Below are 237,767 nucleotides of genomic sequence, written 5' to 3' on the forward strand. Positions count from 1 at the left end.
GAACTCAGCAGAAAGCTCACGCGGCTCAGCCTCAGATTCCAGAAGACCTCCGGTTAAGGTAGGAGGTCCTCTCTCCTATGGCTGGAGGGACATGCCTAACAAAATCTTAGTCCTTTACAGTCTCTCGTTTCTTGTTTCCTCGAACCCCCTGCGAACAGGCGGGCGGCAGTGGGCGCAACTGAGGGACTCTGGAGGGGCTACTCCTCAGCATGTCCCAAAGGCGCTATCTGCTGAGCCCCAGTAGCTGTTACACAAGCCGGTGGGGGTTCTTCTGTCCTTTCTCTTCTCTGCCAAGGATCAAGCCAATGAAAACTGTGAGCACCGGTCAGATATTTAGCAAATTTTCCCGCAGGCTATGAAGGGGATTCCTTGGCACGTTTTTCCGACTGCTTTTTCCTCCTGTCCTTCAGCTCTCCTTCCCGGGACTTGAGCCCGACCAAAACCCAGGATGCCCGACTTCAGGACCTAATGAAGCTCAGGCTGTGATGTCTCATTGCAAAAATTCAGTGAGAGACAAAGCGATAGGTAAGAGGTAGACTTGTTAAGATTCAGAGAGAAGCGCTTCACTGTACAGGGTACAGGCCAAGGAATGCGGCCTGGCTAGGTTTTGCCAGCGGGGTGAATTCATATGCTAATGAGTGAGAGGGTCACCCCAGCCACTGGGGAACCACCCACTCCTCTGTCTTTTGACAGTGCCTTAGAGCTTGGCACCCCACTCCAATACTCTTGCTTGGAAAATCCCATGGACAGAGGAGCCTGTTAGGCTGCAATCCATGGGGTCGCTAAGAGTCGGACACGACTGAGCGACTTCCCTTTCACTTTTCACTTTCATGCATTGGAGAAGGAAATGGCAGCCCACTCCAGTGTTCTTGCCTGGAGAATCCCAGGGATGGGGGAGCCTGGTGGGCTGCCGTCTACGGGGTCGCACAGAGTCAGACACGACTGAAGTGACTTAGCATAGCATAGCATAGAGCTGATCTGCCACCTCTGGGTGTGTCTTTTGGTTTACAGATTGGGGATTAACGTTTACTTGATTTTGACTTGTCCTCTTGGACCCAATTGATTTTAATCGGTTTATGTTACACCCTTGTGCTATGTCATTCTTTCCAAGGTTGTGCTCTGCCCCCTTCCCTCCTGTCTCATTCTCTTTTCCTCAGCCCCAACAGGGACCACAATGTCACCTCTACAATCTTATGGAGGGACAACCAGAATTCCATTTGAGCTATTCCAAATCCTGAAAGATGATGCTGTGAAAGTGCTGCACTCAATATGCCAGCAAATTTGGAAAACTCAGCAGTGGCCACAGGACTGGAAAAGGTCTGTTTTCATTCCAATCCCAAAGAAAGGCAATGCCAAAGAATGCTCAAACTACCACACAATTGCACTCATCTCACACACTAGTAAAGTAATGCTCAAAATTCTCCAAGCCAGGCTTCAGCAATATGTGAACTGTGAACTTCCTGATGTTCAAGCTGGTTTTAGAAAAGGCAGAGGAACCAGAGATCAAATTGCCAACATCTGCTGGATCATGGAAAAAGCAAGAGAGTTCCAGAAAAGCATCTATTTCTGCTTTATTGACTATGCCAAAGCCTTTGACTGTGTGGATCACAATAAACTGTGGAAAATTCTGAAAGAGATGGGAATACCAGACCACCTGATCTGCCTCTTGAGAAATTTGTATGTAGGTCAGGAAGCAACAGTTAGAACTGGACATGGAACAACAGACTGGTTCCAAATAGGAAAAGGAGTTTGTCAAGGCTGTATATTGTCACCCTGTTTATTTAACTTATATGCAGAGTACATCATGAGAAACTCTGGACTGGAAGAAACACAAGCTGGAATCAAGATTGCCGGGAGAAATATCAGTAACCTCAGATATGCAGATGACACCACCCTTATGGCAGAAAGTGAAGAGGAACTCAAAAGCCTCTTGATGAAAGTGAAAGTAGAGAGTGAAAAAGTTGGCTTAAAGCTCAACATTCAGAAAACGAAGATCATGGCATCTGGTCCCACCACTTCATGGGAAATAGATGGGGAAACAGTGGAAACAGTGTCAGACTTTATTTTGGGGGGCTCCAAAATCACTGCAGATGCTGACTGCAGCCATGAAATTAAAAGACGCTTCCTCCTTGGAAGGAAAGTTATGACCAACCTAGATAGCATATTCAAAAGCAGAGACATTACTTTGCCAACAAAGGTTTGTCTAGTCAAGGCTATGGTTTTTCCTGTGGTCATGTATGGATGTGAGAGTTGGACTGTGAAGAAAGCTGAGCGCCGAAGAATTGATGCTTTTGAACTGTGGTGTTGGAGAAGACTCTTGAGAGTCCCCTGGACTGCAAGGAGATCCAACCAGTCCATTGTGAAGGAGATCATGGGATTTTTTGGAAGGAATGATGCTAAAGCTGAAACTCCAATACTTTGGCCACCTGATGCGAAGAGTTGACTCATTGGAAAAGACTCTGATGCAGGGAGGGATTGGGGGCAGGGGAGGAGAAGGGGACGACAGAGGATGAGATGGCTGGATGGCATCACTGACTCGATGGATGTGAGTCTGAGTGAACTCCGGGAGTTGGTGATGGACAGGGTGGCCTGGCATGCTGCGATTCATGGGGTTGCAAAGAGTCGGACATGACTGAGCGACTGATCTGATCTGATCTGGGAGGGAAATACTATATAATATCCAATCCCTCTAGATATTCAGCCCTTCATCTTCCATGTTTCCTACAACATGTGCAACATTAGCATCTCCCAGTGGACCCACTAGGGTGGGTGATGGGCTTCCAGGGATAATGTTTGCCACTTTGGGAGTTAACCCCACAGGCCGTTTGGGCCCAAACCCTTACCACCCTTCTAAAGTTACAAACATACCCTTGGATCGGATCAAATCTCTACTCCACTTTTATGGAACATCTGGTCTGTTGCCTCTTAACAAATTTGTTCTTAAGCCAATTACTAACTCCAGGACCCTTCCCCTTGTAGGCAACATTGCTCCACCCAACCTACTATTAAAATACCTTAATGTCCCTAAAAGGGCCAGATAACCCACTCCTTTGTTACTACTTCTGTTATTACCTTGGAGAAGGCAATGGCACCCCACTCCAGTACTCTTGCCTGGAAAATCCCATGGATGGAGGAGCCTGGTAGGCTATAGTCCATGGGGTTGCTAAGAGTCGGATACGACTGAGTGACCTCACTTTCACTTTCATGCATTGGAGAAGGAAATGGCAACCCACTCCAGTGTTCTTGTCTGGAGAATCCCAGGGACGGGGGAGCCTGGTGGGCTGTCATCTCTGGGGTCGCACAGAGTCGGACATGACTGCAGCGACTTAGCAGCAGCAGCAGCAGCAGCTGTTATTACCTAAAGTGGGTCTATGACAATGAAATGTTTACCACTGGAGACACCCTAACCTGCTCTTATGGAGGACTAGGGGAAGAAATCAGTGACTTACAATCCCTCAGAGCAATAAGAGGACAAGGCTTATGACTGTTGCACTGTTTCCCAGTCTCTGGGCATAGGTTTGGATTGCTTTACATCAGATCTATGCCCATCCACGGTGGACAAACCAGCAATGAGTTAAGATTACAACCCCTTAATCCTACCCAGCACTGGTCACGCTGGAGATCTTGGGGATGCTCAACTCCAGTCCGGGGTTCTAGGAGGTCAACCTGCCTTGACCTGCCTAGGGATCTGGTCCTCAAAAGGTTGTCACGCCTCAACCTGCTCAGGGATCCACCAGTCCCAGGGGTCCCAGGAGGTCGTCATGCCTCGACCTGCCCAGGGACCCAATTCTCAGGAGGCTGTCATGCCTCGACCTGCCTGGGGATTCGATCTCTAGGAGGCTGTCACGCCTCAGCCTGCCTGGGGATCTGCATCCTGACCCGGGGATGCCTGGCTGTCAGGTTGCAACAGTACTGGGTAGGATAAGCTTCAGAAAGACTCACCCCTAAGGAAGTCCACCCATAGAAATCGAAGGAGGCCTATTAGTTTTTTTCTTTTTCTTTTCTCCCTGTCATGACTGTCTTTCAGATGGGAAATAACCAATCCACTTCCCGGCAGACGTCCTTGAAATGCATCCTTGATAACTGGAAGCTGTTCGATCCTCTAACTCTAAGGAGAAGTCACTTAAAATTCTTTTGTGCCACTGCGTGGCCACAGTATCCACTGGGGGACGAGGAACACTGGCCTGAGGATGGGACTTTAAATTACAATACATCCTGCAGCTAGAATTATTCTGCAAAAGACAAGGGAAATGGACAGAGATCCCCTATGTCCAAATTTTCTTCCAACTAAGAGATATGAAGGAACTCTGTCTTAGGTATGGGATTGTTGTATTCCCTAAAAGTGAGCCTACTAGGCAAATGGTGTTAGGCACAGGCAACCAAGAAAAGGAATCCCCCATGAAGGCTTACCTCCTACAGCTCCCAAGTTGCCTGGTGCTCCTTCCTTATATCCAAACGTGCCCCCATACCCGGGAGCACCTCCTCCACAAAAGCCAGCTCGAGTATGTCCCTTAGTTGAAACTGGAGGAGAATTCGGACCAACCGGGTCCATAAGCCCTTCTCCTTCTTAGAACTAAGACAAATCAAACAAGACCTGGGAAGCTATACAGATGACCCAGGCAAATATATAGATACATTCCAACCTTGGCCTTTGACTTGATGTGGAAAGACATCATGGTCATATTTAGTCAAATTTTATCTGATCCTGAACATCCTAGGGTCTTAAAGGAAGCCTGGAGGTATGCAACAGGGCTTCACATGTCCAGTGATAAATACCCAGTAGGGAAAACTGCAGTCCCCTCCTCCGATCCTAATTGGAATTATAATGACCCTGAGCACATCTGGGAAAGGGATCATTTTCTAATCTGTGTGAAGGCAGGACTGAGAGCAGCCCAACAAAAAGTAATTAGCTATGTCCGGGTCTCAGCAATAACTCAGCAGCCCAGTGAGAACCCCATTGCATTTCTGGAAAGGCTAAAAGAGGCCCTCTAAAAGTTTACCAATCTGGACTTAGACTCTTATGAGGGACAGGTGATTTTAAAGGACAAATTCCTGTCCCAGTGTGCATCAGATATCAGAATTAAGTTACAACAGCTACAGCAGCAGGACCCTGCTTCCTCTTTAGATGAGATGGTCCAGACGGCCACCAATACCTTTTATAACAGAGAACAGGAGAAGGAGGCCAAGGCCCAGGAGAGGGAGAGAAGGAAAGAGACAAGGCATGCCCAGATGCTGGCCACCCTCCAGAGAAGCCCTATGGCAAACCCCGAGTCCTTGAAGGACAAGGCACTTGGCAAATGCCTGATCTGTAGACAGGCGGGGCATTGGGCCAAAGAGTGTCCAAACCGTGACAAGTCTCCTAAAACGGCTTGCCACAAATGCCATCAACTGGAACATTGGGCGGCACTCTGCCCTGGGGACCCAGGAGCCTCAAGGTCAAGTGCCAAGCCTGCCCTCACGATGGTTCAAGAGGACTGAAGCGGCCCACTCCAGCCAGCCCGCCTGTCAAGAGGACTGAAGCGGCCCGCTCCAGCCAGCCCGCCTGTCACAGATAACCATCATGGGGCTGGAGCCAAGGGTGCAACTGGATGTGGCAGGTAGGTCCGAGAATTTCTTGGTTGACACAGGGGCTACCTACTGCATCTTGATCTCCTACTCCGGAGCCTTCTCCTCCCAAACCTGTACCATTTGGGGTGCTACAGGAAAAGCAGCTACTAAAAGATTCACCCGAGCACTTCTTTGTTGCTGGGATGGAAAAATACTTTCCCACCAGTTTCTGGTGGTCCCTGACTGTCCTACTCCCTTATTGGGAAGAGATATACTCACTAAACTGGGGACCACCCTTGTCATGGGAAGCTTTTCAGCCCCTAGAGCCTTATAGCTCCTGGTTACTACTGAAGAACGCATTACACTTTCTCCAATAGAGAGGGACCGAAAACTATGGGAGGACAAAATTAACCCCCAGGGGACCAGGGGATTCCTGGACGAGCCCACCAAGCTGAACCGGTCATCACTGTCCTCCAAGATCCCACTCAGTTTCCTAACCGGAAACAATATCCTCTCAAAAGAGGCTCAGGAGAGACTACAGCCTTTAATAAATAAATTCCTTGCTTGTGGGCTATTGGTCCCCACCAGTTCGCCATGTAACACCCCAGTCCTCTCAGTAAAGAAAAAAGACGGAACCTGGAGAATGGTTCAAGATCTCTGGATCATAAATGAAGCTGTAGTCCCCCTCCATCCCACAGTACCCAATCCCTATGTAATCTTGGGAGAAATCCCACCCAGGGCCAAGTGGTTTACAGTCTTGGATCTCAAAGATGCATTTTTTTGCATACCACTGGCTAAAGAATCCCAATATCTTTTTGCCTTTGAGTGGGAGGCCCCAGGAGAAAAATACCAACAGATGACTTGGACAGTATTACCTCAGGGGTTCAGAGATAGCCCCCACCTGTTTGGACAGGCCCATAGCCAGGATCTCCTAGATCTGGACCTGGGACCTAATGGGAAAATATTACAATACGTAGATGATGTACTAATCTGCTCTCCAGATGAGAAAAATGTCCAACAACATGCAATTCAGGTTCTAAACTTTTTGGCAGAAAGGGGATATAAAGTCTCCTGTGCTAAGACACAGATGGTCGAGACAAAGGTCACTTACTTGGGAGTTCAGATTACACACGGGTCCAGGAGGCTGTCCTCTGATCAGGTACAAGGAATCCTCCAGTTGCCCTCCCCCATGACTCGAAAACAATTGCGAGCTTTCCTGGGGCTAACTGGGTATTGTTAGAATCTGGATACCTAACTATGGTCTAATTGCCCAGCCCTTATATGAAAGCTTAAAGGGATGGGGGTGATTCAATCCCGCTGATGTGGGGAACTCCTCAAAAGAAGGCAGAGGCTACACTAAAACAGGCCTTAACTCAGGCACCTGCCTTGAGGTTGCCAGATCCAGGAAAAGCATTCCAACTTTAAGTCCATGAAAGAGAGGGAATAGCCTTGGGAGTGTTAACTCAAAGGCTGGGATCTGAGCCCCAACCTGTAGCTTACTTATCCAAGAGGCTCGATCCAACCACCTGAGGCTGGCCCCCCTGCCTTTGAAATCTTGCAGCTATTGCAATAATGATAGAAGATGCTTTAAAACTCTCCTTTGGGGGCAAACTATTTTTACTAGCCACCAAGTAAAACAACTCCTAAATGGGAGAGGCCACTTATGGATGTCTGATCAAAGAATCCTCAGATATCAAGTAATGCTGATGGAAAATCCAGGCCTCACTATATCCCCTTGTGAGGTTCTTAACCCAGCCACCCTCCTCCCTACCCCCAAGGGCTCTCTCCCCTTTCACTCTTGTCTAGAAACCTTGGACCACTGGACAAAACCCCGAGAGGGATTGTCAGAAGATCCTCTGACCAATCCTGAGGAAATCTGGTACACTGATGGAAGCAGCTTTATCTTGGATGGAAAAAGAAGAGCCGGGTATGCAGTAGTCTCCTCCAATTTTGAGATCATAGAGGCTGAGCCTCTGCCACCAGGTCAACAAGCTACAACACGCACTGCCAGTTCAACAAAGATATAAAACTACAGTCAACCACAGAAAATATCACTCACCCTTAGATGGACACCGCTATAAGGACTCTGAGGCTTGAGACTAGCAAGAGGGGGAGGCCCAACACCCCTCGCCGTCCCAGTTCAGCAGGAAGTAGAAAGACCTTGACGCCCCTATTCCCAAAGAATTGGGCCTCCCATCTCTTGAGGGGGGAATGTTAGGTAGTTAGAATAGGGAAAAGGAGACCAGAATGGCGGTGGCTAAAAGATAAGAAAGAGAAAAGCCCGCGAAAATAGAACAAAGGAACGTAAGGTCTGAGGACCAGAGTGAGGACCTCAGGTAAAACAAACAACACTCCTGGCTGGCCCAATTTACACAGGACAGGCCCAGGGAGAGAAAAACAGATAAAAAGAGGAGCCGAAGCTCGCTCACTCTCTCTCTTTCCCCCAGGCGCTGGGGCGCTCTTCTCTTCACGTCTTTGGGTCGACATGCCCTCACGCCTCGACGATGGATTTTCCTGCTATTATCTAAATAAAATAGAGCTGTAACACTGAGCTGTAACACTGATTTGTCTAAGAGCTATAAGACGGTCCGCTTGAGACCTGAGAGCTATATCACGGTCTAAGACCCAAGAGCTGTGACACCCCGAGGGGAGCTTTAATGTCCGTCACTCCAAATCTTTGTTGTGACGAGACAGAACCGAGGAGCATACACTCGTGTGACAGGTGGATAGTCAACTACATCTGGCAAACTTGAGATTCAAACCCGGGATGTACTTTGTAAGTAAGGGACTCTTAAAATGTGGTCCTTACACCGGAGCATCTGCCAGGAACTTAGAAGAAATGCACATTCTTGGGTCCTGCCCCAGAACTACTGAATCAGAAAACTGGTGTGAGGCTTGGCAGTCTGTGGTTTAACATGCCCTCCAGGTAATTCTGATGCATTCTCAAATTTGAGAATTGCTGTCCTAATACATTCTTTTAGCTCGGTGGATTTTAATCCTGACTGCACAGTGGAATCACTTGAGAGCTTTAATGCTTAATGCTGGGCCAGACCAGAATCTCTGACCAGCACTGAGGTGGGGCTCAGACATCAGTATTTTTAGAAACTTCCCATGTGTATTTCACTGCCTTTGACATGCACCAGGCAAGGAAGCCCTGGAAGGCTCCACAGTTTACCAGAAGGTTCTAAAATAAAACAGGGCAGCCTATTCTAGAGAATCCAAGAGGCATGAAGGAAGACTTGGAGTCCAGGAATGGCAGCCCCTGGGGACTCAACCCCTCTTTCTTGAGATGTATCCATGCAGACCCAAGAAGCCTGCAGCCCTGGTGGGGCCCGGAGCCCCCTGACTGTTGGTCTTGGCATTATCCCAGGCAGCCAGTTCTGTGTGGAGCTGCAGCTGTTTTGTTTGTGTGGTTTAACTGTTGGCCCAGTTTTTCCAGAGCCGATTAGATATCCCTGTGAGCAGTATATCCCTCTCTCGTCCATAGGATTCCCGAAAAGGGGTTGAAGCAGCTGTTTCCCATTAGAATTCAGGCAAAGCAGGGCTGTGAGATGCTGGCTCCTGCTGTATTACTCTGGGCCTCAGGTTTGAGGATCTGATAAGTATCAGTCAGGAGCCAGAAACCACACCAGTCATTTCAACAGAGAATCTAATATAAAATATGTACGTACAGAATTGAAAAGGGCAAAGAGAGAATGTCAGAGTATCAGTGAGTTACAACCACAGGAAGCAGTTGGGGCTTCCCTAGGGCTGGAGAAACAAAGGGAAAAGGTTGCAGTTGTTAAAACAGAAGCTGGGAGGATGGCTGGCCTTGCAACGGAAGCCCAGACTTCTGGGGAGGGGGTGTCAGCTGGTGGTCCTGGTGTCCCTGGGGGCAAACCTGGAGGCTGGTTCTGTGAGGACTGGTGGAAAAAAGCAAACTGGAATCAGCTGTTACGCTTGGAATGCGCTGTTAATGTTGGAGTGAGTTGGAATGTTAGTTCTAACTAACAGGGAAAAAGCACTGCTAGGTAGGGAAATACTGAGGCAGCTAGGTTTCTGATTGTCTACCTTCTCTCTACCCTTGAAGGCCCTCCAATTCTTACCTCAGGTCACTCTCTCCCATCTCTTCAGTTTTCTTTTTTTAGGACGTTGCTGGTTCAATCAATAAACCTATTATGCCCCAGGCCCTCGGGTTTGGGTGACATATAGTAACAGCACCCGCATTCACCAGAGCATTTACCTGTCTGACCCTGCTCTAAGCATCTCACGTGTATTAACTCACTTACCATTACCCTCATTTTACAGATGGTGAAACTGAGGTACAGAGACATTTAGTAACTTGCCTAAGGTTATTATTCAGCTAGTAAGTGGCAGAGCCCGAGTATGAACCCAATCAATGTGGCTCCGCTACCCATGCTCTTCACCAGATCACCTCAGTACCTCAAGTCCTAGAGAGAAGGACATATAAACAGTTGATTTCAGCACAGGGTAGGGAATGCTATGTGGTGAGGGCCTTACAGGTGTGGTAACTCATTTCATCCCCTCATTCAGTAAATCTTCAGATGGAGGTGCAATGATGAGCAAGAACAGACGTTCTACCTACTCTTGGGAGACTTCAAATGGAGACAGAGATTAACAACATTTTAACACTCAAAGAAGTTAGGTCCGATACACAGGATCCCTTGGCTATGAAAACTGTAATCACAGGTTTGTCATAAACGTGGAAAATGAGAAGAAAGCTGTTTCCTGGAGGAGGTGATGGTTGGGCTGGGGCAGATGAATGAGTTAATCAAATGAAGAAGAGATTTCCAGGTAGAGGGAACGGTGTGTGTAAAGCCTCTGAGTTGGTAGGACGTGCTGAGCGTGAGCACTGGAAGCCCTGCCCTAATCTCTGGCCAGCTGACCTTGGCCAGCCCTTCCAGGCATGTGGCCCACCTGTTTGGAGCACTGTGGCCAAGTCTTCCGTGACCAGGCTGGAGGCTGGCCACCCTCTGCTGGTGCAGATTCCAGCTTCCCTCAGCTCCAAGTGACAGGCTGGCCTCAGGGGCCTCCTAGGGGAGGTCTGACAAAGGCCCCAAAGTAGAAGCTGATGTGGTGACTGATAGGGACGGTGTTGTCAGATAGGCATCAGGGCAACCCCCCAGTGATTCTTTGGAGAAACAGTGAAGGGCAGGTGGCGCCAGTGGTAAAGAACCCACGTGCCAATGCAGGAGAGGTAAGAGACGTGTTTGATCCCTGGGTCTAGAAGATCCCCTGGAGGAGGACATGGACAGAGGAGGCTGGACAGTCTATAGGGTTGCAAAGATGGACACAACTGAAGCGACTTGGCACACATTCACTGTATAAATGAACTTTGTAAAAAGAAGCCTCGGAGCAGCTAGGGGCACAAAAGGGCAGTGGTCACCAGAGCCTCAACTGATGGTCCCAGAGCACTCAACTCATACCAATTAACTCCTACCCCTTGACTGGGTCAGAAGGCAATGATTAAACCTATTTTACAGGACAGGAAAAGGGAAAGGCAAGGGTGGGGAGGAAAGTTGCTCTTTGGGGTGACTGCTAGGCCTGATCCTTTCCGGAGGCAGCTGAGCCTCTGGAAAATGAGATTCTGAGGAGCTATGTAGAGATTTTGTGAGGATTCAGAGAACCTCTGGGATGAGCAGCAAGCCCCTAGCTTCCTAACAAGTCAGGAAAGGGGGAGAGACAGAGGGCAGAAAGGGAACTGCCTCCTCCTAGGTTTCCCGGTGCCTCCTCTTCACCCTGCTTACAGAAAGCAGAGTGCCTTTGGCTGACTCTGGACAGGCTCCCTTGAAGCAATTAGAGCAACCACCATCAGTGCTTCAACGAGGGCACTCTCCTCCCTAGTCCTGGCACTGACACAGCAAGGCTGAAGGCCCAGCTGGGGGCCCCATGCTGGAATCTGTTGGGATCTGCATGCCTGAGGTCCCCAACCCCCCACCCCTACCCCCAGAGCTTTAGGAAGCTCTGAAAAGTTGCCCAAAGCCTTCTAGGTTTTCATGGGCCCAACCTAATCAAGCATTGAAGCCTGTGACATCCTCATCATTGGAAACTTTTGATGAGGAGGAACATCACTGAATGGGCCCCTCTGATTCCCAACAGGAAAACAAGCCCCTCCCTTCCTGAACACCCGCACTCGCCTCCCCCCCGCCCCCGCCCCCCCGCCTCCCCCCCCACTGCCTCCCACTCCACCCTATGCCTGCCTGAGACCTTTCAGCAGAACCACCCAACCAGAGGCACTGAACAGACAGTTTGAATTCTCTGCCGCTCTGGGCGAGGATGAGGGTGTGTGCACAAATCCCTGCTGTGCCCTGTTGGGTAGGGGGCCCTGTGGGATGCCACCGCCCACCTGCCATGCTGCCTAGGCCCTGGGGCTCCTGGAGGACAGGGGAACCATCTGATGGGATGACATGGGCCAGGACCCAAGGTTGTGGGCAGAGACTCAGTGGCTGATAGAGGGGCAGCCACCATGATTCATGGGGGAGAATCCCAGGGATGGTGGAGCCTGGTGGGCTGCTGTCTATGGGGTCGTAGAGTCGGACACGACTGAAGCGACTTAGCAGCAGCAGCAGAGACTCTTTGCTTTAACACCCCTTGATGCCATCTTTCCTACCAGCCTGCTGTACTATTTGGGTGGCAGAGGGGGTTCTTTCTCTCTCCTCTACTTTGTTCCCACCTGCCTTACACCAGGTCTGGGGTGTGCTGGAACCAGCTCAGACAAGCTTGCAAGAGCCAGTTCTGTGACCTGGTTGTTAAAAATCAAACGATATGATTCACTGTTTCTCAACAGTTTGTTCATAGCCTCCTAAGGACCTTTTTAGACATTTTGCCCTTAATCTCCTACCACTATCCCTGTAAAATTTTAATATTGCAGATACATTGCATATCTGTTTATGCACTGGATGTATTTTTGTGCTTTACATATAAAAAGAGTAAGACTGTTTTTCACCCCCTGCCAAAAACCAACTTTCACCCCTGTTGACAATGCATGATATAAATTCATAATTATATTAAAAACAAAAGTAAAATTTACTCAAAATTCGTCACTTCCTAGTTAGTTTACTACCATTTTTTTTTTTATTGACTCTTTTGAAATAGTTGATATATCTGCTTTTCCCCTGGAGAGTTGGTTGTTCAATATTTACCAGCCCAACACCGGGCAAATATTTTATTTTTATTGGAATATAGTTGCTTCACAATGTTGTGTTTCTGTTGTACAGCAAAGTGAATCAGCTATATGGATACACATATCTCTCTTGATTTTTCCTTCCCATTTAGGTCACCAGAGAGCAGAGTTCCCGTGTTACACAGTATGTTCCCAGTAGGTAATCTATTGTATATACAGTAGTGTGTACATGTCAATCCCAATATCCCAATTCATCCCACCCTCTTGCCCCCCACTTGGTATCTGTATGTTTGTCCATTACATTTCTGTCTCTATTTCTGCTTTGCAAATAAGTTCATCTGTATCATTTTTCTAAATTCCACATATAAGCAATATTATACAATATTTTTTTTTCTGACTTAGTTCACTCTGTTTAAGTCTCTAGGTCCATTCAAGTCTCTGCAAATGGCACAGTTTTGTTCTTTTTATGGCTCAGTAATATTCTATTTTATATTTCCTTTTTATGGCTCAGTTCAGTTTAGTTCAGTTGCTCAGTCGTGTCTGACTCTTTGCCACCCCATGAATTGCAGCACGCTAGGCCTCCCTGTCCATCACCAACTCCCGGAGTTCACTCAAACTCACGTCCATCGAGTCAGTGATGCCATCCAGCCATCTCATCCTCTGTTGTCCCCTTTTCCTCCTGCCCCCAATCCCTCCCAGCATCAGGGTCTTTTCCAATGAGTCAACTCTTCGCATGAGGTGGCCAAAGTATTGGAGTTTCAGCTTTAGCATCATTCCTTCCAAAGAAATCCCAGGGCTGATCTCCTTCACAATGGACTGGTTGGATCTCCTTGCAGTCCAGGGGACTCTCAAGAGTCTTCTCCAACACCACAGTTCAAAAGCATCAATTCTTCAGCGCTCAGCTTTCTTCACAGTCCAGCTTTCACATCCATACATGACCACAGGAAAAACCATAGCCTTGACTAGACGGACCTTTATTGGCAAAGTAATGTCTCTGCTTTTGAATATGCTATCTAGGTTGGTCATAACTTTCCTTCCAAGGAGTAAGCGTCTTTTAATTTCATGGCTGCAGTCACCATCTGCAGTGATTTTGGAGCCCCCCAAAATAAAGTCTGACACTGTTTCCACTGTTTCCCCATCTATTTCCCATGAAGTGATGGGACCGGATGCCATGATCTTCGTTTTCTGAATGTTGAGCTTTAAGCCAACTTTTTCACTCTCCTCTTTCACTTTCATCAAGAGGCTCTTTAGTTCCTCTTTACTTTCTGCCATAAGGGTGGTGTCATCTGCATATCTGAGGTTATTGATATTTCTCCCGGCAATCTTGATTCCAGCTTGTGCTTCTTCCAGCCCAGCATTTCTCATGAAGTACTCTGCATATAAGTTAAATAAGCAGGGTGACAATACAGCCTTGACATACTCCTTTTACTATTTGGAACCAGTCTGTTGTAATATTCTATTTTATGTACACACCAAATCTTTATCCATTCCTCTGCTGATGGACATTTAGGTTGCTTCCATGTCCTGGCTATTGTAAATAGTGCTGCAGTGAACACTGGGTGGGTGTATCTTTTGGAATTATGTTTTTTTTTAGGTATATGCCCAGGAGTGGAATTGCTGGATCATCTGTTTGTTGACCATCTGCATGTCTTCTTTGGAGAAATGTCTATTTAGGTTTTCCACACCTTTTTTTTTTTTTTGATTGGGTTGTTTGGGCAAATATTTTAGAAAAATAACACTTGAGAAGTGGTCAAAGAAAGAGGTTTGTCTAGCAAAATCCTCATTTAAAGATGCATGGAAGAACATGGAGAATTCCAGTGGAGGCAGGAAGAAGAGGAAAGAGGAGCCTGGAGAGGGAAAAGACCCTCTGATGCTGAGTCATTGTTGGCTGAAGGATGTCTCTCTAGTGAAAAGTCTAAAAAGGGGAAAAATTGTGTGTGTTGTTAGGGGCAGGTATGTGTGTATATATAATACACATCCTCATGCTCTAGGAGTGTGTGTGATTAGCAATTTGCTTGCTTTTTCCTTTGATGTAGTGTATACCTTTACACCGGAGAAGGCAATGGCACCCCACTCCAGCACTCTTGCCTGGAAAATCCCATGGACCGAGGAGCCTGGTAGGCTGCAGTCCACAGGGTCGCTAGGAGTTGGACACGACTGAGCGACTTCCCTTTCACTTTTCACTTTCATGCACTGGAGAAGGAAATGGCAACCCACTCCAGTATTCTTGCCTGGAGGATCCCAGGGATTGGTGGAGCCTGGTGGGCTGCCGTCTGTGGGGTCACACAGAGTTGGACATGACTGAAGCGACTTAGCATACCTTTACACACCACCACTGGGGGTCAGGGGCATAAAGCTGAGACCCCCTTACCACTGTTTCTTTTCCTCCGTGTTTCGTAGCTAACACCCGAACCTCTATTCTGAAGGGCATATTGGGCCCTGTGCGGAGAACAGAGAAACTGACAATGTTTGGCCTTGAGTAGAGGGAGAAGACTTTCACGTGAAGATACACAAGGAGGAAAGCATTGCGTCACTCCCTCCTTTCCCAGTCTGTTTCCTCACCGATGAAATGGGAAGTGCAGACTGAGTTCTCAGGAGCACCTTCCAGTTCTCACTGTCCTTGTCTGGAACTCTCTCCTCTTCCTCCCATCTGGACAAAGCTATGAGGTCCTGCCGAGGCACTGACTCCTTCTCCTCTGCTCTCACTCGTCTCCCATCTGCCTGCAGGACAGCTTTTTAAAACTCCGCCCAGTGCCATCTTCTCCCACTGAAGTCCGAAAGTCTAGGATATGTGAGAGGGTAGAGCATGAACACAAATGCTGTGCCATTGTCAGCTGGAGGATCGTAAGCCATTGCCAACCACTCCCAGGACTAGCCTCCATGTCTTCAAAACAGGAATAAGGCCTCTAGTGCCCAGCCCGGGGTGAAGATCCATCAGCTAATGTGCTGTGCACGTAGGTCCTTATGGACTGAACAGCCCCTGCTCCAAATTCATATGCTGAAGCCCTATCCCCCAGTACCTTAGCGTCCAATCGAATTGGTATCTTCATAGGAAGAGACTGGGACACACAGACACCGGGGGTGTATCTGCAGAGGCAGGACCATGTGAAGAGGTGGCAAGAAGACAGCCCTCTGCAAGCCAAGGAGAGAGGCCTCAGGAGAAATCAAGTCTTCTGGCATCCTGATCTTAGACTTCCTGCCCTCAGGAGTGTGATGAAGTAAATTTGTTCGAGCCACCCTGTCTGTGATAATTTGTTACAGCACCTCTGAGCAGATTAATATAGTCCTTAAGAGGCCCTGATTCTTTCTGCCTTTAATTTGTTTCAGCTCTGCTTTACACGTGGCAAGTCTTGTTTCCTCTGTTTATAAATGACTGAAGGGAGGGATCCCGTGGGTGTATCTCTTCCTGTCCCCAGAGGACACAGTTCAATGCCAGGCACAAAGTGTACAAAGTCTGATCTCTTGCCTCACTGTCCACTTCCCGCTTGTAGACAAGGGTGGGGGGACCCAGCTGCCATCCATGAGTGCTTCTCTAACTTCAAGTCATGGAATTAATTTAGTGAATCACATGAGCACTTTTCAAAAAAGGCTGACATGGAATAGCAAAAGGATTAGAAAATGCCAGACTGCATCACAGGCAGGAGGAGGAAGCATTATTTTATGAAACTTGCATTTGTTTTTACATATTTGTAAGTAGAAAATAATTACCAACTATTCAAAGTGTTGTGAATTATATTTGTGTCTGGTTACTGCATCGTGGTGTAAAAATGCATTTCTTAATATGAATCACAATCCCCTAAATCTGCAAAAACATGGCCCTCAACCAGTATTGTTCAGTTTCTCTTTGAGTGAGTTTATGACTGGAAAGCCAATCAGCTGTTCAGGGGAGGCCTGGGGTGGTGTAGCGGCAAGGACCTGAGTGGGAGGAGTCACTGTCTGGGCCAGCAGTCACGGAGTCCTGGCCTTGGGTACTTTCCTGTGTCCTAGAGTAAGTGACATGACTTCACTGGGCCCGTTTCCCCATCTGTAAGAGGACTTAAAAAACCCCTCACGGGGTTCTCTCAGGACTACCAGGAGCCAAGAAACCTGAAGGTACCCACTCAATGATGTAATAGACAGTTCTTTGATTTCATCATTTTGTTATTTCATCATTTCATTCAGGTCTGTCTGCTCTAAGTAGGTGCATTGTTTCCTTCCTCTTCCACTGCAGGAGAAAGGAATGTGCTTGCCCCCCACTCCTCAAGAATCCCTGGCTTGAGTGGGCCAGAGTTGAAAGTGTACCCAGAAAAGCATTTCAGAGGCTAAATCCCAAAGTATACTCCCTTGTGGATTTTATGAAGAGAAAATCAAGTTCTGGTGTATTCTCAAAGCAGCTTCCCGAGAGCAGCCAAGGTCCCAAGAAGTCAGGAGGAGGAGCCTCCCATCCTTTGTCTAGGAATTAGAGGCCAGCCGCCACTCTGCTCTGGCTAGGCTCCCAGGGACACTGCCTGCAGGCTCTGAGTCACTATTAGAAGCCGTCCTGGGCCCCTGGGAGAGCAGGGGTGGAACAGCTCTACCCGAGATGGTTTCCTGAACCTGGCGTTCCAGCATCCACCTCCCTTAGCCAGGCCACTTCTCTCAGTGACACACCTATCTTTCCTGGGCCAAGGACTGTCTGAAACCCATGCTGCAAACCTGCTTCCAAGCAGGGAGCTTAGACATGAGTGTATTATCTGGAATTCCCAGAGGGTTTGTAACGCAGCAACTGGAACAGGTGTAGGTAGCTGACCCACTACCCTGCTTCCTGCTCCTGCCCTGGGCTCCCCTCTCCAGCCTCAGAGCTCTGTGTGTCACCATCCTGACCACCATACCCTGGTTCAGAACAGAGCACTGGATAGAGTCAGGACCTAGCGCTGTTTCTGAGTGACCTCACTTGTAAAATAGGTGGGCTGGTGGGGGATGGGCTGGCATTTGATTTTCTGTAGGAGTCAGATCCTTAAAATGTTCTAAAGTTCTAGAAAATGAACTAGAGAAGCTAAAATCATACTGCTTTGCTCCCCACAAAGAATCAGGGATCTGTGTTCCTGGGGACACAGGCAGAGCTCCCAAGCCATCAGACCAGTTTCTGGGATTTGCAATCTGGTTGATGGGGAAGGGGTGGGCATCTTTTGTGCAGCCTGCACCAGCAGGGTGCAGAATCTGGACTGTCCGGGGCGTACCAGGGTCTGGGACAAGGTAAGGAGAATGGTCATTGCCCCCCACAGGAGCTGCACTCTGCACCGGAGTGGGGAAATGGGGGGCTTTTCCTCGGCAGTCTTCTCTAGCCTCTCCCCCTTTGTCTTAACTCAAAGACTCTCTGCCTTATTTTGAAGATATCGTCCAGCACTTAGCAGAGGGACCCCCAAACCCCATCCACTCAGATCTGTCTCCAGATCCTTCCTGACACTCTACTCTTCCTGCCCAACTGGTCTTTGAGTCAGGAAGCCAACAAATATTTAGCTTCTCTGGCCTAGAATTTGACTTGCTGAAATTCTCAAAGAGGCCCTCAAATGCTGTTCTCCGTGAAGCCTGCCTGACCAACACCCTTGCTCCAGCACCCTTCCCCTTTCCCCCACACCAGACACTGTTATTTAATCGTTTATTCCCTCAATGTATATTGAATACTGGCTGCCTACCATCTGCTCTGCTAGGTGCCAGGATAAGGAGAGCAAAACCACACCCAGCTCCTCCCCTTCAGAGGCTGAGGGCCTGGTGGGCTCTTCTTACACATCCCTTCCTCCGTGCTCCCTTCCCAGCCCCCACTAGCTCTGAGATCAGCTCCCAAGGACAGCACCTGTGTCTTATACATATTTGTCTCTCAACACACAGCAAGTGTCTGTCATCCAGTAGCCTTCAATATATTACAGATAATGTATGAGTGGCCAGAAAGGAAAACAGCTTTATCCCTGAAGCTGGTCCTAACTCTGTTATAGGGACAACAGAAGATGGAGAAAGTAACTAAGGCTAGACACTGGGTTAAATCACATGCTGGTGCTGCTAACCTACAGAGTACAATTTGGCCTTATCACAATTAAAAATGCATTTACTTTTTGACCCAGCAATTCCACTTCTAGGAGCTTACTCCACAGACAGAGGCTCACACATGTGAAATGACACACACACAGTGTTAGTCACAGTAGTATTGTTGGCAGCAGACTGGAAACAACTTTATTTTTTATGTGCTATTATCTTTAACTAAGTACAAAGACTTTTCCAATCATGTTACATAAAGATCATTTTATCCACTGCTCTGTTTGGCTGCCAGCCTCTTGTCCCTCTCCTCAGCAATGGTAAGGCGAATACCCTTTCCACGGGGAAGAGAGATCCATGGCTTGTTGCCTTTGCCAATAACGAAAATGTTGGAAAGCCGGGTGGCAAAGCTGTTGCCATTGGCATCTTTCACATGAACTACATCAAAAGAACCTGGATGTCTCTCCCGGTTGGTAATCACGCCAATTCTTCCCAGGTTAGCACCACCAGTCACCATGCACAGGTTACCAGTGTCGAACTTGATGAAATCAGTAATCTTGCCGGTCTCCAGATCAATCTGAATGGTGTCATTCACCTTGATGAGGGGATCAGGGTAACGGATGGTGCGAGCATCATGGGTTACCAGATGAGGGATTCCTTTTGTTCCCACGAAGATCTTTCTCACTTTGCACAACTTATACTTGGCCTCCTCAGGTGTAATACGATGAACAGCAAAGCGACCCTTGGTGTCATAGATCAAACGAAAATTCTCTCCAATCTTATCAATGCTGATGACATCCATAAAACCAGCAGGGTAGGTTACATCGGTGCGGACTTTGCCATCGATCTTAATGAAACGCTGCATGCAAATCTTCTTCACTTCATCTCCTGTTAGGGCATACTTAAGTCGGTTTCTTAGGAAAATGATTAGAGGGAGACATTCCCTCAGCTTGTGGGGACCAGTAGATGGACGAGGGGCAAACACGCCGGTCAGCTTATCCAGCATCCAGTGCTTTGGAGCTGCTACACGCTTCAGGTGCTTCTTGGGACCCCGAGCCATAGCTGCACTGCGCACAAAAAGAGGAAAATAACCTGAATATTCACTGATGGGGGCTAATTTCTAAAAAACATTTTTTTAAAAACTGAGGTATAGATGATATACAATATTATGTAAGTTTCAGGTGTACAACACGGTAGCTCACAATTTTTAAAGGTTATATTCCATCTATAGTTATAAAATATTGGTTATATTCTGTTTTACTATACATACCTGTAGCGTATTTACATTATAAATAGTAGTTTGCACTTATACCCCTATCTTGCCTCTCCCCTCATGGGACCTAGTTTGATACATTATGCTACCCTACATAAAGTGGAATCCTATGTGGTATATAAAAAAAATGAGGAAGCTCTGTTTGAATATAAACAGGAAAAACTCTAAGATATACTGTTGAGTTTTAGAAAGTGAGTGTGCATAGTTCATTATTTTTTATGTAAAAAATGGAAAGATGGGGAAAGAATATATTTAAGTATAATGTATTTTACATATGCACATAAGGGTGCTTCAGGAGGAGGGGCCACAACGAACAGGTAACAGTGGTGCTGTGGGAGGAAAAATAGGCAAATGAAAAATAAGTGGGGAAAAAAACCTTTCCACAGTATCCTAATTTTCTTAATACTGTACTATATAAATGTGTTACATATTAAAAAGACAAAAATGAAGTTTATGGAGCAACATGTGGAAATGAGATTAAGATAGGTGGGGAAAAAAGAAAAAACTGTATTCAGTAGGATCACAACTATGTAAAAAAAAATGCATGTTAGGGTTTCCGGGGTGATCTACTGGTTACAGATTCACCTGCCAATGCAAGGGACATGGGTTCGATCCCTGGTCCAGAAGATCCCACAAGCCGTGGAGCAGCTAGGCCCATGTGCCACAACTACTGAGCCCCTAAGCTGCAACGACTGCAAGCCCACGCACCTAGAGCCTGTGCTCTGCAATAAGAGAAGCCACCACCACGAGAGGCCCGAGTACTGCGGTGAAGAACAGCCCCTGTTCGCTGCAACTAGAGAAAGTCCACATACAGCAATGAAGACCAAGAACAGCCAAAAACAAACAAGCAAAAACAAATAAATCTTTTTTAAAAATGCATGTTAAAATTTCCATATGTAGAATGGACATTCTGGGTAATTTTTATTTCCTTTTTATTTGCTAATTTTTTCCATAAATTTCTGTAAATAAACATATTTATTAGAAAAAAATTAGTAACAAAAACAACATATATACTAACAGAATGGAATATTCAGTATAGCTGCAATTATGAAAAAAAGGCATTGAAAGAAACTGGAGGAAGGGATTTCCCTGGTGATCCAGGGGTTAAGACTGCTTTGCCAATGCAAGCTGTGGGGACTGGATCCCTGGTTGGGGAACTAAGATCCCACATGCCATGTAGTGCAGTTGAAATGTATTTTTTTTTTACAGTGTCTCTGGGACTTCCCTGATGGCCCAGTGACTAAGATTCCACACTCTCAATGCAGGGGGCCTGGGTTCAATCCCTGGTTAGGGAACTAGATCCAAACACAGCAACTAAGAGTCCAAATAATGCAACCAAAGATACTGCAGGCTGCAATTAAGACCAAGTGCAGCCAAATAAATACATGAATAAATCTTAAAAAAAAGAAAGTGGGCAAAATGTTAACAGTGGTTTTCTCTGGGTGTGAGATATTAGGTAATGTTTAAAATATTACAGTATTTTGTATTACTTTCATGATGGATGGATGGAAGGAAGGTAGAAAGGAAGGAAAGCTAGGCAAAGAGAATTATTCAGAATAACGGTTGTGTTGGGGTAGTAAGGTTATAGATCATTTTTGTTGCTTTGTTCAGCTTTCCAAACATTCCATTATTGGTTTTATTTTATTAGCGGGAATAAAACTCTCACTGCAGCAGAGTGGGATTCTACTCCCCGAAGTCCTGCTCATTTGCACTGAAGACTGCTACTGGTGACACATTGCTGAGGAAAAAGGGCGAAACATCAGAGACCTTAAGTCCTTGAACTGACTTAGCTGGCAAACATTTATGAAGCCCTGACTGCTAGGTTTGCTGCTGGAGAGTAAAGTATTCTAGGAAAGTATGTATGCTTCATGCAGAGATGGAAGGAGAATTCTTAAGGAGGTCTGAGCAGAAAAGCCTTGTAAGATCAGGCCTTGTAGGCAGTGATCAACTTTGTCAATGGACAAAATTAGGCCTGTGCAAGCAGGGAGTGTAAGATTCATCCATCTAAACACCTCCACTCCAGGACTCAGAGCCCCACTCTCTCCTTGCTGGCTGAAGCATGCATGGTCTCTCCTGTAGCTCTCCCACCTTTATACCAAACCCTGGGGCTGATTATCAAAGCTGTGGTTATTAGCTATGATTATTAGTCAAAACTATGGTTTTTCCAGTAGTCATGTATGGATGTCAGTTGTACTATAAAGAAAGCTGAGCACCAAAGAATTGATGGTTTTGAACTGTGGTGCTGGAGAAGACTCTTGAGAGTCCCTTGGACTGCCAGGAGGTCCAACCAGTCCATTCTAAAGGAAATGTGTCCTGAATATTCACTGGAAGGACTGATGCTGAAGCTGAAGCTCCAATCCTTTGGCCACTTGATGCAAAGAACTGACTCATTTGAAAAGACCCTGATGCTGGGAAAGATTGAAGGTGGGAGAAGGGGCCGACAGAGGATGAGATGGTTGGATGGCATCACCGACTCAAGGGACATGAGTTTGAATAAACCCCCGGAGTTGGTGATGGACAGGGAGGCCTGGTGTGCTGCAGTCCATGGGGTTGCAAAGAGTTGGACACGCCTGAGCGACTGAACTGAAGGGTTCAATTCTCACTGGTCCTCACTTGTCTTGCCATGATGAGCACATGTTCACTCATGATCTCGGAGGAAGGACACTGTTTAGTACTACAAAGCAAACAGCTCAAGAAAGGTTTTGGTCATCCTAACTCAGAGACCTGGGTTCTGATTCTGCTATTAAGTACCTATGAGACCTTGGACAAGTAACTCCACCTTTATGAGCCTCAGTCTTATCTGTAAAATGGGGAAATCTCAGTAATAATGAACAATATTTGCCCTGAGCACCTCCCAGTTTTGGTGAGGATCAGGTGATACGGTGTACATAAAAGGCACTTCAGGACTTCCCTGCTGGGCCAGTGCTCAAGAACCCACCTGCCAGTGCGGGTGACACAGGTTTGATCCCTGGTCTGGGAAGGTCCCACATGTTGCAGGGCAACTAAGCCCATGCGCCACAACGACTGAGCCCACGTGCCCTAGAGCCCATGATCAGCAACGAGAAGCCATCACAATGAGAAGTCCCTGAACTGTAATGAAGACCTAGTGCAGCCAAAAATAAATAATTAAAAAAAAATCACTTTAAATGTATATATGATATCCAGCTGATTGATACACAACATGTACTATATCAAATACAATGGAATACTATTTAATCTTTATGCTAAGTGAAAGAAGCCAGAGGCCACATATCATATGCTTCCACTTACATGAAATATCCAGAACAGGCAAATCCACAAAGACAGAAGGCAGATTAGTGGCTGCTGGTAGCTGGGGGTCAGGAACAAACGGACAGTGACTACTTAATAGGTACAAGGTTTCTTTTGAGGTGAGGAAACTCAGGAACTAGAGAGTGGTGTTGGTTGCACAATATTGTTGAGTGTACTACATGCCATTGAGTTGCATACTTTAAATGGTTAAATGATTTTATATGTTCTTTACTACAATTTTAAAAACAGTGTAAATAATGGTTCAAATCTGAGTTTATTTTTATTATTTCTACAATAACCAAAGGCATTAGATGTTCAAAATTTCAGAGTTCTTCATCTGTACTAGGGAAGAGCAAGAAGTGACCAGAAAAAAGATGGAAATCCCTCTCAGAAAGAGGACAGAGCCCCAGGGACATGAACCCCTGGCCCAGAAGTGTGACCACTGGAGAAAACCAGAATGCCAAGGCCAGGGAAGCACACTGACCTGTTCTAACCATCTGTGTGGACCCACCCTTTAATTGGTTGGCTACGTGATTCCTCCAGGAAGATTTAATTCCCAGCCTCTTGCTCCCGAACTGTTTCCCAGCAAGACCAGAAGAGCATGTTCTGGTTCTTGCCCTGAAGGCAAAGGGCAACTTCTCAGACCTAAAGTGGCCCTAACCTGGTTTACACAAGCTGGAATCAAGATTGCCAGGAGAAATATCAATAACCTCAGATATGCAGATGACACCACCCTTATGGCAGAAAGTGAAGAGGAACTCAAAAGCCTCTTGATGAAAGTGAAAGTAGAGAGTGAAAAAGTTGGCTTAAAGCTAAACATTCAGAAAACGAAGATCATGACATCTGATCCCATCACTTCATGGGAAATAGATGGGGAAACAGTGGAAACAGTGTCAGACTTTATTTTTCTGGGCTCCAAAATCACTGCAGATGGTGACTGCAGCCATGAAATTAAAAGACACTTACTCCTTGGAAGGAAAGTTATGACCAACCTAGATAGCATATTCAAAAGCAGAGACATTACTTTGCCAACAAAGGTCCGTCTAGTCAAGGCTATGGTTTTTCCTGTGGTCATGTATGGATGTGAGAGTTGGACTGTGAAGAAGGCTAAGTGCCGAAGAATTGATGCTTTTGAACTGTGGTGTTGGAGAACTCTTGAGAGTCCCCTGGACTGCAAGGAGATCCAACCAGTCCATTGTGAAGGAGATCAGCCCTGGGATTTCTTTGGAAGGAATGATGCTAAAGCTGAAACTCCAGTACTTTGGCCACCTGATGCGAAGAGTTGACTCATTGGAAAAGACTCTGATGCTGGGAGGGATTGGGGGCAGGGGAGGAGAAGGGGACGACAGAGGATGAGATGGCTGGATGGCATCACCGATTCAATGGACGTGAGTTTGAGTGAACTCCGGGAGTTGGTGATGGACAGGGAGGCCTGGCATGCTGCGATTCATGGGGTCGCAAAGAGTCAGACACGACTGAGCGACTGATCTGATCTGAACCTGGTTTAGCCCCAGGGTGACCTCAGACCCATAAAAGCTGGGTTTCAAAGCTGAAGAGACTCTAAGATGAAGACTTTTTGATAACGATGGTGTGATGTTTTGATGACAATGTTGTGACATCACTGAGAGCAGCAATTCATTCACAGGACACTCAGAACACTCAGATGTACAAAGACATTGTTTTTCTTCCCCTCATTTGTCTCATGAGTCCACATCTCATGGAGCGGGAACTAAGAAGGAAGGGGACAACTTGTCCATTAGGCATCTTGGTCTCCCTCCATATCAACTGCACTTAACAGATAAATATTCAGTTACCTCATTAAAATGACCACTTCTCCCTTCTCCTCCCCCCATGTACTTTGGGGAAGGGTCAGTTCTCAGTCTTGTAATCTATCCTCTCTGCCAAGGTTTCCTAAACCTCTTGGACAAGTGTAACTGGGCACTGGCTTAAATAAACATCCCTTCAGAGGCTCCTACCTTTGGAGATTCCTAGCCATCAATTTGGTAAGTGACCCAGGAATCTGAGTCTTGTTCTCTCTCTCGAGAAATTACAGAAATACTGCTCTGTGCCATATACTAAGTTCTCTGTAGCCTGGATTAAGTAACCTCCTTAATGATCAAGTCCTCCAGGCTGACATAAAGGAGTGGGAGCTTAAAACATTTATAAAATCATTTCTTTCTCCCCATAACCTGGCTTTCAAGATCACTGTCTTACAAGGAGGTCCCCACCATCATAAAAAAAGGGAAACTTGTTAATTGAAGGAGTGCAATGACTTTTTTGTACAAATTTGTATCTGTTCCTCTTTTGACACTCCAGAAATCTATTGAGTCTGGCCTGAGGAGTCCCAGGGGTCAACATGATTAAGAGAGCTATGCTTTCAAAAATATATTTTAAAATTCCCATCACTAACAACAATATCTAACATTCATCAAGAACTTACTATGTACAAGGTGGTGTGCTGCACGCTCTCATGGTTTATCTTCATGGTTTATCTTCTTTGATCTTCAGAACAATCTTATACTGTAACTATCCCCAGTTTACAGATAAGCAAACTGGTGTATAGAGGTTAAACAACTTACTCAGGGTCACACTGCTAATAGTGGAAGACAGGATTTGAACTAATGTTTCAGAGAAGGCAATGGCACCCCACTCCAGTATTCTTGCCTGGCAAATCCTATGGATGGAGGAGCCTAGTGGGCTGCAGTCCATGGGGTCGCGAAGAGTTGGACACGACTAAGTGAGTTCACTTTCACTTTGGGTAATTCTGAGGGTTCTTTTTAATCACTAAGATACTCCTTTCCTACTTGAGTTTGAGGCCTCTTCGAAACTGGTCCAATCATCCTATTTTACATGTGTGGAGATCCAGGATAAGAGAGGGAAAGTGACTTGCCCAAGGACACAGTGCTAGGCAGCAGCAAGGCTGGGAATGGACCTCAGACCTGGAACTCCTGACCCAGAGCTGCTCCCCTCAGGCTCCATGCCTCTGTTCTGGTATTCGATGAGTAATTGCCATTGTAGTGTTGAACCACCTGAGGAGAGCGAGAGTCTTCAGGGAACTGAGATCTGCCTGATAGTTTAATAATTTCTCTATACTCTTAAAATGAGAGGGGCCTATCCAAGAGCTTCAATGCTATTTCGCTGTGCATTTTCTATTCACTGATTTCTAAAGTGCACATCTATTGGTTATGTCTCCAAACCATCTATAGTCTTTCTGTTCTTTAGATTTCCAGAAATCTGGTGATTTTTAGAAAAGGTGTACTCGGTGGCCCTATCAGGGTAGCTCTGGACCCATAAAGGCTTGTTTTACCTTTGCAAGGTGTGAAGCCCTGAGGCAGGGAGCTCCTTTGAGGCTGTGAGTAACTGGAGTGAGAAAACCTTTGACCTCTAGCCACAGGATCTTTGTCCCAGCACACTTCACAACCTGGAAGGGGGAGCTCTGACTTCCAAGTGGAGGAAGAAAGGGAGTTCACACTTACTGAGTGGCTGTGGCACGAGTTAGGTAATTCCCACCCTTGCCCAGCAAGGTGATGCTATTCTTCCCATTTTACAGATGAAAGAAATCAAGGCTCAAAGATGGTAATTTGCCTGAGTTCTCACAGCTTTTATATTAGTTGACCTAGAACTTGAACTGTGTCTATTATACTCTGGGGTCTCTATGTAGGACACCATGGACCCATCTAGGGTGAAATGACACCTGCAGATGTTATCAGGGCCTGCAGGTCTCACCATTTGCTGCCAGACATAATTATTCTTCATCCTCTCTCTTCTTGATCCTCCTCTGAGCTGCCAGTTCCTGATTATGTGCTATTCTCATCTGGTCATGTTTATCCCATCTCAGACTTCATTTTCTGGCCAGGTTAACAGCCTTAATGAGGAGCTGCTCTAGAGAGGTCAGTCACTACATGCCCACCCACTCTTTCTGGGGGACTCCTTACCTCAAAACTGCAGCTGTCTTCCCTGAGATGGACACCTGACCAAAGTTAGTTCAGGTGTAATTAGCCCAGACGCTTGTCCTTTGTGGGACCTTACTTAGCAAAGAGGAACTGTTTTAATCAGATGTTTTTTCAAGAAATGGAAACTGGGCACTGAATCAGTAACAGCACTTGAATTATAAAGATTGAGATTAGAAAGGGGACTACAAAGTGGGGAAAGGTTATGATGAACCACTTCTGAAATGAGAATATATAATGAGAAAAGAATATAATATAGTACATGTGCAGAGTGGTAGAAGTTACAAACATACATATGTCTGTATATATAAAATCTATATTTGTTTATATATTATGTATACGTATCTGTTACATATGTAAAAACAGCTGCAGTTTCCATGCTGTATAGCAGTTTCTGTTCTTGGGTTCCTATAAGCCCCTGTGTCCCTTCATTAAATTCCCCTTTCCTCAAGTAAATTGAATGGGTTCTTTTTTTCCTTCCTTGAAACCAAAGAAGTTTTATTTAGAGCAGGAACAAACTTAAAATAATTTACAAGGTTTAACTTCCTTAAAATTGGCAAAGGACACCTCTGGGTTAAGAGTTCCCAGGTGGCTCCAACCAAGCCACATGGAACAACTTTTAAGCTGTGAGTAAAAAGTAGTCACACTGTTTTCCAGTTATATATTGCTGTGAATGATACCATCCCAAACTTAGAGCTTAAAACCATCACTCTTTGGCTTATTAAATTCATAATTTGGATTATTTGCAGGATCGGTGGGGACAGCTTGTTTCTGCTCCACCTGGTCTCAACTAGGGTGGCTTGAAGGCTAGGGCTGGACTCACCGGAAAGGTCATTCGCTCACTCACTCATTTATCGATAAGGCTGGAGATTAGTGCTGGCTGCTGAATGGAGTCTCAGCTGGGGTTCTATCAGACACCTACATGGGGCCTTTCCCTGAGGTTTCTCCCCGTCCTCGTGGCATAGTGATTAGGTTCCAAGAGCAGCATTCCGAGAGGTGGTAGCTATATCATCTTTTTATAACCTTGGAAGTTACATAGCACCATGGACACACTCAGATTCAAGAGGGGAAAGCCTACATTACACAGTAAGAAGAACGTGCTAGATGTACTGTACCATGGTGCTCATTTTCAGAAAATAAAATGTCAGATATAGCTAATGAGCTATATATATTAGGAGGATGGAGAAAGCCTGTGACCCATATTCAGACAAATGCACATTAAATCAACAACAGATTAAGAGTTTGAATAAAACTGCTGCTGCAGTGAGACAGGATTATAAGCAGAAAGAAGTATAAAATACAGCATGTGGAAACATTTAATATTGGTGCAAACAGCTTAGAAGACCTCAGCAACCCCTAGAGTCTCACTACCTAAAAAGCACACGAATGCTGAACTCACCAGTTAAGAAGGGAGGGGGATGGGGAGATATACTTTAGAATGATTTATATCAGAAATCATTAAAATGTTTTGGTTTTTAAGTGGATAACTTCAGTAACAGATTAACTTTCTTCTGGGATGTCAGATAAATATCACTACAGTATCCTATAATTATTTTATGCTTTATCTTTCAATAAGAGCAATCTACCTTATAATTCTCTTGGAATACTCCATTATCTCCTAGCCTTTATTGCTGTGCAAGATAAGTCTGCTGTTACTCTACAGTTCCTTTTTAGGTCATCTGCTTCACTTTCCTGGTTGCATTTAGGATAGGATTTTTTGTCTTTGGCGTACTGTATTTGCTTTTACATTTATGTTTACCTGTGGAATTACAAAAATTCTGCTCAGTTAAATATTGTTCTCCAATCTGATGATACATGCTGCATAATAAAGAATTTATCTGGTCTTTGTCCTAGGTTCTGGGAAGGGAGCTTCTGAACCCTTCCTGATTTTCCTGAGAGATAGGATGTCTCTGTTAACCATGGTGGGGCTCTCAGATCACACCTGAATTTATGTTAATGAGTGACTCAGGATGGGGGTTGGTTACATCAGAAAGACCAATAATGTGATTAAAGGATTGGGGATTTGAGTCATGTGATATTAGCCCAACTTCTCCAGGAAGAGGAGGGTGGCTGGAGACTGAATTCAGTCAATCATGCACATATAATGAAATCCCAATAAAACTCTGGACACTCAAAGTTTGGTTGAGTCTTCTGGATGAATAGATCAGTGTCCTGTGAAGGTGACACATCCAGATTCCTCAAGGAGGGGGCTTGGAAGGCTCATGTTTAGGACTCTCCCAGACCTCCTCCTATATATCTCTTTATTTGGCTGATTTTGACTTGAATCCTTTGTAACAAAACTAATGTATCCTTTGTGACAAACCATAAAGCCTAGTACTTTCCCAAGTTACCTGAAAAGGTCATGGGAACTCCTGAATTAGTAGGTCAGAAGCAAGCAGGGCCTGGGAACCCTTGAACCTGCAGCTGGTGTAGGTGGAACAGGGCAGTCTTATTAGGGACTGTACCCTTAACCTATGGAGGCTGCACTAACTCTGGGTTACTGACAGAATTGCACCACAGTATTATACACAGATTTCTTCACTCTGGAGAAATTTCAGTGTGAGACACACATGCTCAGTAAGTACTACACAGGATTATTGAAAAACCTGTAATGATTCCCTATTACCTTTTGTTTCAAGTGGAGAAAACTGTGGTCCTTCTTTCTGACATCAAAGACATGCCACTAACTACAGGAGAATAAAATGTCATACCTTTGATACCAAAATAAAACAGTCTAAAATAGAGGCAGTGTGGTAGATGGCATTACTATTCCTTTAGTGTCAATTATTGGTGCTCTGTCCACATTTCCTCAAATCTCTTTTCAGGTTCTGTTCCCTCTCCTGACTTCTGTGTGACTTTGTTTCTAAGAGCCATGCACCTGTGATTCTTTTTGAAGGACTGGTCCAGGGCTACTGGAACTGCTTCATCCATATTCAGAAAGCAAAAGTGCCCTTAGAGCAGTCCTTAACCGATGACTCACAGCTGTGGAAATATGAAAGTCCAGCTCTCCTGCCTTGAGTTGGGATAAACTCTGAGGTATAATTTATACCCAGAACCCCCTTTGGATAAGGCTCAGCCCAGGACTTGGCCTGAAATTATACCCTTACTTAGCTTTGCCTCCTTCCCTGTCCTGCTCCTCCACTCCTTTTCTGGATTCTCCTAGGAACACTTCCTTAATAGAGCACTCTAATCCTTGACTCAGGGTCTGCTTTGGGAACCTAACCTAAAACAGTTCCCAGTTATTCACTACCCAGAAGGTTGCCATGTGACTTGCAGTGCCTAGGGAGAGGGGGATTCTATTTCCCAGCCCTTCTGAGTCAAGCTTGGCCACGTGATATGCTCTGACCAATGGAATGTGACAAGAAGTATGCCACATATTACTCGAATCTTAAGAATCACTGCATGGTGCTAGAATTGTTTTTTTTCTCTGGGGCCAAGATAGGAGCTGCTCCTTCAGCCTTGGTTCCAGAATAAGATGTGTGAAGCAGAATCACATCTGATAGGCAACATGTAAAAATGTGAGCAAGAATAAACCATCTTTATTGTAAAACACTGAAATTTGGAGGTTATTACTGCAGCATAACAACGTATATAATACAAACAGTGTAGTTAAAAGCATGTTTTCTTGAGTTAAGATAACTTGACGTCAAAGCCAAACTCTGCCACTTACTATCTGTATAACCTCAGCCAAGTTACTCAGCCTCTCTAAGCCTCAGTTTCTCCATCTGTAAAATAGGGATAGCAATGATATCTATGGCATAAGGTTGCTGTGGGGATCAAATGAGTTAACACATATAAAGTACTTCAATAGTGCTGATAAATGCTTAACACTAACTAAAGTGAATTATTAATTATGAACTGTGACAGCACATCCCCAAGTTTTCAGTGTTTTCTCCCACAACCACTGAAATTGTTGGTTGCCTCCCCAAGCATCCATTCTACTCTTTCCTCAGTCTCAGTTTCTGTTTGGGGATCTATGTGGTTCTGAACTGATTTCACTTGGCCTGAGATAAATCTAACAACCAACAGAGTTCTGCTAAACACATGGACATCACCAGATGGTCAACACCGAAATCAGATTGATTATATTCTTTGCAGCCAAAGATGGAGAAGCTCTATACAGTCAACAAAAACAAGACCGGGAGCTGACCGTGGCTCAGCTTATTGCCAAATTCAGACTTAAATTGAAGAAAGTAGGGAAAACCACTAGACCACTAGACCATTCAGGTATGACCTAAATCAAATCCCTTATGATTATACAGTGGAAGTGAGAAATAGATTTAAGGGCCTAGATCTGATAGAAGACTGCCTGATGAACTATGGACTGAGGTTCGTGACATTGTACAGGAGACAGGGATCAAGACCATCCCCATGGAAAAGAAATGCAAAAAAGCAAAATGGCTCTCTGGGGAGCCCTTACAAATAGCTGCGAAAAGGAGAGAAGAGAAAAGCAAAGGAGAAAAGAAAAGATAGAAGCATCTGAATGCAGAGTTCCAAAGAATAGCAAGGAGAGATAAGAAAGCCTTCCTCAGCGATCAATGCAAAGAAATAGAGGAAAACAACAGAATGGGAAAGACTAGAGATTTCTTCAAGAAAATTAGAGATACCAAGGAAACATTTCATGCAAAGATGGGCTCAAAAAAGGACAGAAATGGTATGGACCTAACAGAAGCAGAAGATATTAAGAAGAGGTGGCAAGAATACACAGGATAACTGTACAAAAAAGAGCTTCACGACTCAGATAATCACGATGGTGTGATCACTCACCTAGAGCCAGATATCCTGGAATGTGAAGTCAAGTGGGCCTTAGAAAGCATCACTATGAACAAAGCTAGTGGAGGTGATGGAATTCCAGTTGAGCTATTTCAAATCCTGAAAGATGATGCTGTGAAAGCACTGCACTCAATATGCCAGCAAATTTGGAAAACTCATCAGTGGCCACAGGACTGGAAAAGGTCAGTTTTCATTCTCATCCCAAAGAAAGGCAATGCCAAAGAATGCTCACACTACCACACAATTGCACTCATCTCACACGCCAGTAAAGTAATGCTCAAAATTCTCCAAGCCAGGCTTCAGCAATACGTGAACCGTGAACTTCCTGATGTTCAAGCTGGTTTTAGAAAAGGAAGAGGAACCAGAGACCAAATTGCCCACATCTGCTGGATCATGGAAAAAGCAAGAGAGTTCCAGAAAAGCATCTATTTCTGCTTTACTGACTATGCCAAAACCTTTAACTGTGTGGATCACAATAAACTGTGGAAAATTCTGAAAGAGATGGGAATACTAGACCACCTGACCTGCCTCTTGAGAAATTTGTATGCAGGTCAGAAAGCAACAGTTAGAGCTGGACATGGAACAACAGACTGGTTCCAAATAGGAAAAGGAGTTTGTCAAGGCTGTATATTGTCACCCTGCTTATTTAACTTCTATGCAGAGTACATCATGAGAAACGCTGGGCTGGAAGAAGCACAAGCTGGAATCAAGATTGCCAGGAGAAATATCAATAACCTCTGATATGCAGATGACACCACCCTTATGGCAGAAAGTGAAGAGGAAAAAGCCTCTTGATGAAAGTGCAAGTGGAGAGTGAAAAAGTTGGCTTAAAACTCAACATTCAGAAAACGAAGATCATGGCATCTAGTCCTGTCATTTCATGAGAAATAGATGGGGAAACTGGAAAGTGTCAGACTTTATTTTTTTGGGCTCCAAAATCACTGCAGATGGTGACTGCAGCCATGAAATTAAAAGACACTTACTCCTTGGAAGGAAAGTTATGACCAACCTAGATAGCATATTCAAAAGCAGAGACATTACTTTGCCAACAAAGGTCCGTCTAGTCAAGGCTATGGTTTTTCCTGTGGTCATGTATGGATGTGAGAGTTGGGACTGTGAAGAAAGCTGAGCGCCGAAGAATTGATGCTTTTGAACTGTGGTGCTGAAGAAGACTCTTGAGAGTCCCTTGGACTGCAAGGAGATCCAACCAGTCCATTCTGAAGGAGATCAGCCCTGGGATTTCTTTGGAAGGAATGATGCTAAAGCTGAAACTCCAGTACTTCGGCCACCTGATGCGAAGAGTTGACTCACTGGAAAATACTCTGATGCTGGGAGGGATTGGGGGCAGGAGGAGAAGGGGACGACAGAGGATGAGATGGCTGGATGGCATCACTGACTCAATGGACGTGAGTCTGAGTGAACTCCAGGAGTTGGCGATAGACAGGGAGGCCTGGCGTGCTGCGATTCATGGGGTCGCAAAGAGTTGGGCACGACTGAGCAACTGAACTGAACTGAAACTGGATCCCAGGAGGGCAAGGAGGGAAGCCAATTTCCATGGTGTAAATATTCCCTCCATGGCCAATTTCAAGCTACCGATGGTTTAACAACTCTCTCGCAAAATCCTTGAATATTTAACAATCACCTGGAGAGCCAGCTCCAGCACACCATATGCCACCCCTCTATCCATAATACGTTAAGTATAAGCTCCTACAATCAGTGAAAATCTCAGGGTTTCTGAAACACAAAATATAAAAGCTTTCCAAGAATTTCTTGGTGGTCCAGTGGTTAGGATACCCTGCTTCCACTGCAGGCAGTGTGGGTTCGATCCCTGGTCTGGGAACTAAGATCCTGCACGACACACCCCTCCCCCCAGCCGCCCCAAAAGCTTTCTAAAATACATTAGGTTGAACATATGAAACTGCCAACATTTAACTAGTTTTGATCTACATAAAAGGTAATTTCATATGTTCAGCCTAACAGATCAAATACACAGGAAAATATAGCAGAAGAAAGAGAAGGAATAAAGGATGAGGAGGAAGACGCCACCGGAAGCACATCTGAAGAATGACCACGTGGAACTTAAAAACTGATGTTAATCCTTCACTCCACAACGGGTATTAAATATAACTTTGGACAATTACCTTCTTCATTATTTAATTGGACACCCTCTGGGAAGTATCATATTATACCATACGAACTTATCGAATACCTCAATTCTTCAAACTTCGTTTTCATTGCACTAACCGATGATTCCCTCCCTTTCCAGCAAGAGCGAGAAATTCAGAAAGGTCTGAGGAGGGATTTCTGCTATCTTTCGACAGGTTTCGGGGGAAAGGCACGCTATTCCGGGAGTTTCATTATCCCGTGGCCCTTTTTCTCGTCATAAATTCTCTCGCGGCAAGTTTGGGAGTTAGGGGCCTGAGCCGGGATGGCTCCTTCCCTTCTTGGAGCTTGAGGTAACTCACCTGTGCGGTGGGGATTAGAAGATCCCTCAGAGGCTGGCCGTGACGATTAAAGGAGAAAACAGACGTGCGGGGTATGGCGCTCGGTAGGAGCCGGCGAGTTGGACGATATAAACTCCACTCGGCTTTCAAAGCGAAGCCCCCAGCAGGCGAGGGACGAGACTGCTCCGGTAACGGCGCGCGCAACCGCCTCCGCCGCTTCCCCGTGGCCTGCGCGGTGGGCGTGGCCCCGCTTCCCAGAATGCCCCGCAGGCGGGTCCGGAAGTGCGGGCCCGGAAGTGCGAGTCCGGCCCGGGCTAGGTCTTGCAATGGGACCCCCATCCTCCTTCTCACTGCGGAAGTGGCCGCCGTGCCCTTGGCTTCCTGCCACCGCCTAACGCCCACCCCACACAAGCAACATCTACAGTGGACACTGCACAGCCGCCACTGATACACCTCCGCACACAACACCCTCTGGCTTCTGTCCACACAGGAATCACACCGCCATACGTGGAAGAGAGCGCGGCTTCTCGGAGCATGCGCAGAGCACATGCAATTCATCTACACAGGAACTGCATGTCTGAACCCCTACACCGGGTGCAGACCTGCCAGGGTTCACCCAGCCTTCATTCTGCTTGCGAAAGACTTGTATGCATCCCGTGGAACACTAAGCACAGCACGCACGACACACACACAGTGCACCACCTCCACATGTGAAGACTGCAAACACTGTTTTGAGTCGTTCTCAACCCCACGTGGAGTTCAATTTCACACACACACACACACACACACACACACACACACACACATACCCCACAATCCAAATAACACGCATACCTTGCACACTACACCAGACACAAAATATACACTTAAACCCTGGCTGAAAAAAAAAACCAAACGCATTTGTCACACACGTGCTAATATTACCCACACCATGTTAAATACGACATACTATAGAAGCCCTGCGCATAATTCATGCATCTTACAGACACGCACACATCCCATGATTACACACTCAGCATCATTTACTCAACACACAAAACGCCAAGGTACCAACAGATCCACGCTACATGTTTGTGCATAATCACACGTGAATCAAACGTGAATAATCACACGTATCCACACCTCAGCAGGCTGGACAGGTATACACCCCACCCCAGACGTGCCCAACCCCCGGTCCACCTGTGGTGCCCAGCCGTCTCCCTGTGCTTGGGATTGGTCTGATTTTAACACGGAAAGTCCTAAGTCCCAGGAAATGCCTCGAATGGGGGTGGGGTGTGGGGGGAGGGAGGAGCGGGGAATCCGTGATAGTAGTCACCCCACACACTGTTCAAATGAATCAGGCTTGGACCTTCAATTAGTACCAGTGATAAAATCAGGCTGCTTCGGGGTCAAAGAGATAAGGGGCCAAAGTGGCCCAGATCTAAAGAGGCTCGGGAGTGGTTCCTGTTTGCAGCCACTACTGTCCCTCGTCTACAAAAGGAATGCAGCTAAGGAGGAAATATCCTAAAAACAAAGTTGCTATCAGAACCTTCCAAAAAAAGGAAAGAGGCAGAGAGTCCTAAGCACACCTAACTTGGGGGTTTTACCCTTGGCAAAACACTTTACTGAGCTTACCTCTTTTGATCCTTACACAAAACTGTGAGGTAGGTAAGGTAGGTGCTATTGTGCCAAGATGCCAAAAAGCACAGGCACCTGTTGCGGTCACATGGCACAGGTCAGGCAGAGCAAGTTTGAAAGAAGTCCTGTCCTCCTGGGCATCCCACTCAGGCTTCCCGCTCCTGCCAGCTGTCTGCACAGTCCCCCCGCTCCCCGCACCCCCCCCCCCCAATCCTGAGACACAGCGGCTAGAATCAAGAAGCCACCTGTCTTGAGCCACCACTTTCAAAAGTCTTTCATTCCATCCTATTAGGGCAAAGTGCCCAGGCCGCCCCACCCTCAGGGTGGATTAGGCCTCCACCTCCCTGTTGGGGTTTAAAGTACATCAAAAGAGATCCTTGCCTCAAACTATCTTTCACAGTCCCGGTCTGGTGGCTGGAAATCACACACCAGGAGAGACCCTCCCCCCCACCCCTTTTTAGGTAAAGGCATTGTATCTTGATGACTCCTGCTCACAATGCCTGCGAGGGACTCCCACGCTGCAGCCTCTAGCATCTTCGCTGGCATCGTCTCCTGTGTCACTCAGTACATTGCAACAGACATTGCCTAATGCCTGCTTGTTGATGGAACTGGATGTCTCTAGCAAGTTCTGTGGGAATGGGGCACAGGGTAGCAAAAGTTTGATCGTGGCTGAGGGAGGGTATGAGAAGGGTGACGGTGACTTGGAGAGGAGAAAACAGGAAAACAGAGGTAAGGGGTGTTGAATGGGGACACACCCTTGGCAGGAACTGAGTAAGAGACCCTGAGTCTAAGAAGAAAGGCAAAGGGATTTCTAGAGATGCCAGGAAGTAGGAGAGGGTCGAGTGTATAAGGTGGGCATATGTAGGGGATAGAGAGGTTGGTGGAGAGGACTGTTTACGAGGAGCCCCCTGGGGAAGGGGCTGTTTGTGGGTGACATTCTGGTTCATTGCTGGCAGTGCCCTGAACAAGTCACTTGAGCATTCACAAATGATTGCTCTGTGGAAGCTGCAGAAGAAAATGTAAAGACGTGGGAAAATGATTGTGATGTATTGATAAGTGAGAAAAAAAGGAGGTTACAAAACAGGGCATAGAGTGGGATCCCTATTTTGTAACACTGGCTGGAAAGACACCAAAATGTGAACTGTGGTTGTCTCTGTTGCATGAGGATGACTTGCATTTCTTCTTGGAGCCTTTCTGTATTTTTCAGATTTTCTACAATAGACTTGAAATACGACTTTTGTATATTCAGGAAAGGTTATTTTACAGAAAAACTCATTGACTATTTGTTGAGTGCTTATTAGATTCCACAGTGTTGCACCACACTTGATGCAGAGAAATGTAAGCCATGGCCACTGCTCTCAGATTACCCTTAAATCCAGTCATGGCACAAGGGTACAGTTCAGGGCACAAGAATGTGGTCCCTGGAGCCTGACTGCCTGGGTTCACGTCCCTCTTATGCAGCTTCCCCGCTGTGTGACCTGGGCAAACAGCTTGACCTTTCTGTGTTTTGGTTGCCTCATCTGTAAAATGGGGCTAGTAGTAGTACCTGTAAGGATTAATTGAGCTGATACATGTGATCACTTAGAAGAGCAGCTGACACAGGATAATCAGGACCTAAGTGTTAACTGTTATTGTTATTAGTGGTTAAGAGCTTTCCCTCTGGAGCCAGCCTGTCTGGATTCAAATCCTTGTTCTGTCCCTGTCTGTCTTGAGCAAATGAGTTAATCCCTGTCTCTACTTCAGTTTCCCAATCTTTAAAATGGGAATCAAAAGAGTGGTGTCTCATTAATAGAGTTGTTACGAAAACTTACCAAGTGACTATGGACAAAGTCCTGAGAATAACATGTGGCACATAGAAAGTGCTCAGTAAGTGTGAGCCTCTGTAATACTAATTATTACTATTACTATTATTATCATATTATTACTATTGGGGGAGGCAGGGATTGGGGCACCATCCGTTAGAGTACCCTGTGTAGAGCCAGCATGGGGAGGGGTCCAGGGTGCATGAGACAAGCTGCTCTGGGTGCAGCAGGATGGCCCTATCCATTCTCTCTTGCCTCTCCCACATTATCCTCCAGCCCAGGTCATTCTGGTCCTTTACGATTTAAACTGTGGCCCCAGGTGCCACTCCTTGCCCATACGCCACCTCCTCCCTGATCCTTGTTTAGCCACACGGAGCGTGGGTTTATGGTAAGCTAATGCAGGCAGATTTCCACGACTTTTATTTGCATGGGAAGGGCCCTGGCAGTACTATATTTATAGCTGTGACTGTTTTTTTTTATTATTATAAAAGACTTCTATCATTGCATAAACTTAAGCCCCACCTGAACCCTCCCTTGGTTTTAGGAAGGGGGTTCCTCATTCAGACTTTCAAGTTCCCATCTGCTGAAAGCTGGCCCCTTTCTTTAACTGGGTCTGGTCACAGAGACTCACTTGGGTAGCATTTTCACCCATGTAAGCCTGTTTTCCTTTATTATTGGTGCACAGTATTTTATGTCCCCTCTTGCAGCCATAACCTCTACACATCATCATTTGGGCTGGTAATATCATGAATGAATGAATGAATGTAGTCTTGTACTGTTTTAGTCTCAAGAAAAATGGCTCCGTCCTGGGGTGAAGCAAAGCCCTTGGCAGACAGGAGAAGTTGGAAGACCTTTTGAATCTTTGTGGAACAAGAAGCCTCTGAGATCCCACGGTGGTTGGCAGTTTAGAAACAGGATGACAGGTCTAGTTGGGAAATGTTTTAAATTTGGAGACTTAACCAGGGTGAAATTGATGAATGGTCACAGGTCAGGGAGAAAGGAGCCCTAATGTACCTGAATTCTTTATTGAGAGCTTGTGTTCTTACATTTAGGCTTTATTAATACTGCTGTGCTGACCAATTTTATTAAAAAAATTTGGGTTTTTATTTAAAAACAAGTGAAATTGACCAGAGAGGAAGCCTGCTTGTCTCGATGTTTGGCAGGAACTCCCAGTGTCTCTCTGGCCTTCTGGATTATAAATATATATATTATAACATATTATATACATATGTATATATTTGATTGATTGATGGCCTCACAGGGTCTTTGCTGCTATGTGTGGCCCATCTCCAGTTGCAGAGTGTGGGGGCTACTCTCTGCTGTCATGCGTGGTCTTCTCACTGCTGTGGTTTCTCTTGTTGCGGAGCATGGGCTCTAGGCGTGTGGCCTTTAGTAGTCGCAGCTCGTGGGCTCTAGAATACAGACTCAGCAGTTGTGGTGAACGGGCTGTTTTCCTGAGGCATGTGGGATCTTCCAGGACCAGGGATGGAACCCATGTTCACAGCATTGGCAGGCTATTCTTTACTGCTAAGCCACCAGGGAAGCCCCTTCTGGACTATATTTGAGGGGACTTTTTCAGGTGGTGCTCAGAACTCCCAATTTATCCCACACAAGACACTTCATACTCTCTGGGGTTGTTTTATGTACCCCAGCTTTATCTCTTCTGTGACTGTGAGCATATAGAAAGAGAGAGAGAATGAGCAATTGGTTCTGTTTCTTTGGAGAACCCTAAGACAGTAGGTCTGAATATAAGTTGTTTTCTTGCTTGGAAAACCATTCTTAATGTGAATGACTTTCCATGACGCATGTGGTTGGACAGGTACAAGAGATCTGGGAGACCTCAGCAGGTTTTGGTGTCTCTCTCTCAACTTCTGAGCAGGCTTGGGCTTAACCCCGCAGTCACAAATCAGCAGTAGGAATGAAGATCTGACTCCTCCTCTGCCCCCAACCCCCTCCATGTAGTTAGCTACACCTAAAACTATGTGTGTTTATGACAGCCAAAGACTGGGCAGAAACAGCTTAAATGTTCCTCCATGCGATGGAGTATTATACAGCAGTACAAAGGAACAGGAGGTATTTTCTGCACTGGTGTGGGACAGCACTAAGATAAACACCAAAAAAAAAAAAAGCAGTGAGTCCAACACTGTGTTTCCATTCTGGTGGATGAAAAGAATATATGCATATTTGCTGACAGGTTCACAACCCCTCATCCACAATTTCAAAATTCAAAAAACTCAGAAAACCAAGGGTTTTTTCCTTCAGTTCAGTTCAGTTCAGTTCAGTCTGTTCAGTTGTGTCCGACTCTTTGCGACCCCATGAATCACAGCACACCAGGCCTCCCTGTCCATCACCAACTCCCGGAGTTCACTCAAACTCACGTCCATTGAGTTGGTGATGCCATCCAGCCATCTCATCCTCTGTCGTCCCCTTCTCCTCCCCTGCCCCCAATCCCTCCCAGCATCAGAGTCTTTTCCAATGAGTCAACTCTTTGCATCAGGTGGCCAAAGTACTGGAGTTTCCGCTTTAGCATTATTCCTTCCAAAGAACACCCAGGGCTGATCTCCTTCAGAATGGACTGGTTGGATCTACTTGCAGTCCAAGGGACTCTTAAGAGTCTTCTCCAACACCACAGTTCAAAAGCATCAATTCTTCGGCGCTTAGCTTTCTTCACAGTCCAATTGTCACATCCATACATGACCACAGGAAAAACCATAGCCTTGACTAGACGGACCTTTGTTGGCAAAGTAATGTCTCTGCTTTTGAATATGCCATCTAGGTTGGTCATAACTTTCCTTCCAAGGAGTAAGCGTCTTTTAATTTCATGGCTGCAATTTTTCCTTCAGTTTGTGGCAAATGTATTGGTAGCAAAACCAGAGCTGAAAGAATGTGAGCCATTTGTAGCTGTTATTTATCCAGGTTAGTGTGAATATGTTATACCTCAGACCTAAGGTAACCAACCCATCATCATGCTTGCCTGTGACTGAGGGATTCCTTGGACGTGGAACTTACAGTGTTAAAACTGGGACAAAGGATCATCCTATACAGAGCCTAGACAGACCCTCAAATGGAGGGAAAGTGTCACAAAATACATGGTACGCGTACCTCATTACTTGCCTAAAATCCTATAAGTTCTGCATCTTGAAACCCATTTGTTCCCAAATGTTTTGGATGAAAGACTGTGGACCTGGATGTTCATGAAAGTGAAAGTGTGTCACTCAGTGGTATCGGACTCTTTGCCACCCCCTGGACTGCAGCCCTGGAGAAGGCGATGGCACCCCACTCCAGCACTCTTGCCTGGAAAATCCCATGGGCGGAGGAGCCTGGTGGGCTGCAGTCCATGGGGTTGCGAAGAGTCGGACACGACTGAGAGACTTCACTTTCACTTTTCACTTTCATGCATTGGAGAAGGAAATGGCAACCCACTCCAGTGTTCTTGCCTGGAGAATCCCAGGGACGGGGGAGCCTGGTGGGCTGCCGTCTACGGGGTCGCACAGAGTTGGACACGACTGAAGCGACTTAGCAGCAGCAGCAGCAGGACTGCAGCCCACCAGGCTCCTCTGTTCATGGACTCCAGACAAGAATACTGGAGTGGGTAGCCATGCCCTTCTCCAGGGGATCTTCCTGACCCAGGGATCGAACCTGGGTCTTCTGCATTGCGAGCAGATTCTTTACTACCTGAGCCACCAGGGAAGTCCAGGATGTTCATAGACTGTCCCTGGAAGGAGATACAAACGACCAGCCGCAACCTCTGGAAGGAAATGGATGGCTGGAGGGCAGGGTTAGGAGGGAATTTTCACTGAGTATCATTTTGTATCTTTGGACTGTACTAACTCCTCAGAAAATAAATAAAGGAATGCATGGGAAAACAAAACCCTCTACTTTTGACTAAACTACAGATAGAATTTTTTTAAAATTTGAGAAGATAAATTACTATGCTGCTGTTATTCTTTACCATCTGAGCCACCAGGGAAGTTCAGGATGTTATTGATGCTGTCAGAGAAATATTTGTCTTCCTGATTCTGCTGATTCCAGTGTATCCTGTTCTCAGAGCTGTTTGTCTGTTGAGCCCTGATTTGAGAATCAAGAGACTTGATTGTCCTTTTCTGAGCCGAGGGCTGAGAAGGTGTCTCCTGGAGCAGCAGGTGGACCCTTGCTCTAGCTTCAGGAGCACGCTCCACAGCCCCAGGCGATTTTTTTTTTTTTTTTCCTGGTTGGTAGTTGTTATTATTATTTTGAAAGAAGAAGAACAATCATGCAAAGCAAGTAGAAACAGGCTGGGTCAGCTGAAAATACCCACGTGCTCCCTCCTTGGGTCTCCCGGTGATATAATTAGCTGGTTTTATCCAGCGGTGAGTGGGCGGCTTGCTCCCCTGGCAGCCGGCAAGGCCAGAGGATGATGCAACAAAAGGCAAGCCCGGGCAAGGCCGAGCCGGGGCTGTGCCGGCCAAAGATGCTGATGCCATACACTGGGGTGGGGGTGGGGCGGGAATAGCCGGAGTGGTTCGGAGCTGCAGGCGTCTGGGGCACCCGACTGCCTGGGGGGCAAAGCTGGCCTGCTCACTAGGCCTTGTGCGCTCACCCCGCCTGCCCCTTCAGCCTTTCCCCCCACCCCTACTTAGTGACAGACACTATTCCCAGTTCTCTGATTCTCAACTGAGATGGAAGTTCTGCTGAGAACTTCTAGAGGTAAGAAAGGGGCCCTTGTGCTCGGGTAGACTAAATCAGGGTTCCCAAAGCTGTGAGGCTGGAGGGCTGGGAGGTTTCAGTTACTGGGGAGGTTTTTCAAACCCCTGTATCCTTGTGTAGCTGGTTGACCCTCACACAATTTTAATTCAGTAGGTTCAGAAAGGGGGCCAGAAATCGGAAATAAGTTTTTAAAAGAATATTTACTTATTTATTTTTGGCTGCAAGGAGGTCTTGGTTTCCGCATGTGGGATCTTTGTTGCGGTACAGGCTTAGGTAAGTGGGATCTTAGTTCCTTACCAGAGATCGGAACCTTCAGCCCCAGCTTTTGAAGGTTGATTCTTAACCACTGGACCACCAGGGAAGTCCTGGAAATAGGTTCTTAATTGTGTTTAATTATTATTTTAAATAGAGTTAGCTATTAAGAATATATTATGAGGAATAAGCCTATTTTGCATTCAGGGTTGTACACAGCACAACTCCAGGGGGCGCTGTCCACACAGACTCAGATGGTGCTAATGGTGCCCATGGAGGTAGGTGACACAGCAAACCTGCCTCTGTCCCCAGAGGCAGCCACTCTCATCGTTTCTTGTGTCTTCTTCCAGAGAGATTCAGTGTACTTGTAGGATGTGAACATTTTTCAAAAGGGGGTTCCCCTCTCCCATTCCCTATGTTGAGAATCCCTGAGCTGGAGGGCGGATGGTCTGAAAGATGGAGTTCGGCTACTGCAAAGTGATAAAGGAGGAGTGGACCTTCCCTTAAGTCTTACCACAGCAGGCCCCCTCTCCCCTACCAGGTCCAGGCTGGGTCCCTATCAAGGACTATCTGCAGGGACTTCCCTGGTGGTCCAGCAGTTAAGAATTTGCCTCCCAATGCAGGGGATGCTGGTTCGATCCCTGCTTGGGGAGCCGAGATCCCACATGCCACAGAGCAACTAAGCCTGTGCACCTCAGTCAGGGAAGGCTTTGTGCTGCAGGATAGTTCCCATGAGCCGCAACCAAGACCTGATGCAGCCAAATAAATAAATATTTTTTTAAAACTACCTACATTTCAGGCAGTAAAAGGCTTTTTCTCAGTAATCCTCCTAGGTCCCCTGGAGATTTTCAGATGGATTTGCTGAGTAGGGAATTTTCCTGCATTTCGATCCAGTGATTTCTCAGCAGACTTTGATGTTGTCTAGTCAAAACAAAACAAACCAAACTTGTGTACCAGAAGGGGGAAATTGGGTCCTGCTGTGTGACTTTATACAAGTCACACTGTCTCTTTGTGTCTTGATTTCTTCCTCTGGGAAATGAGGAGCCTCATGTCTACTGCCCCCCCACCCCGCTTTCTTTCAACCTCTCACAAAGGTTGTACCATCATGGATATGAAAGTACCCATTTTTGAACTTCCCTGAAGGTCCAGTGGTTGAGATGCTGTGCTTCCAATGCAGAAGCATTGAAATGCCAGGCATTTGATTCCTGGTTGGGGAACTGAGATCCCATGTGCCTCGTGGCAAGGCCAAATTAAAAAATAAAAAAATTTAAACAGTACACGTTTTATAGATGAAGATTTGAGGTCCAAGGTCATGCAGCTCAGAGGTGTTCCTGTTCTCCTTGTGGTCAGGTCCAGAAACTCAGCAGGAAAAAACTCTCTTGCGAGAAGGGAGTGGGAAGAGGAAGAAGGGGTTCTGATCTGCCTTGCTCCTTCGCTGTGGCAGAGACGGCTAGCAGATCATCATAGATCTGTGCCCCTAGCCAGGGACTATACAGACCCTTGCATCTAAGTGGGACCACGTGACAAGTTCTTACCAGTGCACTGGGGGTAGGAAATGATGCGTGTTACTTTTGAACCAGGTGTGAAGAAAGGCGTATACCTTCTTCGTGTTCTTTCTTCCTCCAGCTGGAAGCAGAGGTCCTGATGCCCTTGGGCATAGTGGAGCTGCAGGATGGAAAGGGCCTGAGTCCCTGAATCATCGTCACACCTGGAGGTCAGCTACTTGCCAACCAGAACAACTGTATTCATTATGTGAGTGAGACATAAACTATCGGGTTGTCACTGGAATTTGAGAGTTCGTTTATTACAATGGCTAGTGTCACCCTGGGCTTCCCTGGTAGCTCAGCTGGTAAAGAATCCGCCTGCAAAACAGGAGACCCCAGTTCGATTCCTGGGTCAGGAAGATCCCCTGGAGAAGGGCATGGCAACCTACTCCAGTATTTTGCCTGGAGAGTCCCATGGACAGAGGAGCCTGGCGGGCTACAGTCCATGGGGTCGCAGAGTCAGACACGATTGAGCAACTAAGCACAGCAGAGTACAGTGTCATCCTAACACACACTCCCACTTTTCCTTCTCAGCCCTGCACTGAGCCACTTGCTTGTACCCAAAAGGAGACTTTGGTAATCATCCCTCAGAGCAGGTGCAGGGTTGTTAAAAACCACTGAGGGTGGGGAGAGGGAGGCATCATCTCCCCTTAGCTCTGAACTTGGGGCCACCAGCATATGGGGATTGGGTTTGCAGCTGTTACATTCCACAGTGGCCCTAGTAGCATTTTGACTATGTGCGACACTCAGCGCCATCCTAGGGGAGCAAAGATAAGGACAGACAGCTGATAGGAGGGGGGAGCAGAGAGGGAGGGCCCACAACCAGAGCCCTGGGTCTGCCTGGAATCTCCGCCTGTGTCATCTCAGCCAAGCCAGCACTCTTGGGCCCTCCATTTCCCCATCTGTAACATGAGTCTAAAGCACATATCCTGGATGGAAAGTGGGGGAAGGTGGGGATGGTGAGGGGTCAGATAATGGATCTGACTATGCAGTTGGAGGACCCAAACCCAAGATCCTCAGAACTTTGACGTGTGCTGGGGCTTTTTCTTGGAGGGGCTTAAAAATAATTTGTTAGGAAAGAAAATACGAAAGAATGCCCGATTCCTACGTTTGGGGGATCATTCAGAAAGTTATTCTGGGCTAAAGGATCTGGAAGAGGGACGTCCTAATGGCTTTGAACGCTACCTCCAAGGATTGAACTCAGTGTCTATGGGTAGTTCCTCTTGCCACCAAATGTTTATTGACAGGTGTCCGATATCTGACATTCCACCATTAGTGCTTCATTCCTTTGGATTCCTTTTTTATTCTTCTACAAAAATGCAAGCAGTGATAATCCCAAACATGTGTTCAGTGCTTTAGACTTTTTCCAGGAATCTTAAAAGATACAGACAGGTCCAAACGCCAAACACAGGTGCTTCATTAATCATTTTATCTCCTGACAGGAAGATTGTGGGGGCAATTCTACTCCTGGGTGTATATCCAAGAATAACTTGCACATGTGGCCCAAAGACATGGATAGGAATAATTATAGCAGCCCTATGCATAATAACACAAAATTGGAAATAACCAAAGTGCCCACTGACAGGACATGGGGATCACTGGATGTGAAATAACAGTGAAAATGATTGAGCCCTGTTTAATAACATATTGCTGCATAACAGGCCATGTTAAAACATGGGGCAACCATAATCATTGATTTGCTCACTAGTCTACCATTTAGGCAGGGGCTTATTGAGGATGGCTTGTCTCTACTCCATGTGACTTCAACTGGGGAGGATTAACTGAGGGGGAACAATCAGTGTTTTAATTAATACTCATTTTGGCTGTACTGGGTCTTTGTTACTGTGTGGGTTTTTCTGTAGGTGCAATGATCAGAGGCTCTTCATTGCGGTGCATGGGCTTCTCACTGCAGTGGCTCCTCTTGTTGCAGAACACAGGCTCTAGGGCTTGCTGGGTTAAGTGGTTGTGACACATTGGCTCAGTAGCTGCAGCTCCCAGGCTCTGGAGCACAGATGTACAAGCTTAGTTGCTCTGTGTTATGTGGGATCTTCCTGGATCAGGGATTGAACCCATGTCCCTGAAATTGGCAGGCGGATTCTTTACCACTGAGCTACCAGGGAAGTCCCAAGATCAGCTTTTAAGATGGTCCACTCATGTGGTTGGACTGGATGCTGGCTGTCAGCTAGGAGATCAGCTGGAGCTATTGTGTGTGTGGAAGTAGCCTTCTTATATTGCATGTGGCCTCCACGTGACTTCTCTTAGCCTGGTGGTCTCAAAGTAATCAGACTTCTCAGGTGGAGTCTCAATATCCCCAAGAATGCAAAAGCAGAAGTTGCTGGATCTTTTTGAGGCTTAGGCCTAGAATAGGCACAGAATAACCCATTCTATGGGTTGAAAGAGTCATAAAGTCAGATTCAATTGCAAAAGAGTGTGAATAACCAGAGCTGTACTTTGTGTGCCACAAACTTGCACAAGCACAACCACCCATAGCCATATGGATAAATCGTAGGTAAGTTATGCTGCAGGAGCAAATAAGCTTCGCATTTCAGTGATTTCATGTAACAGTGGATTATTTCTTCCTCACATACGTATCTTAAAAATATATATTATTTGGCTGCGCTGGGTCTTAGTTGCTGCACCCAGAATCTTCACTGTGTCACATGGGCTCTCTTGTTACGGTGCACACACTCCCTAGTGGTGGTGCACGGGCTTAGTTGTTCCATGGCGTGTGGGATCTTAGTTCCCTGACCAGGGATCAACCCACATCCCTTGCATGGCAAGGTGGATTCTTAATCACCAGACCACCAGGGAAGTCCAGTCACAAACATATCTTATACAAGCTGGTGGAGTGCTTGGCCCCACACAGCCAGCCAGTTAGGAACTTAGGCTGATAGAGGATCTACCACACTGAGATGGCACCATCTGGGACATGAGGCCTCACTTTTGCCACAGCCATGGAGGACAGAAAGGCTGGAGAATTTCACTTGACCTCAGCTCTAAAGATACACATGTCACTTAGGTTCACATCTCATTGGCTAGAACTAATCACATTACCTGCCTAAATTACAAGTTTCCCATAGATAAATGGAAGAGCATTACTATTCCAGTCACGTGTAATAAAACTATTGAAAACAAAGGACAGTTCAACATAAAATTCAAGATAGCGTTTACTTTGGGGTGGGCGGAGGAGTCAGCATAGAGGAAGTCACAGGAAGGTATTAATAGCAATTATTTGTAATACTCTAATCCATGGGTTGAGCAGTGAGTATTGATTATACTATTTTTAATGAATAAATGAGTAAATAGATGAATGAAATAAAAGAGAGGGCTCAGAAGCAGCGGCACTGAAGCATAACCTCAGAGTGCAGGCCAAAAATAGCTCTTCCATAAATATTCACTGAGCTGTGGTTGAGGCTGCTAGGCCTTGAGGGTACAAAGATGAATAAAATATAGGCTCATCCCCTCTGGATTCCCAGCTCAGAGGATGCAGTAGGCACATGAACCAGAAAAACCAGCAAAGCACAGTGGAGTAGACTGCTTACCAGGAACTTTGGGAGCCAGAGAAAGAAAGTCTTACCCCAGGCAGTCATGTAGGTTGGGTCATGTAGGTTGGGTCATGAAGGATCAATAGGAGTTCAATAGGTGGAGAAGGAAGTGGAGGTGGGGTATATTGGTCAGGGACACTCATTCTGGGAAGAGTGAACAATATATACAAAGGCACAGATAGCCCTTCATTCCTTAGGTGGCCTGTGTTCACAGCATTTCCTCACCACCTTCTAGTCCCTAAATGATCTGATCAACTCATTCATACTGTGCTATGCTACCCAGAACCCTACGCAGGACCTGCACATTCAATATCCCCACTGATTTCTATGTGCCAGGCACTATGCTAAGCATTTTGCTTATATGATTTTATTTAATGAAGAGCAGAACTTAATGCCAAAGAAATGAATTTCTAATGGTGAAATTTCAGACTTAGATAAGATGAAATCTTTAGCTTAGGGAAGCTGGAAGTATTTGTGTGGCATGAATTCTGTCACAAATTCCTCTGCCTCACCGTATGTTCAGTCCTGATCTTTGTACTGGCTGGGTAAAGCCCCTGGAAGGTCAGGAGGTGGGGTGGGAGGAGTTCCCAATCTTATTCTTCAAAAAAAAAAGCAAGTGGGACTTCTGCTCAATAATATAATAATGTCTCTGTTCTGCCTCTTCTCTGGGGTCTCACTTCTTGGGAGCCTGTGTGGAGGTGAATTCCTCTGAAAGCTCTCTGCCCCTGTTAGGGACTCCCCAGGCCTTTTCTGAGAAATAGTGACATTGTTCCTAGCACTTCCCCTCCCTTCCTGGGTAGCTCCTGTGGCCACCATTGAGTTTTCCTCACATCCTCCTTCTTCGGGCTAGGGCTTTTCTAACTTTCCTTTCCATCATCACTTCCCTCCTGGATGAGACTAATCTGGGTCCTCTCGTTCCTCAGGCTCAACCTCTTTACATCCCTAAGCCTCCTGCTTCCTTAGGAGCAGACCTGGCATCAGGCTGCAGGCCCGACTAGCATTCATGCCTTTGGGAACATGTCCTAACATGTTGAGCCCTGGCATAGAAGAAGATGGTGGCTGTTTTGTCCTTGGGACTGCCTGCTTTTAGACAAGAGTGGGGTTTTAGACAAGAGGAGACCCCCAAAGACCCCGGAGAGACCTTGGTCTGCATTTCTCTGAACAGAATATGTGATTTGCCTCAGACCCCTTGGGACTGGTCTGGGATCTGTTGTGTACCTGCATGCCTCTCTGTGTGTGTATGTGTGTGTGTGTATTTTGGGACTTGGATCTTGAGTGTGGCTTTTATCAACCTGCTTCTTTGCCTCTTTAGGGCAGAAGCCCTCTCTTAAGAGCAAACCTGGCTACACATTCAAGTGAATGCTTGGAAACTTTTTTTTTAAGTGCTGAACAGTACTAGACACCAGTAGGTGCTTAATAAATATTTGTTGAGTTCTGTTGTGGTGGTGGTGAGTTAAAAATTATTAAAAAAAAAAAATCACTTCCCCAAAAAACAACAAAAAGAATTATTTCATTGTGAAGCTCAGGGCCATAAAACTAATTCAATACAAGCCGTCATTAAATTTTTTTTCCCCAAAGTAAACAGATAGACAATGTCAAGTCTATTTACGATGTCTGAAAGCCAAGGGGATTCGAGACAGTAGGAGGATGTGCCCGTCCTGTGCTGGACATTTGACACCCAGCCTTTGGGTGGTGTGGGCACGGGTGTGTTGGAGGTAGGGAGGGTGGAACTGGGAGAGGAGAGCGTTGGTCCTGGGGTCTTGGCCTGTGTGAGGTTCTTCCAAAGTCCACCTACAATTCTGGCCTGACTCCAATATCAGGCAGGCAAGGGGATCTGGTAAAGGGTCCTCCCACCCCTCCCCGGGCTCCTGTCCCAGCAGTAGAGGAGAAGCAGGCCTGTCCTCCCTGAGGTCAGCTGCTTTGGGGGAAGAAGACTGGGCATGTCTGGGCAGAGATTTCCAGACGCCGAACAGCCCTAGAGGTCAGTAATTGTAGCTGCTTCCAGCCTGCATTCTATATTTTAGTTGATTTCTGTTCAGATTAACACTCTGTTCTCTGCAATTTTTTTACAAGCAGAAATCGAAAATGTTTCAGATGAAGGAAGGAAGCCAAGGTGGGGTACAAGTGGGGATGGGGAGCAGCAGGGCACCTCACTTGCTTTTGCATCTGTTGGAAGCACTGGTTGGCCTTTCGAGAATTGCTTTCATCCATGTCACCTCAGTGTATTGCCTGGAAATGATGGGTGCTGGGCATATCTTGCATTCTAAAGCTGCTGAAACAGAGAGGGCAATAAGCAGAGAGCTCTGGATGAGAAGCAAAAGGTCTGTGTTCTAACCATCACCATTGATTTGCTGTATCCCCTGAGTCAGGCCTCTGAGCCTCCCTTTCCAGCAGTGTATGTGGTGGGTGGGGATTACCCAGGAGATGACTCACCCACCCAATCCTCCCCTTCCCAGCCCGCAAATCCACGGCAATTTCTTCTGCTAAGGTGAGATACAGGCGGTGAGGAGGAGGGGGTGGGAAGCTTAGCTCAGTGTCCCATTTCCCCTGGAGACCAGGTTAGCCCTTGCTTATCAGTGTCCCCAATTCCGTCCTTCCCTGGAGCATTTGACAAATAACTTCTCACCCCTTTAGTTCTGTGGGCTTCGGTCGGTTTCCTCTTCTGAGAAATACGGGGAATTGAACCCTCTTCTGTGAAACAAAGGGAATTGAATCCGTTATGGCCTCCAAAAATGCTTTGTTGGGGTCTCTGGGTGCCTCAGGTGATGGGGAGAGGTGGTGTAGTGAGGGACCCATGGTGGTAGAGTGGGGCTTTTCTGGGAATTGCAAAGTGAAGTGTTCTTTTTTAAAAAAGGATTTTTTTTCTTTATTAATGTCACTCCTCGTGGTTTATTCAGGTGCTCGGGGTAAATCCTTGCCCAGAGTCAGTCGGTGGTGGGTCAGAGAGGGGGCTAGTCCGTCCGGTCCCAATAGCGCCGCCGTCGCGTTGCTGGGAGGTCCAACTCGCCCTCCCCACCCCCACCCTCCGCACTGGGGGAAAAAAACAAACAGAACTGGGACTCAGTTAGTGCGGAAATATGTCAAGTGCACAAACCCAGGCGCGGAGAGTGGGAAGGAGGGAAGCGCGCCCTTGCAGCCTGTGAGGTTGGCAGCGGAGTCACCAGGGAGCCGCCGGAGCAGAAGCGCCGCTGTGGGTGGAGCGGCCGGTCCCGCCTCCCGCCTCTTTATAAGCCCGGCGCCCGGCGCCCGGCGGCGCCAGCTGAGGTGTGAGCAGCGGCTGGAGACCGTGGTTGGGAGACCCGGCGCCGCGCGCAGATTCACGGAGACGTCCCGAGACCCCCAGAAGAGGTGAGGGAACCGGGGCGGGCCAGCGAGGATCCCGAGCTGAGGCTCCCGAGCCGAGCCGAGCGAGTCCGCGTGTTTGTCCGTGCCCCTCGGGGGTGTGTGTCCGTGGGGGCGCGTGTGTCCTGTGTTCACAGGTGAATGGCGCGCGGGGCCCTGCGCGCGGGTCTCAGTTTGGGGCACACCAGGGGCTGCGAGTGCGCGTGCGGGGACAGGGCCCGGGATGCGTCGGAGGCTCCGGGAGCGGAGAAGGCGCCCAAGTACCAGGGATCTCCCCTCTGCGATCCCTCCCCTGGAAACTCCGCCGGGGCGAGGGAAGGCGTGGACCCGCCGAGGGTGCACCCGGGGCTCCAGGCTCGGCGCGCTCGCTCCGTGGAGAGGAAGCCCGGTACGCGCAGGGCTCCGGGAGGGGCGGGGAAAGCCAAGCCGAACAGGTTCATCTGGGATCCATTCCTGGGCGGTTCTCAGATCCGATCGGTGTCGTCCCGGCCCAGAACCGAGGTCGGAGTCCCCGGTGCTGCTGAGGTCAGCTCCGGCTGTGTCCTGGGCCCCTGGGAACGTGTCGGGATACGTTCCTTAAGAGTAATCTGGGAGGTGACTCACGGTGACAAGAAGACCCCGGGGAACGAGTCGGGTGACATCAGAACTCCGCCAGGGCTGGGAGACTGTGGCTCCGCCAGAAGTCCCTTCCCTACTTCTCCACGGTCTCTGTCCCCCCGCGCCGCCACCATCAGCACAGTGACCTATTTGGCTGGCACAGAGTGTTCCCAGGGAAACCGGACACCGGGAGGTCCAAGACCGGGTGTCCGGTCCCTGCCCCGAGGCGCGCCCTCTGGGACCCGAAGCCGCGGCCGGGCGCAGGGTGGGCTTGCGCCAGCCTGTCAGTTAGGGAAGCCCCGAAGCCGGACCTACCTCTCTCTCACTGCTGCCGGGAGAACCCCGGCCCAGCCTGCCCTTGAGTCGGCCGGACGGAGTCGGGGTCCGGAGCCGAGCTCTGCTCTGCGGCGCGGTGGGGGCACCCAGCCCCCAACGGGGGCGGTCGGGGGAGGGAAGGAGAGGTCCTGTGTTGTGAGGGATGGGGCTTCGGGGTGCGTCTGTGCTCTGGGCCTCCGTCACCTGCTTTCGGGCGCTCCAGGCGGCCCCAACCCAGTCCGGAATTCCCTCTCCAAGGACGACAGGGCTGAGCAGAGCAGGGCGATTCGCTCTTCGGACGCCACCGCCCAGCGCGGACTGTAGTGCGTCCGCCTTGTCTGGGGCCCTCGGGGGACACTTGCGCTCTCCCCGTAGGGACAAGAATCCTAGAAATGGGTTTGGTGCTTTAGGGCGCCCGGGCAGCTCCCTCCCTCCTTCCCCTTCCTCCACGTTGCGTTTCGGGGAGGACTTAAGAGCGGTTTTGTTTTCGTTGCTCCCGTCTATTTTTATTTTTCAGGGATCTGACTCATCCCTTGCTTTGGGCGTGGAGATAAGGTGGAGGGACCAGATCTCGGCGCGCCTGTGCGTGCGTGCTGTGTGTGTGTGTGTGTGTGTACGGGCGTGCGCGCGTGTGTTTCACAAGAGGCGGCGCGAGAGCGCGCTGTTTCCCAATAGTGGCGGGCGTTTCGGAAGCCTGACTAGCTCAGCGTGACGTGTTCGCGGCCCCCAAGCCCCCTCCCACTCCCCCTCCCCACCCCAGGGTGACGTGCAGCGGGAGTGGAAGCGAAGTTTTGGCGGGCGGGGAGCGCTTTGCAGGAAACTGACTCATCACAGCTTGCTGCCGGCCTCCCAGGCTCTGCCCACGCAGCTCCCCCTCCGCGCGTGATTTCCTGGAGACCGGCGCCCTCTTCTGGCCACATCGCTAATAGCTAATCCGCCTTCCCGCGGAATGAGGCTTCACTGGCCTTTGCTTCCCAATGTAATCTACTCTAGTACTGATGCTGAGTCTTTGCCCACTCCTCTCTTAAAAGTAGTGCCCCCATTGGATCTGCAGTGTTTACTGAGTGCTTACTGATTATTTGGGAATGAAAATATGGTTGAAGTCCAAGGCATGATAAAACCCTAGCAGGGTTCCTCCTCTTGCCAATGGAGACCTGAGATCCGTAGTGTCTGTTCGAGCCATTCTGTGTGTTCCGTCTTGGCTGGCATCCCAAGCATGCCCATCTGGAGAACTGTCAAGCCCTTGAATTTAATTGTCTGGGGAAAAAGGGGCCTGTCAAATCTACATTTTGAAAAAGCTCCTCAAGTGGTTTTGATGGGTCTCTCTGGTGAGGAAACCTCAAAATTAGAGAGGGAGTAGGGTTCAACACCAGAACGCAGAACACAGGGTGTTCAGGGCTGGGTTCAAATCCTGGCTGTGCCACTGGTGAGCTGTGAGACCTTGGGAAACTTACTTAATTTCTCTGAGCCTTGGTTACCTCTTCTGTAAAAAGAGCTGATATACCCATTTCTTCCAAAAATTAATATCCATAAACTTTTTTACAACAGCCCTTGGCACATAAAATACCTAAATAAATCTCAATGCTTACCCCTGAAGAGAGTGAGCAAAGGTTATTTGTGGGCTTTGTCCACTGTGCTATTTAACCCCTCTCTATGTGGCAGCTTGAGTAGACACTATTGATCTTTTTCACTGTGTGGGTTCAGAGCAAGTCTTAAAACTCTTGCCCTTTAAACTTGGTCAGAGGTTGTCTAGTGCCTTCCCCTCCCCTGTGTGTTGAGACTTGGAGTTGTGGGCTTCACTCACTGTGAGAGGTGGAGTGGGGACAGGTAGATGTGGTGTGGGTCCGGGGCTTCCTGCCCCAGGAGGACACTCAGCAGGGCTTTCACCCTCAGAGCCTGCAAATCAGGACTTGTCCCCAGGAAAACCCAGTCCCTGTTAAAGTCATGCAGGCGCTCAGCCCTGGAGTCAAGCCAGAGCCGGGCAGGGAGGTGCCAGCACCCCCTCCTGGGCAAGCTCACCTTCAGTTTTCCCTCTCCTAAAGTGGGAGGAGAGGAACCAGGTAGACCGGTGCCTTTAATTTTCTTTGCCTGCAAAACGGGTTCCTTGGATGCAGGCAGAATGGGGCAGGGGCTTCCAGGTTGTCTAGACTTCGGGTCACCTGATGTGCCTGGCAGGATGTGGCTCAGCCTGGGAGAAATCATTGCTCTGCCCTGCCCTGCCTAGCTCCTCCTTACCCGCAGGCTGCCTGCCTGATGACATCCTTGGGAAAGGCCCTCAGCCCACAACACCTGTCAGCTGCTGTCTGAAAAAGGTGGTGGCCCAGGTGGAGTGATGGGGAGGAGTCAGCCAGAACTAAAGGCAGAGAGAAATAACATTCTCCAAACACTTTCTCTGTACTTGGTACTGCTCAGAGGGCGTTATCTACAACCGCTTAGCGAATCCTCACATCTGGCCTCTGAGACATTCGCTATTGTTATCTCCTTCTAGAACTGACACCAAAAATAGATGTCCCTTTCATCATAGGCGATTGGAATGTAAAAGTAGGAAGTCAGGAGGTACCTGGAGTTACAGGCAAGTTTGGCCTTGGAGTACAAAGTGAAGCAGGGTAAAGGCTAATGGAGTTTTGTCAAGGGAACGCACTAGTCATAGCAAACACCGTTGTCCAGCATACATAAGAGACAACTCTACACATGGACATCTCCATCTTATAGAGGAGGAAAACAGAACCCAGAGAAGTTAAGCCACTTGTCGAAGGTCGCCCAGCAGAACCTGGATTCCAACCCAAGTGGCCTGGTTCCAGAGCCCTCACCTTTAACCACCAAGATACAGCCGTTCAACTGCCTCGCCTGGTGGGGCCTGCCAATCGTTTCCTTGAGCCTGCATCTATAGCCCTGCTCTTTAGACATGTATGCAGTCCCATTTTACAGATGAGGAAACTGAGGCCAGGGGACTTGAAGTGACTCTTTGAAAGTTGAGGTAGGAAGTGGCAGAGCGAGGACTAGAACCCAGGTGCTTTTTAACCCTAAAATCCAGAGTAGTTTTAAGTAACTGAGCAGGATTAGTCCACATGAGCATCTAGACGGAGGGATTTGAGAGGAGGCATCCATTTACTTGGGAATTGACCTCCCTGGCCAGCCGGGCCTGGAGTTAGGAAACTGCTGGACTGACAATTCACACATCCCTGGGGGCATTCACACCCATGAGGGACACCTCAGGGGGAAAAACAAATTGATTTTAGCTGATAACACCCAGTGGTAAACAGGACCCTGATCCCTGCTATTGCAATAAACTTGCCTTTGTTGACATAAACTTGCCCTTCAGCTGCCCACTCCCGCAGTGACCTGGGGGTGTCAGCCTGACTGACTCTGCCCCTCACACCCTCTCTGTGGGTGGAGGTTGGGAGAGCCTGTGGGAGGAACCGGAGAGCCCCTCTCACCTCCCTTTCTAGTAAGGAGACTGCGCCTGAGGTTATGCAGTGGCGTGGCCGGGAGAGGAGCATCCGACTTCCCGAGCGTCTCACTTATGTGCCCCGGGTCTTTCTTGTGTTCCAGCCACAGGTGCCATGTCTGAGCTGTCCAGGGACGCGCATCAAATCCCCCGCAGCAGCAAGGCCTGCCGCTGCCTCTTTGGTCCAGTGGACAGCGAGCAGCTGCGCCAGGACTGCGACGCCCTCATGGCCAGCTGCGTGCAGGAGGCCCGAGAGCGGTGGAACTTCGACTTTGTCACCGAGACGCCGCTGGAGGGGGACTTCGCCTGGGAGCGTGTGAGGGGCCTCGGCCTGCCCAAGCTCTACCTGCCCGTGGGGCCCCGAGACGACCTGGGAGGGGGCAAGCAGCCGAGCCCCTCATCCGCCCTGCTGCAGGGCACGTCTCAGGAGGACCACTTGGACCTGTCGCTGTCCTGCACCCTCGTGACTCGCTCCCCCGAGTGGCCCGAGGGGACCCCCGGTGGGCCTGGCCCCTCCCAGGGCCGGAAACGGCGGCAGACCAGCATGACAGGTGAGGACGGGAGCAGAGGAGGAGGCGGCAAGGGATTAGGACTCCCAGAACTCACTGCAAGGGGTGACCTATCTGGCCCAGCTTACTCATCGATCTGAGAGGGGAGAAACAGGCCCAGAGAGGGGAAGTGGCTTGCCTGAGGTCACACAGCAAGTCTACTACCAAGACCAATTAGGTGACATTTATTTGGAACATTGACTATGTGCCAGGCTCTTTGATAAGTGTCTAGATTTATTTTAGTCCTTATAGTGATCTAATATCATAGGACATTCTTGGCATCCTTTTACAGGCAAAGGAACAGGACTCTGAGAGGTAGAATGATTTGCCTAAGGTCCCACGCTGAATTTGCCGTGGAGAGTAAAAGAATGATAATTTCCTGGCTGCCTTATGCAAACTTAACTCGCCTTCCCCTTCATACGTACACACCTTCACCTGCACTTCTCAGCCTATTTTTCTCTTTTTGGCACTTTTTAAACTATCAACAGCTACTTACGTATTTGGATATAGTCCATCTCCCCAAATAGGATCCTATCTTTACAAGAAAGAAATCTGTATCTCTCTTGTTCATAACTGAATCCTCAGCACCTTGGATGGTGTGTGACACACAGAAGGTGCTTGAGGAAAATGGAATAAGTGAGGCTGGCAGTTGAACACTAACGATGCCAGGCCTCCGGCCAACGTCTTTTTATTTTTAACTTTACAAATGTATTACTGTTATTATTTTGGCTGTACGGCTTGTGGGATCTTAATTCCCTGAGCAGGGATAGAACCCAGGCCACCTCCGTTGAGAGCAAGGAGTCTTAGCCACTGGACCACCAGGGAAGACCCAACCAAGGTCTTTCCGGAAACATCTCATTCAATCCTCCGAGCACCGTACCAGTGTTATCCTCATTTTATAGGTGAGGAAATGGAAGCTTGGAGCAGTGCAGCCAAGAATCCTGCAGCACATTTGCAGCTGGGTCAAAACTAACAATAATAATAATAATAATAACTAACCTTTGTATGGCTCAGACATCATGCGGAACACTTTTCCTGAATCAAATAATGGGATCTCCAAAGCAGTGCTCTCTGATAGATCAGGCTCTGCAAAGCAGCAGATGCCTAGTACCGCTGGTCACATAGCACTGCTGAGTGCTTGCCATGAGGAACTTTTAGTTAAATTTTTCTTTTAGTTTAATGTTAGTTAATTTAAACAGCCACCTAGGGTTAGCAGCCACTGCATTTGGGCAGCTTGGCTTAAAGCAGGCCCATGGATGTAAAGTTTGTTATTGATCACCTCTGTGAAGCGTGGGGAGATGTTCTGTCTGTATGTAGCCCTCAGGGAGATGGGCTAGAAGTTTCCAGAGTTCTGGGCAGTGTGTCTCTCTGGCCCTGGGGAGGGGTCCCTGGTCCCTCTGCAGTTTGCACTGGGCGGGTGGCTCTGCTGGGCCCTCTTCCTCCTGGCCTGGCTGACGTCTGTTCTCTCTCCCCAGATTTCTACCACTCCAAACGCAGGCTGATCTGCTCCAAGAGGAAGCCCTAACCCCACTGCTGGAAGCACGTCCTCGTGGGAACAAGGGGGCCACTGCGGGCCTCTTCTGTACCTTTTGCCTTGGGCCTTCAGTTTGTGCGTCTTAATTATTATTTGTGTTTTAATTTAAACGCCTCCTCTTGTACATACCCTGCTTGCTGCCACCCTTCCCACACCCCCAGCCTCTGGCATTAGAATTATTTAAAAAAGACAAAAATTAGCAGAAAAAATAGGCTTATTAGATTGCTAGGTATTTTTATTATATGAACCGTTATTTAAACCCTCTTCATCCTTTGCTCAGAGAAGGCAATGGCAACCTGTACTCCAGTACTCTTGCCTGGAAAATCCCATGGGCAGAGGAGCCTGGTGGGCTGCAGTCCATGGGATCGCTAAGAGCCGGACACGACTGAGCAACTTCACTTTCACTTTTCACTTTCCTGCATTGGAGAAGGAAATGGCAACCCACTCCAGTGTTCTTGCCTGGAGAATCCCAGGGATGGGGGAGCCTGGTGGGCTGCATGGGGTCGCATGGAGTCGGACACGACTGAAGCGACTTAGCAGCAACAGCAGCAGCATCCTTTGCTTTCCTCATCCTCGCTTCTCTGAGGCTGGCGTGACCCCCATTCTCTGAGTGGCACTCTCTGGAGGGGCCTGGCTCCCTCCCCCGCTGCCATCTGCTGGGTGTTACGAAGTCCTGCCCCCTCTTTCCTGCATTCTCAGACCTGAATTCCTTACAATCTGAGAAGTAAATAGATAGCACTTTGAAGGGGGCCCAACAGAGTTGGAGGCGTCATCAAAACTTTGGGTTCCCCTTGCCCCCTCTAAGGTTGGGCAGGGTGACCCTGAAGTGGGCACAGCCTGGAAATGGGGCTGGGGGATTGGACACCCTCCTGGCCCTTGATTCCCACCTCTGTCCTGTGAAGGCATGGGGAAGGTAGGGGCCCGTAGCAAACCACCCCTGCCTCCCCACTCCCCTCTGACCCCCATCCTCAGGGGAGCCAGTCTCAGTGTTTGGCTTCCCTGTGCCCTGCATTTTTCCAGGAGCCCCAGAGGCCCCTGTTTCCCAGCCAGGCTCTCAGTCCCTCTCTGCTCCTCCCCCTTCCTCCATGCCCTTTCCCCTTAGTATCTTCTCAGCCCTGGGTGGCAGCTCTGGGGGGTGCCCTAACCCCCAACTCAGTGGACTGGAAGGGGGAGGGACATGCTAGGCGTAGGGTTCCCCAGTTCTACCTCAAGCAGCGACTGCCCCCTCCTCTTAGCTCTTGGGGTGGGGGTCCTGGGTGGTCGGGCAGGCCTCCTTGAATGGGATCTCTGTGTTAGGGGTAGGTGGGTGAGGAGCAGATTTTTCCAGGAGGGACAGTGTGACACCAGCCCCTGGAACTCGTCCAAGGACTTTTTCCATTTGCCCCACCCCTTCCCCCATTTCATTGCACTTTGAATAACAGCTGAAGGAGTCAGATGGCGGGAGCAGAGGCTGTGGGTAGGATATGCTAAGTGGGCAAATATGGGTCTGGGAGATGTGAGTCGTTGTCTTTCCTGGCGCTGAACCACTTGGTGGGTCTGACCCCAGACACCTTCCAGCTCCTGTAGCATCCTGGCCTGGACTATTTTCTCCTGGCTCCCATATGTCCAGTTTTTTCTGTCTCCACCTAGACTGGAAGCCTCTCAAGGGCAGGGAATAAGTCCTGTACTGCTCTGTACGCTTCAAAGCCCCACCCACAGTGCTGAGTATACAGCAGGTGCTCAATAAATATTCCTGATGACTTTACTTGTAATATTAGTGTTGTGGTTGATATACTTTACTATTTATAAGAGCAAGTAGGTGGAGGTTTTTTTAATTACATAAGCACTTCAAAAAAAACAAAAACAAAAAAACAGTTTAGCAAAAGAAAGACCAAGACCATAGAACAAAAAGCAGACAATAACAAAACGATAAGTCATCACACATCTACAGATCACCACTGTCAGCATTTTGGGTTCTTGTCTGTGGTTTTTTAAAAGTAAAGAATATATTGTGACTCATCAGAAAAAGTGCAAATTACAAAAAGATATAAAATGCAAATTATAAGATATAAAAGATATAAAAATGCAAATTACAAAAAAAAAATGCAAAATCACAATAAGATACCAGTACACATCTACCAGTGGAGAAGGCAATGGCACCCCACCCCAGTACTCTTGCCTGGAAAAGCCCATGGACGGAGGAGCCTGGTGGGCTGCAATCCATGGGGTCGCTAAGAGTCGGACATGACTAAGAGACTTCACTTTCACTTTCCACTTTCGTGCATTGGAGAAGGAAATGGCAACCCGATCCAGTGTTCTTGCCTGGAGAATCCCAGGGGTGGTGGAGCCTGGTGGGCTGCCGTCTATGGGGTCACACAGAGTCAGACACTACTGAAGCGACTTAGCAGCAGCAGCAGCAGCACACATTACCAGAATGACTAACATGAAAAAACTGATAGTGCAAAGTGTTGGTGAGGATACAGAGCAACTGGAACTCACACCTCCTGGTGGAAGTGTGAACTATTTCATCTCCTTTGGAATAACTCTTTGGCAATATCTTCTAAAGATGCCTCCCCTCGAGCCTAGAGGAGGAACAATGACTAGGTATTCCATTCTTGGGCTTGTTCTCAAGAGAAATAAACACACATTTGTGCCAAAAGATATTTTCATAGCAGCATTATTCATAACAGAGCCTATGAAACAACCTAAATGTCCAGAACATAAGAACAGATACATAGACTGTGGTATCTGTATATAGTGGAATCCTATATGACATTAAAAAGAACAAGGTACTCTTACATGAATCTTCTGATTATCTGTTTATATTTATCAACCCTAAGACTGACTGACTGAAGCCTTAGTAGCTTAAAACAGTAATCATTTCTTTGCTCTGGATCCTGCAGTTTGGCCAAGAACTACTTTTCAAATACTGAATAATCCTCTGTTCTATGGACCATGGCTTTGCTCCAGAACCCCAAGGGTCTGAGATGAGGCTCTGCCCTTGGGGCTTTTGGAGACTTTACACTGTTTGCTTATCTCCCGTGGATATTTCTAGTATTATGGGATATGCTGGGTCACATGTCCCGAGCGTTTTCCCCATAGTGAGGACCTATTGCAGAGCCTCTTTAGCTCTGGACTCCACTTAAACAATACATAAGTCGTCCAATACATGAGCTGGAGCAGTATTCAGTACACTGCCTCCAAAGTCCCTATTGGCCACCAGCACCATGCCTCTTTAGTGGTAGGATGTCCACAGTATAATAATTTGTCCTTTAACCATGTGGGGCGCCTAGACAGTGTATTAAAAAACAGAGACATCACTTGGCTGACAAAGGTCCGTCTAGTCAAAGCTATGGTTTTTCCAGTAGTCATGCACAGATGTGAGAGTTGAACCATAAAGAAGGCTGAGTTCCAAAGAATTGATGCTTTTGAATTGTGTTGGAGAAGACTCTTGAGAGCTCCTTGGACAGCAAGGAGATCAAACCAGTCAATCCTAAAGGAAATCAACCCTATATATTCATTTTAAGGACTGATGCTGAAGCTGAAGCTCCAATCCTTTGGCCACCTGATGCGAAGAACTGACTCACTGGAAAAGACCCTGATGCTGGGAAAGATTGAAGGCAGGAGGAGAAGGGGACGACAGAGGATGAGATGGTTGGATGGCATCACCGACTCAGTGGACATGAGTTTGAGCAAGCTCTAGGAGATAGTGAAGGACAGGGAAGCTGGTGTGCTGCAGTTTATGGGGTCGCAAAGACTCGGAGATGACTGAGTGACTGAACAACAACCATAGAGGAAATGTCCCGGCATGCCTCAACCCAGTTGGCCATTTAAATCTTAACTAATACGATAGGTTCCTGAATTTTTGCAGGGAATGTGGTCATGATTTTTGATCCGCTTTCCTGATATGGATTGGAAAGAATGCATTGGCCATGTTATTAGCTTCTTACAATCAGAGCTACGGAGACCATTCTAGTGGACATGCCATACTTTAATGATGTAATGGCGGCAACTAGGGCTGTCATCAGAGACAGGGCTGATAACAGTGACCATTATCAGTCACCATGCTTCCTTTGGTTTTTTGTAGGAGCAGGTGGGGGCGGATTGGGAAACACTGTGTCCTTTAAGTTTCTGAGGGTAGGATTAACCTTTGCAATTCCACCAGGGATGTGCTACTGCTTCTCATTTACCATCTTGACCAGTGGGATAACTGAAGACACTTCTTCTCAGTCCTTTCCCTAAGGGCTTTTATTTCACTGGTTAGGGAACCAACCTGAGCGTTCTGCTACTTGCTGAGTACATCCATCCCGATTTGCATTCAGGGGCTGGAAAGTAGCCACAGACTCATTTGGACCCACTGGACTCCAGGAGGGAACAGGGCCGCATGACTTACGGGAGCTCAGTTCCCCAACCAGAAATCGAACCTGGGCCCTGGGCTGTGAGAGTACAGAGCCCTTAACCACCGGACCACCAGGGAATCCCCCGGGCTGTTTAATCTTGAGTCAAGAGAGAGGGCTCAATAAACACTGTCTTTTGCTGCCTTGTATTCCTCCTTTCCCCGAGTCCCAGTCCCACAGCCCTGAGATCTCCTCCCATGCGTTCGCCCTGTTCCTACCAAAACACGTCAGTCAGACCTGTAGCATTATGGCAAGTTATCTCCTCCAGTAGCAGTAACTCTACTTTTTCTACTCAGGCAATGCTGAGACCTGACCCAATTATTGGTCTAGGAGACGAGGCTGGCAAACTCTAGCTCCAGGGACCAGCTGCCCATTTTTGTATAGTTTTACTTCAATATAGACACACCCGTTTGCTTGTTGTCTATGGCTGTTGTTGTACTTTAAGTAGCACAAAAGCAGACATGAGTAGTTGGGACAGACACCATGTGGCCCACAGACCTAAAATATTTACTCTCTTGCTCTTAAAGCATTTGCTGACTCTTGTCTACAGGTAGAGAGGGGAGGTGGGGTGAATCTTAAAGTGATGGGTGAGTGTTCTCCTCTAGCAGGGGAGGGGCATTCTGCAGGCCTGGAGGGCTCAGGGAAGCAGGGAGTATAAGATTCATCCATCTAAACACCTCCACTCCAGGACTCAGAGCCCCACTCTCTCCTTGCTGGCTGAAGCATGCATGGTCTCTCCTGTAGCTCTCCCACCTTTATACCAAACCCTGGGGCTGATTATCAAAGCTGTGGTTATTAGCTATGATTATTAGTCAAAGCTATGGTTTTTCCAGTAGTCATGTATGGATGTGAGAGTTGGACTATAAAGAAAGCTGAGCACCGAAGATTTGATGCTTTTGAACTGCGGTGTTGGAGGAGACTCTTGAGAGTCCCTTGGACAGCAAGGAGATCCAACCAATCCATCCTAAAGGGGATCAATCCTGAGTATTCATTGGAAGGACTGATGCTGAAGCTGAAACTCCAATCCTTTGGCCACCTGATGGGAAGAACTGACTCACTGGAAAAGACACTGATGTTGGGAAAGATTGAAGGCAGGAGGAGAAGGGGATGACAGAGGATGAGGTGGTTGGATGGCATCACCAACTCAACGGACATGAGTTTGAGTATGCTCCGGGAGTCGGTGATGGACAGGGAGGCCTGGCAGGCTGCAGTCCATGGGGTCACAAAGAGTTGGACACAAATGAGAGACTGAACTGAACTGAACTGAGGCTGATTATCATCACAGTCTGCTCTTGGGCCACAAGAGATGAGGACCATTTCAAATGCTTTGATGGGGAGGTCTCTTGTCTCCCATGGTCTGCCCTGAGTTGAGCCTGTGATTCTCTTTCTTCAAGACTTCTAGGGAAGTTAACAGAGGTCAGCCAGTGCCAAATCCTCATAATTATCATGTGTGTGTGTGCTTAGTTGCTCAGTCGTGTCCAACTCTTTGCAACCCCATGGACTGCAGCCTGCCAGGCTCCTCTGTCCATGGAATTCTCCAGGCAAGAATACTGGAGAGGTTGCCATGCCTTCCTCCAGGGGATCTTGCCAACCCAGGGATCGAACCCAGTTCTCCCGCATTGCAGGTGGATTCTTTACTGACTGAGCCACCAGGGATAGCCCTGTATTTTCTGTATCTCTCCCAGGTCTACCTCCCACAGCTGGGTCTTGGTCAGCAGGAGGCTGCAGCCTACAGGGAACTTATCATCTCCCTACTCACTGCCAGCGTCAGGCCCCATAGTCATCTCACTGGTGAGGGAGCCATTTTCAGAAGCCCTTCTGCCATTTCTGAAACCAACTTTCGTAGATTTCCGCCCCCTCCAAAAGCAACCTGAGACATGGGTGTGTATGTAGGTGGTTTACTTGGGAAGTGGCTCTGGAAGCATAGAGAGTGGGGAATGTGGGAAAGGAAAAGAAAGGCCAAAGCCGGTGGAGGGGGAACTTTCCTGGTGGTCCAGTGGCCAAGACTTGGTGCTTCCAGTGCTGAGAGCTTGGGTTTGATTCCTGGTCAGGGAACTAGATCTTGCATGCCACAACTAAGACCTGGACAGCCAAATACATACATAAATAATAATAATAATAAAGGGGGGCTTCCCTGGTGACTCAGGCGGTAAAGAATCCACCTGTAATATGGGAGACCTGGGTTCAATCCTTGGGTTGGGAAGATCCCCTGGAGAAGGGAACGGCTACCCACTCCAGTATTCTGGCCTGGAGAATTCCATAGACTATACAGTCCATGGGGTTGCAAAGAGTCGGACACGACTGAGCGACTTTCACTTTCAAAAAAAAAGGCCAGTGGAGGTATTGGTGAGCAAGGTCTGCTGTGTGCAACCGTGAGGTCTGCAGAGACTGTGTGGAACATGTCCTAGGTTTATCTCTCAGGGTACTTGCCTAGGTACCTCTGGGGTACTTAACTACAGACGCCAGCCATTGTCGATTGAGGGCAGCCTCCAGGAGCAAGTTCAGGTTGCTCCTTGGGTGGGTGTAGTTTTCGCGATGCCAGAGTAAACCAGAAAGATGCAAGCATTTGAGATGAGATGCTGTATCCCTGCCAGGAATTATTTACCAAAACTTCTGGTAAACACAGACTTGAGGCTAGGGATGCGGGTGGGGGTGTTAGCAGTGGCTGCTACAACCCTTCAGCCAGCCTAGTGTCCAGGTGAACAAGTTAGCAAAGATCACTGCAGCTTTGCCCTTCCCACTCAGCCCACAGAAACACGAACACCATGAAGGTGAGTCTTTGCCTCTTGCATTCACTGCTGTCTTCCAGCACTTTGAAAGTTCCCAGCACATCATGGGTGCTGGACAAGTATTTGTTGAAATTCACTGGGGCTTGAATTTCCTTCAGCTTCACCCCCACCCCATCCCAGCTTCCACGTCACTGCCCCTCATCCCTCAACAATCAGTCTGGCGTGTGAACCAGGCCACCAGCCAAGTGCTGGGATGGAGAAGTTGGCAGTTCTGTAACTCAGTCTCCCTCTGACAACCACAAAAGTAGCAACAGCTGACATTGATTATCATCTGCCAAACACGGTTCCAAATGCCTTATAAGGTTTATAGCATCAAATCCTTATGATACACCTCCTAGGTGGGCACCATTATTGCCTCTATTTCACAGATAAGAAACTGAGGCGACCAACCTTTACGTCACATGCTTGAGGTCACACCCCTAGGAAGTGGTGGGGCTCCAGGATATTCACGCTGATGACCCAGGTCATATTGCTTGCTCGATAACCCAGAAAGGGGAAGTGCCTCGCCCAGGGCTACAGCCACGTGACAGCTCTTCAGAGGAGCCTAGGGCACCTGTCTTCTGTGTCCCTCCTGGGTTTTTGTTGTTGCTTAGATTTTCTCAGTCTTAGGTAAAACGTGCTATATAAATGTAACTTTAATCAGTTCCTTGGCTTTCCTTTCCCCTGAGATCACCAGCTCATCTAAGCTCATTCTAGAAATAATTTGGACCTGGGAGCTGGACACAGGGAACCCAGGTCTCCCGGTTTGAGCCCCAGTTCTCACCACTGAACCCCAGAACAGAGAGTATCTTGCTTCACAGTTTACTAAACTGTGACGTGAATTCAAGCATCTTTGAAAGTGTTTGTCACACAGTCGTGTCTGACTGCAACCCCATGGACTGTAGTCCGCCAGGCTCCTCTGTCCATGGATTTCTCCAGGTAAGAATACTGAAATGGGTTGCCAATCCCTTCTCCAGGGGATCTTCCTGACCCAGGGATCAGACCCAGCTCTCCCACATTGAAAGCAGATTACCGTCTGAGCCACCAAGTAAGCCCTTTAGGGAATTGAAAATTAGGGACTCCCTCCCTTCCCTGTTCACTTGAAACTATCATAACATTGTTAATCAGCTATACCCCAAAACAAAATAAAAAGTTGAAAAAAAAAAAAGAAAATTAGGGATTCCCTGGAGGTCCTGTGGTTAAGACTCTGGCTGGAGGACTAAGATCCTGCATGCTGCACAGCTAAAAAAATATACATGAAAATCAATCAATCAATCAATCAATAAACAGTTCCCTCCTGGTTCAGATGGTAGAGCGTCTGCCTACAATGCGGTAGACCCAGGTTCAATTCCTGGGTCGGGAAGATCTCCTGGAGAAGGAAATGGTAACCCACTCCAGTATTCTTGCCTGGAAAATCCCATGGACGGAGAAGCCTGGTAGGCTACAGTCCATGGGGCCGCAAAGAGCTGGACACGACTGAGCGACTTCACTTTCACTTTCACCATATACAAATATTTTTAAAAGAAAATTAGTAAGCGTGGAATTTTGCATTCACAAAACCATCTCACTGTCTTTGATGCTCGTTCCTTCATTCCGTTTTTGTAAAATTTTGTAAAATTTCCGATCTTAGTCTAGTGACGTTGCATTTTCAAGTTAGCTCTACTGTGTCCCAAGAGGCCTGCATCTAATTTTTCCCCTAGCATCAAGCTATGTCTTCCTGCCAGCTGTCTCACGGGCAGGTTCCTCCCCTGGGGCCAGTGTGAGGGGGAGGCCAGGCTGAGCTCTCACCACCTACAGATTGACTCCGTGACACAGGCTCCGTCAGAGATGGCTGGACCTCCCCCTGCTGTGTCTGTGCCCTTTTGTTTCCACTGTTGGGCGGTGGGGTGGTGGGGGTGGGGGGAAATGGACTCGGGATGCCTTGAGATCCTGGGGACTTGATCTTAAAAATCCAAACTCACTCTACTCTCAGAGAAGTGGGGAGAGTCCCTTGCTGGCGAGAAAAAGGTCCCAGATCTCCTGCAATTGCCCAAATGCAGAAGCAAGCACGGTGGCCCTCCTTCCAGAATATATCCAGAGTCCAGTCACCTCTCCTCGTTACTTGTGGCTGCCCCCCTGGTTCCAGCCATCACTTGTCTGGATTATTGTAGCAGCCTCCTCGTTGGTCTCCTGCTTCGTTCTGCCTCTGCGTAACACAGTTTATTCTCCACAATGAAAGCAGCCACAAGGATCCCTTTAAAACCCACACAGGCCCTGTACCGGCTGCAGGAGCATGTGCGCCGCTCTCTGCCTGAGTTGGCCCAGCATAAGGCTGACATGCAGCGGTGGGAGGAGCAGAGCCAGGGAGCCATTTACACCGTGGAGTACGCCTGCAGTGCCGTGAAGAACCTTGTCGACAGCAGTGTCTACTTCCACAGCGTGGAGGGTCTCCTCAAACAGGCCATCAGCATCCGGCCATGAACGCCACGGCCCAGGGCCACAGCCCCGAGGAACCACTCCCACCCTGCTCAGCCTGATCCCGGAAGAGACTTGGAGGTGCTTTGGCCCCTCTGACCAGCCTGACCAAAGCTGGACTCTTTGACACAACCTTATGGGACTTGGCAGGGACCGAAGACCAAGCAAGTGTGGCCAGCGCATGCCTCCTGCCTCTGGGCCAGCCATGAACGTGCTGAGACGAGACTTTGCTGCCCTTGGGTTCTTACCCGCCCCTCACTGGCCCTGGACATGGCCATGGCCCCTCGGACCAATAACTGCTGCCACGACCACGCACCTGCTGTGTGTCCAGCTCTGTGCCGGGTACTTCACAGTGGTCATCTTTCATCCTCAGACAGCCCTGTAAGGGAGATGTCACCCCAAATACAGATGTCACCCCAAATACAGGAGAAGAGAGGCTCTGAGAGGTGGCATCATTTGTGCAGCATCACACAGCTAGGGGAGAGCAGACCCTGGTCTAATGTGGCCCCAGCCCTGCCTCTGACTTGCTGTGTGACGTGGGGCCTGGCTCTCACCCTCTCTGGTCCTACCTTTCTCCATCTAGACAAGAAAGCGTGGCCTGGAGCCTTCTCTACAGGCTGAGGCAGACATTTGTGTAATTTCCTGCCTGGACTGTGTTCTACCTCAAGCAGAAATGCCCACCCCACTCAGGCCATATAGAGAAGACACCCTGACCCCAGGGGTAGATGTGGGACACTGGCCTGACTAATCAGAGCACCCCATCTCCCAGGTCACAGTGCTTGGTTTGAGATGGGTACGTGATCCAACGAGAGGTCTTCCCTGAAGATTTTTCTGGAAAAGTACAAAAAGTACCATCTTCTTTCTCAAGTTGGTAAGCTCAGCAGATGGAACGTGGAACCTAAGAACATCCAGCGTGGGACCTTGGATCTAGCTGTACCTAACACAGAAAAATCTTAATTCTTCAGTTTCATGAGTCCCTAAAATCACTGCATTTGCCAAAATTGAATAAATAAATAAATAAATAAATAAAACCCACACAGGATCTTGTCATCCTCCAAGTGGCTTCTGTCTCACTTAAAATAAAAAGCCGTGTCCTTACAGGGTGTACAGGTCGCATCTCTGGCCTCATCTCACTCTGCCCTCCACTACCTCTTCAACCACAGCGGTTTCCTCACTGCTTCTCATGTACACAAAGCAAGTTCTTGCCTCAGGGCCTTTGCACTCCCTGTTTCCTCTCCCTGAACATGCTTCTTCCAAAACTTCTTCTTCACGTACTCTATCCCAGTATCAGCTCCTTGGACAGACTTCTCCTGACCGCCACCCCTCCACGCCATCTAAAATATACCTCCCACCATTCAATCCCTTTGCTCTGCTTTACTTCTCTTCATACCACTTATGGCTATCAGATATTATATTGTATATGGATTTTCCCTATTTTTTTCACTTTTGTATTCTCAGTGCTGGCTCATATTAGACATTCAATAAATATTTGTTGACACAGGCCATAATAGCCATCATCAAAAAAAGTCTACAAACAGTAAATGCTGGAGAGAGTGTGGAGGAAAGGGAACCCTCCTCACTATTGGTAGGAATGTTAATTGGTCCAGTTGCTACAGAGAACAGTATGAAGGGCCCTTAAAAAACTAAAAATAGAACCCCCATGTGACTCACCAGTCCCACTCCTCAGCACTGCCCGGAGAAAACCATAAATCAAAAAGATACACGCACCCCAGTGTTCACTGCAGCACTATTTAAAACAGCCAGAGCATGGGAGCAACCTAGACGTCTGGCAGCAGATAAAGATACGGTACATGTATACAATGGACTATTACTCAGCCACAAAAAGACAAAATCATGCCATCTGCGGCAACGTGGGTGAACCTAGAGATTGTCATACTGAGTGAAGTAAGTCAGACACGGAAAAACAAATATATTGCATAATATGTGGACTCTAAAAAAATGAGTACAAAAAGCCTTATTTACAAAATAGAAGTAGGGTCATAGATATAGAAAGAAAACATGGTTACCAGGGGTGGGATAAATTGGGAGATTGGGATTGACATATACATACTACCATATATGAAATTACCAGTAGTAAGAACCTGTTGTATAGTGTAGGGAACTCTACTCATCCTCTGCAATAGCCTATATGGGAAAAAAGTCTAAAAAAAAAAGAGAGGATATGCATATCTGTATAACGGAATCGCTTCGCTATACACCTGAAACTAACACAGCATTGTAAATCAACTATGTGCCAATAACAATTACAAGAATAAAATTGTGAACAGATTTTTGTTGTATTAAAAATGAATTTTTATTTAGCTCAGTAATGCCATGGAAACTCTGAGTACCAATTTTTCAGCAGTAAGAAGGGAGTGAAAATGATGGTTGGTTGTGAGAGTATGTATTTTTTTAGAACTTAAGTTTATTCATCTTGGAAACTTTTTGTTTTGAAATCATTTCAGACGTACAGAAAAGCTGCAAAAATAGTAGAATCATTCCCATAGAGCCTTCACCAACAATCCCTAAATGTTAACATTTTACCACATTTCCTTCATCACTTTCTCTTTGAATATGTACGAATGATTCTTAAATTTATTTTTGAATGGATATTGTCTAACAAAATAAATGAAACATAAATCTCCCTGTTTGTCCATCACAATACTTCTTTCCAGCCTACCTGTTACCAGCTTCTTGTCTTTTCTGTTAGAAATATCCTATACATTTACAAACATGTATAACTGCGTGTGCATTTATATAGCATAAATTCATCCACACACATGCACTTCTTCATGCAAAACACACTATACTCAGTGTTCTGCACTTCACTTTTTTCATTCAACAGTATCTTCTGAAGGTCATTCCACATCTTCTCAAAGTCTGCCTGGATCTTTCTCGTTGTCCATCATATGCTTACATCAGAACTTATTAAGTATTAATAGTTTCCTGTTGGTGGAAATTTAGGTTGTTCCCAATCTTCTGCTACGACAGACAGTGCTGTAATGAATATCCTTTTATATCGTTATTTTGTACATCGTGCGTAGGACAAATGAGTAGAAGTGAAATTGTTGAGTAAAAGGCTTTTTGCATTTTAAATATTGATAGATATTATCACATTACTTTTCATGAAAGATGTACCAATATATATTCTTACAACTTGTGAAAATGTTTTCCTACATCCTTTATAACAGCATATTATCCCCGTTTTGTTTTGTTTTACCAACTGGTTAACTTAAAATGATATCTCATTATAGCTTTATTTTTTATTTCTTTTATCCTAAGTGAAGATAAACATTCTTCATGTATCTGAAAGCCATTTTATTTCTCACAAATTGTATATTCATAAATGATACCAATTTCTCACATGTATTACTGGTTTTTCATTGATCTATAGGAACTCATGATATATTAATAAAAAGGAAATTAGTTTATTTTCTATGCTACGTGAATACTTTTTCATAGTATGTTTACCTTTTGATTCATCAATGGTGAGGTTTTTTTTTGCCATTCAGTTGTTTTATTTTTTTCTTAAAAAAAATTTATATCTAGTGGATTAGCTCAATCTTTTCTTTTATGGCTTCTAACGCTTTGTAATATGACTGGAAAGGCCTTGAATGCGCCAAGATTAATTTTTAAATTACCCAGTAATTTCTTTTGGCATTTGTTCAAACATACACAAAAGTAGAGAGAAGAAAGGAACCAGCAGTACCCTCAACACTTCAACGGCAATCAGAACAGGGCAGAGTGGGTTCTCTTGTGGCTCAGAAGGTAAAGAATCCGCATGCAATGCAGGAGAACTGGGTTCGATCCCTGGTTTAGGAAGATCCCCTTAAGGAGGGCATGGCAACCACTCCAGTATTCTTGCCTGAAAAATCCCATGGACAGAGGAGCCTGGTGGGCTACAGTTTATGGGGTCTCTAAGAGTGGGATATGACTGAGTGACAAACACTCTCACCTTCAGTCTCATTTCAGCTATGCCCCACCCATTCCTCCATCCCTTGACTATTTTGAAGCAAATTGCGAACAACATATAGTTGTATGAATTTTTTTATGTTTATAATTTAAGAAATATAAATGGTATATTTGTAAAGAGGTGCAAAAAATAACAATGGTGAAATTCCAGATAGTTTTGATTTCCCAGTCACTTTGAGTATATTAAACAGTTATCTGCATCAGCAGAGAGTTCTTTTTTTCTATTTAATTTTTTTATTGGAGTATGGTTGATTTACAATGCTGTGTAAGTTTCAGGTGTACAGCAAAATGATTTATACATATACATATATCCACTCTTTGTTTAGATTCTTTTCCCATATAAGCCATTACAGAGTACTGAGTAGAGTTTCCTGTGCTCTACAGCCATTTCTTATTAGTTATCTATTTTACCTTTAAAAAAATAATTTTGTGTATTTACTTGGCTGTGCTGGGTCTTCATTGCTTCGACGGCTTTCTCTAGTTGTGGCGAGTGGGGGCTACTCTCTAGTTGCGATGCGTGGGCTTCTCATTGCAGTGGCTTCTTTTTTGGAGCACAGACTCTAGAGCATTTGGGCTTCAGTAGTTGCGGTCCGTGGGCTCAGCAGTTTAGGTTCCTGGACTCGAGCACAGGACCAGTAGTTGTGGCTCACAGACTTGGTTGCTCTGAGGAATGTGGGATCTTCCCAGACCAGGGATTGAACCTGTTTCTCCTGCATTGACAGGCAAATTCTTTACCATTGAGCCACTAGGAAAGGCCCTAGTATATAGCAGTATGTATATGTCAATCCCAATCTCCCGATTTATCCCTTCCCACCTTATCCATTGATAACCATGTTTGTTTCTACATCCCTGTGACTCTACTTCTGTTTTGTAAAAAATGTTCATTTGTACCCTTTAAAAAAAAAGATTTCCATATATAAGAAATATCATATGATATTTGCCTTTCTGTATTAAAAAACATGGAACAGTCCATGAATTTGCGTGTCATCCTTGTGCAAGGGCCATGCTAATCTTCTCTGTATCATTCCAACTTTAGTATGTATTGCTGAAGTGAGCACTTAAATGCTTAATTTTTTTTTTTTTTTTTTAGCCAGAATGCTTTATTTATTTACTTTGGCTGCGCTGGGTCTTCGTTGCTTTGTTCGAGCTTTCTCTAGTTGTGGTGAGCTGGGGCTACTCTTCGCTGTGGTTCGAGGGTTTCTCGTTGCAGCGGCTTCTCTTGTTGCAGGGCACAGGCTTCAGCAGTTGTAGCATACGGGCTTAGCTGCTCTGCAGCATGTGGAGTCTTCCAGACCAGTGATCAAACCTGTGTCCTCTGCATTAACAGGCAGATTTGTATGCACTTGGCCACCAGGGAAGTCCATGCCTGAACTTTTGATCTGGAATTCTTTTAGAGTTAGAGTTCCCACTTTGTTTTTGGCAGATATTTAGGCCATTCTTCCCACAGTTTATTGACTAAACCATCTTTTCTCTACTAATTTGAAATGCCATCTTTTTTGTGCAATAAATTCCTGTTCCTTTCTATTCTTTATTTTGTCCCCATAAGTTCATCCATTTATATTCATGCTTCAGTACTGCAGAATTGCACTCATCTCACACGCTAGTAAAGTAATGCTCAAAATTCTCCAAGCCAGGCTTCAGCAGCATGTGAACTGTGAAGCTCCAGATGTTCAGGCTGGTTTTAGAAAAGGCAGAAGAACCAGAGATCAAAAATTGGCAACATCTGCTGGATCATCGAAAAAGCAAGAGAGTTTCAGGAAAACATCTATTTCTGCTTTATTGACTATGCCAAAGCCTTTGACTGTGTGGATCACAATAAACTGTGGAAAACTCTGAAAGAGATGGGAATACCAGACCACCTGACCTGCCTCCTGAGAAACCTGTATGTAGGTCAGGAAGCAACAGTTAGAACTGGACATGGAACAACAGACTGGTTCCAAATAGGAAAAGGAGTTTGTCAAGGCTGTATATTGTCACCCTGCTTATTAACTTGTATGCAGAGTGCATCATGAGAAATGCTGGGCTAGAGGAAGCACAATCTGGAATCAAGATTGCCAGGAGAAACATCGATAACCTCAGATATGCAGATGACACCACCGTTATGGAAGAAAGTGAAGAACTAAAGAGCCTCTTGATGAAAGTGAAAGAGGAGAGTGAAAAAGTTGGCTTAAAGCTCAACATTCAGAAAATGAAGATCATGGCATCTGGTCCCATCACTTCATGGCAAATAGATAGGGAAACAGTGGCTGACTTTATTTTTGGGGCTCCAAAATCACTGCAGATGGTGATTGCAGCCATGAAATTAAGAGACGCTTACTCCTTGGAAGAAAAGTTATGACCAACCTAGATAGCATATTGAAAAGCTGAGACATTACTTTGCCAACAAAGGTCCGTCTAGTCAAGGTTATGGTTTTTTCAGTGGTGATGTATGGATGTGAGAGTTGGACTATAAAGAAAGCTGAGCGCCAAAGAATTGATGCTTTTGAACTGTGGTGCTGGAGAAGACTCTTGAGAGTCCCTTGGACTGCAAGGAGATCCAACCAGTCCATCCTAACACCCAGTCCTGGGTGTTCATTGGAAGCACTGATGTTGAAGCTGAAACTCCAATACTTTGGCTGCCTGATGGGAAGAGCTGACTCATCTGAAAAGACCCTGATGCTGGGAAAGATTGAGGGCAGGAGGAGAAGGGGATAACAGAGGATGAGATGGCTGGATGGCATCACTGACTCAATGGACATAAGTTTGGGTGAACTCTGGAAGTTGGTGATGGACAGGGAGGCCTGGTGTGCTGCAATTCATGGGGTTGCAAAGAGTTGGACACGACGGAGTAACTGAACTGAACTGAACCATGCAGTTCAACAGTAAATTCTGGTATTAGGTTAGACTATTCTCTAAAGGTACTTTGGGTGTGGGCCTCCCCTGGATTTCCAAGACATGTTCTGAGGGTGAGGATCTGAGGTAAGGCATGGTGTATACACTTGGCTTTAGCCATAACTATGCTCTTGAATACTCTGGTTGGGATAAGTTGAGGAATCCCTCTGGCAACCAGAGACTCAGGTCCAAGTTCTGACTTCACCGTTGAGAACTGGGTGATCTTACTTTTCTGAGCCTCTGATTACAGGGGTCTCTCCACCAGCTCCAGCTTTCTTCAGTTCCAAGATTTGAGGACTAGGGAGCCTCGGGAGTACCAAGCAAGATTGTGAAAGGATAACCAGTTGGTCACTTCGACAGGAAGTCCCATAGATTAGCACAAGAGATTGGCTTGCCACGGAACGGAAAGAGTGGTTAAGCAAGAAGCAAGACTGTTAACAGTTCCAGAGCTCGTGGTCTCCTGGGGGCAGTTTTTGCCTCATTACCAGGCCCAAGAGGTACGGGGCTACATGCACGACTGGGAGCCTCTGAGAGGTGGGAGCGACCCGGAGTTGCAATGCTTCTTTTCTTTGGTGGCGTGAGGATGGGGGAGGGAGCTGTGGTCCCCACCCAGCTGCTGGGATGAGGTGCAAAGGGCTGAGGCTTTTTCTCATGAATCTGGAGCTCTCTGCAGCTAGTGGAAGGCATTTGGGCAGGAGACTTGGATAAATTATCTACCCTCAAATGGTCGTGTGACCCTGGGCAAGTCACCTGGCTTCTCAGAGCCTTGGTTTCTCTTTGAGGTTAGTAGGGGCAAGAGAGAGGGTAAATATACTAGGGGGTCTCTTGGATCTGCCGACTTGGACAACTTGAGTTCTGTGACTATCGCTGTTACTTGTAGTTACTGAAGGAGGTGGAGTGAAGCACAGACTCAGGTCCTCACTCCTTTGAAGAGAGGACGATGGAACTGGCAAGGTGCAGGTGCCCTGTTGCAATTCTGCCCTGGTCCCCACAGCACCCTCTTACGAGGCTCTCCACTTCCTGAGGGAAAGCCTGTGGTCCCTGCTCCCTGAGCCGAATCCTACAATGGGGAGCTGATTTCTGGTAGGACTGGGAGCAGGATTCATTAGCCCTCAGGTCTAGCCTCAAACTTTATTTGATTTCTTGGGTGAGGTGGGGAGAGGGCACAGTGCCGGGGGTGTGTGTGCGCGCATGTGTGCGTTGTTCCTGGGCAGGATGGCATTTCCCACGGTTACAGGTGTGAGGCTGTGATGACCAGTGAGGGGAATGTGGGGTCTTCCCTGGTGGTCCAGTGGTTAGGACTCTGCGCTTCCTCTGCTGGGGGGCCTGGGATCCATTCTCGGTCAAGGAACTAAGATCCCACAGGCCCTGCAGTGCAGCTGGAAAAAAAAAAGAAAAGAAGGGGGGATGTGGCGGAGGAGGGGGCGCTGACAGAGGGATGCCCCTGCTGGCAGACTCAAAGGACTTTGCTCTGAGTGACTCTGAGTGGGCAGGAACCTTGGTACACACCAGAGGTTGTGACAGGTGTCATGTCTGACTGTGAGGGAGTAGTGAGTGTGAGAGCTAACTGTGAGTGAGTGTGTGTGTGTGTGTGTGTGTGCATGCATATGCCTGTGTGTATGCACAGGTACACCTTTGTGAGAACTGACTGAAGGATGTTCCCGTTGTTTCTGAGTGCCCATCCCTGGCCTAGATGGGACACAGACTGTTTTTAGGGCACTGTTCTCAGCTGTGAGGGGGAACTCCCTGTCCCTGACTGATGGTGACAGGTATGTTGAGGCGGTGCTGGCCCTAGGGCACCTGCTGCCTTTTAGCCCCGGGACTCCTGACAGGCAAGGAGGGGGCCGCTGAGTGCCATCTGGGCAGAGAAGACTCGACGGGCTCAGAGGGCTGACACTGAGGCCTGAGGCATAGTGGGGACTGGCGAGGTGTCCAGTAGGTGCTGCTTCCTTACACAGTGTCAGGGGACTGGTGGAAATGGGGTGCAGCTCAACTAGGAACTCCCCCACAGGGTGCCAAGAGCATCCCATGTCCTGCGATGTGGCCACAGGGATTCTATTTCAGGATTGTGACTCCCTTCACTTGTGGGAGCCTGGCATCCTCAGTGACATGGCACCCACATCACAGCAGACTCTCCTCCCCAGGGCTTCAGTTCTCGAAGCTTCCACAACAAGAATCTTATCTTTCTGCCTCATGTGTGTTATCTCCATCAACGGAAGTGCACGCGGAACTTGAGTTTCTAAGTCTGACAGCCAGAGCAAAGCCTCCCACTCTGCCCTGTTTCAAAGCCCTGGCCCATCACGACTGCTCCGTCTGGCGTCTGTGATCCACAGAGGTGTCTCATGCCCACCAAGGAGGTGCTTCTCCGAGAAGCGGTCTTAGGGCAAGTCTGTCCTGTGACAAACCCAGAGAGTGGGTCTGGCATCAGGTTTGCTTCCAATGTCATGGCTTGGGCTGGTGGCCTCTGCCTTTCGGAACCCCCTCTCTCAGTTTTCTCACCTGTTGAGTGGGTATAAAATCATATCTGTACAACATCTGACTTTTATGAGACTCCAGTGGAATTTCACCCGCATCCATGCTATCACACCGATGTCATGGGCTATTGTATCCAGTGGTTATCCTATGCCATATTCGGGGCATAGTTCTGAGTGCTTTACATTGATTACATATTCAACGAATATTTGCTGAGCACTGAGTGTATGCAGGGCACTGTTTTAGGCATTTGAAATAGAGCAGTAAACGGAAGAGGCTTCTATTCAGTAAGAGAAGATGCAAATTTTACAAAATAAATGAATAAAAGACTCTATTCTGGGAAGGTGACAAGTGTTGAGAGAAAGTAAAGCTGGGGACATTCCCTGGTGGTCCAGAGGTTAAGAATTCAAGGTTCCACTTCAGGGAGCATGGGTTCGGTCCCTGGCAAGGGAACTCAGATCCTGCAAACCACGTGGTGAGACCAAAAAAAAAATTAATGATAAAAAAAAGTAAAGCTAAAATGCGAGTTGGGCTCTGCTGGGAATAGGAAGTGGTGTTTCCAGTTCAACTGTCTTATTTCATCTTCACGGCAACCCTGTGTGGGAGACACTAGTCTCATGTCCCAGTGAGGAGAATAAGGCACGGAGATGTTATGTGACTTCCCCATGGTCACATAGCCTGTGAGCGGCAGGGCTCGGAGAGGCAGAGTCTGCCTGACTAGAGCAGTGGGACTGGAAATCACTGCCTCTCTTGGCCTCTTTTTCCACACTTATGGGTCAAGAGGGTGTGATGGACCCTCTTCTGGTACCAATGCTCAGTGAGTGTTTCTTTGATTATAACATACAAGGCCCAAGGCCCAGCCCATTGGAAAGTCGTCGGGTCATGGAGGAAGGAGACCGCCCCCCCCCCCTTAGGGGGACGGTGAGTGAGGATGGATGGTGACTTCCAGGTGTGGACAGATGCAGCCCAAGGAGGGGTGTGTATCTCGTCATTGTCTCCAGGGAGAGCTTAGAGGGTGATGTGGTTGTGGAGATACTGATACTAGTGGAAGGACAGTTGGATTTGTGGATGAAATTCTCTATTCTAACTCCTGAAATCTCATTCTTGGCTTGGTTTTTCCTCCTCTGGTTTTTATTTTTATTTTTTGGCCCTGCCCTTCAGCTTGAGAGATTTCAGTTCTTCGACCAGGGACTGAACCTGGGCCCTCGACGGGGAAGGTGCAAAGTCCTAACCCCTGGTTGCTGTCCAGTTGCTCATTTGTGGCGCTCTGCAGCCCCACAGACCGCAGCACACCAGGCTTTCCTGTCCTCCACTATCTCCTGGAGTTTGCTCAAATTCTTCCATTGAGTCGATGATGCCAGCCAACTATCTCATCCTCTGTCATTCACTTCTCCTCATGCGCTCAATCTTTCCCAGCATCAGGGTTTTTCCAATGAGTTGGCTCTTCACATCAGGTGGCCAAAGTATTGGAGCTTCAGCTTCAGCAGCAGTCCTTCCAATGAATTCAGGGTTGATTTCCTTTAGGATTGACTGGTTTGATTTCCTTGAAGTCTAAGGGATCTCAAGTGTCTTCTCCAGTATCACAATTCAAAAGTTAACCACTGGACAACCAGGCAATTCCCATCTCTCCTGCTTTTTATTAAGAAAACTTTCAAATCTACAAAAGTTGAGCAAATAGTACAATGAAAGCTATTGGACAGATGGCTCACAATTTGCCCCATTTATTCTCTCTCTACACACACACACACTTATTTCCTCTTAATTTGCTTATGTATTTACACAGAGCCATTTGAAAGTGAAATGCAGACATTATATATACTTCAGCATGAATCCCTTAAAGACAGAGATTCTTCTACATGATCACAACATGTGTCACACCGAAAAACTTTCACATTGCTCAGTGAATATCTGATATAAAGTCCGTATTCAAATTTCCCCAGCTGTCCACAAAATATCCCTTATTCTTACTGTTTTTTTTTTGAAGGAGAATCCAATTAACAATCACATAATATATTTAGGTGTCATTTATTTTTATTCTCTTTCTCTCTGTTTTCTTTTTGGCTGCTCCACTTGGCTTGTGGGATCTTAGTTCCCTGACCAAGGATTGAACCTAGGCCCTTGGAAATGAGAGTGCAGAGTTCTAACCACCAGATGGCCAGAGAATTCCCTATTTTTATTCTCTTGGATATAGAACAGTCCCTCTGCCTTGTTTTTTCTTTTACAACATCAGTATTATTTGAGTCTACTAGTTGTCTACTAGAACATCCCACATTCTGAGGGACAGTGTGAATCAGAAGAGGAAACAGTGAGTAACATGAGGGCATGAGGGTCCAACACATGCCCAGAACAAGGCTGGGCAGCATGAGGGGATCCAGGGTTAAGTCTGGTCTCTTCTGCCCTGGAAGTCACTGCTAAGTTATGTCACCTCCCCCAGAAAGTCTTCCCTGATAGACACTGCTGAGTGAGTTGCTCCTTTTGCAGTGCTCTCACAGCACTTGGCACACAGGTTTGCTGCCCCTTCCACACTGTGCTGTAATTAATCTTGTGTCTTCTTCTGCATGAAGCTGTGTGAGTACCTCCAAGGGAGACCAGGAGTTAGTCCACGCCTATATACGTAAAGGGCCAGGGGCTCCACTTGGGTATGTAGGTTGTGTCCTGCACAAAGGTGCCTGGGCAAACGGGGAGAGAGGGGACTGGACTCCAGCCAACAGTCCGCTTGCCAACCCTTGGGCCCTGGCACTGGGCTGCATCTGCTGGGAGGAAGGAACACTTTTCCTAATTTGCCTGATGGAGCCACACACACCATGGCAGGCTCGGTTCCCACTCTGCCTGCATTCAGTTGGTGTTCAGTAAACAGTGGTCACTTAAATGCATGCTAGGTCTGGGAATGGATGTGCTTGTGATTGTTCTTTGGGGGAAGAAACTCTGATTTGTAACATTGGCTGATTCCCATAGTATAGATTGGTAGAAAAGTTATGACCAACCTAGATAGCATACTGAAAAGCAGAGACATTACTTTGCCAACAAAGTTCTGTCTAGTCAAGGCTATGGTTTTTCCAGTAGTCATGTATGGATTTGAGAGTTGGACTGAGAAGGAGGCTGAGCGCCGAAGAATTGATGCTTTTGAACTGTGGTGTTGGAGAAGACTCTTGAGAGTCCCTTGGACTGCGAGGAGATCCAACCAGCCCATTCTAGAGGAGATCAGCCCTGGGATTTCTTTGGAAGGAATGATGCTGAAGCTGAACTCCAGTACTTTGGCCACCTCATGCAAAGAGTTGACTCATTAGAAAAGACTCTGATGCTGGGAGGGATTGGGGGCAGGAGGAAAAGGGGACAACAGAGGATGAGATGGCTGGATGGCATCACCAACTCGATGGATGTGAGTCTGAGTGAACTCCGGGAGTTAGTGATGGACAGGGAGGCCTGGCGTGCTGCGATTCATGGGGTCGTAAAGAGTTGGACACGACTGAGAGACTGAACTGAACTGAACTGATGGTATAATTGAGCCCTCCTTTTTGGTGGGTGGGGGCAAGAATACTGGAGTGGGTTGCCATTCCCTTCTCCAGGAGATCTTCCCAACCCAGGAATTGAACCCGGGTCTCCTGTGTTGTAGGCAGACGCTTTACCGTCTGAGCCACCAGGGAAGTCAATGGAATGGGTGAATTTAACTCAGATGACCATTATATCTACTACTATGGGCAGGAATCCCTTAGAAGAAATGGAATAGCCATCATGGTCAACAAAAGAGTCCAAAATGCAGTACTTGGATGCAATCTCAAAAATGACAGAATGATTGATCTCTGTTCATTTCCAAGGCAAACCATTCAATATTATGGTAATCCAAGCCTATGCTCCAACCAGTAACGCTGAAGAAGCTGAAGTTGAACGGTTCTATGAAGACCTACATGACCTTTTAGAACTAACACCCAAAAAAGACATCCTTTTCATTGTAGGGGACTGGAATGCAAAAGTAGAAAGTCAAGAAACACCTGGAGTAACAGGCAAATTTGGCCTTGGAGTACAGAATGAAGCAGGGCGAAGACTAATAGAGTTTTGCCAAGAAAATGCACTGGTCATAGCAAACACCCTCTTCCAACAACACAAGAGAAGACTCTACACATGGACATCACCAGATGGTCAACACCGAAATCAAACTGTTATATTCTTTGCAGCCAAAGATGGAGAAGTTCTATACAGTCAGCAAAAACAAGACCAGGAGCTGACTGTGGCTCAGATCATGAACTCCTTAATGCCGAATTCAGACTTAAATTGAAGAAAGTGGAGAAAACCACTAGACCATTCAGGTATGACTTAAATCAAACCCCTTATGATTATACAGTGGAAGTGAGAAATAGATTTAAGGGCCTAGATCTGATAGACAGAGTGCCTGATGAACTATGGATGGAGGTTCGTGACATTGTACAGGAGACAGGGATCAAGACCATCCCCATGGAAAAGAAATGCAAAATGGCTGTCTGGGGAGGCCTTACAAAGAGCTGTGAAAAGAAGAGAAGCGAAAAGCAAAGGAGCAAAGGAAAGATATAAGCATCTGAATGCAGAGTCCAAAGAATAGCAAGAAGAGATAAGAAAGCCTTCCTCAGCGATCAATGCAAAGAAATAGAGGAAAACAACAGAATGGGAAAGACTAGAAATCTCTTCAGGAAAATTAGAGATACCAAGGGAACATTTCATGCAAAGATGGGCTTGATAAAGGACAGAAATGGTATGGACCTAACAGAAGCAGAAGATATTAAGAAGAGATGGCAAGAATACACAGGAGAACTGTACAAAGAAGAGCTTCATGACCCAGATAATCACAATGGTGTGATCACTCACCTAGAGCCAGATATCCTGGAATGTGAAGTCAAGTGGGCCTTAGAAAGCATCACTACAAACAAAGCTAGTGGAGGTGATGGAATTCCAGTTGAGCTATTTCAAATCCTGAAAGATGATGCTGTGAAAGCGCTGCACTCAATATGCCAGCAAATTTGGAAAACTCAGCAGTGGCCACAGGACTGGAAAAGGTCAGTTTTCATTCTGATCTCAAAGAAAGGCAATGCCAAAGAATGCTCAAACTACCAGACAGTTGCACTCATCTCACACGCTAGTAAAGTAATACTCAAAATTCTCCAAGCCAGGCTTCAGCAATACGTGAACCGTGAACTTCCAGATGTTCAAGCTGGTTTTAGAAAAGGCAGAGGAACCAGAGATCAAATTGCCAACATCCACTGGATCATGGAAAAAGAAGAGAGTTCCAGAAAAACATCTATTTCTGCTTTATTGACTATGCCAAAGTCTTTGACTGTGTGGATCACAGTAAACTGTGGAAAATTCTGAAAGATGGGAATACCAGACCACCTGACCTGCCTCTTGAGAAACCTGTATGCAGGTCAGGAAGCAACAGTTAGAACTGGACATGGAACAACAGACTGGTTCCAAATAGGAAAAGGAGTATGTCAAGGCTGTATATTGTCACCCTGCTTATTAACTTCTATGCAGAGTACATCATGAGAAACGCTGGGCTGGAAGAAGCACAAGCTGGAATCAAGATTGCCGGGAGAAATATCAATAACCTCAGATATGCAGATGACACCACCCTTATGGCAGAAAGTGAAGAGGAACTCAAAAGCCTCTTGATGAAAGTGAAAGAGGAGAGTGAAAAAGTTGGCTTAAAGCTCAACATTCAGAAAACAAAGATCATGACATCTGATCCCATCACTTCATGGGAAATAGATGGGGAAACAGTGGAAACAGTGTCAGACTTTATATTTTTGGGCTCCAAAATCACTACCGATGGTGATTGCAGCCATGAAATTAAAAGACGCTTTCTCCTTGGAAGGAAAGTTATGACCAACCTAGATAGCATATGGAAAAGCAGAGATATTACTTTGCCAACAAAGGTCCGTCTAAGTCAAGGCTATGGTTTTTCCAGTGGTCATGTATGGATGTGAGAGTTGGACTATAAAGAAAGCTGAGCGCCAAAGAATTGATGCTTTTGAACTGTGGTGTTGGAGAAGACTCTTGAGAGTCCCTTGGACTGCAGGAGGTCCACCCAGTCCATCCTAAAGGAGATCAGTCCTGGGTGTTCATTGGAAGGACTGATGCTGAAGCTGAAACTCCAATACTTTGGCCACCTCATGCGAAGAGTTCACTCATTGGAAAAGACCCTGATGCTGGGAGGGATTGGGGGCAGGAGGATAAGGGGACGACAGAGGACGAGATGGTTGGATGGTATCACCGACTTGATGGATATGAGTTTGAGTGAACTTCGGGAGTTAGTGATGGACAGGGAGGCCTGGCGTGCTGCGATTCATGGGGTCTCAAAGAGTCGAACACGACTGAGCGACTGAACTGAACTGATGGTATAAATACTCCCACAGCAGCTGATCTCAAGCTGCTGAGTTGGGAAAAGAGACTTACAACTGGTTTTCTGCAAGCCCCTAAGATGTGACTCCCGGAGAAGGCAATGGCACCTCACTCCAGTACTCTTGCCTGGCAAATCCCATGGACGGAGGAGCCTGGTAGGCTGCAGCCCATGGGGTCGCTAGGAGTCGGACACGACTGAGAGACTTCACTTTCAGTTTTCACTTTCCTGCATTGGAGAAGGAAATGGCAACCCACTCCAGGCAAGAGCCTGGAGAATCCCAGGGACGGGGGAGCCTGGTGGGCTGCAGTCTCTGGGGTTGCACAGAGTCGGTCACGACTGAAGCGACTTAGCAGCAGCAAGATGTGACTCCAGTATACCACTGCAGTTTGACATCTGTAATCGTTCTATAAAAAACAATTTGTTATTTATTTATTTTATGTGTGGTTGTGCTGAGTGTTTCCTTGCTGCCTGCAGACTTTCTCTAGTTGCGGTGAGCGGGGGCTCCTCTCTGGTTTCGGTGCTCAGCCTTCTCATTGCGGCGGCTTCTCTTGCTGTGGAGCATGGGCTCTAGAGCATGTGGGCTTCAGTAGTTGTGGTGCGTGGGCTCTGTTGTTCCGCGGCACGTAGGATCCTGCTGGACCAGGGATCGAACGTTCCTCTGCATTGGCAGGTGAATTCCTATTCACTGTGCCACCAGGGAAGTCCCTTACATCTGTAATCTCAAAACTGCATCTGCAGCAGACTTTGAAGTCCCTGAGAGAGAGAGAGACAGATAGACAGAGACAGAGAGAAATGGAGAGAAACCAGGTGGACAGAAAAAAGCAGAAAGGGAACAGAAAAAGGCAATAACTGATGGGGAGCCAGTGAGAGACAGAGGCTCGACTTCACTTAAAAGTTTGGGGCCTCCTCAAGAGTGAGGAATTGCTTCATTCAGCTCCTGTGCAACCTATGTAAAGGAACTTGCTTAAGGGGAACCTAGACCGGTGGCCCCAGACTCCTGCCATGAGCCAGTTACCCCTCAGGCAGAGCCTCCCGACCCTTCTACTCTAATTGTCTGTGACCTTTGACTCCAACAAAGCAAGCCCAGAGTGGGTGTGGGGTTCCGCGGCCCCGGTCCCTTCACACACGCTGTTCAAGGCTTCTAAATCCTACCTGCCCTCTTTAGAGCTTTACTCAAGTTTCACCGCCTGCACGAAGCTGCCTATGTGCACGTCAATCCCTTTCCCTCAATACAGCTTTACATGCCCATGACTTACTCCCCCTCAGGCCCCCTCCCTCCCACCAGCATAGGACCTGACTCTTCTCCTTCCAGACTCCAGCCTCCTTCTTTCCTACCTTGAGGCCTCAGCTGGACAAATCCTTATCCATCAAAATCCTTATCAACTGACTTACCTGACCTTCAGTGACAGACAAAAGCACTCCAATGAATGAATTGGACAACCGTTACTTGAGCATCTACTACGTCCTAGGGAGGGATTCCCAGGTGGCGCTAGTAGTAAAGAGCCTGCCTGCCAACGCAGGAGACCTAAGAGACCTGGGTTCGATCCCTGGGTTGGGAAGATCCCCTGGAGGAGGGCACGGCCACCCACTCGGACTTGACTGAAGCGACTTAGCACTGATGAATATGCTGGGGAGCTGGAGCAGTGTGGACTGAGGCACAGGGTGACTTAACATTCACATGCGTGGGTCCAGCACATCATCAGGCCACATAAAGTATGTGCTTGAGGTATGGAGGGGGCTTTAGGGAGGATCTCAGAGGAGGTGGCCTCTAAGGTGAGGGAGGAAGAGGTATCAGCTAGGCAAGGGGGTGGGGGAATGGGGGAGGTTTGGGGCAAAGGGAGGAAGCATGGGCAAGAATCTGGAATTCCAGGAACCGTGGGTAGTTCAGAAAGGTTGACATGGACCATGATGGGATGTGGAAGTGAGGGGGCGAAGGGTGGACACATCTTGAAAAGCCATAAGAGCCACGTGGGGAGCTACTGATTCCCTGGTGCATATGTCAAAGGGGTGGAGAAATGTTGAGGAGGAAAAAGAGGCTGGGGGCCAGCTGAGGCTGGGAGGCGGGGGAGAGGAGGGTGGAGGAGCAGTAGGAGGGATAGCTCAGCTGCTCCTGCTCCTTCAGAGCGAGATCCTGGACCGCCCTGAGTAACCGCCCCAAGTCAAAAAGTAGAACCTAGAAAGGCTGCAGAAGACTTTCCACAGTTGAGCGGAGAATTGAAGGAGATGAGAGTGTGAGGACAGCTCCAGGAAGGGCATTCATTCCAGCCCGAGGGAGCAGAAAGGGCAAAGGCCCCGAGTGAGACGTGTTGGAGGCCACAGGTCGGGGGTGGGGATGATGAGGTCTGAGAGGCCAGCACAGATCAGATCAGCCAGGGCTCCTCCACTGGCCAAGGCAGATTTTCTCCAGGGGTGATGGGGAGTCGTGGGAGAGTTCTGAGCAGGGAGTGAGCGTGTTCAGCAGCCCAGTGCCCCCTCCCCTCTCTGTCCCCAAGGCCAGAGCACCATGGAGAGTGGACTCAGAGTGACCCGGAAAGGACGGAAGCTAGGCTCCAGCCGGCGGCGGCAGATGCGAGAGCCAGCTGATGGCCAGGATGTGCCGGTGGCTCCCGAGCCAGAGTCCTGGACCTCCCAGTCAGCTGAAGAACTGCAGAGCTTTTTCCAGGACTGCGGTGCCGAGGAGAGGGGCTTTGTCACTCGAGAGGATCTGGCGGTGAGTCCAAGGCCCCATCCCATCCCCTGGATCCCTTTGCTTCTCCTTCTGAGACTCCCCTTCCCAGGAAGGCAGACCATCCCTGCTCTTTTCCCTTTCTCTCACCTCAAATTTGCTTTTAGGAAAGGCTAGGGATTTATTTATACTAAGGTAGGAATGATCAGGTTTTGTATTACCCTCTTCCAGAAACACTTGCATTTTAATAAAGGAAAGGTTTTAAGTCAAAGAAAGAACTTGCAGATGGTATAATTTTAAGCCCATTGAGCAGGGAAGTTTATCTTGGGGAGCAGTCAGGGCCCTGGAAATAAAACCCTGTTAATGTCAGCAAACTTCAGTGAAACAGATCAGCCAATGTTGTACATGCCAATAAGGAATCTTCGGCTGTGACCTAGACTGAGATTGGCTGATTTTTTTTGTTTGTTTTTTTCTTCATTTTCTACAAAGGGTCCTGTGTGAGTTGTTGGCATCTCACTGGACCTGCTGTCTCCTCCTGATTTTGTTCCATGCTCTAGACTTTGACCTTTTTCCATCAAAACTGACCCTTCCTATCTGTATTCTACCCTCAGAGCCACAAAAAAGTAGAAATGGCTGATGTTAAGTTATAATTTTCAAAATGGTAAAGAAAAAAGACTTTTGAGTAAATATAAAATCAATACTTATCAAAGATCTAGCTAATTCATCATCATTATTATTATCAGTCAGTGAGGGACTCAGTATGATGTTATGACAGGCTCAAGGAGCATTTGAGAAGCTGCAAGTATTTATGGGAAATTTGGGCTTCCATTGTAGCTCAGTTGGTAAAGAATCTGCCTGCAATGCAGGAAATCCAGGTTTGATTTTGGGTCAGGAAGATCCCCTGGAGAAGGAAATGGCAACCCACTTCAGTATTCTTGCTTGGAGAATCCCCATGGACAGAGGAGCCTGGCAGGCTACAGCCCAGGGGGTCACAAGAGTTGGACACAACTTAGGGACTGAACCACCACCACCATAGGCAATTTGACAGAAGAGTGTTAGGATAAGTTTGCTGAGTTCATTTTTGAAAATGACTAATGTCCTATAGGCCACAAATCTCTGGGGTTGTCTGTACTACTAGACAAACTTATTTTCAATTCTCCTGGACAAAATCTACAAGTTAACAAGTAACTTCAATATGTCGGACTTTTCAAGGTAAATAATGAGATGAACTCAGTGCATTCCTCTTGTCTAGACAAGGCTTGGGTAGTCTTTACTCGCATATAATATTGAAAGGGTGTGCTGTGTACCTTTTCACTTTATTTCCTAGTGTCCAGTAATTTCCTGTGATCATAAATAATCTCCAAAATTTACTCTTGACATAAAAAAGGCTGATCTCATTCGGTTTGGCTTGATCACTTCTGTAGGCTCTGCAAATCTGAAATTTTGAAGTATTGAGCTATTTCAGCTTCTCTCCAGAAGTTTTCATATGGAAGCTTAAGTTGAAATTGTAAAACCTCTGAAATTGGCTTTTCTATCTAGAGTGACCTTCTGTCCCTGTTTGCCTGCACTGGAGGGTTACCTGGGATGTGGGACTTTCAGTATTAAAACTGAGAAAGTCTTGGGCAAACTTAAACCAGCTGGCTTCCCTACTTCTATGGAAACCAAGCACAAGACTCTCTCCACTAGTTTTCACCTACACATGTGAAGGACTTCTCTTCTTGAGGTTCTCAATTTTTCTAAGGTCCCTCTCCTGCCCAAAAGTAACCTTTCACATTACCCGTTTTCAGGCCAGCTTTGCAGGCATTGTGTCCAAGTGGACTTGTCACACCTGATTAAATGAGAATCACCCTTTAAATCAAAATCTGGTTAAACAGTTGATCTATCCAACTGTATCCCAGTAAAAAGGAGGACAGATTCTTACTGAACCTGTTGTAAATAACTATAGTGCCAGAGAAAGGAAGGAGATTCAGGAAAAGTATTGGTTTCTGAGTCAGGAAGGGATCAGTGAGATTCAAATACCACTTAAAATATTAAATTTCAGTTTGAAAGTGAAGTAAAAGTGTTAGTTGCTCACTCATGTCTGACTCTTTGTGACCCCATGGACTGTAGCCCGCCAGGCTCCTCCGTCCATGGGGTTCTCCAGGCAAGAATACTCTAGTGGGTAGTCATTCCCTTCTCTAGGGGATCTTCCTGACCGAGGAATCGAACCCAGGTCTCCTGCATTGCAGGCAGATTCTTTACCATCTAAGTCACCAAGGAAGCCCAAATTTCAGTTTACAAAAGCATACTCTCCTAAACTGGGCTTCCCTGGTGGCTCAGAGGTTAAAGCGTCTGCCTGCAATGTGGGAGACCTGGGTTCAATCCCTGGGTCGGGAAGATCCCCTGGAGAAGGAAATGGCAACCCACTCCAGTATTCTTGTCTGGAGAATCCCATGGACGGAGGAGTCTGGTGGGCTACAGTCCATGGGGTTGCAAAGAGTTGGACACGACTGAGCGACTTCACTTCACTTCACTTCAAGAAGCCAGAGAGAGGACTTCCTCATAATATCCATAAAAGTAAAACAATAAAAAATAGTACTGGCGCTTCTTTGGTGGTCCAGTGGTTAAGAATCCACCTTGCAATGCAGGGGGTGCAGGTTCCATCCCTGGTTGGGGCATTAGATCCCACATGTCGAACGGAAACTAAGCCAGAGTGCCGCAACTAATGAGCTTGTGCACCATAACTTGAGAGTCCAAGTGCCGTAACTAAGACCCAATCCAGCCAAATAAACAAAACAATAGTGATAACCATACCAACTATATTCCCTGCAAATAACCGTAACTCAATTTTCTTCAACCATCGATTTAGTTCCATGGATTAATTCTTGATCTACTGGATCTTGGGTAAGCTTCTGGACTGAAAAGAGTTCTAGCAACTGTAATCCACTGGCTCAGTCTGAAGGTTGGCTACTGTCAGCTTAGAACCCTGTACCCAAGCGAAGCAGCAATAGTTAGCAGAACCTGGTACAGTCCTTTTCCACATGGCTTTGACGCTGCACTTTGTGGAAGACACAAACTGAGCTGGTTTGTAACCAAGCCTTCAGGGTAGGTTGGAAAGGGTAGGAAAGCAGAAATGTGCTTAGTAATGAGACTCAAAGCCTGTGGCTTTTTTTTTTTTTTTTTGCATTTTTTGTTGGCGTAGAGTTGCTTTACCACGTTATATTAGTTACTGCTGTACAACTTCGTAAATCAGTCAATGTATACTTACATCCCCTCCCTCTTGAGCTTCCCTCCCACCCACCCATTCCACCCCTCTAGGTCATCACAGAGCAGCAAGTGGAGCTCCCTGTGCTATATAGCAGCTTCCCGCTACCTTTTTACAGTAGCCTAATACTGTCAGAATGGAAGAGAGTAAAATGGTCTGTTGGGATACAGTATATAACTATTTCATGAAGTTTGATCAGTATTTCCCCTAAAGAACATAGTTTGCATAGCAAAGACATTGAGAAATCTCTAGGGCCTTTCCCTAAAGCATGCAGTTTATGAAGTATTTATACAAAGGCTTTTTACCTATGTAAACTTAGCCTAGGAAAGGCTGGATATCTCTTCTGATCTGACAGTTCTTCCCATGATGCTCTTATAATAGTGATGAGGTATTTAACAAATAAAGAGAATGATATCTTGACATTTTTATTTTTTCTTCTAAATTTAGAATCTGATGTTGGGAAGGCAAACCCAAAGAGGTATCAGAGAAGGTAGGGCACTAGATTAAGATACAGTCATGGGATCCTGAGAAATAGTATTTGGTTTCCTACATAATCAGTGACAATAAAATAAAGCATTTTGAAATAAACATAGAAGAAGGCAACACTTTTGCTGTTTAGTCTCTAAGTTGTGTCTGACTCTTTGTGACTCCCTGGACTGTAGCCCGCCAGATGCCTTTGTCCATGGGATTTCCCAGCCAAGAATACTGGAGTGGGTTGCCGTATCTTGCTGCAGGGCATCTCCTACATTGGCAGGAGGATTCTTTACTGCTGGGCCACCAGGGAAGTTCAACTCTATAAGAAGGCAATACTATTGCAAGGTTATTTAGCTCTTTTATATGGACAGTGGCTTTACTTTCTGTTTTTATGAAAATGAAAACACAACTGAGCCAAAACAAAGCAGAGAAAATTGTTCTGCTGAGACACGGAAACAGTTATCTGGGCAACTTACACGGAAGACTAATAGTAACCCTCCTTTAACCCTTGCATGGAGCTCTGAGACCAGTTTATCATTTTCATAGAGATGGAGCCAAATTCTAGTTTTGCATGAATATAACATGTGGCAGTCAAAGTTTCACAAGTTTTATATCTTTAATTATAAACGCATCAAAACTGAGCCAAATTTGTCAAGATGTTAACATAAACTTTATAGCTTATTTTCAGACTCAGGTATTATAAAATCAAGACAAATAAGATTCCCTTTCAACAAACCCTCTACAATCCCCTATATCCATTCAGATTTTGCCAGATACTTTAAAACAGAACCACCTCCTTTATCTCCTGGAGCAAAAGCACATCCCATTTTCCTTGCAGACACAGTTGTTCTTCTGCTACTCCTGTTTCTAGTATCAAGTAAAACATTGTAGTGATTATAACTTTTAACAAAGTAATCAGCTTTTATTTCCCAGAAAAAAATTGATGGGTAAAAAACTGAGAACTGTCTTGGACAGCATTTTAGTGAACAGCAAAGCTCACAAATACACATAACACAACTTTCTACAGTCGTGCATATGCCTTGCACAGCTTTAAAAAATTGTGACAGAATATACATAACATAAAATTTGCCATAGAATGTATCCTTGTATTATATTAACATAAGTTATGGGAAACACAGACTGCTATTATTTATCTTTTGCAAACAAAAATTATTAAACCAATCTAATTGATCAAAGATTCACCTTAATTATCTGAACCCGGCTCCTTAAAAGTTTTCCGAGTTAGCTAGTTGTCATAAGAGGAACTTTTTTTTTTTTTTAAGTTCAGCACATTTAAAGCCTTAGAAGTTTGGTTTCATTATTTTCTGTGACTTTGAGGGCCATTAGATTTATATAGACACTTTTTTGTCTCTACAAACCAATCCACCCAGAGCCCCTGTAAGGGATGTAGTACTCTAAATCATTAATACCCAGGTATAGAAAAATGCTCACACTCACAATGAGAGTTAAGGGCCTTTCTGAATTACAGTCTGGTTTCTTTTCTACAACTCGAACCACAGTTCAAAAGTAAACACAGAAACACAAAAACTTCAGTTCAGATTTCAAAGAGCTATTCTCCTCCCCAGTGGGCACAAAATTCTTAACCGATTTGAGGTCATTCACAGAAAAACAAACACACCACCACCAACAACAAAAGATTAGCAAACCAGATTTTCCACTGTGTCTCAACGGACAGACACGAGGTCTCCATCATGTATCCCATGGAGATCTCCACATGGTCAGTCCGTAAAACAGAATTCCCCATCATGGCTACAGCTAAAACCAAAAGCAGAAAATCTGTAAAATCAAATACATAAAAACCGGAGAAACAGAATCAGCAAGCAAAGTTCTATCACACTTGGGATTCCCTTCAAGAGCCAAGGAAAGAAGTGCCCAGGACTTCCCTGATGGTCCAGGGGTTGAGATTCCGTGCTCCCAGTGCAGGGGGCCTGGGTTCCATTCCTGGTCAGGGACTAGATCCCATACGCTACAACTAAGACCCAGCACAGCCAAACAAATAAGTTAAAAAAAAAATATATATATATATATATATAAAGTGCCTGTGTTCCCAGAGCCCATTTAGGGCTTTTCTAGCAACACAGTTTACTGGGTTATGACAGCCGAGTCCACTGGGGCATCTCCATGGAACCTCCAAAACTGCTAAAGCAGAATTTCCAAGAAGATAAAATCATGACCCTTAGACAAAAATAAAGTGAATCTATACCAGAGATTTTATTTAACTCATTTATTAATGGGAGATGTTCTGAATGGTTGAAAGAGCATTTGAAAAGCGGGATAACTTAACAGAGAAATGTTACAATCAGGTTGTTGAGGTAGGTTGCTTAAAGCTGGTTAATGAACAACAGGTCATAAATCTTTGGGATTATCTTGTTCCATCAGGCAAAAGTTTTTTACACCTCTCTTGAACAGAATCTACAAGTTAACATGTGACTTCATTTAGTCTGGGATCTCTAATCAGTACCATGAGACAAAGTGCGTTCATAGAATCTAGAAGATGCTTGGGTGGCCTTGGCCTCTGTAGAATACCAAAAGGGTGTGCTGTCCACTTTGGGGACTTATTTTCCAGTGTTAGGTAATTTTCAAATAGTGATAAACACGTGGGAAAGATTGGCTACTGTCCTTTATTACAGTCCTAACAGGATGAGACTCAGAAGAGGTAGGTTTTGATGCTGGATGAAGGAATAGAAAAACTGAGGATGAAGTTCAAGGCTCTGCTAGAGTCCAAGAGACTCAAGGACCGGTCTTGAGGTCAGGTTGAGGGTTGGACTCCGAAAATGGGGACAGGGGAGGTGGGGGTGGCTGAAAATAAACACCTCTCCTTTTCTGAGAGTGGCCCAGAGCCTCCCCTGGTAGGAACATCACCCAACTTACCTCTGTCCTTGCAGGCAGCCAAGTTCAGCTTCCTGAGCAGCGAGGATGAGCTGGAGATGATCTTTGACTGGGTGGATGTGGAGCGGAAGGGACGCCTCTCCCTTGAAGAGTTCAGCTCCGGGCTCAGTATGTCTGTCCTGGGAGGGCCTCCCGAGGGGTGTGCCAAGCACGAGGCGAGGCTGAGCAGACAGGAAAGGTTGCAGTGACCCATCACAGAACCTTCACGACACCCCTGAGGGCAGTTCTGGGTGTGGATGACATATGAATGACCGCAGAGATGAGAATGCTAAGCCTCTCATGGGAGGCTCTCAACTGAGTGGGAAGCCAGTTGGTTCAAGGCAGAGCTGAGACTTAAGACTCTAGCCCAGGAGACCTCACTTCCTTTCGAACAAGAAAAAATCATTGCTAGGGGTGGGCGGGGTGTCCCCTGAGCATTCCCCTCCTCCATGGAGGCCTCCAGGATTGCTTTCAGATGCCTGCCTTGTCTTCTCCCCAGTAAAAGCTTTCCCTTGAGCGGGAGGTTAGACACCCCCTGTTCTTGAGACCACAGGCATTGTTTCTGCCTGGAGAAGGTCACATTCTGGCTTTGGTTAAAGGAATATGAGGCTCCAGGGAGCAGCAGAGGGTGATATTTAGTGGGTGGAGGCTTCCCAAACCCTTAGCCCCCACTGGGCAGGGCAACTCCAACACTGGCTTCTTAAGACAGGCCTAGAAGGACCTAGAGACATCAAAGCTGGAAATACACAATATTCCAGCTAAGCTCGATGGGGAAGACCTTTGTTCCAGGGAATGGAAGGAGTGGTGTCCTTGTAGAGACCCTAAAAAGGATTGTCAGCCTTTAATGCAGCCAAAGCCACCCCTAGTTCTTGGGTCTGCTGAGTCTCCAAGAGTTTAGGAGACAACAGAAAGGGGAGGCCAAGAATCTGCATTTATACTTTGGGCCCTCCCAAGAGATGGTTGCTCTGGCTCTGGTGATTGAGAGGCTGGGAGCAGGGAGGGGAAATTAGGGCCTGGAATCAGGGGTGCGGCAGACAGAACACTATTGTCCCTGTGGCCCAGGGAGCCATCTTCACATCTGTGTCCAGTTGTGTCCACTATCGGGAAGACTTCCCAATGCCTACAAAACAAAATTCAACTCCCTTCCCAGGGCCTACAGGCCAGCACTGCTGAGACCCTTCCAACCTCTTACGCTCACGCAATACCACTCACCTCCTCCAGCCTGCCAATCTAGCTCCTACCTCAGGGCCTTTGCATGCACTGTTCTTGCAACCTGGAATATGCTTCCTGAGAAAACTACATCACTTGCTCCTTCCTTTTTAGTCACATCTCAGTTCCAATGTCACTTCCTCAGAACCCTCCTGACCACCCTCTCTAAAGTAGACCCTGTCTAGTCTCTCAAAGGAAATTACCCTGTTCCTTCCTTTAGCTCACTTGGAAATTTTATTTATTTATTAAATGTGTCCTTTTCAGTATTCATAGAATGTCGGCTCCACCAGGGCAGAGGTTTTGGCCAATTTTGACCCCAGCACATAATAGATGCTCAATGATTATCCTTTGACCCAGTGAAAAGAATGTGTGGGCCACAGTGGAGCCGCTGTGTGACTTCTAGCAAGTCTCTTGGCCTCTCTGAGCCTCAGACGCTCATGTGTAAAATGGGCGCAGGGTCTACCTTGAGTAGTCCCTGGTTGACGTGAGGAGTGTATGACCCTGGCCCTGTATAAATGTGACTGACACAGATAAAACCATTTCCCCAAGGGCTGGAGCAGGGCAAGGTAGGAAGTCAAGCGATGGAGCCCAACCCCACTCTGCTCCTTTCTGTCCCTCTTTGTTCTGCAGAGAACATCTTTGGCTCCAGCTCGAGCACCCACAGGCTCCACAGAAAGAGGCCACTGCTCTCCAAGCGAGGATCTGTAGCCACCAGCTTCCCGGTGGTGGAGGAGGCCAACAGTGAGGAGAAGGAGGCGTTCTTTGCCTTCATGGAGCAACTAGGAGCCAGCAACTCACTGCCTGAGTAAGGCCAGCAGGGTTGGGGGTGCGGGGGGAGGCACCGCCTGTCAGAGGGGATGAGCACTGGCCCAGACGCAGGATCAAAAGGGAGCTGCCAGGTAGTGTTGGGCGGATATCCTGCTTTGGCCACTTATTGGCTGTGCGACTGCAGGCAAGTAGCCTAACCCCTTACCTGCGTTTCCCTGGCTGCAGGGTGAGCAGAAGAATTGCTGTGGGATTAAATGAAGCCCCGCATGGAGAAAGCCTACCCACTGGGAGTCCATCCCACTCAAGCCCTCCCTCCTTGTCCTGCCCTATAAGGTCACTCTCCAGAAAGATTGGCAAGTTGAAGGATCAGCTCCCTAAAGGGACCCACAATCTTTTTTCTTTCCTTCTTTTGGCCCCTTCGTGTGGCATATGGGATCTTATCTCCCCAGTGATTGAACCTGCACCCCCTGCATTGGAAGTGCAGGGTCTTAACCATTGGACTTCCTGGGAAGTCCCAGGACCCACATTCGCAAAAATACAAACCTCCCAAGGGTGCCTTTTCCCCAAAAAGAGAGTCCCCCAGTGGAGTGATTTCAGGTATGGTGATGCTCTGAGTTGGGCAGGCTTAGAGACAGGAGGGCTTGGAGACAGTCTTGGGCTCTGGGATTTTTGGGGTTCACTCATGCTTAGAGAGTCGGAGAAGGCAATGGCAACCCACTCTAGTACTCTTGCCTGGAAAATCCCATGGACGGAGGGGCCTGGTGGGCTGCAGTCCATGGGGTCACTAGGAGTCGGACATGACTGAGCGACTTCACTTTCACTTTTCACTTTCATGCATTGGAGAAGAAAATGGCAACCCACTCCAGTGTTCTTGCCTGGAGAATCCCAGGGACGGGGGAGCCTGGTGGGCTGCTGTTTATGGGGTCTCACAGAGTCGGATACGACTGAAGCGACTTAGCAGCAGCATGCTTAGAGAAAGGGACCCTGCCTAAAAATACCCACCGCACACCCCTCCAGGTCCCACTGGCTCTGTTAGAACTAGCAAGGGAATCACCCTTGCCCATCTGCCCAGGTTTTCCCAGGTTCCCCTGCCCCACAGGGCTCTGTGAGGACAAGCTCTCAGAGGGTGGGGCAGGTGCTGTGGGCAGGCAGGGTGGGACTGGGGTACAGGTTGGCAGGGGAGCTGTGGTGGCAAGTGATTTACCTACTTGGCAGCTTGGCCTGGGCTCAGCCCTCAGGCATCTGTCTTCACGACTTAATTAAATCCATGTGAAAGCAGCATTTATGGAATGCCAACTCAGTGCCAGACCCCAGGCTGGTGCTCTCCACTGGGTGCGCCTCATTCTCCAGTGGCCATGTTACAAATAAGCTCAGAGAAGTCGTGGGACTTGCTAAAGGTCACGCAGCCACAGAATGGGAGAAGAGAGAAGGCAGATGGAAGCTTTGGGCCATCAGACTCCCAGATCCCCCCGCCCCACAATGAATCATCAAATCGTAGAGAGACAACGGGATGTGGGGATTCGTGAAGGGATAAGGGCACAACTGGGAGAGGTTCCTGGAGGAGGTGGCACTTGAGCTGCACCTTGCAGAGTGTAAGGAGGTTTTTGTGACCCAGCTGCCACAGTCTCTTGGCATGTGGCCATTAGAACCTAGGAGTGGGCTTCCCTCTGCCTCCTGGTCCCACTCAAGGTTGATCTCTGGCTGTCCTCCCCTCCCAGGCAGGCGGAAATCTGGCAGCTATGGAGAAAGCTGCGGCAGGAGGAGCCCCAGCTGGCAGGCAACCTGGAGGGCTTTCTGGCCAAGATGAACAGTCGCCTACAGGAGGCACGGGCCGACAAGGAGGTTCTGGAGCTGACTCTGAGGAAGTGAGTTGGGGCCGGGTTGGCACACAGTGGATGCTCTTTACATTAGTTGAATCTTTTTTATTTTTGGCTGTGCTAATGGCAGCGTGTGGGATCTTAGTTCCCCAACCAGGGATTGAATCCGCACCCTCTGCAGTGGAAACGCAGGGTCTGAACCATTGGACCACCAGGAAAATCCCTTAGTTGAATCTTAAGTGAATTTTCTCAGCTCCAGAAGATTGGAGGCCAGGGGTTCGCAGAAGAGCCTGGGAGCTGGATGGGCAGAGCTGAGCTAGAAGAAGGCGAAACTAAGGGAATCTACTGGGAAGGACAGAGTGAAGCCTTCAGCCAAAGAGGGGATGGGCCAGTGTGTCCTGGTGCAGGGTCACTGGGGCACCTAACTCCAGGGCACCACTCACGTAGATTGCCATGCATGTGGTGATCCTGGGGTTGGCATGGGCTCAGCCCTGCCAGGGAGTCTGTGCTTGGGGGTGGGGGTGGATAGGAGGATGGTGACAGCAGGAAGTGGGGACAGAGTGATTGGGGACTGTGAGACAGGAACCAACATCCCGATGATGGTTATGGAGTCAGCAGGGTGGGCTCAGATGATCCATATCAAGGGCCTTTGTCAAGGTCAGGAGCTGTTACTGGGATGACAGTTCCCAGGGTGACAGGGGTCAGTGACCGCTGGCAGAGTGAGCCGAGCAGTAGGGTAGGCTCTGAACATGGGCCCAGACCACCCCTGCAAGCAGCAGGGTGGCAGGGTGCTGCCTGACCCCCTCCACCCCTTCCAGGAGGGACACTGACCACCATCGCGAGGTCCGGCAGCTCTACGAGGAGATGGAGCAGCAGATACATCGGGAGAAGCAGCAGCTGCAGGCTGAGGTGAGCCCCCCAGCTCCAGCCAGCCTCTCCCCCAGCCCTGGATCCCTCTGCTGCCCGCACAGTGAGCCCAGGTCTGGCCAGCGTGGGGCAGCGGGAGGCCGCTGCGAGCAGATCGTCTCATCCCCCCCAGCGTCGGAGAGACAGTTTGCTCAGACAGACTGGGTGGGGAGTGCTCACTGCTGCCAGCTCTCAGGGGTCCCCCGGGGCCACTCCTCCCACTCTCTGGGCCTCTGTCTCCTTGTTGCCTGGGCCAGGGAAGTTGTCCTGAAACCCCCCTCCTTGTGGACACATCCTGGACCAGGCGCCCCAGGCCTGGGTGGAGGTGGCACGCGGGGAGGGCCAACCCAGGCCAGCTGAGTATTGGACTCGGCCACACAGGGGGAGCTAAGACCTCTCTGCTCCCCAGAGCGACTCCCGGGGCCTGGCCCTCAGCTCCCAGATGCAGGAGGTGCTGGAGGCCAAGGAGCGCGAGGTGCAGCGGCTAACCGAGGGGCAGAAGGAGGTGAGTGAGAAGGGCTCCCCTGGAAGCCCAGTTTCTGAGGATTCACAGACCCTGATACCCACCTCCGGAGGGTTCACTGGGCTGCTGGGCTCCTGCATCAGAGGTGGCTCCCCTAGGAAAACGATGTCTCTGGCCCTTTTTCTGAGACAAGGCCAGGTAAGGGCAGTGGCAGCCCTGGGACATGAATCAGAAGGTCCAGGCTCAATTTCCTGCTGTTTCAATTAAAAGCCCCACAAATCTCAGGAAAGGACTTTGCTTGTCTCGGCCTTAGTTTCTCCATCTGTAAAATGGGCATAGCCACATCTATTGCAGCTCCCCGGCTAGTTGTATCAAAAGAGGTAATAAATGGGAAAGCCCTTTGAAGCCAGAAAGCACCAGGCAAACACAAAGTCTCAACATTGGAGAGGCTTGGTGATAAGGTGGGGCTCAGCTCTCATCTCTGCTGTCAGCTGAGTGAACTTGGGCAGGATTTTAACCTCTCTGAGCCTTGGTTTCCTCATCAGAGAAATGGAGATCAGAACTTTTGCCTTAGAAGGCTGCTGTGATGATTAGATATACTGTATTCGAGGGCCTAAGATGGTGCCTGGTGTGTAATAGGTGCTTTATATTGACTTGGCCAAAAAATGTGTTTGGGTTTTTTTCTTAACATGTTATGGTAACACCCGAACAAACTTTTTAGCCAGCCCAATACATCATAGTCGCTACTATCTCTGAACCTTACCTAGCTTCCTGGTTATAATACCTGCTACCCCAACACCCCAGGTCTCATAACCTGTAATCACTTGCAGATGGCATTATGGCTAAGCCTTTGGGTCTGAGACCCAGCCCCATTGTCTCTTCCTTCCTCAACTTGCAGGCCACTGGCCTTAGTAAAATCGCCATGTGTTGTAACCAGGACAACCAGCATCCTTTCATCACTGGACTAGGTTCCCACAGCCTTCCCTCCTGGTTCTGCTACCTGGTTTCACCCTCTTGACACAGGTTGATCTCCCAGGAGACTCTGTAATAGCTGCCCATTGGAGACTGAAAGTGAAGTGAAAGTCGTTCATTCGTGTCCGACTCTTTGTGACCCCGTGGACTATACAGTCCATGGAATTCTCCAGGCCAGAATACTGGAGTGGGTAGCCTTTCCCTTCTCCAGGGGATCTTCCCAACCCAGGGATCGAACCCCAGGTCTCCTGCATTGCAGGGTTCTTTACCAGCCGAACCACAGGGGAAGCCCTTGTAGACTTGGAGCCCTGGAGGCTGAGGCAGGCCCCTTTTGGTGAGAGAGGAGGTTGGACTTCCCACACAGGACCGTTCTGTCCTGTCCCCTGTGGACGTGAAGCCTCTCCCCCCAAGGCCGTTCATTCCTCCATCCAACCACTGTTTATGGTGCGCCCACTATGTGCCAGGCACTGCGCTAGCTCCCAGGGAACATAACAGACACATATCTCCTGCCTGTGGGGTTATTGTCTAGTCAGGGAGATAGGTGATAAACTAAATAAGCAAGTAAAGTCTATAACATATTAGACAGTGAAAGTGCTAAGGAGAATAAAGTAAAACAGGGCAGAAGGGTAGGAGGGTTTTGAGAGGAGGGGTCAAGGAAGCCTCACTTAAGATGATGACTTTGGAGTAAAGGCCTGAAGGAGGTGAGGAGTGGGCCCTGTGGTATCTGAGGGAAGAGCAGTCCAGGCAGAAGGCACAGCGAGTGCAAAGGCCCTGAGGTGGGCGTGACACGCTGTGCGTGTTCAAGGACCAGTAAAGGGGCCTGGGGGCTGGAACAGACTGAGCGGGCAGGGAGCAGGGTCATGAGAGAGGCAGCCAGAGATGTAATGGGGGTGGGGTGGGGGCAGACTGCAGGTCCGGGAGGCTGTCGTGGGGACCTTGCTTTCCATTCAGCATGGTCAAGCAGCTCTCCATCTCCCCGTCTTGTGACCGGCCGTTGGACCAGGAGCTCCTTAGCGACCACATGGGCTCAGAGATGAGCAGCCAGTGCAGAGCACTGAGCAAAGGAGGATGTGGCCCCTGGTGCTGCTGGCCACCTGTGCTTCTTACGCAGTTCCCCCCTCCCTTCCCCACCCCGCCAATTCCAGTGTCTCTTCCGGGTGGGAGGTAATGGAGCTAATTAGGCCAATGAGGGGGTAACACCCGATCCTATGTTTTAAGCTGGGTCTCCAGGAGCCTGGAGTCTGTGCCCCACCATGGTCTTGGGAGGCTGTTTAGTCCCCCCGAAGGGCAACTGGGCTTCTCTCCCCGTCACCCGCCACCTCCTGCAGCTGGAGGCCCAGCTCCACCGTCTCAGCAGCACACACCAGGAGGCCAGCTCGGAGAACCGGCAGCTTCGGGAGGCCGAGCGGGACCTGGCTGGGCGGCTGGAAGAGGTGCGGGGGCAGCTGCAGGTGACCCGGGGGCACCTGGATGCCGCCAGGGGCCGCGTGTCCTGGCAGATGGAGGAGGAACCCAGGCAAGTAGCTGCCATCCCCAGGCTGGGCTGCAGACGGAGGGCTTCCTGCAAGAGGGGAGAAAGGGTTTGAGTTCTCAGAGACTCTGCTCAGCCTTCAGAGCTCACGGTGCAAGTGAAAAGTGAATGTTAGTTGCTCAGTCGCGTCCGACTTTCTCTGTGACCCCATGGACTATAGCCCACCAGGCGCCTCTGTCCATGGGATTCTCCGGGCAAGAATACTTGGAGTGCGTAGCCATTTCCTTCTCAAGGGGATCTTCCCAACTCAGGGATTGAACCAGGGTCTCCCGCATTGCAGACTATCTGAGCCACCAGGGAAGCCACATACAGACTCCCTCCTTAAACCTCACAACAACCCCACTGGGCTGGGATTGTCATGCCTGTTTCTCAGACAAGGGGGCAGAAGGGGGAAAATCACATGCCTGGACACACACGACTCACACAACTAGGATTCAAGCACACACACACACACACACACACACACACACACAGAGGCTAGCGCAGTCCTGGATCCTTGGCAGAGTGGGATGGGCTGGAATAGTAGGAAGGCTTCCTGGAGGAGGTGAGGCTCCACATGGGCCTTGAAGGATGAGCAGGATTGGATGAGGAGAGGGGTGGGGAGTGAGTGCCGGGTGAGAAGTCCTGTGGAAGGGAAGACCTAAGGGAGGGCCAGCTGTGAGGTGTGCATCTGCTGCTGAAGGATGCAGACAGGATGGGTGTGACAGCTACCTGCCCCTTCCTGACCCTAGCTTCCTGCCCCCTTCCTAGTGTCCCCAGAACAGGTGAGGAGAAGGCTCCAGATGCTCAGGCAGCCTCCTCCGAGGAGGCTCCCCTGCCTGGACTGTTTGGGGACAACGATGACTGGGACCAGCTCCTCAGCGGCATCGGCAGCACCCCCCTCCGTGCCCTGCAGCTCTCCTGGAGCCCACCCCCAACCCCGAAAGCCTCCTCAGGCCCCCCAACGCCCCGAGTGGTCAGGCAGATCTCCATCTCAGAGCCACATGCTCTTCTGTTTGCTCAGGAGCCCTCTTCAGATCCAGGGGGCTCTCCAAGGAGCCCCCCTGGGGTACCTTCTGGGACCGAGGAAGAGAAAGGAGCGAATCCAGATGGGCCGGACATGAGTCCCCCAGAGCAGACTGGAGAGCCCCCCAGCCAGGAAGCTAAGGAAGAGTCAGGGCTTGGCCCCGGGGTCCACTTCCCCTGGGGTCTCCCAGGGGTCTCAGCTGGGGAGCCAGGGAGCCTGGTGGCAGCTGCACTCAAGGTGCTTGTTCCTTTGGAGGGTGGGCCCCCTCCTCAAGTGACCTCGTCCCCTCCCCAGGCCTCAGCTGGGCCCAGCACACAGCTCCAGACCTCATACCCAGATGACGAGGGCCCTGGCCCTGGGCCGGTCCCACCCAAGCCTCCCCGGCAGAGAGAGGCCCTCCATCAGGACCCCCATTCTGCTGGCTCTGAGCCAAGGCTGGGGTCCTTGGGAGCTGGAGCCCTCCTGGTGGGGCTGGATGAGCCCTCCCAGGGCTTGGTGCCTGAGGGTCCGGCTCCCATGGATGGATCAGAGTGGGGCAAGTGGAGCCCAGATGCACAAGAGGGCCGTTCAGGGGAGCTGCAGGAGGCTCATGGCCAGGTCCCCGGGCTGTCCACTCTCCTCCCCCAGAGCCTGGAAGAGGAGCCCAGGGCTGAGGAAAGGAAAGCAGTGGACCAGGGAGAGTGGAAGTTCAGGTCAGAGCTGACCGTCGAGGCTCGTGGCCTGAAACTCGAGCACTCAGAACTCCCCCAGCTCAATCCCCAGCCCGCGCCTCGCCCACCTGACAGAGCGCAGGCTGAGGTTGAAGCAGAATCCCCGGCTCCCAGGAAACCATCAGAGGGCTTTCTCCCCTTTCTCCCCATGGGGGCTCAGCCTGGGGATGGAGCAGGGCCCCCAGAGCCCACACAAACCCTTCCCACCAGGGCTGAGCTGGAAGCCCAACCCAGGCCCCAGCCTACAACTGCCCACGCAGAAGGAGAACAAGCCCCCTCTAAGTCCAGGAAGCAAAGGGCAGAGAACAGGCCTGAAGATTCAAGAATGGACTCTGGAGGTCCGGGGCTGACCCCATTCCCTGGGGACCGCACGGCCAACGAACCTTTGACCGACCCTGATTACGCCTTCCATGTCATCTTCCTGGGAGACTCGAACGTGGGCAAAACCTCCTTCCTGTATCTGCTGCACCAGAACAACTTCGCCACTGGGCTGACAGCGACTGTGGGTAAGAGCCGCTTGCAGAGGATGGCAGGGGAGGGAGGGGAGAGCCGGAGGACCGGGCTGGCGAGCTGGAGCAGGCCCAGAGCAAACCATCCCCCAGCAAGCTGTAGGTTCTGCCCTCGCCACAGGCCCTGTGTTAGATGTTATTTTATACCGGCGTAACCTGGCTATTTTACTAATCATCTCTAATTATAGGTATTTTGCTTTCTCTGCATCGATCTGATGAGCTAATAACGTGCCACGTTAACAAAGCACCTACAATTTAGGTGGCAGCACTGGCCGATGGTGAAAACAAGCCAGTCTCCACCCACATGGCCCCTGGGCAGGCCACCTCAGGGACCCCGCTGCTTGAATTTGCCCAAGACCAGCCCTAGGCCAGCCAGCCAGGCTCTGGCAGGAAGCTACGTTGGGCAAGTTGAATATTTTACACAGAATGTATTTGTAGAGTAGGGTAAGTTAGGAACACCGGTGCTTGAGTTCAGAATCCAGTTCTGCCACTTACTAATGGTATGAACTTGGAGCAAATTATTCAAGCCCTCTGAGCATAATGGGGGCAACCGTAGCGCTGACCTCTGAAAGGGGCTGTAAGAATTAGATCAGTTAATACATATCAAGGTCTTAGAATACTATCTGGCACGTATTAAGTGCTCAGTTAGTATTAGTTATTTTTATGGTTGTTATTATTATAAGTACTTTTGATAATGTCCAATCCAGTGGCTTTTGCAAGTGAAATGTCCTAAAGCCCAAAGCCTCCTCTCCCTAAGAACATTGGGATATGTGGCCACTCGCGTAAAGCCATAGAAAAAAGCTCATGGGAACGTTCGGCTTGGGGTAAAAATGGAGGGATCTGCGTCTTTGTGTCTGTCTAGGTACGCGCTAACTGGGCACCAGTGGTAGACCAGTGGGTAAAGTTCTCAAACTTTACCTAGGAGACTCCCTCACCCCCTCACCCAGGACAGCTTCTTGAACTTTTCTCTGCCTGAGAAGCCTCACCTGGGGAGCCAGTTAAAAATGCAGTGTTGTCAGGAACAGGGGACCCATAGGAGGTCTGTTCTGATGTTGAACAGGGTCACAAGGTCTGCAAGGCCACCATCATTAATCACGCAAGCCGGGGTCCCCAACCTCCAGGATCGAATGTCTGATGATCTAAGGTGGAGTTGATGTAATAACAGTGGACATAAAGGGCACAATAGATGCAATGCGCTTGAATCACCCCCAAACCACCACCCGCCCCCACCACCCTAGTCCATGGAAACATCGTCTTCTATGAAACTGATCATTGGTCTCAAAAAGTGTGAGGACTGCTGACCTCAGCTGCTGGTTACCGACCACCTGCAATGCACCAGGCACTTGCCTTATTCTGTGCCAGGGCCCCCTCACGCCTATGAGCCTCTCCCATTGTCATGTGGTAAGAAGTTTCCACGAAATTCAATAGAGAAAATACAGGTTGCGTAATTGTAAAAAGACAAGGCAAGCCTGCATGCACTGCTAGTCAGCCGGGAGGAGTGTGTGTGTGTGAAAGTGGCTCATTTGTGTACAACTCTTTGCGACCCCATGAACTATACAGTCCATGGAATTCTCCAAGCCAGAATACTGGAGTGGGTAGCCGTTCCCTTCTCCAAGTGATTTTCCCAACCCTGAGATCGAACCGAGGTCTCCCACATTGCAGGCCGACTCTTTACCAGCTGAGCCACCAGGGAAGCCCTGATATCCAATCTGTCCCACACTTAGCTGTGGTGATCGCCATCCATCAGGCTTACCTGTCACTGGGGATGATTCCAGCTTCCTCCGTTGTACTCTCCCCACTCAGCATCACCCTCTGTTCCCACCCCGCTTTCTCGCCTGTCTGCCTTAGAGAACAGGGCTGGTGGAGGACCAGAGCCAGAGCCAATCGAATTATAGCTGACTGCGCATTTTTGTGAGGTTTCTCTGCAGCTATCCCCATTTTACACATGAGGAAAACAGAACTGAAGTCCTGGTGAACTTTTGGGCCCTATCTGGGCAGCAAAGTTCATACCTGGGGCCACCTGCCTTCAAAGCACAGGCCCTCATCCCAGAGGCTCTACGCTTTTATACGCTGAGCGCTGCCCACTCCCTGGGGTTGTTCACGTAAAACAGCAGATTTCTTGGGAAGCAGAAGACATTATAGTTCTGACAGTTTATGTGGTTTAAATTGTAACATGTGGGGATACGTGGGTAGACTGAGGGTGGGCGATGGGCAGGGAGGAGGAAGGTGGGAGTAATGCAAGTTACTAAATGCAAAGAATAATCATGAGCGTTGCTCTATAGACCATGCTGCGGATGTTTATGCAGAGACTGGATGTCATCACAGCGGGCGGGACTGGGTAACCGCAGAAGTTTCTGCAAACCCTGGGCTTCCTTAGACCTTCAGGAAAGGGGGCAGTAAAGAGAAATGGATGCTGCAGATACACTTCTGCTGAGGTCAGGACTTCCTGGCTGCCACTTCCCCCAGTCTCCTCTGGGGAGCACAGATGGGGGCGTCTGTGGCTTGTCACCACCGGAGGCAGAAGTAAGAGCTTGTGGGGGTCACCATGTGTCACCTTGAGGAAGGTCTCTACTGGCTCAAGGATCATGTGAGGAGTCGCCTCTTTCCTGAGCTGGTCAGCGCACCATGGTGGGCTCAGCAGGGGCAAAACAGCCCCTCTCCGTCACCCCCATCCCACTCACCCCCATCCCTGGGAACTGGGGGTTGGCAGGAAGTTGCTCCCCAAAGATTCCAAGCCTCCCGGGGATTTCACTAGTACATCCACATTTCCAGGGATAGGAGGGGTCTGGAACCATGACCCAGGGAAGGATTGGTCTGTGAAATTTTGAGGAGGTGGAGGTTCAGAAAGATGAGAATTCATAGTAGATAATAAAAAAGACCACTTCCCAAGCAGCTCCTAGACATTGGACCAGACCTTGAACGTAAGTTATTCAATCCTCCCAATCACCCAGTGACATGGGTCTTTTTAAATTGCCACCTTGCAGATGAGAAAGGAAGGCTCAGAGGGGTGAAGTGACTCACACAGGCAGTAGAGCAGCAGAAGGTGGACAACTCAGAGCCCAACCGGTCCTCCTTGAAGCCGGCACTCCCTTTACCCACCCAGGTTGCCTGTCTGCCCTGCTGTCTGGGTAGAGAATAAAGATGCATGCAATAATTAGGAATGAGACAAGAAGTATTATTAAAAAATAAATGAGCGAAACTGATTTTCCTGAGTAGCCTGAGGACTAAACATTGCCATGTAGTTGAGAAGACAGGTATTTTCGTAGTGGTAGAAACAAGGCAGGGTGCCTCATGTCAGCCAGCTGTCAGGGTGGGAGTGCAGTGGGAGCTGGGTAGGCAAAGCAGGATGCTCTTCTCGGAGGATGTGGACCCTCAAGTGCGGATGGGGTTTGAAGAGCAGAAGGGAAGCCCGGCTGCCAAAAGTTCCCACCCCTCATGGCTGGTACTGGGAGCAGGTGTATATTCAGGCAGGCGTCAGCTCCAAGTCCTGGATGGTAACTAGAAAGTAGGCTTGACTCTCATCTCTGTGTCCTAGGAGTGGATTTTCGAGTCAAAAACCTGCTGGTGGACAACAAGCGCTTTGCACTGCAGCTCTGGGACACAGCTGGCCAGGAGAGGTAATGGACACTGTCGACATTAGTGGCTGAGCCTGGACTGCAGAGCAGTGGAGCCCAGCCCCGACCAGAGCCCTACCAAGTGCAAATGCAGCTTGTACCCGCTGAGGATTCAGGAGGTGGGGGATGGAGAGACGAGCCCAGGCCCAGGGCAGGAGACAGGAGAGCGCACCCAGAGGCCCCCTCAGCCTGGCGGGGTAACTGTGAGGGCTGTCCCAACGTGGCCCTCAGGGCACAGCTACTCAATCACTTTTTTTTTTTTGGCCACACCTTGTGGCATGTGGGATCTTAGTTCCCCAACCAGGGATTGAACCTACACCCCCCGTGAAGTGGAGCCTTGGACTCCCAGCCACTGGTCCTCCAGGGAAGCCCTCTCACCTATCCTTCTGAAAATATTAGCTTTCGACTTTCTAGTTAAGCAGTAGCGATCAAAACTGAAAAGGGACATTATCTATGACCCGGAAGTTCTACTTCTAGAAATTCATTCTACTAATAAATTCATACTATATTATCAAAAGGACCAAGACTGTTCACAGCAATAGTGTTCATATTATGAAACGTTGGATGCCTCCTCAGCACCATCAGTAGTGAGCCAGTTAAATAAATTAGAGGCTCTTCACACAATAGAATATAATGAAGCCGGAGAAAAGATGGAGGATCCTCTTTCTGTATCTTTGTGACCCCAAGGACTGTAGCCCTCGGGGCTCCTCTGTCCATGGAATTCTCCAGGCAAGAACAATGGAGTGGGTAGCCATTCCCTCCTCCAGAGGATCTTCCCAACCCAGGGATTGAACCTGGATCTTTGGCCTTGCAGGCAGGTTCTTTACCATCTGAGCCACCAGGAAAGTCACCCCTTATGTACCAATAGGGAAATATCTCTAAGACATTTTATTATCTGGAGAAAACAAAGAACCGAGTATTGAATATTAGTGAGTACAGTGTTTTACATTGTATTTGCCTAAACAGTGCGTGTATGGGTGTGTGTGTGTGTGTGTGTGTGTATTAGTATATATATGCATTTATGTATATGCATGAAATATCCCTGGGAGACTATTTGAATAATGGGTAACTCTGGTTGCCTCTGGGGAGGAGGGCTGGGTAGCTGCAGGATGAAGGTAGAGTCGCCTGAGAGAGACTTTTCATTAGATGCCCTTTGGTACCTTTTGAAACCTGAGCCGTGAGGACTGTTAACCTGTTCAACAATAAGCACACCGGAAGAAGGAAAATACATGCACACCCCCTCTGGGAAGCAGTTAGAAGCCGATGTAGCAGCTGAGGCCTAGAGAGGCCGGAGCCTGGGGTCAGGGTGCCTGGCATCACTGGCGCGGACTCTCTGGGCAGGTACCACAGCGTGACCCGGCAGCTGCTCCGCAAGGCTGACGGCGTGGTGCTCATGTATGACGTCACCTCCCAGGAGAGCTTTGTCCACGTGCGCTACTGGCTGGACTGTCTCCGGGTGAGCTGCCGGCTGCTGGGGCTGGCCCCAGTGTGCAGTCAAGAGGGAACTTGTGTCTTTCCCACTCCTTTTTTGTCCCAGGATTACCAAGGACACAACGGACATGTGGGTGACAATCTGCTGAGGGCACGTGGCTGGATGGGCTGGGAGCGTAGTAGTACAAAGAAGCCACAACCACATAGTACGGTCTCCAAAACAAACTGCTTCCTGTTTCCTTCCTGTGACCATTTCTCTCCTATGCACCAAAGCTCTGTGATATATTCTTAACACCTGGGGATAATGCAAGTCTAGTGTCACTCTAGATGATCACTCCTTTGTCCATATATCTCTAGTCCTTTCCCCCACATATGTATTTGATATACGTAAGAATGAAATTCATATGCTGAAATTCTACAGCACGTACTAGCACAGAAGAGGGATATGAAGAAAGACATGTTGTCTTCTCTCTAGAAGTTTCTGGTCTAGTTGAAGAGATGCAAAGGAAGCAGAATAAAGTAATATTTGAAGGAAACTAGGTTCTGACGAGACCTGGGTTTGAATCCCAACTACCCCATCCTAACTCTGTAACCTCGGACAAGTGACTTAAACTCTCTGAATTCAATTGCCCAACTTTTCTCACAGAGGAGTTGTGAGGATTAACTTTTATAACTGCTTTCAGCACAGTACCTGGTATATAGTGAACTCTCCATTAACAGAAGCTATTATTATTATCATCCATTAAACAGTTAGGAGATGAGTCAAGGCAGCCCGTGTAATCTAACGCTAGGCTGTTCAGCACAGGCAGGAAACGACAGGCCTGGGCAGGAGCAATCCAGGAAGGCTTCCTAGGGGAGGTGACTTTGAGGTTGGCCTTGGAGAGTGGGTGACATGTTTGCTGGCTGAGAGGAGGGGTAAGTTCACTGCAGATGGAAGGGAACGCGTCAGAGGTGGGCAGAGCATGGAGTGGGTGTGATATAGAAAGTGGGCTGTGTGTGTAGGGTGGGTAGTGGCACAAGGTCAGCTTTTCCTGGAGGGCAGGGTCAGATCCACCCAGGGTCTGGCTCACAGCAGGTGCCCAACAGGTGTGGCTGAGGGGACATGTTCTGTGTGCAGGATGCAGAGTCTGATGACGTGGTCATCCTTCTCTTGGGAAACAAGACGGACCGTGAGGAGGATCGGCAAGTGTCCACTGAGGCCGGGCAGCAACTGGCCCAGGTAAGCGGCTGGGCATCAGCCCCTCCCCCAGCCTGGACTGGGCAGACCTGTCCCTGGTGGGTAGTGAATAGGTCACCCTGGCCCGGGCCACAGAGAACAATGGGCTCCTGCCCCTGCTCAATCAGAGACTAACAGCCTTCCACCCACCCGGGCCCAAGACCCGGACACGAGACTGTAACAGACAGCAGGACATTGAACCTTACTGTTGCATTAGCAAATCCTCACAGTGTCCTGACCTACGTAAAAATTACCTTCAGAGTAAAAAGCTTTTCAAGCTTCACTTAAAATTCCCAATCAAATCTTCATTTTATCTCTGGTCTCTAATTAACATAACATTCCTTCTAATTTATTCTATCTTAAGACCCAAATTCTTCCCTGGAAAGATTGCATCAAAAGCCCCACCACCAGACAGGGGAGCATGGATACAATTTATTTTTGAGTAGAATTGAACTACGTTCCAGAAAATCTGGAGAATAATTAAGATGGAAAAAAGTCTCGCTCCCCACCCTACCTCTGACACCACCCCTCTTGACATTTCCATATCGTATTTCCTTCCCATTTCTTCTCTCATTTCTCCTAACCATGAGATCATCACTGTGGCTCCTGGTTGGTGGGAATTTTTTCCTCTTAAAAGTCGTAGCTCACTGCCTTTGACAGGAATTCCTTCTCTAGCAATTTATCCTAAGGAAAGAGTCAGAAATAATAGTTCCTAAGAGAAGAACGTAATAGATCCTGTGTATAATTGAACATGTTTGTATGAGAATGTTCTTTATGAGAACACTTGGCAACATTTGGTGGTTAATTTGTGGAGCTTCATGCAAAAAGGTAGCATTTGCCATTAAGAATCCTGTTCTGCAAAATATTTAAGGTTGTGGAGGAAATGCTTATAATATAATGTGAAGTCAGAAAAATAGCCATGTCTCTGGGGACAGGTTAGGTTGAATCATATGAGATTGCTGATATTTGACTGTTTGGCATCTATCAGAGCAGCAATTTCATACAGTTTAACCTAACAGTATAATGATATTTAGCCCACACTCCACACTCCCAATAATAAAGGGTCATATAAAAGAGAATGGAAATATTGGATTGGCCAAAAAGTTCATTCCGTTCTTTTCTAAAGAAGCTTTGGTCAACTCAACATATATTCAAACACTAACAAAAGTGGTTTATAAGTTGCACTTACATTTTCACTAAAAAAATTTATTTACTTATTTATTTATTTTTGGCTGTGCTGGGTCCTCACTGCTGAGTGGGCTTTCTCTAGCTGCGGCAAGTGGGGGCTACTGTCCAGTTGCGGTGGGCTGGCTTCCCAATGCAGTGGTTTGTCGTGTTGCAGACCATGTGCTCTAGGGAGCCTGAGCTCAGTAACTGTGGCTCCCGGACTCTAGAGCACAACCTGTATAGTTGCGGTGCGCAGGCTTAGTTGTATGGCGTGTGGGATCTTCCCAGATCTGGGATGGAACCTGTGTCTCCTGCCTTAGTAGGCAGATTTGTTATCACTGAGCCGCCGGGGAAGCCCTGTACTTATACGTTTTTATGCTATATTTCCCAATGTTTCCCCCAATTCAATACTTCTGAAATTGAAAACATAATATATATATATATATATATATATACAAACAACGAATGACTTTAAAGAGCTTCTCAGGTGGCACAGTGGTAAAGAATCCATGTGCAATGCAGGAGGCGCAAGAGACACAGTTTCCATCTCTGGGTCAGGAAGATCCCCTGGAGTAGGAAATGGCATCCTGTTCCAGTATTCTTGCCTGGAAAATTCCATGGACAGAGGAGCCTGATGGGCTGCATTCCATGGGGTCACAAAGAGTCAGACGTGACTGAGCGGACACAGACAACAACTTAAAAATGTCCCCAAGGACATTTCTCCTAATTGGAATACGGGCTTCCCACCATTACTCTGAAGGCTGTGGGGTGTTTCTGGGTGGCGTCTTTGACACCTTGGCCAGCCAAAATGGAGAGACAGTGGGCAGAGGGGCAAGGCTGGGGACCATGGAGACGGGGAAAGAGACACAGGCTGCCTCGCCCCTTGGGGTTGGCTTGGGGATGTACTGGATGGGACTCTGTCTGATGGTCGGGCCTTCGGTGGTGGGGGCTGCCACCTGGACTCTCGGGGGTTTCCTCCACGGCACCTGTACCCCCATCTCTCTGGCTGCAGGAGCTGGGGGTCTCCTTTGGAGAGTGCAGCGCTGCGCTGGGTCACAACATCCTGGAGCCCGTGGTGCACCTGGCCCGGTGAGTGCCGCCCTACCCCTCCCCGCCCAGAACCTCCTGGACAGCCTTTAGCTGACTCATGCAGGAGGGGAGGCCCATCTGAGGAAGCACCTGAGAAAGCACAGGGCTCAGAAGCCTGGGGAGGGAGTGAGAGCCCTTCGAGGAGTCTCCCGACTCCAGTTCCACCAGTCCTGTCAGCGGCCCCACCTCTGGGAAGTCTCCATCCCCTCTCTGAGCCTCTGTGCCCTCCCAAGCTTCCAGTGACTTCCACTGCATTTAGAATAAAATTCAGATGCCTCCCAAAGGCCCGGATAGGCTCCAGTGCCATCTCCCTGCCCCCCACCCGACCTCCTCAGTCATGAGCTTAAGCCACTCAGAGGAACCCTCCCTGACCACACCTGCTCCCACCACTATTCTGAACCTTGTTCTCTGTGTCCCTCAAAGCCCTTCTTCTTCTTCTTTTTTTTTTTCCGGCTGCAAAGAGCAACTTGAGTGATCTTTGTTCCCCGACCAGGGATCAAACCCGGACCTTCAGAGTGAGAGCTCGGAGTCCTAACCACTGGACTGCCAGGGAAGTCCCACAAAGCCTTTCTTGGCAAACTGTCGTTTCAGAGTTTGTCCATTTTCCTGATGCTGACTGCCTTCCCCACCAGGCTGGAGCTCTAGCAGGGCCAGGTCTTTTTGGTTCATCTCCTCCCCGTTCAGTCCCTGGGTCAGAAAGATCCCCTGGAGAAGGAAATGGCAACCCACTCCAGTATTCTTGCCTGGAGAATTTCATGGGCAGAAGAATGTGGTGGACTGTAGCCCACGGGGTTGCAAAGAGTCGGACATGGCTGAGTGACTAACACTTCCTCCCTCTGGAGCCTGGCGCATGTTGGTGTTCAATTAATGAATGAAATGAGTGAGGTGGGAGGGGTCTTAGATGACACGATCTCTAGGCCCCTTCTCTGACAAAGCAACTTTCAGAGTGAGCTTGCTGAACTGCAAACCTGATCCCGTCTGATCCCTGGGACAGGAAACTGCTTGATGACTTCCTTTTGCTTTAGAATAAAAGCCCTACTTGTGGCTTCCTGGCTGGCAGAGCCCTGAATCCTCACTGCCTCCAAGGCTTCTTTCTGGCCGTTCAGTCCTTAGGCTCTGTGATTTAGGACAGTGCCAGGCACACAGGAAATACGCTGTGAATAAATGAATGAACAAAGAGGCTTTACTTCACCGATGCCCCAGCTCTCTCTTGACACTAAGCCTTTGCCCTCTGCCTAGAACTCACCCTTCCCTCTTTTCTGCAAGCGGACCCTTGTCCAGTGCTCCGTCTCGGCTCCAGCACTGCTTCCTTGCACCCTAAATCCCTCCAGGATCTGGTGTGAAGTCCCTCTGTGTGCCGCCCCATTCCTGGGTCCTGGTGGCCCCTTCCCGTCTCGGTCTCCCACACTACGCAAGGCAAGACCTGCTGGCTTCACGGTCATAATCAGAGTCCCTTGCCCCTGGCACGCAGTAGGCTGCAGAGAATGCTAGGAAAGAGACAGAAAGGTGTTTCATGCCATGTGGAACACAGGGCAGGGGCAGAGCGGAAGTTCAGGGGGTCCAGCCCCCAGCTGCACCCTTGGGTCCCTCCCTGCTGTCTCTGGCAGGTGAGAAAGAGGACTGATGCCCGGGCATCTTCACGCAGGTCCCTCAAGATGCAAGAAGAGCGCCTGAAGGGCTCGCTGGTGGAGGTGGCCCCCGAGAAGCCTCCAAAGAGAGCTGGCTGCTGCTTCTGAGGTGCTGGCCTGTCTGGGGTGGGCTGGCCACCTCCCTGGGTTTCCTGTGCCTTGGCTCCTGCCCCACCTGCCTGGGCACAGCAGTGACAGAGACGACTGGCTCAGAAGTTCTGGAAAACCCTCCTTGGGTCAGGACTCAGACCCCAGGGCAGAGGCTGCACTAACGCTGGCCTTTACACTCCCAGAGAGGGACTTTTCTGAGTAATAAGGTTGGTGGGGTGGGGATGGGGGGGCCAGTTAAAACTCTTTAAAGAAAGGAAAAGTCCAGAAAAAGGGCTTAAGGAAAATACACCACAGTATTGGCAAAACATCTCTAAGTGATAAAATTATAGGATAAAGGTGTGGCAGTGTTTTCCTTTTTACATCTATTTGTATTTACAGATCTTCTACGATGACTGGGTATTCCTTCTGTAGTCAGGAATAAGAATAAATCTTGAAGGGCGGGAGGGAAACTTTTAAAGAGCTTGCTTCGGTGCTGATTCCTAATTGAAATGGCCTGTTAATTGCAAAGTACTCTGTTTATTAAAGCAGTCCCACTCTTCCATGCCTGGCAAAGCTGGTGAACCTTGTCATTCTCAATGTGTCGGTTTGCAAACAGAGGGTTTCTTTCAAGCAGAATCTGATTCCTGGGCAAGAGCTGATGGCCCCTGGTATGTTCCATTCCCCTTATCTCCCTGAGCCCCAACCCCACTCTCTTTTCCCAAGATCTGCCTCTAAGGGCTCACATTTGGGGACCTCACCCCCTGCTCCACGCCATGGTGCCTCTGATGCCAACCTCGGCCTTAAGGATACACTTGTCAATTTCTGGATACACTCAAAGTGCAGCTGGGGTGTGGCTGGGGGAGCCTGGGAGCAGCAGGAAACTGGATTCAGATTATTCACAGGCTCCTCTTTGGAGTTTTTGTGAGAGTTCCCAGAATTACACAACATTCGCCTCCTGAAAGGTGGCTGTACGTTATAACCCGGGGCCGGGGATTTCAGTGCCCTTGGGGAGCTTGCTTTGAAAGCCTTAGATGGCCTCGGGTGTTGTGCTATCTCCTGTCATCAGTGTTTGCTGTAAATGTTGACTGTCACATCTTACCGTTAACCACAGAAATGCTTACCAGGTACTGTGGTCCAGAGTGGGCAGGTTGCTGAATCTGGTTCTTTGTAATCATTCGGATATTGGTGACTTCCTCCTCTGAATCAGAGGAAACCTCAGTTTCGGAGACAGACAAGCAAATTCAGTTCCAGAGACAGAGGTACAGAGAGAGAGACTGAAGGAGAAACAGGAGGGCAAGAGACAGCGGAAAGAGACAGCAGAAATAGAGACAGCGATGTAGTGAACAAATGTATGGATGCCAAGGGGGAAGGGTGGTGGTGGGAGGAACTGAGAGATTGGTACTGACACCCATATACACTATTGATTAGGAACTCTACCTAATGCACGGCAGTGACCTGAATAGGAAGGAAGTCCAGAAGGGAGGGGACGTAGGATTACGTGTGGCTGATTCATTGTGCTGTGAAGTAGAAACTAACACAACACTGTCAAGCAACTGTACTCCAGTAAAAATTAATTATATATATTAAAAAAAGCCTCTGTTCTTGGTCCTTATCCCTCTGCTCAGTTCTAAAGGACTGAGCTGTCTGTCACTAGAGGCAAACAAGCAGAAGCCAGGGAACACTTGGCAAAGAGGTGAAGTGGAGAAGATTCCCGTATCAGAAGGCAGCAGAGGTTACATTAGATTCCTTTAGTGGGTCCCATCTCTAGTCAGTGCAGAACAATCCCTGTGATCAGCTGTTTCTCTTAGCAGTCTGGCTCACTGATTCTTTCTCAGCCCCTGTGTTTTCCCCCTCCCTGGGTCCTGGGAGCCCACAGCCCTCCTCCTGTTCTGAGCAGGTTTTAGGCCCTAGTGTGCTCAGAGAAAGACAGCCAGAGATAGCCAGAGACAGGAAGAGGCAGGCCGCTGTAAGTGATGCCGGGCCCTGGCTGAGAGTGGGGGGCAAGTCCTGCTGTGGCTCATGGCCCTCTCTCTGGGGTCTGGGGATCTGGCAGGCACCAGCATCTCTGTTCTACGGGCCAGCGAGTTAATGAGGCAGGTCGGCAGGGTGTGATTCCTGGGGGAGTGGTAGAGCGGATAGCGCCCCTGTCCTTTGGGGAATCTGGTACAGCAGTGGCCCCTCTGCCTGCCCCTCCCATCTCAGCTCTGTTCCCGCCCCGGGCAGCTAGCTCCTTGGAGATGGGGTGCTAGAAGGAACGGCACCCCTGCCCAGAACCTTCTCTTAGCTTTCGCAGGCTGGATCCAGCTTCAGGGCAGAGCACAGCTGTGGAGGCGTCACCAGTCTGCCCTGGTGTCAAAGGGCTCCACGTCACCAAGCAGAGCCAAGGAACTTCCGAGCAGCACAGGCAGGTGAGGAGGCAGCAGGAGGAACTCAGGATAGACCTCAGAGTGAACTTCCAGGCAAGGGGTGAGTTCTCAGGGCATGTCCGTCAAGGGGACTCTGGTCACAACTTAGCTTGAAGCTGATGAAGAAACAGAGGGTGGGACTACGTTGATGGGTCTCAGGGTTTGGAGTGAGAAGGGGAGGGCAGGGGGATAAAATGGAGTCTGGGCAGGGGTGGCAGAAAAGAGATTTTTTGGAACTGATAGTGGGCAGGATCAGAACACTAGCCATCATTTACCAAGCACTTGCTACGCTAGGCACTGTTCTGAGCATGTAACTCGTATTACCTCATTTAATCCTCACATCAGCCTCACGAGATGGGGCCTGTTATTAATCCCCATTTTACAGATAAGGAAAGTTACGCAGAGAAGATCGAGTAGATTGTAGATGGATTCCCCAGTGGCTCAGTGATAAAAAAAGAATCCGTCTGCAATGCAGGAGACGAAGGTCCGATCTCTGGGTCGGGAAGATGCCCTGGAGGAGGGCATGGCAACCCACTCTAGTACCCTTTCCTGGAGAATCCCCATGGACAGAGGAGCCTGGCAGGCTACAGTCCATAGGGTCGCAGAGAGTTGGACACAAATGAAGCGACAAGCTCGCTCACACACGTATCTAAGCAAGTGGTTGAGGGAGGCTTTAAACTCAGGCTCTAGTGACTATAAGCTTAACCCTGAAGTTATAGACCTTTCTATAGACTACAGATCGGAGAAGGCAATGGCACCCCACTCCAGTACTCTTGCCTGGAAAATCCCATGGACGGAGGAGCCTGGTAGGCTGCAGTCCATGGGGTCACGAAGAGTCGGACACGACTGAGCGGCTTCACTTTCACGTTCATGCATTGGAGAAGGAAATGGCAACCCACTCCAGTATTCTTGCCTGGAGAATCCCAGGGATGGGGGAGCCTGGTGGGCTGCCGTCTACCGGCAGAGTTAGAGTCGGACACGACTGAAGCGACTTAGCATAGACTACAGATAGGGCAGCAGCAAGGTCCTTTGAGCCTTTTCTTTTCCCCATCCCTTCGCCCTTTCCCTCCCCTCCTCTCCAATCATATTTCACATCATTAGCAGGCAAGTCTGGGCCGGACGGAAGACACAAAAAAGCGATGACAAAGAACTGGAGAGTGGCATTCATCCGGGCTGTTAGGGTGTTAGGGGGTCCCTCAGTGGCATTCATCCGGGCTGTTATGGTGTTAGGGGGTCCCTCAGTGGCATTCATCCGGGCTGTTAGGGTGTTAGGGGGTCCCTCAGTGGCATTCATCCGGGCTGTTAGGGTGTTAGGGGGTCGCTCAGTTTCTCCTTCCCCTGCAGTCCCTGGAACCAGAGTCTGAGACCTGGGGTGTCGGCAGCAGAATCTACAGCGACCTCCCCACCTACTGTCTCTTCTCAGGCAAGTGGCTGCCATGGCACCCTGAGAACAAGCAAAGCCTCTGCAGGAGGGACTCAGGGGACCCCTGGCTCTGAGCCAGCTGTAGAGGGGCTTTCCAACCCCCACTCCCTGTGAGACAAGGGGATGGAAACCAGAATCAGGATCCCACTGAACTGTCTTTTTTGCTGCTTGTTTGCCTAGTACCTGGTTCTGGGTAAATGCTCAGGAAATATTTATTTAGTTTCTGAATTAAGGGGTAAGCTGCCTTTCACTAAAGCTCTGGGGTCCTGGCCTGTCTGAGACATGCAAGACGAAGGCATCAGCCCCTGAGCCAGCTCTGGGATGACTTGACCCCGTCTCTCAGCCTGTGAGCTCTCACGCTGGGATTCCCCACATCCTCAGCAGAGGTGATGGGCTGGGTGCAGTGCAGCAGTTCCCCTACCCTGCCAGTAGGCAGCTCAGCATGGCCACTGAAGGCAGTGGTTCCCAAGCTGGTCTTTCAAAACTGCCAAAGCCCAAACCAGTCAGATCGGGTCTTTGGAGTGTGACCCATGAATTAATATTTTTTTGGCTGCACCAAGTGACATGAGGTATCTTAAATTCCCTGACCAGAGATTTGAACCCGTGCCCTCTGAAGTGGAAGCGCAGAGTCTTAACCACTGACCGCCCAGGAAGTCCCAGGATTAGTGTTATTTTGTTTTTAAACTCCTCAGCTGATCCCAATGTGCAAACATGCTTGGGAACCACTTGTTGGGGCTTTATTACTTTCTCAAAGCCCTTGCATATTCATTTTTCCACTTGAACTTCAAATTAAAACTTGCTCATTTCACAGGCAGCGTGAGGTTTTGTTTAAAAACATGTATAGTGCATATATATATTTATATACTAAATAAATATATATACTATGCTAAATATATAATAATATATATGCTATACTAAATATGTATACTACACTACATATATATACTACATAAGTATACTAAGTACAGTATACTTGTATGTATATGACACTAGTATATATATATAGTATACACACTACATATATGTAGTATACTTCTACATGTATGTAGTACACTAAGTATATCTATATATACTAAGTCTGCTACTGCTAAGTCGCTTCAGTCGTGTCTGACTCTGTGCAACCCCATAGACAGCAGCCCACCAGGCTCCCCCGCCCCTGGGATTCTCCAGGCACTGGAGTGGGTTGCCATTTCCTTCTCCAATGCATGAAAGTGAGAAGTGAAAGTGAAGTTGCTCAGTCGTGTCCAACTCTTTGCGACCCCATGGACTGCAGCCTACCAAGCTCCTCCGTCCAGGGGATTTTCCAGGCGAGAGTATTGGAGTGGGGTGCCATTGCCTTCTCCAATACTTAGTATATATACTTAGTATATATAATACTTTCTATATATATATACTTAGTATACTACATATAGGTAGTGTGTATACTATATATATATATATACTAGTGTCATATACATACTAGTAATATATATAGTATTACTATATATTATAATATATAATATATAGTAATATACAATATTACAATATTATATATAATAATATATTATATATTATATAATATATATTATAGTAATATCGTATATATAATATATAAATATATATATATACTATATATATACTATAATAAACATATATACTAATATATAAATATTTATCAGATTCAATTTGTACTCCCTGCAAAATTTTAGAAATACAGCAGTTATGAAGAAAATGAAAATCACCTCCATCTCGTCCTTGAGGGACATTTACTGTTGACACCTGTTTTACTTCCTTTATTTCCTCGATTCCTTATAGATGAGGCTGAGCAGCAAAAGCCACAGGAGCTGCACACCAGACCGTGGCACTCCCAAGTAGCAGAGTCAGGATTTGAACCCAGGGCACTGACGGGGCACTGACAGAGCCCATCCCACCAGGTTGCTGAGGCAGGCCCGGGGCACCCACCGTGTGCAGGGGTCTGCGAAAGGAGGGAGCTCGGCAGGGAAAGAGGAAGGCGGCCTGCGGGCTGGCTTCTGCGCTGTCCTTGTGGGCCTGGAGCAGCAGAATGCAGGCCAATGCCACGTCTAGCGCCGGGCTCACGGCCACAGCCGAGCAACCGCTCCGACTCGTCTTTGCGGGGGTCTGTGGCCTCATCCTGCTGGTGGGGTTGCTGGCCAATGGGCTGATGCTGCTGGTGGTGGGCCGGGGCCCGGGCGCCCCCTGCCCGCTCCTCTCCTTGACCAACAGCCTCATGGTGAACATCACGTTGTCCGACCTGCTCTTCCTGGCCTGCGTGGTGCCGGTGCTCCTGCTGAGCTTCCTGCAGCAGGACTGGTGGCTGGGCCCCACCGTCTGCACCACCAGCCAGGCCGCCAACAGCGCCACCATGTTCTGCACCTTCTACAGCATGGTGGCCACGGCGCTCCTGCGCCACGTGGCTGTGGCCCGGCCCGACCTGGCCCTCCCGTCCGGCCCGGGTGCTCGCCGGCTGCTCTGCGGGGCCATGTGGGCCCTGGGCCTCACAGCCTCGCTGCCCACATGGCTGTTCCAGCGAGCAGTCGTGGAGGAGGGGGCCTGGGCCTGCCTCTTGCTTCTGAACCCTGCTCAGACCTCCTGCTACTTCACGCTCCTGGGAGCCCTGGCCTTCCTGCCTTGCGTGCTGGGGCTGGGCTGCTCTTTCGGCCACATGGGCTGGCTCCTGTGGACGCAGCCCCGGGGCCCCATGGGGGAGAGCGCCCGGGAGCATCGGGAGAACACCGGGCTCATCCTCGTAGTGCTGGTGGTCTTCATGCTTATGTGGGGGCCCTGCTCCGTGCTGGGCTACGTGGCAGCTGTGGGTGACCTGCCTGCCACGCCCGTGGCTTACGTGGCCTCCAGCCTCTGCACTCTCCTGGCCTACTCCAATTGCGCTGTCAGCCCCCTCCTCTGCTTCTACCTCTCTCGCCCCTTCCGGGCCAGGCTCGGGGACCTCTTTCGCAGGCCACTGGCAGCCAGGCATCCCAGGGCTGCGGGCGGAGCTGGTGTGGTGATGGAGAGTGTCCAGCCTGGACGTGATGGGGCCTCGGGAAGCCCCTGGGGCCTGGTGGGGGTCTGAGAGGTTAGGCTGATCGGAAGGCTGAAATTCAATAGAAATGGGAAGACCCCTAGTGACATTAGATCCCATCCCCTCCATTTTACCAGTGGGGAGACGAAGATCCAGAGACGGGAGGCAGCCCAGCAAAGGTGATGCAGCAGTTAAATAGCAACTAGATCAAGGCACGCGTTTTACCTTGAGGCTCAGATGGATACCTATGGGCTCCAGGGCTTTCTAGTTGTATAACCTGAAAAGTCCCTTAACCTCTCTATGCCTCAGTTTTCTCGTCTGGAAAGTAGAATCCTGATAGTACCCTTTTCACAGGTTGTTACGAAGATAAACTTCCCGAATATACAGTGCTTAAAAGAATGCCTGGTGCTTAGTAAATGAGTATTGGTCATTACTATTATTAGTATAATCTCATTTTTGTTAATTGAGGGGCATTTGAAATGAGAGTGGGAAAGGGACTTCTAAAGGCTGAGAAGTGAGTAGCAGAATGATCTGAGGGCTGATAAACTGGGGTCCTCAATCCTGAAGGCCTGGAGATTCAATGGGCAGACTGAATAGGGGCTCGTAGTCTGGGGAGGGGGGGCCCTTCAATCTCCTCGCCCTTCTCTGCTTGCCCTCCCCCAGCTCTGCCACACACACACTTCTCAGCACAATATAGGAACCCCATGAAGTAAAGTCAAAGTGGAGCCATGAGTCTGTGAATTCCTGAACACCTTCTCTGTGATCTCTTCCTGATGTGGCCGGGGCAGGGACGCCTTTTGAGGCCTCTTCCTTCTCTCCAGAACCAAATGGCTTCACCTCTGCTACTCTATCCCCTCTGAGAAGTTCCCCAACTCCATGCCCTCCTTCAGGCCTCCTGGGGGAAAGCCTCAGGCTTTCGTGTTGGCCTGGGAACCAGGGAGATGTGTCTCTACTGAAATTCCCAAGACAGCATGTTCTGCTTGGTGACGGTGTTACAGCTAAATACACACACACGCACACACACACACATGCACACACATGCACGCACACCATGGTCAAAAAGCTTAAGAAATATAGTCTCTTTGCCATAAGACTAATCAGAGCCTCAAATACCCTGACAGCCCCTGGGACTCTCTGAGAGGGGCTTGGAGCCAGCAGCTTCCCAAAACCCCTGCCAGGGAACCAGTGTTCTGTGGAACACATTGTTGGGAAAGAACTCAGGAGAGAAGCTACTGTCTATAGCACAGTGAAGACGCTCTCGGCGCCCTGGGGCAGCGGCTCTGAGCCTCAATTCCCCTGCCAGGCGGCGGTCTTCTCCTCCCAACCCTTTCCCATGGGTGCCCAAGGTGAGGGAAATCAGGCCACTGGTTATGGGAACTTCCTTCTTCTCGAGCTGTGACCCAACCCGGTTCCCACTCAAAGCGGATTGGAATGCAAGTCAGAGGGGCATCTAATTATAAGGATAGTGGTGAATCAGCTCTAATTTACTATAGAATCGTCAGAAGCAAGCACGTCCCAAACTTTGGTGTAATTAGTACCAGTGTCTTGTGATGTGCAGGTTGGGAATGGCTGCCTGGAGGGCTAATCCAAGAGCAAACTCTCCCAGAGAAGGGAGAGATCCCTTTTCCTTGTGATCCTGGGCCCTCATGGCCACAGGAGGCCATGTGTGGCCACAGGAGGCTTTATATGTGAACAGCGATGAGGAGGAAGGTGGTGTTTATTGCACACTGAGCGCAGCAGGTCCTGTGCATGTCACACGCTTCATATGTGCACATCTGCATGTTATTCTGGCCCTATGACAGTCCTGCAAGGGAGGAGAGACGGCCCTGTCACACAGGTGCGGCAACTCATCCTGGACACATGATCTGTGTGTTGTCTAGGCCGGGGGTCCCTAACCCCCAGGCCACTGACTGGTACTGATCCATGGCCTTAGGAACAGGCCTACAGAGCTGGAGGTTAGCAGTGGGTGAGCAAACAAAGCTTCATCTGTATTTACAGCCACTCCCTATCGCTCACATTACCCCTTGAGCTCGGCTTCCTGTCAGATCAGCGGTGGCATAATGAATGTAATGTGCTTGAATTATCCTGAAACCATCCCCGCAACCCCGTGGAAAAACTGTCCTCCAAGAAACTGGTCCCTGGTGCCCAAAAGGTTGGGGACCAGTGGTCTAGGCTGCCCCAAGAGTCTCCCTTTGGTACCCACAGATCCTGGCCCTTCTCCCTGGTTCCGTCTTGATACCCTAGGGTGGTAGTATTTATTGCTTATTTCTCCAGAGCAGGGGTTAGAGGCCTGTGAAGGGTGCGACTGTGTGTGAGCAGGGTCTCCAAACCTGAGCAGCGCCTGGCACTAATGCTCACTCAACACTTGCTGAGAGATGAGTGAGCAAATGCAATGAAGTCACTCACAGAATAATCTGATCCTGTTGCTCACCTCTCTCACCTCCTTAGTGGCTCCCTGATTGCCTCAGAGTAACACTGAAGACCTTACTGTGACCCACAAGGCCCTGCACATTCCAGATTCTCCACCCCCAAGCCCATCTCCTGCACTGTCCCCTCCTTGCTGCTTTTGGCTGCCCCCTGTGGCATGCAGGATCTTAGTTCCCTGACCAGAGATTGAACCTGTGCCCCCTGCAATGGAAGTGTGGAGTCTTAACCACTGGAGCACCAAGGAAACGCCCCCTCTTCCCTCCTTAATGCAGGTTCAACCCACTGGCTTCCTGCTGTCCTTCAAACACACCCCAGGGCCTTCTATGTGCTGCTCCTGCTCCTTGAAGCCCTCTTGCCTCAGAGACCAGTATGCCCCTCTCTCTCCTTTGCTCAGGGTTCATCTAACTGTCATCTCCTCGGACAGGCCCCCTCCCCGACCACCTCATTTAAAATGTCACCTTGTCCCTCTCTATCCTCTTATTCTCCTTTGTGACACTTACCACCACTGGAAATCGTTATTTACCTATTCATTTATGTGCTTACTGTGTTTCCCCTGTCCTGTCGCGTGTCTGCCGTAAGCTCGACACGGAGACGGGGCCCCCATGTTTCGTTCACTGCTGCATCCGCAGTGCCTAGCACGGACCCCGGCACATAGCTGTTCAGCATGTTTTTGTTGAATAAAAGAGGGGAAAAAAGAGAGCGAGGAGCACCTGGACGCTCACACAGCAACATCTGTGCTATTTTTCAAAGGACAAAGGAAAACAAAGAACTTTAGTAAAAGAATCCAATTTACTTCAGTTTAAGGCAAATTCCACACAGAGACTGTCTCAGAGACGGGCACAGGACCAGACAGCATAGAAACGCCACCGTCATGCATGATGGGGAGGGAAGCAGTGTCTGCAACAGACGCGGTGTGGCCTGGTCTCCACCAGGCATGGGAGATTCAGTGGGCAGAGGAGCCCCATGCAGCAGGAGGGACTGGCATGCATGACCTGTTCCCCAGGTGGGTAAAGGCTGGGCAGCTGGGGTGGGGGCCCAGGCATGAGATCATCTTTCTCACCTTTCCCACAACAGGGGCAAGGGCTCTGGCTCAGAGGCCAGGAGCCCAAGGCTGAGGGACTAGGGTGGATATGGGGTGATGGGATGGAACAGGGTGACCCTAGAGCCAAGACGGCCTTAAAGGGCAGCACTAGTGAGGAGTGGGATGGGGGAAGCTGGACACAGGATGACTGTGGACTCTCAGACTATCAGAGCTGAAGGTAAACCCAGGGCCATCTGGTCAACCCTCTTGCCTTACAGATGTGGAAACTGAGATCCAGAAGGTAGAAAGGCCTTGCCTGGGTTCCTGCAGCCAGCAGGGGCTGGAGGCAGGGTTGAACCCAGGGATCCCCCATCCCCATGGGATAGAGGGGCAGTGTCAGAATGCTGAAGCAGGGCTGCTTTTTGCCCAAGCCTCCAGGTGGGTGGTAAAGGATTGCACCCCAAGGACCCTGGGCAGCCTCTGGGGAAAGAAGGGGCTGTCTGAGGCCAGGAGCCAACTGCGAAGGTCTCTATGGGCCCAGACCAGGAGAGGCCTGTGGATTTCTGTCTAGAACCAGCATCATACTGGGCTGGAGAGGCACCAGAAAGGACTCCGTGCCTGATAAGCTTCCGTTCCTCGCCCACCACACGGCCTCCATCCATTACCACTGCATCCCCTTCATGGGTCTGTAGTACTCCCACTGCATGCAAGGGTCCCAGCGAGGGGGTCACGTGTTTGGGCATTCCTCAAAGCCCAGCAGCCTCATGGGGTTCATTGGCAACAGGGACAGGATAGATACTGAGGTGGGGGTCAGGGGGCTGGTATAGGAGTAGATACTACAGGAGCAGGGGACCTGGTGGTGGGAGGCTCAGCCCAGGCTCAGGGTGATAAAGGAGCAGACGAAGATTGCCCGGGTGGGCTGAGGGGGACCCCGATGGTCCTGATTAACATCTTCCTGGCTGGTCCAGAACCAGGCGTCAGTGAAAGAAGAGAAGGAGGGGCCCAGATCCCCAACTCCATCACCTGTACCTCCAGACTTCAGGGTGTGGGGCAGTGTGGGAGGAGTCTCCAGAAGCCCCGCCCCGCCAGCCTCCCAGGCACACGTGTTCCATAGGCTGGACAGGGTGGACCGCAGCAGGGTCTGGGCGCCCCGCCTACCTTTCTACTGGCCTAAGCCCCAGCCATCTGAGCAGACCACATGCTCAGATGTGCGTGTGCAGCGGGGAAGCTGGGGGTGTGCGGGCCGGAGACTGTGGGGGAGAGCGAGCAGTGGCCATGGGCGGGGAGCGTGGGCGGATGCCCTGTGCCTTCATGTAGGACACCAGCTGGTCGGGGATCTCGGCCAGCACGTCACGGGCCAGGCGCGCCATGCTCAGCACGTGGTTGCCCGTGCGGTCCACGTAGTCCCTGAAGGGCACGAACTGTCCAGCAGGGGGAGGCAGGGTGAGGCCCGGTCTCCCTCTGGACACCAGGCCCCACCCCCAAATCTCCAGGCCTGGGCTCCTGTCCCACTCCTGCCCAGCCTCTGCCTGGCTTGACCCAAGCCTTCCTCAGCATAGTGATTCTCTAAAGGGTGGCATCATAGTCATTGTTCTTTCATTCACTCAAAAAATAACTTATTGAACACTGTTCATGCCAGGACAAACAACTGAACAAGATTCCTTAATCTCTGATTAAGTATCTGCACCAAGCAGAGGCACTTAGCAGAACTTAGCAGACACTCAGGAAATGCTGAAGGGAATCCCTGGTTTCTGGGAAATGGACCCTGCAGGTCTCCTCCCACCTCTGCAGCAGAGTCCCTTCTGTCTCTTTGGGTTCCCTTTCTGGCCCAATACCTACAGTTCCACTCCTATGGCTTCCTCCCAGGAGATGTCTGCCTCCCCCATGCCCCACTACCCCCGACTCCCGTGCCTCAGGCTCACTTCTGCCTCCAGGCCTTTGCACGCACCTCCCAGACTGCCCTTCTTCAGTTGCTAGCCCCCCAGCTTTGGTCTCCACATCTGGAATGATCCCTCCCCCATTTTAATTTTTTTAATGGGGGTGGAGGCAGTATGGAGACCGTCGGGGGTTTTTATTTTATTCTGAATCTCCTAAGCACCAGGCACTCAGTCTGCAGCAGAGTCACAGAGGGGTGTGTGCTTACTGAGGTGCATTCTGAGGCTTGACTAGACAGGGATTCCCTGAGGACAAAGACCTGTCTGCTGTTACATTTGCCATTCTCTGCGGAGAGGCTGGCACTGATTCAGTGAACCAGGCAACACTCATTCTTGAAAAGGGCTGCAGCAGCCCTTTAGACACCGCCTCCACCTTCACAGGGTTTGCCATCTCACTCCGGAAGGCAGCCCGGCAGAAAGCAACAGAAGGTGTGAGAAACTAGGCCTCTGTGTTCTACAGGAGACGCTGCAGGCTCAGGGAGGGCAGGGTGTGAGCGTTCCAGTTGGGGTAACACCAGGCTAGGGGTGAGTCTCAGACATGGTGGGGGGGGTGTCCAGCCCCACAACTGACTCCTATCTCCTTCTATGATGGTCAAGCCATTTTAGGACTACCAATGCCTCCCTCCAGGGCCCCTTTCCAGAGAAGCCCCCAGAAGGGGGAGTGAGGTCAGCCTGGCTAGGGGGGCTCTTCCGTTTTCTGTGGGGAAAGCCAAGGTCTGGGCTTCACCTGGACAATGTCCCGCTCGGCCAGCTTTCCCCGGGAGGAGATCCGCACATCATCGCCATCTAGTTCCACCATGGCTGTTGGGGGGAGGGGGTAAAGACAAGGGGTGGGGGAACTAACCGGAGGGCACCTGAGCCCGGCAGGACAGAGGCCGCCGGCCCAGGCCCCCGCGTCAGAGATGAGAAAGCTGAAGCCAGGAGACAGGAGGAGCCCAGTCCCGGGCAGCCCTCCCCGCCCCCACCCCGCGCAGGATCCCAGGGTGGAGGCTGGAGGAGTGACTTGGGGCCTCCTCCCCACAGCCTTGGGGTGTGGGCGTGGGGTACGCACCTTGACACACCCCTCCCTGTGCAAACAAACGCACTCTCACACCCTGCCTGCTCACCCAGACAGTCTCACACAGACCGGGGTGTGAGTCCTTGCTCTTTTGGGAGGGGTCACTCCCAAGGGCCTGAAGCCTCTGGGGAAACACGTCGGGGGGCGGTGGGGACTCACCGTCGAACTCTGCCTGGCCCACGCCGATGATGATGATGGACATGGGGAGTTTGGCAGCCTGGGAGGCAACGTGGGAGATGACACGGGAGGTGGAGGTGGGTGGGAGGGGTGGGGGCCCAGCCAAGGGGCCAGTTAAAAGGAAGGGGAGATTGTGGGTAGGGAAGGGAAGGGGTGGGCCACAGAAGAAAGGAAGGCGGTCAGGGAAGAATTGGAGAAGTGGAGGATGGAGACACACAGAGAAACACAGAAAAAGAAGGAGGCGGGAAAGAGGGCATAGACCAAAGGGAACGGAGGTGGGGACACCAGAGAGGAAGTGGGAATCGAGAAGGAAGGAGGCAGAGGGGAGGCGGGTCACAGGTCTGCTTCTGCAAGACACCCCGTCCTCTCCTCTGTCTCTGGACCTCCGTCATGTGGGACAGCTTTTACGTGGGCCTGGAGGGAGGGCCAGCTATGGCCAGAGCCCCTGTGCAGGGAGACCACCCCGTCTCCACCTCTTGGGACCTCCCATCTCTTCTACCTGGCCAAGCCGGGCTGGGGTCTGGGGCAGCAGCCCCAGAGGTGGGTTAACGAGAGAGCCATAGGAGTCTGGAGGGAGTGGACCACCCAGTGTGATGAAGAGGTAGGTACAGAGTTTGCCAGTCGGATCCTTCATCAGCCGGACCCCCTCTGCCCCCCAAACCCTGCTGTTGGCCCTCCAGGCTCTACAGCGAGAAACCAGGAGTGGTCCCGAAGAGGGCAGGGAGAAGAGAGGCCATGCCCCACAGGTCTCCCCAAAGGAGGCACCCTGTCCCCACGCCCCGCTCACGTTGACGATCGCCTCCTTGGTCTGCGCCATGTCCGAGATGACCCCATCTGTGATGATGAGCAGCACCGAGTACTGGGAGCCGTCCTGCACTGCGGCCGCGTTCCTGGGGCAGGGCAGGGGGTGGCGGTCTGTCTGCTGGGACGCTGGGCACGCCGTCCCCCCACACAAGGACCCTGAACACTGGTGTGACAGCTCTTTGGTGGAAAGGGGATCTTTTTAGGGTCAGGGCACCCCCAAAAGTAAATCAGTGGGAAGAGACACGCCCTCCCGCCTTCCTGAAAGGATGGGGAGGGAAGGAAGCCCCTTGCGAGCTGCGGGGAGGGCTGTCCAGTGACCCCGTGCTCACCTGGCCACATGGGTGACCACGGGGGCGAAGTTGGTGGGGCCGTAGAGCTGCACCGTGCGCAGACTGTGGTGGTAGGCCTCTAGGATGCCATCGATGCCGCAGCACGAGGGGTTCTCCTGGTTGCCATTCTGGGAGCACAGCGGGTGGGGAGCTGAGCCCAGGAAGGAAGGAGGGGTGGGAAGGAGGGCAGAGGGGTGGTCTGGCGGGGAGGCTGGGCCAGGATGGAGGAGGCCTGCAGGCCTGGGCCCTCCTAGACTCTTCTCTGGTGGGGGCTCGGGGGTGGGGGCTGGGAAGAGAGCCCCAGGGCCCACCATGACGGGCCCCACAAGCTCCAGGTGAGCAGTGTCCAGACGGGCTCCTTGTCCTACTCCCTGTGTCTGCTGAGACACATCCTCCCATCCTAGAATTACCTGCAGTTGTTCAGACCCCAACGCACACCCTTTTTATCCTCATTTCTGAGGTCTTAGGGAATAGTTCAGCCATGACTCCACTCCACCTCCACCAGGGTCTTGTTGGGAAAAGGAGAGCAGAGCCCACTGTGGGTGGCTTCACAGGGGAGATGATTGTGACCGAAGTGGGGAGTGGGGTTCTGATCTGAGCTCTGATACAAGTCCCGCTCCAAGCCCCAGCAGGCAGCCTGCCCCCACAAAGCCCGCAGCTCAAGTCCCCAGGTGGGCAGGACGGGCAAGGCCTCCCTACCCCAGGCCACAGCCCTTTCTCCCGGGGGTCTCCTACCAGTGGGAACTCGTGGGACACCCTGCCGTCCGGGGGCAGCTTGGCCCCGAAGCCGAGGGCGGGGAACATCTTGTCGCTGTCGTAGTGCTGGATGATTTCCCCGACGGCGGTCAGCGCCAGCGCGTAGGCGTTCAGCTGGTAGGGGCTCATGTAGTGCAGCGACGTGGACTGCGAGGGGTTCCCTGCGAAGTGGGTACAAGGGGGGACACTGGATGGCCCGGACATGCCACGTCACCGGGCTCGGAATGCAGAAGGGGTGTCCAACGGCACCCCTTTCCTTCCCTTACTGAGCATTCAATCCTTGAGCAAACCATGGCTGCGAAACCCTCCGAATGGAGCCTGAGTCCCTCCTCTGTGAATCTAGCCTCTTGCTCGTAGGACTGCAGCAGCCTGATCTCCAGGTCTCTGCCCTGTGTCCACACTCAGCACACCCACCAGGCTGAGTCTACATCAAAACTCACCTAATCACACCTCTTCTCTGCTCAAAATGCCCCGATGTTTCCATTTCACCCAGAGCTGAATCTAAAGTCCTTACGAGGGCCCACACAGCCCCACTGGAACCGGCCTCCAGTGACACCTCTCTGCATCTCCTACCATCCCGTTACTCCCTTGGTTCCAGCGTCTAGCCATCCCCGCCTCAGGGCCTTGGCAAAGACTGTTCCCTCCGCTCTGGGACATCCTTCCACAGATGTGCGCATGCCTTCCTCCCTCCCTTTTCAGGTCTGCTGTGGTCTTCCCTGGAGCCTGTTGAAAGCTACAGTCCCCACCCCTCTTCCTGGCTTGTTCTCCATAGCCCTTGTTACCACTGATATGGTCCATATATTAGTTACTTGTTTATTAACGAGAGTAGTACAGCACAGGCTGCCAAGTATTAATCCTTTTTCTACTTCCTGCTGTGTGATCTTGGATACGAATGCGTAACCACTCAGCCTCAGTCTCCCCAGCAGTAGAATGGGGGTAATAATAGTCCCCAGGCTTCCCTGGTGGCTCAGATGGTAAAGAACCTGCCTGGAATGCAGGAGACCTGGGTTCAATCCCTAGGTTGAGAAGATCCCCTGGAGAAGGGAATGGCAACCTACTTGCAGTATTCTTGCCTGGAGAATCCCATGGACAGAGGAGCCTGGTGGGCTACGGTCCATGGGATGGCAAAGAGTCAGAGACAGCTGATCAACTAACACTATACTATACTATACTAATAATAGTCCCCGCCTCACTGGACTACTGTGAGGATTAAACAGATGTTACTGTAACTCTCCTCATTGTTATGAATACTAAGCACCGTACCCCCTGGCCGCCCCCCCAGTTCTGACGTCTCAGCACTCTGCCGTGGTAGGGCCTTGCAGAGAGAGGTTTCTGACAAGCCTGCAGACTACCAGACCTGAGGAATTTCTGATTGAGCGGGGCTTAATGCAGGTGCAGAGTCCAAGGAAGGCTGTCATGGCTCTAACAGTTAGGCACTGATTGCTCCCAACCGCTCAGTCACCCTGGAGAAGGTCAGGGAAGGAAGGAAGCTGGGGCAGCCGAGCAGAGGCGAGGCCTGGAGCCCCCGGGTGCCCCACCTCCCAGTCCTGCCTCTGCCTCCCCTCCAGCCTGCAGGCTGGCCTGCACATCATGCTCCTGCTCGTGCTCGGTCGCTCAGTCGTATCTGACACTTTGCGACCCCAGGGACTGTAGCCCGCCAGGCTCCTCTGTCCGTGGGATTCTCCAGGCAAGAATACTTGGAGTGGGTTGCCATGCCCTCCTCCAGGGAATCGTCTCAACCCAAGAATCAAACCCGCGTCTCTTACATCTCCTGCATTGGCAAGCAGGTTCTTTGTCGCCAGTGCCACCTGGGAAGCCCTGGACTGCACAGGGGCTGTGCAGTCTGATCCTGCGAGGAAACACCCCTGCTCCAGGGCTCCCCACAGCGTGGCTCTCCTATTCCCCCAGGGAGGCTGTGTGTCCTCAAGAGCAAGGCTCAGGGTATGTAGGCCCAGAGCCCAGCTTTGTGAGTGACCACGATCCAATCAGCGAATGCCTTTGCCACCTTGGCTGTATCTTTGGTTCTCCAGGCCCAAGTTCCTCCTCTTTGGGAGGATGAGGCCAGAGAGTATGGAAGACCTGGCGTCCAGCTAGGGACAACTACCACAGTCCTGAAAAGCCCTCCCTTTTCCAGGCCCCCAGCCCCCACCCAGCTCCTTGGCCCATGCCCGCTACTCACCATTGGAGGCTGTGAAATCAATGGCCACCGTGAAGTTGATCTGGGTCCTAGAAGAAGGAGGACAACAGGGGAGTTAGCTGGCCAAAGGCAGGGCTGTGGGGAGGGCGAAGCGTACTGGACCGGAGTGAGAACCCCAGCTTCCGCCCCAGCCCTGCTGCATGCCATGTATGTAGTCTGGGTGAAGCATTTGTCTCCTTCAGGTCTGGAAAACTGGAAGCGTAGCATCAGCCCCGCCTTCCCCTAGAGGACGGCTGTGAGTATCAAAAGAGTGAGGCAGTGGGACAGCTCTCCAAAGATGTTTACGTTCTGCTGGGCACATGTCTACGATTACTTATTTCCTCTCCAAACCCTGCCCCTGGGCCCACCGGAGGCCAGTGAAGTAGGGTTTCCCTGTATTCCTGGCTCAAATTTGGAGTCAGATTCAGGGTTAAACCCGATTTAGCCTTACTGTTTAACCTGGCAAAAAAAAAAAAAAGACAAACAGGCATTGTGCATCTCCTGAGGGAAGAACAAAACACCACCCATGAAGCTGTCTTGCCAAAAAAATGGAACCGGAATCCAGCTGAGCTTCCAGAACTATCTACCAGCGGTTTACAGGAAACACAGGGGACGGAGGAATATGTTAAGCGACACTGGGGGGGATGCAGGGGGAGCCTGTGGGAAATTCTGTAGGAGCATTACTGGAAGATCCCCCCTGGGCCGGCAGCATCAGGATCACGTGGGAATCTGTGAGGAGTCTCAGGCCCCCAGTGGACCTACTGAACCAGAATCCCTTGGTGGGGTGCAGGAATTTGTTTTAACAAGCCCTTCAGGCACTTGGGGAAACCACTAGATGAAAAGATAACGAGGAATTCCCTGGTGGTCCAGTGGTTAGAACTGGACGCCTTCTCTGCTGAGGGCATCCCAGTTTAATCCCTGGTCAGGGAACGAAGATCCCACAAGGAGCGGAGTGACCAAAAAACAAAAGATAATTATGAGACAAATCAACCAATCGCAATATATGGACCTTGCCTTGATTTTACATTCAAATAAGCCAATTCAAAAACATTATAAGACAACTGGAGAAATTTGAATACTGACTAGACAGTTGGCATTAAGGAACTACTTGGTTTTTAGGTGTGATTTTGGTATTGCTATTATATTTTACAAAGAGAGAGTCCTCTTCTATTTTAGAGACACATCCTGAAGTAATTAGGGGATGAGACATGATGTCTGGATTTGCTTCAAAATAATTGGGTGGAAGGGTGAGTGTGTGGAACAAGACTGTCTGTGAGCTGGTAACTGTCGAATCTGGGTGGCGGGTACTTGGGGGCTTATCATACCGTCTCTCCACTTTTGCCTGTTTGGAATTTTTCCATAATTAAAAAAAATTAGGTTTTGAGGATTCATATTCAGGGTTAAAACTTTCTGAGGGTTTGGCTGTTCTAGGTTCCGTGCCAGATGCTGACAAAACAAAGCTGACAAGACACGAATCCCTGATAAAGTCTAGTCTTGTGATTCTCACACACAGTGAGTGTAGAGTCACCAGGGGAGCTTGTTTACAAAGACTGTCCCAGGGCCTCCCTCCCAGGGAGGGAGTTGGTCTGAGATGGGGCCCCAGAATCAGCAAACATCCCCTGCCTTCAAGCAGCGATTCTGAGGAGGGGGCTCTAGGATCACACCCGGGAAAACTCTGTTCTGAGTTGTGACCATGGATGATATACGGTGAGGTTCACCTTGGGCTTCCTGGGTGGCGCTAGTGGTAAAGAACCCGCCTGCCAATTCAGGAGACATAAGAGACCCGGGTTCGATCGCTGGGTCAGGAAGACCCCTGAGAAGGGCATGGCAGCCCACTCCAGTATTCTTGCTTGGAGAACCCCATGGACAGAGGAGCCTGGCGGACTACAGTCCATGGGGTCACAAAGAGTCCACATGACTAAAGTGATTTAGCACGCACGCAGGGCTCACCTCACCTGCACCGAGCAGACAGTCCCTATCAGAAACCACAGCTCTCGCTCCACTTGATCACAGCTGAGCTGCTGCTCAGTGAACCTTCCATCTTCGGGAAGGGGGAAGGACATGGTGAGCAGGAGACCCCACCCAGGGTATGCTGGCCAGAGAGAGTCCTCCCCACACGCCTTCCCCCTTGTCTGCTGCCCTCGGCCAGAGCATTCAGTAGACGCCAAGCTCTGAGGAAGAAGGAGCCACAAGGTGGCAAGAGGTGGTTCTGGCCTGCGGGACTGCAGCTGAGGGACCCTGTCAGCCTGGCTCTTCCAAATAGAGCGTGAGAGAAGGGGCTTCCCTGGTGGTCCGGGGGTTAAGACTGCGCCTTCCAATGCAGGGGGTGAGAGTTCAAAGCCTGGTTGGGAAGCTAAGATCCCATATGCCTCGTGGCCAAAAAAACAAAACATAAAATAGAAGCATTGTTGTAACTCTTGAGAATCCCTTGAACTGCAAGGAGATCAAACCAGTCAATCCTAAAGGAAATTAGTCCTGAATATTCATTGGAAGGACTGATGCTGATGCTGAAACTCCCAATATTTTGGCCATCTGATGCAAAGAACCGACTCATTGGAAAAGACCCTGATGCTGGGAAAGACTGAAGGCAGGAGGAGAAGGGGACAACAGAGGATGAACTGGTTGGATGGCATCACCGACTCAATGGACATGAGTTTGAGTAAGCTCCGGGAGTTGACGATGGACAGGGAAGCCTGGCGTGCTGCAGTCCATGGGGTCGCAAAGACTCAGACATGACTGAGCAACTGAACTGAACTGAATGTTGTAACAAATTCAATAAAGACTTTACAAAATGGTCCACATTAGAAAAAGGTGAGGGAGAGGCGGGCTTTTTCACTCCTTAAGTAGTCTTTCCTGCTCTGGTTCTGAAATGGCTCAGGAAAGGAAAGGACTGAAAAGCAGGTACTTCTGTTGAAAAGTGACTCCCTGCAGACTCACCTCTCCTGCCTAAGGGCAAGGACAGGCTGCTCAGCAACCAGTTCCATCTCCGACTCCGACAAGGGGACAGAGGCACCCAGGGCCTTCCTCCCGGTCCAGGTGGGTGAGGGAGGAGAGAATCCCTAGACAAACGCCTCTATCAGCTGCCTGCCTGGACACGCACACTGGCCTCTCGCTCCCTAGAGCTGACGGCTCCCTCACCCAGGCTCTCCAGAGTGTGAAGAGAGGAGAGGAGGAGGGCCAGGGCTTGCCTCTGTGAGCGCCCTCTCAGCAAGATGACGAGACCTCACAGCACCCAGCCCTTGGACTCATCCATCTCTCTCACACCCCACCTCATAGCTATGAGGCAGATTCAATGGCGGTGGTGGTGGCGGTTGAGTCGCTCGGTCGTGTCTGACTCTTTGAGACCCCATGGACTGTAGTCCGCCAGGCTCCTCTGTCCATGGTGTTCTCCAGGCAAGAATACTGGAGCAGGTTGCCATTTCCTTCTCCAGGGGATCTTCCAAACCCAGGAATCGAACCCAGGTCTCCTGCATTGCAGGCAGATTCTTTACCAACTGAGCTACAAGGGAAGCTTGGTGGATTCATTACTATGGAAGAAACGCAGCCTGTGACGGTGAGATGAACCCTGCTGCTGACTAAGCGGCGTGGCCTTGGACATCTTCTGTAAAATGGAGATAATCATCTTCCCTGGCCCCCTGTGTCCCGTAAATTGGGGGCAGTCTGCCCACGGACAGAGGAGCCTGGCGGGATATAGCCCATAGGGTCACACAGAGTTGGGCACAACCGAAGTGACTTAGTGTGTATGCATGCAAATGGGAAGGATAAACAGGATGAGGGCTGCTTGAAAATTACCATGGGATGTCAGGGGTGGTTTTTCAATAGGATAGAGCACAGAGCAGTTCTGATGGGGGAAGGAGCAAGGGCAGGGGCTGGAGTTGACGTTGGGGAGGGACGGGTAGGCCTCTGGGGGACTGTGGTAAGGGCGTGTGCTCAGCGGGGACGAGGAGAGCTGCAAGCCTGCGGGCTGCAGGCTCGAGGCAGCAGGGAGGCACGTCATGGGAGAGTACGTGTGGCTTCCCAGGGCCTGACTCCTCCCTCTGCCCTGAGAACCAGGTGGCCGAGCGCTGGCTTGGCTGGGATGAACCTTTGGCAATGGCCCCGCCTGTCTCCTTTCCAGACAGGTGTAGTCACTCACCTGCCTGCACCTGTGGGCTCTCAGCTACCCACACCCCTGCCCTGGCACCTGTCCTGGCAGGGAGCATGCTGGGCAGGACCTCACTGCAGAGTCAGGCTCTTTCTTCATGAGCTGTTTGGCTGGAGTCTCCAGGTTTCTCTGCTTGCCTTGGCCCGGAGGCCAACCCCTCTGGTTCTCTCTGTTCCTTAAACTTGTGTGGGATCATCCCCTGGCCTCTGTCCCAGTTTCTCCTGTTCCTCATAGGTCCCTAATGACACTGGGCAGGTTAATCACTGCCTCCCAGACAGACCATAGGTATCAGAAGCTCAGAGCAGGAAGGAACCTTAGAACTCACTTAATTCCAACCTCTCCGTGTGAGCGGAGGAGATGGATGCCCAGGGAGGGAAAGTGATATGCCCAAAGTACCCCAACCAGTTCACGGCAAAGAGGGGCCTAGGGCCTGGGCCTCCTGACGCCTAGATCAGGGCCTTTCCACCTCCCTAAGCCCTTAGTTCTCTTTGTCATGGAGTCTCACGGAGTCCCCACCACCTGCAGGTCCCCTCGGCACAGAGACCGCCCAAGACCCAAGCAAGCCCCCATGGCTCAGCAGCGCCCTCTGCAGCCACATCAGGGCCCTACAGTGCTCTGGGGAGTCGTCTGAGCCCAAATGCTGGAGGTCTGATCAGAGCCCAGCATCCCAGGCTCTGGCCAGGACCTCAGAGAGGCCAGGTGGGGTCAGTTCGGCTCAGGTCCGTGTGTGTGGGCCCCTTCCCTCCCCCTGAGGCCAAAGAAACCAGGCTGCATCTCTTCTCACCCTCCTTTGATGTAATCGAGAAACGTGCACTCTGACTCCACAGCAAAGGAAAGCAGCGTGACCTTGAAAACAAAAAGAGGCTTGGTCAGCGGGGAGCACTGAGCGGGGAGGGGGTGCGGGGAGCTTTGCAGATGGTGATGGAGCCCCCAGCATGTGCCAGCTTCGCCCACATCATTGCAAACAGTGCCAATGACAACCCTATGAAGTACTATTATTATCTCCACTTTCCAGCCCAGGAAACTGAGGCTCAAAGAAGTGATGCAGTGTGTCCAAGGACACTACCAGGACGTGGCCAAGGAAGATGGGAACTCAGATCTGTCTGGTCCCAGACCCTGTGCTCTTGACCTTGATGCCAAACTGCATCCTGGAAGGGCCCTGTCTCTGTCACTGGAGTACAGGGGCTCAAGCCAAGGAACTGAGTTTTCTGTGAGTGGACACGGGTGCGGAGGGAGAGGCGGGGTCCCCCCGACACAGGCCTAAGATCTGTCAGTGCTGACAAGCTTCGTGCTTCCATATTAATCCACTACCTATTAATCCTGAAGGGCTTCCTGTTGGCTCAGTGGTAAAGAATCCACCTGCCAATGTAGGAGACCCGGGTCGATCCCTGGGTCGGGAAGATTCCGTGGAGTAGGCAATGGCAACCCACTCCAGTGTTCTTGTTTGGAAAATTCCACGGACAGAAGAGCCTGGTGGGCTACAGTCCATGGGGTCACAAAGCGTTGGGACAGGACTGAACATGCACATATGCATTAATCTTGAAATATGCCTCTTTGGTTTGCACTTGTTTTAAACCTTACTTGTCCCACCTCATTCCTCTAGCACTGCCCGATCTCTACCCTCTCAGACCCAAGCCCCTCCTAAGTAGCCTGTCCTTTCCCTGGAGGTAACTGAGCACCTGAGGCCCCCTTGCCTAAGCAGATGCTGCTTGACCTATGCCCCTGCCAACTTTGGCATCAGCTTTCCCAAGACAGGCAACTACCTGGCAGTGGGTTATGATAATGATTTAGGATCGTGGAGACAAATGAAAGCTTGGCAGTTCAGACCAGTTCAATCGCTCAGTTGTGTCCGACTCTTTGCGACCCCATGGACTGCAGCACACCAGGCTTCCCTGTCCATCAACAACTCCCGGAGCTTGCTCAAACTTATGTCCATCGAGTTGGTGATTGCATCCAACCATCTCATCCTCTGTCATCCCTTTCTCGTCCTGCCTTCAATCTTGGCAAAGTCAATTAAATGAGGCGAGAATGGGGCGGGGACAGTTTACCAGGGTCAGAGAATTCCACGCTAGGACTTGTAGCGCCCCCTACTGGTACAGATTCTGTCATCTTTATCAACTCGGTGGGGAGACCAGGTAGGGCTTCCCCTTGACAAAGCGGATGAGCCATTAGCCCAAATAACGGAGAGTCTGTGAGTACTGAGTTGGGCCTTGGAGACGCCCTTTCGCTGTGGATGGACAAAGCCTCCCTAGTCTCTAGGAGTGGACTGTGGCAGTGGCCTCTCCTCTATGATCATTAGACTCCACGGGAAGCTTTTAAAACATCTTGCGGCTGGACTGAAGATCCCAAACCAATATCATCAGGCTTTCTGGAGTAGGGATATGGCTCTAGCTTATTTTTGGCTCCTCACTTGAGTTTAACATGCAGTCAGGGTTGAATCCCGCTTCAGGCCCTGGGATGAAGCAATTAATTGCTGAACTTGGCTGGCCATATGGATTGACTCAGGGACCTGGTACTCAGAGTGTGGTCCCTGAACAGCAACATCAGCATCACACTGATGCTGGGTAGAAATGCAGACTCTTGGCATTTCAGCAAGATCCCCAGGAAATCCTGCACATAGCAAGTAAAGTATGGGAAGCACTAAATATAGATTCCTGGGCTCCCAGCCTGGGTTTCCTAAAATGGAACCCCAGGGACCTGGCCTGGGCATCTGTATTTTAATAGGGATCCTGAACCCTGAGTAATTTTTTTTTTTTTTTAATGGTAAAGATTGGGAAATGCTGGATCAAAGGAAAGTCAGGAGACCTGGGCCTAGCCCTGCCCCTTCCCTAACTCACTGTGTGACCTGAGACATCATGTCCCCTCTCTGGGTCTCAGTTTCTTTATCGCTAAAGCAAGAAAGTTGGATGAGATCAGTGGGTTTCATACCTTATTTATTTATTTATTTTTAGCTGTACATCTAATATTTCTTAGCTGGGGAATGTGCTGCCCTCTCAAGGGGCATTTGGGAACACGAGGGAGAGCTTTGGGGTCTCACAATGACTGGGGTTCTACTGCTAGCTATGGGCTCAGGCCAGGGAGGCTAAGCATCCCACCACATATGGGCAAGTCCTGTAAAACAAAGAATTATTCGGCCTCAAAGGCTGACAACATCCCCACTGAGAAACCCTGCAGCTCTGGACAAGAAATATTACTCCACGCCTGCATGTGAACCAGTTATAATCAGAGAAGCGGTGGTCAGCAGAGTCCAGTTTACAGTCCTGCATCTCCCATGAGTCTGCCACAGCCACCCTGTGCCTTCAGCAGGGTAGGGATGGTATATTAGACCCATCTTACAGATGGAGAAAATAAGGTTCCTTGGAGGAATCCTGGGGGCCCCCGCCTGTGACCTCGTCTGGTCTGGAGTTGCCGTTGCCCTGACTCAAATGGCTGCGTTTGGCTGTATTTGCTCTGGGGTGGTGGCCCTCTAGAGTGGGAGGGACTCTAGAGGGTACAGACTTGGGTATGTTTGTGCTGCTAAGACATCAGTTTGTTCTATAAATGCTTTGGTGGGCTCTACCTCAGGGCCTTTGCACATGCTGATCCCTACAGCTAGAACTCTTTTTCCTTGATATCCTTAATCCTTAGCTCCCTCACCTTGCTTAAATCTCTGCTTAAAGGTTATCTTCTCAGAGAAGCTTTCCTTGACTATTTTATATAAAATAGCAAGTTTTGGCCCTTGCATTCTCTATCAATCTATCTCACTATACTTTTAAAATTAATTTTTATTGGAGTATAGTTGCTTTACAATGGTGTGTTAGTTTTTTCTGTATAGCAAAGTGAACCAGCTGTATATTTACATGTATCCCCTCTTTTTCGGATTTTCTTCCCATTTAGGTCACCAAAGAGCACTGACCTGTGCTACTCAGTAGGTTCTCATTAGTTATCTGTTTTACACATAGTATCAATACTGTGTATATGTAAACCTCAGTCTTCCAATTCATCCCACCCCTACCCCTTGGTATTTGTTTGTTTTCTATGTCTGTGTCTCTTTCTGCTTTGCAAGTAAGATCATCCATGTCATTCTTCTGGATTCCACACTTCACTATACTTTTTCCCACAGCACTCCCAACCACCCGACGCACACAGGTATTTGTGGGTGCACTTGTCTCCTGTCCCCACCCCCTAACTAGACAATAAGCACCAGGGGGCCAGGGATTTGCATCAGTCTTATTCCCTCCTGCCCCAAACAGTGCCTGGCACTTAGGAGTACACACTAAATATTTGTTGAAGAAATGCAGGAATGTGCTGAAGATCAGCCGCCGGAAGCCGCTGGGCCAGGGTAATCCCAGGATGGTCTCGGTTAAGGAGGGGCCGTGTCCACAGCAGCTGCAAGCTGCGGATTTAATTGTTGTGCTCACTGCCTTGTCTATCACCTTCCAGCTCTGTGACCTTGGTTGAGTCACTTCCCTGCCTGAGGCCTTGGTTTCCGCTCTTGTGACGAGGGGATGATAATGCCTGCCTCTTAAGGAAACAACCTGTGAAAAGCACCCCAATGGGGAATTTCCCAGAGTAAGAGCCCAATAAGTTCAAGTCCTTTTCCTTCCTGCAGGAAGAGCCCCTCACGGGAGTTTCTCTCTGGGATTTTTCATCCTGAATCACAGGGCCCATCCCCCCGACCCCCATTGCTCTGTCAGCCCCACCCCTCCCCACCCCTCCCCACCCCTCCCCACCCCTAACCCCCAGGTCTGGTTCCCATGCCCTGCAGTAAAGCCACACAGACCACCAGACCCAGCGTGGGGCTCAGGAAGTCTACATCCGCCTCAGAGAGGGAGTGGCTACTCACTGTGCCCGAGTTCACATATTTCTTTTTCTTCATTTTCTTTTTTGGGTTTACCACCTGCCGAGAAAACAAACAAACAAAATAAAACCGAGTTACCAGCTAAGAAGGAGCGTTTCTGAACAGTCGGGGGCTGGGTGTGGCCCTGGGGCAGACGAGAAGCAGGAAGTCAAGGGTGACTTGGGAGACACAGAAGGAAGAAAGAGCTGGAGTTTAGGCACAGGTGGGAACTTCAGGTGGGAGGTCTGGCAAGCTGTGCAGGTGGAAATGGGGGAGAGAAGTCTGGGGGGAGAAACCCAGAACAGCCTCAGAACCACCACAGGTCTGAAGGCCACGCAGCGGACCCGGTGCTGCCTGACGGATTCGTAGGACGACAGTTCACTGGGAGGCTACTGAGACTGGGCACATTGCAGCCCCAAGACTACCCTGTGCCTGGATCTCTCAGTCTGTCCCATGAGGGTGTGGGGCTTCTAGAATTTACCGCATCTCAAACATCTACTCCAGAGCAGCTCTCCCACCAGAGGGGAATGAACACGGACTCCTGGGGGTCTGGGCATCACCAAAAGACCTGGCCACAAGCATATGTCTTTGAAGTCATTTCTGTTATCTTTAAATTAGCCTGTATTCCACATTTGCACTCTCTAATTATAACTGTTTCAATATTAAAGCATTGTTTTGTTCCAGATCTTCCTGTGAAGTGGGCACTGAGAAAACATCCTGTTTGTTCTGGGGTTTCCAGCACCACTGGGCACGCACACCCCCTCCCCGCCTCCCCATGTACCAGCCTCTCCAGCCCTAAGCTGCTGCACCCAAACGCCATGCAGGGGACCAGCACCCCCTAGGGGCCAGCAACCTCTCCACTCCAGGGCTGGAGTTCGAAGCCTTCTCCTCTCCCTCTCCTCACGTCCCCAGCGTCTCCAGGGTCCCCAGGGCTGCTATGGGGTCTGCCCTCCTGTGCAAGGGGGCCCTGAGTGGCTCCCAGGACCAGGAGCTCTGTGGGCTCTGGACACAACGGTGAGCAAGACATGGCCCCCACCCCTGAGGATGTCATGGTCTTTGGGGCGGGGGGCGGGGCAGGGGGGAGGTAGGAAGTATGATAAGGGGTTCCCAGCTGGCGCTAGTGTAAAGAAGCCAGTGCAGGAGACCTAAGAGATGTGGGTTCAACCCCTGGGTCAGGAAGAGTCCCCTGGAGGAGGAAATGGCAACCCACTCCAGTATTCTTGCCTGGAGAATCCCATGGACAGAAGAGCCTGGTGGGCTACAGTCCACGGGGTCGCAAAGAGTCAGACACGACTAAAGCGACTTCGCACACACGCACGCATGTAGTATGATAAACAGGTAACAGGCCTGTTTTTAGTGGGGGAGGAGGGAACAGGAGCACCCTCTTCAGACTTGGTGGGTGTGCAGGTAGGGCCTTCCTGGGGAAGGAGCATCACAGGCCGCCTCTGAGGCCCGGTAGAGGCCCAACCAGGTGAAGAAGAGCAAAGGGAGCCCCGGGGAGGCACCAGCACAAATGAAGCCACAGAGACTGAGCCAGTATGGAGGTTCAGAGAGCCTCAGATGGCATAAAGGGGCTGAAAGCGAGGGTGGGCAGAGGGACGGGGAACGGGCCAGACCCCAGGGGCTCCTAGAGCTGTGATGTATATGGCTGCTCATACACGCCCCCACCTCAGCTGCACAGAGATTGCAGGTCGCGGGGGCATGATGCTCGTGTGAAGGAGTTCGGCCTTTCCTTGTAGGTAAAGGGCCCTGTCGGACATCAGTTGGGGTGGAGGCTCCCTGCTCCCCTTGGTGAACCAGGCCGAGACAGCGGGTGAACAGCCAGGTAGTAAGCAGGGGAGCAGTGTGGTCAATTACCATTTTGTAGGCAGCTCTGGGTTACTGAGTAGAAGCGGAAAGGCCATTAGGGGGCTGTCGCAAAGCCCCCCACCCCCACAGGGGAGATGGTGACGGTGGGGGTGGACAGGAAGGAAGGGGACAAAGCTCAGAATATTCAGGTGGCAGGAGGAGCAGGATTCAGTCATGGACTGGGCGCGGGATGTGGGCAGAAGGCATCAGGGGTGCCTCCCCAGGGGCCAGAGGAGACGAGGGTGGCAGGGACTCGAGCCAGCGCATTAGTTTAGGAGGCTGAGTCTGAGGAGTGGCCACATACAGCTGGGCATCTGCGGCGGACACCCAGGCTGACGCCAGGGCCTGAGATGAGGGTCTTTCCTGGCAGAAGCCTATTCTCTCTTCAGGCACTTCAGACACTAGAAAGGCCTTCCTGAGCCTAAACTGGCCTCCCAGAGATGCCCTCCACAGTGCCAGGCCTGCCCCTCGGCAGCCAGAATCTAATTTATTTTCTCCCTGCCAGCGTTTCCAGTGTGTGCAGACAGCACTTTGGCTTGCCAGTGCTGCAGTTTCTCTCGTTGTTCGCAAGGGAGCAGGGCTCAACGACCGAGAAAACAAGTCGATCTAACCTTTCCTGCTTTAAGCCTGAGAGATCATGGCCTCATCTGAGCCTGTCAAGCACCCTTAGAAGGCCAGACTCCAAGAGATCTGACCCCTTCCCTTCCCTAAAAATTTTCTTAGAAGACTCTAGGGACTTCCTTCGTGGTCCAATGGTTGACTGCACTTCCAATGCAGGGGGTGGGCTTTAATCCCTGGTTGGGAAACTGAGATCCCATGTGCCATGTGGCATGGCCAAAAAAATGAGTAAATGAGAGTCTGGAGAGGGGCTTCCCTGCTGGCTCAGGGGTAAAGAATCTGCCTGCCAATGCAGGAGACATGGCTTCGATCCCTGATCCAGGAAGATCCCACATGCAGCAGAGCAATTAAACTCCTGCGTCACAACTGTGCTCTAGAGCCCACGTGCTGAGAGAGTAGCCCCCGCTCGCCACAACTAGATAAAAGCCCACACAGCAACAAAGACCCAGCACGGCCAAAAATAAAGAAATTAAAAAAAAGAAAGAGTCCAGAGAAAGAAGGAGCCTGCTGCGTGGGTGGGAGAAAAGAGACAGCTCCGTCCTTTGTCCTTGCAGAAAACAAAGCAATTAACTGTGAGTGTCAGAGCTCTTACAAAGCAATTCATCCACGTTCCATTCTCACAAATAGCCTTGTTAACTGAATTCAGCGTGGGTGTATAAGCACCTACTGTGTGCCTACGAGGACCCAGGCCAACGTGAATAGAGCAACAGAAACGGCTGTCACTTAGTCTGCCCTCGGGGCGCTCCGGTTCAGCTGGAACACAAGACCTGTCCACTCGGGACAGAGATACAGGTTGAGGGAGGAACGCAAGGAGGGACTCAGACTCGGTGATGGGAGTCAAAGCCAGCTCTGCGACTTCACTCGCTGAGCGACGTGAGGACAGGGCCAGCTCGTAGGACGGTTGTGAAATGTAAATCTCCTGGCACCCAGGCTCTCGACAGATGATACTAGGAGATAGCACTGACGTAATGCTCACCAGGGGCCAGGCGTGGTTCTAGTAATTTAATTCTCAGTGTGTACGGCACAGAGTGGGGCAGGAGCTCAACCAGGGTCACCCAGCTTATACACAGTAGAGCTGGGATAGGAACCCTGGGCCGTAAACGAGGGCTACAAGCATCTGCAGTTCAGTGGGTCTGGCATGAACTGTGCTGTTCATGGAGCTGCCTCACTTCTGTGCCAGAAAACAGGCCACCAGAGAGCAGGGCCTGATCTTGGTCTGTGAGGTTGGGAGCGCATCCTGAGAGAAGAGCACACACAGGCAGAGGCTCAGTGTAGAGACTGTCCTGAGGGCAGAGGCTCTCATCTGCCAAGAGACTGGGTGTCTTGTCCAAGGTTCCCCAGTCTAGACAGAGGCACCCCAGCTCCTGTCCCTCTCTTTCCTTCTAGGACAGAGAACACATTCTGCAGGCCCTGCAACTGCTCTGATGAAAGGGAGGACTCAGGACCTTGGGTCTGGAGCCAGGAACCTGCTGGTACCGTGCCCCACCAGCACTTCTATCCCCTTGCCTGATTGGAAGAGCTCTCTTCGGGGCTGGGGGTGTGGAATATAACTCAATGATCTGGAGTCGGATAAATTTAGATCATTGGCCTCTTCTGCCACTTTCTGAACTTGGGTCAAGTCCCCTCACTTCTCGGAGATTCAGTCTCTTGAACTGTGAAATAGGACAGTAACACCCACCTCACAGGAGAAGATGCAAAGACCCCAGCCCGGGCTCCCTGTGGGCCTCAGAGACTGTGGAAGCTACGTATCATCAGAGCAAAGCCCACCTCACCTCATAGATGTTGAACTGGCTCTGCCCGCGGGCCAGCTCCCGGTAGCTGGTGGTGAACTCCCCAATGAAGTCGTGGCTGCAAGGGAAGGGCGCTGCTGAGAACATGGACTTGAGGCCAGGCTGTTCACACCCATCCCACCCCATCTCACGTCCCTACGCCTGGCTCCAGCTCTGCCCAGCACCTCTGCTCCAGGGGTCTGTGCCAGCAGAGATGGTGGGGCCCTGGGAAGAGCCGAGTGTCACCCATGGGGCCAGAAACCCAGCTGTAACCCAGCAAAGAGCAGGGTCTTGGAGAATGGGACCTACTTCTCATACGCTGGACTGGAAGAAACAAGCTGGAATCAAGATTGCTGGGAGAAATATCAATAACCTCAGATATGCAGATGACACCACCCTTATGGCAGAAAGTGAAGAGGAACCCAAAAGCCTCTTGAGGAAAGTGAAAGTGGAGAGTGAAAAGTTTGGCTTAAAGCTCAACATTCAGAAAACGAAGATCATGGCATCCAGTCCCATCACTTCATGGGAAATAGATGGGGAAACAGTGGAAACAGTGTCAGACTTTGTTTTTCTGGGCTCCAAAATCACTGCAGATGGTGACTGCAGCCATGAAATTAAAAGACGCTTACTCCTTGGAAGGAAAGTTATGACCAACCTAGATAGCATATTCAAAAGCAGAGACATTACTTTGCCAACAAAGGTTCGTCTAGTCAAGGCTATGGTTTTTCCTGTGGTCATGTATGGATGTGAGAGTTGGACTGTGAAGAAGGCTGAGCGCCGAAGAATTGATGCTTTTGAACTGTGGTGTTGGAGAAGACTCTTGAGAGTCCCTTGGACTGCAAGGAGATCCAACCAGTCCATTGTGAAGGAGATCAGCCCTGGGATTTCTTTGGAAGGAATGATGCTAAAGCTGAAACTCCAGTACTTTGGCCACCTCATGCAAAGAGTTGACTCATTGGAAAAGATTCTGATGCTGGGAGGGATTGAGGGCAGGAGGAGAAGGGGACGATAGAGGATGAGATGGCTGGATGGCATCACTGACTCGATGGACGTGAGTCTGAGTGAACTCCGGGAGTTGGTGATGGACAGGGAGGCCTGGCATGCTGCGATTCATGGAGTCGCAAAGAGTCGGACATGACTGAGAGACTGATCTGATCTGATCTCATACTTGGATTCTTACTTGAACCAACGAGCAGTAGAGGGTGTTCTGGGGACAACTGGGGATTTTTGAATATGAAATGAATATTAGATCATATTCAAGAATTATTGTTCAATGTGTTTGGTGCTATAATAACATGTGGAGTTAGGTAGAAAAATGCCCTTATTTTTTAGACATTCCCAATGAGATATTTAGAGGTAAAAATGCCATGATGTCTGTAACTTAAACTACATCAGCAAAACACAGATAGAGCCACTGTGGCCACGAGGAACACGTGTCTGAGTCAGGTGACAGGCTTAAAGTGTTCATTAAAGTCTTCTCTTGACTTTTCTGTGCACTTGACATTTTTCCAATAACATGTTTTGAAAAGACATTTAGCACTAGGTCAGTCCAGGCAGCTTGAAGTGTTTTCTGCAGTGTTCATATCTTCTGCATCTCTGCTCCACAAGCGTGTGTTGATGCTAAGTGCAGCAGAACCTTGTACAAAGCAGAACTCCCGTCCCTTCTGTGGGTGGCTGCCTTTCACCGTCACTGTCCCATAGCGGGCGGTGGTGAACATGCTGGCCGGAAGCACCTGCTGGAGCGTGAGACCTCGAGTCCACACTGTGTTTGTCTACATGTTTACAGTGTTCAGCCTTCAGATTATGAGCTCCTTCATGGTGGGGCCCAGTGGCATCTGGTGGCCACCTCCAGTTGTTGTTCAGTCTCTCGATCGTGTTTGACTCTTTGCAACCCCATGGACTGCAGCACGCCAGGTCTCCCTGTGCTTCACTACCTCCTGGAATCTCCTCAAGCTCACGTCCATTGAGTCGGTGATGCCAACCAACCATCTCATCCTCCTCCTCTCATCCCTTCTCCTCCTGCCCTCAATCTGTCCCCAAATCAGGGTCTTTTCAATGACTTGGCTCTTTGCATCAGGTCGCCAAAGTACTAGAGCTTCAGCATCAGTCATTCCAGTGAATATTCAGGGCGGATTTCCTTTAGGATGGACTGGTTTGATTTCCTTGCAGTCCAAGGGACTCTCAGGAGTCTTCTCCAGCACCACAGTTTGAAAGCATTAATTTTTCAGCACTCAGCCTTCTTTATGGTCCAACTCTCACATCCGTACATGACTTCTGGAAAAACCATAGCTTTGACTATATGGACCTTTGTCAGCAGAGTGATATCTCTGCTCTTGAGTACACTGTCTAGGTTTGTCAAAGCTTTTCTTCCAAGGAGCAAGTGTCTTTTAATTTCATGGCTGCAGTCACCATCTGCAGTGATTTTGGAGCCCAAGAAAAATGAAGTCTGTCACTGTTTCCATTTTTTCCCATCTGTTTGCCATGAAGTGATGGGACTGGATGCCATGATCTTAGTTTTCTGAGTGCTGAATTTTAAGCCAGCTTTTTCAAGCCACTTCCAGCTTCCCTGGCAAAGGTGAAGCGTGGGGAACCCCGGGGTAAGATGATGAGGTGAGTGCTGGGTGGAAGCCTGAGGCTCACTTGCCTGTGATGTGGTTAAAGTGGAGAGAGGAGGGGCCAGGGTGAGTTGGCAGAGGTAGTGTTGGTTCTGGAGCTTCTCTATCGGAAGATGCTGGAAAGGTGAGCTCCTTGGAAGAAGCTGGGGCCCGATTTAGAGCTGAGTGTGCACAGCTCTCCACGGCATCCCCTGTCCACGTCCCAGACTTAGGAGGTACCAGTGGAGACTGCAGGGCTTAAAGCCCCTCTACGACACCCCCTGTAGCACCACAGGATGCAGGGCTCACAAAAGTCAGGAGGGATGGCATACTTGGATCTGGTTCAACTGGCAAGAGCAGGTGAGGGTTCTGCTAAAGTTGCGAGAGGCCTATTCTGGTCCTGTCTATGGATTTCCAGCAATACCGGCTCCTTGGGGGCACTTAGATGCACAGAAGAGGAAGACCCTGGCCGCCACCCGCAGTGCTGGGCTCAGCCCTCCTCGGGCTCTGCCTCACGGCTCCTGGGCCCATTCGTCTGCGTCGAAGCTCACCTCCCCCAAATCCTGCCCCCTCCAGCCCTGCTCCCTGCAAACAGCTCCTCTGAGAAGTCAAGGGCCTCCCTGCTGGATTTCAGGAAGTTTCTGAGGGACAGCTCGTCTTTAGCACTTAGATCACCCCACAATGCTTAGCCTCACACAGAGAACGTGATCACCAACGCTCAGGAAGTCACTAACATCTGCCTGTACCTTAGAACACACACATTTCAGAAAATCCTAAATTCTCCCAAGTGTGGGGGAGACTTTGGACACTGGGCTGGCCGCTAGACAACTATTTGAGGAAAAGAGGCCTCTTACTCCCCTTGCGCCAAGTTCCTGCAGGACACTGGCCTTCTGGTGCCTCAGCGGAGCTGGGCAGGGACGAGGAAAACCCAGGCCCCTCACCCCAGAGCTGCCATGCGTGGAAGGCCTGGGCATAGCTCTCTCCTCAAGAGCAAGACCCGCCCTCCCCCCGGGGGTGGCCCCCTCCCTGCTCACCTGCTGTCCTTCGGCCAGCTTACCTGCCATCTCGATCCCAGTCGTACACCTCCACCTTGATGGTCCTGGAAGGCAAAGGGCCCGTGGTGGGATGGACTTGACCCAGCACCTGCGTGGCCTGAGCACAGGGCCCTTCTCCTGCTCTCGGGCCACAAGGGGATACAGGAACACCCAGGGCCCGTGGTGGAGACAAAGGACCAATTCTGCAGCCTCAGGTCTCAGGGACCCAGGCAGCCCCAAAACTGCATAGAGACTTCCCTGAATTTCAGGCCAGATGTAGAGAAGCAACCTCAGACTCTAGTTCACTCCGCCTTCTCCTTGGCCACCCCAAAGGGAGCATAGGTCTCAGCATGAAGCCATATTCTGAGTCTATCGGGGTGGGACTGTCGTAGGGGAAATGTGGTGTTCCCTAGATCCAAGGCCTAAGCAGGGTGGGCTCTCCTGGGGCAGAGTCACAAGACTGTGTGGTGGGACCCCGGGGTCCAAGGAGTCTGAGTGGTGGGGAGCCCCCCGACCCCACCCGTCAGGGGTGGGCTCAGGGGCCGTGACTTGGGGATGGCCCTCGGATTTTTTCCATGCCAGACTGGCTCCCGAGTGAGGGCGTAATTATCTTCACATTTTAGCCTGGCTGCTTTAATTAGTTTGTTTTGACTCCTGAGCTCCGTGCTGGGCTTTGGGAGCCCATTTTATTTTTAGCCCGTTTCCATGGCAGCAGGCTAGCAGACCAGAGGCGGAGGAGGGTGGTGGAGGGCTGCAGGTTAACCCTTGGTGCCAGCCGTCCTCCAGGGATGCACAGGGACGGGGCAGACGCCTGGGTCCCTCTGCAGGGTCAGGGTCTGGGAAGGTGGGAGAGGCATGGGGGACGCCGAGGTCTCCAGCCTTCAGTTCTAAATGGGGCAGGCAGAGGCGGCTGCCTGGGCCGGTGTTCTATGAATATCTCATTATCCCGCCCGTGACCGCAGACCAGCTCCTCGGGGCTACATGGACCCGGCCTTGGGGTCCTGGAGCTCCCAGAAGGAGGCGCTGTCTGCCTTCAGATGAGCCTCCATGGGGCCTGGGGGTGGGTGTGGATTCTCCCAAATTGGCATAGAAACTGTTCTGGAAATGGAGGGATGCCCCAGAGGTTGGGCAGCAACTGGATTTTTTGTTACCAAAACGTGAAATGGGGCAGGCACAGAAGCCCACCAAGTAGAGAAATCCTTTGAATTCCTGTGAAGAAACAAAACACTACGTCTCTCTGAGGTGAATTATTATGGGAAGGAAAAAAAACACCTAGGCCTCTGAAGGTGGGCTGGTGGTCTGGAAGGAGTGGCAAGTGGCTGGGGTGTGGACTGGGATGCTGGGCCCTGAGCAGTGGGACCTGGAGACGTCATTTAACCTCACTAAGCCACGAAATCATTTTAAAGGAGGCATAGTGAGGGGCCCTGGGGCTTCTCGGGTGGCTCAGTGGTAAAGAATCCACCTGCCAAGCAGGAGATGCATGTTCGATTCCTGGGTGAGGAAGATCCCCTGGAGAAGGAAATGGCAACCCACTCCAGTATTCTTGCCTGGGAAATCCCATGGATGGAGGAGCCTGGCGGGCTACAGTCCATGGGGTTGCAAGAGTCAGACAGGACTTAGCGACTCAATGACAACAACAATTAAGGGCCATACAGCACAGCTGTGGAGAGAGGTTGGTAAAGGCGCCTGGCGTGCATTGGGTCTCTATAAAAATGCCTCCTTCTCTCCACTTTAGCATTCAGGCCACACTTGGGATAGTTTTTCACATGCAGTTTACTTAAATGAAGGACACCTGAGCCTGCCCCCCGCCCAGGTCCAGTTCTTGGCAGTTCTGGGCCCAGGAATCTAGGTTGAAAGCCTCCACAGACGCTGCTGCTATGCATCTTCTGGAGACATGACCTCCAGCCACTGGTTTTCAGTTGGGGAAACTGAGCCCTAAGGGCACCCAGTGACTTGTCCAGGGTCACACAACTGGTGAGGATCTGAGCCAGGACCCTGTTCCCCAGTGTCTCCCAGTCCTTCCCCAGAGCCTCCCCCTCCAGCTCTGCAGGGGACCTTCAGGGACCCCATCAAGAAGTCCCTCCCCTTGGATCACCAACACTAGTCCCTCAGGTGACCAGATCAGGGACAGCTCCATGCTCAGAGGCTGTGGAAGGACCCCACTCATAGCCACAGCCTTGGAGATCCAAAAAAAAAAAATCACTGGGGAGGTTTTTTAAAAATCCCACCACCAGAAGGCAAGTTTGATTGGTATGGAAAGGACTCAGGCACGGGTAGTTTTTACAAGTCCCCTGGCTGATTCTAATGTGCTGCCAGAGCCTCTAACCTCTCTAGATGAAATGACCGTTTTTCAAACTTGGTTACACATCGGATCCCATAGGGGAGCTTTAGCAATCCTGATGGTTGAGGCCTCACCCCAGAGATTCAGAATCAGTTGGCCTGGGGGGTGCAGCCTGTGCAGGGAATTGTTAAAAGCTCCTCAGGGGATGGGACGTTGCAGCTGAGGTTGAGACCACTGAGGGTGGGATTCCTGAGCAACCAAGAATCCAGGGATGGCTGCGAGCGGTGGTGGGGGTGGCGGTGGCGGTGTCACAGGAGCTTGGATGCTGCAACCTCCAGAACAGGGGAAGAAGGAAGTGCCCAGAGATGGGGGAGGCAGTAGCAGAAGCCAGACACAGCTTTGACCACTTACTAACAGCTCTGTCACCACCCAGCCCTGGCTGGGCAGCCCCAGGTCACCCCGTGTGCCACTCCTGGGCTGCACGTCGTGGCTCCCAATCCCTGAGCACAGGCCCAGCCAGGGCTCATGTCGGGTTGTGACTTCTGGGGTCAGCGCCCAGGAGAAGGGGCTCCTGGGTGTGGGACAATGAAATGACCTCACACAACGAACATCTTATTTGGCATAAAAAGGCTCAGAACACAGAGCACCTCGTCTGGGAGGCAGTGAGGCAGAAAAGGGACACAGTGGTCTCTGGGGCAGGCAGCCCTGGGTGGCAATCCCAGCTCTTCCAGGAGCTTAGCTGCGTGGCCCTGGGCAGCTGGCTTCACCCTCAGAGACTGCTGTGTGCTTGCTGAGTTGCTTCAGTTGTGTCTGACTCTGTGTGACCCGCTAGATCCTGTGTGACCCAGGCTGTGTGACTAGCCTGCCAGGCTCCTCTGTCCATGGGATTCTCCAGGCAAGAATACTGGAGTGGTTCACCACGCCCTCCTCCAGGGGATCTTCCTGACCCAGGGATAGAACCCATGACTCCTGTATCTCCTGTGTTGCAGCCAGATTCTTTACCACTGAGCCACTGGGGAAGCCCGGGAGACTACTCCTCTGTGAAATGGGATAATCACACCCACTTTACAATTGCTATCAGAAGGCAACTACATTGTTCACACAGTTGGCACCGGACACATGTTTGTTCCATCTAAAACATTCAAGCCTTTTTTCTAAACTCCCGTCTCCCAAACAATTCCCATTCAGCATATAAATGTCAGCTCCACAAGGCCATGGATTTTTGTTCATTTTGTACACTGCTGTATCTTCAACCTCCAGAACAGTGCCTGGCATCTATTAGGTAATATGTGTGCATACGTGCTAAGTTGCTTCAGGCGTGTCCGACTCTTTGGGACCCTGTGGTCTGTAGCCTGCCAGTTTCCTCTGTCCACAGGATTCTCCAGGCAAGAATACTGGAGTGGGATGCCGTGCCCTCCTCCAGGGGATCTTCCTGACCCAAGGATCAAACCCATGTCTCCTGTGGTTCCCAAATTGTAGGTGGATTCTTTACTGCTGAGCCACCAGGGAAGCCCATTAGGTAATATACATATTATTAAATACCTGTTGACTGACTAAGATGTTCTAAAACTTTGTGAAGTGGGCCAGAGTAACAAGACCCTCCTTCTACAAAATCCCAAAGGGAGAGACTTCCCTGGTGGTTCAGTGGCTAAGACTCTGTGCTCAAATGCAGAAGCCTGGGTTCAATCCCTGGTCAGGGAACTAGATCCCACAGGCTGCAACGAAAGATCCAGCCTGCTGCAATGAAGATAGAAGATCCCGTGAGCCACAACTAAAACCAGTGCACCCAGATAAATAAATATTAAAAAATAAAAATTCCAAAGGGAGTGGCTTTCCCCAGAGCTGGTCAGTAGTGACACCGGGCGCAGGGCTGGGAGCTGGTGTCCCACGCATCTCTGAATGTGTGGGGCAGGGATGACAGAGCGGGGTGTGTGTGAGCCTCAGCAGGCCCACAGGATGGGGGATGCTGGCAGAGACACCCGGCTTCCCTCCCAGCACACCAAGCACCTCTGTCTGTAGCCTCCTCCGAGCCGAGCTGTGGGTCTGTTCCTAATGAACCTCTGCCTCTCCCAGGCAAGAGAAGGTATGCTTCCCTGACGCTTACAAGTTCCCAGGGCAGACAGGCCCTGCGGGGTTCACCCTAAAGTAACTGAGTCAGCCCATTACTCTGAGATGCTCTGGAGAAGAAGAGAAGCATCGAGCCTCACGGGCCCAGGCAGGCAGGAGACGTGATGGCAGGGGCACTGGGCAAGCCCGGCTGTACAGCGTTGCTTTGCCTCCTCTGCCTGGGTGCAGGGGGTACCTGTGTGAGCTGGGATAAGACACTCCTAACTGAGGCCCTCGTGCTGTGCCTAGCCCCTCCCAGGGCTCAGTGTGCAGTGGGGCTTAAAGGAGAAGCAACCTGTTCAGTCCAGGCCAGAGTTTCTCTGGCTCCTGGGAATCCTCTCATCTCTCCAGGTGAAAACTCAGCACCCTGATCACTCTTTTAGAAGCTACTCATTCACCATGAGGGTGTGAGTGAGAGCAGCCCAGCCTAGAGGAATTTAGTTGAACAGAGACAAATCCTCAAGTCACAGAATATTCAAGGACAGAGCAGGGGGACTGCAGAAGGCAAGAGAAGAGCCTTCATCCCCCTATTGGAAGGCTAGATTCATTCTGATCTGGATGTGATTTCCTCTGATTCCAGTTCTGCTCAGCTGGGTTGCTTGGGTTTGGCCTTATGTGGACTGGAAATACAGTACAGTTAGAGGGACCCCAAACTAGGGGAATCCCAAATCACAGGGCCAGACCAGAGGTGACTTCTGGGGAAGAGAAACGCACCTTCTCCTTGCCCAGGAAAGTTACAGAACCTGTGATCCTCCATTACCCCATCTGTGAAATGGGCACCTCACTAGTACCACCTTCTAGGGTTATTGTGAAATTTAAATTCATAAAATAAGATACTGTATTTCAACCAATTAGGACACAATTTGGCCCGTGTCCTAAAGACTCAGTAAATCTTAAAAAGATTAACTGGCTTCCACCCCCATCATTCCAAGAAAACTACCCTTTCTCACCACACCCCTTGTTCTCACCCCCTGGCCCTCTTTTTCACAACAGCAGTTGATACTTCTGTTTGAACCCTCTTCTTGTCTTTCCCCTCTGGCTATGGCTGCCCGGTTCTGGACCCCTCTTTTCTCTCTGACATCCCCTCTTTTCCTCCTGTTCCTGACCTGTGCCTTTCCCCTGGGGCCTTGGGCACCTCTGCCAGCCCTTTCCTGGGGACCCCAGATCCTGTTCTCCTCTCTCCTAAGTAGAACCCCACTGTCCCTGTCTCATAGCCACATACCCTGGCTCCCTGGCACACTTCCCATTTCCATCAGTGGTACCTTCCCTCATCCTCCAAGCTCCAAACCCTGATAACCTCTTTGTCTCTTTCACTCCCTCATCCAGGTAGATGTCAGACCTTTGGAGTCTTCCTTTGACCTCCAGACGCAAAGCAGACCTGCCCCAGCCTGCGGGCAAAGCTTTCTGAGAGCTGTTCTCCAATCCCACCACACCCACCCCATGTCCTGACCATTTGTCAGCAGAGCACTGGAGTTTAAGAACACAGATTCTAGGGTCAGCTTGCCGGGGTCCAGCTTCTGGAACGACTGCTGACTGGCAGTAAGACCACTGACTCGCAATAAGACCCTGGGTGAGTCACTTAACCTCTCTGGGCCTCGTCTCTTTACCAATGAGATGCGGGTATTTGTACCTTTTTTCAGAAGAGGTTACTAGTTGTTGGAAGGATTAAATTAGTTCACATACATGAATTACCTCGAAAGTGTTATAGGAGCCTTTGCTGTTATGATTATGACCCGTCTGTCTCCCACCCTGGCCTGGGAGCAACCTCAGAAGGAGGCTTGGGTCTGATAGCTCATTGTGTCCATAGCACCCAAGACGGTGCCCGGTATCTGGCTGGCTTAGAAGACAGGCCTCCTGGATTAAAGCCAATGTGCCCTGTGAGGCTGTAAGAGGTGCCCTGGAAGGCGTGGAAAGGGGCCTTGCTTTCCTGAACAAGGCCCACCCTCTCTCGCCCAGTGGGGCCTCCTAAATTCTAGCAGCTCCTGAGTGGCTGTTGGGCATGTAGGTGACCTTAGGGCTCACCAGGCCAGGATGACACATGTGACCGCTCAATTCACACCACAGTCAGTCACATCACAGTCAACCTGTTCCTGGCTTTGGAGGAGGGCCCCAGCTGCCTGTGGCCATCTCGGGGGGAAGCCAGTCCAGGACTCAGCATGGGCTGGGGATATGGGAGCCCACCTGGACGTTCCTCGTGACCTGCACCTCCTCACCAGCCCTCAACTCCTCTGATGGCTGAACAGTGAGCCCAGGCCTCTAAGCCAGGCTGCCCTCCTGGCTGACCCTGACAAGGCTGGATTCTGAGGCTCCTCGGAGGCCTACCCTGGGATGCAGGAGTGTGGGGGGTCAGCTGGATGCCCCTGAGACTTGAGCTGCCACATCCTTCCATCCCCCATCTTGAACGTCCCCCTCCTTTTCTCTCTATCCCATCCATTTTTCCTACAGCCCTGGTCCCCAGGAACTGACGCCTCCTCAACCTTCCAATCTCCCCTGAGCCTCCTTTAGACACTATCGCTTCAACCCCGCCAATTCCCCACCACCCTAGAAAGCCCAGGACTTGGCCAGACACAGGAGTTTGTTAGACTGAAATGCCTCTTTTTGTTTCCAGCCTCATTTTGCACAGCTATTTAGCTATCTAAAATACATGTGTGCAGGGACTTCCCAGGCGGCCCAGGGGTTAAGACTCCATGATTCCACTGCAGAGGGAGCAGGTTCGATCCCTGGTCAGGGAACTAAGATCCCACATGTCAGGCGGGGCGGCCAAAATAATACTACTAAAATAAAATACATGTGTGCACATGTGTGCTCCTTGTGGTCAGGCTATAATCCCCCTGAAAATGGACATGTGGCTGCCGTTGCTCTTTAGTCACTAAGTCATGCCCAACTCTTTTGCAATCCCATGGACAGTAGCCCGCCAGGCTCCTCTGTCCATGGGAATTCCCAGGCAAGAATACTGGAGTGTGTTGCCATTTCCTTCTCGGGGAATCTCCCTGACCAAGGGATCAAACCTGCCTCTTCTGCTTGGCGGGTGGATTCTTTACCACTGAGCCACCTGGGAAGCCCGGAAATGCAGCTACATTCCCTTGAATGCCACACAGCTGCCCAGCACACAGTAGGTGCCCATGACCACCTGCAGAATAAATTGTGGTGGTTTTGTCCCAGCCGAGAGGCAGGAAAAAGAAGCTGCTTCACCTCTTGGATCAGCAGCCTTAGAGAGAGGGAGACAGGGGTGCCTGGAGGCCAACCATCTGCTCACTCCTGTCCCCTCACCCACCGCACACACCCCGTCAGTAGCCACTGGGAACAAAACACTTGGGAACCCACGCCAATGCCACCAGCTGGGGTGCCCTGAGGCGTCTGTTCTGACAGCCGCCGAGTGTCCCTGTCGGAATGGCCAACAGAGACCCAGCTCCCTCAGGGACACCTGGGCAGCCCTGACCAGGAAGCCCCTACCAGCTCGCCCACCAGCTCTAGCAATCACCAGGAAACCAGGCTGGGTTCTTGTGACTAAACACGGACCAATTCTGTGTTACAGCTCCGTCCCACAAACCCCTTTCCCCTACCCGCCGCACTTACCACAATTTGTAATTATACGTTTCTTTGTGTGATTATTGGATTAATGTCTGCCTCCCCCACTAGCATGTAAACTCCCAGAGGCTGGGTGAAGGGTGAAGACTGTGTGTTCTACTTCCTGCTGACTCCCCAGCATCTGACGCAGTGCCTGTCACATGGCAGGGAGTCAACAAACATTTGTGGATGAAACACTGAATGGTGTTTTATGCATTGTTGCTGTTAGTCGCCAAGTCGTGTCTGACTATTTTGCAACCCCATGGACTGTAGCTCACCAGGCTCCCCTGTTCACGAGAATTCCCTGGCAAGAATACTGGAGTGGGTTGCCATTTCTTTTTCCAGGGTATCTTCCCAACCCAGGGATCAAATCTGTGTCTCCTGCATTGGCAGGTGGACTCTTTACCGCTGAGCCACCAGGGAAGCGTTTTATCCAAGAAAGAAAGAAAGGTAACACTAAGTCGTGTCCGACTCTTGCGATCCCACGAACTCTAGCCTGCCAGGTTCCTCTGTCCATGGGATTCTCCAGGCAAGAATACTGGAGGGGGTTGCCATTTTCTTCTCCAGGGGAGCTTCCCGACCCAGGAATTGAACCCAGGTCTCCAAACCAGAGCCTTATTATATAGGTTGTATCATGTGAGCGTCAAAGCAGCCCTACAAGGTAGGTGGATGTTTAAATATCCAGTTTACAGATAAGGAAACTGAGGCTCAGACAGGCCAGAGTCGGCCCAGGTTGACAGTGCCTTTTCATCACAGAGCCAGGGTTAGAAAATATGTATCTGGTATCCACACTCAGCAATCTGCACTCAGTGAGGATGTGTATTATGAGTAGGCTTTGAAGGATCAAAAAAAACTCCACGAGCTCTTTGCACTGCATCCTTCAGCCCCACTTATGGCAACTTGTCTGGCAGAGCATATCCTAGGATCCTGACTCCCCAGAGACCCTCAGCCAGGAAATGGGGCAGGTGGGGACCAGGCCACCTCTGCCTGCAATTAGATCTGCCCTCTGGGGCACAGTGAAAAGACCAGCCACTGAGCTCCAGGCCTGGTGCCCCAACACCCTGGCTTCCCAGAAATCCCTGGTACCTTCCAGCCCCACCCCTCACCCCCAGCCTGGGAGGGCTTCCACCAATGGGAACTCAGATTGGGAGGAAAGAGGTGGGGCGTGGGGAGGGAAGGGCTGTGAAGAGATGAAAAGCAGACACTGCCCAGGGAGGCAGAGAGACTCCCAGGCCCGCCCTGAGCAGGGCCGCCAGCACACAGCTCCAGGAGGTCTCCTCCTACCGATGGGCTGGCCCTCATCCACACGACCGTGCGTCCCACACCTGGGCTTGGGGAGAGGGACAGTTTCTCATCTCACCGATCATAGTCCCCGTTGCAGAGGGCTCTCACGGGAATGGAGAAAGTTTGCCAGACTGGGTTTAGGGTGTTCTTCACGACTTCCGTCTTGTGGCAGATGGTGAACCTGGCAGAGGAGAGAATGAGGGCTGTCAGTCCTGACACCAGAGGGGCTGGCGGGCCCATCTCGGCAGGTGCCACTCAGTAGAGAGAACGGCTCTGTGAGGTGATGAGCTGCCCGTCACTAGCAGCATCCAAGCTGAAGTTAGACAGCCATCTCTTGAAAATGCTGCAGAGAGGATTCCTGCACCAGGCAGGACTGTCAGGAGATGTGGTTCTGGCCCCTGATGCTCTCTGGGGGACCTTGAATAAGCCTGTCCCCCTCTGGACCTCTGTTTCCTCACCTGTGATCCCAGGGACTTGGCCACTATCAGACTTTCTTTATCCGAGACCCATGGAAGGATCTGGGGGCGCTGCTTCAGGAATCTGTGAACCCTTGAAATCATCGATGGAACTGGGTGTCTGAGTTTCACGTGCTTGCTGTCCGCTGCCTGGACCACTCTCACCCAGATTCCCATGATCCTGGCTCACCTGATCTCTTCCTTCAGGTCTTTGCTCAAATGTCATGTCTGTGACATGAGTACCTGCCCAGAGCACCATTATCTAAAATTTACAGCCCCCTGGTCCCCTGATTTTGACAGCTCCTAGTCCCTTTCAGTCTGCTATTTTCATCCCATCTGTCACTATTGGACATTTGGTCTTTCTCATTTCTTTTACAGTCTGAAACCAAAATGTAAGCTCCATAATGTCAAGGCTTTGTCTTCTTTGTTCCCTGGTATAACTCTAGCGCTCAGAAGTGTGCCTGGCCCATAGTCAGGTGTTCATGTAGTATTTTTTTGGAATGAACTAACGAATAAATGTATTTCTCAGAGGAGAGTTTCCATAGCCCTCACTGGCATTTCAAGCCAATGATATTAAAGCCCCTGGCTGAGATGATCTCTAAGACCCTCTCGGTTCTTCTAGTCTGAATCCACGAGCTTGCTTTGCAAACTGAAAGAGCAGAATTGGCTTCATCCCAGCTGGGTGCCCATCCAGCTCCTGGCCCACTCCCCACGCCATGCCTAATGGGGCCCTACCCTGGAAGCCCCCATGGAGGGGCAGCTGGGAGCCCGAGTGGAGCTTAGGGCTGGGTCTGTGCCCCTGAGATTCCCCAGCACCCACCCCAGCTACCTCTCGGCTTGGAAAGGTCACCTGGGAAGGTGCCTGGGCCCTGCCTTTAAGCACACAGCCCTGTGCCATTTCTTCTCTGGCAATTTTCAAGTCAAAATGTCACTCCTGTCACCACGGCTCAGCATTTCTCTTCTGTGCTCCTTCTCGCCCACCCGCTGGAGTGTGAGGTTCATGTGGGAGACCTCCCCACACACCCCAGAGCTGGTGATGAGAGGAATGGGGCCCGGGGAGGAGGGGCCACTGCTGCCCGCGGGCTGGGGCAGCAGGTCGGGCAGGAAGAGGAGCCTGGCTGGGGTGGGGCGGGATGAGGGGAGTGGACAGAAGGGAGACTCTGGAGCAGCAACTGGCGGTGCAGGGCTGGGGCGGGGGAGGTTCACACCTCAAAAAAGCCCTCACTGCCCACCTGAACAGACACCAGACCTACTGTGGACCCTCTCAGCCTCCTCACCTCTTTGGAACCCCCGCCTTCTCGAGCTCCTCTCCCAGGCTGGCCAAACTGCCTGAGCAGGTCGGCTGCGCTCTGAAGCCTCAAGTCCTCCCTATATGTCTTTCTTCCTGAGCGCTGTGAGGGGCTTCAGACTCCGGCCTCAAACCACTTTCTTTATGCTTCCCCAACCTCCCCGCTTCCATCGCTAAATCCACAGGCCCCTGATCCCCTGATGTACTTGCCACGGGCAGGCCCTGGTGTGGAAAGGGTCCCCGCAGTCATCTCCCAGCTCAGTTCAATTCATTTCAACACACGCTCCGCGGGTGGGGTGCGGGGGTGGGCGGTGAGAACCAACAGCCTCAGACAGATGCGAGCTTGGGTCCCAGCGCCGCTGCCTCCAGCTGTGCAGCCCCAGGCGAGTGACTGCGCTCCCCCAGCTCCCCGAAAGAACCGTAACGAATGCCGCCAGGCCCTGCTCTAATAACCCGAATTAACTCATTTAATCCTCCCGGCTTCTTTGGGAGGGAAGTGTTAGGATTTTCCCCATCGCCAAGAAACTGAACCGCAGAGGGTAGCGTTCCACTGCCCAGAATGGCGGCCACTAGCCACACGTGGCTATTCACATTAAGTTAACTGAAATGAAAGTTTAAAAAAATTCAGTTTCTCAGTCGCTCTAGTCCCTTTCAAGGGGCTCAGCAGTTATACATGGTGGCGACCATATGGGACAGTGAGATACAGAACATTTCCACCATCCCAGAAAGTTCCATCAGCTCAGACACTCGCCTAAGGTTACATAGCTGATGACCGGCAGCCACTGGCGAGCCTGGCTGTCCGTCACCACATTCCTGCTCCCAGTCGAATGATTCTGATTGAAGGAGACAAGGTATGTGAGGGGCCGGGAGCACAGGGGCTGCTCTGTGGATGGTTCCTGCCCTTTTCCCTCCTGGGATGGCAGGCGTGACATTTCACTCCCTCTGGATCAGTTTCTCCAGCTGCCCTGGGTTGCCCCCACCCCCCACCCCCCACCCCAGAGAGACCCAGCCCCTGCTTCCAGGGAAACCCGCCCTCTAATAACCCCCCATCGCCGGCCCCATTTGACCAACTCCTCTGCTATTTTCAACATTCTGGGTTCCCCGCAGTTCCTCTACCGAGGAGGGGGATGGCTGCAGCCCCCACCCCAGTTCTGCCACGCCAGGCCAAGCACCGGCCTCTCGCCCCATCCTCCCCTCCCGCCTCCGCCCCTGCCCGTCTCCACCGCGCAGCTCGCCGGGCTCAGCACCTCCCACCTGCTCACCGTGTCAGTCACGAGTCTCTCCCAGCCCCCGCCCCCTCCCCATCCATCCTACACACCGCTCTGCCAGATTAATCATGGGCTAACACCCTGCAACACACCCATCTCCTGCTCCAGAGCCCAAGCCCCTCCCCGCTGCCGGCCCGGCCCTCCCCTCTGAGACCAGCCCTGGCGCGGCCCCGCCGGAGGGGAGCTGCGTGGACATTTCCATGGGCGCCCAGAACATCCCTCTGACCTGTTCCTCCCTCCCTCAAGTCAAATCAAAGTCAACAAGGATTATTTAAAGAAATTCTGCTAGGAGTCCTCTGGTGAGACAAAGAATCCTTTTGTTATGCAAATGATCGTACAAAATTTCCCTTGTTTTGTGCGTTCAGGTTTAAAAATCCGTTTTTCCGTTGAAGTTAAACACCTCCTCTCTGCTGCTGCCCTGCCCCCCAACACACACATACATACGAATGTCAGATTCGAGGGGCCTTAGCAAGGCCTCCCTGCCCTCTGCTCAGGGCACACTAGTTCTGCACACACTGTTTCTCTAGACTGTTACTCTTCCCTGAGTTTCCCCTCCCCTCCCAACCCCCAACCCTCATGGACCCATTTTCTTTCTTTCCTTCAAAACCTGCTCCCCAGTTCCCCTCTCCAGCAGCGCTTCTCTAATTAACCTCCCTGGCCCTATGGCTTCCTCATTCTGCAGAATCCCAGCCGTAAGTGGCCTCAGCCTCCCAGAGCTATGATGCTTAAAGAGACCATGGAGACCGCCTCATCCAACCAGATCATTTCACTAATGAGAAAACGGGCCCAGAGAGGGGGCACACTTGTCTGGGGTCACACAGCCGGTTGGTGGAGAGGACTCAGGTCCCCAGACCCTCAACCTAGAATCTGTCCCTCTGGGTACATCACTGACCTACATTGGCTAACGAGTCATCTGTCTTTCCATCATACTGTGGGTGGCTTCCTGATGAAGGAGAAGAGAGAAGGAGATCGGGGAGGGGGGAGTTGGTTTCAAAGATGGGAGGGAATTTCAATGAACCTTGTGGCAGAGCGTGGGGCCAGGTGGGGAGATGGGTGCAGATTTGCCATGCTGAGGAGGAAGAAGTGGGAGGACATGTGTCGTGGGGTGTCAGAGGGCTGTGGATGGGTGAAGACTAGCTTTAGAGATGGGGACTGATCGATGTTGAAGAAGGAGTGGACTGTCAGATGGACCCCGAGTTCTCGCTTGTTTTTGCTTCCATCTCTGACACACCCAGCACTCGCCATCACTAAGACCCTCAGAATGTCACTGAGGGCTTGCCATCTGTCCCCCACCACCCCATCTGTGCAGCCAGGAGCCTCTGGAGCTCCTGGGGCCCCTTGACGTCTACCCAGAGCAGGGGCCCAAGCCAGCCCAAGCCATCACCGTTCAGCCTACCCCCCAACCCGTGCCCCTGGAAGTGTTGCCAGAGAACTCACGTTCCATCCTCATTGCTTCTGTAGAACACCAAGAAGGGGTCAGACTTCCCAAAGAAATCCTTCTTGTCCAGCTTGTTGGCGCAGAACTGCATTGTGGCAACGTCCTAGTGGGGAGGAAGGAGAACAGGGGTGTGAGGCAGCAGAGGGCTGGAAGGGGACCCCTGTCCCTGTGGAAACACAGCCCAGGGGCCTGGGGATTCCAGGCACCAAGCCAGTTAGAAACGACAGTAGCAGTTCACGTTTGCCTGGCACAAGGTGCCAGGCCCTGAGCTCACACTTTGGAAGGTCTCATTTTGTTTTCAGACAGCCCTCCCCGGCAGGTTTGGCGGAGCAGCTGGGCTGTGAAGCTGGCTGCTCCAGTTAGAATCCTGGCTCTGCTGCTTTGCTGCTGCGTGAGCAGACGAGGAGGTGACCTCTCGGAGCCTCAGTCTCCCATCTGTGACGTGGGCCTGATGACAGCGCACGCCGCAGAGGGCCGTGGTGAGGGCTGAAGGAGAGCACGCTGCAGGCACGTCACCCCCCAGTCGAGGCTCACACACATGGTGTCATCCTCTTGTACCGAGGGGCTCACAGCTGAAATGACTAACCCGAGCCACTCGGAGCTTGGCCACCCAGCCCCAGAGCCCTCGCGGTCCACATCGCCTCATCCCCTCACAGGGTTGCTTGGCTCCCGAGTTTAAGCATGCCTTCCACATGCGCTGACACACACAAGACCCATCTAACTCTCAGGTGGGTACAGCTAGACCGTGACCCCCGCTCCCTCATCTTACAGCTGAGGAGCCTACAGCTCAGAGCAGGGAGCAACCCCCACACGTTTGCCAAACAGAGCCCCAGGTTTCTGCCTCCTCTGATGAGTTAACGGCCCTGGCCGACCCAACCCTCAGCCCAAGAGCACGTGGCAGGTACCCAGGCCCCATGAGGATCCTGGGCGCCTCCTCTCACACGGCTCCTGGCCCCTCGGCTTGCTGTGGCCAACAGGGCACTGGGCAGAGATGCCCCTGCATCCTCCTCTTTGCCCATCCCCGTGTGGGCTCTTCAGCCTGAAAGCTCTGCATCCCGACAAGTCAGCCGCCAACTGGCCAGAGCTCAGGGTTCTGGTGATGGTCCCTGGGGCCTGGCCTGCCCTCAAGGGCCGGGCCTGTCAGGAAATACCCACTCTCTCGTGTTGCCCATTTCTTCTCAGTGGGGAAGAGGGTCTCTGGAGATCAGTCCCACAGCCCAGCGAGGACCAGAGTGGTGGCAGAGATGAAGATGCCACCTCTCACAGCTCAAAGGACATGGTCAAATGTTGGGGCAGGGGGCTTCCCTGGTCGTCCAGTGGTTAAGAATCCACCTGCCAATGCAGGGGATATGGGTTCAATCCCTGGTCCAGGAAGGTCCCATATGCCATGGGGCGACTAAGCCTAACTACTGCGCCCATGCTCCCTAGAGCCCATGCTCCACAACGGCAGAAGCCACTGCAATGAGAAGCCTGCCCACCGCAACTAGAGAGTAGTCCCTGCTCTCCCCGACTAGAGAAAGCCCACAGCAACCCAACACAGCCATAAATAAATAAATTTGTAAAAAAAGGAAAAAAGCTCGGGACGGTGGATACGGTATGTTGGTTAAGAATATGGTCTCTGGAGCCAGGTTGCCTGCTTCCACTCCATCCCTCACTAGCTGTGTGATCTAGCTCCTCTCCCTGTCTGGGCTCAGTTTCCTCATCTGTAAAATGGGGGTACAGGAAAGGCTACCTCGTAGGCTTGTTGGAGGATGAAATGAGTTAACTGACGACAACATTGAGGAGTGTACGGCGCACACTGAGTTCTGTGTGTGCATGAGTTATGATGATCTGGGTATTTCTCCCTTTTCCCTCCCTGCCCCTGCCTGTGTGTGGCCCCTGTCCATGCCCCACGCCCACCTCTACCAGCTCACAAGCCTTCCCTCAAGGGCATCTGACAGCAGCAAACAGAGCTGCAACCACTAGCTTATTCATTCATTCATTCATTCCACAAACAGCGATTAGTTACCATCTGTGTAGGTCAGCCCTTGGCTCAGGGCTTTACAGCCTTAGCATATTTAGCCCTCAGAATCATCCTTTTTCATAATAATCCTCATTTTACAAATGAGGATGCTGGAGGTTGCAGAAGCTAGGTAACCTGCCCAAGATCAACAGCTGGCAACTGGCAGAGCAGAAATTCAACATGTATGAAGGCAACATGATTTCACAGTGATGCCTCTTCCAGCACAGAGCACACTACCCTTCATGAGGCCCGCTTCCCTATATCTTAGAATCACTGATTTCTTCTGACTTGGGGCAGGGCTGGGCTCTAGTTAGCCTGGGCTGAAGGTTCCCCTGAAGGGAGCCCCTGGGGGCAGTGCCCAGGCACAGCAACCAGCATCCAGAGGTGCCCAGGTAATGTCAGCTTTTATTTTGTGCCTCAGCATTGAGCACCTGAGAGGGACAAGGAGACAGGACTGGGAAACTCTGGGAATCTGAGACCTTCCTGAGAAATCGAGGACTTCGGACCTGGATTAGAGAACAGCTGACTTCTTGAGCACTTACTTGATGCCAGGTGCTGTGTTAGCCCTCTTTACACACATATAAGAAGTAACTCCTCTGGTCTCCCCACTTTACAGATGAGGAAACTGAGACTTTTTAGAGGTCATCCAAGATGATACCAAGGAAACATTTCATGCAAAGATGGGCTTGATAAAGGACAGAAATGATATGGACCTAACAGAAGCTGAAGATACTAAGAAGAGGTGGTAAGAATACACAGGAGAACTGTACAAAAAAGATCTTCACGACCCAGATAACCACGATGGTGTGATCACTCACCTAGAGCCAGACATCCTGGAATGTGAGGTCAAGTGGGCCTTAGAAAGCATCACTGCGAACAAAGCTAGTGGAGGTGATGGAATTCCAGGTGAGCTATTCCAAATCCTGAAAGATGCTGCTGTGAAAGTGCTGCACTCAATATGCCAGCAAATTTGGAAAACTCAGCAGTGGCCACAGGACAGGAAAAGGTCAGTTTTCATTTCAATCTCAAAGAAAGGCAATGCCAAAGAATGCTCAAACTACCGCACAATTGCACTCATCTCACACGCTAGTAAAGTAATGATCAAAATTCTCCAAGCCAGGCTTCAGCAATACGTGAACCGTGAACTTCCAGATGTTCAAGCTGGATTTAGAAAAGGCAGAGGAACCAGAGATCAAATTGCCAACATCCGCTGGATCATAGAAAAAGCAAGAGAGTTCCAGAAAAACATCTATTTCTGCTTTATTGACTATGCCAAAGCCTTTGACTGTGTGGATCACAATAAACTGGAAAATTCTGAAAGAGATGGGAATGCCAGACCACCTGACCTGCCTCTTGAGAAACCTGTATGCAGGTCAGGAAGCAACAGTTAGAACTGGACATGGAACAACAGACTGGTTCAAATAGGAAAAGGAGTATGTCAAGGGTGTATATTGTCACCCTGCTTATTATCTTCTATTCAGAGTATATCATGTGAAATGCCAGGCTAGAAGCACAAGCTGGAATCAAGATTGCCAGGAGAAATATCAATAACCTCAGATACACCACCTTTATTGCAGAAAGTGAAGAACTGAAGAGCCTCTTGATGAAAGTGAAAGAGGAGAGTAAAAAAGCTGGCTTAAAACTCAACATTCATCTGGTCCCATCACTTCATAGCAAATAGATGCGGAAACAATGGAAACAGTGAGAGACTTTATTTTGGGGGGCTCCAACATCTCTGCGGATGGTGACTGCAGCCATGAAATTAAAAGGTGCTTATCCCTTGGAAGAAAAGCGATGACCAACCTAGACAGCATATTAAAAAGCAGAGACATTACTTTGCCGACAATGGTCCGTCTAGTCAAGGCTATGATTTTCCCAGTAGTCATGTTTGGATGTGAGAGTTGGACTACAAAGAAAGCTGAGCACCGAAGAATTGATGCTTTTGAACTGTATAGAAGACTCTTGAGAGTGCCCTGGACTGCAAGGAGATCAAACCAATCCATCCTAAAGGAAATCAGTCCTGAATATTCATTGGAAGGACTGATGCTGAAACTGAAACTCCAATACTTAGGCCACCTAATGTGAAGAACTGACTCATTGGAAAAGCCCCGGATGCTGGGAAAGATTGAAGGCAGGAGGAGAAGGAGATGACAGAGGATGAGATGGTTGGATGGCATCACCAACTCGATGGACATGAGTTTGAGCAAGCTCCGGGAGTTGGTGATGGACAGGGAAGCCTGGCGTGCTGCAGTCCATGGGGTCACAAAGAGTCAGACACAACTCAGTGAGTGAATTGAACTGAAGTCCACTTCTAACAGTTATTAGCTCTACCCAGGAGAAATTTCCAATCGCATCTCATGCTGGATGGAGGGGGCACCTAAATGCTTTCCTGGCAAGCTCCATCCCAAGGCCTAGGAAAAGGAGGTGGCATAGGACCCGGTGGGTTCCCCTCACCTCCCTGAACTGTGCACTGGCTGTGTAATTTGTGGGACCCAGTGCCAAAGGAAAGGGTGAGGTCCTTTTTCAAAGAGTATTAAGAGATTTCAAGACTGTGACAGCAGAGCATTAAGCCAAGAGCAGGTCTTGTATGGCTAAACAGATCATGCATGCATGCTAAGTCACTTCAGTCGTGTCCAACTCTTTACAACCCTATGGACTGTAGCCCACCAGGCTCCTCTGTCCATGGGATTCTCCAGGCAAAAATACTGGAGTGGATTGCCTTGTTCTCCTTCAGGGAATCTTCCCAACCCCGGGATTGAACCCATGTCTCTTACATCTTCTGCATTGGCAGGTGGGTTCTTTACAATAGGGTCACCTGGGAAGCCCCAGTGAAAAGATTCCATGCCCATCAAGGGGTTCCTGGCTCCTCCCCCTGGATGGAACCATTAGTAACATCAGAAAACAGAGAGGACTATACTCTGCTGAGGAGGAGCCTCAGCAAGGAACACAGAGCTCTGAGTTCTAGCGAGTCCCAGCAGTTCTTCAAGCCCTCTTCCTGCTTCTTCTTCTAAAGAGTGGACAGGATGACCACCACTGTCCTTTAAAGCTGGATGGCTTAGGTTTTGGTGCCAATGCCACAGGGACCATATGGGCTGGCATCTGGGGAAGGCTGGTGCTCAGGGGACAGTCTGGGAATCCAGGGTCCCTTCAGCCTCCCCAGGACATAACTTGGTGGTTATCACAGTGACCTCTCCCACAGCTGGGGTCACCTGTGTGACACCCTCACCTGAATGAACACAGACGAGCTACACATGACAATTTATACTGGCTGACTATATAATGTGTGTGTTTTAGTTGCTCAGTCATGTCCGACTCTTTGCGACCTGATGGACTATAACCCACCAGGCTCCACTGTCCATGGAATTCTCCATGCAAGAACACAGGGTTGCCATTGCCTTCTCCAGGGGATCTTCCCAACTCAGGGTTTGAACCCAGGTCTCCTGCATTGCAGGCAGATTCTTTACTGTCTGAGCTACCAGGGAAGCCCAATAAAATGCATACATATATTGAAAACAACCAAAATAGATGCCACAAAATCCAGAAGAACAGTCTCTTATTTTTCCTGCCTAGGAAACCCCATGGGGGGCCCTGCAAGATCATCATGAAGGGGAGTAGAAATATCAGAAAAATATTAATGCAGAACTTAATAGACCATAACTTCAGGGACCATTTAGGGCTCCACTGGGAGGGCCATGGTCCCAGCACAGCACCTGACAGAGAAAAGAGTACAAAGGAGCCACAGCCCCTGATTAGACCCCCACCCCACCCCCGCCGTCTGCCAGCTGAGCAGCGTGGGGCAAGCAATTTCACCTGTCTCAGCATTTCCTCTGGAAAATGGAGACTTCCCCCTGAGACTGTTTGGAAGACCAAGGGAGATAATATATGTTAAGTCCCAGTCCACAGAGCCTAACATAGAACAGCTGAAAGAGCCACAGCAGAAAACAACACAACATTGTAAAGCAACTACACTCTAATACAAATTTAAGGGGCTTCCCTAGTGGCTCAGTGGTAAAGAATCCACCTGCCAACGTGGGAGACACAGGTTCAATCCCTGATCCGGGAAGATCCCACATACTTCGGAGTAACTAAGCTTATGTGCCACAGCTATTGAGCCTGGGCTCTAGAGTCCGGGAACCACAACTATTGAGCCCATGTGCTGCAAGTACTGAAGCCCACACACCCTAGAGTCCGTGCTCCAAGAGAAGCCACAGCAGTGAGAAGCCTGCACACCACAACCAGAGAGAAGACCCCGCTCGCCACAACTAGAGAAAAGTCCATGCACAGCCAAAAATAATTAAATAAATAAAATTTAAAAAAATTAAATAAAAGAATCAAAGCCAATACTTTCTGAGTGCCATTTACTCCTAGGCCGACCCATATGAAATTGCCAGTGTCCAGCTAGTGTTTATGATAAATACAATGATTATTCCCATTTTAAAGCTAAGGAAACTGAGGCACAGAGAGGTTAATACTCTTTCCTGAAGCCACAAAGCTTAATAAGAGGAGAAGCTTAGATTGAAACCAGACAGTCTGGCTCCAAAGATTAATAACTGAGATTCCAAATGATGACCCTGAATCATCAAGATAAGTTTAATTATGTTCTGCAGTCTCAGTTTGAGAAGTCAGAGAAGTGTGAAATCCATTTTAGAGAAGTCTCCTCTGTGCAAACTAGTCCAAAAAAAAAAAAAGATAAAAGATTGGCTCTGAAATTCATCTAACTGGAAAAATCCATCAGTGAGCCACACCTCGTTCCCCTACCGCACCCCCATAGCAAATATGTGTGCGGCGTTGATAGAGATTTATTTGGCTGTTCAACTTGATCTGTCCTCCCTAACACCATCTAGACCCAGTAACATTTGCCAAAAGCCCATTATGATAAACAGTATGGGGCCATTCAAATCCATGGCCATAAGACAAAACTTCAGGGACTTTCTAGCTGTAACCAAGGCACCCTTCCTCTCTAAAGGGTGCACAACCCATGGGGAGCCCTTGAGACAAGGAACATGGAGCTGCTGAGGGACTTGCTTTTGAAGGTGGCTATGGGTTATGGGTTATGTTGGGCTTCCCTGATGGCTCAGACAGTAAAGAATCTCCCTGCAATGCAGGAGACTCAGGTTCAATCCCTGGGTTGGGAAGATCCCCTGGAGAAGGGAATGGCTACCCACTCCAGCATTCTTGCCTGGAGAATCCCATGGACAGAGGAGCCTGGTGGGCTATGGTCCATGGAATTGTAAACAGTCAGACATGACCAACTAACACTTTCACGCTTTCACATGGTTTATGGTAATAATCATATTTACTATGCTTTGTTCCTCTTAAATAAGGGTTAATAAATGAATCAGCCCTTGATATACACGTGACTCCAGAAGAGGCAATAAAATGTACTGGGCAAGCAGGATTAGGGAGCAGCAAAATCTGGCCAAGGGTCAAAGATCCTGCTGTTTGACATTCTCAGTCAGAGAGAGGGGGGCTCCCTGAGCACATAAAATGCCTTTCCCAAACCAGAAGCATCTCTGGAATCAACTGCAGGGATGGTAAAACAGCTCCGGCAATATATAATTTTCTGCAATTTCTGCCTTTTCACCTCATCTTTTTAAAAAACATATTAAGTTCTTCTCTAACAGCAGGATTGCTTCAATTTGCATCTTTCCGCATGTTAATCAGGCTGCTGGCGAGACCACAGCGCAAACAGCCTTTCTCTCTGGGGTGGTGGCCTGGCCTACTCTAACATGTTAGCCCTCCCTGACCCAGGAGAGGGCCTTGGAGGCCAGAGGTCAGCAGGTGGGCTGAAGGCTGGGAGAGGGTAGCCACAGCCAGGAGGGGAGAATGGAAGGTTACTCTGGCTTGAGTCTTGCTGGCAGCCCCCAGGGTGAGAGCCAGGATAAGGCCAGTGCAAAATTTAAGCAACTCCAAAAATCTCAGTAATCAAAATAAAGATTTTAATGCGGTATTTTAAAAAAAAAATGCAAAAAAAAAATTCCATGACACGTAAAATATCAAAAATCTATTTTAAATAAAATAAAGCCATTTACAAATAAAGAAACTGAGGTACAGAAAGGTCAAGCAACTTGCCCAGGGTCACAGAGCTAGTAAGCAATGGCATTTAGTCTGGATCCAGAGCCCAAGTTCTTAATCGCTTTGCCCTACTGCTCATATTCTGTACCCTAAGAAACACTTTTAAATAGATGTGGAACAGAGTGACATTTATGGTCTTCTCCTTAATATTTGCTATGTTTTCCAAATTTCCTGGGATTAGTGTACTGTCTTTTTTAGTCAGAAAAATGAAGACATTGAAAAGAAAGAACCTGTAAGGGAAAAGAATCTGAAAAAAGAATGAATATACGTAAATGTATCACTGAATCGCTTTGATGGCAACCCACTCCAGTATTCTTGCCTGGAGAGTTCCATGGACAGAGGAGCCTGGCGGGCGACAGTCCATGGAGTCGCAGGGTTGTACGTGACTGAGCACGTGTGGTCACATACACACACATACACCTGAAATTGACACAACATTGTAAATCAACCATATCCCAATATAAACTAAAAATTAAATTTAAAAAAGGTAAGAAAATGAATCATTAGCCACAACTCAGATTTAGCACTCCTCCAGTGTGAACACAACTCAGAGTTGGGGGTGATTCTGTGACCACGGACCTCTGGAAGGGCTCTTGCATTCACAGAGGGGCCTAGCCCCAGAACCCCTGCTTGCCTGGGCAAGCCTGCAGAAGCAAGAGACCTGGGTGTAGGCATTAGGGGTGGTGGTGAAGACTCCACAGGCTACAGTTTATTCTCACGTAGATGGCGAGTATTCAAGCCGGTCTAGGAGCTGGGCCTGTCTCTAGACATCGACTGAATAACCACGTTGAGGTCAAGCTGGTTTTTCTCTGCTGTTTTAATGATTGGCTTCTCAAGCAAGCCAATCAGTTGTGTATTTGTTGATGTGGTCATTCACAGGCGGAGAATTGCAGATTGACCATTTTTCCTCCCACTCATTGAGCCTGTGTGTCTAGGATACTAACCAAACTCCATCAACTAAAGTTCAAAGAAAAATGGAAGAAGTCAGCTATGAGAATGTTCAAGGTATTAATTATATTGTTTCCCTTTAAGAGAACAGATTTAATAAATTATGGCCCATCCATACAACAGAAAATTGATATGTAGCTATTAAATATGTCTTCCAAGAATATCTAATGACATGGGAAAAATAAATCTGGATATCATATTCTACTAATTATAAGAAAAAACTATATACTTGGACACACAGGAAAAAAGCCTTGGAGGAAAGGCTTCAAAATGTCAACAATGATTATCTCTTGGTGATGTTTCTCGTCTGTATTTTCAACTGTCTGTTGGGAACATATTATTTTTTCAGCATCAGGAAAAATGTTTTTGTTTTGATTTCTTTCATTCTGTGTGTTGTTGTTGTTAACCAGAAAGATGATTTCTAAGACCAAAATATTGCAAACTAACTTTTTAAAAGGGTGATGTCTGGGACTTCCCTGGTGGTACGGTGGATAGGAATCTGCCTGCCAATGTAGAGGACATGGGTTTGATTCCCGGTCCGGGAAGATCCCACAGGCCATGGAGCAACTAGGTCCATGTCCCACAACCACTGAACCCGAATGCCTAACTACTAAAGCCCACGTGCCATAGAGCCTGTGCTTTGCAACAAGAGAAGCACCGCAACTAGAGTAGCCCCTGCAAGGAGAGAAAGCCCACGCACAGCCACGAAGACCAAGTGCAACCCAAAATAACTAAGGACCTGCTCTTCCTTTAAAAAATAAAAAATAAAAGGGTGATATCTGAATGCTGATTTTTCATTGTGCAGCACACAGAGCTGTGCTAACCACACACACACACACACACACACATGCACACACAGACACACAAATCATTCCCAAAGATCAACCTGCTTATTCTGGGAATCAGAAGACCTTCACCACTTCCCTCACTTCACCTTACCTCTTTATTCCTATCTTTCTCCCGGAATCTTCCCAAGACTCACATATGCAGACACTGGGCTCTCTCTGAAGTTTGTCTTTAGAACAATGAGAGTTCTGACTTTATCAGGACTTAAAGCTAAGCTTCTCATCCACAAAGTCTCACACCATCTGGCCCCCACATTCACCCACACCTTGGTCTCTCTGACGTCACTCACTATTGTTTTCCTGCTCTTTCCTTTCCAAGAGCTATGGTATTCTTTGTCTGGACTGATCTTCCTCTAGGTAGCTGCAAGGGCTGACTGCCTTACCTGTATGTATTTTGGCATATTATATGGTATGTCCAAGAATTTTCCTTCAGGATAGTAAAGAGTGCTGTGAAACATGTGTCATAAAAAAGAGGCAACGGGTCTGACAGGATTGATGACCCTGCTGTACAGTCATTGCTGGCTGGCAATTTCTGTCTTTCACACAAAATTGAAAACTTTGGGAGGGCATGAACTGAGCCCAAGCATATTTGATGAAATGAAATGAATGAAAACACAAGCAGGCTTTGTTATTGTTCAGTCGCTCCGTTGTGTCTGCCTCTTTGTGACCCCATGGACTGCAGCACACCAGTCTACCTCGTCCTTCACCATCTCCTGGAGCTTGCTCAAACTCATGTCCATTGAGTCAGTGATGCCATCCAACCATCTCATCCTCTGTCATCCCCTTCTCCTCCTGCCTTCAATCTTTCCCAGCATCAGGGTTTTCTCTAATGAGTCGGTTCTTTACATTGGGTGGCCAAAGTATTGCAGTTTTAGTTTCAGCATCATATTCTAAAGAATATTCAGGATTGATTTCCTTTAGGATTGACTGGTTTGACCTCCTTGCAGTCCAAGGGACTCTCAAGAGTCTTTTCCAACACCACAGCTCAAAATTATCAATTCTTTGGTGTTCAGCCTTCTTTATGGTCCAACTCTCACATCCATATATGACTACTGGAAAAACCATAGCTTTGACTATACAGACCTTTGTTGGCAAAGTAATGTCTCTGCTTTTTAATATGCTGTCTAGGTTGGTCATAGCTTTTCTTCCAAGGGACAAGCGTCTTTTAATTTCATGGCTGCAGTCACCATCTGCAGTGATTTTGGAGCCCAAGAAAATAAAGTCTGTCACTGTTTCCATTGTTTCCCCATCTATTTGCCAGGCTGCTGATACCTAGAAGGAGATGGGGAGGGATAGCTGCCAGGTGGAGCTTTGGCTTCCTTGGCTGGTGAGAGGTGAGTCACACTCTCACCAGTGTGTGCAGGGACCTGACTGGATGGCATTGAGAATGTGCATCTGGCCAGGGACTTGTGGCTCCAGAGCGAGGCTGTCTGGCTGCCTGGCAGGCCTAGGGGCAGCTAGGGGTCTGGGAAGGGGAAGCCTAGGAGCTATTCACCACCCGCACCCACAATACCCTCCTGCCTCTCTCTAGAAGTCCAGCCACTCATCAGGCCTACTAACAGCTACTGGCCTGACAAAGCCCATAGCTGTTGCATGTGCCATGAAGGTTCAGAACTTCACTGGATGAGGGAAACACTCCCAAACCACAGGCTTGGGTTAGAATGCTGCAGTCTTAAGCAGGCCACTCCAACTTCTCTGCATCTGGACACTGGGTCACTCACACCTACACGGCCCTGAGTCCCACGAAGGTGAAAGTGTTAGTTGTTCAGTTGTGATCCCTTGGACTGTAGCCCACCAGGCTCCTTTGTCCATGGGATTTTCCAGGCAAGACTACTGAAGCGGGTTGCCATGCCTTTCTCCAGGGGATTGTCCGGACTCAGGGATAGAACCCCTGTCTCCTGCATTGCAGGCAGATTCTTTACTGTCTGAGCCACCAGGGAAGCCCCCTGAGTCCCATGGTGAATGATCAAATAGAGTGTCAACACGAGAGTCTGTCAACTGTGAGGACTATGCAAATATTGGTCAGTATTACATGCATTAATCACTGTTTTACTGCTGACCATAATGAATTCTTTGGTAATTCAGAGGCCTTTCAGGAGATTAAGCTCAGCCTTGTCAACATCAAGTATCACTGAATAATATCTGGGGTCAAATTCTGATTGTTGGAACTTTCTTGGTATTTAAATTCTCCATGAGAAGGGCTTTTCTATAACCCATCAAAGTATGCTGATGACCCTCTGGAGTCAACTCTAATCCTTCTCCGGTCCCTGCCTGCCCACACCATCCCCATGGATGAAAGGAGGGTTTGTCTGCTCCAGCAGAATATATTCATTTGAGCAGGAAGCCCAGCTCTGGTGAAAAACCATCTCTCAGACTCCACCCTCTTCCTTTGATCCTCCTACTGAATGCTGGGATGACAGAAGCAAAGCCGATCAGATGTAATTATTTTAATTCAGCCAGATGCTGGGAATTAGTCTCTTTTTCCTTGCAAGTATTCTAGGGAAAGACAGAACTCAGCCAAAGATGCCCCCAAAGAAAAGGAGCTGACAATCTCAAGAGGAAGGGAGGGAGCCCCCCACCCCCACTTGCTCTGAAACTGCTTAAATCTAAGAAGCTGCTGCCATCCGTGGATGCAGGGGGAGGAGGGCAGAGTGGGGGAGGAGGAGGAGAGCCTAAACACACACTGTTTACCAATCCCGGAAAACGAGACCAATAGCAGCACCCAGCACCATCTAGAGCTTTAGAATTTCCAAAGCACTTTCGTTTGTATTACTTTGTCTAATTATAAACCAGGGAGGAAGCCACCGACTGAGTTAGAAGCTGAGGGCAAACTGAATTTAGGTTTCAGGGAATTCAGATTCGGTCTTCCCCAGACACCCACTAGGAGGAGAGCCCCTGGGGCACGGTCACCTTCACATCCTTTAATCCTCACAGCAAGCTCCAGCATACAGGCGGAGAAACTGAGGCTCAGGAAGCTTGAATAGAAGCTCTAGTCTACATATCGGCTGGGTTCTTGCCCTTGTCCTCTCTGAGAAACTCTAATACTCTGGCCACCTGATGCAAAGGACTGACTCATTGGAAAAGCCCCTGATGCTGGGAAAGATTGAAGGCAGGAGGAGAAGGAGATGACAGAGGATGAGATGGTTCGATGGCATCACCAACTCTACAGACATGAGTTTGAGCAGGCTCCGGGAATTGGTGACGGACAGGGAACCCTGGCATGCTGCAGTCCATGGGGTCACAAAGAGTCGGACACACCTGAGTGACTGAACTGACTCTCTCCCTTGTAGGGACTCCAATAGTGTCCAGATCGCCAGCATATACAGGTTATACCCACATCCCCTAAACATTTGGTTTGGGCTTCCTGTTCATTCAATTAAAGATTCACAGAAAAGCCTCTGTGATCACCTACTGCACGCCCCACCCTCTGTTGGTGTACATGTGGGGGAGGTTTAGTCCCGGGGTCAAGGTCCACCAGACCCACAGAGGTAAACAGACAAGCAGAGAAAGCAGATAGAGCAACTGTGTTTGAGCAGATCACGACTGAAGCGACTTAGCAGCAGCAGCAGCAGCAGCAGCCATTGCTATACTTCCCAAAGAATATCAATTCTGTGTCTTATTCTCCAACTGGAAGCCCCTGAATGCAGAGTTTGAGACACTACAGCCTCGTTATTAAAGACCCTGGCTACCCCCCAGCTCCCCCCCAGTTGTCCCTACCTCCTGCTTCTCTGCAGTCCCACAGAAGAAGCAAAACCAAGGGCTGTGTAGGACTGCAGACTCTGGCTTCCCAACATACACGCGCGCGCGCGCACACACACACACACACCAACCACATGCTCTCACCCCCTCAGCCCCATGTAGGGGCATCACCCTACTCCAGAGCTAAAAGGGAAAAATGACAACTAAATGCTAAGCGCCCAGCCTCCCAGACTGAAAAGGCCTCTCCACTGCCAGTGTTGGTGCCAAGGCAGTCTTGGCTCAAGGACAAGTGAGCGTGGCCGTGACGGGGAGTGGACCAGGGCTCCCAGCCCAGCTCAGCGGCTGACCGTGGGCGAGCTTTTTCCTCTCCCTGTGCCTCAGTCAGCTCAGCTCTAAAAAGGGGAGACATCTTCCAGCTCCAAAGCTGTGGACTTCTACGACAGCCAAGGTAGACTGAAGAGCCCTGCCTTCCCCCATTGCCTCCAAGGACACCCTGCGGTCCCAGGGTCCCAGGGAGGCCAGCCTGCCCTCCATCCCCACCCCCCCACCCCAGGTCTTGTCCTACAGTCCCTCTGCCACTCACCCTGCAGTTGCTGAGCTCCTCAGCAGACAGGATGATGGTGCCACATTTCTTCCCTGGGACACCGCTGAGAGAGGAGAAGATGAGAGAATGGAAAGTCGGACAAAGACAGAGCCACAAGCCTGAGCTCTCCCTGAATCAGCCCTCTTCAGCCTCCCCTCACCTCCCCACCACCATCCAGCAGATCTGCTCTGAAGCCCCTAAGAAGACAGAGTCTCCTGTGATCTAGGGCGCTGCTTCCTGGGCCAGGCCCCCAGGCCTAGAGTTGCCCCACCCCCTGCTCCCCAAGAGCCCACCAAGAAGGGTACTGTCTGCATTGAAAGTCCTAGAAAAGCATCCAGACTCACCCGGAGGCTTCCAGACCAGTGGTTCTCAAACTTTCCGTCCAGAGACCACTTCTGTGGGCAAAAGACCTCGTGGGCTAGCCACCCCACCCTGCACCCAGCTGATCCCCAGAGTCCCGGAACATCCCAGCTCTGAGCCACTCTGATCCATTGGAGGACGGAGAGCAGTAAGAGGCAGTGAAACAGGAGGATGGGTGTACTCTGGGTGGCAGCTTGCCAGGCCGTCTCCCATGGCTCCCTCCCCTGCAACTTCTTGGCTGAGGTCTCTCTGGGGGAGAGAGATCTCAGCCAACCCTGAGGCTCCTCTGTGAGGTGGGCGACCAGGACGTGAAGTTGGCCCCCCTCCCCCAGAGAATCCTCTCTAGGGGAGCAAGTTCCCAGGGTGGGGTTTTACCACGACCTCTTCCTTTGGTCAGGAGGGACCCCACCCCGCCCAGGTACTAGCCCATCGCACTCCGATGTTTAGGACTAACCCCAGGGTAGGGGGAGGTCCCTTCCAGCCCCTGGGAGGGAGAAGAAAATGGCAGCCGTCCAGTAGCTGTGTGACTTTGGGCTCATTACTGCACCTCTCTGAGTCTCAGTTTCCTAGCCCATAAAATGGGTGTGACTGTAGCATCCATTTTACAAAATAATATGCACACACACCGTGCCTGACGCGGAGGAGGCCTCAAGAGCACCATTTCTCTCCCTGCCTGGCTCCCTTTACCACTCTGCAAAGCTGATGAAATGCAGCCCACACTCGAGCCAGCCTCAGGGCCACAACATGCTGGCTGCGGATCACATTTAGGAGAACCACTGATGGAGCTCTCTCCAGTGCCAGCTCTTGAAGGGAGAGAGTCTCAAACAGAGGAAGCAGGGGAGCTGGCCCTCTGCAGGGGGCTGATGAGATAGCTCAGATCCCTCCAGATGAGGTGGCCAGAGCAGGGCTGCAGCTGGAGTGTCCCCTGCCCCAGCCAGGTGGCCAGCTTGTCCCCCTAGACTTGGGCAGCCAGCTGAGTAACCCAAAGCCCTTCCGCCCCCAGCCGGCCCTGCCTGCTGGTAAAGATTGATTTGTTTGACCAGGGAGATAGAATGCTCACACCAGCCTCCTCTGTCCAATGTTTCTCCATCTGCTCCTCTCCTTGCCTCTGAGCCCCTCGTCTATTTCCGATCTTTCCTTCCACGCTCTCCAGCCCCAGTCAGCTCCCACCTGCCTGGCCTTTCTCTCTCTCCCTCCCTTCCCACTCGCTCTCCCTTTCTGTTTCTCTCTCTGACTCCTGCTCTCTCTCCAATTGCTGCTTTTCTACTCTTCTTGTAAATTAGCATCCATACCGTTCCTGGGCTGCGGGCATCCCTGGGTCCCCTGAAGGCCCCTTTCCTACATCCTGCTAGTTGGATGGACAATCCAGCTACTGAGACCCCAGCTTCTAGAGGCCCTCAGCAAAGGCCAGTGGCCCCTCCAGGTGGGTCCCCCAAGCAGATGCTCCCTACCCTGGTCCCCCTAGCCCCTGCCAGGTGTGGACCCTCTTGCCAACCAGGAGAGGAAAGGGAAGGAGTGGGAGGGTCTCCGTGGCCATATTTGCATGAGGCCAGCCAAAAGCAGATGGTCAGGGTTGGGCTGGGGGAACGTGGCTAGCCCACCCCAGCTGGTAAGGAAATGCGGAAAGTGAGGGTTTAGCAGAATCTACTCTGTGAGGAGGCTGACGTCCAGCAGTGGAAGCACTGGAGAAGAGGGAGATAAAGACAAGGGAGGAGAAGGCTGAGAGGCGGGAGGGCGAAGAAACCGGGCCTGGGGAGAGGACAGGAAGGAAGAGGGCCCAGTCCCTGCTGATGCCCAGAAACGGCCCCTACCTCTAAGCCCCACCCTGCACCCCAAAGTCCTCTGACCTCTGGGGTTGGGGATGCCAGAGCTCTAGCCTGGGTTGGGGGAGGGCCAGCTGCAGAGTGGCCCCAAGTGCCTGGGTCCTGTAGGAGGGACCCAGGACCCTCTCTGTGCCCCTGAGCAGGACTGAAGAAGGCACAGTGGTGGGAGCAGGGACGGGACCAGGACCCCAAGGCCCTCTTCTGCAGAGCTGGCTGAATGTCTGAGGACTCCAGGGCCAGAGGTGTCTGATGGCCTACCCGTTGGACACAGCTGGCATGGGCTTGCCTGTCCTGGAATTCAGGCTGAACGCTCCTATTCTGTGGAGAGAAAGAGCATGTCGTGAGCTGAGTATCCCCGTCCTGAGGGGCCAGAGCTCTCGGCATCACCAAAACTCTTGGAGACAGGTTTCTGTTCTGGATCAAACATCAGAATAGGTCCAAGAGCCACAGGCCAGGGGAAGGAGAGGTATTCTTCCCAAACCTAACAAGGTGAAGCCTTGGGCAACTTCACCTCAGAGGTTCTTGGGGTGTGTTTCCTGGACAAGCAGCATCACCTCCCCTGGGGACGTGTTACACATGGAAATTCTCGGGCCCTTGCCTGGACCTGGGGTTGGAGCCCAGCAGTCTATGAAACCAGCCCTCCAGGGGATGCTGGTGCCTGCTTCAGTTTGAGAACCTCTGCGTGACCTCTCTGAGCCTCAGCGTGCAGGCTGTGAAACGGGGAGATTGACCTCGTGAGGTCACAGAGACGAAACACTGTCTGGCCCAGAACAGACACCCATTGGAAGGAAGCCATTCATAGGTCTAGCCAGGGAAACAACTAAACTTGGCCATGTGGAAGCTTCAGTGGGGGAGTAGGTCCCCTCCTTCACCAGCACCCTGCGTCTCCACATTTTCGATCCTGTTTGACCTTTAAAGCTCCTCCCACTGGCTCCTCCCCAACCCAAAGTCTTTCTCCACCCCCCGGAAGGTGTGCCCCTCCACCCCTGGAGGGCCAGGGGGCAGCACAGACCCAAATAACTCAGGTGCTTTTGACCCAGGCAGTTGGGAGCTGAGAGGGACAGACACACACTGACTCCTGGGATCCAAATTCTATAAGCTTCAGAGCCCTCAAACATGGGATTACTCCCTATTCTCAAGAAATGATAGCTATTTATCACTATATTCCGTGAAGCCAGAGGATGACACCTTTTGGGGGACAAGGAGGACTTTCTGGGGGCTCTGAAGTTTCCACATAGTTGTTGGGGGTCAGAGACAGGGCCTGGGAAAGAGAACAGCCCCCGCCCCCCAATAACACATTCTGCAGTTACTGATCATGATGAGGGGACAGCGTCCAGTGTGAAATTGGCAGAAGCCGGGGCGGGGGGGGGGCGGTGCTTTTCTGCCCACCCTACCCTGTGACCTGGACAAATGTCCCAGTTTGCAGGCCTCTCTTGCCTGGGCCGTGCTCCTGGGGGTTCCTGAGAAACAGGGACAAGAGAGGTCACCCCACTGCGTGGGCAACCCTGGCTGGTCCCTTAAGCCACCCCCAGGCTCCACTGTGAGAAGCCTTGGGACTCTTCATGGCAGAGCCTGTTCAGTGTAATAGTTTCCCCCTAAAGCACTGAAAACCCTATGATGCAGGGGCAGGGTGGGGTGGGGAGGGCTTCGCCATCCGAACAATCTGAAGGCTACTCTATGTGAGCAGATCCCTAGGTTCAAATCCTAGCTCTTCTACTTCCTAGCTATGTGGCCTTGGGCAAATCACTTCCCTCTCTGGGCTTCAGTTTCTTCCCCTATATAATGATGGGGTGGGGTGGGAGTGGACTACATAAGGTCTCCGGCCATTCTATGGAATGTGGGGCTCTAATAAGTGAGCCGAGGTCTCTCCAAGATAATTGGGTTAAACGTCCTGCAAGGCCCTTTCAGTCTCCATACTTCTGACTGCCCATGATGACCGGCTGACGGCTTGCCCCTCCCCTGAGCTAGCCCTCAGCAAGGATGAACAGCAAGTTGGACCATCACTGAGGAAGCAACCCAGATAGCCTCCACTTCCCTGTATACTTACGTGAGGGACTTCTCCAGGCGGCTCCCAGGGGACCCCACAATCTCTCCAAGGGTGCAGAAGGCCTGGCCCAGGAAATCCTGCACATCCAGGGTGCAAAAAAGACCACTGTCACCCACTAGGCTCACAGTCGTCCTGCCTCCCCCATCACCCCACACCTGGATATACGAGGGCTCTGAAATGACGGGATGTAGCATCAGACACACACTCTGTGTCATAGTGAAGCCCAAGGCCAACTCAGAGTTTGGCATTTAGGAGATTTTCAGAATTGCTGGGCAGGTGCTGGCAGAACTCACATGTTTGGATAAATCAGGACTCTTGGAGTCAACATCATACCTGCAGGGAACACAGAGAGATGGTGAAGGCAGCTGGGGCAGCCTGCCCTGAACTGTCTGGCTTCTTGAGCTGAGCCAGAACCCATGCTCTCCCCAAACCAGGCACTAACACAGTGGACATTTCTGGGAGTAATAGCAAGGAGACAAATATGGTAGCCTTCTAAGGTGCTAGACCTGGTGTGTCTTTTGATCTGGGTGATAAATGGATATCAAAATGCATCATGGGATTGGGTTTGAGCACTTCACTATATATAAGTTATGTTGTTGTTTAGCCAATAAGTCATGTCCAACTCTTTGCAACCCCATGAACTGCAGTCCTCCAGGTTCCTCTGTCCATGGGATTTTCCAGGCAAGAATACTGGAGTGGGTTGGCATTTCCTTCTCCAGGGGATCTTCCCAACCCAGGGATCGAACCCACATCTCCTGCATTGGCAGGTGGATTCTTTACCACTGAGCCACCAGGGAAGCCCAGATGTAAGTTGTGTATGTGTTAGTCACTCAGTAGTATCGGACTCTTTGCAACTCCATGGACTGTAGCCTGCCAGGCTCCTCTGTCCATGGGATTCTCCGGGCAAGAATACTAGAATGGGGTGCTGTGCCCTCTTCCAGAGGATCCTCCCGATCCAGGGATTGAACCTGTGTCTCTTGTGTCTCCTGCATCAGCAGGCAGGTTCTTTACTACTAGTGCTACCTGGGAAGCTGACTTCCCAGCAATGGGTTGCATTGACTGCCCTGGGCCTCGAGTCCTCCTATTCCTCCCTCCACTTTTGTCTCCTTTTACTGCATTTTTTTCCCTTCGTTCCCTCTTTGCCAACCCCTGTTCCCCATTCCATCCACAATTCTCTGGGGGCACAGTCCTTTCTAACCACCCTATACCCCGAACAAAACAACAAAACACTCCTCCACCTACTCACCAGACTGAAACCCCCCTGTCACCTTTAACCTCAGGAGAGGGGCACTCTGCATCCATGTGATGAACACATAGATGCTTTGAGTCTGATCAGCCAGGTAACCTCAGCAGGAGGGGAAACTGGAGGGGACCTGCCCCCAGAACCAGCTTTGACAGAGGAAGAGTTCACTGGGGACTTGGGCTCCCTGGAGGCAGAGCTGGAGTTGCCCCCAAGATCTTCCTCAACCACCCGCCCCAGAATCAGGTAGCTTGCCCAGTGCCCTTCCACACTAGACAAATGGGGGGGTGCCTTTGTTCCCTCTCCCCACCTCTCTTCCATCTCCTGATGTGGGTGGGGCTGGACTTCAGCTAATAGTCCCTTTTCTCCCAGGTCAACCCTGGGCTTCCTCTGATATGACAGATCTCCTACCTTCCTGAGTGAGGAAACCGCTGCCCCAACAAGAAGTCCTGGAGCCCCACCTCCCAACCGTGGTTCCCTCCCCAGCTCCAACCTCAGCACCATCTTCTACTTACAGGTCAAAACGGAGGTTCTGCTTCTCCTCGAAGAAGTAATCCACGATGAACTTGCGCACGAAGTCGGGATTGAGTGTGTTGTCGATGACTTCGGTGCGTCCAAACTGCAAGAGGAGAAGGGGCGTGGGTCTCGCAGCCAGGCTGGAGGGACTGGACTCAGAGACTCCCCAGTCCTGAACCCAGTAGTAATGGAAACCACACCTCTTCCAGCCCCTGACCCCACCCTCATCCCCTCGTCAAGGAGAGACCTCCCTCATCTCACAGTGGAAGCCATCTACCTTTGGTTCTAATCTCCACTGCCATCCCCTTACTCTCATTTTCTTTACATAGGTTCCACTCAAGTGAGAGAGTGTTTTTTCTGTTGGCTTTTTTTTGGCTTGTGGGATCTTAGTTCCCCAATCAGGGATCAAACTGGGATCTTTAGCAATGAAATCACAGAGTCCTAACCACCGGATGGCCAGGGAATTCCCAAGTGAGATGGTTTTGATATCTGGACGTCTGAGCAGGCCCCTCACTTGCCCACCTCCCTGCCTTTGCCTATGCTGTGTCCTTCACCTGGCCTCCCCTTCTCGGCCAGTGGCGTGTCCTCCACTCTTCCAAGGTCCATTGTTAATGCTGCCTCCTCCAGGCAACCGTCCTGATTCCTCCAACCAGACACCTCTCTGTGAGCACACTGAACTTGTGCTACCTCTATGACTACCTTCCTTCTCGGACTGATTTCGATTTAGGTGTACTGATTTGATGCCCTGATGGTAAATGCAAGGCAGAGACAGGGGCTGTGAGATCTCTGAAGATCCCTTCTCCTGGTGTTCATGCCCTTGTGTAATCCTCTCCTCTTGAATGTGGACTGGAGTTAATGGCTCGCTTCTAATGAAGATTGGACTAGAACACAAGTCACTTCTGAGGTTATGTTATAAATGACTATGGCGGGGCTTCCCTGATGGTCCAGTGGTTAGGATTCTGCCTTCTATGCAGGGGACATAGGTTTGATGCCTAGTAGGGGAACTAAGATCCCACATGCTAGCGGGAAACTAAGCCTGTGATGCACAACCAGAGGAGCTCCCATAACAAAGGATCACACCAAAGACACAGCACGGCCAAAAAAGACTATGGCTTTGTCTTGGGCACCTTCCCTCTCTCCTGCTCACTGTGATGAAGCCAGATGCCATGGTGTGAGCTGACCTATGCAGAGGCCCATGTGGAAAGGAACCACGATGGCTATCAGCCAACCCACCCCTGAGAATCTGAATCCTACCAAAAACCACTGAAGGAACTTAGAAGTGGGATCCTGCCCCAGCCCAGCCTTGAAAGGACTGAGGTCCTGGCCAACGCCTTGACAGAAGCCTTGTGAGAGACCTTGAGGCAAAGGATTCCACAAAGCTGAACCCAGATTCATGACCCTGTTGTTTAAGTGGCTAAAGTGTGTTAGTCTATCAGTAGTGTCTGACTCTTTGCGATCCCATGGACTGTAGCCCGCCAGGCTTCTCTGTCCATGGAATTTTCCAGGCAAGAACACTGGAGTGAGTTGCCATTTCCTCTTCCAGGGGATCTCCCCGACCCAGAGATTGAACACGAATCTCCTTTGTCTCCTGCATTGGCAGGCGGATTCTTTACCACTGAGCCACGTGGAAAACCCCATGTGGTTTCCCATGCTAATGCTTAAGGACTCAGCTCCCCAGAAGTCCAGCTCTCCAACTCCCGCAGTTCGCCTCATATCCCTATGACTGCACTCACCACACGCCCTAACCGTGATCTACTCTTTTCATCCCAATAGATAGAGCTTCTCAAGCAATGGGAGGATCCAAGTTTTCCTCATCTTTCACAGATGATTATAGCACCAGCAGCTGCTGTAAACACTTTGCACCATATTCCTTTAATTAATCTTTTTATGGTAGGCTTCCCTATTTTATGGATGAGAAAATGAAAGCACCGAAAAGCCAAGTAATTTGTCTAGAGTCATAAGGCTAATAATTGCTGACTTCAGGCATTCTGGCTCACGTTCTCTAAGCATGTTGCCCTACATGTAAGGTTCTGAGAGCAAGGACAGCAGAAGCCCACTGCTCCCAGTGACTGGTGCAGAGTAGCTACTCATTGTTGAATGAAGTAAGATCGAAGGAGGAAATGGATGAGAGGGTTTGAGTTCCAACTTTATCACAAGCTGATTATGTGACAAGATCAGAGACTTTCAAGGCCTCAGCTTCCTCATCAGAAGATGGAATATAACACTACTTGTTCTGGGACTACCCTGGTGGCCCAGTGGTTGAAAATCAGCCTACCCAACCTGAATGGGAGGGGAGTTTGGGGGAGAATGGATACATGTATACATATGGCTGAGCTGCTTCGTGATTCACCTGAAACTATCACAGTATTGTTAAGTGGTTATAACCCAATAAAGAGTTTAATAAAGGTTTAAAATAAAATCAAAAAGAATCTATCTGCCAATGCAGGGGACACGGGTTCGATTCTTGGTCTGGGTACCATGGCTACTGAGCCTATATTCTAGAGCCCACGCGCCACAAGAGAAGACATCATAATGAGAAGCCTGTTCGCTGCTGTTAGAGAAAGCCTGAGCACAGGAACAAAGACCCAGAGCAGCCAAAAATAAATAAATAAGAACACTACTTGTTCTGCTTGTTTCTTTGAGTTATCCAATTCAATTCAATGATGAATTCAACAGTTTTCAAGCACTTATAAAGTAGGCCAGGCAGCGTGGTGGGTCCTGGGCTACAAAGATAAATAGAATATGAATCCTATATTTCAGGACTCCTCTGTCGTAGGTGAGACAGCTCAGACTCAAATAATAACTACAAGACAGTGTGAGAACAGTCATCACAGAATTACATGCAAAGGTCTAAGGCAGGGTGTACTCCTCTGGCTGGGGAAGCATGGAAGTCATTGAAACGTACCAAAAAGCAGATCCCTGGGTGTCCTGTTTCACATACCAGTCCAGGTATCTGATTTCATAGAGCTCTGTATCTTTCATTACCTCTGAGCTTTTTTACAACTCTGTAAATTACAGAAGGCATAACGTAATGCAAATGATTCTTATCCACAGAAATGCAAATAAATTTCCCTCAGTGGGATGCAATTGATTATTTGATTATTACCCAGTGGATTTGCATCTATTTGTACATTCATCTCAGCATTCGTGATTGTGTATGTGCTCACATTGTTGGATTTGAACCAGTAATAACATCTTACTGGTTCCCTCATTAATGAATAAGTTGAATAAAATTTTGCTACGTGTTCAATTTATATTTCTGTGGGAATCATTATTTTATCTTTAAAAAATGTATCCTTTAACAAGAGATTTTTCAAAATAACCCATGCTCGGAATTCCCTGGTAGTCCAGTGGTTAGGACTCTGCCCTTTCACTGCCAAGGGTGAGGGTTTGATCCCTGGCAGGGGAACTAAAAATCCCACAAGGCTTGAGGCAGGGTCAAAAAAAAAAAAAAAAAGAACCCATACTCAAGCCCTACCACAGGCCAATTAAATCCAAGTCTCAATGGGTGGGGTCTGAACAACTGTATTTTTCAAAAGTTCCCTACATAAGTTTAAGGTGCAGATGGTGTTAAGAATAGCAGATTCTCAGTAGGAACACAGGGTCTTCCCAGGTGGCACTAGTGGTAAAGTACCTGCCTGACAATGCAGGAGACATAAGAGACGCAGGTTCAGTCCCTGGGTGGGGAAGATCCCCTGGAGGAGGGCATGGAAACCCACTCCAGTATTCTTGTCTGGAGAATCCCATGGACAGAGGAGCCTGGAGAGCCACAGTCCGTACGGACAGGATTGAAGCAACTTAGCATGCATGCAGGATGAAGGAAGAAAACTAACATTTATTGAGCCCCTTACTGAATAGTCAGTAGATTAAGTGGATCTTTATAGTTGAGTTATTTCAAATCCTAAAAGATGATGCTGTGAAAGTGCTGCACTCAATATGCCAGCAAATTTGGAAAACTCAGCAGTGGCCACAGTACTGGAAAAGGTCAGTTTTCATTCCAATCCTAAAGAAAGGCAATGCCAAAGAATGTTCAAATTACCTCACAATTGCATTCATCTCACATGCTACCAAAGTAATGCTCAAAATTCTCCAAGCCAGGCTGCAACAGTACATGAACAGTGAATTTCCAGATGTTCAAGCTGGATTTAGAAAAGAAAGAGGAACCAGAGATCAAATTGCCAACATCCGTTGGATCATCAAAAACGCAAGAGAGTTCCAGAAAAACATCTACTTCTGCTTTATTGACTACTCCAAAGCCTTTGACTATGTGAATCAAAACAAACTGTGGAAAATTCTTCAAAAGATAGGAATACCAGACTACTTTACCTGCCTCCTGAGAAATCTGCATGCAGGTCAAGAAGCAACAGTTAGAACCAGACATGGAACAACAGACTGGATCCAAATCAGGAAAGAAATACGTCAAGGCTTTATATTGTCATTCTGCTTATTTAACTTCTATGCAGAGTACATCATGTGCAATGCTGGGCTGGATGAAGCACAAGCTGAATCAAGATTGCAAGGAGAAATATCAATAACCTCAGACATGCAGATGACACCACCCTTAGAGAAGGAAGTGAAGAAGAACAAATAAGCCTCTCGATGAAAGTGAAAGAGGAGAGTGAAAAAGCTGGCTTAAAACTCAACATTCAGAAAACTAAGATCATGGCATCCAGTCCCATCATTTCATGGCTAATAGATGGGGAAACAATGGAAACATTGAGAGACTTTATTTTTGGGGGCTCCAAAATCTCTGCAGATGGTGACTGCGGACATGAAATTAAAAGATGCTTGCTCCTTGGAAGAAAAGCTATGACCAACCTACATAGCATATTAGAAAGCAGAGACATTACTCTGCCAACAAAGGTCCTTCTAGTCAAAGCTATAGTTTTTCCAGTAGTCATGTATGGATGTGAGAGTTGGACTATAAAGAAAGCTGAGCACCGAAGAATTGGTGCTTTTGCACTGTGGTGTTGGAGAAGACTCTTGAGAGTCCCTTGGACTGCAAGGAGATCCAACCAGTCAATCCTAAAGGAAATCAGTTCTGAATATTCATTGGAAGGACTGATGCTGAAGCTGAAACTCCAAAAGTCTGGGCACCTGATGTGAAGAACTGACTCACTGGAAAAGACCCTGATGCTGGGAAAGATTGAAGGCAGGAGAAGGGGACGTCAGAAGATGAGATAGTTGGATGGCATCACCAACTCGATGGACATGAGTTTGAGCAAACTCCCAAAGATGGGAAGCCTGGCGTGCTGCAGCGCATGCGGTCGCAGAGTCGGACACGACTGAGTGACTGAATTCATCTCATCCAATTCTCACAAAAACTCTGTGAGTTTTTACCCATTTTGCAAGTGTGTGCTCAGTCATTCAGTCCTGTCCGACTCTTTGTGACCCCATGGACTGTAGCCCACCCGTCTCCTCTGTCCACAGGATTTTCCAGGCAAGAACACTGGAGTGGGTTGCCATTTCCTTCTCCAGGGATTTTTCAAGTGAGCAAACTGAAAATCAGAGGTAAGTAACTTGCCCAAGGTCACAGAGCTAGGCAGAGCTGGGTCTAAACCTAAGTATGTCTAACTCCAAAGCTCCTTATGTTTTTTCCTTCATCTAACTGCCAAGAGTCCTCAAGCATTATGAAAGCCAAGTAAATATAAGGTTTACTTCACAAGCATTTATAGAAATTTCCCTGTGTGCCAGTCACTGGGGAGGGCGTCGAGTTGAATTAAGACTGGGTTCCTGCCCCACCCACCAAATTCCATAACAATCTTATAACCTGTAACCCTGGTTCCAAAAGAGTTCCCGAATTTTCCTCTCCTGCCTTTGCTAATTTTTAATACCTCTTGTCTTCAGATGCAAACAAAATTTCTCCTAATAGCTTTCTAAAATGTAGACTATTCCAGGAAAACACCCAGGTTCCAGAGAATCCTCATTTAAGAAAGGGACCTACCTCCTCCTCAATACACTGCCTTCCTCTCTCAAACACATTTAAAAAAAAAAAAAAATCCCTCCGGCAGGATTTTATATAAAAATCCCAGCCCAGAAAGAGCAAGCATGCCTTTGTGCAGCCTGCCTCCTCCTTCCACTCCTGGCAGAGACTCCAAGGAAAACACCCATTAGGGAAGATGACAGCGCTGCTTTTAAAACGGCACTCGAGGCTTCAATAGAGGGGAATTCCCTAGAGATTGATCTCTGCCAGAGAAGAAAATGGAGTTCCCCTGGAAACAGGACAGGGAGGGGGACTCCAAGGGCACCCAGTATCTCCTAGAGCAGGAAAGGGGGCAAGTGAGCCTGGCTGGGCGGTGATGAATTACCGGGACCCGGAGTAATTAACATATGCATATTACAAACTACCGCGTATGGAATCTTCAACCCAGGGATTTACTAAAGATGTTTTATAGCCTTCATTACTTGGGTTACTAACAATGAAAAGAACGTGAAAACTTGGATTTAAAACATCCAAGGAGCCACCGGGTCTCTGTCAGACCCAATTTACACTTCTATTCATGATGGTCAGAACACAGATGAACTGATAGTTTTGGGGGTTTTTTGGTAATCAATTTGGCTGTATTTCATTCTACATAGAATTAGAGCACTTTCAAGCCTAAGGGACTTGGAGAGATGAAGTGCTAGGGAACTAGCAGTGGGAAGAAAGCACACAGAGGCTGGAGATTTGGCTCTGCTGGGGGGCGGGATGGGGGGGAGGGGGGAGGGGGGAGTAGGTTAACCCCTCACCACCCAGAATCCGGAGCCAAGTCTGCCAGCTCCCAGGAAGGACCTGAGCCGCTGAAGCCCTTTGTCCATACTTGGTCTCTAAGGATGGGAGGGGGCCTGACACTGCTTATAGTCTTGGGAACAGACCACCGAACACTGGGGGCCTCAGGAACTCTCTGATTAACAAAGCTGCAGGGAAGCCCGAAATCTGCTTTGTTTTACCAAGTGATTCTAATGCAGAGAACCCTAGAGAATTGTTGGGTAGGTGGTAAGTGCAGGACTGAGCAGGCTGGGGTGTGAAACAGGGGAAGGGGCTGAATGATTGGGTGGTGAGGGGACTGTGACCCCACTGACAGGGACAGCCTCCCAGAGGGAAGAAAGAGAAAGCACAAATGGGAAAAAAAGCCTGGAAATTCAGGGTGTTTACCCTCTGAAAAGCTTACTTCTTGTCCTGGCAACCAAACCCAGTGGGAAAAGCTCCTGATGCGTCACAAAAGATGCTCCCAAGGGGCCCTAAAACCCCTATGACTAAGCCCCAAGAATATCAATTAAGCAGCATTAATTACATATCATAAGTTCCAGTGAGGCCCTCAAAGTGGGGAGGCAGACTTGGAACTTCTCTGAGGACCAAATTAAGTGGCTCTCAGGGGTTGTGCTACACAGAGAAGTGGAGATTTATGGGGGCGGGTGGGGAGCTGCACTGCCACACTGTCCTGGGACAAGGGTCAGTGCAGGGCTGGGATGGAGAACCTAGGACGGTCAAGCAAGGTCTTCTCTTCCCACATCCAGCTACAAGGCAGGCCTGAATCAAGATAGGGGTGTCCCAACCTGCAGGCGGCACTGGGCTGGCGGTTAGGCCTAGACTGCTTTGGAGGCTTGTTCTCTTGCTAAAGAGAGGAGTGCTACCGCCCTGGCCTGCCCAGCTCCTTCTCGGTCCTGCCCTACACTCCAGGAGACTGTTTCCCACCAAACTCCATCATCCGGTTCCCTTGCCCTGGGGGTTCCAGTTGGGTTTGGCCAGAGGGTGGCTCAGTGGTAAAGAATCCGCCCGCCAATGCAGGAGATACCGGAGACTCTGGTTTGATCCCTGGGTTGGGAAGATCCCCTGGTGTAGGCAATGGCAACCCACTCCAGTATTCTTGCTGGGAAAATCCCATGGACAGAGCCTGGGGGGAGGCTGCCGTCCATGGGGTCACAAAGAGTCGATACACACACGGCGGGAGGCACTGGCAGATGGGAGGAGAGAGAGGTTGGGCTATTACTTCCGGTTCCGCCTAGTCTCAGCACCATGGTTCTGGGAGGGGCTGCTTCCCGGCTGACCTCACTCACCTCCCACTCTCACACAGCAACACTGTCTCCTCCCGCTGCCCCTTCAAGCCTGGGAACAGCTCCCTGTCTTTGCCAGGCCCGGAGTGTGGCACCGTCCCTTGTGGGTGTCCTCAACCTCACCCACACCTTTGAAAGAAATCCATTAAATCTCTTCAGTGAAACCAGTTGACTAGAATTCTCCTTCCTGCTGGGCCCCTGGCTGATATATTTTCTCTCTCACAAACACATTCACACACTCATACAATTTCCATCTTTAACGGACCATAAACCAAGAACAGTCCCCACCTCCACCCCATTCTTCTCAGACACTGTAACATTCCTATCACCAGTCTGTGACTCCTGTCAGGCAGCCTAGATATCCAAGGTCCATGACAGCCCTCTGGGATACAGGGTCCCAGCACAGCCATCCCACCTGTGAGACTCCGTGGGGACTCTCAGGGACCAAGGCTCCCATCACAGCCTTTACTTTGTAGAAAGTAGACATCCTGGCTCCATCCACACAGGTGCCTGAGAGCCCAGCAGGGAAGGGCAATTGCCAGATTAGAACCCGCTCTGACTGGAGCCTATTATACAGAGTGAAGTAAGCCAGAAGGAAAAACATAAATACAGTATACTAACGCATATATATGGAATTTAGAAAGATGGTAACAATAACCCGGTGTACGAGACAGCAAAAGAGACACTGATGTATAGAACAGTCTTATGGACTCTGTGGGAGAGGGAGAGGGTGGGAAGATTTGGGAGAATGACATTGAAACATGTAAAATATCATGTTAGAAACGAGTTGCCAGTCCAGGTTCGATGCACGATACTGGATGCTTGGGGCTAGTGCACTGGGACGACCCAGAGGGATGGTATGGGGAGGGAGGAGGGAGGAGGGTTCAGGATGGGGAACACATGTATACCTGTGGCGGATTCATTTTGATATTTGGCAAAACTAATACAATTATGTAAAATTTAAAAATAAAATAAAATTAAAAAAAAAAAAAAAAGAACCTGCTCTGAGGGGGCTGTGATGCCCTGAAATTGAATGCAAATGTCTGTACATGTACTCATTTTCTGGGGAGAGAAGCCATGATTTTCATCAATTTCTCAAAGGGAAGCATATCTTCAGAAAGCTTTATAAATCACTGATTCAAGCTTTGAAGACAGATCTTAGGGTTTCCCACAGAAGGCAATAAAGTAGTTAATACAGCAGTCTGAGGCCAGACTTCCTAAGTTCAAATCCTGGCTCAGCTACTCACTGACTGTGTGACTTGGTCAAATTCCTTTGTTAGGGAACCGCGGACCGAAATTGATTACATTGGTCAGGCACAATGATAACCACTTGCATGAGCTGCCTCACAACAGGAGGTCCCGATAAGGAACATGGTGCTACAGTTGAAAAACTAATCGGTAGAATTCAGGAAGGGCCAAAGAGTGAGGAGACGCCAGCCTATAATATGTCCTACCAGCCTCCCAGAATCCTTTGTGCTGGAGTCCTCCCAGAATATTGGCTGAGACATGCACACGTCACCAGGAAGGACCCCGAATCAGACCAAATAAGGGCCAAGCAAGATGATTGGTCAGAGAACCCAGAAATTAATCCCATCGCCATAAAACCTGGGCTTCCCTGGTGGCTCAGCTGGTAAAGAATCCGCCTGCAATGTGGGAGACCTGGGTTCAATCCCTGGGTTGGGAAGATCCCCCGGAGAAGGGAATGGCTACCTACTCTAGTATTCTGGCCTGGAGAATTCCACGGACTGTATAGTCCATGGGGTTGCAAAGAGTTGGACACGACTGAGCGACTTTCACTTCCACTTTCCATAAAACCTAAGACTGTGAACCCGTGGCAGAGTAGTTCTCCTGGGTTCCCTTAACCGGTTGCTCTCCACCTGGGCGCCCCTTCCCAATAAAGTCTTTTGCTTTGTCAGCACATGTGTTTTCTGGAACAATTCATTTCTGAGTGTTAGACAAAAGCCCACTCTCAGGCCCTGAAAGGGGTCCCACCTCCTACAACACCTTCACCTCTCTGAGCCTCAATTTCCCCTTCCATAAAATGGAAATGACCATTTATCCACACATCATAGGGTTGTCAGAGCATTATTAAATGATTTAGTGTATGTGATATACTCCAGAAGGAGAAGAGGGCATCAGAGGATGAGATGGCTGGATGGCATCACCAATGCAATGGACATGAAGTTGGGCAAATTTGGGGAGATGGTGAGGGACAGAGAGGGCTGGCGTGCTGCAGTCCGTGGGGTCACAAAGAGTCGGACACAACGGGGCGACTGAACAACAACGACATACTTAGAAGAGAGCCCGAGGCATAAAACATCCTCTGTAAATGTATAAGTCCATGCTCTGGGTCTTCATAAATCCCAAACCCTGGTGGCCAAGCCACCCAGGAAGTATATGTCTCCCAAGTCTCTGAACTCAGCCCTGTCTCTGAGATGCTCCTGGCCCTGACCACTAACATTTCCTACTCACCCTCCACACCTTAGAAGGTCTCGGTCCTCCATCTAAAGGGGTCCTCTGTGCTTGAGTCCCCTGGAGGCCCCACTTTTATGTGGTTTCCCTCCAAACATCTTCGACATACAGGGTGAGGCCGAGGGGAAAATGCGGTGCTGGCCTTTTGCTCTTAGAAACCAGCTGCTCCATTAAGATCCAGGCTCGGCCCTTCCCGTGGGCTCCCCTCAACACCTAGCAATGCCCCCAGGCCTCCGTTAGAAAAAGGCAGTAGGATGTGTAAAATGTGCTTAGCCACCCAGGCCTAGAGAAGAAAATTCAGTCTGGGGACTTCCCTGGTGGTCCTGTGGTTAAGAATCTGCCTTCCAGTGCAGGGGATTCGGGTCTGATTCCCGGTCAGGAACTAAGATCCCACAAGTTGCAGGACCAACAACCAGAGTGAAGCTTCCTACTGCAGCTAAGACCCGAGACTGCCAAAAATAGAGATATTAGAAAAAAAAAGAAAATCCACTCTGCTCACTGATAGAAAAGGGAGGGCAGGAAGCTTGTACAAGGAGGCTGCTAGTGGTTATGGAGGGAGAGAGTCCTGGCCCGCTCATCCCCAGCTCAGACACTGGAGATGCAGAACTAGGCCAGCCTGGAAGAGGCTCTCTCTGTTGCTTTCAGATTTCTAAAACCTAGTCACTTTCTTCTCCCTCACAACTCTGTTGGGGCAGTGACAGCAAGCAGCTCAGGGATGTCTCCCAATTTGTCAGGCAGCTCCATGCAGATGACCCTGGATGCGGGGCCCCGGGGGCTGCAGCCAGGGAGGTATAGAGGGGTAGCCAAGCCAGTGGCCCAGGAGCTTCACACTGGCCAGGGCTCTGTTACTTCTTATCTATGTAAGACCACCTGGGTAACCCCTCAGAGAGCACATTTCCCCATCGATAAAACAGAGCCTCCTTCCTTCTCCTGGACAAGGCTAGAAAGAAATGTGTATGGAAGGCTGCCTGGAGCATCTGCCGCCCAGTGGGTTTCAATACTGACATCAGCTGTCGCCAAGCCCTACCAGGCGCCAGGGGCTCAGTGTTCTCCCCAGATTAACTCATCTAATGTTCATAATACTGGGCTTCCCTGGTGGCTCAGTGGTAAAGGATCCGCCTGTAATGAATGTTCATAATAACTCTATGAGGCAGTACTATCATCACCTTCATTTTACACATAAGTAAACTAAGATAAGGTTCAGAGAGATTGAGATACTTGCCCAAGGTCACACCGCAAATGTCTGGAACGAAGAGGATTCAAACCCAGGCAATCTGGCTCCTAGTCAGTTAGAAGTTGGTCCAGTCACTTACCAATAAGAGGTTAATACTGTGAATGAGGCTAGGACTATGTCCTATCCAGTCTTTGCCCCAGCTCAACCACTGAACTGGCTTTCCAGGTGGCTCCAGCGGTAGAGAACCTGCCTGCCAATGCAGAAGATATAAGAGATGCGGGTTCAGTCCCTGGGTCGGGAAGATCTCCTGGAGGAGGGCATGGCAACCCACTCCAATATCCTTGCCTGGAGAATCCCATGGACACAGGGGCCTGGTGGGCTACAGTTGATAGAGTCACGGAGTTGTACATGACTGAAGCAACTTATTATGCATGCAACCCCTGAACATCTTCAGTGCTTACTGTCCCTTCCATCTGGTTAACTCTTCTTGTGGGGCTGAGTGGTACAGGTGAATGCCCCCGAGCTATTCCTCTGCTCAACTCTTACCCCACCTCTAATCCCTACACACACATATATACACACATACACACACACACCATAGTCCTGGTCCTTCCTGTGATTTCTGTAAATATTCACTGATGAACAGCTTGACCCGATGGCTCAGTGGGTAAAGAATCTGCCTGCAATACAGAAGAAGCAGGTTTGATCCCTGGGTGGGGAAGGTCCCCTGGAGGAGGAAATGGCTACCACTCCAATATTCTTGCCTGGAAAATTCCATGGACAGAGGAGCCTGGTGGGCTACAGTCTATGGGGTCACAAAGAATCAGACAAGACTGAGCACATGGCACACACAGCAAGCTGACTTAGAACTGAAGATTTTAGGGCCAGAAGGAACCAAACCCTCTCAACCAATGAGAAGAGAGCGGCAGGGAAGGGGGAAAGGGGTGCTCTGATGGAGGTCACACAGCTGATCAAGAAAAGGGCGGTGACAGGAGCCCAGGCCAGGTGGAGCTCTGGCTCTGAGCAGTGCCCTGGTGTCCTGGAAGCCTGTGGACACCCCCTGTCCACTCTGCACCTCAGGTTTCTTCCTTTCATCAGATCAGCTCATCATGACGTCTCATCTTCAAAAGACTTCCAGACATCCACGATTTCATTTAACGCCCCCACCGACCCCCGGGGAGATGACTTTATTACCATCCCCATTTTACAGATGAAGAAACTGAGCTCCAGGAGGTCGGAAGAGAGGGCCAGGGCCCCCAGGGGTGACAGAGGCACTGTGTCCCGCAGTGTCCACTCACCACCAGCCCCTGCCTCAGGAATGAGTGGGTGGCTCTGCAAGCCCGAACAACCTTAATGACCGCTACTTTACACAGTTCTTGCCTTTTTACAAATTACAGCTAGATGAAGCTTCAGAGACCTCCCCTCAGCTGCGAGGCCCCCGGTGGCTATGTTGGCTTGGACAGAGGGAGGTGGGAGCTGACAGACTGCCACCAAGCTGCCCACCCTTCACCAGCTGGAGTCCCCCTATAATCCTCATACATTACTGATGTCTCTTAACAGGGGATTCTAAAAGTTTCACTGCAGGGCCCAACCCCTGGGCCCTCATGAATCATGTTCACCGGGATTAAAATTAGAGGCCCGAAAGCCATCTGATTCAAACAGAAATGGGACAGGGGAATCTGCTTGGCATTGCAAACACGGGACCGGGTGGGCACCCAGGGCTGGGGAGAATGGCCGGAGGTCTGGGCATCAAGAAGGAGGGCACGGGCTGAGGGATAGGGCACACAGCATCCGGCCCCCTGCCAGGCCTGCCACCATCTCGGGCCTGGAAATTTCTCTCAGGTTCTCTCGTGGGAGGGGTCCAAGATTCTGCGGCCACCTCTGCCTTGGAGAGTGAGGAGAACCAGGCCCAGAGAAAGCAAGAGTCTTAACCTAAAGTCACCCAGAGCCAACCATGACTTCTATGGCCTCCCAGACCACTTCCTGCTTTGGTAAGGCCTCTAGGTGAGAAAGGGCAAGGGTGGAGAGAGGGGACCTGGGGCTCCAACGGCCTTCCTGGTGATCAGGCCTGAACGAAGAAGGTTCCCGATCTGGCCTCAGACACTGGCAGTGGCCTGTGAAATTTTACCAAGCTTTATAATAAAAGACATCCTGCCAAAAAGCTTAGTTCCTAATTAGTCATCGTTCCAGATAATCTGTTAAATTGTCCCAGCTCCTGGCGGAATGGTCCATTCACCAAGAAGCCTGGCTGCCAAGCTGCTGGTGAAACACCCTCCCCTGGCTTGTCCTCCGGGTCCTGCCTAGGCCGCTGGGTCTTGGGTCTGGCTATAGCACTTTTAGGGGAGCGGGGGAGCCTGAGAAAGCCTGCCATAACAGCACCTATTCCTTAGCACACCCCAAAATGTCTACGGTTCCTATCAAATGACATCCAGATACTTGAAGTGACTGCAGCAGTGGTTCCTTCCTGATCCACCATCAGTGAAATGATACCATAGGTGGTGTCTCATTTATGGCTTCTTATAGGAAGAGACATTATGAGCATTTTCTATGTGCTAGGCACTTTATATGAATCAATTCCTTTAATCCCCACAGCAGGCTTGTGAGCCTAAGCACTTGCTTAAGAGCCCCCACTGGGAAGGTGGTGGCCTCGATTTGGACCCAGTTGCCTTGACTTCAGAGCCCACGCTCTCAGCAGGTTAGCCGCAGCGCTGTGAAGTGTGCCTGGACGCTAACGCCAAAGAGTAAATAGATTTCTCAGCTATCAAGGGACCTGGCCTAGATCCTTGGGGTTTACTAGAAAGGCTGACTCCTTTTTCTAAATGGAAGCGTAGGCTTCTGTCTAATGTGTGACACAGAACTAACAAACACCTCTGGCTGAACGGGGGAAGGGGCGGCAGGAGCCACTCACAAATTTCACAGTCGGCCCCGGAGGCACCACCTCAAAGCCTAGAGCTAGAAAAGCCCATTTTGAAAGTCGGTGGCCTGGGCAGATGAGAGGAGCAGAGCCTCGGACTCAGAAGACCACAGCACGTCCCGGCTCTGCCAATGTCTAGCAGTCTCTGGGTGAAGCAGGGACCCCCCTCCATGTCTCGGCTTCCTCGTCAGGGCTGTGGTGAGGGCCACAGGGGATAACGGGGTGCGGTGATGTGGGGACTGCACGAGGCAGTAGGAATGTCCGTCATCCTCCTCTTGAGGATCAGCAGGACCAGGGACAGAGCCACCCCACAGCTTTGCCTGACTGTGCTGCATCACCATCATCATCATCATACTTAAAGTGTTGAGCACGGGACTTCCCTGGCGGTACAGTGGATAAGAATGCAGGGGACACGGGTTCGATCACTACTTTGGGAAGATCCCACAAGCCACAGAGCTACCAAGCCTGTTTGCCACACTACTGAAGCCCAGACGCCTAGAGCAGGCGCTCTGCAGCAAGAGAAGCCACTGGAACGAGAAGCCTGAGCACTGCAGCGCAGTCGTCCCTGTTCTCCACAACCAGAGAAAGCCCCTGCACAACACGAAGACCCAGAGCAGTCAAAAATAAAATGGATTCATAAAAAAAAATTAAGCATTGAGCACAACAAGGCACTGAGCTGAGTGATTCTGTCATTTCGTCCCATCACAGCCAAATGAGCAGGCATCAGGGTCCCAGAGTCCCATTTGCTGATGAAAAAAAACTAAGGCTCAGAGAGGTTGAGAAGTGGAAAAGTCAGGATTTCAAGGGATACGGTAATAATGCAGGTTCTAAAGCCTAAGACTGGGAGCAGATATCTGTGGCTCCGCCTGGTCCCTCCCGGAAGCAAGGCCTTTGTCCTGGACTGCCTGCTGCTGATGACAGGGGTCAAGACCCTTGAAATTCAGCTGAAAATTCAGGAACAAAACCCACCAAAGGCTGCCCAAGGAACCCAAGGCTCAAGAGTGATCGTTATTTATTTGGCTGCAGCAGGTCTCAGCTGTGGCACATGGGATTTAGTTCCCTGATCAGGGATGGAACCCAGGCCCCCTGTATTGGGAGTGTGGAGTCCTAACCACTGGACCAACCAGGGAAGTTCCCAAGAGCAGCCTTTCTTTGCAGAGGCAGATTGCAAAAAGGGGAGAGTCTGGAAAACCAACCCCATTGTGGTGTCGTAGTCTTCCTCCTTGAGAGGCTTGTCTCTTGCTCTGGGCTTTAACAATAATAATGGTCCACTTGTCACTTTCCATCTTTTGATAAAGGTCTACGTTTTATGATGAGGGCCAGGTCCTATGTTGGTCATCAGGGATCCCAAACTGGGCTTACAGCCTAGTGGGTGGAGGGTCATTTCATTTCACTCTTAAACTCTTGGCCATTGAATCAACCTGACCCCACTGCCGGTGCCCACCCCCTCTCATCCCAGGAGTTCTACAACACTGCATACTCTCTTCCTGCTTCTGTCCTTTCCCCTGAAATCGTCCTGCACACCAGGGACAGAGCTGTCCTTCTGAAACACAAGCCAGGCTACATCACTCCCCTGCTCAAAACCCTCAAATAGCTTCCCACTGCACTAAGAGCAGTGTCTGAACTCCTACATGGCCTACAAAGCCCTACAGAATCTGCCCCTTCAAGCTCTGTGACCACACGGCCCATTGTCTTTATCGTTCATGCCACTCAGATGGTACCGGCTTTCTTTTGTCCTTTGAGTACAGAGAGACTGTTCCCACCTTAGGGCCTCTGCACTTGTTCCCTGTCTGGAACCTCCCACCCCCAGACTTAGGCATGGCACTACTCAACGCTCAACTCGGCAGGGCCTTGCCCGATACCCCTCTAACTAAAGCAGCTCCCTTCTCCCGGTCACTCTCTATCTCATTACACTGTCTTATCTTTTTCACAACACTTATCAATCAGTACCTGAAATCAATTTCCTTGCTGACCATCCTAATCCTCTCCAGTGCAGGGTCTCTGCCTGTCTTGCCCTCCACTATGTGCCTGGACCAGTGTGTGGCGTATAGTAGGTGCTCCATAAATGCCTGTTCCCTGACTGCTCACTCTGGAAACCGTGATTACATTTAAGACTGCAGACCCCCAACAGGACTCCCAGCAGGTGCCACCCTTTCTGCTCCTTTCCTCTCAAGCTGATTGCTAACCTCTTTCCAGCACACCCTGGGCCGCAGTCAGACTGAGTCACAGCCATCATGTGAATGCATGCAGGCCATTCACACCCCAGGCTTTGCTTTTGTGAGGCCCCATTCCTGGAATGCCCTTTCTTCCTCCCACCATCCTTTGAGTCCCAGGTATGGTGCCATCTCCCCCCGGAATTCCCCTTGGATCTCTCCCTGCTGTGAAGTGCTGAGAATTCCAATCTAAACTTCTTGGGAAGCTCTTGGACTAGTTGTAGTCTGAAACCTGGGGCCTGATCCAACACCCTCATCAAGATCAACAAAAGGAGGCTTTTCAATCTTTCTGTGTACATGTCAGTTCTCCACTCCCTCTCATCCCAGGAGTTCCACAACACTGCATACAGTCTTCCTGCTTCTGTCCTTTCTCTTGCAATCATCCTGCATACCAGGGACAGAGCTTCCTGTAAGGCCTCTGAGAGCAGGGGCCTCCCTGCTACCCTCTGTACCCTGGAGGTTACCACAGTGTCTTACTTGAGTGACTTCCCTTCTCTTGGCTTCCACACCTGAGAGAACGTATATAAACCACCTGGTACATTGCCTGGCACCCAGAGCCCATCAGTGATCTATGATCAAGAGCTATCTTTTACCAAGTGCCTACTTGGCTTCTCCGCTTAGCCTATGCTGTACGGTGTGGTGCTTAGTCAGCTATGTCTGACTCTTTGCGACCCCATGGACTGTGTAGCCCGCCAGGCTCCTCTGTCCACGGGGATTCTCCAGGCAAGAATACTGGAGGGGGTAGCCTATCCCTTCTTCAAGGGACCTTTCCGACCCAGGAATCAAACTGGGGTCTCCTGCATTGCAGGTGGATTCTTTACCAGCTGATCTAACAGCAAAGCGCCCAACCTACCCTGTGTTATCTCAAATCCTTAGACAATCGAGCAGGTGAGTATTGCTAGTTGCCTATTTTACATGTGAGTAATCTGAGGTTCAGAGAGGATAAATGTCTGGTTCAGTCCACAGAGCTCCAAGTATCAGGGTCCTAAAACAAACCCAGGTTTGTCTGGCTCCTAAAACTGCCCAGGACCCCACCCCCACTGCACGGTCTGGGCATACTCTGTACCTGTTACAAGAGTTGTAACAAGGATCAGAGATGATGAGTCTGAGATGCTGGGTACACGGCAGGCACTCAGTAAAGGAGGCCTGTTGTTATACAGACTTTCTGTACATCTTGATTGATTCTTTGGGTAGCTTAAATCATCAGTTATCAGGGAGCAATCTTGGCTGCTAAGATAGGGGTGTCTAGGGAGCTCAGAGAGAGCTGAAGGTGGATCAGAGTTGGATAAAGGCAAGAGCATGGTGGAAAATTACCTCTGGAGGGACAGAGTGAGAGTGGGCAGTACCCCAGACTGGGGGCTCTGATGCTGGCTGCTGCAGAGACAGGGTCAGAGCAAAGGAGTTTCTTCCCTAAGTGGGTACCAGGCCCTGAGGTAGGAAGAAAAAGCTTGGAGTCAAACAGCAGAGGGTTTTTTCTATTGTCTATATCACATGATTTTAAATTATTTTTTAATGAGTTTCATCCACCCTACAAGTGGGAGTTACATTGGAAAGACCCTTATTAGGAGGTTTCACCTTTAATACACTATCTTCTGGGCACTGGAGAACCATATTAACAGAGGGATGTTAGCAATGATTTTTCACAGCTAACAGGAAGGTGTAGAGAGACAACTGGTTGGTTAGAAGGTCTGTACAAGTATTTAAGTGCTTGAACGAGCAGGGAGCAAAACTCAGCAGAGACCAATATGACCTCATGCCTTGGGAGTGGGTCCGGGATACCCCAGGTTCTCCCACAGATGGAGGCTGCTGTGGCCTGATCATCACCAACCCTGGAGCATCCCCTCGGCCTGCCTCGAGAAGCCTCTCAGGTTAGAGGCAGGCCCTGGGACCTCTCTGAGCTTGTAAGGACAGGTGTGTGACTAGGGACCACTTGCTAATATTAGGTTAGAGCCTAACCTTAACTGTCAGACCATGTGAAACTGCCAATATTTTCAAACTGCAAATCTGAATGATTCAATCTGGGCTTCCCAGGTGGCGCTAGTGGTAAAAGAAGTCACCTGCCAATGCAGGAGACGTTGAGTCGCAGGTTGGATCCCTGGATCAGGAAGATCCCCTGGAGGAGGACGTGGCAACCAACTCCAGTATTCTTGCTTGGGAAATCCCTTGGACAGAGGAGCGGGCTACAGTCCATAGGGTCGCAAAGAGTTGGATGTGACTGAAGTGACTTCGCATGCATGCATGGTTCACTCTAACACACAGCACACGTGAAGAAATCAGCCTGGGTCCTGATTTCATGGTTATGTAGGCCCAGTGTCAAGGCTGAGCAGAAACAGAGATGTGCCTGACCCAGCCCTGACCGTGGGGACAGGTGTCTCCCATAATGGCCCGGCAGCTGTGGACGGCCAACCAGAGTTAGGAGGCTTCATAATAGATTGAGTACCAGCCCGACATGATGAAGTGTATGGCCGTGCACAAGTTGCTTCCCCTTGCCCCGCCTCAGCTCCTCTCTGTGATCTGGGCCAATCACATCTCCTCTCTGTGGCTGCAGCGTTAGGGTAGGGATGAGCGAGCAGAACACACAGCAAGGGCTGAATCCCTGGTAGCTCCTATCTTATGGCCATTTTTAGGGGAGTCCAAGTGGGAGAGGCTCTAACCCCAGGCTAAGAGGTTGATGTCTTGTCTCAGAGCCTTGGGAAATGGGTGAATTCCTGAGCTGTGATTCAGAGAGTCTTTGGAGGCCAGGAGAAAGCCTATTCTGTTCAGGAGGAGCAAGAAAGGAGACTTTGGGGATGAATCTGGGGGTCACCTTTGGGGCCAGAGGCAGGGAGGATGATCAGGGTCTGGAAGGGGGGATGAGGCACACAGAGAGGCAGGGTTTCATGGGCAGACTGAGAAGACACCCCGGATAAACACCGCAGGGGACAAAGGCACCCTCGAGGCTGGGAAAGAGCTCCTGTGCCACCAGCGGTCCCCATCCTGGTGGCTGGTATGCCACGCTGCAGTGCTCTGCACGTGACACAGGCATGACATCCCGGTGTCTGGCCTTTCCTGAAAGAGCCCCTCCTGACGAGGGTCCCTCACATGCAGGGTTGGGAAGCCCCCTCCCCCAGGAAGCCCTCATTCCTCGGAGCCAGTGAGGTCCCACAGCCTCTGAGGAGGGGACTCGAGTTTCCCAGGAAGCTTGCATATTACATACAGAATGCTGGCTGTCATTCATGAGTTCTAGATGCTGGGAGGGCATGTTGGTTTGATTCCCAGGGTCTCCAAGTGTGGCCGTTCCCACTATGAAGAGCCAGGTGCCCAAGCTGGGCAATGATATTCTACCATTGATAGTTCACAAGCATTATCTTAGTCCTCCCAAGAAGATCTCCTAACCTCATTCTACACATGAGTAAGATGAGACTCAGAGAAGATAAATACCTCACCCAGGTCACATAGCAAATCTCAGAGTTGGGATGGGAACGCAGGGTTTTGGACATCAAGTTCAGGGTGTCATCTGACAAGTCGTTTGACCATTATTCATGATGTCCTTTGGGACTAGATCAATCTGGGAAAAGGTCTCAAGCGGAGGAGCACAGCACTCCATTTCACTCAACCCCTATCACTTGTGTGGACAAATGACTGCAGCTGGCGCAGGACCAGAAGGCAGAACCAGGATGCTGAATGCACAACCATAATTCAACGTGATCGTCAAGGACCATAACAACAGACTGGATCTGCCAAATGACACATAACAGAGGTAACTGTAAAACCTCACATCTAGGTTCAACAACGTAATTGCCAAATCTGAGCTGGAGGAATTCTGTTCGGATAGCAGCCCATGTGAGAAAGATCCAGGAGCCCCAAAACTCAGTATGAAATAAGTCAAAGACATCTGTCAAAGAGGCCAGTGGAATTCTAGACAGTGTTGACAGACACATAAACCTTGGAAACAGACCCACAGAATGCACGATCATCTAGTCCAAGACCTGGTGAGGAGACAGCCAACCCACGGTGCTCTCAGCTAGAGAAGGGGACAGAGCAGGACACACACTTTGGAAAGAACACTGACAAACAGACATGTGTTCCAGAAAGTGTGCCCAGACTGGCAAAGGGACAAGAGACACTTAAATAAAGAACGACTTTGAGAGAAAGGGTCACATTCTAAGTCTGCCCCAAAGCAGACTAACAGGGCCCTGTGAGCTGTCCTCAAACACTGAAAGAACATGTGGGAGAGAAAACCAGCTTATTTTGCACAAAGAGTATGGAATTAGGAACAAGTGGAATTTTGCCCTTTATATATAATTCTATTATAGTTCTGACGTCATGCGCAGAAACTCCTTTCACATTAACCGCTCTGTGCTGCAGTTTCCTCCTCTGTTAAATAGAGCCAATAATAATAATAACAATGATGCTGCAGCTACCTCTATCATGGGGTTGCTGTGAGGATTAAATGAGTTACAACGGTAAATGCTTAGATCAGTGCCAGGGTCCATCACTGTTAGCTAAGTGTTTGCTATTAGCGTTACTACTGCTGTTATTGAGGTTTTTGTTACCTCCCTGAATTGAAAGGGAGCTCTGGCCATAGACAGTATCTAGTCCCCTTCTGTGTCACCAGCATCCATCCCCCAGCACAGAGCAGGTTGAGTTAAAGTTATGTGGAGGCTCATGTCAAGATGCTCTGAAGAAGATCATCCTGAACATTCAGAGATGAACTGTCATTCCCAGCTGGTGTTAAGATGTTTAACAGGCTGAGGTTGCTCAAAAATAGACTGAGCACTCAGGCAGGGCCGCGTGGGCGTGGTGGCTGGGGCCGCATGCCCTGTGGGTGGTGTGGGTCAATCATCGGGGGACACCCTCAGATTCCATGATACCCATCTCCTCCTTTCCCAGGGGCCCTCAGCCTGGGCAGCCACCTGGCAAGGGAGGGGCAGGCATCACCCCTACCCCTACACTTTTCAAATGGGGACCCGTGCACAGCCCCCTCTTCCTAAGTGAGAGCGTTTCTGGGACTCCTCTTGCCTGGCCATCCTGCCCTTCCTGGGACATGCAGAAGGCCCCGGCAAGCCTTGATGCAAATAGTGCTCAATTTCCTGGGCTAAAATTACATCTTGAGTCAATTTTCATAAAGTGCAGTGACAGATTTAGGTGCTGGGAAGATGGAGCTTTCTCAGAAGGCATTAAAATGACCCAAACAGTTAAAATCAGCTGGAACTCAACAGCCAGGAAGGAGCTGCGAGAGCAGCTTTCATCCTTCTGCGGCCTTATGCAAACAGGGGGTCTGGACCCTGCCTGGAGAAACTGCTGTGCCTGCACTTGATACCCTCCAGCCATGGCACGAGTAGCTCTCAGCCAAAATCCAAGCTCATGCAGAGGCATTTTGCAATGAAATGTGGAGCCATGCGAATGGGTTTGTGTTTACCAGGGAAAGCAGTCTTCCATAGCAGGGGCCACTCCATCGAGGTGGGTCTGGATTATTCTTTAACCTCTCCATTCCTGATATTTTCCTCTGCAGGTCACACAAAGAATCAGGCAAAGCAGTAGGGCCTTCGATGTGTTTGAGGGAAACGTCCCTTCTCTAGAAGTAGCTTGAAGCCTGTGTCCCAAGGTAGCCCATTGACAGAGCTCTGCCACCCTTGCCCCTGAAGGCTGGACATGGTGCTGACGGATCCTATAAACAGGATCAGCCTCCTCTCTGACATTCTGACCCTATGAGCCAAGCGCCAAGCAGTCCTCAGTCTGATGGTCATGAGCTCCCTTCAGCTGCCTCTCCCTGTATCTTACCCACAACACCCCCTGAATGCCAACCTCATGCATTCGCTCGCTGTCCGTCTGGGTAGTCTCTGTCTGCCCCTCTGGATGCACTTCCAGCCCTTCCCCACCCTGCTCTGTGCCTGGAAGGCCAACCTGTCTGGACTGGATCCGCAGCCCCTGCCCCGAGTCTCCCAGGAGGTTCCCCCAAAGGGAGGTGAAGGCAGGAGAGCAGAGGGTGGGGAGAGCGAGGGTGGCCGGGCTGACCTCACACCTCCACTGAGGGCCCTGCCCTGGGGTTCCAGGAACCACCCCGGCCTTCTCCTTACCGCCTCAGGCCTGGAGAGGTCCCACTGTTGCCAGCCTCTGCGATTCACCAGCCCTCGTTGGTTTCCTTGAGCCCCGCACACTCCTTTATAAATAGCCTTTTATCATATGTCTCGACCACCCAAGACCTAGACTGGCCTGCTTACTCCCGTCCCCTCCAAGCCTGTGCTTTCACCTCCATCTTTGTTGTTGGGTCCTTGCAAGCACCACGTCTCCCCGCTTCACTGAAACCCAGCTTCACTCAGCTCCCCCAAGTGGACGCTCCCGCTGCGCTGGGGTCGAGCACCCCAATTCCAACAGCCGAGGCCAGTCCCCCTCCTCTACAGGACGAGGAGGGTGAGCCTGCTGGGCCCCAAAGTTCCTTCCAACCCACCGTCTCCTCTGATCCCTGTCAAGCACCCCTCAGACAGGTGACTGGTGTTTAGGTTCCAATTGCATTTAAAAACCAGAATGACACCCTGACTGTAACGTTCTCTCCTCTGAACTCCCATTCTGTTCTCATCAATACCTCTCATCACATCCTCCTTCCACATTATTCATGCACGGGGATCTCCCCTTCCAGGCTGAACACTCCCCGTTCCATCTGTGTTTTCGGTGAAATTCTTCTTTTGGCCTGTCTCCCTCTTTCCCTCAGCACCTCATGGATGCTTCCTATTGTAAATATTGACTGAAGAGGGACCAGTAAGGCCCAACAATCTGGCCGATGCTGTACAATAATATTTACTGAACGACGACTACACAGCAGGCACATTATAGCCACCTTGCCCTACAATCATCACAGGCCTGTGGGGTCGGTGTTATCCCCGTATTATCTCCATGTGTGGAAACACAGAGGCTAAGAAATTTGTTCCAGAAAGGGCTGGAGCCAGGAGTGAACGCACAGGTGTATCTGACTCCAAGGCCTGTCTCCTTTCCTCTGTTTCATCCTGTGGTGTGTGTGATAACAAGATGCAACGTGGGCACTTTCCTATCAGTTCAATCCTGTCGGTCCAATGGGTGAGACTCCGTGCTTCAGTGCACGGGTTCAGTCCCTGGGTGGGGAATTACTATCCTGCATGCCCCAAGCATGGCCAAAAATTAAAAAAAAAAGATGCAACGTGGACAACTGGGGACCCTGACCCAAAAGAGACAAGCCTCATTACAGAGTGGATTAAGGGTTCGTGGAGCAGCGTTCTTCCAAAGAGGCCCGTCCAGACTTTCCTGAATGAATCACTGAGATGTTAGGACACTCCTGCTCTCTGTGAAGCTCCGCCAAAGGCCTCAAAAGTAATGAGTTAATTTAGGCTAAACATTTCCTCTGCAATCTGGTTTAGACTTTAACTGGTTTAGAGTCTTGGAGAGGGCAAAAAAAGTCAACAATAGCCCAGTCCCTGGGGAAATATTGCCCACACATTTTATGGATAAAATTTATCCACTTCGGCCACTTGCTTCTGCCAGATCTGAAGGAGGGAGGAGCAGGGAGCAGGACAGGTGATGTTCCGGCCAGTCCACCAAAGAGGAAGCGGTTCATGACTTCCTCCAGACTGAAGACTGAAGCTTTACTGGCCTGGCAGTCCCTCATTCTCATCAAGCCACTGGGGAGCCCCACCCCTGCAGGCTCTTGGCTTTTGACTTTTTCTTCTTGTGCCCCATTCCCTTCCTTCCCTCTCGGCAGGCCCTGGGGGCTAGACCTGTGTCCCTCTGCTCTTTGAAGCTGCCTCTGTCCCGTTAGATAGAGCGCCTGCCTCTCTCAGTGGAGACCCCAGGCCAAGTCTCTATTCAGAGCCCCGGGCCTCCTCCCTCCCTGTGAAGGGCACAGGTGGGGCTGCCAAGGTCAAACCCCTCTCATCCCATCCTGGATCCTCTTCTGATCGCCAGGAGCAAGCTCAGTGTGCACAATACAAAGACCATGGGAAACCACCTCCGGATAAATTCACCCCCACCTCCTCATGGAGGTTCCACCCCTTCAACCATGGAAGAAAACATTCTTCACCTCCCAGACTTTCACGCCATCCTTGTTTGGCCAGATCCTCTTCTCCAAGAGTAAGGAGGTCTGCTCCTTCTTTGTTCAGACAGGAGCCAGGGGCTACCAGGACCCTCCCCCTTGGCCTGTTCCCCCTTTTATCCTCTGCATCTGAAAACCAGCTGGCATGGAAGGTGTGAGGGAAGAAGGAAGCAGAGTTAGGAAGGGGACAAAAGCTGCCACATCCTTGCTGGCCTCTGTCACCCACCTCTTCTTCCTAATCCAGTCACTCCTGCAACAGCCATTTGTTAACACCTACTGGTTTTATGGTTTATAGTGAAAAACGATAGGGAGGCAGGACTTCCCTGGGCGTCCAGCAGTTAAGACCCTGAGCTTCCAAAGCAAGGGGTGTGGGCTTGATCCCTGTTTGGGGAACTGAGATCACACACGCTGTGGGGTGTTGGCAGGGAGGAAAGTGGCAGGGAGGCAGAATTAAGCAGGAAAGTGCATATGTGCTGGAGAGGGTGAAATGTTAGAGTGGGTAGCCAAGGGAAGGCCTTGATGGGGTGATGTCTGAGTCCAGATTTGAGGGAATTGTGGAGGGGGCCACATGAACATCTGGGAAAAGAGCATCCCGAGAGAAGGAACAGCAAGTGCAAAGACCCTGAGGCAGGAGGAGGCAGGCATGGCTGGAGTGGAGTGATGGAGGGGATGGGCAGCAGGCGATGGGTCAGACAGCTCAAGGAAGTCAGACCCCATGGGGCTTGGTGGGCCACCACAGAGACTGTGGTGTTGCAAGAGCTGCTGGAGGGCTCTGACTAGAGGAGGGACAGGGTTTGTCTTGGGTTTTAATAGGATTCCTCTGGCCTTTGGGTGAGGAATAGACTAAAGGTATCTAGCACCCACCCACTAAAAGTCTCTGTGATTCTTGACAGTGAGCCCTTCAAGTCTGCCCTCTCCTTAGAGCCCCTGTCACCAGGGGCAAAAGACACTTGGACTCTGGTGGGACAATGGAATTGAAACAAGGCTGGAAACGTGGTCATCCTGAGTTATGGCAGAGCTTGGAAGTCAGACTAAGGAGTTGGGAGTTGATTCAAAGCAGAGGGGAGTCACCTAACTAAAGCCACGCTCACTCACGTTAGTCAAAAACCCCAGGAAAGCCACTGTGGCGGCGACTCAGTGCTAGATGCTGTACCCACGCCTCAGACCACGACCCTGGTGGGCAGGGACTCCCTGTCTCCCCAGTCAGACGGGGGCTCCCTGAGGACAGGAACTTTCTCACCACCTCCAGTCTCTTCTTGCATCAGCAGGGCTAAGACTCTGCATGCCTTACTATCCTCGGGAGCTGAGATGCTGGAGTTGGTAATAAGTTACCAGGTGGGAGGACTCCAGAGTTAGATGAACAGACGGACAGACCATCAGGGACAGGCTGGCGTTTCCAGGGTGGGAGCGGGGCTGTACCTACCTCCCGCCACTGCTTGTTCTCCATCCCTTGAGTATACATGACGCATACTGTGAGGAGAGGAGAGAAAAACGGGTTAACGCTCCAGGCCAAGAGAAGGATGTGCGCCCCAGATGGGGAGGGCTCTGGGGGGTCAAGCACCTCAGGACACTCCATCTTGGTGAGCCTTGTTGGGTCTGGGTGGGGGCGAGGTCAGCTTGGAGTAGGGGGCCTAGAATATAGGGGTCTGGGAGGAGGGTCAGGGCCACTGGAGTCTCGGCCAGAGCAAGTGTGAAGTGTGAGGCGGGTGGACAGGTGGGCCTGAAGGAGGACTGAGTGGCAGAGATGTGGCAGGAAGCGGATATCTGAGACTTGCCTGTCTCTTTAGAGCCCAAGGTGGCCTCAGGAGGCCTATTGTTACCATCAGCCCCACTTTCCTGATGGGGAAACTGAGGATCAGAGGAGGCCAATGACCTGTCTGAGGTCATATACTTGAGCAGCGTTGCTTAGAGCTAGAACCCTGGGCTCCAAAACCAGTGCGCATGCCCTTAGGCCACAGACATTGCACTGGTTTCCCTGGGACTGAGACCTTCTGGCCCCAAACACCCTGAGCCCTCCCCACCCGCTTGGTTGTGTTGAGGTTTCACATCCTCCCGCCCCACCAGTTCTCTTCCTGCAGACGGCGTCGGTGAAACATCAGACAGCCTTGATGTACGGGAACAGTGCCTTGTACATAGCAAGCACTCAGTACTGGCTCCCATGTCGGCCAAGGTAGTAGTCTTAATGCCATTGTTAACAAAGGAAACCATAAACAAAACAAAAGGGCAACCTGTGGCCTGGGAGAAAATATTTGCAAATGATGCAACCCAACAGGGCTTAATTTCCAAAATATACAAACAGCTCATGCAGCTCAATAACAAACCAAACAAGCAACCCAATCAAAAACTGAGCAGAAGATCTAGATAGACATTTCTCCACAGAAGACATACAGATGGCCAATAGGAATACGACAAGATGCTCAACACTGCTTATTATTGGAGAAACGCGAATCAAAACTACAGTGAGGTGTCACCTCACACCAGTCAGAATGGACATCACAAAAACATCTACAAGTACCAAGTGCTGGAGAAGTTGTGGAGAAAAGGGAACCTTCCCACACTGTTGGTAGGAATGTAACTTGGTGCAGCCACCATGGAAAACAGTACGGAGGTTTCTTAAAAAATAAAAACGGAGTTGATGTAAGATCCTGCAATCCCACTCCTGGGAATATATCTGGAGAAAACTCCAATTTGAAAAGACACATGCACGCCAGTACATGTACTACAGCACCAATTACAACAGCCAAGACATGGATACAACCTAAATGTCCACGGACAGGGGAATGGATAAAGATGTGGTCCGTATACTCAATGGACTATGACTCAGCCATAAAAAAGAATGAAATTTTGCCATTTGCAGCAACATAGAGATGGTCCTACTGAGTGAAGTAAGCCAAGCGGAGAAAGACATATATCATATGATAATATTTATATGTGGAATCTAAAAAATTATACAAATGAATTTATTTCCAAAACAGAAATAGACTTACAGACACAGAAAACAAATTTATGGTTACCAAAGGGGAAAGGTGGTGGGGAGGGATAAATTAGGAGTTGGGGATTACTACTATATATTAAATAGATGAACAACAAGGTCTTACTGTAGAGCACAGGGAAGTATATTCACTATCTTATAATAAAATATGGAAAAGAACAAAATACACCAAACACAATGCAGTTGTTATTGTTGCTACTGTTACTACTGTCAGAGCAGGACTTACGTGGGTCAGACTTGGAGAACATGTCTTTGTCCAAAAGGTTCCTGAAAGACGGGGAGAGAGCAGGAGTTAGCACAGCCCCGGGATCTCAGGGGATTCAGGCTGTTACTGAGACCCAGAGGCAGCCTCAGGCTTGGCTTCAGGCAAACAGGAAGCAGGAGGCTCCTTCTGCATGATTTCAGTTCAGTTCAGTTCAGTTCAGTCGCTCAGTCGTGTCCGACTCTTTGACACCCCATGAATTGCAGCATGCTAGGCCACCCTGTCCATCACCAACTCCGAGAGTGGTTTAGTAGGGCTCATTAGAGCTGGGTGGGCCCACGAGGTTGCTCAGCTCAGCCTTCCTAGGGTGCTTGGTGCTCCCTACCTCTCACCCCCACCACCACGCACTCCTGTGGACCCCGGTACCCTAGCTTGCACAGCACCTCGCTCTTGAGCCAAATCCCAACTTGCCCAATGTCCTAAAAATTCTGTTCTAGAAATTCTCCTTTTACCGCTTCTCTGTCTCTGAAAAAATAAAACGAAATCAAGCCATCAAAAACTTCTCCATTCACTGTTCCATTCTCCCAGAGCTCTACTTAGAGCCAGTTGACTCTATTATCTCCCCTGTGCCTATGGATTAATTAATGACACCTCCCAGGAGATGCAGACTCATTGGAACAGGGTCCTTCGGTGATCAAGATCAGAGCTCACACATGGCCCTAACAATCAGACTTGAAGTCACGCAGTAAGACGATGGACACAACAGGGGATTCCGCGGTGCTCTCCAGGGTTCACTCCCTGGTTGGGGAACGAAGCTTCTGCCAGCAACGTGACATGGTCCACAACAACAAAAAAGATGATGGACCCAGTGTTTGGGGGCAGAGAGACAGGTGTGGATCCCCTTCCCTCCCTGCCTATGTGCGATCACAGCTCCCACTCACTGAGCCCCATGCGCCGCGCTCAGAGCTGGGCAAATATCAGCTCCCAGTCCTCTCAGGGTCCTGCAAGGTCGGTGCTGGGGAGGCAGGATCCCATCTAACAGGGGCAACTGGGCAAGGATGTGCCCTGCACGTCTGGCGTCCCCCGCTGCACAGTGACCTGCAGCCGTCCTTGTGCAGGAGACAACACGGCCCGATGGAAACTTGGTCTCCAGCCGGGAAGTGACTCCACTTCTCTGGGCCGGTTTCCTCATCTGTACGATAGAGAGGCTCGGCCTTCCCTCCCTCCTCAACCCTCAGAGTTCCCGTCCGCACCCCCAGTTCCTCCTGCTTCTCTTCCAAGGGCTCTCCCAGGTGGACAGGGTTGCAAATAACCAGGGAGTTGACACTCCCCGGAGCAGCCTTCAGCCAATGATGGGCAGGAGTTGGGGCATCAATGCCTAGTTTCCTCACTCCCCCGCCAGGGCTCGCTCTGTGTCCCACACAGCCCCCCAGAGGGGCCCGCCAGGAGACCTGCTCCTTGAAGACCCTTGTTGACTTGGGCAAGGTGTTCATTGTTGAAGGGGCTTCCTGTAAGGCCCCCCCACCCCGCCCACCTGTTGGTGCTACTGACTCTTTCCTACACTGCCCTAGAGTCCCGCTCTGCCCTTGCCAACCACCTCACCCATGTCCCACCTCCCTCTCAGATGTCCCTGGGGGTCTTGTCATCCCCCTTCTCTACTCCCATGCCCCACTCCCCCACAACAGACCCCTTGTACCTTTCCCCAGAGAGGAGAAGCCACAGACACAGGGCTATGTGGCTTCCTGCCAGCCAACTCCCAGTATCAGAGCCGGATTATCTGTGATCACATAACAGATAAGCCTTCAGGATTATCCCTTCACCTTCTCCCTGAGGAGGGGGAGACTGAGGCCCAGGGAGGGACAGGGCATGGCCAGCAGTGGTAGAGCCAGAGAGGTCCAGAAGGAGACCTTCCCCCAAGTCACCAACACTGAAGCCATCAGCAGAGACAGCCTGTCTGGACACCTTGACCCACAGCCAGCCCCACCACCCACACCCCTCACTCTGAGGTAGGAGCCCAAGACCAACCAGACAGACTGACAGACGCAGCAGCCTCCTGGTGACGGCACACAGCATGCTCTGCTTCCGGGGAGGCCCAGACTGCGCTGGTCCATCAGTCCAGTTCTGGTTCCCAACAGACTCCCATCCTCTGCTCCAGTCTCTTCACTCAGGGGTCTCTCCCCGAAGGTAGCTACCCTGCTAGCCCTCTGGGACCCCAAAGGCACAGAAACCCTATGTTGCCTCCACTGCCCCTCTACCAGACCTGCTCCCAGCAGCTGTCACTTTGGAAACCATGTGATAAACCTCCCAGCCCTCTGCAGTGAGCATCAGCTGAAACGACACACACAGGCAGCTCTGAAAAGCAGGCAGGAGGAGCCACAGGTAAGACATTCCCTATTTTGGCTCAGAGGTTAAAGCGTCTGCCTCCAATGCGGGAGACCTGGGTTCTATCCCTGGGTTGGGGAAGATCCCCTGGAGAAGGAAATGGCAACCCAGTCTAGTACTCTTGCCTGGAGAATCCCATGGACGGAGGAGCCTGGTAGGCTACATTCCACAGGGTCGCAAAGAGTCGGACACGACTGAGCGACTTCACTTTCACTTTCTTTCCACACTGAGGTGGGCTGATCTGTTCCCAGGTGGACCCTCCCCTCCTCAGTGTGCTAGATTCGGGGCAGGAGCGTTGGCCTGGAATTACACAAAATGCCTAAATTCCAAAGATGACTCTGCAGCGGTAGAACCTGAGGCGTGGCGAGAAGCTGGAAAGTCATAAAGAAGGTTGAGGGATGGGGGAGTAGGGGGACTCTTCTTCTCAAGCAAGTGCTGAGGTTCATCTTTGAATTCTATAATGAAGTTCTGTAATTACATAAAATCCTAGAATGTTCAAGCAAGAAGGGACTTCAGAGGTCACCTTTTCTAATTCCTTTGTAAATCAGGAGTGTGAGACTCGGAGAGAAGGCAACTGACTTCTAGGTATCCTTCAAGTTTAGTTGGAACTCAGGTTCAGTCCTGTCTAGGTGAGAGAGAGTGAAACTGGATTCCAGCCTAGATATGGGCATATATGTGTATGTATGTGTGTGTGTGTGTGCGCGCGCGCGCGCGCGTGCGCATGCACGTGAAAGAAAGAGAACGTGACTGAGAGAAAGAGACACAGATATGGAGTTTTACCTTCCAAGAGAAGCAGATGGGGCCTGTCTGGGCGATGGGGATCCTCCTGGTGAGCACACCCGGTTGGACTAAGAAATAGAACCCAGCCACCTAGCTTTGGTGGCTCCCTGCCCAGTAGCCTTGGACTCTCATTGAGACTTAGGGTCATCCTGGCCATGGCCCGGAGGGTAATGCAAACCTGCTTCCCTCTGTTCTATTGAGATTATCCTTACCCTCCTTCCAGAAGCATTCCTATTTGTCCTAAACTCTGCCTTCCCTGGACAGACACTGACCAACAACTATTTCCTCAGAGCTTTCTCTGGCCTATACTGTGCCATTCTCTGGCTTGTAGGACCCATGACCATACTTGGCACACCCTGGACTGCAAAATCAGGGTGCCTCTGTCTCCCACATTCCAAAGGGTTGCAAAGAGTTGGACACAACTGAAGTCAGTTAGCGCACACACACACTGTCTCTCACACGGGGCAGCGACCCCAGCACTGCTCCAGGCCGACCCAGCACTGGACTCAGAGTAGGGCCCTGGCAAATTGAGTGGATGAAGGAAAACCAAAAGGAATGGCCAGACGGGTGAGCGAGGCTCTTGTCTCCCCACAGGGTCATGCTCAGGGTCGGCCCCTGTACTTCCACTTAGCTGCAGAGCCTGATGGTTAACTGTGTGGGCTGCAGTCACACGAACTCAGTTCACATCCCCCCTCTGAACAAGTTACTTGCCTTCCTTGTGCCTCCGTTTCCCCATCTGTAAAATGGAGTTATAAATAGCTCCTCCTTTAGAACTGCTGTGAAGCCCTGGGACATGGTGAGGCTCATCAGACAGTTTAGTCATCATCAGCCTGGTGCTGAGCACAGCGGTCACTCTCCCGGTGAGCACTCAGGTTCACTTGATGACAAAGAAGAGACAGGAGGAGCAACACAAGCCACTTCTACACTTAGAGGTCCAGGGAAGCCCATCCCATCATCTACATTCCCAGTTTCCCACTGGGGCTGATGCACTGAGACCCCAACGCTCAGGCATGGTGAGTGACTTGCCCACAGGCCCAGGGGTAGTAAGAACCCATGGGGTAAAAAAAAAAAAACCAGATCCTCTACCATGAAGCAGGGCTCAATCTACAAGGACATAAAGAGACCAGACCACAAGTGCTTTTCTCCAGTCTTTGGAGAACTCAAAGAGACTTTCTTTCCAACAGGCAAAATATATTTTTTCCCCCAAAGCATAAAATACTTCAGCTGTCCAAGCTGCAACCTAAAGCTTGGCTTCTTTTGTTCCTTAAATCAAGGTCAGGGAGCCGAGGCCAACGCTCTTTCCCTCACCGCTCTCCCCTCAGAATAATTTCTGAAACAGCTGCAGGAAGAATGACCATGCACTGGGCGGTGAGGGGAGAAGACCCCAGCAAAGACAGAAAGGCCAAAATGAGAATTCCTGCCAAGTACTAAAGGACAGAGCCGGAGGGTGACACCCTGAGGAAGGGCTTAAAAGACTCAGAATAGAAGGTGAGGCTCTGTAGTCAGAAAGAGGAAGAGACATAGGGAGTCTCAGTCTGAGGAAAACAGCAATGCCGCCAGGAAGCTACAATCTGAGAGGGGGACACAGCCCTGCGCTCAGGAAGCCCCATCCGAGGGGAAACAGTCTTGCCTCAACCAGTCTGAATTTGAGAGGAAGCACAGCCTTCCCTCAGGCAGATCAGATCTGAGAGGAGACAGAGCCAGGTCCTCAGGGAGCCCCAGTCTGAGGGGACACAGCCCTGCCTCAGGGAGCCCCAGTCTGAGGGGAGACACGGCCCTGCCCTCGGGGAGCCCCAGTCTGAGGGGAGACACGGCCCTGCCTCAGAGAACCCCAGTCTGAGGGGAGACACAGCCCTGCCCTCAACCAGCCCTATTTGAGCAGAGACACAGTCCTACCCTTAGGGAGCCCCAATCTGAAGGGAGACATAGCCGTCCCTCAAGGAGCCTGAATTTGAGAGGAAACACAGCCTTGTCTACTGGAGACCAAATCTCAGAGGATACTGGACCCTGCATCAGGGGCCCCAGTCTGAGGGGAGACACAGCCCTGCCCTCGGGGAGCCCCAGTCTGAGGGGGTGGGTACATTTCCTCTGAGCTAAATTGCTGGGTGAACTGATTATCACATCTTCAATCTTTAAACAAAGTCTATGGGCTTCCCAGGTGTCTCAGTGGTAAAGAATTGGCCTGCCAATGCAGGAGACCCAGGAGATGTGGGTTTGATCCCTGGGTCAGGAAGATCTACTGGAGGAGGAAATGGCACCCCACTTCAGTATTCTTGCCTGGAGAATCCCCATGGACAGAGGAGCCTGGCGGGTTACAGTCCATAGGGTCACAAAGAGTTGGACACAACTAAGCGACTGAGCATGCATGCAAACAAAGCCCATACATGCTCCATGAATTTACTAGCAATGACTCTTGATACAGAATAAGGAAACACTCCAAGAAGATGTATCTCAGCTTTTCTTGACTGTAGGTTCCTAATTGAGGTCCATGAACCCCTTTAAACTATTAGCAAAATGTGGCATATTGATCTGTATGGACGCATTCTTCTTCTGGAGAGTTTTTATCACATTCTCAAAGAGGTTCATGAGGTTCAAAAGACCAAGGAAATATGGTTTAGTTTCTTTCCAACAGCATCCTTAAGCATCCCTGCAACCTCGGGCAAAAAGCTGGTGGTGATGAACATATAACTTGGCATCTTCAATGCTGGGTCCAGAACCCAGCTCTTCCCGTGTATCTAGGACCTCACTTAGTCTGCCTGTGCCTCGGTATCCCCATCTGTAAAGTGGGAGTAATCATAGCCCCTCTTTCCTACAAGTTTTCTAAGAATTAAGACTCATCCATGCAACACAGAACAGTGTCCCGCACACAGTAATTTGCTATTCAGTGCCTGGCATACAATGTTATTGTTGCTCAGTTGCTCGGTCATATCCAACTCTTCCCAACCCCACGGACTGCAGCACAGCAGGCTCCCCTGATCTTCAGCATCTCCCAGAGTTTGCTCAAACTCATGTCCATTGAGTCAGTGATTGCCATCCAACCATCTCATCCTCTTTCATCCCCTTCTCCTCACATCCTCAATCTTTCCCAGCATCAGGGTCTTTTCCAATGAGTTGGCTCTTTGCATCAGGTGGCCGAAGTATTGGAGCTTCAGCTGCAGCATCAGTCCTTCCAATGAATATTCAGGGTTGATTTCCTTTAGGATTGACTGGTTTGATCTCCTTGCGGTCCAAGGGACTCTCAAGAGTCTTCTCCAACACCACAATTTGAAAGCACCAATTCTTCAGTGTTCAGCCTTCTTTATGGTCCAACTCTCACAACCATACATGACTGCTGGAAAAACCATAGCTTTGACTACATGGACCTTTGTGGGCAAAGTGATATCTGTGCTTTTTAATATGCTAGCACACAATAAGTGCTCACAAAAGCCCTGTGGAGGATAAGGTGTCTTGTAGGGACTCCTTGTGTTCTCCCCTCTCTGTTCCCTAATTGCTGGGCTTAATTAGGACCGTGAGCACCCACATGTCCTTGGCCCATCACTGCCCATCTCCTTCATTGAGGAGAACAGACTGAGGACAACTGAGTCACTATCGGGGAGAAACAGGAATCCTAAAGAGGCTGGAGAGACCCCAGAGCTTGAGGGGCCTGCTAGAAGCACCTATTTCTCTATGGAACAATTCAACACCAAACATCTGGTCAACCCCCAGTAGGCAGCGGGTGCGAGAGGGCCACATTAACCATGGATATGTGTGCATGCTTAGTCTCTCAGTTGTATCTGACTCTTTGCGACCCCATGAACTGTAGCCTGCCAGGGTCCTCTGTCCATGGGGATTCTCCAGATAAGAATATTGGAGTGGCCATGCCCTCCTCCAGGGGGCCTTCCCAACCCAGAGATCAAACCCAGGTCTCCTGCATTGCAGGCAGCTTCTTTACCATCTGAGCCACCAGGAAAGACCAAGAATACTGGAGTGGGTAGCTTATCCCTTCTCCAGGGGATCTTTCCGATCCAGGTACCGAAGTGGGGTCTTCTGCATTGCAGGCAGATTCTTTACCAGTTGAGCTACCAGGGAAGCCCAGTCATGGATATAATCTGCACCAAATCCTTTGTTGGGTACTTAACCTATGATACCCTATTCACCCTACGTATCAATGCAGGGAGACAGACACTGTCTCCTTTTATAGGGAAGGGAGCTGGGCCTGAGGTGTGCCAGTGTCCCCCAGCTTAGCTGGAACACTGAGATTGAACTCTGAAGCTGGAGCCCATTCAGAGGTGCTATGGGGAGGCAGGGGTGCCTGTGTTACCAAAACCCTGGGTCTCCCAAATCCCCACCCCAGCCAGCAGTGCCCCTCACATCCTCACTCCCCGATTTCCTGTCCCCTAGCTTCATCAGGGCTGCTCGCAAAGGAAGAGCTGAAGAGAACTGGAGGGCTTTCCATCTCTCCCTGCTCTGCTCCCTGTTCTAACAGGCAGAAGTAATCTCAGGAAAGGCAAGGAGGGAGCTGGGGAGGAGAGGGACCTTGGCACTCAGCCCCTGGCACTCGCCCATCTCCCCTTTCAGATCCTGTTCCACACGCCCGTGCACTGTCTCTGTGCCAAGCAACCTCGCCAAGGTCTAAAAAGCAATTTTCACATGGCTTAAAGAGCTCTCCTTCCTGGAGCTATTTGCATTTTTGTTATTATTAATTATTGTAATAATTGTCCCTCCTAAGCTGCGTGACCGAGGAAAAGAGCCTGAGCTCTGCCTCAGATCCATTCAAACTAGAGTCTCCACACTGACACATGGTAATTCTGTGACCCTGAACAAGCTACTTAACCTCAGTTTCCTCATCAGTGCATGCAGTCATATACCTGTCCTGTGAAGCTGAGAAGCCAATAGCTTAAAATAGAAATGTAGGCAGCACTTCCTTATGCCCACTCCTGTCCCATTCATCAAATCTTAAAATTTCTCCTATTGGGAACTTCAGTCCTATGCAAGGCCAGCAGAGAGGACTGTGGGAAGACAGAGGGGATATTAGGGGACAGAGGCACTTTGAAATGTTTTGGAATCACTCTAAGTCTTTTTGTCTTGACCAGGAAACTAGCAGAAAAAGACTTTGTCAAGAGTCCAGCCAAGCTCTGCTTAGAAAATCAGTCCCCAGTCACTTAACACTGGCTGTCTACTAAATGCAGGAAAATCTGAGGACCCCAAACTCTAGGCCCCTTTTAGCCTCAGGGATCTCAGGGAACCTATGGATCACTTGGAAAACCTCCTCCTTGTGGCAGAGGCCATGGCTATCCGATCAACAAATATTCCTCACTTTCTTCCTAACAGAATCCACACTGGTTCAGGTATCTGATGCAGCTGCCCTGAAGTCAGAGAAGGTAGGCTCCTGTCCCTTGTTCCTGTTGACTGATTGTGTAACCCCAACAATGTATACACTGAAATATCACCCCTCAATGTGCTGGTATTTGGAGACGAGGTCTTAGGAAATAATTAGTGTGGTTTGAGGTCATGAGGGTGGGTCCTTCATGATGGGATTAGTGCCCTTATAGGAAGAGTTGGCTCTAGCTCTCACTTTCTCTTTCTGCCATGTGAGAACAGTGAGAAGGTGGCCATCTGAAGCCAGGAAGAGAGTCCTCACCGGAATGTGACAACCTGATCTTGGACTTTTACCCTTGAGAACTGTGAGAAACAAATTTCTCTTGTTTCAGCCACCCAGTCTATGGTATTTTGTTATACCAGCCCAAACTGGCTAATATATTGGTCTAGGGGTGGACATGAAACCTGGCTCTGGCCACTGAGATAGAAGGGAAAGTCTGCTGAGAAATTTTTGAGAAGGATTGTGCTTTCTAGATTAAAAAAGAACTTTTTAAAGAGAGGTCTTTGGCGCTATGTCTTGCTTCTTGTCTTTGGATGCTGTTGCGATGCCTAGAACAGAGGCAATTATTCTGTAACAATGAGATCCACCTTTTGGATGATGACAAGATAGAAGGGCAGTTGGGTGCTTAGGCAAAGTGAGCAGACAAACCAGAACTGAGAAGACCTTCCTACAGATTCCCTGTGATTTAAGAAAAATAAATGTGTTTTGGGTTTGATCCACTATCAGAATTCCTGTTACTTACAGCCAAAGCATTCCTAACTGAACCTGATTTCTCTGTGCCCCAAAGCTTGTTCTACCTATTCCCCTCACCTCCTCTCCACTCTCTCTCTCCAGTGGCAGGCCATCTCTAGCAATGGTCTTAAGTCTGAGCAGAAAGAACAAGGGGCTGGGAGAGGACAGATGATAAGTTGCTACTTTATAGTCTGGATGCCGTGGAAGGCCAGTTGCCATTCTGTGACCCTCTCTGGCCTCTACTCCCTAGGGATTCCTCTGGGTTTGCCGCTTAGAATCAAAGTCATCACTGAGCAAGAAGGCCTCTTTCATCTCTGGAGATAGAGTACCTACTTCTTGGTTCCATCTACCATGGTTGGAACCCAGGCCCTACTGCAATTCTCATCATTGGACACCCTAATCCTCAATGTGAAGAAGCTCTCAACGTTTTGAAGTCTGAGGAAACTGAATTTGGATCCCTTTTTCTAAAATACATTAACTCTACTGGTTCCTGAACCTGAGCCCTGATCTTCTAATCAGCAAAAAGGGAAAATACTACTATTTAGTTCACAGGGTGGTTGTAAGGTTACAAAAGATGCAGTCATTGTGGTAGGCGGAAACTCAAGACGGTCCCCAAGATTCCCATGCCTGCTGTACAAGCCTGCACAATCCCTTCCCCTTGAGTGTGAGTGGGAATATGATTGGATACTCACTCCTGTTACTTTATATTAAGTTGCAGACTCTGGAGAGATTTATCCCACTTGCTTTGAAGAAGCAGGCTGCCATGCTGTGAGAGGCCCACGTGGCTAGGACCTGAGGGTGGCCTATAGGAGCTAAGAGCCCCAATCTGACAACCAAAAAGTACACAGGGCTTTCATCTTATAGCTGCAAGGAATTATACTCTGCCAACAACCTAAATGAGCTTGGCTTGGACCCCAAGCCTCAGATGAGATCATAGCCCCTGCTCACACCTCGATTTCAGCCTGAGGAGACCCAGAGCAGAGAAGCCAGCTGTGCTATATCTGGGCTGCTGACCCTACAGAAACGGTAAGATAATAAATGGCCATTGTTTTAAGCCCTAGGATTGTGGTGATTCGTTATACAGCAATTGAAAACTAATAAAAATCTGAGTTTGGACCAAATTGCTATTTGGGTAGGTTAAAAAACAGTTGTGTATAGGCAACTGCATGTGGTTCAGCCTAATACAGATGTTAAGTGCCTAGCATGTAGTAAGCACTCAATAAATCCCACCGTTATTATTCCCCTGGCTCCTCTAAATGGTATCTTGACATATTCAGTGGCTGGATATGTCTCTTTTCCCCAGCACTGGCTCTAACAGCTGCCACACTGCCCCCAGGCCCCCTCCTTCGCCAAAACCACCCTCGCCCTGGCTGTCAGAAGACAGTGTTCTGAGCCCATTCACACGCCTTCTGAGAGGCTGAGGGCACCGTTCTGAAGCTAGGCTGCCTCTCGAGCCCTGGGGCAGCAAAATGCCAACCTGAACAGAGAGCAGAAAACAACATCTCTGGGGCAGAGGCAACAGCTGCCACCAGTCCCCACATCTGCCGCAGGGGCACGGGCGGCCGCCTGAGAGACCCCAGCAGGGCTAAGCCACCGCCCGCCACTGGGCTGTCCCCTCTTTGCCTCTCCTGCGGGTCTCAGGAATCCCACCATGTAGAACTAACTGTGCGTTGCTTCTGCCAGCAAGACCCCTGGGAAGTGCACAGGTTTCTGTTACATAAAAAATGCAAATTGCCCTTTCTAACCAACACGCTGGTCTGGATCCCTGCATCAGATGAGGCATAGAGAAATAGTGGGGGCCTTGGGAACAGGGCACTGGACAGACGAGGTTTTATGGGTTTTTTTGACAGGTAAGTTTTGATTGGGTCTGCAGGGAGACTACTAAAGTCAGGAATGGTCTGAAACAGACCATCAGAGTAGGGAGAAGCTTGTGGCTCACACTTTCTACGATGTCTGCTGGAATCCGGTTTCACAAACCATTATTCCCAAAACAACTCCTCAGAGTCTCTAAATGCACACTATATGTCAAATATATGTCAATAAAGCTGGGAGTGGGGGAAATAGAACTTCCTAGATGGATCAGATCTCCAAAACCCACGCAAACCAGCTATAAAGACAGATTTTTATTTATTTTCAGGTGTCAAATAATAGGCACATAAATTACTATTCCTGAATTAATCCATTTAATTAATCCATTTAATCCTTCTACTGTGATAAGGATTATTATACTTCCTTTACAGATGAGGAAACCATGGCCCAAGTTAAGTATTTTACCCAGGATCACAGGGATTGAACCCAGGCAGACAGACCCCACAGACTCATGGTCTTAAACGCTGAGCCAGACAACCAGAGGCTTTAAAATCTTTGACCCTGAGTTTACCAAAGGAGGAGAAGGGAGGGACGGAGGATGAAATGGTTAGATGGCATCACTGACTTAATGGACATGAGTTTGAGCAAGCTCCGAGAGATGGTGAAAGATGGGGAAGCCTGGCGTGCTGCAGTCCATGGGGTCACAAAGAGTCGGGCGCGAATGAACAACTGAACATTACCAAAATCGGTAAAAACAGTTATTTGGGAGTAGACAGTAAAGAACCTGCCTGCAATGCAGGAGAACGGGGTTCAATCCCTGGGTAGAAAAGATCCCCTGGAGAAGAGAATGGCAACCCACTCCAGTATTCTTGCCTGGAGAATTCCACGGACAGAGGGGTCTGAGGGACTACAGTCCATGGGGTCACAAAGAGTTGGACATGACTGAGTGATTAACAAAAACACACATACAGAGACTATAGATTAGCCCAAGAAATACCAACACAAAGAACCAGGGGCTGAAACACGTCCACCCCACAGTGTCATCTGCCTTCAGCAGAGGCGTGGGTGGGCGTCCACTGTGATCCTGTGCTGGGGCTCACACTTGTCCCCGTGCCAAGCAGATTGGCTCAGCTAGCAGTGTCCTAGGACAGGCATGGTGCGGGGCCAGTTCCTCCCTCAGGCAACAGCAGAGACCTCCGAGGGCTGCAGGGGTGGCAGGGGCCTTCCTAAGAAGCAGAGAGGGGAGGGAACTAGCTCCCAGGACAGTTTCCAGTTCCTTTGAAACACTGGCCCCTCATCCTGAGATGCCTGCTCCGAAGCCCTCTGGAACTCAGTCAATCAGCACCTTTGCCTGCCCTACTATTCCAGGCCCCTGCCCACTATTCCCTGTCACCTAGATGCTCAGGGCAGGGGCATCCCATAGCCTCCTCCCCCGGGGCTCAGTCAATGCTGACCATGGAATGCAACGGAAGAGGCCAGGACTTCCAGTAATTGGTGGCCATGGAGTATAGAATATGCTGGAGAAAGCCATTCTGTGCAGCTCTCCCTCCTCCCCCTCCTCTTCCTTTTCCTTTCTTCTCTCTCCCTCTCAATCTGTTCTAGAAACTGGATAGTTGGACTTGGTTGAGGGAAAGAGATGGATTGACGATTTCAAGCCCACCCACATTGTGCTCCTTGTCTCCTCTCTGTTCCAGGTGACTCCTCCCTTCACCCCTTCCTACCAGAACCCCATTTTCCCCACCCTCTGGCTTCAGGGAGGGTGGGAGAGCAGGGCCTGGGTCATGCCCCCGTCCCCAGCCTGATATCCCATGAAAAGGAATAAGCACCAGGGTTGATCCCAGAACCACATCCCCCAGGAACTCAACTGCATCCCTGGGTACCACCTAGGCCAAAGGTTTGAGTCTTTGAACACCTCTACTTTCAGAGAGTAAACAGGAGGGGCCAAGTGCTACTGCCTTACAGTAGCTAATCATTGTAGCTATTTATTGAGCACCTACTGTATGTGAAGCAAGTGGAAAGCAGCATGCTGGATGCTTCATGATCCTCTACTCCTGTAAGTTAATTCCTCCAACAGGATTTACTGAGGATCTGCTATATGCCAGCCACACTTCCAAGCACGTGAGCTACCTTGGCAAGTAAGATTTCTCAATGAATATGGGACCTCCTAGGGCTGCAGGTGGTTTGCACTTGACAAATGGGAGAAATCGAGGCTAAAATTTTGTCCCAGGTGGTGGAGCAGATTCCATCTTAAGGTGTCTGATCCAAAGCCATGGTGCCCTGTGCCCTCTGCCTCCTCTACCTGCCCTGGAAGTAGAGGGTTTGTGAATCTGAGTCAGAGTGGGGACTCCCACTTCCAAAAAGAAAAAAGAGAGAAAAAAAGAAAAAAAACAGTTTACTTTAGGGGAAAAGGAATGAAGTCTATACAACCGAGATGTCTTCAGAGGTTCTGGGTTCAGTATGCGAGAGATCCCCTGGCCCAGGCTGAGTGCTCAGGACTCAGTGGACGCCTGAGGCAGTGATTTGGGTTGGGTGTCCCATGGATGAGAAGGATGGCTGGAAGTGGGGAGCATGAGGCCAGGCTTTTCAGGATGGGGGGCGGAGACATAAACTGGTAGAAATGAAGACTGGGTGAGATCTGATGGAGAAGGTGCCATTCAGAGGCTCTGGGATGAAAAGGACCCTGAGACAGCTCTGACAGGGGCATGACTGAAGGCTGGGCTGGGAAGGAGCCTCAGGCTGTATGCCCGCAGGGGAGGGAAGGGCGGGCTGGGGCAGCTGCGGATGGCTGAGGAAGTGAGACCAGAGCTAACGGGCCATCAGGAATCTCCCAGCGGAGTAATGACAAAATGCAAATGGCCTTGGGAGATGATCCTGACAAAACTGTGTGTGGGACCATGGGGCAGAAACGTGGGAGTCATCACAGGAGCCCCCAGAAGGGCCTTAACACAAGGGGACAGCAATGTTCCACCGCATCAGCTCTTGCTCCTACTCCCCTAACCCCCACTCCTGCTCCCCAATCCTTCCTCTTTCACACCCCAGCCCAGCTCCTCTGGTTCATCTACATACATCTCCCCAGGGCCACAACTTGGGAATACAGGGTTGTGGGGGGTGGGGGCGGGGGGTGCCACGAAGGTGGATGGAACATCCGACCAAAGAGAGGCCTAGAAGAGGATGGGGCAGGCGATTTGGGACAAGTGCGCACCCGGGACCCCAGAGATGCTGTTGGTCACTCTGGGCAGGGGAATGGCATCTCCTGCAGAGGTGGGGTCTGCACTGACCACAGTGTTCCTCACAGTCCCCACAAGGCAGTGACCCTAGGCCAGCCTCAGGGTGACTGCACTAGGGGAGATATCCCCCCCTAGCCCACCTGTGCCCCTCACTGCTTGGGGCAGCCTTCCTCTCTGATGGAAGAACCTGCGGGAGACCCAGCTCCGATGCCCTCCCCCCAGTGACTCCCAAAGCCTGTGTAACCTGGCTGAGGATTTAGGGGTGAGAGCCCACAAAAACTCCTCTCCCTCCCCTGCTGGACTCTAAACTTCCACACTCACTGTCCTAGTCCTTTGGCTTAAGATTTTATACCCCAGTTATTGTTTTTTTTAATGGTGTCACTTCGAGTTGTTATCAGTCATCCACAGCTCAGCATGAGTGAGCCAATCTGATCCTTTCCCGAGTCGGTTTTGCTGTTGGAGGTGAAGAAAGGCTTTAGGATCCTGGGGTCTGCAAGGTGGGGGGAGGGAGAGAGAGAGGGTGGGGGAGTTGGGGTGAAGGAGCGGGGAGAAGACAGGGAAGGAGGGCGCAGAAGGCAGAGGCTGGGCACGCCTGGGAAGGATGAGGCAAATCCCTCTCTTCTCCATTTGGGGAGGGGACGATCAGAAACAGACGGCGTGAAGACCCTGCTGTGTTCGTTCACTACCTCCCTCTCCCACCTCGGGCTCCCGGATCCCTGCCCCCCGCGTCTTCTTATCTCCTCGCAACATCAGCCCGGTATGCAAACTTTCCCGGATAAGACCCTGAGCTTGGCTTCCCATTCCGCCTTGGCCACCCGTGGCTGGGCATGGGCTCTTGCCCGACAGGCAGAGGGGCGTCCTGGAGACGAGCACGCTCTGGAAGGGGGCGCACGGAGGTAGACGGGGCTCCGGCTCCAGGGGCGGGGCGGGGGGACCCGGACAGCGGGCGGCTCACCTGCAGGACACGGTGATCTCCACCTTGGTGGCCGGGATGCTGCCCGCCAAGGAGTCGAACTCGCTCAGCGACGCCATGTCCTCGGGCTGTTCCATAGCCCACCGTGCCCCCACCCCAAATTAGTCAATCCCTGCGCGATTCACGCCTCCTCCGGAGCAACGGAAACCCTGGGCTCTCCCCCCAACTCCCGAGCCGGGGCTGGGCGGCAAAGGGAGGAGAGAGGAGAGCGAAGAGGGGGCATGGGAAGTGAGAGAGGGAAGGGGGCGGAGGGAGCGGGGGCCGAGGAGAGAGGAGGGGGTGCGGGTGACGCCAAGAGGAGACTGGGGACCCAGTGTTGAGGGGCAAAGCGCTCAGGGAGCTGGGGCGCAGGGGGGAGAGGCGGAGGGGCCCGAAGCGAGGGCGCCGGGAGGAACGCGCGGAGTGGTGGAGAGAGCACCGGGAAAGGGGCGGGGAGCTCGGGGTGGGGGCAGAAGGGGTGCAGGAGAGGGAGAGGGGGTGTGGGGGGTCGAGTGGAGCTAGGGCTGCGGGGGCGGCGGGACTCAGGCAGCGCGGAGCGAACCCGGAGCGCCGGAGCTGCGGCGCCACTCGCTGGGTCTCCGCGCGGGCGGCGGCGAGGCTAGGGACGCGGCTCCAAGCGCAACCTTCTCGGCTCGAGCTCTGGCTCCGGGGCGCCAGGGCTGCGGGAAAATCAAATCTGCCCGAAGCCGCCGCCTCCCGCCACCCGGGGCGGGCCGCTTGCTGGGTCCTTGAGCGCCGGCGGGGGCGCCCGCAGGGGCCGGGGCGGGGCCGCGGGCGGGGTCTGCGCGCGAGTGTGTGTGCGAGCGTGTGAATCTGTGTGTGTGTGTGTGTGTGCGCGTGTGGCGGGCGTGGGGACGCGGTTCCAGATGCTGGGAAGCTAGGGGGTGACGGCTAGAGATGGTCTCGGCCGTGCGCGTCTTCGTCTGCGCCCGCGCTCCACTCCCCACCTCCCGGAGGGTCTCGGTACCCCGGGAGCCAGAGGGGTGTCTGAACCTAGGAGCATCTGTTTGGGAAGGGTCTCTGCGGAGCGGGGGTGGGGAGGGATCTGTGCACAGAGACAGCATCTCCCCCAGAGGTTTGAGGGGGGTCTCTGCTGAGGGTGCGCCCCAACGCGGGGGAGGGGGCGGGTCTCAGTCCAGAAACAGATTTTACATCTCCTGGGGAAGCGTGTGGGGCCGACCCCAGTGCCTGGAGGGGCCGCCTCAGTGAGGGTCCTTAGGCCTAGGCAGCGTGGGTACATGGGCGCTCCCCTATCCGCCTCTGCCCCCGCCGGGCCTGGCCACGCGGAGTCGGCCACTTAAGCCACGCGACAGAGCCCTCCCCATCCCCGGCCCGTCGTGACCACACGGCTTAGCCAGCCCCCGGGTCTAGAAGCTTCCTCCAACCAGGCAGAGGGCGGCCCGAGTTCTCCAGGCTTCTCTGCAACCTGCACCAAGTAGGCGCCTGCTGTGTGCCGGGCTCTAATCGCAGTCAGGGGAGCGAGGAGAGAGTCGAGGCCCCTCTCTGGCGGCCCCCCTTCCAGCCTGGCCCGTTGCTGCTCCACTCTGCCGGGGTCTAGCCCTCCTGGATGAGCCCCTGGGTTTGCAGCTCTGTGGCGTCTCTCCAGGGCTTCTCAGAGACTCTTCCCTAGGAAATCTCCCGCGGCCCCTCCTCAGCCTGAATCTCAGCTTTACTAAGCTAGAACCTCCTCTTCACCATCGCCCCGGCATTTAGAGCGGACGAGCCTCTCTGCCGGGGAAGGGTCCTGGGGGGGATCAGAGCCTGAGACCGGCTCTGGGAAAGCCGCGCCCTCCGGGCCTGGCTTTGGCAGCTGGGCCTTAACCGGCGCTCGAGATTCTGTTTGAAGTCAATTCCCAGAACATCGGATACAGCCAGAGTCAAAGATAAATATAAGAACACGTTCGTCAGCCTGGGTTAAGTGTTTTCCGTTTACCCATGGCTTAGGATCCGCTGGACTAGGCTCTGCGACCTGGGCCCCGACAGCAAGAACAAAGAGGGGATGCCCTGGGTGGTGGGGCGCTGCGGGGTTGAAAGGTTCCTTTCTTTGGTTTGGGTTTAAGACCCTGTCTCCACCAAGAATAAGTTGGGCCTCCTTTCCCAAGGGATGCAAAACTGGGCTTGGAATCTCTGTGTCCCCGACTCCCTGCTTTCCCCCACTTAGCTGTCCTAGACATGCTCCAAACATACTTGTGAATATGTTATTCACTGGTTCCACCAGTGTTTACAAAATACCCACTTTGTGTCTGACCAGGTGCTAGGTTCCCTTGGAAAGCTTCCTTGGTCACAATGATAACCACCGTTTTGTTTTCAAAGAGCCTACCCTGGGCCAGACACTGTGATTAATTTTTTTAATACTATTTGTGTACTATAAAATTCACCATTTTAAAGTATACAATTCAGTGGTTTTAATATATTTACAAGGACTGTGCATGATTATAAATTCTCAAGTATAGGTGTGAGGTATTATTATTTCAGGGGAGCTAAGTAACTTTCCCACAGTCACCCAGCTGGGAACTGGCAGAGCGAGAATTTGAACCCAGGCGGTTGAGACCAAAGCCTGACTCTGAACAGAAGTCTTGATAGCCTCTTAGGATGGAGCCAGGTGCTGAAGGGTCATAAAAGCCATCCATAGGAATTCCCTGGTGGTTTAGCGGCTAAGATTCCATGCTTCCAATGTAGGGCATCCGGGGTTCAATTCTTGGTCAGGGAGCTAGATCTCATATGCGACAACTAAAGAGTTTGCATGCTGCAATTAAGACCCAGTGCAGCCAAATGAATAAATAAATATTTTAAAAAGACAGACATCCATGAAATTAGGTCCAGTTGAGGAGGACAACAGTGGGAGTCATTGCAGCTTGTTGAGCAGGTGAATAGTGAGACTGAAGTTCTATCACGTAACCTTGTAATTTTACAGCATTGGGCATAGCAGCCCCTATGTCTCTTTCTAGAAAGATCCTGGAATTTGTCTGTTTCTCTCTCTTCCCTCTTTTTCTTTTTTTTCTGTTTTATTCACTGATTTATTTCTTTTTAAAATACTTTTTAAAAATTGGAGTATAATTGCTTTACAATGTTGTGTTAGTTTCTGCTGCGCGTGTGTGCACGCTTAGTCATGTCCGACTCTTTGCGACCCTATAGAATGTGGCCCACCAGGCTTCGCTGTCCATGGGATTCTCCAGGCAGGAATACTGGAGTGGGTTGTCATGTCCTCCTCCAGGGGATCTTCCTGACCCAGGGGTTGAACCCGTGTCTCCTGCATCTTTTGCATCGTAGGCAGATTCTTTACCACTGAGCCACCCAGGAAGCCCTGTACATCGAAATGAATAATTTTTATGTGTACATATATCCACTCCTTGGGCCTCCCTCCCACCCCACCACCCTTATCTCATCCCTCTAAGTCATCACAGAGCGCTGAGCCGAGCTCTCTGTTCTAGCTGTCTTCCCACTAGCTATCTCTTTTGCCAGGCCCAATCTCCCAGTTCTTCCCACCCTCCCTTCCCCCACTGTGTCCACATGAATATTCTCAGTCTATGTCTCTATTCCTGCCTTGCAAATACTTTCATCTGTACCATTTTTCTAGATTCCACATATATGCATTCATATATGGTGTTTATTTTTATTTTGCTCTCTCTTAGTTATTGCATTTCCATCGTGGCTCTTTGGGGAAAAAAATTATATTGGGCAACTTCTTTGTGCCGGGTGCTATCTCAGGCTCAGAGGATTAAAAAGGTGATGAAAAGGACATAGTATCCGTCCCCAAAGAATTCCCAGGCCAGTGGGGATCCCAAGACATGCAGAAAATAAATGATGGCGCAGCAAGAGCAGTGCTGATGAGGCAGGCATAAAGGGCCAGGGCCACAGAGAGGAGTGACCAATAGTTCTTCCCCAGGAGTGGGTGCAAGGGAGGCTCAGAAGAAACTGCAAAAAGGAGCTGATACTGAGATGGACGTTGAAGATGATGTCTGTTTGCTTCCTTAGAAGCAGACCCTGCGAGAAGGCTTTAAATGTGAGTAGTTTATTTGGGAGACGAAGGAAATGCCATGTGGGGAGTGTGGAGGTGAGGCGGGGCAGGCAGCCAATAGGGGTGGTTTATCCAGCCGGTTATCCCTGGGGGCAACTAGGCTCATTCCCACCAGGGCGCTCTGGGAGACCATGCAGCACACACCTCACACTCAGCCCACCAGAAGGGTGAGGGAGCAGGGTGGGTTGTGGACACTACAGCTTTCATCAGTCACAGGCTCAGTGGCTGAGTGCCGCCTCTGGAGAGCGCTCATTTCCTGGCACACGTCTAACCTGACGTGTGGCAATGAGAGTGGCAATGCTGGTTCCAGAAGCCAGAGAGAGCTGCAGGCAGAGGAGTACAGGTGCCAACAGCGGGAGGTGGGCTGGGGCACTGAAACGGTAAAGGTGAGGGTACAGACAGGACAGCAGCTGCTACAGAAGATGGACTTCTGCCTGGAGGACAAGGCTGAGCAGGTGCTTCTGGCAGGCGACCAGCAAGATTAAGGGCCAGAAAGCTGTGTTTGGAGACCCTGGAGTGCAGGATGAAGGTGGCAGAGATAGAATGGGAGGCCAGGAGGTGAGGGGCCATGATGCAAAGCCATGGACCTTGGCCTCCTCTGGCCACTGAGGCTTTTCAGGAGGGGACACTGGAGGAGGGCGAGTCTAAAAGACACCCCTGAGCTCCATGGTTAACCAGTGACCCCAGAATACAAAACTCGCTGATCAGGCCTGGGGCAAAATGCTCACAGTCCTTGCACAAATGAATTGCTGATGGTTCAAGAGCAGCCTCCGGGCATTGCCACTGGAGAGGTCATTTCTCCTTTAAGGGCTATGATAGTGGTGGCAAGTAACTGAGGTCACCTGTGAAGTTCAGGGAAGCCAGCCAGCAGGCCAGAAGGTGTTGCAGTCTTGCTGTCTGGGCCCGGCAGCCAGATTAGAGCCAACCACCACCCTGCCCACCCCACCATGTAACCAACCCTTGTCCCTCTGATTACAGACTGTGAGCACAGAATGGGCCATGCCCAGAAGATGTGGAATAATCAGCATCAGCGTTTTGCCTTTGCCATCCAAGACTGCAAACGCTCTATCATCTGACCTAATCCGCGGTGTTAATGACGGCAGAGCAATTTCGAGAGGCAACCCGCAGCATTGATAAGGAGAGGAAAAGCACCACGGGGCTTAGGAGGCAGAGCTCACAGATGAGGCAGCTGCTGCCCGTCTCCTACCCCACCCCCCACCCCCTGTTGTGTAAACGCTGCCCTCAGATCTGCCCTGTACAAGGCTGGGGATGATAAGACAAAAAGAACACAAAGGAGCAGAAGGACTGTGCATGGGACAGGGAGTGGAGGCCGTCCATACTGCATCTTAGAACAAACTGGAAAAAGGCCTTTGGGTAAATGCTGTCCTGAGCCAGCCAGGGCACATGGCTCGTGGACCAGAGTGTGGACTGGATTTGAGCCTCTGTGTACTCCCTTGGCTGGGTGCCCTTGGGAAGTGAAGACCCTGCACCAGCATGGGAGTCCTGGGGAGACAGGGAAAGACAGAGGGCATGGCAGGAACCTGAAACCATCATGGCAGTAGAGAGGTGAGGGAGATGCAGTGTCTGATTCCATCCATTACTAGAAATGCTAGCAGGGGCATGGTTGGAGATCATCTTGATTAAACCCCTTCTTTCACTAAAACGTTTAGAGAAGGGGAGTAAAGAACTTAAGGTCACCCGCCTCTTCCCTCAATAAGACACTCCAGTAGTAACAGTGAGGTCAGATGCCCAAGTGCAAGGTAGACCTGCCTGAGAAGGTCTGGGAGCAGCCCTGTTCGGTAGGGCTGAAGGCAGGGGCACAAGCTGGCCACGGAGCTCTCCACACCTCCAGCCCCCATTCCTCCTGGAGCTGCCCCACCATCCCAACCAGAGCCCCACCCCACCCTTCCTTTCTGCCTCTCCCCACACGGGAGCACCACTAGCTCAGTCATCGGGGCAAAGGGAAGCCCCAGGGCGCTCCTGCTGCTGGTTCAGCGGCCTTTCCTAGCCGCTCGGATCCCAGCTGTGCCCCTGCCCCCGCCCCCACCCCAGGGCTGCCTCCCACGTCTCTTGTACTCCTCCTTCCAGCCCCTCCTGCCTTTCTAAGTGAGGGGAGGCCTCCCTGTCTAGCTACTAGAATCTTCACAGCAACCAGGGGATCCACTTGACACCAGAGTCAGGCTGTGTCACTTCTCTGTTTGAGACCTTGCCTTGGGTTCCATCTCCCTCTGTGCCAAGAGGACTTGATGGGCCGTGGGCTGTGGACCAAAAGGCCTGTGACCTCTCTTGACTTCAGCTCATCTTTCCTCTCTGACTTCAGCCCATCACAACCTTCACTCCAGCCATACTGGCCTCCTTATTGACCCGCAGGCTCCTGTCTCAGGGCCTTTATAGTGCTGTTCCCTCAGCCTAGAATACTTTAAAAAGAAAAAAAAAATTATGTTTGACTGCCCCAGGTCTCAGTTGCAGCATGTGGGATCTAGTACCCTGACCAGGGATTGAACCTAGGCCCCCTGCATTGGGAGCATGGAGTCTTAGTCACTGGATCACCAGGGAAGTCCCAGCTTAGAATACTTGGCCCTGGGGCCCTCAGGTCTCTGCCTCGTCTGCAGGAGGATTTCCTGGCCATTATACCTAACACAGTGCCTTGTTACTCTTTGCCCCTGACCCTCCTTTATTATTCCTCAGAGTGATATCCTTCTCTGTTTTCCCCACTAAAATACAAGTTTTATACAAGCAAGAACCTTGCCTTGTTTGTGGTTACACTCCCAGCTCCTAAATAGTGCCTAGCACATAATAGGTGCTCAGTTGATCATACTGACGTCAGCTGGACTTGGCCTGCAGCGGCTTGAAGTAGGGTTTTGGTTCCCAGCCAGAGATGGGGGTTGGGTAGCAGCAGTGAGGGCCACTTGACCAGTGGCCAGTGACAAGGCCTTGGCCCATCAGCTGTGCAGAAAGGAATTTCCACACAGAGACAGAGAGTAGTGAAAAAAGTAAAGCGTTTATTAGGAGGAAAAGAGTCTATGGGCAAGCTCAGTGTTGTGACCTCGTGGTAGTTTGAATCACTTCCATGGGGTGTTTCTTCCAGGTTTCCTTTGGCTGATCATTTTGATTTGCCTGGTTCTGAGTCCATATTTGGTAAATCTCAGGAACTTCCCATGTGTGTGTGATCATCTCTTAGTCAAGATGGATTCCAGTGACGAGGCCTATGGGTAGTTGACATCACTCCTTTTGACCTCCAACGAGCTTTATAGTCAGGAAGTTCTTGATTTCGAGAATGAGAAATACGTGGTCTCTTATCCTTTACCTGGGCAGGACCTAGCCTCCTCTCTCACTCCTGCTGTTGTGGAGTTTCTGTCCACAGGGAACGAAACCCAGCTGCTCACCCTGGGGCCCATCTATCTGCTCCTCAATATGACAATATGAAAAGTTCATAAGTTCATCTCTCCCCTCTGAAACACTGACTCATTCAATGAGGACCCTTGGCTTCTACTGAGCAGTCCCAAATAGGGTCACCCCCATATACATCTCACACCGAGCCTTCATCCATCCAGCATTTATGGAGCATCTATTATGAATTCAGTTGTTGCATTGACAACTTTCAGACTGAGACTCTCTGGGCTCCATGGCCACGAGCACAGAGAAGGAAATGGATCTTATCCCTTTACTTTGTTTACCGAGAACCTACCATGTAATAAGCACAGCAACACGGATTTAACACCCATCACACACGGAATCCTCACGGTAACTCTACGATGCTATTGTCCCATTTGATAAACTCTGTGCCACGAGCCGGGCTAGTTCACTACCAGGGAGAGAGAGATGAGGGAGACCCAGTCTCCGCAGAAGCTCTGTCCAGTAGAGTTGGAGCACTTGTTTTGAGTGACCTTCGAGGAATCTATAGAATATGGGTCTTAACTTGCCCAAGTTCACACAGACAAGTGGCAGAGGACAGGATGCAAACCCAGCCCCTGTCTTTGCCTGACGCCAGGCCAACTCCTTCAGCCTTTACTCAGGGCTTGTCAAGGAGTCTCGGTGTCTGTGACGTAGCCCCTCATGTGGCTGCGGGGCCTAGTCTGGCGTGATGTGATCTGTGCTCAGAGCCTTGTCCCTTTTACTTTTCACCACAGCACAGACATCACAGCACGTCACTCTCTGCCCTCCTCGATCCTCCCCTCCAACATTAAACCCAGTATTTAGCTCTTTATTGTGGTATTGGAAACCTCAGTGCTACAAAGGACTTGAAAGATAATGCAACTCACTTTGATTTTACAGATTTGGAGTCTGAGTCCTAGAGAGGGAAAGAAATTGGCCGAGGTTATTTTGCCAACAAGTAGCAACTGGAGGTAAAAACTAACAGTTGTTCAGATTAGAATGAACTCCTAGATCTTTTCTTCCCTTAGCTCAGCTCCTTCAAGAAAGGATGGGTCCCCTTGACTTTATAAATGCAATTGTGCCATCTCCGAGCCTTTGGTGATAGGGGCCAAGGTGAACCTCCATCTCCACCATCAGCTTTTTACACCCAACCAGAACCGGCCACATGGTTGGCCCTGGCCCTTCTTCCTGCCATTTTCTCTCCACCAGGCCCATATTCTACCCATCTGTCAGGTACCATCACTTCCAGGAAGCCAGCCTGGATTCACCCAAGGTCACCAAGTTTCTCCTTCCATTGAACCTCCAAAACATTTCTCTTAGGTAGATTTTTCTCTCTTCTCCACTTAACAGGGAGTGTACCCTGAAGGCATTGGCCCTTGGATCTTGGTCCTCCGTAGCCTGGCCTTTCCCAGCCTTGGCCTCCCTCTCTTCTTTTTTGCTGGATTTAATTACACTTGAACATATTACTTCTCAGTCAGCCAGTCTGCTCTTGGGCCTCCTGAACACTCTCTTCATTTGATCTCAGCCATTTCCTCTTATTTGCGCATCTTGGGAAATGGAGAATGAATCCTCACATTTGAATCTTCAGAAGCTTAAAAGCAGCCTATGTCACTTTCTGAAGTCCCAGCCTCCCACCAACACACTTGAAGTTCTCCTGATCGGCCCGGGGGGTGGGATAAAATAGCTGGATTGAAAGCCTTGATTGAGTCTATTCCCCAAACCCCCTCCCATTTCTCCCCCTGGCCTGGTTGCTTGAGGGTCTGCATAGGCCTCAGGCGGATGGGTAGGGAGGGGGGCCGTCATTCCACCCACACCCTCGGATTTTTCCTTACCCTGCAGTTCGTTTAGCACATCCCCTGGCTGGACCTGCACTGGGGCAGTCTGAAAAGCCACCAAGGGTGAAACTTTTTTTTTTTTTTTTAAGCTATAAATTCATTTTCATGCCAAACTGCTTGTATCTGCCCGCCTGGCTGTGGAAGAAAACGGAAACGTGCACGAAATGCCATGAGCTTGGCTTTGTGTGGAAGCTGAAGTCCTCAGGGCCCTGCCCCAGGGGTGCGCCTGCTGGCATCTCCAGCTGCCTGCTGCGATTTCCCCGAGTTCTATTAACTCTGGGCCCTGCTTGTCAGACACACTTCGCATCTTGCCTCCTCCTCCTCCACCCCTGGCTAAGAAAATTTGCCCTGATTACAGGAAGCGTGTGTCCCCTGTTCTCCGATAAGCCTATCAGGAGCCAGGCTGAGGCTCCGGCATCAGGTTTTGGAAGCGGCTGCTGACGGCCTCTCAGGGCTCGCCTGGCCGCCTGCCTGGGGGCAAGGGGGCAGCACAGGGTTGTCTCCACTCCAACCACTCACGTTGTGACCTTGAACCCCTCATTGTCTCTCTGCTTCTCGGGTTCTCCCAGCTTAAAAAAATGGGGATCATAATACCCATTCCGCCTATCCCCTCCAAACTGGTATAAGATTCCAATTAGATGAGGATGTGCTAAAAGGAAATACCATCATAAAACTGCCCAAGTTTAGACCACAGCATGGTGAGAAACCAAGTTTGGCCCTCTCATTCTACAGATGGAAGAAGCCTGCCAAGGTCACGCAACAACCTGGCTTGAAATGACCAGCCTCCATGTTGCCTGAGCTGGAGGGAGGAGGGGGGCACAGGATGTTAAGGAAAGTATTCCTGGGGGGGGGGTTTCGGGTATGACCAAGGGAGAGAGCAGACCCAAAGCCCAAAGCTCAGCCCTGCCAAGACCCAGTCAATCAACACAGAGCCTTCATCTACAAAACGGATTGGTCTCTGAAGCGGACATCATGATGTCTTGTTCACAGGCCTTTGGAGAGGATTAAATGGAGTAATCCATGCAAAGTGCGTGGCATGTTCCCTAAACACGAGTTCCTTACCGTCTTCTAGCTTACACAGCTACACGTGCTTTTGAAAAGAGGAGGCACAAGGGGAACGTTTTCTCTTAAGAGCTGAATATTGCCAAAAGGACAACTGTGAGTCTTGGATTTCCTTTTCTTCGGGGGCTTTTCTTATACAGTGACTGTGAAATGGCCATTTTCCCCATCAGCGTAATGAGGAAGAAATATTGCTTCTCCCTCCTTCCCCACTGCCTCTGCTGTATGAGAGCTCCCTCGCAGGTACTCAGGCCAGCCAGCTTTTAATGGAGCTGTGGCCAGATCCTCGCAGAGGGGAAAGTGCTTTCTGAGATTAGCTGAGTGGTGAGGCTAATACAGTTATGATCTAATAAACACACTGATTAGGGTCATTTGTGCTCCTTCCCTCCCTCCCTCACCTCCTCCTGCTGAACCTCGGCAGGACTGTGGCAGGCTCTGCTCGGAAGGGCCTTCAAGAAGATGGCTAAGGCTGGGGTTTCCTGGCCAACTTGACCTGAGGATGCTCTAAGATAGAGCAGCTGGACAGGATAGCCTGCAAGGCAGGCGATTCGGGTCCTCACCCGTGCCCTGCACCTAGATTGTTCTCTTTTTCTGCACCTCATCTTCCTACTCTGAATGTCAAAGGTAGAGATGAAAGGGCTGAACTTTGCATCAGAAGTTCTCAAGTTCGAGAGAACTTGCCTTTCACTAGCCATGTCACCCTGGGTCCATTATTCCATACACCCTTTCACTCTGTCCAAGGCTTTCTACTTGTCTTTGGGTCTCAGTTGGCTCATCTGCAAATGGGCATACTAAATGCCAACCTCAGAGGCTGGTTTTGGGGATTAAGAGAAAAATACACATAAGCAGCTTCCACAGACCATGGATCAGAGCAAGGGCGACAGCATCTTTTCTTTAAGGATCCTTCTGGTTGACTCTATGGAAGTATTTGCTATTGCTGGGCCTAAAAGACGGCTCCAAAGCTACTTGCTGAGGGATATAAAGTGGCTAAGAAGGACCTGGCTCTTTACCATGGGGCGTATCACAGAACCAGGCCCTGGGCACCGGGGCTTATTCCCCGTTCCTATGCACGGCGGACTTCTCCACCTAGTCCCGTAGACAGGAGAAAGAGCCTTCCCAGGCCTGTTAGTGCCAGGCTTACATCTCAATTCTGGCCCCATGCAGTCCGAGCAGTCGCTGGTTTTCCATATCAAAGGGGTGGCTGGCCTGGCTTGGAATCAATCCTGCAAGGCATTGGTAGGCTTCTGCCTTCTAAAGAGACTGTAAGGCTAAATTGTATTCACACTGGCCTCTAGTGGCAAATTTCCAAAATAGCATGCTAAATGGAAAGTTGGCAGTGGAAGGAATCTTCTCAGAATGACCTAGATTTAGAAACTTAGGGTTAATAGGGGCCTCATTCTGATTTTCCCCTGATGAATGAGAAAACAGAATTTCAGAGGTAAAGTGATTTGTCCAATGGTCACACAAAAGCCCTTACAGCTCACTGTCCAAACTGGTTCTCTGTGGTTTTAGGGATGCAGTTAGGGATCATGAATTACCTACTTGAACAAATAAGGACCCATTTTTTCAAAATCAGACCGAGCCAGCCTTAGAACAAGACCCTGTTTTCTTCCCCTATACATTTTGCTTCTTTTTTTCCCTCCCCTATCTGTTAAAAAAACTAAAAATGTTGCTGGACAATCTCCTGTCCTGGTATCGACATGAATAGTAATCTACCCTACAGGCAACAGGGCTCTGAGACCCTGAAGGGCTTTGTAGGCAGTAAACTCTGCCACTTACACAAATGCGCTTCTCAGTGTTTCCTCCTCCACACGTTGCAAGAATGTAGTGCCAGAAGGGGCCACAGTGACAGCTCGGATTGGCTCGAGGATCTGGGGGTAGGAATCGTTTCCCGTGTGCAGGGAAAGCTATTTTGACATATTCTGGAGACGCAATCCAAAAATAAATCAAGCTGAGGACTTCCACAGGGCTTAGTGGAAAGGCTTTGCTGCCGTACACGCTAAAGCTTGGGTTGGTAAAGCTATTTCTGCAAATGGATCTCAACCTTTTCCTGACAGAGAACAATTTTTAATTTGATTTATTCAGTAATAACCTCTCAAAGAATTGCATAAGGTGCTGAGGGGGCTCCCAGAGAGGAATAAGACAAGGGTTTTTGCTCTTGGAGTTTAGCCTGGTGGGAGGGAGCGATGTGCAACCTCAGGCCGCTGAAATGTTGGGGTGAAGAGGCAGGAGAGGTGTGCGGTGGCTTCGAGGACCACCGGTGTGAAGGATAGCTGTTTCCCAAAGGCCCATCCCTGTTCTGAGTATTTGCTCCAGCTCATTTAATCTTCACAACAGCCTTAAGAGGTAAGGACCACTAAACCAAGGCACAGAGAGATTAAGGAACATGTTCATCATACTTCTGCTGAGTGGTGACGCTGGGCTCTGAGGCCTGGCAGTCTGGTTTCAGAGCCCTTTACCCTCAGTGTCATGACCGATGACGACATATCCCTGCCTTTCTGTGATGTCTACTAAATCATACCATCTTAGTCATTCTGGTGCCCACAGGATCTCAGGGTCACACGTGGTCTGATGTCCATGGTACACTAAATGGGAATGGAAGGTGGAAGGGCACTGGTTCTTAAAGCTGCACCTTAGCTGCCAAAGCCAAGAGCCGGTAAAGCTCACCCTGTGCTTTGAATCCCTTCAATCTTCTTAATCTTCTGAGAACACTACTGGTCTAGGAGGCAGAAGAAAAGGTTAACGTCCTGACTGCCCATGCCCTTAAGAACCGCCCCCTTGCCCCAATATCATGATGGGCAAACGTGAGAGTTAGCCTCTCACTACTCAAAGTGTGGTCTCTGGACCAGCAATCACCATCACCTGGAAACTGGTCAGAGACGCAGAAATCTCTGGCCAGATGCTGAATCTGGATCCGCTTTCTAAGGGCAGGCTCCCCAGTGATTCTTCTGTGTGGTAAAGTGTGAGAAGCTTGGGCTAGACCCCGTGGGGACTATGCACTTTTCAGTCTGGGTACATGACCTATTTCATTAATCTCCATCTAAGTTACAAACTCATTCTGCGTTCTCCACATAACCTACCCTCATCTTGATCTATTTGAGCTGTGACTGAAATGAGCTGTGTCCCAGCACATCCCACTTCCATGAGACTTGTCCTAACTGTACTTCTCCAGAGAGGATGTGAACATTCATATGACAAAAGGGTCAACCAGGATTCCTTTTACACAAGCTCCCTTTACATAGAATCAGGAATTTCTACATCTCTGGCTACTTGGCAGAATTACTAGAAACTGTGACTCAGTTCAAGTTTTACTCTTTGAGGTCACATCCTTTCTGAAAACTGGCATGTGCTTGCATATATGATCACCATGGCATACGTGTGGTATACTCATCCAGAAACAAGGAACTGTGCCTGTGTGGCTCTCTTCCCAACGTAATCACAACCTTGTTTACTTCTCAAAGTAGCCAAAACACATTTCCACCACTCCCATGACCTGGGTGAAAACAGGGATTTTCAGGATTATAATTCTGGAAGGTGAGTGGTTGAGTGTCTTATTCCTTGCTCCCAGAGGAGGATCCAATTATGTCCACCCAGTCCAAGCTGAAAGAAATGTATTTCTACTTTTCTACAATAGAATTCTGTACCCTAAAACCATCTCTGGGAGGTTACAGAGTCATTTACATAGTTTGTTATTGGGTTTTGCTTTCTTGTCATTGAGAGA

At 50.1% G+C, this 237,767-nt stretch overlaps 5 protein-coding genes and 1 non-coding gene across 10 annotated transcripts; 3 read left to right on the forward strand and 3 right to left on the reverse strand.

The window, feature by feature from the left end:
- Window positions 1–18,828: 18,828 nt before the first annotated feature.
- LOC109577308 (small ribosomal subunit protein eS4, X isoform-like) lies at window positions 18,829–34,622 on the reverse strand. Of its 2 annotated transcripts, none has more exons than XM_019986199.2 (2): window positions 34,390–34,622; window positions 18,829–19,720 (listed from the first exon to the last, which is right to left on the reverse strand). In XM_019986199.2, exon 2 carries the CDS (start codon window positions 19,716–19,718, stop codon window positions 18,927–18,929), a length of 792 nt encoding a protein of 263 aa, XP_019841758.1. In that variant the 5' UTR covers window positions 19,719–19,720; window positions 34,390–34,622; the 3' UTR covers window positions 18,829–18,926. The 2 variants fall into 2 exon arrangements, with proteins under 2 accessions (XP_019841758.1, XP_019841757.1); XM_019986198.2 differs by having other exon boundaries at window positions 18,829–19,725; window positions 34,390–34,620.
- Window positions 34,623–42,315: 7,693 nt separating this feature from the next.
- On the forward strand, window positions 42,316–59,349 carry CDKN1A (cyclin dependent kinase inhibitor 1A). Of its 2 annotated transcripts, XM_019986122.2 has the most exons (4): window positions 42,316–42,473; window positions 44,352–44,477; window positions 55,621–56,067; window positions 57,540–59,349. In XM_019986122.2, the coding sequence occupies exons 1-4, from the start codon at window positions 42,446–42,448 to the stop codon at window positions 57,587–57,589; spliced, it is 651 nt and encodes a 216-aa protein (XP_019841681.2). In that variant the 5' UTR covers window positions 42,316–42,445; the 3' UTR covers window positions 57,590–59,349. The 2 variants fall into 2 exon arrangements, with proteins under 2 accessions (XP_019841681.2, XP_019841682.2); XM_019986123.2 differs by lacking the exons at window positions 42,316–42,473; window positions 44,352–44,477 and adding an exon at window positions 51,011–51,162.
- Window positions 59,350–72,121: 12,772 nt separating this feature from the next.
- Window positions 72,122–72,227, reverse strand: LOC139179195 (U6 spliceosomal RNA). The gene has a single exon (XR_011563619.1). It is a non-coding gene; the product is annotated as a U6 spliceosomal RNA (small nuclear RNA).
- A 12,947-nt stretch (window positions 72,228–85,174) lies between these two features.
- RAB44 (RAB44, member RAS oncogene family) lies at window positions 85,175–113,131 on the forward strand. Its single transcript, XM_070777885.1, has 13 exons — window positions 85,175–85,588; window positions 92,168–92,279; window positions 93,990–94,164; window positions 95,846–95,992; window positions 96,763–96,853; window positions 97,260–97,355; window positions 99,614–99,801; window positions 100,567–102,038; window positions 105,577–105,658; window positions 106,997–107,111; window positions 108,204–108,305; window positions 110,482–110,558; window positions 112,204–113,131. The coding sequence occupies exons 1-13, from the start codon at window positions 85,382–85,384 to the stop codon at window positions 112,292–112,294; spliced, it is 2,955 nt and encodes a 984-aa protein (XP_070633986.1). The 5' UTR covers window positions 85,175–85,381; the 3' UTR covers window positions 112,295–113,131.
- A 5,002-nt stretch (window positions 113,132–118,133) lies between these two features.
- Window positions 118,134–119,174, forward strand: LOC109576862 (galanin receptor type 3-like). The gene has a single exon (XM_019985500.2). It carries the CDS (start codon window positions 118,146–118,148, stop codon window positions 119,172–119,174), a length of 1,029 nt encoding a protein of 342 aa, XP_019841059.2. The 5' UTR covers window positions 118,134–118,145.
- Window positions 119,175–122,320: 3,146 nt separating this feature from the next.
- CPNE5 (copine 5) lies at window positions 122,321–224,475 on the reverse strand. Of its 3 annotated transcripts, XM_019986335.2 has the most exons (22): window positions 223,742–224,475; window positions 208,522–208,562; window positions 206,727–206,773; window positions 180,455–180,558; window positions 178,993–179,032; window positions 178,700–178,776; window positions 176,911–176,970; window positions 174,814–174,864; window positions 174,470–174,533; window positions 160,317–160,420; window positions 155,945–156,049; window positions 146,654–146,695; window positions 143,006–143,081; window positions 138,774–138,827; window positions 134,733–134,794; window positions 129,808–129,854; window positions 127,608–127,789; window positions 126,873–127,000; window positions 126,527–126,629; window positions 125,722–125,779; window positions 125,233–125,306; window positions 122,321–123,992 (listed from the first exon to the last, which is right to left on the reverse strand). In XM_019986335.2, the coding sequence occupies exons 1-22, from the start codon at window positions 223,834–223,836 to the stop codon at window positions 123,774–123,776; spliced, it is 1,833 nt and encodes a 610-aa protein (XP_019841894.2). In that variant the 5' UTR covers window positions 223,837–224,475; the 3' UTR covers window positions 122,321–123,773. The 3 variants fall into 3 exon arrangements, with proteins under 3 accessions (XP_019841894.2, XP_019841895.2, XP_019841896.2); XM_019986336.2 differs by lacking the exon at window positions 174,814–174,864; XM_019986337.2 differs by lacking the exons at window positions 155,945–156,049; window positions 160,317–160,420; window positions 174,470–174,533; ... (6 more) ...; window positions 208,522–208,562; window positions 223,742–224,475 and adding an exon at window positions 154,594–155,000.
- Between the last annotated feature and the right edge of the window lie 13,292 nt (window positions 224,476–237,767).

The sequence above is a fragment of the Bos indicus genome, chromosome 23, assembly GCF_029378745.1.
Source record: "Bos indicus isolate NIAB-ARS_2022 breed Sahiwal x Tharparkar chromosome 23, NIAB-ARS_B.indTharparkar_mat_pri_1.0, whole genome shotgun sequence".
Classification (NCBI taxonomy): domain Eukaryota; kingdom Metazoa; phylum Chordata; class Mammalia; order Artiodactyla; family Bovidae; genus Bos; species Bos indicus.

Excerpts from the sequence above, each read along its gene's own strand:
- LOC109577308 (XM_019986199.2), bottom strand. The coding sequence starts at position 19,718 with ATGGCTCGGGGTCCCAAGAAGCACCTGAAGCGTGTAGCAGCTCCAAAG.
- CDKN1A (XM_019986122.2), top strand. The coding sequence starts at position 42,446 with ATGGAAGTTCTGCTGAGAACTTCTAGAG. Across the intron at positions 44,478-55,620 it reads AGAACAACTGTATTCATTAT|CCACAGGTGCCATGTCTGAG; the intron begins GTGAGTGAGACA and ends CTTGTGTTCCAG. Across the intron at positions 56,068-57,539 it reads GCGGCAGACCAGCATGACAG|ATTTCTACCACTCCAAACGC; the intron begins GTGAGGACGGGA and ends CTCTCTCCCCAG.
- RAB44 (XM_070777885.1), top strand. The coding sequence starts at position 85,382 with ATGGAGAGTGGACTCAGAGTGACCCGGAAAGGACGGAAGCTAGGCTCC. Across the intron at positions 94,165-95,845 it reads GCCAGCAACTCACTGCCTGA|GCAGGCGGAAATCTGGCAGC; the intron begins GTAAGGCCAGCA and ends CTCCCCTCCCAG. Across the intron at positions 105,659-106,996 it reads GACACAGCTGGCCAGGAGAG|GTACCACAGCGTGACCCGGC; the intron begins GTAATGGACACT and ends CTCTCTGGGCAG.
- LOC109576862 (XM_019985500.2), top strand. The coding sequence starts at position 118,146 with ATGCAGGCCAATGCCACGTCTAGCGCCGGGCTCACGGCCACAGCCGAG.
- CPNE5 (XM_019986335.2), bottom strand. The coding sequence starts at position 223,836 with ATGGAACAGCCCGAGGACATGGCGTCGCTGAGCGAGTTCGACTCCTTG. Across the intron at positions 178,777-178,992 it reads GTCCTGATTTATCCAAACAT|GATTTCCTGGGCCAGGCCTT; the intron begins GTGAGTTCTGCC and ends CTGGATGTGCAG. Across the intron at positions 134,795-138,773 it reads AATATGTGAACTCGGGCACA|GTCACGCTGCTTTCCTTTGC; the intron begins GTGAGTAGCCAC and ends TTTGTTTTCAAG.